The sequence below is a fragment of the Rhea pennata genome, chromosome 1 (assembly GCF_028389875.1).
Source record: "Rhea pennata isolate bPtePen1 chromosome 1, bPtePen1.pri, whole genome shotgun sequence".
In the NCBI taxonomy this organism is placed as follows: Eukaryota; Metazoa; Chordata; class Aves; order Rheiformes; family Rheidae; genus Rhea; species Rhea pennata.
The window spans coordinates 183010848-183247571 of record NC_084663.1 but is presented as its reverse complement, the minus strand read 5'-3'; the positions used below and the strand labels follow the sequence as shown (position 1 = coordinate 183247571).

Below are 236724 nucleotides of genomic sequence, written 5' to 3'. Positions count from 1 at the left end.
AAAATTGGCCTGCTGTTAAATATATGTCATGCTAACACCTCATGTTTCGTTATTTGCTGCACAACTGAGCCACAAAATGCAAAAACTCGTAGATGGGAACAAGCAGCTTAAGCTACTTCTTCAGCTCAAGGGCTATTAATACCCCTTTGCCCTGAAATTCAGACAGATTCTTGCTGTGCCTTAAGCCCCATTTTCTGTGTCATATGGCCTAAATCGTCTCATTCCTGTGTCTAGATAGATAGACAATTATGTACACCTCATTTCATCCCCTGGAGTTCAAAGCTTGCTTTCCGTTAGCGGATCAGCTAGTACAGGCCCCAGAAGATTAGAAAAACCTAGTTAGATTTAAGGTATTTTTCAAGGTCTCGTTGAATAAGGAGGACAGAAATCGGCTGTTGCACAGATATGAGCAGGGCTAAAGGAAAACCGCGCGAGGCAACTTCGCGTCGGCTCTGCCCTGTCGCACTCCAGAATGCCAGAGCTGATTTTTCCCTCATTTCTCTAAAGCAGACGGATTCGGCCCTTACTGCCCAGTTCTGCTCTATATAACCCGCCCGGCCCTGCATAATTTCCGGGGGGCAGAGCGTTCCCGGGGAGGGGGGAGGCACCGGAGGCACGTCTCAGCAGCTGGCTTGGCAGCAGCCAAGCGGTTCTACCAAACTGGATCAAAACATCACCACCACAGCCTGAGGCTTGCTTTCATCTCCTTCTAATTTTCTGATTTTGTTCCAAGTTTTTTTTTCTCTTTTTTCCCCCTTCTTTTTTTGTCTTTTCAAGTTTTTTCCACTTAGTCTAGACATTTTGGGTTGAATTTCTTGGTAGTCTGTTGCATACACTGTGTAAAAAGATGCCTCATGTCCCTCCGTCTCTTCTGTTCCCTGCCCTAATGACTCAGGGAAAACTGGATAAACAGAGTGAATGGTCCATTATTGCCATTTTTCACATGGAGTGCATTTAAAATAGTAAAACATATCTGCATTTTCTAAGCAAAATACTTTGGGAATATTGCACATGTTGGGATTTTGATTCAAATGCTTTGTTTAAACATTTTCAAGGAACCCCCTCATACACCTTTTTAAGAATTTCCATTCCCTGGGAAAAAAAAACTTTACATTTTTGTTCAAATTTGGAGTAGAAAAAGATTAAAAGAGTTTTTCTTTTTTTTTTCAAAAAGTGGGTTTTTCTATATTTTTCAGTCAGTATTGCCTTTAGCATATATCACATAGCCAGTATATACTATTTTTCTTCAAGTTACACTAACATGTAGCTCCCTTTTTCTCTTGGCATACAGTATCCAAGCCTAGTTTGGGTAAATTCTTCAAGGAATTTTTGTTGTTCGTACTCTTGGTAAATACACAGTTGACTTTCTTCTATCAATAATTTTGTGTAACATTTAAAGATAGGGTTTGCTCAACATGGTAACTTGGTAGTTCCTGCCAGATAGATACGCAGTAATAACCTGCAGCAAGTCGTTAAAATGATAAACATATTTGAACAAAATGCTTATACTTGTCAATCTGATAACTTTTCACCTAGAACTGAAGGTATAGAATAGGTGAAGAAAAATATTTTAAAAGTAAAATAATATTTTCTCTGTATCATTTATTGGCAAAACCCTGTTACCTGCACAGAAACCCACTACTTTCTGTTTGGGGTGACATTCAGACAAACCATTTTAGCAATTGTGCACTTCTCCCAGTTTACACTGTCTGTTGCTTTTGACTCTTTTGCACAGGACACCTGGAAAAATGTCTGTCGCCTACCATTCTTGCCCACAGGCTTTCTCCACCATGTGCATTTTCCCTTCATTACTATTCCTCTTGTTGCTTGAAGAGCCGCTTCTGTGCATACCTGCCAAAGACAGCAGGCATTTAAACAAGTCCCTAGAGTTCTGGATTTCACAAGGTAAAAGTTATTTATGCAGCCAGCAGAAATTTGTCTTTTTCCTAAGTGTCGAGCTTTAGGAAGAAATAAATCAGTGAGAAGAAAGAACTGGGAGCAGTGTTTTACCGAAGCTACAGCTGGACAATACGCCCGCTGCTTCATTCCCCTCCCACCAGTTTTATGGTCCTTTAGCAATTTTTTTCGGGATGGCACTGTCTCTTGTTTGTCTTGGTGGTGGAGAACCACTTCTTCCTGAGGGGCAGCATTGGCTGTGGGTAGGGTTGAAGTGTGTTTTCCCTCATTCATTTCACTCAGAGATAGCTAAAGGAGCGTTCTTCTCATCCCACCCTGCCCCGCTGCTGAATTTGCAGCAAGAACCCCACAAATCAGTGGGGGGAAACGAAAAATTGTGGAAGTGCCTTGGTTACTGCAGTGCAAAGCATGGCAGCTTAGCTCAGGCTGCCAGCAGGTTCAGTGGGCAGCCTGGCGCGGACCTGAGTACTGGCTCCTTTGGATTCATTCAGACTCTGCAGATGCAACTTTTTGACGAGCATTTATTCTAAGAGGGAAAGAAAGAGAAACAAATAGTAAAGCGTAAGGGTCACTAATTTGATATTTTTAAAGCACATATAAATTAAACGGGAAACGTTTTACTTCTGCAATGTTCAGAACAAGAAGTAGAGGGAGAACTTTTATATTTAAACAAGCTATAAAACACTGAAGGTTTGTAACAGAAAAATTGGGGAGAGGGGAAAGAACATTGTCTCTCATAACACTTAAAAAGGAGAAAACAGGTGGCAAAATGATTTGTTTGTAAAATGGAAAGAATTTAGCCCACACAACAACTTGGCAGTAAGTGGAGTAGTTCCTTTTATCTTTTATGTGTTCTACTAAACGCAGTATTTGGGAGCTTTCCAGTTACAGCAAATCAATATATAAAATCTCTAATTCAGTCAGTTTTCTTCTTGCAGTCTTTCTGGTATATGTTCAAATGAAAAAAAAAAAATCCCCCCCCTCAAAAAAAAAATTTATCTCACTGCTTATCAAGGAAGACAGAAAAGAGCATATTTCTCCCAGCAGAGTTTGCAGAACTCACACAAGTGAGAGGAAGAAGAGATAAAATCTGCCTGAAGTGGTGGCGGAGTATAAATGCGGCTCCATGGTCATCCACTGAGTAAGATGGCCTTGTTTCTTTAGAGATAGAGGATATTGAGTCAAACATTGTTGTCACAGCAAAAGAAGTGAGTTTTCACAAGGATTCAGGGTTGCAATGTCCATCCAGTAAGGCTTTATGTTTACTTCTATGCATGCAGCTTGTCCCATTTCTTTTGCTGCGACTATGCACGTGCTGTCGGTGGGGAGAACATAGCAAATTGAGAAGAGAAATAGTTGACATATAGAGAAAGCATGAAAGGAAGGAAGGGAGATGGCTATGAGAAATAGAGCAGAGAATGAAGGATGTGTCTGTTTACTTTTTTAAGGCGATACATTTTTCTGATGGTAGCAAAAAACATACCAAGTCAGTAACTCAACTCAAATAAAGTAAAACTGATGCTTTTAGTGATTGAGACAAGAATAACAAGATTAAATTAATTCTTACTATAACTCCATTGATTTAAATTCAATTACCTCCAGGGCAAATTGCTCCACAAAGTTCTTTGCAGATTGTATTAACTTCCTTAGTGTGGAGCTGAAATTCTGCCATTGTTCTAATAGCGTTACCACATTACATCCAAGGGATCCCATCGGATGGCCCGCATAGCTATTTTTACTTTTTAATAAAAGGAGGATGTCACATGACTTATTAGGAAAGAAAATATATTCTTGCTACTTTAACCTTGTATAAGTTCCTTCATTGGCATTTTAATTTTAAAGAAACAGTGTGAAACCGCAAAGCCGCTGTAGAGTATGTGAGAGCTCCAAATTAAAAGTGGCTAGACATAGACAAGTCTAGTTTAGATAAATGGAAAAGTAAATAAAAGGAGACATTTCTGTGTATTTTAGATTAATAAAGCTGAAATACAGAAGAGTATTAAAAATGATAATAATACGTTCTGAAGTTGACGGTCATCTTTTCATTTACCATGGAAGGCACATGTGAATATTGTTTGGTTTTAGGGAAAAAATATTTTACTCTGTTGCTGAAGATCTATTCAGTTATACTTTTGATATTGTTAAGCATACTAGGCATTTAAACTTCTCTCTGCTCCACAGTATTTTAGGACCAATAAATTTCTAAGAAAATAGTAAAAATATCTTCATCTCCATCCCAGCTTTTGCATTTCCATATGATTTGCACTTTGAGAATTGGCACCATCATTTCATCCTCGTGGTGGTGATATTTGTAGTGCTCCCAACACATTTGAGGAAGAAAAGCCAGTGGGATGGGTTAATTTCTGAGAGAGTTCTGTCATCCCTATGCTTATTATTGATGTTTACAATCTCTTTTTAAGTATCTGTTAGTTGTTAATTGTCTGGTGGAAGTTATAATTGAGTGAAATAAATATTGGATAGCACAGGGCAAGCTGGGGGAGGGCATTAACTTCCACTGATACATGGAGTTAAAGCAAAGATATATCAGATTTTTATTCAAATAATGGAAAAGTCTCATCCCTGCATGGGATAGGAAGGATGCTGATTGCGTGAATTCTGCCCATCCTGTGCCTGGAGGTCACAGGACATTGGAGAAAGTGGGTTTGGCCTCCCAGTAGGAAGCCAGAGCTTGTGAAGTATCTGAGAAGTTAATGCGTCTCTTGCCAGTGAGGTTGGAGAAGGGCATTAGCGATTAGCAAATACATTTTTGAACAGGTGAAGAGAAGTAAGAAAAATGCAAATTAACAACAAAGTTTGGAGATGCTTTTTTCTTTATATATTTCTACATTCACACTGTGTAGGAAGAGCGGTACCATTTGCAACTAACTTTTGCTCCTGTGTGAGATCTGTGAAACCCAGAAGGGGATTTGCATGTGTGAACTGGAGGTGAAGCTATGTCAGAAGGACAAATTTGTGTTTTGAAAGGAAAAGTACTGATATGATGAATCTTAAAGAGACTGAGGAATTCCTGGTCAACTGGATATATTAGGCATCAGATTCGAAGATGAAAATGGCCAAATCCCATGGGAACAAGCAGCGAAGGAGCCAGAGACAGGCAGCCTTTAGCTTATGATATTTGCAGATGTCATGAAGACTGAAGGAAAGATAAAACGTGAAAAGGGCAAATCACTGAAAGAAATTATTTGGATTGGTTGGCAGGTGAACCTAAGTAAATATATTTTAAAGAGCCAAATGCAAAGCTTCAAGGAAGCACTTGTCTTTATGAGGGGTTCTTTAGGGGATGCCATGATTTGGAAAAGGACTTCAGGGTCATGGCGAATAATCAGCTGTGCAAGAACTACTAGTCAGAATCAAAATCGTAAATTGGATTTATGAGCAGAATTGGATTTATGAACAGAAGAATTTCTGGTACTGCTAAGTGAGTTATGCTGCCTCTGTGTTGGTGTTGAGGTAAACACAGTTGTGGTACAGCCTCCGGTGCTGCTGTCTGCAGTTCAGGGGAGACGATTATTGCTTAGAAAGGGTGCAAAGAAGAGCCTGCTACGCAGCTGAAAGATCAGAAAACATTCCTTGTAGCTAAACACTCAAGGAAGTTATTTTGATTAATGAGAGAAGCTGAGAGATTACTTGGCAGTCCCAAAATAGGAAGGAGGTCAAGGGGATTCTTCATTTGACATACAAGCCATCAGAAGCCCTAACTACTATAAACTTAAAACTAGGGCTAGAAGAAAGGCAGATTTTAAAGCAAGGATACTTAATCATTGGAGCAACTTACCAAGGCTTACGGTATTCACCAAATCCTTCAGCACTTCAAAAAAATTTTTTTAAAAGATGGTGTTGTTTTAAAAGAGGTTCTAAATCAAATTGGTCCTGCTTCAGGTATATCTAAAGACTTGTTCTGCATGAGAGTAAATAATCAACCACCTGCTGTACAATCTACTGTACAATCTATGTATGTGTAGTCTTATACAGTGTGTGTAATCTATACTGGCTAAGTAATAACCAGGGAATCCTCTGCATTTCCATGATCTGTGCAAATGCAAAATATACATCTTCTGTAGATCAAAAATCTATTTTATTAGAGCAAATAGTGGTATACAAATATCGAAAGCAATAATTCTTGCCATTGGAGCAGCGGAGCAGCTCTGGGATGCTACGAAAACAAGAGCATTACGAATCCCACAGCTGAGGCACCTCGTCTGCAACTTCTCTCTTGCACTCCTGATGACATGCTGGATGGCAGTGATTGAAACTGCCTGTTTATTAGATGTGACAGCTTCCACTGATGAGGCTCTTTGTAACGCTACGAAAAGAACAGATACTAAGATGAAACTGCTTTAATTTTCTAATCACAGAGCTATTGCTCTGGTGGACTACTGAGACAGAGGCTCTGTGATCATTTAACACCAGCCCTGTGTGCTTGCACATCACGCAGCGGTACAAATTTGATCAAAATCAGGCAAGAGCATATGATTCCATTTCTGTTGGTTTAGCCAGAGCACACAGTACAGTGTTTACATTGGCCTTATAATTTTATGTTGACTTTTTGCTGGCTGCAGGAAGACAGCATGAAGCTGGAGTAGCCTCGACAGAGAATACTTGCTCTACATTGAATAAGCTAGGCCAAAATCCCCTCTTCTAAAAATTATGAATAAATGTGAATCACCTGAGTGACTCTGTACCAGTATATTGCATCATCTGATTACAGTAGCTTTGGGATCTGATGCTAAAGGTCCTTCACTATCTTGTCAAATCACAGCTTGAGAGCCAAGCTGGACTTGCTGGAGTTAAAACAGTGACACCAAAGAATAATCTCATTGTGCCTGCTCTCCAACCACAAACGCTAGTATGCCAGACCCTGTGCTGCCTTTGAAATTGCCAATGGTTCCTGAAAAGAAAAAAACAATCAAACGAAATCTCTACCTCCTGCCAAAACAAGAACACTTTTAGGAAAATAGCCAGAGGTATGGATGGATTACTCTGAACTTGCTGTTTCGAAATCTGGTTTTGTCTCTTTAGATGTAGTCCATTCTTTGGAAAAGTGTAACTTCCCACACTTCTGACCTACATTCAGTCCTCTGGTTTTGGGAGAGTGCCGGGTGAGCAAAACAGGCCAATTAATTTTAAGCACAGTTGTAGTCAGTATAAATGAATGGTCTACCAGAATGAGTAACTGCTTTGTCAACTGGCTGGACAATTTTAGAAACCATAAAGACCAATCAGTTGGTGGTTGGCCTACAAGATTTATATTATTTTTAAGGCTGGAAGGAGGCACAGTGACCAGTGACGCAGATGCACTTTGAAAGTAGGTTGGGAGAGCATATTCTGTAAAAAAAAGCAATGTATCAGTGCAGTTTTCCCCAGTACAATATCGGAATGAAAACACAGTTGTGGTTGTCTGATTTCTAAGGACAAATACTTTGAATGTTCTGGAATTACAATATCAAAATATCAAAATCTACAATGTAGGTGACATGGGAAACAAGGACTTAAAGAAGTCTGGACAGATAGTGAGCTCAGTCTCTGTATTGGAAATCTGGAATAGCCCCACTGATCTTCATGGCAGTAGATGAACTTGTCCCTGTGACTTCACATTTTGAAAAAGCAGAATGGATTCTTAAAATGTGCTTCAGGACATGGAACAGCTAACTCTCCTAGTGAGGAAGTGGCATCTTCTGATCTGCTGAAATTCACAGGACTTTTCCAGTGTGAATCCACAAAGGCTCAAGCATTTATGAAGAGCCATTAACCATCACGTAGCTAGAACAGCTATGTATCAAGTCCACAAAGCACAAAATTTACATTACTGGGTAATGCCACTTTGGAGTGGCATTTTGAAGATCCCTGAAAGTATCACTTAATAAAAACATGCTGTTAGGCTGATGGTCATTTTTCTTCCTCTACTATGGGGCCCAAGAGCTCCCTTTCTCATGTAGGTTTAGAGTTCAGAGTGTCTCGTTCTGTCATCCAGTACATTGGATAGATGTTGTCTGTTTTTTCTGCTTATATTTATCCCACATGAAGAAAATGCATAGCTAAAAAAAATACTTAAGGATGCTTTCCAGGGAATACCACCTATGCATCCCTCAAGATTTTCTTTAACATTCCTTAAGCCCTATTGAGTGTATCCAATGACAGACTGTCTCCCCATAAACACAGTGGAATAATTGCCTTTAAAGAATTTTGCTGTTACAAAGGCAAGCAGTGACACAGTTAGAAAATGCCAAAATCAAGGTGGTCAATACAAACTCAGTATGGTCCTGTGTGTAAATGTCCAGTCTAAGACAGTCTCTTGTTACATGATAATGTATTTTTTCCTCCTGATTTATTCCAACTACAATACCAACCTGGTATTCACCAGATGGTAAGCTACTTGATATTTCTTTTTGTTCTTCGTTTATAGTAGCCCTTGCCAGTGGCTTAACTTATTGCCTTTTACTTCCCATCCCTATGGGCTAAAAGTCCAAAGGTCATTCAGTGTGAATATGGCTTAGGTGACAGACCATTTGGACTGTATCATTTATGATCCTCTCTGCAGACCTTCTCTTTGTTGCGTTCAGAAATTCACAGAACAAGTCGGGCACACCGGATAATGTATCTGTATTTTAAGAGATACCCCTGCTGTGCTTGCAAACACTTCCTTTCAAACTACAGGGCCCAAGTATCCCTAGGAATGGAAAATATTATGAAAGCCAAGCCTAGAGAGCACTACCAGCTCCTTTTCCACTTCACTGTCACCCTCACAACTGCTCCGGGCAGGAAAACTTGACCTATACCTCAGCTAGCGCCATACACCACTGAACGAGTGGCTGGAGCTGCTTCCCCATGGGAAATACGAAATGCTGCTTGCCTGTATGCACAAGCTCTGCAGTGAGTAATCCTCCTTGCATTTTCTCTCTTGGCTTCAGAAAACTGAATTCTATTGCACTGGTCACGGGGAGAAGACTTGCACTCAAGTGCCAGGTCTGCACTTTTTCCAGAAGTGGGCATCTGCCTATACCGTGCTGCAGAGAAAATCCCGCCACCCAAATCCTTTAAAAATGGATGAAAATACATTGTTTAGTAAATACTCATTAAAACAGATGTCTAAAGGGGTGCAAAATGTTGCAAAATGCTGATATTAATGTTGCAATGATTAATGATTCCAAGTATTCAAGATGCAGTTAACTGCTTTCACCAAATCACCTCTGTATAGACAGAGTTTGTAACTCATACAGCTTGAGTTCTTCCTAAAAGCCACATAAATATCCCATTTTGCATTGGGTCCAGCAGCAGCTCCGGAGATAAGTATGTTACTGACATGCAGAACTTCCTAAAAATACAGTTACCCATTCAGAAAGGCAAAAAAACCCCGCTAGGCTAAAGTACCTCAGAGCAGCCCTCAGGCACCCTGCTCCAGTTGCTGAAATCTTTCTGACTAGCCTGTTTGGCCTTCGGAAAGGTTCAGAAATCCTTACTCACATCTTCCCGAAAGAGTGAACAGGATAAGCCCAGCAGACTTCCCTGAATCCAGTCCCTTAGAGAGAGGGAAGGCTTCTCAGAGCAGGCGAGGAAAGCTGCCAGCTTTGCCTTGAGCTGGTATGTTCTACCTAATGTTGCAGAATGGTTCTCCAAGCAGCTTTGCACTTGGTCTCTGCTACGCAGAAGCTATAAGATATATATATTTTTACTCTATTTTTTTACTCTATTTTTTGTTTACTGGGAGATCAAACATTTTGCTTACTTATACCTTACTATCATCTCATATATGACTCCTTTGCAGTGGAACGGTCTAAAATGGTTATCCAAGTGCGTCCGCAACCTCCACTTTCCTGGGGAGCTGCTTTTGCAGAGTGGAGCCTTAGTAATCTTCAGCTACACGGATAAGATCAGCTCCCTCTTAGATCAGTGGGTAAAAGCATGCACAGCCTGCCTAGTGCTGATATCAATCTTACACTAACTGCAGGAGCTGCAGCTGGCAGAAGAACTGGAATTTTTTTTTAATTAAGGCACTACATGGACCCAGGTAAAGTCCCGTTTAGCAAATGAATTGAGGACAAACAGCAAAGATGGATACTCTGCTGCTAATCTTAGCCAACTTTCCCTCAAGGGTGCGTTGAGCTTCCCCTCTTTTTTATCTGCTCTCCTGCGGAGCGTATAAGGGAGAAGTCCAAGACCTCACTCATCCCTGCTTTTCTAAGCTCGATCGTGCAAGGGGAGATCTGTCCCTGCACACCGGCGACGACAGAGAGTGACCAGCTGTTCGTGCAGCAGGAAGGCAGACGTCTTGAGCCCTGCGCCTCCGAGACAGAAGCAGAGTGGCATCTCCTTTCACACTTCCTTTGGCTCCCATGCTGGCAGCGATCGCGAATCCCTGCAATCCCCCCCGTGCATCTGAGCTGGTGTGGCGGAGGGAGGCCTGGCTGAGGCATGGGCTTGTTCAACTACCTTTACCTGTTAGAGGGAGGGAAGTGGAAGTAATGAGGAGATGTGTGCTGGTGGAACTGAGTAGCAGCAGCAAGGAGATGGCATTTCACAGGAGTGAAAATGCAAACAGGAATCTAATGAGGACCAGGTAATAGGAAGGGAAGGTGGAAGCTGAGCGGAGAAGGGTCTATATAGTCATCATGCTGTCTGTTCATATTATATAGCTGGATCTGTGCTCTACATGCCCTTGCATTGCCTCTGCGTAAGGAAAGACCTGCAAAGAATGCATAGTTTTCTTTTTTACATATACCTGTCTAATTCACTCAACCATACCGATTACATATTCATTACCACCTCAAATAAGCAAGTGGATACAAGAAGAGAGAAATAAATGAGAATGTAAGACATGCTCTTTCACACTCTTACAATTGTCAGACTAACTATATCATTTCTGCAGCTCCACGGAAGGCAATGAAGCTGAAATTAGTTCTTCATGCATGGATTATGGTATTGCGTAGTGATTTTTAGGCAGCCATAAAATGCAGTATAAATAGTTTGTCCTCAGTCTTTCAGGGTGCAGTGTTTCATTTGTTTACTTCTGTTAGATTACAGCTATTCCACAAGCTCAAGGAAACATTTAATTGAAAAATTTAGTACAAATGAGAGAATAATTTTGCAAAAAGGGCAGAAAAGAGCTGAAGAGTGATAAACTAAAAATCAGAATGTGCCTACATTTGAAGAAAGCTAGGAAAATAATTTCTAAAATACAGTAGAGGCAAGCAAGCCTACAAACTACACTATAAACAAAGTTATTATGTCCATTTTTATTTGTTCAAGCCAGGAGAAAATCAGAGAGAGACATGAAGGGCAGCAGAGACATCATGACAGACAAGTTTCTGATGGATAATGGGCAATTCAAGCCTGTTTTGTGTTCTTTCTCTTTCTTTGCCTAACATGCATCCATTTGGTTTTCTTGTACATCACAGCCACGTCTTGAACACAATGTTCTTCCTGAAGGATAAAAAAAGTTCATTGAGGTGGAGAAGGATTGAAAGTCAGTAACCTTTCATATAGAACAGATTCCAAATCAGGTTGCTTCATAAAAAAGTTAACACACCAAAAACCCTAAAAATTGGGTTATCAGAATAAAAACATAAATATTGAGCACAATAATAACTGAATTAGATTAAATGCAGGTACATACCTAACTAGGCTAAACCTTTCAGTCACAATCTGTTGCATCAGTGCACAGATTCTCAAAACTAAAGAATTCAGTTGTTTCTGATTATTAATGCATAAATGTCACTTTTTGTCCACTGACCACATCTGAAGTCAACAAATCCGCCAGCTAAATCTCACACTTGTAGAATGCACTTATATCCTCTCTGGGCCAAAGTCATTGGCTAGCTTGATGTAGTTAAGTGGTTTTCATGACACATTCAGATCCTGTCAAATCTAAGCTATCAATTTAAGTACTTGTCTGACCTTCTCAGTTGTAGGAGGAACAGGGAGTAAAAAGAGAAAGAGTCTGAAGATGCACATCTTGTTATTATACGTTGTCAAATGTGATGTTATTTGACAACTAATAAATAAACATCACTAATTTCATAGAATCATAGAATCGGCAAGGTTGGAAAGGACCTCTGAAGATCATCTAATCCAACCTCCCTGCTCAGTGGGGTCACCTAGAGCATGTTAGACAGGGCTGCATCCAGGCGGGCCTTGAAGATCTCCAGAGAGGGAGACTTCACAACCTCGATTTCAACACAGCCTATTCTAAATTCTTTTAGAAAACCTTTATCAATGTCCTTGGTAGAGGCTCTAGAAACGGAGGTGGGTACGTAGAGTAACTTGTGTCTCCTTCCATTGAAAGGCTGTAACATGTTTTTTCAACAACAATACGGTAGCTTGTCAAAACTCACCATGAACATGCTGGACAATATAACATTTGTTAATACAACACACCAGTATGCTGTTACCTAGCTCACTGGGAAGGGAAATTCCACAAAAACTATTTTGTGTCATCACTTGTTTCTCTGAGTAAGTCCTCACGTTAGAAAATAACCCTTATTTGATCCCTTCTTTGGCAAAAATCTGAAAAAGCTTCTTGCATTGAACCAGTGTTAACATACTAAATTATTTGTATTTTCCCTGTATTTCTTTTAATCTGAAGCATGTTTTCTCTCTTTTTTTTAGAGAAACTTGAATTTCTTTCCAATTCTGAGGGCAATGACAGTCCAACTAGCTGCCAATAAAGGTTGTCTCACCTTGGTAAAGAATAAAACTAAACAGAATTAATAGTCTTCTATATTGCTCCCCAGAATAGTTTGGTTTCTTTTTATCAGTTCATGTAGACGATTTCTTTTTTTGAATAACTCTGTTGCTAAAGTATTCACACAACTGCACTTCTTACTTGCTGAATCCATAAATTATGTTTTATATCAGATTGTCTAGCATATGTCTAATAATCAGTTAAAAAAGAGCAGTAGAATAAAAACTTTTGGAAGAGAGAATCTTTTTTAGGAGAGAAAGTGCTTTTTTCAATCAGAAGAATAAAAGCAGTCTAGATACATTTATGCTACGTGACTGAAGTTTTGTGTCTTTGTTCGCTTTTTGCTAGATTTGACATATCCCTCACAAGCAACTGTGGTTCTTGAGAGAGAGAAGGGAAGAGATTGCAACTTATTATTCACCTAGATGATAGGAAAATATCTTTTATATGTCAAGCAGTACAACGTAGGTGGTATAATTTCACATTATCTTGCATTGCTGCTCGTCTTCAGCTACGCTTTTTAAAACCTTCCTTGTCATTGGTATGGTGTCTACACATAAAGTGATTGCACATTTCACCTTGATGCAAAAAATGGATTTCCAAATATTAGAAGCAGCTCAGAAGAACAGTGACTATTCTTCACTAAAATGCGTATATACAAATACACATGTGTACTGTGGTTTACAAGTTTTTACTTTATAAAGGTTACAGAAAGAGAATTTTCTATTTTATAGTTTATTTCATTAACCAAAAGCATAAATGTGTTTGCAAATCAAAGCAATGAGAATTTAAAGCAAATTCACGCTCTAATATGGAGCTGAATTCTGAAGCTTAAATTAGATTCTTAGCAGAACTGACTATTTTATAATCTACTTGGGAAAAATACTAGGCAAAAAGCTCTTCTGGTACTTTGGTACTTTGCCTTTACATGACCCAGGTAGCAATATGGGCACTGGTCACTTGATCAACAACTTCACCTTGGCTTTAAATGCAATGCTGGAAATACGTTGAGAAAGAAGTGAAGTAAAGAGCTAATTTGAATGGAAGAAGAAGAATGCATGGAACTTGAGCAGGGAAGTATTTTTAGGACTCTGAGCAGTTCACAAGAAAGTTCAAAAAAAAAAAAAAAAAAAGTTGAGTCTTGGTAAGCCATTGGTTCCTATATCCATGACAGTATAAAGTTAGGTGGAATTTAAAGAAGTGAGAGAAAAGGTGACCAGCGTATTTCAGAGCCTTTCCCACTGAGTCGTACAGAAAATGCCAGATTCTCCACAGAGTAGGAAAAAATAAGGAAGTATTTTTAAACAATTACAAAAATGAAATAAAATATGTAAATATTATCCTCTTCTGGCACTAGGGAAGCCTTAAACTCCAAAAGGTTTAGGTCGTTTATCTGGGGCCCACCTGACTATTGTACACAGTACTTTTAATACTGGAAAGCTACTTGATAGCACTGGACTAGGCCTCTTCCTTTTTTCCACCTTGTAATAGTGACTGTATTATTCAAATAGGATGAATGCATGTATATTAAATTTTTAACTTGAATATTATGAAATCTACATAAATTAAGAATGCATTCTGCTTTCCCTCCAATCAACAAAATCTGGATATTGCTTGTTTGTTTGTTTGTTTGTATTATCTTTTAACAAACTCTATGAGAACATTGCTTTTAACCTTGCACCTGAGAAAGTCTTTCACCAGCGGGGCATGAGCCTGGGAAGTGGAATCGGGTCAGTATGAGTCCAAGACTCTTACACTCTCACATGGTAATACTGAGTCTATAATACGAAACATGACAACGCATACAAGCTGTATGGGATGGAGCTTTAAAAATAAAAGCTTGTATGGACAGTGTAGATATGCATGTATATCTTGTAAGGCTTTGGTACTTTTTGGCAACGCAACTGAGGATTTAGAACAATCAAAAATTAAGATGATAATCCGCTAATCCGCTAATTGAAAGATGACATGTTGTCCTTGGGGAGTTGATTTATTAGGTGCTAAAGGGATTTATTCTTATTCTAAAGTACCATGCAGTCATCAGTAATTCCAAAGCAAACACACAGACTATATTCTATATATTTCCTGATGACACCAAGTTTGAAGGAATGGCAAATAATGCTGAATGGAGGTCACAGAGCCCTCTCAATCGTTTGATAAGATACCTGTGCAAGTTTTAGGGCAGCCACATACCAAACAGTACTTTGAAGAACAAAAGGAAACATCTGAGGTCATGGAAACTACACAGATGAATGTATGCTCTCAGCCTGTTGCTGTTAGAAAAGGTGACCTCAATCTTTACTGTATAATAGGAAGCTGAGTAGGAAATTAGCCCATCTCTGACGTTGATGCAACCATCCCTACAATATAGTCTTAACACTGACAGATGAGGAGAAAATTGAAAGTGTTTAGTCAAGAGTCACAAAAATGACCCAAAGGCTCCAAAATGATCCATAACTGCACTTTATAAATTGTTCCACCGTCTAACTAACTTAGCTTTAATTCCCGATCACTGGTGTTTCTTACACCTTTGTCTGCTGGAGGGGAGACTCCTCCATAATCACCCGGCTGCTCCGTGCCACAGAAATTGCAATCAAGCTAAATCAAACTTTTGCCTAGGTAAGCTAAGCGGATTGAACTCACTGAGCTTTTTTACTGCAATGCATATTTTTTAACCTTTTACTTATTCTTTTGATCAAAAGACTCCTGCAATATGCTTTTAGTGTTTTTTGGGGGGTGGAAGGGTTGAGGGGTTTTTATGATGTTGTGTTTCAGTTGGAGTTGATGCAAAAAGAACTCCTTGTGTCCTGAGTGAGGAAGAAAACTGCACTACATAATACCTCTGACAAAAAAGTGGAGGATGTTGCTGAAAATACTGGTTATGTACCTGTTAATACTATTAATCCAGTTATTTTAATGGGTGTCCTCTCAGACATGGTCAGACATCTTTGTCTGAGACTCAGGATTATTCTGTGAAGATTTATGCACAAATCTGACTTCGTGTACTGAAACTTCAGAGACTTAAGATGTTCATGCTGAGTAATATTAAGCAAAGATAGGAGTTTTTTGAGCTCAGACTTTCCCTTGTCTTTGTGCAGAATATAGATCGCAATTGAAATTGTTGGTACTAACATGAAGTGTTTTAAAGGCTTGCAGTATCTCAGAGGAAGTTTTGTGAAGATTAGTTAGCAACTTTTTCTTGGTTTTGTTTGCAACTATGCATTGATGGAAAAATTCACTGCTTTGAGGAGCCCAGTGCAGGGAATTTACTTCTTCTGCTGGTCCCCAGCTCTGAAGCTGAGGAAAGTTCAGTGCATATGTACACAGCATTTTCATTTGTGAGCTCCTCCACAGATTTGAGGATCCCATCTCCTTTTAAAAATAACTTAATTCTACTTCTGAAATAGGACTTTTTTCCTGTTTTTATTTTTAAATGCAATTTATTATGCATTTGTTGGTCAGTAAATGAATTTATGTGGGATACCACAGCACAGGATTTCAACCTTTCTTTGAAATCTGTCTTACAAATCAGTGATCTGTTGCTACCATTATTGTCAAATATTAATAAAATAGAGGAATTATATTCTTCTTTTTCAGGAAATGCCTGTAAAGCCATCTCAGCTTAAGAGAATCAGATTTAAATATTATTTACACACATATCTAACACCTTAAAACAGCAACAAATACTACTAGTATATTAAACATTTGCTTAAATTCAGAAGATAGCAGCTGAACTAACTCAGTGTTAGTTTTTCTCACCCTGTACATGATATAACATCCTGACAAAACATTTGTTATTAAAAAATTCTGAAAACATCTTCAGTAAATGTATTTTATGTATGGTACATCAGTTTAGAATTTTGTACAATAATATTGCATAGGATGTTTGCAACTTCTTTACATATTGCACATATGTCTTAATTCACAGCAGAAAGGAGGAAAAGAACGATAATTATACTTCAGGATATATTAGGGAAACCTCTGTGCTCGGTTACCTCTCTGAAATGCCTGTACACCAATGCACTCAGCATGGGGAATAAACAGGAGGAACTGGAGATCTGTGTGCAGTCACACGACCATGATCTCATTGCAATTTCAGAGACGTGGTGGGATAGCTCACATGACTGGAACACTGCCATGGATGGCTATGTGGTTTGTAGGAAAGACAGGCCAGGAAGGTGAGGTGGTGGAGTTGCTCTTCATATGAGAGCAACTGGACCGTATCAACCTCTGCCTAAGGGTGGATGAAGAGCGAGCTGAGAGCTTACGGGTAAGGATTAAAGGGCAGGCCAACATGGGTGACACTGTTGCGGGCTACAGGCCACCTGATCAGGAAGAGGAAGTCAATGAGGCCTTCTACAGACAGCTGGAGGCAGCCTCAGGATCACAGGCCCTGGTCTCATGGGGGACTTCAGCCACCCTGATATTTGCTGGAAGGACAACACAGCTAGGCACAAAACTCCAGGAGGTTCCTGCAGAGCACTGATGATAACTTTTTGACACAAGTCGTGGAGGAGTCAACAAGCAGAGGTGTCCTGCTGGACATTGTACTAGCAAACAAAGAAGGACTGGTTGGAGATGTGAAGGCTGGGGGCAACATTGGCTGTGGTGCCATTAGATGATAAAGTTCAGGATCCTGTGTGGAGGAAGCAGGGTAATAAGTAGGATCACAGTCCTGGACTTCATGAGAGCAGACTTTGGCCTCTTTGGGGACCTACTTGGGGGAATCCCATGGGTTAGGGCCCTAGAAGGAAGAGGGGTCCAGGAGAGCTGGCTAGTATCCAAGCATCACTTCCTCCAAGCTCTAGAGCGGTGCGTCCCTACGAGTAAGAAGTCAAGCAAAGGGGGCAGGAGACCTGCACAGGTAAGCAAGGAGCTCCTGGCAAAACTCAGACAGAAAAAGAAAGCACACAGAATGTGGAAGAGGGGACAGGCTACTTGGGAGGAATATAAGAATGCTGTCAGAGTATGCAGGGATGCAATGAGGAGGGCTAAGGTGCATTTGGAATTAAATCTGGCAAGGGATGTCAATCAAGGACAGCAAGAGGGATTCTTCAAATACATCAGTAGCAAAAGGAAGACTTGGGAAAATGTGCACCCACTGCTGAGTGGGGTGAGCGCTCTGGTAATGAAGGATACAGAGAAGGCAGAGTTACTAAATGCCTTCTTTTCTTCAGTCTTTACTGTTGAGAGCAGCCCTAAAGAATCCTGCAGCCTGGAGATGGGACAGAAAGTCTGGAGAAATCAAGACTGGAGAAGTCTTGGTCAATAAGGATCAGGTTAGAGATCATTTAGGCAAACCTGACACCCACAGATCGATGGGCCTGGATGCACTCATAAGTATTGAGAAAGCTGCTCGATGTTATTGCTATGCCACTCTCCACCATCTTTGAAAGGTCGTGGAGAACAGGAAAGGTGCCTGAGGGCTGGAAGAAAGCTAATGTAGCTTTCTGATTATTACCCTATACCTTAATTTTTGTCTTGTAACTAGAAATGGGTTATAAATACAGGCTGATTTTTCATAGAATCATAGAATCAGTAAGGTTGGAAGGGACCTCTGGAGATCATCTAGGCCAACCTCCCTGCTCAGCAGGGTCACCTAGAGCATGGTAGACAGGGTTGCATCCAGGCGGGCCTTCAAGATCTCCAGAGAAGGAGACTCCACAACCTCTCTGTGCAGCCTGTCCCAGTGCTCCGTCACTCTCACAGGGAAGAAATTCCCCCTCACGTGCAGGCGGAACTTCCTGTGCTTCAATTTCTGCCCATTGCCTCTTGTCCTGTCACATGGGACAACTGAAAAGAGTTTGTCCCCGTCCCCTTGACACCCTCCCTTCAGGTACTTGTACACATTGATAAGATCCCCCCTCAGTCTTCTCCTCCCCAGGCTGAAGAGGCCCAGCTCTCGCAGTCGTTCCTCATAGGGCAGGTGCTCCAGCCCTCTGATCATTCTCGTAGCCCTACACTGGACTCTCTCCAGTAGCTCCACGTCTCTCTTGTGCTGGGGAGCCCAGAACTGGACACAGCACTCGAGATGAGGCCTCAGCAGGGCTTAGGACAGGGGCAGGATCACCTCCCTCGACCTGCTGGCAACACTTCCTAATACACCCCAGGAGACCATTGGCCTTCCTGGCCACAAGGGCACATTGCTGGCTCATAGTTAGCTTGTTGCCCACCAGCACTCCCAGGTCATTCTCTGCAGAGCTGCTCTCCATCAGGTCAGCCCCCAATGTGTCCTGGTGCATGGAGTTATTCCTCCCTAGGTGCAGGACCCTGCACTAACCCTTGTTGAACCTCAGGAGATTCCTCTCCACCCAGCTCTCCATCCTCTCCAGGTCTCTCTCAATGGCAGCACAGCCCTCTGGTGAATCAGCTACTCCTCTCAGTTTTGTATCACCAGCAAATGTGCTGAGGAGGCACTCTGTCCCTTCATCCAGGTCACTGATGAATAAGTTGAACAAGTTGGACTCAGTACTGAGATCTGGAGAACTTCACTAGCTACCAATCTCCAACTAGACTCTGTACCACTGATGACGAGCCTCTAAGCTCTGCCTTTCAGCCACTTCTCAATCCACCTCACTGTCCACTCATCTAACCCACACTTCCTGAGCTTCTCTAGGAGGATGTTATGGGAGAAAATGTCAAAAGCCTTGGTGAAGTCAAGGTACACAACGTCCACTGCTCTCCCCTCATCTACCCAGCCAGTCATTCCATCCTAGAAGGCTATCAGGTTGGTTAAGCAGGATTTCCCCTGGTGAATCCATGCTGGCTACTCCTGATCACCTTCTTTTCCTCCATATGCCTGGAGATGACGTCCAGAAGGAGCTGTTCCATCACCTTTCCAGGGATGGAGGTGAGGCTGACTGGCCTGTAGTTGCCTGGGTCCTCCTTCTTGCCCTTCTTGAAGACTGGAGTTACATTAGCTTTCTTCCAGCCCTCAGGCACTTTTCCTGTTCTCCACGACCTTTCAAAGATGGTGGAGAGTGGCCTAGCAATAACATCCACCAGCTCCTTCAGTACCCATGCGTTCATCCCATCTGGGCCCATGGATTTGTGGATGTCAAGCTTGCCCAGAAGGTCTCTAATCCTATCCTTTTCATCACAGCTCAGAAGAATCCAGCTGCAGAATGGAAGTGTTAATGGGAATAACAGTTTTCGTTCCATTTTTAAGGCCACATGTTTTTTACTCTTAACAACTGCTTTACTAATTTTCCCTTCTTGTCCTTCGTCTAAAGGATGAGTCTGGTCTCACTCCCTGCTGCCAGCATTTAGCTCATTTATAGAAGTAAACTATGAGAAAAAGCAATAAAGAACCATGACACTGGATCTGTGGTAGCCAGGGAGCTGTCTACCAGGGCGGCAGCTACTCTTTCGCGATTGGTACAATTACATTTTTTGCTGCACCTGGGCTTTTCCAAACCTAACATACAACTTTGTAGATCCTTCTCGTTGTAGAACCTCAATAGTAAATTTCCAAACATTATTTTCTGCTTGCATCTGGCTGTCATTTTGCCTCTCTCTCTTCCAGTTTATTTCACATATTCTGATACAATCCAATAAAACAACAGATGGCAAGTTCATCCAAGTGGGTGTTATCCACTAGGGACTGCAAAACAAGAGCTTGTTTTCCAATAACTTCCTGCCTTTCAGGTTAAAAGTTTCAGATGAACCTACTGTGAGTCTTATATAATAGAAGTCTCAAAAGCAAGTCTCAAAAATGGCACAGGGACAGATGCGCCATTAACTTCAGTGAGTTGGGACTGAGCCTTGACCTTGAATGGAGTTTTGAAAAAATGCTAGATATACATTAAAACAAATCTAACTTACAGTGACTAGCTTTGTATTTGAGATTAGTGCATGAGTAGTACTGATAATGCAGTCCACTGGGAGAAACAGGGACAGTATAAAGGAAAAGTAGTGGAATGAGAAGTTAGGTGATTATATAGAAAACATCTGTTAAAAATTATTTGGCAGATTAAAAAGCCTGGGAAAGAAGGGAAAGTGGGAAGAAAGAATGGAGGAGGGAAGGAGGAAGGGAAGCCAGGAGGGAAGGAAAGGTACCAAATGGAATAGGAATGAACGGTTTGGCTGAACTCCTTCTCCTGAACACAGTTCCTACGTTACAGCTGCCATCTGGGCCAAAAAGTAATGAAATAAATGCTGTAAAAGAGTTACAAGGAGTAAAACAGACTTTTACTGGGATTCCTTGGGTAGAAGTGGGACAGTCTATATATTGTCCTGATGATAGTCGAGAAAAGTTTTCTTTCCATTCCTTAGCAAGAAAATATCCTTTTGATGAGGGAAGAAAGAGGACTGCGAATCCTTCAGGATAAATGTGATGAGCTATGAAACTGCAAAGGAAGAGTGTGAAGCACCAGAAAGTTTAGCCCTGGTCACAGATGAAGTTTTAGATTTTTCATATTTTGCTAGGGCTGTTCAGCCTACAGCTGAACCAATACAGCATGCTACAACTAATAAAATTAACAGGAGTTACTGAAGAAAGGGGTACGTATTATTAGAAACAGTGTTGGAACACAGAAGAAATACCGATCATATTAAAGTCAAAGTAGGGGATAACCCTCAACCCTGGGGTAAAGGGGGGACACAATTGAACTAGATTACAGGACATTTATGTTGACACTTCTGAAGAGGTTTCAAAAGGCACACAAAAAGGAGCAATTAAGATCAGATAAAGAGACAAGTGGTTGGGTTTATCTCACCCAGCTTTAAATATCGAAAGTAACCCATTTAAACTTGACCCAGTGAGGCAAAGTTCCCATTAGAAATAAATAGATGTTTCAAGGGGACAGATCATATGAACACATATGCCTGCCTTTGATCAAGATCAGAGAGCCTCTTTCTTTTCCCTTATTATAAGGCGAACTTAAGGTTGACTGCTCAGGCTTAGATGACTAACTTCTATTTGCTCATAAATCCTACCCAAGATATGAACTCTCACATAATAAAGCATCAAGAACTTTACTGGTCATGGGGAAGTCTTTCTATGTTGGTCAGTCTTCTACTAAAATCTTGTATTTTGCCTATTCATCAGGAAGACTCTGTATGATGGTCAATGCTGTTGAACTAAAAGATCACTAAACAGAATCATAGAATGGCTGAGGTTGGAAGGGACCTCTGGAGATCATCTAGTCCAACCTCCCTGCTCAGTGGGGTCACCTAGAGCATGTTAGACAGGGTTGCATCCAGGCAGGCCTTGAATATCTCCAGAGAAGGAGACTCCGCAACCTCTCTCTGCGCAGCCTGTTCCAGCGCTTTGTCACTCTCACAGTGAAGATATTCCTCCTCACATTCAGGTGGAACTGGCTGTAGTTCAGTTTGTGCCCTTTGCCTCTTGTCCTGTTGCTGGGCACTACTGAAAAGTGTTTGGTCCCATCCTCTTGACACCGCCCCTTAAGGTATTCGTAGACATTGATAAAATCCCCTCCCAGTCTTCTCTTCTCCAGGCTAAACAATTGTTTAAACCCCTGGAGTTATAAAAGCAATCTGAAATACTGCTATAATTAAAACATATTTTGCAGTAGACATTCCTTCTGTCAAGAAACAGTAGGAATCTAAATGATGGCTCTTTCACATGGACTTGTTAACACTGAGAAAACCTCAGTGCCAAGAAATAGGTTTTAGGAAATCTGGATGTCGTATATTTAGCTGAATCACTTTGCCTGAACTAATGTACTTAGCAAAAAACTCAAAACATTAAAATAGATGTCCAGATTTCCTGATACTGCAAAGAAGTAAGATAAGTAAGATTGCTGGGTAAATTAATATCTAAAAAAAAGGCATTATTGTGTTTAATTTTACACATCTTTCTTATTTCTTGCGCTTTTTAGTGATTTCAGTGATTATTTTGTGATTTTAGTGCAATGATTTCTTCAGGTTTTCTCCTTCTGGTGGACCACTCCTTCATGCATGACACACGTCAGCAACATCTTTAATCCTGAGTTTTGCTTTTCATTCTTCACTTTTACTGCATGGATACAGGTTTCTGATTGTAATAGAATGAGCTTTACACAGCAATGCCTCTATTCCATCCCTGATGACTGCATCTTTCAAGTTTGTGCTCACTCTTTTTGCCTCAGGTTATCAGCTGTCTGGGCTACAACTCACGTAAAATATCGCCAAGCCTTCTCATCTCACTGGAAAGACACAGAACTCTGCGGTGCTGTTCTTCACCCAGTACTTCGGCAAGTTCTGAAACCGGCTCAGAACGAAGACTTGCACAAAGCAGGCTTTCCGGAGGTCTAAATTAGGACCTGATGAAACAAAGCATACTTAAAGCAAGCCATATTTAAATCTTGTCACAAGTTTGGCAAAGATTTCCTAAGCCTCCGGCAAAAGTAATCTTTCAGAGGTGTAGATACATTCTGGTGCTTGACAGATAAAAGATAACCTGGTCTATTCTAATTTTCAAAGTATTTCTCTGTAATTTGAGTGAAACTATATATTTAATTATAATGGGTATGGTATCTGTCTTGGGCTTATTCATATCACTCATATTAGGACCTTGGAGTTCTTATGGTGGACCACAGTCCTTCTGTATTTAACACCTATAAACCACAATAAAAAGGGCATTTCAAGATGTTACACTGCAAAAAGCAGTTTAGAAAGGAGATTCAAAAACTAAGATGGGAACGGAAGGAAGCAATGAGAAACTGACAGTGGTTGCTGAATATTGTTATTAGCATGGGCTGCCAAATACCACTGAATGCAGCATTTTGTAGGCAGGCAAAAGTTTTCTGGTTTACCAAAGCAAGCCTGAAGAAGGAAAAGCCCATGGTTATAGAGACTTGTGTCTGCAAGGGTACACATTTCTGAGTAAAAGTTTTTTTTCTTGTGAAGGTATTCAAATTGTACTGCATTGCTGCTGATTTTCTTTCTTTCAGTGCTCATTGCACAGGGCACTGCTATTCAAGCAGGATATTAAATAGCCTCTGTTGTCATTAAGCAATTAATTAGCTGCACAATTAAATCTGAAGTTACATAAATGCTGCAAGCTGCACTCAGTAACTGCTTGTGAAGTGACACCTAGGTCATTTGTTCCCTGTTCACCAGGGAACACCTTCTCCTCTTCAAATCCCTTCTAATTCTAACAGGAATAATAATTAAGAATGATAACAAATAAAACTCAGTGGAGCAGTGAGGTGGTTTGTATTTCCCCAGCTCCGAGGGCAGATGGAGGAGTTCATTCCTGTCCCTACTCACTTTTATATATCCAGATAGGAAGGGATGTTCAGCTGTTGATTTACCAGAGGAGCACTGTAAGAGGGCATTAGTACTTTCCCCATATTACTACCTGCTTCCACATCGCATAATGCAACTGTGGTTGGGCAGTCAGACACTCTTCATATAATATTAAGCAAAGACATGTTCACTCAAATTTTATAAACCAAATCCTTCCTCCCATGAACTCATTTACTGTGCTGCATGGACAAATTCTGCTGATGCCTACTCGCATGAATAACTCTAGTTGCTCCTTGAAATCAAAGTATACTGAGTAGTTGTATGCAAACTGATTTAAGCCCTTAAATTCTGAGCTTTTGCAGGCAAAACTGCATCCAACATGCTTCGCAATGCTCTTGGAATGCTTTAACATCCTATGAAGATAAGTAAGTAAATAAATTTAGAAATGAAGATAAGGCTTTGAGAAATCCTTAAGCTGACCTTCAGCCAAACACCGAGAAAGGAATTATGAAGGAAGAATAATAGTGTCCCCTGAGTGTGAATGAAAGCTTCACAATCCCATTTAAGCATTCTTAGAAGAGCATTAAGCCATTTAAGATATTAGGGTGGTGAAAGACCGTTGTTCAGGATGGTGAATGAAAGTCTAGAAGTACGGGGTTATTCCTAACATGGAGAGATACTGTATTTCACTTTTGAAAATACATTCGGAGAAATTTGAAATCTTTTATTATTTAGGAGGCTTCAGATTCCTTAGGGATGGATAAGACCAATTAGGGCTTTAAAAGTATATATTCTAAAGCAGAATCTAGGCCACTCACATGACCACTCACAAAACAAAAATAGAGATTAAAAAAATCCAAATCTGAATGTATAGGCTGAACATGTACTGCATTACTCTAATCGCTTCATGATTACCATTTGCACATTTCTTTCGCTTGTCATAAAATCGAATCTTCCCAGGCTCTCTGATAAAATTACACAGTGAGGTACAGTACATCAAAGAGAGCAGGTGAAAGTGAATTGCATATTCACACACACTGAAATTCTAGTTGACCTAAAAAGAAAGAGGTTTTTGCATTTCCTGCTTTTTCTTTCAGAAGCAATCCCCACTTCATGTAGTTAATGTTGCTGATTTTCAATTTGAACTGTTTTATCTGAACATAATTGAGAAGTAAAACAAATAGCTGAAACAACAGATTGTATTGGCTTTGTCTTTGCCTAGTTCGTAAAAGACAATGTTGCATTACTGAAAACACTAAGAAAATTTTAATCAGCTTGAAGTTTCCCTGAAGGATCTGTGTTAGTCTTACCCAGAAAAAGTAAAGATTGTACTTTGCTTCAGATATGGACTTTATAAGAGATGAATACCAAACATGCTCAAGGTCTTGCCCTTTGGGAAGCAAATCCCATCATGGCCTCATGACAGCTGTTATTTTTTGTATTTCTTAAAGACGTTAGTCCATTCTTTAAATACAGATTTAATCAATTTTCTACTTAAAATTCCTGGAAATAATAATCTCATTCATGTAAATTTATATTAAACATGAGATTACGTCAGTGCAACTTTAAGTGGGATTTCAAACCTCAGATCAGGTCATTTAGAGCCATCTTAAATCTGCCCTTTTGTGCACCCCCAGTCTGTGAAGGTTTTCCATTTGGCGTTCATGCAATGCTAATGCAGTCGTGACATGCAGCCCATAATGGCTCTTTCCACCGCTGACAGCGCAGAAGGCCCACCGCTGTGTATTTTATTCACACTGACAAGGCTGAAGGGTCAGGCAGCTGCCTGCAAACTCTCCTTCCCTGTTACATGGACCGGGAACACATGCCAGCAGCGTATTCATTGGCAGCTCCCTTAAGCGAGGATTTAGGATGTTGCACTGTCTAAATGGACCAGCTGGGTGCTCGCCTCAACCTTCATTCTGGGCTAAATCCTTCACTGCATGTCACGCACAGCTCTCCCCCGTGGCCAGCCGGGCAGGTTGACAATTTTCCGTGAAAGTAATGCCTGCAGAGAGTTCAAGGGATCAGGAACGAGGCAAAAAATATTTTTATCCTTTGCGGCTGTGTAACCCCCACAGATGCGCTCAAGTCCTATTGGACAAATGTTGCCAGTTCTGAGTAAAGTTTTGTTTGATAACAACAAATATGAGCTTGTGAGATTGCCTCACAATTTATTTAATGCATTTAGTTTTAAATAACCTTCGTGGTACTTGGAATTAGCCTGAACTGAACAGGGGAACACTGAATTATAAGGGAGAAAGATTAAGCCTGCCTTCAGGAACTTTGGCATTTTACTGATGATGATATCTTGTCAACACATGCTGTCAGTCTCTTTAGAGATTGTTCTATGCAATATTTTCTAGATAGCATAACGAAATCTATTACCACATAAATGTTAGGGAAATCTAAGGTGTTTATAACTTAAGAAAAAAAGATTAAAAAAGCAAGCTAGCATTTCAACATGAAAACAGAAGAAGACTTTGCCTTACTGATTTCACATACAGTAATCTTGATGATTAAATATTTTGCTTAGCTCTACTAACATTTTGTGGCTGCCTAAGAGCCATGGGCTTAATTTAGAAAAAAATCTGTGTATGGGAACATGGGACTGTCATTGACCTACATTTTATCAAGCTGCTACCCACCAACTATTGTAACCAACTTTTAGGTCACCTCAGTTTTAAGCTAAAATGCTAAAGATGAACCAGTGAAGTTGATTTAGCAGATATTTTATCTCAGTATTGGAGTGGGTCAAGCACACACTGTTACAAGAGTTGTTATATGGGATCAAGACAACCATGAAGGACACTGGCAAGGACACCAGAAATCTTTGCTAATGAGCATATGTTTTATGCAAGTACAGCTAAGCAGAATAAGCCATAAATGGTCTGATACTCTACATAGGTGATTAAAACATACATCACTGGATTCAGTCAGACTGAATTAGTCACTATCTAGGTGTCTTCTACTTCAGCCAGAGAGACAAGATCTTAATAGGTGGTTTTTTTTTCTCTCTCTTTTTGAGAGGATCACTGTCTTTTCTAGTATTAACACTATACTACTTATACGCTAACTCTGTTGGCTCCTATATACACATTGTTAATGCACACTAGGTCTTATCAGGATATGGCTATCTGTAAAGACGATGAAATCAAGTTTTGTACCTAGGTTTTCAACAACAAAACAAAAGCTTAAAAATTGCTGTACCTGGGTAAGGGATGCTGAAGTCTGTGCATGAGCCTACACTAATGTGTATGCCTACATAGCCTCAGGTACACCTATGGTAAGCCTTTGGTAGTATTACAGTTACTTAAACAGTGCATACCATTGGAATATTAATGTGTATCATTCAGATGCTAACTGGTAACTAGCAAGCCCTTGAAATTCAAGCAGGATGTACCCCTGCCCTGGGGCAGCTCACGCCATTTGCTGCTTGGCAATGCCCAAGCTGCTATAGCTACTCCCACATTTGCCTCATCGTTGTGCCATGGATTACAGTTCCACTAGGCATGCTGGCATATTGGTAAATCATGAAGTAGTTTGGTATTGACACAAAAGGCTGTGTACCAGCAACGCCACCACTATTTGAGAAGTGTTTGTTGGCTTCTGTGATTCCTTTTTGGATGATGCACGTTTTTCTGGGGTTCTTTGTTTGCCATGTACCTCTGAGTCCTTTGTGTTGAGTTTTTGACTGTAAACACCTATTTGTTCCCTGTTCATTTCTTTTTTTTTTCCTCAGAGTCTACCATGACTTCACTCTATGGGCTAAAGAACACTAAAAAAAAATGTGCCTTTCTTTATGTTTCAATGTATGTGCACAGCTCTGGTGTTTCTCCCAAGTCCACAGATTTTCCAAGAGCGAAATGAAAGTCCTAAATAGACAGTAGTCTCCTTCCCTAAAAAAACCTTGATTCATAGCCAAAGCAGGCTCATCATGCGCACCAAATGAAGCAGGAATCATGTAGGGAAAGAAAAAGGTACACAACCATACAAATAAAGGCTATGTCATAAAGCAAAAGGGCCACATTAAGGGCATTGGGAGAACTCTGTTTTTGCATTTCATTTTGGAACATTTGACTTCATGTAGTTATGAAGTCACTAAACTACTGCATTAGTTTAATGGAGAATTTTGTAGTTTTCAAGAGTTAAACATTACAAAAATGAAACAGAAACAACCCTCCTGTCCTAGAAGTCCCAATAATCAAGTAGCAGAACAACAGCACAGATTCCTTCCACTTGAGCTAACAGCGTGAGTGAAAGCTATTGTAATTACAAGCTGCACGGAGTTTACTAGATCAGAATCTTTTCAGTGTTTCATCATCAGGGTTTCACAGCAGCAGCATACTGTGACCTCCAGGGTTGCCCAGGACTTAGGAGAGCTTTGTGGTATCGCCACTTCCAGCCCCTGTCCTAACCTGATCCCTTATGACTTTAGTTCATGTAGCTTTTTTACTCTCAGTCTACATCCTTGTACCATTTTTTAGCCCACCGCTCTTGTTTCAAATGTCTGTGCTCCATTCACTGCTTTCTAACTGTCCCTCCAGGCTTGGCTGCTCATCCCTCTGCTTCCCCAGCCTGGGGAAAGATGAAGGAGTACTGAAAGCACATCAGAGACAGTCTCTTTGCCTGTAGTGCTCCCTGGCTTTGAAGAAGAAAAAAAGAGAGACCTGACTCAACCCCTGTAGTCTTTTGCTAGCCCATGCTTAATACAAACAGAATATGACGACTTCGGGCTAACCTATAATGCATCTTTTCAGAGAATGTGAAAATCCAGTTCTCAGAAGCTTGTAGTTCAGCAAAAATCAGGGTCATCAAAAAGCATCTTTCCAAAACCAGAATGACTCCCTCAGAAGAATTCTAGTCCTGGTTCTAAAGCATGGGAACAGTGAAAGCTCCTAGTGTAAGAACTATTTTCATGTGGGTAAAACCAGATGCAGATTTATCAGGAAGGAAGGAGGCTTCATTCTCTTTTAGTCTCTCCTCTGCCCTCCATTAGCCCCAGGCATGGCAGTTTGAATTTCACTCATGTAATGTGGGTTCTCAGTTGTGTAGCCCTCCCAGTCAGATAGGGGTTATAGTTACTCTTCAATAAACCAGCTTTTCTTTTTTTTTTTGAAAAGTAGTTAACCTATTTTTGTTCAAGTTTTCAAAAGAAGTCTTTTGCCTGAGGCAGAAATTCAGCATGAGAAATTTCTGCCCAAATTATAAAAGAATGGCAGAGTTAAACTGATGGAGTTTGGCATCAAAAATTATAGATGCCATCACTTATGCCCTTTATACTCTGAGCATTTATATTGTAACACATACATGAACGCATATTTATGCAGTAGCACATAGCACAGTACTCACTTCTCTTATCTTTTTAAAGAAGATAAGAAAAGTTTCTTTTTGTTTCTTTTTAAAAAAATGTACAGCTTTTATGACTGCAGTAATGATTTCGAGACATGTACTTCCAAGTAGCTATAGGCTGTTAGGTCAACCTTAGCTCTTCTAGTGAGCAACCTGGGGGCAAGAAGCTCCTTACCTCAATGTCATTATTTCTTTCAAAAATCAATAATGACCTTGCCCCTACTTGCTGTTTTAGTTCATGGAAACAATGCAAACAGCATAATGCACACACAGAGGGCACTGAACAGATACCAAGAAAGCAAATGGGCTGAATGTTAATTTCTGAAAATTGTCGTAGTATAAACAGAGAACCTAAACCTTTCAACTTTTAACTAAAAAGCAGTAATTATACATTCTTTGGGGGTGGAAAATCTATTATAAACACCACTTGTAGTACAAAACTTACTTTTGACACTTGCCTATTCTATAATAGTGCAGAGGAAAAGTTTCATCTTCTAATAATCATTAGATGCAAAGAAAAGTTATAACTGAAAAGCCAGTTTAGTACAAACCAGGATATAAGAAAACGCAGTTTACATTAGAATCTTGGTATCTTATTGGTCGATCCATTCTTAAAATCAATTTTTGGTTAACACAGGGGAAAAATTTAGGGCTCAAATGAACAAAAGAACAGCTGTGCATTTCCATTTTGATTTGATTTATATTGTTCCCAGTTGATCCCATACAAGAGAAGCACCTTCTGGTATCAGAAAACCTCTCATTATTGTGGATTAGAGTAGCTCTGTGGAAACCAGTACTTACTTACATTTGTGCAAAACTGATATAAAATAGAAGAAAACAAGCCAGACTGTTTGCACCTAGCATCTAAAGCAAGCCAGCACTGTTATAGCTTGGGAAAACCATTACTAATTTTAGACTAAGGAAACTAATTTTGTCTAACTGAAAAAGTATACTAAAGAAATCTCTTGATCTCAGGAATGAAAATTATTGGCAAGTAGGGCCTGTTGTCTCTGTGGCTTGACTTTCTCTGTTACCATCACCAGATGAAACCCATGTCACTAGGGAAATATGTCAGTTCCAAGAAATTTTCTTTTTCACCTCTTCACATCTTCTAGGCATACTTTCAGAGGACTTTAATGATAAACCTAAACTCTAAACAGGACTTTAATACTAAATGAAGACCAACTGACTTACATTACCATAGTTCACCGTAACATTGGGGTAAGATTCAGGCCTCGCTGCCATCAATGGGAGATTTCCTACCAAATTCTTATGAAGGCAGGATTTCACTCCAGCTGTCTGCCCTGCTCTTATGCACGAGAATTGATTTTAACTAGGCAGAGATGATGTATTGTATGGTTCTTCATAGTCTTCACCTGCACCTAATTTAGTCTTGCAGCTAGAGCTACATAGCAAAGTACTTCGTAGCTACTGGAGAGAACAGTCTGGAAGCTGTCAACCGATAAGAGATGCTTTTTTGAGTTCTCACTCTCTGGAATAAGTTCTTTTCTGTTGATCAAAGGAAAATTATTTTTGTTAAGGAACTTCATGTTCCAATTAAGTGTGTTATTAAGCCAGGAAATAAAACTATGAAATAGCTATTTGTTACCGCTGCTGTAAATCATCTATGAGAAGCCTTCACAAGCACACCAGAAGCAGACTGCTAAATTCTTCCACTTTATGACAGGACTGAACTACTTATGCAACAATGCTTTCAGTAGAGGGAAGTGAGGAAGTGCCGTAGATGTAAAGTGAAGGAAGGAGATGCTATATTCAAGCAATAATATAAGAATTTATAGCTAGATAAAACACCACACATGGGTATATTCATATATATGCAAATAAAAGAAGGGTCTATACATTCACATTATTAAATTGCACTAAATTTTGAGTAGTGCCATTACAGAAAATATAGCACAAAAACGATGCAACATTCAAGTTGTCTCTAACTGTGTGTGTGTATGCATATGTGTTTATACATGTATGTGTGCATATATAGTCAAATTTCCCTGCTCATAACTATGCATAGGGATAACAACGTTTCTATTAGAATTTTCCCAGTAATGTTTCAACATCAGTAAATATTTTTTGTTTTTGCTGAAAATGAGAAGTTTGAAGCTGAACCTAAGACTGAATTCAAAGTTTTGGAAAAGTTGACTAATTCAGAATTCTAAGATAATACTTTAAAAAAGTAAAACATTTTATAGATCCATGACTCAGAAAGGACTGAAATTTAAAGCATTTAGTTTGACAGGTGTATATATATGCAGAGGTAAAAGAAGGCTTTGTACATTCACAGTGTGAAATTACTGTGAATCTGTACTAAATTTTGAAATGTGTCAGTATTTCCAGCATAGCATAAAGCTACGCATTTTTCAGGTTATTTAATTGCTTGGAGATCTGATGCAATTTATTAATACTTATTATTCATTGCATATATCTGACAAGAAAATCAATGTAATCTTCTAATTTAATATTCTAAGATTATAAACATTCCTTTCATAAATGATTCCATTGTTATTCCATTTCAGTGGCCTTTTACTCTATTCTGCCAGACCTTCTTGTTACTTTACATCTTATCTTTAGCCTTCAGCACTCATTAAATTCAGTTTACAAGAAATTAGAGCAAGAGCCGTAAAAGGATGTTTCAATTTAGTTTACCCTCCCTTAACCCAGAAAGTAGGTTCATAGACCTATATTAGTTACCAAGAATAGAATTTATACCAACCAACATGTTAGTCAGTGGAAAATATTAAAGATTTTTAAACCTCATCTAAGTGTTTAAAGCAGCAAATACTGAGCTGCGGAAATGCATCTAGGACAAGATCAGTCCTATATCATACCGTAACAGAAAACCTCCTTTTGGGGCTCAGAAGTCAAAATTGTCTATATTTAATCAGATGATTGGTACACTCCTTAAAATGTTTCCAGAAAGAGACAGAAGTGGTTGTCTTCTCAAAAAATTGTTCAGAGCTTGAGGCATTCTTTGCTTAAAACATCCAGGAAACAGGAGATATACCAGGGAAAATACCTCACAGCCCAGGTAAGGTAACTATGTATACTGGGATACCTAAAAACTGAAGTATAGATTTACTTGTAAACAGGTTAACCTGACTCTGGCTTCTAGCTTTGGCCAAGCTCCCTCACCATTTTCTTATTAGTGCTAAGATCCAAGGCTCAACTGGATTTTTCTTGAAATTAGTCTTGTTAGTGTAAATGGGACCTAACGAAGGTTTCAGTCTTTCACAAATTATTCTAAAATTTACTCCCAATCTTTTAAATACATTCAAGAGCAGTAACTTCTGTTGGAAAATAAATCTGTGAAATATAATACCCCAGTAACATTATCCTTTATGAAAATCTAAAATCTAAACTGTGTAGGTGCAAAATGCCACTCCTGAGTAAGTACAATCTTGGGTTAAATTCTTCCTAAACTATAAAATAATTTAATTCCAAGAGTTTTGGTAAGAAGTTGCATTGGGATAGTATGGCATATTAATTCAGCCTTATTTTATTTATGGACAGTCATATCCATGGCACGTACAATGTGGTAAATTATTGCAGCTCAAAGATCATCAGCTTTTGTATCTCCTGACTTCAGTATGTTTAATGTAGTAATTTTATTTCTATAGGATGGTTTTATTCAATATTTTAAAATTCTCTGCCCAGGATCTATGTACAGTTTCAGAATATTTATCCACAAAAGGGCATTCTAAGTGAAAAATTCAAAAGATTCCAAAAAGAGTATTAGTTGTATTTAGACAAATTTTAAATTAAAGCCTTTGATACAATAAATCAAATCTCATACAATTATAAATTTGGACTACCTTGGGCTTTAGGTTTGGCTTCAACTAAAACTATGCCTAGCTCATCTTCACATTTGACAAAGCTAGAAAAAAAGAAAAACCCACAGACCTGGCTGTCAGGAGGCAACGAATATTCAATTAGAAGAAGACAGAAATTTTGATATCCAACATTTTAGAAGCATTTGTTCATGAAAGAAATTAGATTTGAAGAGACTTTAAAAGGGAAAAGAGGGCAGAATTATAAAGCTGGGGTGCAGGGTTACAGATAAATCAAGGTAAGTACCTGCACCTGAGCTCCTGAAGAGCAGTTACAGCATTTTATTAGTGTAATATAGATGAATTAACAGGCTGTGACAGAATTCAAGAAATTAAAACTAGGAAATCTCTTTTATGCACAGAAGTAGTACAGCAATTGTGCCTCATAGTTTGTTTTCCAGGATGTTTTAAATGTTCATAGTTATGGAGTTCAGCCACTTTCCTGTAAAGATTATTTCATTCTCATCCCATAGTTCACACTCCAACTGGCCTTACTTGGCAAAACCTAAAACTTCGTGTTTCCATCCGATAAGGTACTGTTTTTGATACTGCACCAACAAATTCCTGTCTTTCGCACTCCCAGCCATCAAACTGCTGTTCAGTGAAATAACGCTGGGAGATGGCATGGCCGGCCACTCAGAAGAGGCTGCGCGGACTGGAGCTCGCAGCGCGCTGTGCGCTCCGTCAGAACGGCCCTGGAAGGGGCCCGTGCGCCTCTGGGCCGTCACCCGGCGCTTCTGCAGGCCGGTGCCGAGTCCGCGGCTGGCACATGGGGAATGGCGAGGTGAAGCCCTTCTAGGCCAGTCCTCCTTCCCTGACGCCACGCTGGGAAGCGAATTCAGCACCCTGGGACGCCTCTGCAAGTTTTTTTAAAAAATATATATATATTCAGATCCCATTGCAATGACAGCTCCAATTTACTTTCCAGAAGAAAATAAAATAAAATAAAATAAAAGAAAGTGAAAGAAAAGAAAAGTTGCTGCCCAGCAGGGGCTCTCCCCCTCAGCCATGTCCCTGGCTGCCCCTCCCCAGCGACACTTGTGCGCTCCTGAGGTAACCGTCGGGGTCCCCCCACACCCGTATTTTTTCTTGCTCCCTCCCGGCTCGGGGGGCCCTTCTCCACACGTCTCCCCCTCGGCCTCCACCACGCTCCCGGCCAGCAAGGACCGCCCCGCCACCTCCTCCCCGCCGCCGGCCCAGCCCCGGCCGCCGCCGGCCCGGCGCTGGTTTCCGGCGGGACTGCGTGCGGCGGCGTTCCCCTTCCCCCGAGCCGCGCCGCGCCGCCGCCGCCCATGGAGTCGCGGGTGCTGTGCCTCGGCCGCGGCGCCGGCGGCCCGGCGGCGCGCAGGGTCCGCCTGCTGCTGCGGCAGGTGCTGCGCGGCGGCGCCGGCGCCCCGCGGCCGCTCCGCCTGGAGGCGCGGGCGCTGCGCAGTTCAGGTAACGGCGCCCGCCGCGGCTGCGCCTTCCTCAGCGGACGAGCGCCTCGGGAGGGGGAAGGAGCGAGGCCCGGGCCGGCGGCGGCGGCGGCGGGGCTCGGCGGCGCTTTCCCCGCGGCCCGCCCGGGAAGGCGAGCTGCTGCCGCAGGCGTGCGAGGCGGCGGGTGTCCGCCCGCCCAGGCCCGCGGCGGCGGCGGCGGGGGCCCGTGTTTGTGCGGGCAGCGGCGCTGCCCTGCAGCAGCGCCCACGAGCGATGGGCTTGACCTTGAGCCGCGCAGGGTGACCCGAAAACGGTGCCCGAGCGCCCCTTTGGGGGCAGGTGACAGCCCCGCGCGGAGCAGCTCCGGGGTCGGGGTGGCGGCTCACGCCTGGGGCCGGCCGGCGAGCGGCGACTGGCGAGGGAGCAGCCGGGAAACCGGGCCGCAGGAGCAGAGCTTCTGGTGGGGAGGTGCTTGCTAAAGCCCTTAGTTAGGGCTTCTTACACTTTAACGCTTTCCACCTTCATTTTTATTTTTTGATCAGAGGATTAGCTGACAGCGATGCGTTTCTCGACTATCTGTTTGAGTCTTTCAAGAAGGAAATCTTTTCGAAGAGTAGGTAACCATAAGGTGCCACTGAGCCTTTTCAAACAGAAAATACCTTATTTGTGAGAAGTATCAAAAAGATCAGTGTTGTTTACCTTGGAAAGAAGAGGAATACAGTGGAACAAGTTAAGGGTGCGTAAAAGGATTGCATGAAGAAGGTAGATCAGGATTTTTCATCCTTTTTTCGGACAAAATACGGAGAAATTCAGTGAAACCAAAGTAACAAAGGCAGTGTTTTACAAATACTTAATAATTTGATGGTAACACTCAGTGTTGTAGAATGTAACTGAATTTAACTCAGCAATATTCACAATTATACTCTCTCTCTCTCTCTATATATATATATGAATAATACATGTATTCCCACTTACCATCAATGATGGTAACAGTTTTACTGGGAAGATTTAAATGTCATGCCTCAAAGCTTTCAGCAATCTTATAACTGTCAAAAACTAGATGAGAGATGATGTTAGGGGTATTTGCCTTCTATGCATCTGAGACAAGCTCTCCTTTATGGTGCCTCTTGTGGTCCTATGAATTTGAGGCCTTGATGTTAGAAATACTATTATTCTTTTTTTAATTTTATTTTTTAATTTTAAAAGTGCCTTCATATCCTCTTGCAGGCCCTATTACTTCTCTGAGATTACTGAAGATGAAAAGAGATGGTCCGAAATTTTGTACGCAGCATGTGTTTTTATTATTGCCAGGTGCCTGCTTTAATTACAAGTCTTTGTATCAAAGTTGCATGTCTTCCCTACTGAAAAGGGAGAAAGGAAAGTATTTCTGAAAGGGCTGGAAGCTGTTAATCAGTCAGGTAAAAAGTAAGTTGTTGTCTACTCAATAGTTTGTATCTGATGTCTGATGGTACTTTCTAAGTGTGAGGGAGAAGCTGTTGTCTGCTTTCGTCCTGTAATATGTGAAGAAGTCATGCTCAGCTCTTCAGCTCTGTCTTTGTAATGTGGAATATGTCTTGCTGGCGCACTGGGGGCTGTGGAGGAATGGACAGAGTTATCTAGTACTAAGGCTGAAGAGAAATCTCAAAGTAAGAAACGGGCACACAGTGACTAAAGGGTAATAGGAATAGCTGGAAAGAGTTTTGATTTACTCAACTTGAATGAGAGAAACTTAATTTATAGAAATAAATATTGCTATCTGAGTCATTCTTTTAAAGCAAGCTTTTTGTTTCCTTCCAAAAGATTGAAGAAAAATCAAGCTGTTGCAGACAGCAGTTATTTATTATGAACTATTGCATTAAAAACATTATTAGCTGACCAAAATAAAATTCTAATTATGTTCAGCTCACTGACATTTAAATACTTGATCTAACTGTCTATAATATGAAAATTTGGAAAAAAAAATCTAACAGAATACATTATCTCAGAGATTCTTTCATAGGAACATGCTGAGTTAGGTGAAAATTGAAGAGCTTAAAAAGGCTATCTTTTCCAGTCAAGTGATGCAGCTGGTATTACAGGCAAAGGAAGGTCTCTCATGCTTTGTTGCTTGATGGATGTATGACAACTGATGCTTCATTGCTTATGTGGACCAAGATACATGCTAGCTTCATTCCCTATTCCTGCAGATCTTCCTGTCCAGCTTTGCTTCCTGTACCTTCTAAGGGTATGGTCAGTCCCATATTCTAACCAAACCAGTGCTTTAAGCCTAAAACATCTTAATAATACATACAAGAGTGTTTGTCTGATAGGTATAATGTGGTATCTTATGAAAAGTATGTCAGATTCTGGAATCTTGTAATGTTGATTATTGGTAAATGAGATGTTAGTGGTTGTGGTAAAAATTCATAATCTGAAAGAAGACTATGAATGGGACTATGTGTTTAGGAGGCTTTTTATTTTTTTTTCCAGGTCTGTCACAGACTAAAGAACTGGTTGCTGATGGAAGTTAATACTTTTCAGCATATTCCCTTTTCCCACTTCACCTGAGTCATTATCTGGTTGGAATTTGAAATGTTGACAGCTGGGAGTGTAGTTCTAGTGATATGTTCTTCACTGGCAAAACCTGTTGAAGACGCTTCTTTCCTCTTTCTCTTAATGTTCATGTTATTGTTTGCTACCTCCTCAGTTGTACTTGCAGGGTTGCATTGTAGAAATGATGATTGAATTATTCCAGTGATTTGGTTTACAAGGCCTTACAAACTGTTGCATCAGCACAATTGAGAATGCAGCAAATGGAGACAGGGACTTTTAAAGCCAGTTGATGAAAGTTTGCGGAGCTGTGCCTGAGTTATTTAAACTGATTCTAACATTAGGAAAGAAAGAATTGATGGCAAAAAAAAATAGTATCTTTTATTAGTCTTATAGATCTAGCTGGAAGAAAGGCATGAGCTGTCAGGCAGATAAGCTTCTGCCTGACACACTACCTTTGGCCTTCTACACTCTTTGGTAGAGTTTCATAGCTACTCCCAGGAGTAAATGTCAGTAAATAGCCTCTGAGTTTTAATATTTGACAGTTGTTCAAACTTTAACTTTTCCTGTTTAGCAACTGTTACAGTCATGATATTTGTTGATGTATTTTCCAAGTACTACGTGTTTCAGTACATTAGCCTGAAGTTGAACCTGCTTGGCAAAGGCAGGAACTCTCAGAATAGTTTCATAGGAGATGCCATAGTGAATTTTGAAGGCAATTTTGTCTATTTTGGTATCTTTCCAGTGTAGGAAGTCTTAAAAACAACTCTATATTGGTTTTCAGTCATAATTTCATTTTAATTGAAATACATTATTGAAATTATACTAATACATTTGATACCACAGCTCAGTTTAGAATAGATTAATTGTCTGTTTTTCCTTCATTGAGTGAATTGTATTTCAGGAATCTTCACATAGTTTTAAAACACTATGAGCTAATTTTCACATAAGTAGCATTTGCCACGTAAATAAGATTTGAAAGGGAACACTGGGGATGTGGTCGGTGTCTTGTTACGAAATGACTAAGAGGAGGTAGTGGATATTGCTTTCTACAGACAGCTAGCAGAAACCTCCCACTCATGGGCCTTCATTCTCATGGGAAATTTCAGCCATCCAGACATCTGCTAGGAGACCAGTCTGGTACTGTGGAAGCAATCTTGAAAGTTTCTAGACTGTGTTGGTAACAGTGTCATAATGCAAATGCCAGAGAGGCTGGCCAGGGATAATGCTTTACTTGACCTGCTGCTAACAAGCAGGGAAAAACTGTGACTGGTATGGTCAGAGATGGCAGCCTGGGTAGTGGTGACTGTAAAATGGTTGAGTATGGACTCTGGACTTGAAGAGTGCTGAAGTTTTTTCAGGAAATTGCTAGGGGGAATCCCTTGGATAACAACCATGAAAGAGAAGGGATCCAGGAGAGCTGAAAGATTTTTAAAGAAAATGTAATAACAGCTCAGCAGTGAACCATCCCACAGTGCAGGAAGATTGGGAATTTCAGCAAGAGGCCTACTTGGCCAATCAAGGAGCCTCTCCATGGCCTAAAACACCAAAAGAGGACATATAAAAGTAGAAATAAGGACAAACAATAGAATAGCTTTATAAAAGTACTACTTAATACATAGGGGCAAAATCCCTACAATCTGACAAATAGCAGATCTTTAGTCCAGAGGGACCTGTATAAGCTTGAGAACTGGGACAGGAGAAGCCTCATAGAGTTCAAGAAGTGCGAAATGTTCTGCCATTGGATCTAAGTAATGCTGTGCATCCATACAGGCTAGGGAGAGACTGGCTGAGAAGCAGCTCAGCTGAAAAGGATGTGGGGTCTGTAGGGGATATCTGTTGAATGTGAGCCAGCACTGTGCTCTCATGGCATGTCATGTACGCTAGAGACTCTGCTGTTTTAGGCCAATGATCAAGGGAAGGTTAATCTCTAGCAGGTATTGGTGAGGCTGCACCTCGAATGCTGTGTCCAGTTTTGTGTTTCCCAGTTCCTGGGAGGTATCAAGAAGCTGATAGGGGTCAGGTTGAGGGCTGCCAAAATTGCTGAGGGCCTAAAGCCCATGACAACGAGGAGAGTCTGTGGAATCTGAGCTTGTTAGGTTTGTGAGGAGAAGGCTAAGGAGGAAAAGTGTAATTGCAGCTTACAATTACAGTTATAAAGATGATGCAGCTAAACCCTTCTTGATAGTGATGGGGAATAAAAAGGGGAAATGATCACAAATTGTGGCTTGGGAGTTTCAGGCTGAAAAATAGGAAAAATATTTTTGCTAGGAGAGTGGTGCAGCATTGCAGTGGGTTAGCCAGAAAGCTTGTGCTGTTTCCATCCTTGCGAGTTTTCAGACTCGGCCAAAGCTAGAGCTGAGCTGGTCTAATGTTGGTGATAAGCTGTCTTTGAGTAGGAAGTTGGAGTACTCCTGAGGTCCCATAACCCCTAGAGGTTCCTTCTAACCAATCATAGAATCATAGAATCAGTAAGGTTGGAAGGCACCTTTGGAGATCATCTAATCCAACCTCCCTGCTCAAGCAGGGTCACCTAGAGCATGTTAGACAGGGTTGCATCCAGGCGGGCCTTGAAGATCTCCAGAGAAGGACACTCCACAACCTCTCAATATTTCTATGATTTTTTGATACAGTGATGAGATGGCCTGGTAGCACTTTTGACCGTGTTGACGTGCAAGACATGTTAGGACATATGTTGAAGTGTGTATGTGAAGCCTGTGTAAGATCATCATGGTATTAACCATATATAAAACTGGTTATTTGCATCATAACACTTTTGTAGCTGGGCATCATCAGTCTTTCTATCTTTCAGGCATGCTATTTCTCCAAACAAAAAAATAGCTCTATTCTAATAAATGACTGTAAGCTTCTTACATGAGTGGATGTCAAAGAAGTTTTCATATTTGTGTTGTAGATCCAGAAATAATACAGAAAAAAGGAGGAAACGGATCACTTCCTAGAGTAAATATAAATTTTTGTCTGAATGATACTTTGGACTTTAACCAGTAAAAAGAATCATTGACTTAAAATAGATAATTGAAAAATCAAACATTAGCTTCAAAACTAAAAATGAAAAGATGGAAGGTCTAAAAATAACGTTGAGTAGAAATTAGGTAACATTCAGATTTTGTATGTTTGAAGTCATTATTTTGTTTTCTCAAAGGGAAAGGGGAGACCATTCCTTTTGCTCAGAAAACCAGGAAGACTTAAATGAAACAGTTTGTTGAGGTTGGAGACAGGTTTTTATGTCTAAACATCCAATTAATTTCACTGCTGTAAGTCCACAGTGTCACATCAGCAGCAGTTAAGCTCAAACTCATCTGTACGTGAATTATAGAATGGTAAGGTTGGAAGGGACCTCTGGAGATCATCTAGTCCAACCCTCAGCATAGCCCATACAGGGATTGAACCTGCAACTTTGGCATTAGCAGCAGCATGCTCGAACCAACTGAGCTAAACCTGCCCCCAAGGTAGTGGTGGTCAAGAAGCAAACCTAGTGAGTGTAGGGAATGTGTTTTTGCTGCGTTACTCTTCTGTTGGGAAGCTCTCAATGCCAGTGTAAGAAGCAAAATACATTACGGTGCTACCCTCTGTCTGTTTATAGTGTTTGTTGCTATGAAGATGGCAGTAAACGAGCAAGTAAGAAATGAGAAAAAGCTGTGTAGACGTGTTTGCTTTTCTTCCGCAGTAATATATTCAAAAAAGTTGCAGAAAAAGAGAAAACAAGTCCTTGGAAGTGTCATTTCTGTTTCTTAAAAATAAGTTGGCTCTTCAAAGATGATGGTTGACGCTTTCTTTTCTGTGCCCCTATGGAAATGTGTTGGATAAATGCATCAGCTGAAAGCATCATTTTTTTTTTTTTTATTTTCCTTCACATTACAATGAAATCAAGATCTAGATATACACATTTGGATATAATTTAGCTATTTAAGTTTTCTCTGATGTGATCTAATCACATAGAGATTAGTGCTAGCAAAGCTTAGCAACTTTGCAGTTTTAACATATTTTTGCTGTTACTTGCTTTTGAGACCAGATGGATGGTCTGTGTGCAAGTGAATGTTTAGTAGGCTAAGATCACTTTTGGAGAATGTAAATCTCTCGTAAATTGAGGACTAAAGAGGTCAAAAGGCAGTAAGCTCAACCACCTAAAACCTAAGCGTACCTAAAGTTTCAGTGGGGTGTGTTATAAGAACCCTGATAGTGTAAAGGTTTACACATGGGATTGAATTGTATTGTGTAAAATTATTACTCAAAAACTAAATACAAGTACATAAAAATGCATTATTTCACTGCAAAAGTGTCAAATAGAAGAAATAAAACCATTTCTGCTATATATATTTTTTAAATTGTAGTTGAGATGCAGTCTATTTATCTTCAGATATGACGCATTGCAGTAAAAAACTTAGAACTGTTCCTTTTTCTTCTTAGCATGTAGAAAAATAGTATAATTAGAGAATAGGATTTTGGGGGGAAGGAGGAGGAGTAGAAGAGAGCTATTTGACATGATACTAGCTTTTAAATAGAAGACAGATCAAAGGTATCAGTCTTACAGTGTTACTGATATGTGATTAGATGTGGCTTCAAGAAATCTTCTTACTGAGATTATACAATAAAAGCATCCATAGAGGGTCAGGTAAAAGATCTGTCAAGCTCTACTATACTCTCTCTGAGAATGGTGAGTAGCAGGTGTTTGGGGACAAGTAAAAGCCCAGGGCATTCATGCAGTGATACTCTCCTCACATGCTCTCTCAGCCTCTAGCTGTCTCCTCTGCAATTCAAGGATCTGAGCTGGAGGTCTTTGGTGCCTTTGTTTTCAGTAGCCCTCAAAGGATTTAGTGGGAGAAACAACATGATGCTCTGCTCACCCAGAGGGCCTTTGTCAGCTATAGAAGAAGAGATGTATGTATTAATATTGTTGTCTATCTAAAATGTATTTGTGAAGAAGGGAGTATGTGAGTTTCTATGCATTGTAGTTGCTGGCTAGTTACCTGCACATTTATGAGTTGCCATCACAGCAGAGTTGCAGTGCAGACCCATCTACTCCCGATGCAGTAGAAAGCTCATTGCATGTATCGAGGTTCTGTCCATATCCCCTTGTTGCAGTGACTTGTTATCGAGTTGTAGTCTTTTTGTGCCCCTAACGTCTGACATGCATGGCATGGATTCCTAAACCCTTTTGCTTTGTATGCTGACTGCCCCCCAGATGGGATGCCCCCCTTTCCTGTTGGACTCTGGCTTTCCACTGGACTGGCACTTCCTTGTTTCAGCAGACCTAGCTCTTTGTATACATCAGGCACTCCTTGTATCCCACTGCTTTCTTCAAAGATTATGATAACTAAGATTATTATTTTCTGTCTGTGAGATAAGAAACCGGGACACATCTTCACTGCAGTTAGCCTAAGCAGGTCTGATATAAGGCTTCAAAGCCATCCATGTGTAACTTTTCCACACTATAGTGCAATAGTAGCTTGGGAGCTGAGATGGGGTATTTTGAGGGTCACCATGGTCCATTACATTGCTTACTCTGTGAAGTTGTTTGTAGCACCTTCCATTTATTGTGGGGCTGACGAGGCCAGACATTCCTGGTGGAATTGCTTATTGCTAGTTCAGACTGATAAGAAGGTGAAAACAAATAGTATTCAGCAGCAAGAACTCCACAGGAAACAAAGCGAAGCTCCAAATCGCAGGAGGATTCAAAACTCGTCTCACTGACTTCTCCGCCTTCTTCTTTCTTGATCACTAAATGTAAACAAATCATTTGGGATACATGTCCTCCAATTATGAGTCTTACTGATTTAACACCATAGTTTACCAAGCAGGCTATTGTCCGTTCCTTGCCAGCCACTGACACACAAGAAAGAGCCTATCTGGGATGACATCTCTGTTCAAACAGCCCCCCCCCGCCCCCCGCTCATTTAGCTTTCATTATGCAGGAAGTAGGTGCTGCTGTTCTGGTTTATTGTGGCTTGAAGTTCTATTACACACTGGTAATATTTATTATTTTGTGGACCGATGCAGATTTGAGGCAACATTTGTTTCCAGATGGCAATAAACCTGTTAAAAGCTGAATGTGCTAACTGTATGCTAATTATATGCTGTAAGCTCAGATCTCCCCCCTTCCTTTGTAGAGTTCCCTCCCAGCCTGATTTTCACTAAAATTTGTAAGGCCTATTGATGATTGGAATATTTGTTGAAATTTTGGAATTTGTTAAATATGTTGTTCAAGAGTTAGCATGTTATGGACTGACCTGAATACCATCAAAAGAGATGTATTTTTCATTTTTCAGCTAGAACAAATTCAGTTTGTTGCTCAGTTTTTAGAAAGTGTGGAAAAATTAGTGTAAAGCTTTTCAGTACTCAGCCAATAAAATAAGTAATTAAAATACTGTTATGGAGATGATATCATCATCCCAATGTATTAAAAAGTCTGACACCTTGTTGTTTTGGCATCTGGTATCTTATTCCTACTGTGTTTTGGAAAGCCGTGTATGTATGAAAGAATATTTACAAGTTGAGTTGAGGTGATTTAAGCTAGAAGCTAGTTAGTCATATACTCTTGTGTCATTGCATGTTGGCTGGGGAATGGTGAGAAAACAAATTGGCACAAATGTCCTAAGGATATATCAGGCAACCTGCTCTTTTTAGAATGTTAAAATTCTTCCTCATTGAGCTAATGAGAGAGGTGTCAATTCCTGCAGGAAGCAGTGGGCTCCTGTGATGTTTCCTTCTTGGAGGCATTTTGGTCAACCCTTTAGCTGCTCTCCAATGAGAAGAGTGACTGGAGCTGTTGCGGAAGAAAAAGGAATGGGAGGCAAAGCTTAGGCAGTAAACTAGTTTTTCTTAGTTTAAAACCTGGGTAAGTGAGCAAACCCCTGGCAGTGTCAGATCCTAGGTTCTCCTCTTTCCTGAGGTGGCATCTTTTGTCTGGTTACTCTTTATTTTAAAATATGTAACAGTTACCAGAATGGGGACCAGATCCCTGAGCTGTTGCTACACTTTTGGAGTGAATTTAAACACTTCAAGCTGAAGAGAGCACAGGAATCATAGATACGTTTTTATTGCAGATATCAAGAGGGGCAGGAAATAAGCTAAAGCACTGAACTGCTAATCACCTGGTCTGCTTAACTGTTAGTTTAGCCCCAGTTCTATTTTGGACCATCTTCTTGGCTCTAGACAAATCAGCTAGAGGAGGATGCTTAACTCTAAGAAGGGAGAGTAGGAACTGCTTGGTGACACTTGGCATTAGGATTGGGGATGAACCCTTGGTTGCCTTTTTTAAGGCAGTTTTGCTGTTGCCCAAGTCTCCCACCTATTGGCAAGCCATTTAAGCTTTGTATTGTTTCATAAAATGTCGGAGGAACCACCAGCTTGCCCTCTTCTGCCAATATTTTAAGGAAAAGAAGGTAGGCTTGTTTATTTGGACTTCAGGAGCAACAAAGACATCCAAGTCCTGGCATGTATGTCAGACTGTGAATCCCAGTCTCAGGATCATTGTTAAGCACTTAGTTTTGGGGGAAATCAGCTGTAACCCTTTCTTCATCACTTCTTGTTTGTTACTTTAGGTGCTTCTCCACTGGCTGCTATAATTCAAGTCTTAAATATTTAACTTTTGCCATAGACTGTATAAGTAGTATCAGAACCTATGAATTCTCAGTCCTGTAAAGATCTGCAGTAACACCTGGAGAAGCTGGAAAAGAACTGCCTTTGAGTTCAGAACTACAGTCACTGCTGACTGAAAGGAGAGCTTCTGCATGGGGGCAGTTTTAGATGCCTCTGTCCATTTGGACATGAGCTTCCTCTTCAGCATCTCCCTCTCTGGTCCCAGCACTGCTCTTCTGAACTCTCTGACTTCTTATGTAGCACTGCAAATAGGCAGCTGGAGAATGGATCCTCTAAGATGCTGTAAGAGGAGGTACAGATTGACAGCAGGATTTTTAGGGTTGGATCTTGTTCATGTCCATGTCCTTTCTACCTCTTAATTCTCAGAAAATACAACCATAAACAGTTCTAAAACTTGGCTTTAAGTCGTGGAAAGGTAGTGTAATTGGAGTGTTGTGGCAAAACTGCACCACTCTGCTACTGCCAGTAATTCTAATCTTCTCCATCTCTCACACATACTGAAGTGAGTTAGGCAGTGAAGATGGTGTTATCTTCAAGAACAGTAACTCGGAAAAAAAAGGTATAATTTTACTATATTCATCAGATGACTTAGCTTCATGGTCTTAGTGGTCATGAACTTGTTTGTGTAGCTCAGTTCAGCTATTGAAAAATGTAACCTTTGAGTTTGTTACCAGTCTGCAGTTCATTTTCTTGGCTTTACAGGTTTTGGCAGTTGTGCTGTTTTTCTGTGTGACCAGTGCCTTCTTGGTGCTCACCCATTTCCTGGCTGCAAAACAGATTTCAGTTCTGATTTTCATGAGAAAGTACACAGGGCATGCCCTGCAATTTAATTCAAGCCTGACAGTGTAGAAAGACAGATAAGTCTTTTGCACGTCTTAGTAAGGGGCCAGTAAATAAAATGGCAGGCACTCGTTTTTAAGAAATAGTGAAATCCAGAGCAAAAAAATGCTTGTATCCTCTGGAACCAGGGAAAGGTGCTGGATTTTGCAGCTGTACTGTCTAAGAGGGCAGGAGTGATCCATTGATATGAAAATGTCATTTTGTACCTCCAAGAGATATTGTTTCAGGCTGGCTGAAAATTCAGGAAAATCATCACTTCCACATGTGCTTCTCACTGCTATTTCTGCAGACAAACAGGCTAAAGATTACATTTCAGGATATCAGTGATGATAGCTGGAACAGAGTTCTGTAATGAGCTTGAATTCCATAGCACTCTTCAAAGGAAGTCCTAGTTATAACAACAGCATCAAAATAAAAAAGATGAGGGTTATTAATTAAACATAAATTGTATTGGTGTCTGATCTGTTGAAAACTATTAGAGCCTGATTAATAAACTAATAGTTCTCAAATGCATTACAGCCTACTTTGTGAATTTGCAGTCAGTCTTCCCACAGAAGGCCTATGTTTTAGACAGTAATATAAGTATATTGTACACTTCAAAAGTATCTAGGAACTAAAATATTTCTTTTCTCTTTTTTAGGTGATACTGTGACTATTGGAGATGTGTCTTTTAAACTCAAAAAACCAAAGAACCCAGAACTTGTTCCACAGAACTACAGTAAGAATTTGTTTTCCTTTTGAATGACTATCAAAGCCTTGTTCTATAAATTTGTACTCATTCAAATCACCTCATTGACTTAATTGAAATTATCTAAGAGATATATTTTGAAAAAATACACAACATAGAGAAGGCTGTCTTTACTGAGTTGGAACTAATTCTTCATCATTTCTCTGATACAGCTGGTTAAATGGGAATCTCTTGACTTTGAATACAGCTGGTCCCATTAATGAATGGGATGGTAAAAGAATCTTTCATGTCCATTTAAAAACTGTGTTCAAAAGGGGCCTCATCCAGCAGCTACTTGTACTAATAATATAGTTATCTCAGGTTATTTGTTCAAACTGTAGCAATTTAAAATTATCATTCAGTTGCAATATCCTTCTATGTCCTAGGAATTTTCTTAAACTGAAGACATATGGGATTTTTCTACTGTGATTGTTTTGTATTCTCAGATTGTCATGTTATTGTTGTCAACAAACATACAGATCTTTGAAATCTATCAAGTCACTAAGAAGTCAACTGCATAGTGCTAAAAAGTGTTAGCAAATACTTACTAGAGTCACAGCCAATTATATACATTAATGATGTATACGATTCAATGAATTCATATTACCTTTCTGAAACCTTATCAAAAATGCGATAGGGCCTTAGCCCTGTAAGTTTCTTCTTCGTTCTTTGAAGAATACATGCTTCTGCGTTTTGTGACAGGGATCAGCAAGTGAATCATGCTTTTGTTGTGTCATTTCTTAGGACAATACGGTCCGACTATTTTCTGATGATCCAAAATGATCAGTTGCCATTTGTTCAGTAGTTTCACACAGAGGTTACTGGACCAAATGAAAAAAAAAAATCCATTTTTTCTGCTCAGATAAAAGAAGGCAAGTCTGGAAAAACAAGACGCATGGTATTTGAAAGGGTGATGTCTTATACTACACTTAAGCGTGGCCAAGCACTAAGTACTGCTAACTGCTGTCTTCAGTGGGTTTGCAAGGTCCTATGACTGGAATTTGGCACCATCATTTGCTTCAAGTTAATTTGCTTTCCAACATGCCTACATTCACTCCATGATGCTTTGAAGGAGAAACCAAGAAAACTGCTGGGGTGATTTTTTTTTTGAGAGAGAGAGAGAGAGAGAGAGGGAAAGGGAAAGGGATTGGTATTTTTTTCTGTCTTAGAATGGCACAGATTGTATAAACAGTAGGCTTGCTAATGCGCAGCTGGCAGGATGGCAGGTAACCACCATGAGAGAAACTGTGGGGAATAGCAGTGTTACAGATGTACAATAAGTGCTACTGGTACAGTAGCAGAAGAGACAGGAGCTGCTGTGCGATGATTTATATTGTTGTCTTCTTAGGCAAAGTACTTTAGTACTCTTCAGTACAAAAAGTATTTCATTTCATCAGACTCTTCTTATTTTATAGGAGCTGTGAGATAGCAGAACTGTGTTACTAGTGACATGTTTGGACTACTGTTTCTCAACTGCCCTCTCTTCTGAAATGCATTCTTTCTTCTAAAGTGTAAAACATTTCCGCATTTTTCCACTCAGAGTTACATTTGTGTTTAATATAAACATCAAATATACAAATAATAAATGTGTATTGATCTGTTTGTCCTTTGAGAGGTATAGCAGGAATATAGAAAGAGATTTTTGTTTTCTTTCAGTCTGTGATTAGTGTGACGCTGACCAGTAGTCTGATAGGCCAAATCCATTGGTCGGCAGCTGGACTATGGACTACTTAATTCCCGTGCCCCAGTTGGCATGACGCTGTGGCACTTTCCTGCCAGGAGATCTAAAGTACCAAAGGTATCCTGTGCCATATGTCAGTCCCTGCTGTAGTAACGCTTTCCGTATCTTGTGAGTTCCCTGGGAATTTGGCCAAGCAATTGAGAAATCCTAGTGTGTCATTGCTTTCTGCAGCTTCTTAAATGCTGGATTTTTACTTTCCATCATTTATTATTGATGCCTACTTTTTCATATTGATGATGAAGCGAGCACATCAGTCAATAAACGTGATCTGTTTCACTTATTTATGTATTTTTGTAGATTGTTTTGCCTTCTTGTTTTCATGTACCACAGTACAAATGTAGACGAATGCTGGTCTAAGTTGCTAGGACTGTCTTTCAGTTTTTTGGACTGGGAAGATAAGAGGATATGAAAACATTTGGTGGAATCAAAAGATGAGATTTTTCTAGTTAGTGTAAGAAGGAAAGTGGTTGAAAACTATCAGGTTTGCAAAAAAAAAAGATTAAAAATGGAATTTTATGGAATCTTTGCTAAATCTGATTCTGCAACTAAAAGTAACCTCTATAAACACATATTAGATGTACCTTATTGTTAGTTGTTTCTCTCTCTCTTTTTTTTTTTTTTTTTTTTTTTTTAATAATCATAACTGAAAAGAACTCATATGATAGCCTGGGACATCATTGTTGATCAGGATGCAATTAATAGCAAGATTATTTAATGTGAATAATTTCAGTAATAAATTTAAATATTTAAATGAAATTCAATAAGATAAAATATTCCTATATATAATAGGAGCAAAAATATTTTCAATACTTAAATACAATTTTGGGGGCTACAGTTTAAATTTAGGAAACTTTTTGTCCTTTAATGCTTAACTTCTATGGTTACATTATCACAGGGGACAAAGTTCATTTAATAAAGTAAAATAGATTATATTGGCTCTATGTCAATTATATTCTCTCTGTGAGGCATTTAGAGAATACAGGCATAACTTACCCAGCATATTTTTTCTTATTTTAAGTGAATTACTTTTGTTTTGCTGGGTGAAAGATTGTGCTGTATATGTAACATCTTAGTGAAAAACAGATGAACGTAGTTGTATTTATACTCATCTGTAAACTTAATTTCGTATCTTTTGAAATTTTATTATAGCAAATAATACTACATTTTAAAGTGATCAGGCTAGCTACCTAAAATCCAGAAATAATTCAGTCATCCAACCAAGTGGGAAATACCCCAAAAAGTTCTGGAATCACTCAGACATTGTAATGCTTGCAATGAAGTAAGAACTAAGAGGAGGGAATTGAAGCAGTAACAGTTCATCTACTACTATTGCAAATAATGTTATCTAGCTCATCATTTGTGTAAAATAGAATGCTTCTGCTACTAGTGCAAGATAAAAATCATGTTAAGATGCAGTAAAGTTTGCACTTTTGTGCATATCTATAATTTAGAGGAAATTTTAGGGATGTTATATTTTTTTCTAAACTCAGCATTATTACTCTAGGCTTAGCATTTGCCTTAAAAATCTGAAAAAATCGTGACGCAGGAGGGAATATAAATGTATTGGATACCTACAAAACTGTAGCTTGGCCATTTTGTCACATAATTGATACCAAAACACTCAATCTTTGTGTTACCAAATTAACTTGCTTTTAAGTCCTGTGATGAACCTTGTTTCATATTACAGAAACACATAGTCTGTCTAGTGCTGGTTACTTTGTTTTCTGTCCTTGCTTTTCAGGTTTTATGTTAGGTACATAGCAACTTCTGTAAGAAATACTCAATTTTGTGTGTTAATATAAAATATTAATTTGTTTTGCTATTGTGGGGAAATGGCTCTTCTCAGAAGATTACAACTGAAATTACATAAAATCTGAATTGTTCTTATTTTTCTGTTTATAAGTGACAGGTAAAATGAGTCATACGCAAGGGAATTTTGTTAATGGAATTACGGTTATAACTATGTCTGACACATTCTGGAAGGGGGAACTTATTTTTGCACTGCTTTTTCTCTTGTCAGTAAGAATGTCTTTTATCAGCAAGAATAAAACCTACATTTTTAGGATCTTCCTATATCTGAAAAGCATGCTTTTTTCGTTAACTATACTTTGGAGAAATTTTATGTATTTTTTTTCATGGTAGTTTAGATCTAAAATTGAATAATGAGAATACACATTAATTTTTTATTTTGAGTTCATGTCAGTGCTCTGCTTTTGTTAATGGTTCTAGAAATTTTATGAAAATGGCAATGTATCTGATATTTCACGTATCTGTTAATTCTGACAGAAAAATTCCTAGCATAGCTCTTCCAGAACACTTTGTTCAATGACAGCGAATCCTCTGCAAAGCAGGAAATGTGCAGTTCCAGTCCAATGCCGCACCGACTCCGCTCTCTGAAGGGGCAATTGCATTTGGGAATTTGTCTATTTTCATGTTGCATATAAATGTATTGAACTGTGGACCATTAATTTCAAACTGAGCATGGTTTTATGCTGGCAGCATGAGTCTGAGCTCCCTCCCCAATAAGTGATCAAAAGGAAAATGGATGTTTACCTTAAGGGATTCAGTGTGCCTCCTTTAGGCTGATAAATCCAGCCACTGTTGTTAGCTGAGGTATTTGGTAGACTTCTTACTATGAGGAGCTCAAATAGGAAGTTTGTGCATATAATCATGAATTAAAAATGATAGCATTAAACAGAATTGTATACTTGAAGAGGAATGGTTTTAATATTGAGGAAATGAAGGTTGTTTCTGTGTGATAGGATTAGTGGTGTCAGCAGGTTTGGGATTTTTTTCTGCCTTACCTGAAGTATCAGTATTGCCTTAACAGTAAGATGTCTCTGGGTCCTTGTCCCAGAATGATATGCCCCATTTGCAAAAGTAGAGAACAAATAGGTGTGTTTGGTTAATGCTTGAGGTAGGTTCATAGTTGCGTTGGAATGTGTCCTTATTCATCATTTTGTTTACTTTAAAAGTCTGAGTGTTACAGAATGCAACACATTATGGAGACAGGTTGTATTACATGATGACTGTAATTTTGTGTTAACAAAGATTTTTGTCGTTACACTTCTTTTCTAACATAAAGATAGATGTCTTTTAGGAGATGGTGGTTATTTCAGCACTTAGAGTTTTCATGTAGGCTTGCAACCGATACATTACTAGGCTGTTATCACCTAGTCAGGATCTCACATAGTGCTTTTTGTCAGCAGAGCTCTGACAAAATGCTCTTTGCAGCATTGCCTCACTTAGTTGATACATAGAGTGAGAGGCATAGGAGGGTACACGAGCATAGCAATCTTAGAAGAAAATCTGGATGGAACTCAGGAAGTTATCCAGACCGTTCGTGGTGCCTCAAAGCACCAAAGCATATGTGAACCATTCCTGGGAGATGTTTGTCCACCCTGTTCTTAAAATCTGCCAGTGATGATCTCAGTGATGAGATTCTAGAACCTCTCCATATAATTTGCTCCAGTTGTTAACCATTTTTTGGTTTAAAAATTTTTTGTTGCCTCACCAAGATCTTGATGTACTTTTGCCTCATTAGAGCTCATTCCCTCTGGTATGGCCATGGTTTACAGACTATTTTTTTTTTATTCACTGCAATTTTTCTCTTACATCCTGGAAAGTATTGGGGTTTTTTTTGATTTTTTTTCAGTCATTTATTTTCTAGACTTAATCCATTTCTTTAAATTTTCCACATTTTGTAGACTTTTGATGATTTTTCTTGCAGTTTGCTAGAGTATTTCGAGTTTGTCTATGCTGGACTTAGCTGTTGAACTCAAAACCAGACAGAGTACTTTCCTCCAGCTGTACAATGAACTATGGAAAACTGCTCTAGCTATGTATTTTCCTGCCAGTTGTGCATCCAGCTAAGAATTGTTCAATTTATTCATGTTTATGTGTCACTAATAGAAACTCAGTCTTCTGGGTCTCATTCCTTTTAGAAGGCTACTTGAATTCACATAGGGAATTTACTCATGTAAATGAGTAAATCATTTACTCCTCAAATGGAGGAAATGATCTACCTACATTTACTTTCTTATACCTTCCTGTGAAGCATTTGGCTCAGAAGGGAGAAAAAAGTAACCCTTTACTGTGTAATCTGGAAAGGTAACTTCCCCCTTTTCAAGCTGCTGCTGCAGACTCACAACTTGCTTCCATACGACTGCAAGAACAGAAATTACTGGAATTAAAACTGTTTCTATGAGGGATTTATGAGAGAGAATATTATTCCAATGAAAACTGACTGTGATACAACCACATTATAAGTCTTTGAAAAGTCTCTTTGCAGCAGAAAAAAGCTGGGAGAGCAACAATGTTTTATTTGTAAAGGGCTAAATGAAAACAGCTGAGAGCAGGCCCCATGGGACTGCCTTACTCTTCAGCTCAGCCATGCTTCCGTCTTCACACCGTGCTGGACAACTCGTTCTCTTCCTTTATTTTTCCTCAACCTGAAAAAGCTGTGAAATATGTCTCAGTGAGCTGTGTTTGTTGCAAATTTTTCCCTTTTAAAATGTTATGTTTGTAGATGACTTCCCTTCTTGTCCCTTCCTTCTCCAACCAGCCATTGCTGCCCCCAGTGCTAGATGTACTATAAATTACTGTGTAATGCTAAAAGACCCTCTTAGTAACCAGAAGAGATTTTTTCCCCCATGTACTTTCACCTTTCCTGATAAAAGGAGGCATTCTTAGACTCCATCCATGTACTGTAACAAAGGTTCAGGATATGCAGTGGTCTCTTTTTCAGTTGAAAATAACAAACGCCGGTGTCCTTTGTGTGCCTGTAGGTTAGTATGGATTGTCCAAAATAAAATCATACAGGGAAATGAGCTCTAATGTATTATGTCTCACATATGGAGTAGATGTTCCTGAGAATCACTGTATGTGAACTGTAGAAAGAGTAGGTATCTCCAGCGTTTATGGGATTTCTTCTGTAGGTTGGACACACAGACCTGCCAGCAGATGCTGTCTGCTATCTCTAGTGAATCTTTTGTCTTCACTGGGTGAGCATATGTCAAAAATCCAAGCACAAGTGAACTGGAAAGTTTCCGAAGCTAGCGTAGCCATTTCAGTCTCCATTTTATCAAAAGCTGATTCATGGATCAAACAACAGCAGCTGCTGTGTTTGCTTCAAAATCTATCCACAATATTTTCTTCTTTTCTTCTTTTGGGATTTCCCCATTCAGCTTTAACTGCTCACTTTACAAAATGTTTGCACAGATTCTGCTAGGTGTTGTCGTACTCATCACATATTTCAAAGCAGTATAATGCAATTTATTTCTCTGGCCACTCCTTGATACACGGGAATAGCAAATTGTAGTGCTGAGTACCCTTCTGCATGTGCCAGATGGTATCTTTGAGAATATACTATAGAGGCTTCCTACACACCATTCTGCAGATAAAGTGTGCAGGGCCAGCTACTCAACTGGTGCAAATCAGCAGAGTGCCACTGAAACAGGTTGTGCAAACCCCGTTTGCTTTAGATGATATCTGACTCATGGGATAATTAATAAAAACTGCTGTAAGATACATACTGGTGCTGTTTTCAGCTAATTTGCCTCATCTCCTAAATGTCACAGAAAATTATTATATGCTAGTTGTAGTAAAGTTAATGTGTAGTACATGAGCAGCAAGGATTTTTTTTCAAGTCAAATTAGAGAAAACCATAAAAGTTTTGCAGTACAGATATCACAGTAAAAGTAGTCTAAATATATAAAAATAAAAGATACTGCATATATGCATCTGAAATTGCTTTTGAAAAGTGTGCTATGCTTTGGAAACGCTTTATACAGTATGCAGCATAGGCTGCATGTACAAAGAGAGGTTTATATTTTTCTGATTTTAGGAGTGAATATGTGGGAAACTTAAACAGGCTTAATATGTGGAGAGAAGTACAGATATTAGACATCCCACACTACAGTAGGTGGAACTGAAAAATGGGAGCTGTTGTGACTGTTCTCCTTAGGAAATGCTTTCTTCGTATTTTTGGAGTTGCATTTTGCATATTAATCTTCAAGAGTAAATAATATGTATTTTTTAAACAAAACCAAGAGAACATAAATGCCCTGGAATACATTAAGTTTTGCAGGATTACTTGTGAGATTTTAGATTTTTTTGAATGCTATACATTCATGTTCTCTTTTACAGGATGATTTGTCTTGCAGATGTTGCTGGACATTCTTAAATCTTGTTTCTATTTATACTACAGCTTTTAAGTCTGACCCAAGTTTTTTCTTGAGGCTGTCCTAAAAATAAAGATAGCTACACATATTAATGTGAAATGTACCAGAGGCATTTGTAGCCATGCTGTGTCAAAGCTGTTTTTGTCGCACTTTTAATGCATGAATTTTGACATAAGAGAATTTGGTTTTTCAGCAAGATTTGCAAGTTTATTTGAAAAATTGTCTAATATATGTAGTATAATCTTTTTTTGAGAACAGTCGTTGTAAAAATACAGTAGAGACATGTTCGTACAACAGGTAGAAATAATAATGAATGTGCATTTTAGTGAGATCTTTGTCTTGCAATTTTAATGATACCTTTTTGTTTGTGTGATGCTTTTCAAAAATAACGGATTACTCTACCTGTCCAGTAGCAGTTCTTCTCATGTGCTGCATTAGCCTTTATTTCATAAGCAGTATGCGTAAATATTAATTTCCTTGAAAATCTCACAGAAAGTAATTCTTATTTCTTAATTCTAAATTATTCTCTGTGAGGAATTTGTTTGGATTTGACCTAGTGTGTGTATGTGAGATATCTGATACTTATTCTTTGCTGGGACACTGTTTTTCTTTTCCCAAAGCAATAAGAAGAAAATGTTCTTAGGTTCTTAGAATATAAGTGTACCAACATAAGAGAAAACAGTATGTTGATTAATCATGGGCACATTAATGACAGTTATTTAAATATATATATGTGTATCATACGTGTATATATGTATATACACACACACAGAGTATCTAAAAGGTTTATTGACAACTGATAACACCAATGCATGAATTGCTTATGTATATATGTATTGTAGTCCTGTTTGTATTGGTGGTAAGGGTATGATAGATTTAACTGGAACTTGAAGCATGTTTCTGATGTTTTATCTGAGTGTCAGACAAAATGTTTAGTTAAAATTTTTGATAATAGGGTTTTTTAGTCACTTCCTGAAAAGCCTTTTTTGAATGTTGTACAATCACTTTATGTTGTTTTTATGATTTAAAATAATTTTAGTTCTGGTATGTGCTGATTCAAAGGAGAGTTGAAGGCCCTCAGTAACTGTTGCTTGCTGTCTCTGGGCTCTGCTCTGCACATACTGCCTCCCTTGCCTCAGGAAGCTCATGTAGAACCAGGGCTTGTTTTTAAATTTTTTCTTCCAGTAGTCAGATTGAAAAAGGGTAGATTAACAAGTATTAATTTGAAGATTTGGTCTTCCTCTCCTCTTTTCTTATTGCACTTCAAATGGGTATATAGCATCCCAGGCATTGCCCTTCAGCCCCTCACTTTAGACCCTCACTTTGGTTTTGTCAGGTTCTTTTGAAAGCAACTGTATGCCTACATGCATAACTAAGCCTTCTCCCTCCTGGCTTGCTTGTGCTTTCTCTGTCCTCCTGCACTAGCGCTTTTTGCTTGTTTCTGAGAAGAGGCTAGGCTGTGCTGGGGGGCATGTGAAGACATGTTGAGGGGATAGACAGATGCACCACAGCAGGAATACTGCCTCTCTTGCAACGTGTTCTCTCGTTCTGCATGATGCTTTCTAGTGCCTCCAGTTTTGAAAAAAAAATGTAGTTTAATTATAATCAGATTATTACTTTTCAAAATAGTAATGGTATAGTATGGTTTTAATTTTGAGAAAATGTATGGATGGCCAAGTATCTTCTCAACACTTTTTGGAACTACATAATATGTTCTTATCTTTATTTTTCTTGTAAAGTGACAGATTCTTTGGCCCAGTCTGTAGTCCACCATTTAAGATGGATAATGCAGAAAGATCTCCTCGGCCAAGATGTCTTTCTTATTGGTCCTCCTGGGCCCCTGCGGCGGTCTATTGCCATGCAGTACCTGGTATGTATGTTGGTTTAAATTCTTGGAAAAATAGTCATTAACATTATTTAGTCATTCCCGTACTAGCCAAATTGTCAAAAGTAGCCCTAGAAAATCTTACAGTCAGCTACTTAGGTGATAAATAACTTGTTCCATAAATATGCTTTCCTAAGTTCAGTTTTTGTTTTACAATGTTTAGAAAGTACAAGCATTTTAATACGTGCTTTTCTTCATAAGCTCCAGGAAAAAAGAGTTGGATAACTGTGTTACCATATGTTATCACAAATGGAGAAACAGTTTGTTCTAGGCATTATGTATGTTAGAAGATTAAGATATCTGCCTACTGGTAGAGGCAACAAATCATCTTTGCTTCATTGTACAAAAAAAGAAATGAAGGGGTTTGAGAGAGGAGTGTTCTGCGTAATATCTGGAAACCATTATCGGGAGGTGTAGATGTCTGTATGATTCTCTCTCTGGATGTAGGAAGAACTTGCCTACATCCATCTGCAGGAACCATGGCAGCACCATGTGCAAGATTTCATGTTTACATCATTGTTGCCCTTAAGTGATCTGGAGGATGGGTTGCTTGTTTCAAAAGATGATGTGGGAAGGACTTTGTCTGCTGTAGACTCTGGAATACTCTGGGCAGAGGATCACAGATGGAGGTCTACAAGCTAAGACTGATAGGAAGATCAGCCATTTCTTTTCAGATCGGGAGATACGAATTCAAAGACTAGCTGTCAGAGGTAAAGCATACAGGAGAAAGCTGCAGTATTTTGAATTTTGGGAAGGAGAGCAAAGATTTCTTGATCCATCAGATCAGATATACTACTTGCTTGTCAAGTAAAATAGATCAGAAGAGTTTGGTACAACCTGAAAAGAGGGCTTAGGAGACACCTGATATCCAGACATGGGACATAGAATATATCTTGTTATTAATGCATCTGTCTGTGTGCACCTGAGCTATGTAGATAAAGCTGCAGCCTGCTGCTTCAGTGCTATGCCAAGCAACTGCATGAAGGCTGGCCTTTGCATGGGAGCTGATCTGTGCTGTTGTCCCTTTAATGAAGCTGTGTAAACCGGAAGAACTTCTGTCTGCCAGCGCTGAAAGCTGTTACTGTGTCTGCTTACGTGAGGCCGATGGTTAGAGAAGGCCCTCCAATATTTTGCCTTCTTTATTTCCTTTTCAGGCATAAGAAAGTAAAATTGAGTCTGTCTACACTGTAAAGGAATTGGTGACTTTGTAATCAAATAGGTACTGAAAAAGTGAAAACTTAATCATTATTCAGGTTTTGATATCTTTGATTTTTTTTTGTCCAACTAGAATTAAATGCTGTCTCTGAAGAAAGATCTGTTAAATATCTCATACCTTTAAACAAGTGGTAAGAACAAGGGCAATTCACCATGAAGGTTTCCTAGCAGAGCACATGATACCCCATATATAGAAGTAGCAGGAACATCAGATATAAATGTGTTCTTTTTTTGTGCCTTTAAGATAGAAAGTTCCAAATATAGTTCATAATGAATCAAAACAAAAAATAACCCAACAGTTTTCATTTTTGAAATAGTCTATAATTTTACAGATGCAGACTGCATTTCATGGTATTAAAGGGGATAAGAACAATACTGTTCATCAATGTATTGACAAAGCGTATGCCAGTAATAATTATAATTGATTTGCTGGATAAATGTTTTTTGAACAGTGGCAGAGTTGAAACTTTTGAATTCTTTATTGACCTTATGATTCTTATTCTTACAATTTTTATTCATGATTTGCAGATGCTGATTGTTCTTCAATGTCCAAACCAGAAAACTAACTTAAAGAACTTTACAGATGTTCAGTTGAAAGAATTTATAGTTGGTTATTACGTTTTTAGAACAGGTTTGGGAAAAATAAAATTTTATTGAGCAGAAATTCATACCATTTTGTTTGAGGCAGAACACACTGTAAACATGTTAAAAATAAGAGATATTAGATTTTTGTTCAGAGTTATTTCAGATCACTGTGCTGCTGCCTAGAGCTCTCTTGTACAATTATACCATTAGGCCCATTGTTATAGTTCACTTACTTGGGTTATAGCTTTATTTTTGTAATAACTTCAGACCACTGTCCACAGGAGCTGACGAAGCGGGAGGTTGAATACATTGCGCTATCGAGGGACACCACAGAAACTGACCTCAAACAGCGACGAGAGATCCGAGATGGTAGTGCTTTTTATCTTGATCAGGCAAGTTGCAGTCACACAACAACTATGGTTTACAACTAGTTAAAGGAAGTCCTGACTGACTTAAATGATGTAAAATTAGTACATGTGAAGTGGTATATTTAGATTGCAGAATGACTGACACGTTTCTGATACGGTTAAAAAGTCTCATGTAACACCCTTGTCATTTCTGCAAATGTTCTCTTTACTCAAATCCAAGATTACTCTGCCTCTTAAGAGTACCACAAGGTTGATTTACCTAGAGTATTTTCAGTATGTTTCAGTAACAAGGGGTGAGATCCATTCTGTGCAAGTTATGGTGTAGTTCCACAAGCATTTCTACGTAACACTTGCAGCACATTAGATTCCTGAAATGAATCTTCTGATTTAATTTTATTGAAAAAGAATCTAGTTCAGGTACATTAAGACTGCTCTCTGTTGCAAAACCCAAACATGGTAAATAGAGACAATTGGGAGATTTAATGCAAAAGCTCACTTCTGATCTGAACTAAAGTATCAGTGGCTCCTGCCATCAGTATTGTCCTAATCTATTAGTTGATTTAATAAAGCATGTTTCCCTTTTGATTCTTCGGGTCAAACAAGCTCTTGCTTTAGAATGTCTAGTTTCTTAGACGCCTAAAATTTGTATACAAATTAGGCATGTAATTAAGCAAGTGGAGTCAGCTCTTCTGATTTAATCAAAATTTAAATATATTATCTGAAATAGCTTTTGTTTGGTGATATTATAGAGGTTAATGATTTGACCATTATATATGCAAGATTTGTGGGAAGAAAGGGAGATGGGAACAGGAAAGAGAGGCTAAATGCTTTGTTCTGTTTTAAAGATTTTTTTCTTTTTTTAAATTCCTAATGATCTCTCTTTTCTACCCTAGACTTCTTTTTTTTTTAAAAAAAAAAAAGTATATTTTCTTGAAACACAGTAAGTAGTTTTGAACAATAGAAGATTCTTAGAATGAAGGATGGCAATTCATCTAAATAAAATATTTTTTTAGTTAGTTTTGGAACTTCAAATTATCTCATGCTTATCTGGGAATGTGAGGGCAAATGGTGCCTATTTGCAAAATATGAGATAATTTAGAGTACTGTGCTGTGGATTAGGGCTTTAGGGCTTTAGACAGCTTCTCATTTACAAGAGGATAAGAACATTTATGCAGGCTGTGAGGTTAGCTCATTAACTCATGTAAGCTCTGTTGTTAGCTGCTGTTATAGACAGTCTTACATTATCCTCATGATTACTACAGCATAGTTCAGGCAATTTATTCCTCTGTGTAAGAGCACTGATTAACTAACATTTCTAAGAGCCACTGTGTCAAAGAACTGTAAGAACCTCACCAAGATGTGAGATGATCTATTAACCCTGTACTTGTGTGAACACTGTACTTGTGTGAAGACTTTGACCTCAATGTAAATATGAAGCAACTTACTACACACTGTGCAAGCTATTCTGAATGATCTTACTCTCCAGTAAAATGTAAATCTAAGATTACTTTTCTTCCTTAATCCATAAGAAATTTTCAGTTAGAAGGTTTTTACCAGAATTCAACACAACAGTACTTCAGACTAAGACTCTTCTTTAGCAACATGCCTAAGTACTGAAATCAGTCTGAATTGTGATGTGTTTAAAACTCCTCATACCACATATTTAAGGTCTGAAGGAAAAGTAGGACAATAAATCATTGGTATTTAAATGAGTGCTCTTTAAATACTATGAACATGAAGGATGAAGTTGATTGATAGTGGTGTTCATGATGAAGTTTTCTAACTAATATATTTGTATTAAAGACACAAAACGTATGGCACATAATTATGTTCAAAACCATCACAGATCTAATTACGTCTTAGTGATAAAAAAGAATACATTTTTTACAAGTTACACGAGGGCTGAATTTTAATTAGTTCATTTAGTAATTTTAAGGTTTTCAGGTGGAAAGTTCTATATCAATTCAGAACATTACAGAAGCAAGGCACTATTTTTCTCCAAATTCCAGTCTATGAACTGTTTCAAAACAGAGAATACTGTCAGTAGGTGGCCTTGAGAAAGTACTCCCAAAAGAGCTTGAATTATTCCAATTGCCATAGGTGAGCTGAGGAACGGGTGAATGATGTGAGAGACTGAAGGTATTAAGTTACGCTGCTTAGATTCTTGTGCCATTTCCCTTTCTTTTTAGTGTGCATGTCACCCAAGAGAAGAGAGCAAAGCATAAAAGTCGGCTTTCCAGAATATCTACTGTATGAATTCTGTGGGTTGAATAAAACATAGCTGTTAGTTGTTTAAGGCTCTTTGCATGAAAATCATAATGTGATAATGTAGTTATTTTATATTTTACATAACAATATATTGTAACTAAAGCTGACATCTTGTTACCAGAAATAACTTCAGTGTGGTGAATTACCAAGTTTACAGACTTGCATAAGTTTGTAAAGTTGTCAGTGAGTGATTGTTAAGCTTTTATAGTTGCTTGTAGCACTCCATTTAAAAACAGAGAGATTAAATACTGTAAATGAATATCTCAAATGTTTGCAAACATTTGAGATATTTTAATATGAAGTTACTGAATATGATTGCAGTTAGGTATTTAAAACAGATTTGGGAAAGGATAATTTGGAAATAGTATGTTGAATTCTGTGTTGAAATCTATATTGAAAGGCCAGTGGATTGAATGTTCTTGCAGATCTTGATTTCTTAGTACTTGAGTGAATGAATGAACTGGGAGAATGAACTGCATTTTTAAGTTAGAAAAGATGTCTGATAAGCATGAGCATGAGTTTTTATCAGAAGTAGAGAACAGGAAAACTTTGAATTATCAAATTTGTTCCCAACTGAAATTATGTAAAATAAGAACTTATAATGGGGTAATGGTGTCAATCCTTTTTTTTTTTTTTTTTTTTTTTTTTTTTTTTTTTTTTGGGGGGGGGGGGAAGAGGGGTAGTGGTGTCAGTGTTTTCTACCAATGTTTTCTATCAGGAACTGACAGCAAAAAGTTCTATTTTCTTGTCTATACCTTAGTCCATTAATTTTAGTATTCAGCTATCAGCTCACAGTTAAAAACCTCAGAAATGCTTTTACTGCTGTTATTGAGACAAGTAACCTCTTGACCTTATTCTGTAACTTATTGCATGTTATGTTGGGCATCAAGTAATTAGTTGAATTACTTTATATTACTTATATGTTTAAATTAGAGCTCCAAATTTGTTTTTTATAGATAGAAAAGCTGGTGTTAACTGGTTGTTTTATGTTACTTTAACACTTTTTGCTTGAACCACCAACTTGATTGAACCAGAATGAAGCTTCTGATATCAGCATATTGTATTTCCAAAAATTAAGCAGTTAGATTTGATAATTTTATGCCTGCATTATATCATTCCTGAGACAATTTTCATTTTTATCTTGTATGTGTAGAAAAATATTATATGACTATGTGGTGAAAAACTACAAATACAAGGTCACGTTTTGAAAGATTTTCTAATTGAACTATTCACTGAGTAGATAAGTTGTATATCACTGTCATTTCTCTGTATGCAAAATTAGATACAGTATTTGGTGTGTCTTTGAAATATGTGAGCATACTCATTTTTAATACAGTGTCTTTGTATCCTTAGCTATGCCAGCATCATAAGTTATTCAAGATAAAATGTAAAATTGATTGTCAAGATACTAAAAAAAGGCTCTTCAACTATGAGTTGGAAGACGTCGTGTAGTAATCAATTAAACATCCAGAGTGACAGAAATGACAGTGTAAACTCTCCTGTCTGTAGAATAAACGTGACACGAAACCCGCTGAGGTAGCATTACACAGAATTGAATTCAGTTTCTTTTAATGAAAAAAGATCAGAAAAATAATTAAAAGATGAGACAAGATATGAAGCTAATTGAATGAAATGATTGATGATCACATTTGTGTGTGTGTGTATATATATATAAAATAAGTACACAGGTATGTATGTATGTGTATGTCACAAAAACTTTCTATATACCCCAGGAAAAGAGATGGGTAAGAATAATTCAGCTTAAAAAAAAAAATCAGCAAAGGTTGCTAGTTGAGTAATTCTGTGATGTACTAAGTTACTGCCTTGGAGATCTCAGTGGATTTTTGATGAGCTATTAGATTAGCCACAGCAAAGGCACTGTCAAATAGTATAACTTGGTTTACTGGCTGTTCTGCACGGCCATATTTTATAATACAGGTAGGTAGATAACAAAGTCCATAGAAGAGGCAAACCAGGCAGTGCTCCAGGAGTTACCATTAATTTTCTTGATGCATCAGACGTTGCACAGAAAGAAAGAAATATGGTGTAGAGACCAACTGTGTTTGGCTGAAATTAATCTTTGTTATCATGTACATAGTATATGTTATATCCAAAAAGAAAATGCATGGTAAAGGACCCCTGTGTAGCAGCCTCTTAACTCTTAAAAGTGGTTTTGTTTTGATCATATACAGTACTTCTTTTGCATTCCTAAAAGTGCTAGCATTTAACTAAGTTTGTCAGATTAGGAGTTCAGGAGTCTTTATCTTGATTTGATGTGGAAGGCATTTATGTAAGGAATATTAGGATTCTGTATTTATAATTCGTTATAGCTTAAAACTGAAGGTATGTTTTGTGTGTGTGTGTTACATATGTATTACACTCTCTTCTCAAGCCAGTGCTCCCTATACTGGGGAAGGGGCAATATTTTGTAATAAGTGGGGTGATATCATTCCTAGACAATATGGACTTGATGGATGGTGCTCTAAACCCAAGTGATTTCACAGTGATGGGAACTTTATAACGTTCAGATCTCTGTCCAGTACTTAATTCACTTTTTACTGTACTCATCAGGAAGAAATATTTAAACAATTCACCAAATTGCAGAGTCAGTAAGGTTGGAAGGGACCTCTGGAGATCATCTAGTCTAACCTCCCACAAATTTCCTGTTACTGGTTCCACTGGGGCTTGAACCCAGGACCTTCAGCTCATCTTCCTTATTCTTGTCTGGAAGACAAGTATTGCATAGAAAGAAGATAAAATTCCTGGATTTCTTTGCTGGTAGATAGTTGTGCTCTTACACCTGTGAAAAAAATGAAATTGTTTCCTTCTGGCTTGCTCACTACCCAAGATGCAACATGTTCCAGCATACCTAATGTAAATATGCTGTTGTTCAAGTAGACCTGGTATGAAGCTACTCAAATGGCTAGACCCTGCCTAAGTGGGGAGATAGTCTTCTTGTAAATGCAACTTCCAGGGACTGCTTTAAAAACAGCTGCAATATTGGTGGAAGGAGTGATAGAAATGAAACATAGCGTTTGACCTGTGGTAGCTTTAAAAAAAAAAAAAAAAAAAAAAAAAAAAAAAAAAAAAAAAGTGTAGAGGAAGCTAAAATTAAGTGATTAGGAAATGAAAGACTACTCCAGTTATTTTTGCATGATATATTTATGATTTCATCATATAGTGATTCATTTCCTAGGCTAAACTTAACCCTCGCCTAATTTTGAGAGTTGGATCCCTAGTAAATTCAAGTTTTCCCCCTTTATTTGCTCTTCTTTCTTGCTGTCCTGTGGCATTGCATCATGAATTAGCTGCTCACCAGTTCAGGCCTTTCTTCCCTACTGGAACATTACTACTTCAGATGGAGTCTCTTTCAGGATACTGGCTAGCCTGGCTGATAGGTATACTGTGAATTCTCTATTACCTTAAAAAAATGAGTCAACAGCGATATTATTAAAAACAAATAGAATCTACCTGGTAATTTTCCTAGCCTCAAAAGGAAAATTAAGTTATAAAACCCACCCAGAATATACTTTACTGTCTCAGTTGGGGAGTTAGGCCCCCCCATTAGTGGAGAAGAAGAAGATTGAAAGGTTGAATTATTTAGTTCTATAGTGACTTTTTTTTATTTGACTAACTGCATTAGTTACTGTTTCCTTGCTTTTAATAAAACCTGAACATCATATTTGCAACGTATAACCCAGTATAGGCTGGCCTAAATTTAGTGTGTTGTAGCTGTGAAGTGCTAAAGTGCAACCAAGAAGTGAAAAGTTTGTAACAAAAGAAGAGAATACATGTTTCTGGTGAATAGTAGGTCTGATTTTAATCTCATCTGTGAGCCACATTATACATTCAGAACTTTTTTCTTAAGTAACTATGTTTTTTTTTTTTTTTTTTTAACTACTAACATACAAGATTTTGCAAGTATTCTAAGGAACAAGACAACAGTAAGTTTTTATAAAAAGTTTGTCATTGTTGCTTTGAAGTTGGTTGAACACAGCTATTGGTGGAGGGAACGAGATAATTGCGTTGGAAGGGACTTCTGACATACAAGATGCCGATGTAGGGGAACCTTATCTCCTTAGTTCTGTTTTTGGGTGTTACTTGCTTGTTCTGTTACTTTCCTACACTGTAATTTTGGGTGCTGTGCTTGAGATGTCATTATGGAGATAGAATTTTCAGAGAAAGGGTGGTCATCTTCTATAAAACATATCTCCAGGTAGCTTCCATAAAGAAGATACTAACTAGTAATTACTGTTGAGCAATTTCTAGCAGCATTTGTTTTTGTAAAATTCTCAAACATAATCATGATTTATGGAAACCCAGAATGATGTATGAATCTGAAAAATAAAAGCTCTATGCACGTCCCAAGAATATTCCTCTCTGATTTCAGGATAATTAGGGTTTTCTGTCTAATTATATGTATTTTCCTGAAGAAAACAGATTTGATGATTATAGCCATGGTTTCAGTTCTGGTATTTCAAATTATACTGTTAAAATTTGTACATCCTTTTGAATTATTTTGATTAGTTTTATTAAAATGTCCTGCTTTCTCTGGTGTTTATGCATTTCAGTATATGCATTGTGTTGAGATATTCCCTGTCCTTCCTCCCTTTCTGACACTGTATAACTTCATTCATGTGTTTATACACTGTGATTTATGTCATGATCAGGGTTTACTGATTCCTGCAGTTGTCTTATTTTGCACTGCTTATGTGGAGAAGCTCAGCATTATTCAGTTCTAAGAAAGACTGAAAATCTACTTAGGGTGGTTTTTTTTCTAAGGTTTTTTTTGCCTTAAAGATAAAAGATATTTTTATATGTGCAGTATGAAATTGAAATAAGAAATCTGCAATGCATGTTTGGTGCATAAAGTCATTACTATGAGAATAATGCTGTATTAAGGGTTTCTGCTTTTAGAGAAAAAAAATCAGCTTATCATAACTGCACATATTCCCTAGAGCAGGTATCCAGGTAACCATCCTTTTAGGGGGACAGGTGGGAGGCTGTAAGCTTATTTCTTCATCTGATGAGCAAAACGGTCCCTAGCTGCAGTTAAAATAAATCTGAAGATAAACATTCGACAAATCCCTCTCACCCTTTTAACAAGAATTAATACTTATACTCTCAGGTTTATCATCAAGATTGCATAATATATACCCCCCTGTCAAATTACACTTTGTATTGAACATTTTGAACAAACGAGGCTAGTGAGAGGGTGAGACAGCACAGCTATTTCTGAGTTTTCATTATAGAATTATGAAGATGAGTTTCTTGGAAGCGTTTTTAAAACATGATTTTTCAGTGACAGATTGCAAACTTACTTTCCTTCCTCTTATTTGTTATCCAGTTTAGTTTCCAAACCAATCCATCAATACACAGATAAAACTGAAATAATGATTCAGAGGATGCCTTGTATTATGCCTAGCTTATTGCAAAGACATATTACTCATTAGCAACCAGAGTACATAAACACCATGGTTCAACAACTAGAGATATGCAGCTGTTTTGGTCTTCAGAGCAGACTTCATGCTGTATACTGATAATACTTTCTACAAGATCTTTAGAGATAGATGAATTTCTTTTTTTATGTGTGTATATTTATATATTTATTATTTTATATTCATCTGTAGATGATTATATTTTATTTTGAGATAGATGTGCATTTATTTCTTTGTATTTTGGAGAGCAATTTCCAATATTTCAGATATACTTAAAACTACAGGAAAGAGCATAATTTGGAAAAAAAAGAATCATAGTAAATTAGCACTCAGATGTTGTTGTTATTATTGTTATGGATATTTTTTGGTTAAGAAGTGAAAAAACGTGGTTGTGCACTGAGTCATTTCTGAAGATGGAATCAAAAGGTGTATATGGATAACCCAGACAATCTGCAACATACCTTTTGAAACATTATAATGCTAAACAATAGAATTTTGGATTATAACTTCAAAAAATTTCTTAACTTTAGGAGACTCTATTTAACTTTTTTTAATTTTGATCCTTTAAACTGATGTTCAGTGGGCAACACGGTGTAGTAGGCTGTGTCTGAAGATTGCACTGTTAGTGCAGAACTGCTTTCTTGAATTAAATGATTCTGTTGTATACATCCTTATATTTGCAATCTCTCCATACCCTAGATTGCCTTCATGTACAAACCAGGACATAAATCCGTGTTGATACTGGAAGCCTATTAACTCTGCAAACCTTCATCCATAGTGTGCATGTCTCAACATGAGTCAACAAGATTCTATGGATACTCAAAATATTTTGAAACCATATGAACAGAATGTGTATTTTCCTCTGGCTAGTTAAACCTGGTCACAAAGTATTCATAGAGTTATAATATGCAGAATCCTACCAACTTGAGAAATAAATTGTTTGTTAAAGCATGTTCTAACTGTGTCTCCAAACTGTGTTTAAATAAAATAGGACCATTTTCCTCGTGCCAGGTGTTGGATTGGCAGCCAGAGCTGAATTTTCTATTCGTCAGGTTGGAACAGATTTTTGACTTGACCAGTGACCTTCCTAGGGAAGAATGTTAGTACAAAATTTGGCCCTTATATAAGTTTTATGAGACGAGGATGGGAGGAAGAGTAGGAGAGAGGAATTTTATATTGCCTGTTAAAGTATGATGCCTGAATTAACCAATAAAATCAATTCACATGTTGATTGCTTTTGGAAGGAAGTGGTTCCATTAAAGGGAAATAATCTGAGGACCGCTGCTTTTTTTAATGGAAAATTTCCAGATTCCTGAGATACTCATTATGAGGCTAAATTCAGAAGTATTATATAGAATGTCTTTCAGGGAAGGGAACTCGATATGGAGGTGCACACCAGGATTTGAGTGCCTTTTTTATTTCTTTCTATTTTTTTTTAAGTCACTAGCTGGAATCCACTGTAGAATTCAGTTAGAGGCTGGACCTATTACTGTCTTAATAATGATGTGAAAAGCTTACATTATGGCTGTTTTTTCCAGTAGGTGTTTATGCTTCTATCCTGTGCACAGGAAGCACCTAAAGTAATAATTCTTAGTCTTTTCACATACAGTGTTCTTTATCTTCTCAAATAGGTCTTTGTTTGATTCTGTCATATGCTTTGTACCAAGTAACAATTCAGCAGTTGCACTGAACACAGTCATGTTTGGTTGGTTGTTTCTAGCTTATATTTATGCTTATGGACCTTGTATATCTTTTTGTTTTCACATATAGTTTTTGTTCGTGTTATTTTTGTATTCTGATACCTTTTCATTACTTTTTCTCATTCTGTCCCTCTTTCTCTCTGTCCTAGTTTTTGGCCTTTGTCATACTCATCAGAGGTTTCCATCAAGCATTATATGAAAAATTCTTCCATTGGAGTTTACAGCAGGCGTGTTGGGAGGGGACTTCAGTCATTGTCCCTTTGCGACTCTGCTGTCACAATATAATTTTATACATAATTTTAATTATATATATATATTATATATTACATTATATATATTATATTATATATATATTATAATATAAATTACATAATTTTATACATCTGCTGATGTATAAAATTGTGTTAAAAAATAACAGAAATGCAAAAGAAGACTCTTTGGTGCCTTTAAATGTTGCCTATGCCTAAATCTGCCCCATTAGTATCTGATTAAACTGCAAATCAAGAATAGACAAGAATGCAGTATTAAATTTCAGAATCTTTTACTGGACAGTAATTGTGAATATTAGTCATAAAGTGTAGTTAATTTACCTGAGTGAATGTCATATACTGCAAGAAAGTTTCATGAAATTGCCAGCACCAGAGTTCAGTTTTACCTTTTGGTCCCACATTATGCACTTAAAATCAACATCCCAATATTAAACAACTCATGAAGTGAAATAGAGAAGAAACAGCTTTCCATCCCAAAAGCTCCAAAGAATCCTGAGATTTGTTGTCTACATTTTTTTTCTGCTTTTTATAGATGACCATGTTTAGTCAGGGAATATAATTCCAATTCTTCTTAATTTCATCTTTTTTCTTCTTTTTTTTGAATGTGTCTGACTAACTGTGGCGTTACTTTGTTTTTATGGTCCATGCTTGTTTTCAGCAGAGTTATGTTCCTGTCAAACTGTATCAGTGTACAAAGGGTGGATTTACCCTGGTGTATAACCAGAGGAACATCTGTCTCTTTATTTATAATTATATTAAAACATTTACAACAACCTTGATCTTTTATTTTCTATATAAATAGCTATCCCAGAATTGTTAGATAGCGTTAAAATATACAGAAAACACGCAAAAGAGTAAAGAACATCAAACCAAAAATGGGCCACAAGTTAATGGATAGTGGGTATTCCCTAGAATTTCTTCAAGATTCCACATTTTACTGTATTGATAAAAAAGACACTGGAACTGATTTTTGCCAGTCCTGTAATAGGAGCTAAAAGGGAAGCTCAAGTGATAGCTATCTATGTAGCACCATACAGACAAGCGGTTCATGGTCATTGCTTATGTGAATCTCATGGAAATAAATACTGTACGGGAAGTATCTACTGGTTCATTTTCAGCAGGATCTCATGAGATATGCAATGTTGTACATTTCTTTTGTAATACTGCTTTTTCTTGTTGAAAAGTGTGCGGTTCGAGCAGCTACAAAGGGCAGAATCCTTGTGTTGGAAGGCTTGGAGAAGGCTGAGCGCAACGTCTTGCCTGTGTTAAACAATTTGCTGGAGAACAGGGAAATGCAGCTAGAAGACGGTCGTTTTCTCATGTCTGCGGAACGTTATGACAAGCTTCTGCAGGTATGGAGGAGCCATTTGGGTTTTTCCTTTTTGTTTTCCTGTTTTTGACAGTGCTGGAATACTGTCCTGAGGGTAGGAGTAGTCATTAGGCAAATGAAGGTAATCTCAGCAAGGTGCCTACATTTTTTTCTGGAGCGTGACATGGGATTAAATTAGCAAGGTAAAAGCTATGGGAGAAGTCAAAACATTCCTTTACTTGTTGCAACAATATGTTTTTTTCGTTGTCTCCTTTGTCCACATCAAAAAGAGTAGGCTGTATTAATGTTGTATGAAGCCTGTGTGTTTCTAAAATCTGAAAGCTATTCTCAGTATTGAGACTATGGATTGAAGTTGAAAGTGTTCCCATGAAGTTCAGATAATGCTTTAACATTGGAAGAGTCTCTGTAAAGCTTTCAAAATGTTAGAATACTGAAAAAAAGCCATTGTGATGGAAGATACCATATTCTTCAATGCTGTCTCATCTTTAATTTGCAAAAGGATAGGTAAATAGCCAGTCTAAATTATAAGAAAGGTATGAAATGATATTTTAGTGCCTGCTGCTGTTGCTGCTTTAGTCATTTTAATTTTTTCAAGTTTTGGGTAGTACTGCTTAAATTTGAATGGATACTTTTAAAGTTTTTGGAGACCATGATAGATTTCAGCAGAGTTTCCTGTAGTATTCTTTATCTTACTGTCATGTGCAGATGACTGTAGTTGTCTATCACGTACCTGTTTGTCTCTTATATCAGTCTGACCCCTGCTTACCCATATTTGGTCTGAACCACAGCAAGGTAAGACAGACATAATGTGGCATAGGAAGTCAGAAGAAGGAAATTTGCAGTAAGCTTTCTGCCATTTATCCTGACTGTATTAAATTGTCTACTATGCCGTTAAGTACCGTAGCGGATTTCTGAAAATATTTTGGTTATTTCTTATTGCTCTCCTCTGCAGTTAGAATTCTTCTGATCCATGCTCTTTCCAAAAACATTTTTTTTTGGTATTTAATTAGTAGGTATAATTTTGGAAGCATTATTATTATATTTACAATGCAAACTTTTTAAATGTAATTGTATTTAAAGACAGGATTTGGTTGTGGTTATGCAGGACATCTTCCTCTTTTTTCTTTTTATCACTTTTGTAATGATAAAATATTTCAAAATGAGTGCCTCAAGCTCACTGCTAATAGTAGGTGAATTAAATAAATCTCTTGCTGTGATGTTAAATCTAATATTGTTATTTTGTTGTTTGGGGAATATTGTATTATATAAGCTAATGTTCTTTTTCTCTTCTCCTGTGTGAATAATTACTCTAGATCTAGATCTGCAGGAAGTACTAACGCAGTTTCAAGAAAGACTTGGCTGTAATGTGAGAAGACTAAAGGGTGGCTGTTTCATGTGCATTGAATCTTTTCATGGCAGAGATTGAATATACACCAAGTTAGATGTACTCCTTGAAGGAGTCTAATGATAGTTCTGTGTTGTTTTGCTTATGTGAAGCATACTTCAATATGTGAAGCATACTTCATTTTTTTTATTCTGATTAGTCTCTTTTATGTTTATAAGTAGATGAAATGTTTATTTTTTGTTCTTTGTGAAAACAAGGTTGTAACATTTTTTTTGAATTTTGACCAACTGTGGGGTCTTTGGATAACTTGCTAGGGGCCTGAAAGCTGCATGTAATTAAAAGTATTCTGTCTACCTTCATCTTTGAAAACTTTGCTTGTATGATCTGCAAATTCAAGTAGTTCAGCACTCTCTTGGCCGTCTGGAAGGAAGTTGAGAACAATATCACATTTTGCTTCAAGAGACAGGACTGTTGGTCCAGATGCAGCTCAATCATCATGAGTTTTAATGATGTATTTTTTTTTCCTTCTTCTTACTTTATTTTGATTAATTTAGGAACATACAAAAACAGAGTTAGATGCATGGAAGATTGTTCGAGTTAGTGAAGATTTTCGAGTAATAGCATTGGGTCTGCCAGTACCAAAATATTCTGGTAACCCTTTGGATCCACCCCTTCGCTCTAGATTTCAAGCTAGAGATGTTTATCATCTGCCCTTTAATGTAAGTATCCTAGCAGAATAGTTGGATTATGTGTACTGAGTAGAACTAATAAATATTTTGACCTTATGCTTTACATACTTCACCTCTGGAAAGAATCCTTAGATAATACATTGATCTTAAAGGGTATTATTCATATTGCTACCTAATAAATTCCTGAAAAGCAGGATTAGCGATGGTAAGGAATGCTGCAGTAGAAAACTAGCTTCCATAAAACAATGTAAGCCTAGAAGAAAGTTTTGATAATGCCCTTCTTCTACAAAATTAATTCTGTGTTAAGGAGTGGGTGGATTCTTCATGTCTAAATTAAAAGAAAAATAGAAAATGCCTCATACATCATGAGCTGTGTCCCACAGTATGACCTCAAAAAACTAATTTACTGTGTGATGTTGTGTTCTATTTTCAGGACCATCTTCAGCTATTATATTCAATTGGATCAAACATTTCTACAGAGAGGTAATTTTTCATAATTAAAAAAATTTGAAATGAATGAAGGAATGTGATGTCCTTTCAGGATTCCTTGCTATTTTTGTAACTTCTATCACTGCATAGATACCAGAACTGAAGAAGTTTTTTTAATATATGTGGGTATATGCTCAAACAGCTTTTCATATGCAGTCTTCATATAATGAATCCTTAGTGCTCTAGAACTTCAGTCGCATGTACATTAGTTATTTGTGCTCAGAAATAGTTTCAGCATCGTATGCTGTGTTTAGCTTTTTCTGCTTTAGTAATTTAAATATAGCAATTTAAATATACTTGGCATATATAAAATTCTGTAATTACTTTTTTTATGCAGAATTTCTCAGCTCCTGTCTTTTGCTACAACTCTCTGCTCTCAAGAATCTTCTACACTGGGACTTCCAGATTTTCCTTTAGACAGCTTAACGGCTGCAGTTCAGATTTTGGTATGTGCATACACATGTGCTGTGAAACTGTATGAACTTAGAATTCCTCAGAATTAGATCTAGATTGGTTATGTCTTTGGAAGAAGATTAACATGAATATTAAAAAAAATAAAACCACAACAAAACAGAACAGGGATAGTTTGGGTCTGGATTGGATTTGATGTGTACTGCGTGTTATAATACTGAAGGACAAAGCATGACCTGACGCAAGATTTGTAATGTCATCTATGTAATGTCTTAGCATTCAAAATAATGATCATATTCTGCTAAGACATCTCATCTGACTTCCAGCATCTACACCGATGATACATTGTCATCTAGCCTCCCTTTTTTAGTCAGTGGAGAGAAATAAGTACTTTCAGGATGTGATTTTTCTGATTTAATAGTACACATGCAAATTGGATTAATCACGTACCATAGACACCTGTTGCTCTCCATTGACACCTAAGAGGACCAAAAATAATCAGTTCAAATGTAGATATACCTGTGTTGTAGGCACTTAAGTTGTGTGAAATGAATCGCACATTATGACTTTGGATTGATGGTTGATTTAGAATAAACATTGACATAGAGAAGAATTTGAATTATTTGAAGATGCAGGTTGTGCATGCTTGAAAATATAATACTTTCTGACAGCTGCAATCCATAGGGAAATATAACAACTGTATACTTTGTTAGGTTCATGCTGGCAGATCAGGCAGGCCAAGTCAATTGCTGTGGCAGTCTTTCTGCTTTTGCTGACAGCCTTTCATCCCTTGTTCTTTGCAATTACTTGATAAAAAGTCAAAGTAAGAGAAAGAAGGTACTTCCTGAGGGAAGTCAGTGAGATGGTGAGGTCTGTATAGAGATGGGCTAGATATCCTTTTACGAGTGGGAATAGGTAGTCAACCCAAAAGGGTAAAATATTAGAACAACTTCTGCTGAAACCCTCCCTTCAAAGTGTAGGTGTCTGTGAAAAGGGCTTCTAGGATAATTCTTGTATCTCCTTTGCAAGCATTTTACCTGTGGTACTGCTCAGTTGCAGATTAATTTTACATATTTTACTGAATTACACACATTAGAACATATTTATTACTTGTTTTACTGTTTTGCTCAGTCCCCTCAATTGTGTTCTAGAAAGACATTGTGCCCAGTACTTTACAGTTAGAATTTTTGTCTGAGCTAGCAATACTGCATCGGATACTGTGAAGTGATTAAAATTCAAATGTAGAGAAATGAAACGGTATTTGAAGAGGGTTAGGAAAGAAATACATGTTGGATTTTAAAATAAATTGTGACTTTTTATTCTTTGAGGCCTGGAGTGAAAAATTATTTTTAAATGAATGCCAGATGGCTTTCAGAGTAATGGAAATAAAATGAGCTCTAGCTATTATCTTAACTGTGGAATGAAGGAAGTATTTTATTTTACATTAGACAATGTAAAATGTTATCTTTGTATGACAGTGTCTTTTATAGATAGACCAGAACTGTTTCTTTTAGAATTAGTTTTAATCGCTCAGTTTTCTAAACTGATCATTCTATTCAACTTATTCTAGCTTAAGCATTTTTCGTTCACATACTGGGTCACTGCCATCTTTTAATCCAGCTAGGATGATCTAACCACTTAACAGTGTGGAAGTAATACGTTGTAATGGCTGTTTCCTTGTCTTCCATCACAGATTCATACAGTCTCAGAATGCTTCATTTATATATTTCTTAGGTTGAAAACTCCTTCCTTCTGAAAAAGAGAGTTTTTTTCTAGGGTGTTGTTCTGAAGAGGCTAATTTCAGATATGCCATTATAATTATGATTTATTTGAGATAATGTGGGCAAATTATATGTTTTGTCTTTATATATAGTCATAGGTCTTTTAAAATGCAATAAAGGGCTCTCTGATCCCTTAAGCAGTACGTTGACTAGAATGCCCTTAAATGGGTTATTTTTACTGATGATTCTTTAGTATGGAACATTATAAATAGTATTCCTGATTACAAGTGAGAATTGAATTATGCATTTCATAAAATATGTATCTCCTGATTTCGTTTCTGAGCAGCTCTTCTACTCTTTTCAATTGGGTTTTTGTGTAAACTCAAGGGGTTTTTGAATTGTAAATCTATTGATTTTATTTGGATTATATGATACACTGTTTGGTGAACTCTTAAAATAGTACTAGTCTACTGACTAATTGTTTTTACTAGTGTTACATGCAATTTAGTCATTAATAATTTATAACCTTTTGTACAGCAACTGATTGAGCATGACTTCAGGGTTTTTGAATTTCCCCCCCCCCCATGGAAAGATTTAGGCATGTAATATTTCTGGTATATTCATGGATTCATGGATGGTACTTCTATTTCTTTGTCTATGACTGTGGTAAAGTGAAAACCTTGTCCAGTTCAGGCAGTAGCTCCGAGAGAACTACTTCAATAAACAGGCAGATACAAAAAGAATTACGTATTTCCAACTGTGAGTAGAAAAGTGCAAGCATACTTAGTAATATTTCAGAGCAAAACAATCTTGGTCAAACTGTTCAGAATGTTTGATTAGGTAAATAGTATCTGTACAATATAGTAGAATCAGAATGATATATTAGAAATTGCTGTGAATGAGTAAATAATAAGTATATTGTAGTTTTCTTATTATGTGGTTCAATTTCTAGAGCTACTCAGCTATTTATGGTGGGGTCTCTCTCTTCTAACTGTTGACGGCTGCAGGTAGCTGAGTCAATCACTGTACATTCCCGTTATGCACAGGCAAATGAGTTACTTTTAGGGCACTGTTCATCTGACCTGTTTTAGACATTTACATTATAATGAATTGCACCTGAGAAATGCCTTTTTTGAGATTTCAGCAGCAACTGGATGTAGTGGTCATTTGTATATTGCCTTCTATATTTATATATGATTTTCAGTTAATAGCTGAGAAAAAATGGGTTAATTTTTTAAAACTATTATTTCTATTTCTAATTTGAATTAGGATTTCTTTCCTATGATGTCAGTCCAGCATATTATTGAACGACTTTACCCCTACAATATTTTTCTTGGAAAGGAGGGCAGGACTGCAGTCAAAGATGCATTAAAAGTAAGTATTGGGCATTATAATTCCCAGGAACTGTGGATTATGACAGTAGTTCTCTTAACTAGTGTTACGTCATTATTTCAGGTTTTAAAAAGAAATTTAAATGATTACATTATGGCTGATGTTAAAACAGTATTTTAAAGAAGTCTTCATAAGCCAATAGATTTCATTATCAGGAAAGGTCAGAGCTTTATGTTCTGTAGAATATTTAGATCCCAACTCAAGAGAAGATAAAAAATTTCACAATATAAGTAGCTGATTAATTTAAAGTAGCTACTTAAAAGGTTAAGGTAGTCAAGTGCTTAAAAATACCTTCTGGGCTCTTGGCTTTTAAGAAGAGATGTTAAAATGACAATAGAGATCAGATAACGTGAAATGCATTCAATATCACATGGTCCATACATCATTAGTCTCTATTTTTAGTCTATCTTAGCGTTTTTTTGTTTGTCTTTGGCTTGATTATCTGTTCAGTTGTTTTTTCCGTATTTGTTAGTAGCTTATCAAGCTTGCAATTAAGCTAGGTTATTCTGTTTGTTCTTTTAAAACTTTAGCACAGTGTTAGCTTTCTTTCATCTTTGAATATATTATAGGAGTTGCTGAAAGGTAGCATTTGCAACCCCAAACATCTTACTGAGCCTTTTCAGCACTACAAGTTAGAAGTTATTTGTACCTGCTGGCTGCAAAGGTGAAACTTAATCAACTGTGTGTGCCAGAGAAATGTCTGTAGTCTGTCCCTGTGCCCACCTCTCATATCCTACCTTTTTATGCTGGAGCTCAGCTGTGAGTTCCCTGTTTAGTCAACCTAGTCTCCTATGTCTTTGGGATTGCCAATTCCTGCATTTGGAGGAGGTTGTCTGGAAAGACCTGCTAGCTTTCCTGAGCTCCTTTAACCTTCAGACCTGCCTGCTATGGGGCCTTACTTACCAGTTCTCTGAACAAGCCAGTCTGGTCTCCTGAAGTCCAGGCATTGCAGTCTACTGTTTGCCTTCATCACTCCCTTTTAGGATCTTGAACTCCAATATTTCATGGTCGCTATAGCCACGGCTGCTGTTGATTACCGCATTTGCAGCCAGTTCTTCCTTGTTCGTGTATAGCCAGCTGTGCATCACCCTTGGTTGGCCAGTGCATCACCTGAATCAAGACGTTATCCCCGATAACAGTCCAGATTTCTGGAAGCTTTTTGTCGCACTTTGTTGCCCGTCCAGAGGATGTCAGGGTGATTGGCATTGCCCATAAGAACCACTGTCTGTGATTGAGATATTCAGCTATTAACAGAGCAATAACATTCATTTCTGTTCTTGCTACAGCCTTACCTTGAATCCTTTGTGTTATTTTGTTTCCCATGTCAGTTATGTATAGTGTATATCTTCATGTTCAGTACCATTAGTTTCCTCTGTTTTCCATTTCTTATATTGAATTTTATATACTGTGCCTGCTTTTGCTTCTTATGTAAGACAGGTTGATTTGACTGGTAAAAACCTTTCTTAATGGTCATCTAGTTTGTGATTACCTTTCTCTTTTTCCTTTTTTGATACTCTTTTTCATCATTCCTCCTCTTATATAAATTTGGTCCCTTTATGTTGCCAATTACATATATTTTTATTTAGAGTTTCCTTATGTTTGCACACAACAAATGTTAAGTAATGAATCTTAAAAATATAGACAGTAACTGTCCTAAGAAACTTCTGTTTCTAATGCCCTTTTACCATTGTAAAAGAGTGTCAGAACAGAGTCTGTACTACAGAGAGTCTGTAGTGTCAGAACTGCCTTAAAGGGGAACAAGAAATTATTTCTTCCATTCTACAAGGAGTGTTGGTGAGCAGAGTCTGGCAGAAGCATGGCAGAGGCCCTATCTGCTTTCTTACAGCTTTTCAAACACCGTCCAGCTAATATTTGCCAGTGAATGCTTCTCCCTTGAAATATGTTTACAACTGACGGGTTAATTTGTGTGGCATCAGCTAATATTTAAAGAAAATAAAAACAAATATAATAAAATGTAAAGTTAAGACATCAGACTTGGATACAGACATGGCGATGTAATCATCTAACTAATACTGTATCTTAACTTCAGGATGTCTTCTGTTTCAGTCAGCTGTCCCAGCTGAGAAATGAGGTCGTTAACAAGCTGAAAAGCTAGTTTTTGCAGCTGTTGGAACTTGAGGCCATTTATTGAAGAAATCATATCCTCTAGGCGTTGTCTTCCCAAGCATGATCTTCGGTTTGTGTAAATCTTCCCTTACCTACCTCCCTGCTCCCTGAGACTCCACCAAGTCCTGGATATTCTTCTTGATGTTTATTCTTCATAATCAGTTAGTGTAAGATACTGAATTAAACCTTTCCTGCTAGTGAAAGTTGTTTGTTACAGTGTTAGTCTTTGGTTTGTAAAGGCACTTTAACATGCATGCCTCTTGTTGAGTGGATCTAGATGGAGTTAATATCTGGCTTAAGTTTAACTCTGTTTATAAACGAGCTTGTTCATATGATACAAATGTAGCTGCTTGTGTCAAACTAGTTAGCACCTTGTAATAAAATGTTTCAGTGTTGCACACTAATCCACCATTAGCAATGGTTTGAGTGTGACTTATGAAGAACATTTGTACAGGAGCTGTAGTTTGCAATGTTCATTAGATCATTAGTTTGCAACACACAGGACGGAAGTATCAAAACAAACTTGACAATGATATGCCTATGTGCATGCCTGTATTTGAAGTTTGTGCATTTGGGAAATTGTATCAGTTTCTAATCTGATTCTTAAAGAAAATTTAAAATTTGGGAGACGTTGTAAAGGAAAGTGTGATTTCATTTGAATTCTGGTCTTTAAAGAATTATTCTGTGCTTAGATGATGCTGGAATTGACAAATCATTTTGACTGACAGATGGACTTTTGAAATATGTTTGCAAAAATTATCAAGAAAATTATTTAAATGAAACTTTTTAGAAGATTTAGAAAAGCAAATCATTGCTTTTCAAGGGAAGCAGCTTTCAGTGAAGCATTCCCAAGCAATAAGCTTAATCACGTAAGAAGTCTCCCACAGTAATGAAGTTTGTTTTCCTACGTAGTATAGCATTTATAAAACTGATCATCTTTGTTTAGATTGAGATTGGTGGTTTATGGGGGACTCCCGACTATTCTGTGTTTATTTCTTCAACATTGTTTTATGAGCTTTTAGTATTTTGCTTCAGAGTATTATGAACTTTTAGTATTTTGCTTCAGAGTAATTAAAGATTTTAGCTTTTTTTTTTCATATTCCTTTTGCACGTTTGGGAAGCACCCACTGATTTTTACATTATCATCAAGTGAATCTTCCCATTAGATTTTATAAACCCCCTATAGATTAGATTTGTCTTAATAAACGAACAAATTCTTTTTTTGTTTACTATCTGAGCATTTAACTTTACTTTAAGGATCTTCTAGAACTTTTTCTTGTGATTTTTGTGTCTTGAGTAATTTAGCATTTCTGCAAAATATCTTGTTCTTTTATCATATAAAAGCTTGTTTGTTCTCTTTGACTCCGTCTTTTTCGTGTCTTTTTTAATCTAACCTATCTTCCTCCTTGAATACTGTTTCCTTGCTTCTCAGTAAGGAACTTCTTCAAACCACATAGTTACTCTCTTACAGAGAGTGGGCTAATAGTTCAGAAAACTGCAATCAGCTTTCTTATCTATACAATGTGGTTCACTTCCAAGATTTTTCTGTTCCAAATTGTAGTCTAAGAAAGGGTATTCTTCTCCTTTTATCCCCCAAAGTCTTTTTATAATCCTTGGGGTTTTGCATTAATGAATACTCTTAGAATCAGTACATATCATCAGAGTGGAATCTGTTCTTCAAGCTTCATCTTATTTATCCAGTTTTGTACTTATAGTTCACATTTTGCTTCTGGTGAGACAATTCATTCCTCTTGCTCCATGCAAAACTCTTTCCATCCCTTGTAGAGAATTATCAAAAAAGATCAGTTTTCTTTGGAACCTGCAAACATCTTTTTGACTGGCTTAGCTGTCTTGTGGGCTCAGCAGAGCACCTGTCTACAAATATGTCTCATTTAAAGTCGCTATTCCTATGACCAGCTCGATCACCAGAGCACTCTTTGCAGTTTGCATGATGAGAGATTGCTGATCATTAGATACTTTCGACTGTTCAGAGTCCTCCTGTTTCCTGATTTTTAGTTTGTCTATTCTCACATGTTTCTAGATGTGCAGAATGTGGCCTGGTGATTATGGGCTGCCAAACCTCCTTTCTTGTTTTTGGTAGCTAGCCTTTTCTTTTTCTTTCCTCCTGAGTTTGAGGCAATGAGGCTATCAAAGTATCTTCCAAACTTCCTGATACTTAACATAGTCAGTAGTTGTCCTTCCAAGCCACAAGTATTTTTTCCTGTGCAGCTATTAATTTGGATATTGTGTAGAGAAAATCATTTCTGACTCAGGCAGAATGTCATGTGTTGTACATCCATTTCATGTCACTCTCTGATTCCATATCTAGCTATCATGATCCTAATGTAGAACTGTATCAAGGATGTCTCATTTCAAAGGTAACAAAGAGTTCTTTTGCTTGCTACTCCTGTTCAGGAGTAAGTGTAGTAGCTTATTTTTACACTAAGCTGTCAAGTCCAGTGGCATCTCCTTGCTAACAAGTGATAATTCAAATCTATTGTACAAATACAGTGAGGTTCTGCCCAGAATTACAGAATCCTCTTTCACTGTCCTGATTTGACATCTAAAAGGCTAGCTGTAGGATCCTGAACAACGTTAAAAAATATTTTAGTTTTGCGTGTAAGTGACCTGACCGTATCCGAAACTCCATTAACTTAGTAAGAATATAACAATTTACTAATGAATATAAGATTTGAGACCATTTGAATTCATTTCTTAGAAACATAGTTTGAGCATTTCTTAGAATCATAGTTTGAGATGCTGCTCTGTATGTATTCCTATCTTCTGTTGTTCAGACATTTAATGGTGTCTGAAGTAGGCTCAGCTGTTACCATTAAAATATAATTTTGGGCTTTTTATTATTATTATTTTACAAAAGTACATTTAACTTTAATGTTTAAACATGAAATTTTTGTAGTACTTGTTCCAGAATGGGAATTTACAAGAGTAATGAAGAGCCAAAGTGTTTGTGTGAAAGCTTCTCAGTGATCTTTCTGAATCGTAGTAGGCACAGCTATGAACCCTAGCAGTAATAGAACTACATGATTTTTTTAAAAAATGTTGTTACATTGATGACTTTTGTTAACATTTTTTTCTAAAAAATCTAAGAAAATTGACTAATATTCAATTTTTTCATGTTTACTCAGCTTTTACTGTTAAACCAGTGACACTATGATATCAGTAGATTTTCAATGACTAAGTTTTTCATGTATAAACGCCTCTAATTTTGTACTAAGTTTTCCCTCTCCTGTAAAACAAATTTTTAGAGTTTTAAAAATATTTCTCATGCTTTCTATATACAGCATAAAGTAGAGAATATAATATTCAAAATAGGTTTGGAAAGACAAGTTTTTTGTTCTTGCTATACCCAGAACATACTGAAGGCTTAATTTGTATGAGCTGTCCTCAATTTTCATTGCATGATAAGGCTGTGGAGCTAAGTAAACATAATGTTTGATGTTTATTTTTATTAGTAGTCAGACATTTTAAATCTGCAATTAGTTATAATGGCCTGCAAAGATCAGTGATCTATTATTACACATGCTAAAGGCTGTTATCTATTTCTGTTATTATTTTAGTCTGTTGACTAAGACTCAGCAAAGTCATGATAGGTCATTTACATTTTAGGTCTGTCACTACAGTCAGATTAAGTAGATGGGTTTTTTTGGTGTGGTTTTAAGTGGAAGTGTAAAATACATGTGCCATCAAAAATTTGAACATAGGTATGTGAATCCTTGTTTCCAAGGATTACTGATACTGTTTAAGACTTACTTGAATCTTTTTCAACAAATGTAAGCAGCTAGTTCTCTGAATAATGAGCAAATAGAGACGTCGACTCTTCTAGTAATAAGACTCTTAAAGTAAATGAATTTAGGACTTCACAAGAAATTAATCTTGAATATGCTTCTGGCTGTGTTTTCAGGAGGAACAGTTTTGAAAAACGGAGAGCTGTTTTTGATAATTAATTCCTTTTCTCTCGCCCCTGCCCTTAATTCTACAGCGTTTTGAGCTACAGGATTCAAAAAGCCATTTGCTTCCCAGAAGGATTACAAAAGTAGAAAGTGTACATGGAAACAAAACCTTCAAGGCTGATGTAACTGTCCAGATTGGTGAAAAAGAAGTGATCTTCCAGGTATTAATTCATGTATTCATGAAACTATGTATATTTAGTTATCATTAATTTAATTCTGTCTCATCCAGAACTTGATACCTACACTTGATACTGAAACTCATTTGCATCGAATATTTAGTTTTTTAGTAGTGTAACGTGATATTTTTTAGAAGATCATTTAGCTACTGAAGTAGTAGATTATGATTAAACAAGATTTTGTTTTTAGATAAACTCACACTTTTCTACCTTTTATTCATTTAAGTATCTTGTATTAAAACAAATGCTGAGGAACAGATGAAAGAAAAATTTTTAGATTTCTTTTTTTTAATTGGATTGGCATTACACAGAGTACACGTGATGCTCTTGGTGCTGCTTTCTCTTTTTCTTTTAATAGAAACAATAGTCTGTCTACACCTCACCTAGAACATTACCAAGTACTTATTACATTTTAACGTAGAATATTGGGAAAAGAGAACAAAAGTAATTACATCAAATATGATTAGTTTGATTTTCTTCCAATGAAGTTTGTGGCCTATTGATGGTGAAATAAGGTCTTATTGAAGAAACAGATGCTGATCTAAGAATTTGAAGTGAATGCTTCATTTGAAGAGACTAGAGAGTCTCTGTAAAGGAAGTGAATTGATGGGACTCAGAAAGAGATCATAACTGTATTGGTGAGGAATGTCCTCAGAGAGTTTGTACCATGACAAGATAAAAAGGGGAACAGCAGCAAACAGGAATTTGTCAGAAAAAGGTGAAACTGTAAGTATTTGATTGGACTCTTTTCTGAGGAAAAGATTTTTGCTTTCATTTAACCTGTATATAGGTGATACCTGCTGAAAGTTTGTCTGCAAAATTTATGTCTTTGGAAACACAAAGACATAAGGAGTTTGCAGATGGAGCAGTTTTCAGACTAAACCAGGAAGTAGGATTAGAGTAAGTGTCTTAATGTGGAGAACAACTGAATATTGCTACTCTTCAAAGCTCTAACCAGAATAATCCCTTCAATTTTTCACAATACAGCTTGCCTCTTCTCTTATTTCTCTGATAAAAAATAAGGAATTATACTGATGATTTTTGTTTTAGATCTAACATGAACAGCCTCAAGGTCTTTGTAGACCCAAAGACTACTGTTCAATTGGTTAACATTCCCTTTTTTCTTTTTTTTTCTTTTATTATTAAAAGTAGAAAAGGGAAGAGTGAAGGAAGTTGGGTCTTAAAAATTATACAATGTTAATTTTAAAAATGAAGGATTTAGATTTGATAGATGACAATTATCAGCAAGCTATTACATGATTTTTGCTGAAGTGTAACCCAGTCCACATGAAGTCTAAACTGTATAGTTTATTTAGCATTTTGTTTTTTTCCATATAGGTTCCAGCTGGGACTGGGCCATTAAAACATTCTGGATCAGATTCTTTCATAAGGACTCCCAGCCATAACCAACTATTGGCAGAAATGATGCAATCCCATATGGTTAAAGATATGTGTTTAATTGGAGGAAAAGTAAGAATTAAATTTTTTTTGTCTTTCATTTTTCTTGTTTCCTAGGACATAATATAGGTTTGTTTTTATTTTTTTTTATTTTTATTCCCTCTTTTTCCTTTTCTTTTCTTTTTTTTTTTTATTTTTAATTTTTTACTTTTTTAGGGCTGTGGCAAAACAGTTATTGCTAAGGAGTTTGCTGATATACTAGGATACAGCATAGAACCTATCATGCTCTATCAGGTAAGTAAATTATTTGCTGATGTTTTTAATGTATGCTATTTCATTTTAATATAGTCCAAAATATAACACACAGAGGTAGGTTCTCTGTGTAAGATGGAGTCTTTATATACAACTGCAACTTTTAAAATCATTGGTACAGGGGAAAAAAACAAAGGACAATGAAGACTTAAAAGATAGTGAAGTTTTCTGATCATTGTTGGACATTTTTTACTCTCTCTGTTAGAATATTTGTCTGTAAAATCTTTTCTGATTTGCAGGGCTAGATACTATGCAGCCAAGGTGATATAGGTAGTACACTGTTACATATTCTTCAGCTCTGATACTGCTTTACTTCATTATATTGGCTTCATTATGAATACAAAAGAAAGATAATTTACATAAACAAAAAAGTATGGAGAATCATTTAAAGGAATAATTTTTCTCCTAGCTGAAAACAGTTGACAACTTGTGCTGTGATTTATCATGACTGACTATCATAAAGAAAATTTTGTCTTTTTTTGTCTTCTCCTCTTTGGATTTTGTTTCCCTTTGAAGTGTGTTTCCTGCCTTTAGGTCAAAGTGATTCCCGCTTGTAATTGCATGTTAAATGGCCCCGGAAGACCTTTTCTCCTTCCTTTTCTGTTTGTCCATATTCTGTGTAATTTTATAACGGAATTCTCCATTATCAATAGTATTTTATTATTATTATTGAAGGCAGTTTCTTTGTTGTGTTGAGAATGCAAAATGGCTTTTATGTTTGTGGGGATTTTTTTAAAGTTATTTTTTTATGTTCCATAGACTTGCTCTTTCTCCTGTTTTTTCTGGTTTGTTTCTTCTTCTATTGCCAAGATCTCTTGATGTTGATTTTTTTATGATGCCTAACACACATACTTTTTTAAAAAAAATGTAATTTCTGTGCTTTTTCTTTACTTATATTTCTGTTTAGACCGAAGATTTCAGGTGTGACAGAGATGTGTTGCAGTAATATACATTAATACGGCACACTATTCACAAGCAGACAGTAATCTTCAGTCCTTAGCCTCATTGTTACCGATTTACTCATGTTGTGATCTAGGGTTTTAATATAAATGTGACTTTAAAGATAATTTTGGGGGACAGTGTTCATAAACATTTCTTGTAAGACACACAAGCAGTTGACTTAGATGTCATCTTACTCCATGACTGTTATTCTAAGGCAAGAAGGAAGAACTGAGAAGTCCTTAGGGCCTCAGGGGCCTTAGAAGGTAGTGGTAAGGAGCTTGTTGCATTGAGAATGTTTTTAGCAAGTTGGAGGAGGAAATTTACAATAGTGGAAAAGATTGGGGCAGAATAAATGTTTTGAATGAGTTGATATTAAAGTTTGGATTTAAAAAAAATAAGGTGGAGGAAGTAGTAGTGGTTCCAAAATGTTTGGATGTACAGAATAGCAAGGGAATGAAAAATTTCAGAGCAGTCAGTTGTCATAGAGTGTAAGTAAGAGTAAATGTGGAGCTGTGAGGCTGCTATAAGTCTAGGATTTTTTTCTTTGCTTTTATCTGGAAAATTCTTCAGATTTTCTCACGGCACTTACTGTTTTGCAAACCCCAAGTTCTGTCATGTTTATCTGTGATCTTCCATTGCTAATAGTCACTTTCTACTTGTTTGGACAGAATTGTCTGTTTTAGATCTTAATGCATTCTAACCTGAAACAGGGAAAAAATGAGAGAAAATAGGAGAGAAAAATAGTAATGCTGATGGACACAGTCTTCTGTTTCCCTGAATAGCTGAGAACCTCCCCAGACAGGTTCCTGCTGCTTTTGCATCCCACAAGATGCCTTTTACTAATAAAGGCACAGGCCCTGAATATATGTCTACATAGGTGGGCTCACACAGATGAGAGCTCTTCTCCCATGCTTTAACCCAACCAGATGTGAACTGATTTGCATTCAAAAACCAGATCGCCTCATCAGCGTGATGTTGTGTTCGTGCTAATATACTTGGCTTCTCAGGAATGCCTGTTACCCTGTGTACAGTGGTGTATTAAGATAGATGCGTGGTTTCTGAGCCAGAATTGTGTGCAGCCAGCCTGCATACTACTTTCTGCACTTGTCCGTGGAAGTATGTTTTGAATCTCCCCAGGAAAATAACTTGACAAACCCCTTTAAGGACATACCCAGCCTAGCTCTTGTTTCGTTGTATGCAATATGATTGGATACTCATCACGAAAATTAGAGACTTATTTGGGCTAGATAATGTGGCCAGTGTTTCTCAAGGTCCTGCCTTTAAAGTAGAACACCTTTGCTGAGAAGGAACTGAAGACTTCCCCTTAGGAGACACGTGCGAAGGAGAGCTGACAGAGAAATTGGTTTACTGAGCAAGCGTCCTTCTTGCAAAAGGATCTGTAATTCCTCCAGAAATAAAATCTAGGTCAAGGGCTTGAACTAGTTCCCACCGCAGTGAACCTTTCCTTTGATTTTGCCAGGATTTCAAGTGCAAAGGGCAGAGATTTTTATAGAGAGATTTCTGGGGTTTTTTTTGTAATGCTACACATAGTTGTGAAGGCAAGCAAATAACTAGTTTTGAGTGCATGATTGAGTATAAACTAATATGTAGTTGTTTGTCTCTGTATACGTGGATTCCCTATATACAATATCTGAAATATTCTCGAAAGTTATTAAATGAAGGAAAATTTAAAACATGATTGAATATATCTGAAATGTGCATGTTTTCATACATTTTAAGAAATACATTTGTTTTTCTTAAGAAATGTAATAACATTAGATGCTTTTACATAGCATATTAATAATAGTTTAATGTCAGAACAAATATTCAGTATGCTAATTCATTCAATAATTGGACAATTAAGGCAATGAGAAGTTAGATTCTGTAAATCTAACAGATTTTAGTTTAGGTTAAAAGAATTTTTTTTTGAGAGATAGACAAATTGCTCTAAGTCGTTTCTAAAATTTTTCATATTTGCTTCATATTTTTTTTCTGTCTGAAGTTGATTTATGAACTTGAACAATGTGGAAAGGGATATTTCTTTATATTGATTTCACAGGAGAAAATGAAGGGCACTTTGAAAGCTTTTATACCATGAGATAAGAATCAACTTTATCTAAACCAGGGATTCCCAAACCTTTTTGCATTTAGATCATCTTTTATAGTAGAAATTGTGCCATAGAACAATTACGGTCTCATTTGTGATCTTTTACATCATTATTTTGATTTCTGATATGTAAAATTCTTTGTTGACAAATTGACAAAGCAAAGTCATTTTAGGTAAGATTTATTTTAGTTGTCCCTTAATGCAGTTAAGCAGCGGCAAATGAGAAGCAGCAGCAAGCCAGTTTTTTGTGGACTGTAGTTTGGGAACTTATCGTTTAAAAAGCTTAAAATAAAACATTTCGGGGGGAAAATTGTGTTTTTATACTGATACTATAACAATTTTCCAACAACTTACTCCTTCCTTTCTAAAACAATCTTAGGTACATTGCAAGTGTTTGTGTAGTGTGATGTTTGTTTCTAGGATTTCTTTTTTTTTCTTTTTATGTATGACCTCATAATTTTTCTTTACAAATTCCTTCCTATTTTTTATTTGGGAAATATTAACAAAATGTGAGTCCAATTGGCATGAAAAGCAGGAAACGGATTTCTTCACCTTGTAATTGCCAAGAACATGGTTATCACAGAGAGAGTCATGAAAAACAGCTAATTTGGAGGCTTTTATTGCTATTGCTGCTAAAAGGAGTTCGATACACCCTTCTTGTTTTCTCTACTGAATTTTGTGTGACTCATCTGAAGACTTTTAACTAAAAACTTTGCTCTGTATCACATCATTTATGCCTTATTCCTTTTTTTCTCCATTTCAGAGGTATTTTAGGAAATAAATGATAAGCAAGGTAATAATACACTTAAACTACAGTGATTTATAAAAGAAGATAAGAATTTTGTGTCCTAAGGAATATAATTTTATCATCGCTTTGCCCAAAGTAAGAATGAAACATTTTTAATTCATAGCCTCCTTATGTCCCTCTCAAAGGGAGGGTTTTTTTGCATGAGAGTATTATAATATGATATTGTATAATATATAATTTAAAAAACTGATTAGGAATTTAATACTGTAAATCATATAAATCACTATTATCACTAGAATCACTGCAAGAACTTAGCCCTGAAACAAGCCCCTTACAGAGAATGTGCAAATATTAGCGAATGATACTTTTCTTTAATGTCACTAAATTGAATCTGATGCAAGCATTTAAATTATGGTATAAACTCTTTTTTTGTTATTTCAGACAATATTTTCTGGCCAAGTACACTTCTGAGTTTATCTCCAGATAATTAACGCATGATTCTTCAGATGTCTATCTGTTCAGTGCATGTAGACAACATTATATATAGCACAATAGACTCCTGATCAATTAATACTAGACACAGTTTCATTCCCATAGAGGTATCTTGTCAGAAGGTGTCTTAGTTTTATATTCTGTTATACAGCATTTACTTACTAGAGAATGCACGTAAAACTTTTCACACAAGTCATAAAAATACCCGTATTTTTCTCTGTCTTTGATTTTAAAAAAATGTATTTGAAATTGGTTTTTAGAAAAGAACAAACAGGATTAAAATCTAAAAGTAAAAAAAAAATGGCTGTTTTTATGGATCTGAATGAGAGGCTTTAAATTATACAAATGTGGAAACATTGAAGGAACCAGACTTTGTCCTGTTATTTTAAGGCTTTTAAGGAAATGTAGAAAGAGGAAATGAATCAAGCCATATGACGTAACGTATTCTATTTTTATTCTTTGAAGTTCAAATGGTTTGCAGTTGTAAATAGGATGCATGCAAAAGCTGCAACTGCAACAGAAAATATTTTTCTCATCTGATTTTAGGTTAAGTTCTGCTCAGCCTGAGGAAGGAATTTCAACTTTCAGGTCACAAAATGGCTATTAAGGTTTTCTTTGTTGTTCTAGTGCGTACCTACTATAATGGAACATCTGAAATATGTATGGTGGAGGATATACTAGCTTTTACTTTTGATTGTCATTTATCCCTAAAATATTATTTTGTGATACTCTATACTTGCAATATTTTGCAAAGTATGTTTTTTGTGTCTATTTGCCTCCTTTCTTACTCTGTCCTTTCTTCTGTGATGTTTCCACTGTATTTTCCATGTGAGAGTTAGAATGTTCTACTTCTTTGTGTTATGATCTCACTTGAAGATTAATGATGAAATCTTTTCTTTTTCAGCTTCTGTCTATATAAAATGAATGACGTTTGTTTATTACAGGTGTAAATTGCTGCCCCCTTCTGTACACAAGGCTGCATACAAGTTGTCATATGCTTGTATTACACTTAAGGAAAAAAAAGGCTTTTGTTCCAGTTTCAAAAAGACAATATTAACAAGTCTAGACCTATGAGAGAAGACTGTTTAGCATTTTGTTTGTTGGTGTATGTGCGTTGGTGTGTATTTCTGATATTCTTTGGAAAAGTAATTTAAGATTTCCTGCTAATCTGCCTTGGGTATATTCTCAGAAAAAAATAAATGCAGCTTTGAGGAAGAAAACAGGCACTTGTAGATGAATAAGACACCATACAAATATATTTTTCTGATGAATTGATACTTACAGGATATGACAGCTAGAGATTTGCTGCAGCAAAGGTATACTCTTCCTAATGGAGACACTGCTTGGAGACCATCGCCACTTGTTACTGCTGCCCTGGAAGGAAAGCTTGTTATTCTTGATGGCATTCATCGAATTAACCCTGGCACTCTAGCTGTTCTTCAAAGGTCAGGATGTGAACATGTATAAGTTGGGTGCATGTGATCTGCTTACTGAGGGCATGCATACTAAGAAATCAAGTTTTGTCTAGTGAATACAACTATAACTTCAAGAATTCTGTAAAAATCAATCTGAGCATTGAAGTTTTATAAAGTGTGTAACATTTAATCTTTGCATACTTGAAAGCAGAAGCAATTCTTTCATGTTCCTTATAAGTCTATACTAATACTGGATATTTCAGCTGTTGGATAATATTGCGTGTGTTCTTCTTTGAATTGAAGAATAAGCCAGATTTTACCCTTACTAAAGTCATGAAACCTGAAGGTGAATAATACATGCACAATGATTTGAAAATGAAAGATCTGTCAGAAAATGTATTCAATACTTTGAATGCATTCTGCTGCTAAATAAAGTATATGATTATTACAGTCATATATAAACCATACTTTGTATCCATTGCAAAAAATGCTTTGTAAACATTATTTCAATAAATTGAATACATTTGAATAAAATTAATGTATAAATAAATTTATAATAATAGAAATAGTGCATAATAATATAAATGCATAAGTAGATTTTGAATACGTTAAATTGAATTCAATAATTTCAATAAAAATAAATTAAATTTTCCAAAGACACAAATAATAATAGCAGATAATATGTTAATCAAAATAATAATAATCCATACTATCAGGTCAAATTTTTCTGCTATTTCAGTTTCCTGCACCATATAATGCCTTTCATTAATTTAAAGAAATCACCAGCTTTAAAAGCAGTTGCTTGCAAAAACATTTTGTGACTACTTTTTTTATTGCATTTATGCACAGATACAGAATAGAGAATGATTCATGCCTGTTTTTCTCCTCATAATCGGTTTAGTTTTCTCTTCCGATTTTTCTTTCAACATCATGTGTCATATCTATCTATGTACACAGAATGAACTCCTACATGAAAAAATAAAAGATGGATTGGTATGTATATTAGCATTTAAGCCAACCAAAATATTTTTCTTCAAGAAACAAAAAAGTATAGTACTCTCTAATAGTATAACAAAATGGCTGCGTTCTATGCCGTTTATGCACACTGTACTGATAAGATGGAAAATTTTCTTCATTTTCTAATCATAGCTATTTAAACTAAATAGACTGACTTTGCACTGAAACTATTTGCTTTCACAAATTATTTTACCTCCACATGTGGGTGCATCTTAAATTAGCATAACTTTTTCTTTGATTGAAGTACTATAACCTAGGTTTTAACTGAGGTAGCTATTTAAAGAAGCAGTAGGTGAAATAAGTATTTTAAGAAGCAGTCAAATTTTAGATAAAGTTTACTTTTTTTTTTTCCCCACCAAACAGGCTAATTCATGACAGAGAACTAACTCTCTATGATGGCACCAGATTATTAAGGGAAGATAGGTATCAAAATTTAAAAGAAGAATTACAGGTCTCCGATGAGAAACTACAGGAAAGGTAATGTGTTCGCTGCAGATACTGAATGCAAACAGTATTTCGTACTGTAAAGAGCTTAATCTCCTTTTTTATTACAAGAACATCTTGCAGAATGCTTTCCTCTTAAACTGATACTTTTTAATCACTGGGAGAACATATTTTGAAAGTCAGTTTCCTCATGAGCCTTTTTCCTTTTGTAGTATGAGAAAATTATATCCTGTGTAGAGTGCTCAAACTAAAAGAAAAGCATTTAACATCCTTTAACAAAAGCAGTTAGAAATTGAAAAGAAGTAAGTAAGTATAGAAAAGTAAGTATAGAAAAACATAGATATAAAAGTATATAGTATTTTATTTTGGAACATTTTATTAGGGGCATCTCAAAATTAAGCTAAATTGAAGTAAAATATAACTTGTTACTTTCTTTTGCATCAATAGCTAGAAAGCTGATATTTAATTTACAACTAGTAAGAGGCAGGAAATCCTAAGGATGGATTGGGACCCGTTATGCTTATTCTCTTTGTTTCTTCACTTCCACTTGTCTGCTAGAAACATCCTACATATAGAAACTTTTTCTAGTCTTCTTATGGCCATATTTGATACAGTGTCAAACACTGCTGACCAATTTCAATTAATGGGAAAGATTTTGTTGATTGTGTTCCAAAACAAATACAATCTTAAGACTCAGTTATATATGAAATAAGTCATCTGTCAGGAGCTAAACCCAATGTAATACTTAAGTGTCTCTAATCTCTGAATAAACAATTGAAGTTCTGTGTCAGATGTCTGTGTTCACATTTGCGATGGGGGATGTGCATGTGCCTGTGCTTGCGATATGCTTTTTAGCCCTATTAGTACTGGTAGAGGTACACTCATGATGTTCACCTCTGGACATGTACCCCCTTCTATTTCTCTAAATTGTCTTGCTGAATCAGATTTTTCCTTTGTCTTGCTTTATAGTCTTTAGAAAAGCTGATTTTTTTTTACTGCCAGATTGTTTTGTTATTTTTTGTTTGCTTTAGACTGAAAATACTGCATTTTGTAAGAACTGTATTTTAAGTCTTCTGTAGCATTAATTTTGATTATGTCAGTATGGTGTAATATAAACCTGCTGGTTGCAAATTGTATCCAGCCTGCTGAGGCCATATACCCAGCTAGATGGGCATGCCCTATGTTTGTTTTATTTGAGTAAAGAAATACATACCAAGAAAGTGTTCAGTTTGCCATGATTTTAAGCCCAGGCTTTGAAAAGAGAACCAAAAAAGGCTCCAAGGCATCACGTTGGAGTGCATCCCAATTTTGCATTGGACTTTGTACTTTAAAATAGATCCAGTCATTGTACTGGTTATTCTTCTCTCTGATCCCGATGTCCATGGTCTTGTCCGAGCAGAATGGCAGACGTTGTGTTAACTGCAAGGTGCCTTTTGGCTCATACCAACATATTCTGTTAATCTAGACAGTTGATCAGACATTCATCTTCAGTACTGCTCATTTTTCAGTGTCGAATCCCTTTCTCAAGATTAGAGCTTCACATCTCCCTGTTTTCCTTTACTGTGGCTTTTTTTTGGCAGCAGCCTCCCTTATAAGTGTCAGTGCCTCTTAGACTGTAAGACTCTTCCAGGCTCTGTTCTTTAGTGAGTGTTCTTCAGAACCGTCTTCTCACTATGCCATCTCTATACAGAGCTTTACTCCCTTTCATTGTCACTGGGCAAGCTTTTGGTTCCCCTGGACGATGCTTATTGTGTGTTGCTGTCGATTACTACTTCGGAGGGCTCATTTTTGTTTTTCCTCAAGAGCGTCCCTCTTTACTTCAGATCCCATTGTACTCCTTTTTTCTAGTCACTTGAATATTTCACAATACGAAGTTCATCGTGAATCATTAAGCCACTAAATGATCCACTTGACTAAAAGTGAGACTGATTTGGGAAGCACCAGAATCAGCTAGCAGCATAGTGTATAGGTGACTTTGTCAGCATCAAGTCCCTGCTTATTCTTAACCTTCAAGTTAAGCCTCTATGTGGTATCCACATTCTGTGTGTGTACCCTGTCACTCGCTTGTTTCTCCCTTTTTCAAAAAGGGGAAAGACCTTGACTTGTCAGCACAGTAGTTTTTCTCAGTTACCCTGTTGAGGTGGAGCGCTGCTCTGCTGTGGTTTCTCTTTATTTGCCTAAGTTGCATGTTACTGCGTTGTCCAGTTCAGTCTTTTGTGGCTGGACATCCTCAGTGGCTTCACTGAAGATTACTTCTTGACCTTGTAGATTTGTGAAATCTGGCTTTTACCTTCAAATCCATAAATGAGTGGTGTTTGTTATCTTGGGTAGGAATACATTCCTGATTGGAATGTATAGATCCTACTTGATCTGAAACTGATCCCCCCTAGCTCCCCTTCACACCAAAAAAAAAAAAAAAAAAAAAAAAAAAAAAAGAGAGAGAGAGAACAAGACAGAGTCTAACCCTGGTAGACATTCTTGCATATCGAAGTTTGACATGACTGCATAACACTACATAACACTCAAGTGTGACCAATTAGCACCATCTTGTTTACAGATGAAAATTTCTGGCAATGGATAAACCAGGGTCCATACTCAGAAAGTCACCTAATTTGAGGTGAAGTCTACTGCCTGGCTCTTGTTCAGCTCGCTCCTATATGGGCTTATTCAACAGAAGCCAAAGTGAAGTGGTGCAAACCTGTACCAACTTTGCTTTTGGCTGCTGTGTCCTTCAGCAACAGTGGACCGCTCTTCAGTGCAGAGGCCGCTGTTCTGCTCCGCTTCATAGTCTTGTGAACTTGAAGACATTTCAGAATCTCACCTTGTTTTTAGTGCCTTATGCATTCTGAAAACATCACTGCCTTTCACTGGCTCCAGGACATGATGTTAGTAGTTGCTCTATCATGTCTGTACTGCAGTCCCCCCTGCTACTTGTCCTTTTCAGTGCCAGTTAACTGTCATGGCAAGCTTCAGTATTTTTCAGTGTTGCAGAACAGCTATGCGGGAGGAGGCCTTTTCTCCAGATGCTTTGTCATTGAAAGAGGTCGGGGTACTGACAGCTGATTTAATCACAGTCTAAGGAAACAGGATGGTGCAAACCATCCCTCTGTTGCCTGCAGTAGATTGGTTTATAGGGGAGTTAAGCAGAATACATTGTAGCTTGAATTTATTAGCAGATTTGCTGGGCAAATTCTTATCTCTAAATTCTGAGTGGGAAATGCTTTCCATATCAATGAGAAATACTGTCTCTCTTGCTGTGTGTCTATGGCTATGACTAGTGGCCTCAGCTGTGCTTCTGATGTTAGAGCAAGACAGAAAACAGAGGTTTACTTATCCTGATATTCTGGATTTGATTAAAGTAATTCTGGTACCGCTATTCTTTATTTGTCTTGTAGATTCTATACTGTCATTCCAGGTCTGCTGAGACTAAACCTGGCATGTGCGCTGAGTGCACCTTATTAAAAACTACTCCTCTTCCTTTCTAGTAAGGGAGTTTCCTATGGAAAATAGTTTCAAGTTTCATTTGAACTGGGAAATAAATTTTTTTTTAACCCTAAATCACATTCATACAAGCTGAGGCTTCCATTCCCATTTGTATATTGGGAACTAATATACGTATTTTAAATATGGTATATAGAATACATATTTTACAGTTAAAAATATTTTATTATCAAACTTTTTATTATCTACTACCTGCAGAAAAGGGAGTATTTCTGAAAGACCAGAATTTGAAGTAATGATGCCGAAAGCTTCATTAGGAAATCATTAGATTAGGAGAGAGCAGGTCATCTTCAAGAATTGGAGAAAAGCAATAGCTGGAGCAATAGCTGAGATAGACTGAGATGGACTGATACCTAACTGCTATTTGGAAGAAGAACCAAATATATGGGGTACATGCGCAATTTCTTTTTGGGGACAGCTTTGCTGAATAAGGGTGTTGTTGATTTTAGTTACATTTGTCATAATGTAGTTTGCAGTTTCTCTCTGGAGCACTGCTTGTAACCATTCATGAAATACAAAATATCTCACTGTTGCTCTCCATTCCCTTGACTTAAAATTCCTAGTGAGGTGATTACTTGCAGCCAGATTCTTCTGCAAACTAGATAAATACAAATACGTTTTCCATAATGGAAAAAAAGAACTTATGATAACTGAAGTGTTTTAATAGACTACGTGGACTCAGTACTTGAATGGATTTTTACAAAAGAATTTCCAGTAAATAAAATCTATTCCATTATAATGGAATGGAGTACTCTTCCCTAACCAATAAGCCAAAACTCCTATAAATGTTTTTTACACAGATTTGCACACACCTGAAGATTTTTCAAGTTCTAGGAGGAATATTTGAGATAGTAATAGAGAGATTTTAGGCAATCCTTCAGAGAAACAAGAAAAAATTTTACTAAGCTTTCATGCAGTCAATTCTGTCTGAAAATATTTGATAATAAAATAAAGAGGATGGGAATGGGAATTTTGCAATGGGAAAAAGTAATGGCAATATTTTTTTCACTTTTAGTGCCTTTCTTTTTTAGCTTTTCAGGTATTCACTTGTGTGGTAGAATAGAAAGCTGAATATAACAGAAATATATATATTTGAAATATAATAGAAAGCTGAGTGTAACCCATAACTTAGAGAACTTCCAACACAGATAAATCAAGAGAGTTTTTTTCTTTTTTAATAAAGGGTGGCATTTCAGATCACAATATGATCTGAAGAATTTGCATGCCTTTATCAAGAATGTAAACAGTATTATACTAAAGAATGTGAACACTATTAAACCATTACACTCTTTGTAATAAGGCTGGATAAAGAGAAGAGTATTCTTTGGTGTTCAGAGTGGTTTGAAGTTTTGCAGATTAGAAATAATATTATTAAATGTAGTGAAATTTCATTTAAAAGCTTTAATTACCCATCTAAGAGTTAATAGAATATATTCTTATTTAAAATGATTCTAATTGGTATCATGTAGTTGTATGTTTCACTGAATATTTCTTTGCGTTTGCACATCTGTAACGTCCACAAGTTTTTTTTTTTTTTTTTTTTTTTTTTTTTTTTTTTTTTTTTTTGAAAAGGCTTTATACTGATGGGTGCAATAGTTCTATCAGGAATGACAAATACAAGCAGCAGGTTTGCCCGTGTGAAATTGTAGGAAACTGCTTGCCCTGGTAAAAGCCTATAAGCTACAATAACAAGCTCTTGTAACTAGCAGTTGGCACTGAATATTTTTCCTCTAGTGTTTCTTCAGCCAGATTGGCTGTGCAGTTAAGTTAGCAAATAGTTGCAGTAAAATGGAATTCAGTCACTTGAAGAAACTTAGTACTTTTGTTTATGAAATTTGGGGGGAGGGGAAAAAAAGATGCTCTTGAAAAAGTGACAGACTGTTTATAGTGCTTAAAAATCTTTTACATAGAAGGGAATTGCAGCTGCTGATTCCTTAATCATTTAGCAATTGTATGTTAATTTTCCTGAATAGGTTCAAAGATTAAGAAAAAGTGTATTCAATCACTGATTCACAGTGTGTATTCAAGAACTGTGCATAGAATTCCTTATGTAATCATCAATTACTGATTACTTCACTGAGACAGTTTAAAGGTGGCATACAACCTTCACAAGACAAGCGATGACGTGCTAGTTTGTCGTATGAAGCAGTATTTTAACGGATTTGAATGGATATTTTGGCTTTGGGTTTTTTTCTCCCCATGCAGGAAGTCTTTGGTGTGGTGAACAGAAAAGCAGCTATTTCAGGAAAATCTAGACATATGTATGTAATAGGATTGTTCAAAAGCTAAAAGAAGTCGCTCATAATGCTTGGGTAGTCTTAGTGCCTTGCAGACAGTGGATTATTTTCCATGTGACTAAGTTGAAAGGGAACACATAGAACAGATGAGAAAAATATCAAACGTGGCAGGAAGTGAATTTTGTAGGAAATAGATTTTCCAATATATTAAATTTTTAACTAGTTCTGTTTTCTAACTTTTACTTTTTTTCCCCTCCTCCTCAGCTTTGTGATTTTCCAGATAAAGTAATCTGTTAATGTTAGAGTATTATGAAGTTGAAGAAAAAGAGCAAGGAAACTAGAACAGGTCATTTTGTGGTCCTATTATTATAAAAATTCCCAACTCATAAAATTGTTCGTGTTTTGATTTTAGTAGAATAGGAGATTTATGAAATCATGTACAAGGAAGAGACAACAAAAACAGTTTGCTTTTGCAAGGTGGCCTTAGGAACACTGTACTGCATCTTTTTTAGGAGTGGCTTCAGTTGCTCAGGACAGCGTGTCAATTACAAGAAAATCTTTCCTTAAAATTGTCCTGAGTGAATTGCATTCTGGTCGTCTTTTCAAGCAAGGTGGTGGTATTCCTTCTTGGAATTAAACACTGATGGCCAGAGAAGGACGTAGATGTTACTAGCCCATTGGTACCCCCCTCTGTCTCTGTTGTTAGTAAACATTTAATAGAAAAAGGATAAAGACTTTCTGCATTAGTAAATTCACATCAAATTCTCCCACTGTGTTTGAGGCTCATTAATTTAAAAGGTGCCAAATTTTTAACAAGATACATACTTGACTTTCATCTGCAAAGAATAAAAGATATCAAGGATCTCTGTTTTATAGAATGTGGCTCCACATATACTCTTCTGTGTTCCCTTAGGGATCTGCTCTTGCAATGCTATAGAACAACTTCCTCCACTGTCACCATGGTGGAAGCTGGGAACTTTCAGTGCGTTGCAGAATTGAGTCGTTTGTTTTAGGAATAGTTAACATTTCCAACTTTGCAAACATCAGTCCAAGCTATAGGCTTTTGAAGTAGCCAAATATTCATGTTTACAAACTGGAAACCTACAGCAGGGATGTTGTAATATGTCCATGTCTAAAGAGAAATCAGTAACTTAAACTGATATTGCCATTTTAGTATGCCTTGACTTTGCTTCTCCTTTCCACACTATCCCCACCGTGCCTTTTGAGTTAGGCAGTGATGCAAGAGAAATGTCTTTCTGTTGCTAGGAAAATCTGACTGCTTCTTGTGCCCTCTTATGGTATTGTAGAAGGTCCAGAATTAGTCCTTGGAATTTAGGTTGATTAATGGAAGGGGCCATTTTTCTTACTAATAACGGAGGGAAAGATGAGTCTGGAATTTATTTTATTTATCCTATCTAGGAAATATTTTCTTCTGTAATAAGGTTGGTTATGTTCTCTGACCTCTTTTATGCTTATTGGTAGTGACATTCCCATTGGTTCCTCTTTCATGTGATGTTTTCAGACATCTATTTTTATCAATCAGAGAGTAGCTTCTAGGCTTACGACTTTCAGCTCAGACTAAATGATGCCACCTCCTCTGTTTGCTTTGATAAAAGTGGCTGTTGACTATATTCACTCCATTGTCTCAGAATTTTATTATTGTAACTAGCAAGTCAACCAACTACACAGTGGATTTAGTAATACATATTTAAGGGACATATTTTGTCTTCAGATTTTCTTGCTTGTATTATCATTTCCGTGTAAATTTAGCCAAGAAGAATGCTTGCCTCTAAATGTTCTGATGTCAAACATTATAATTATATGCAAAATGACACTTGATAACAGGCATAGCTAGCAGTGTAAGCTATCTAATTCCACTTCACCACTTCACTTGCTCTTTTTTTTTTAAACAAATTAATGGCTGTTATTTTAATAAGAATACTGAGAAATTAATTGTCAAAACAGGCTCTTCTTGCAAAATTTGATTGACTTTTAAATGTGATTTATTACTGTCTAGTTGCTTCTAGAGATGGTGCCATTGTGCTAATTGATGAGTACCAATAAATTCCTAATTCAAAGAGGTGGTAACCTTAAATAAGGCAGTCAAAAGATATGACAATGTCACAACCCAAAAGCAAGGGAGTGGCCTTACACTGCCCTAATAAATGCATCTAAAAGTTATACGTTTAAGTCTGCGGTAGTCACGCTATGACCTGTTATATTCAGTGGACTGAAATAGGCAGGCATCTAAAACACTGTTACTCACCAAATCCTCCAGTTTTAGAAATAGGTAGCATTCACTGAATCTAGCAGATCAGTTCCATATAGATTTAAAAAAAAAGAGAGAGAGAGAAGAAGAAGAATGTAGAAAAAGTACCTTTTACACTGTGGTAGTGGATTTTTAGAATGTGTTGCCACAGGAAGCTGTGGAGGCAAATAGGATCAAGAAGTTCAAAAAAGGGATTCGATAAACTTGCAGATAAAAAGATAAAAAAGCAAATAGGCAGGGGTGTATCCTCTAACCTTGAACATAGGTTTGTGGATGCTAGGAGAATATGAGAGACCTGGGCTGCTGACGGTGGCTAGGCTTATGTGCCTGTCCCAGATAACAGCTCCATCTGTCCAGCTGTCGCCATCAGAGATGTTTAGATAGATGGACCCAGTAGGGCATTTCTGAAGTTCCCGTAAATCAGATTAATCTGCCATTGGAGGGGCCTGTTTCTCTCCACTGACTCTAAAACGAGTCATCAGTGACTTGGCTTAGACTTTTTAAGTGTAACTTTTAGAGATATTGTGAAGTTAGGTGCATTAATCCCACCCTAAGAGCCTAGCTGCTTTTCCAAAAGCCACAGAGAAAGTCAGTAACATAACTGGGAAATAAATCCATCTCTTCATGGTAGCCAGCCTGATCTCTTTATAATATCATCCTTCCTGTCAATCTAATTGAGTAAAAGAAGTTACCCGTTACTGCAGCTCCAGTAAATCTTGTTTCCTCTCTGATTTGCCTGTTCAACATGCTGCTTTAGGTAAAGCACTTGTAAAATTTCATCAAATTAGTGAGATGTGTCCATTTCACACATACAAAAAAGGGTAAACAGTAGCTTTGTTGCTGGTATTTGCTCAACTAGAGGCATGCAGGTTAAATCGCACATAAAGAGGAGACTTGGGTGCCCTCCTAGGCATAAAAAATTACGAGCAATCTATAAAATTGCAAGTCATATTATATAGTTTTTGTCAGTTTTGTTTTTTTCATAAGATTGAATTGCAAAAGTTCTGAATAAACATTGGGCTATAGCTCAGTCCAATAATTCAATTCTTTCTTCAACTATTGTAAATTTGAATTTGATACCCATCACTTAAGCAACATTATGCATTTTTTAAAATGTTTTCTTGCAGGTCCATCTTTCCTATCCACCCCTCATTCAGAATAGTTGTCTTAGCAGAACCTCCGGTCATTGGAAGTAGTACCCAACAATGGTTGGGTCCAGAGTTTCTGACGCTGTTTCTTTTTCATAATGTGCATTCTTTAAACAAGAATGAAGAAATTCAAATTATAAAAGAAATGGTAAGTATGTTCATTATTTCAGCCAATTTTGATTATTTTTTAACTTAATATGATTATTTACTGTGTACAAAATATTTCACTATTGCAGACCCTATTTTTGTGTAGCATAAATGATTCTTCATTTTCAAATCCTTCTTATGTTTTGATGGCATTGATATAAATTAACCTTCTTATCGTGATATTAAATGATGCTGTAATATAAAAATGTTCTTTGTCAAAACTCTATTCCTTTTTGGGTGATGTAAAGCAACTGCAGCAACTGTATACTCATAGCATTTGTGTGTAGCTGTATATGGGTCTTACATATCCTGCAGTAAGATTAATACTGTTTTTCTTTCAAACAGATTCCAAATGTACCCAGTGTTGCTGTGGAGCAGTTGTTGTCATTAACGCACAAGCTTCGGGAGACAAATGACGCCACAGTAAGCCCTCTTTTTCAAATTTACTTTCTCCTGCTGTGACTGTATGTTTTAACAAAGGCTGGGTAAAGCATGCTAAACTATGGTGCTATTTTAGAGGCTGTCTGATTGAAAAACCAGCCTCAGAAAATTACTGTTGGTAGTTATTGCACCACATACTGTAAAGTTTTGATTTACATTTTTAGAATCTGCATAATAAGGCCTTTAGGCAATTGCCTGAATACCAGTGAAATCAGACAGAATAATGTATGTCAGTGGGTTTAGATGCATGGCTAAGCATGAAACGTGTATGAGGTGCCTTTTGCATGGATATGGATGTAATCATCTGTGTTCAAGTATTTTTTGATAACTCCGCTTTACTGGATGTTGTTATATAAAATACAGATCTTCAGTCATTGGAACTTTGATAGCAGAAATTATTGGGGCTTTTGGGGCAATGGGAACTAGCTAACTACCTAAAATGCCAACAGGCAATGGTGAAGACTAGGAGTAAAAAGGGAAAGCTCCAGAATTCCTAGTTGCCTTACTGTTACAGGCTGTTCTATTAAAGTAATTTTGTCAAGAAAAATAAGTTCTGCTGACATAGTAACCACAAAGTTCTTTAAAAAGATACAGTCAAATCTTAGTGAAAAGAAAAGAAAAGCGTTGCTATAGCAACTAAAGTAGCCTATGATTTTAATGTATCTAAAATGTAAAACATTTTTAGTGGAATCCAGCAGTTTAACTGGTATGTAAATGTAATCTATTCTTCTTACTTTTTGTGAATTTAACGTTGGTAATAGTTTTCACAGTATTACTATTTGAGAAGCTGAGAAAGGCTGAAAGGCTGTAATGTTCCTCTGAGCTTAAAAAAGTAAGTAGAAAAGTTGACTTCTAGGTACACCTTTTAGACGCTGTTGTAGCTAATAGTCTATTTAGCTTCGTTATTTAGCTTCCTACATTTGCTGTACAAATATAGGCTGATAAATGTGTTATATTTTTGACATATTTAGAGATATATCTTGCTTGAACAGAGCATTAAAAAAATCCTTTCCATATATGCGGATGTCTATAGCATTGTGAAATATCTAAATGAAGTGAGTGAGATTGGATAACAAGTGAGTCATAATACAGATTGAGGGAGGATTCTTGTAGATCAGCAGTGACATGAGACAGGTTGGGAAAAGCATGCCTACATTAAGAGCTGAAATGTGTGCCTTAGGTATGCCAGGCTATTTATAGAGCTGCCTAAGTAAGTAATCCTCTGCCAGAGATTATCCTGAAATATTAGCCATTGTTTAAAATGATTTTGTTAACAATAGAAGAATACCTGTAGCATATTCAGCCTGGGGGCGTTGTCTGCGTCATTGTAATTGTTTGGTTTACAATAGAGCATAGAGACCACGGTCAAGATCCTGTTGAACTAGATGCCGCATAGATATAAGTTGCAAAGACTGTCACTAACCCAGTTTTGAGTTTATGGTTGTGCCATATAAAAATAAATAAAAAGGGGATGAGGAGGAATGAGGAACTTTTATAACTGAAAGCTTAACACAGTTGCATACGTTCAGATGATGTGACACAGCTTCTCCTCTGTGGGCCAGACCTCTATACTTATTTATACTAGTGCAGGATCTGATGTTAAACACATACTTTAGACTTTAAAAATGTCCATGTTCTTAGGATTTGGATTTGTCAGTGTGTCAGATAAGAGGCAAGAGTGGCCACCTGCTCCCTCTAGCCTAGTTCAATGTGAAGTAAACTCTACCTCAGTTACTGTGCCCAGCTGCTTCTCTTCTTCAATGCAGTCCCAAAGGTTGTGACTTGAGAGGATTGCTCACTTCACCAGACTTCATTCTGCTTGCAAATGTTTCTGTTGTTTAAGATAATTTTGAAAATTATCTAATATAATTCCCAAAGATACTGATAATTCTGGCTAGCGAGCAGGAATCAGAGGAGTGCAGTTCTCACCCCTCTCCCTTGCTCATACTTCGTATATGACTATGTCATGAAGTAACACTTGAAATACCACAGTTTACAACTCAGTGTCTGTAATGCTGGGTTGTGAACTACCATGGTTCAGAAGATGCTTCACAGACCTCCATCAATGAAAACAGGACAAGAAAAGTAGTAATCTACCACTTATCACTATCTAAATCATTCTTACTTATTGTTCAGAGCAACACTGCAAAATATTATCCTTGGCCTTCTTAGTATTGGAAAAAAAATTTGTACAATTTTTATCAATTTTCCTTAAAAAAAAAAAAAAAAAAAAAAAAAAAAAAAAAAAAAAAGCCTGTTGGTCAAGAAAGAAGTTTTCCAGGAAAGAGAATTGATTTTGAGAAATTTTTCATACTTAGAAATGTTTGAGGGAAAAAAATCCTGTGAAATTTGTATATTGTCACATTTCATTCTCTCTTTTTTTCCTTGATGGCAAATTTCAGTGGGGGGGGGGGGGGGAAGGGGGAAGGGTTCAGTTGCAACACCATGTGTTAGGATAATTATGATACACTTAAAAATCACTTATATAAACTCAAAATGTTTTGAAATTATCTAATTAAAATATTTCACTCAACCCAGGCAAAGCGTGGTATGATTTACCAGATTGCACAAATTGCTTTGTGTTCCCTGATAAAGTAAGGACTCTATTTGTATTAGATACCTTTATCCGGTAGATGTAATTATAGAATCATTTCTTTGTCAGTCTTTATACATCTTTTTAAATGATCAGTTGGAGTTTAAGGCTTTTTTAATTTGTTTCGTTGTTTTAAATTTTACTGTATTTGTTTTAGACTCCCCAGACATTGAGACATTTTTGTAACACTTTGCTGAATCATGTCCAATTTTTAACATTCATTTTAACATGTGGACAACAGAAAAGGACACAGTGTTCCAGTAATGGCCCGCCCAGAAGGCGTGTGCAGAGTTGATACAATCTCCCTACTGCTGCCCAGTGTTGTCTTGTTTATACATCCAAGAGTCTTGCCAGACTTTTTTGCCAGAGCATTACATGTGGAGCTAATATTCAGTTTGTGTAGAGTAAAGGACACTGATTTTTTTTTTTTTTTTTTTTTTTTTGCAATGACTAGCACCGATATTAATATTGTTTAGTATTAGTTTTAAATATCAAATAAAATTTAGTTATTAGCACGTCTTGCTTATTGAGTGAAATAAAAGTAACCTTTGAAGACATTGTGATTTTCATGGCGGTGAATTCCTACGATGAGCACAGAATTACAGACCTGCAGATTAAAAAGCACATGCAGCTGTAGGAAGCAGAAAGCACCTCTGAAGCAGAAAAGTTGAAATAATTACTTTTTTATTATAATTTCTTTCTTCTGACATATTTCATTAAAATCCTAGAGATCAAATAATTTAATTGTCTTGTATTTTTTGACAGGCACAGTCACTGGCTTCATCTTTATCTACTCGACAACTATTGCGAATTTGTCGTCGACTGTCACACTATCCAGATGAAAGTCTTTATCATGCTGTTAATAAAGCCTGCCTTTCCAGGTAGAAGTGCTAATTTTGGAGGTTCAGAAGTTTTTTGTCCAACTGCTAATATGCAAGATGATTTTTAAATACATTTTATAAGATCATACAGTTGCGATCTTGCTCTTTAAATTCTGTAATTTCTTCAACAGTATTTCTGTAGTATTCTAAAACTTAAGAAGAAAGTAGGAATGGCGTTTTCTCATCATTATAAAGATGTTTAATGATGAGGTGATTGAAATTGTCACATTGTTACCATATAAATAAAAAGACAGTCAGGTCTTTGTTATAACTATACCTCACTGTCTCAGAACACTCAAATCAGGGTTATATTACTATCTGGTATGACTAGGTGTTTGCTGGAGACTTGGATTTAGTTCCAAAAACTGTATCTAAAAAAATTACGAATGTCTCAATTTTTTCAAAGAAAAGCTAACTGTAATTAATAAAAGGTTTGGAAAACTGAGTGGATCTAGTTTTGGAGAGCTCAGAGCTCTTTCCTTCCTCTTTAGAATCTGAGATCCAACTGAACTGAATGAAGAGATAAAGGTATTTCCAAAAAAATATTGTTTCTATTCGGCCTCTAGCTGTCTGTGGAATTAAATTAAATAATTCTAGCCTGATTTATTCCACATTTCAGCCTTATTGCAATATTGTATAACACTGAAGCCTTTTAAAATGAATGTATAACTACTAAGGTAATTAGTTAGCTGTGTAAGATGTTTAACCTATGTCCGTAGGGACAGAAGGTGAATTGTTGGAAACTGAGTGCAAAAGGAATTGACATTATTCAAGGTTTGAAGGCTGAAGTAAAGCTTCATACAGATTTAGAATACAAGAAATACTGAAAACCTTTTTTAAAAAAATCTTTAGAAAATAACTTTTGTGTTATTTTTCTTCATTTAGGTTTTTACCAAACCTTGCCAGATCAGCTTTACAGAAAAATCTCCTGGATTCTGGTATTGAGACAAGTCCAGATGACATAAGAAAACTTGAGGAAAAGGATTACACCTGTAAGCTTTTACTACTTTGTTCTTCTTTTCATAATTGTTACTTAGGTGGTTGAACACGTAAAGCTGTATTAAATATCCTCAAAAATGTAGTTTGCTTCAATTCTATGATTCTATGATTCTATGAATTAATTCCCTTTGGCTTTTTTCTGTTGAGATGTAATGCACTCTTAGTACGTTAATATGTCTATATTGTCTATTGTAGCCCCAGCTCATGGAGCTTTGCTCTCTGTCACATTTCAGGATTTTCCAGTCAGAAGGATCTATGTCTTCAGGCTTTCTTTGGACTGCTTTGATAATTTATTTTTAAATTCTGTTATCACTGGCACACCTCTTCTAAAGAGTTACAACCTTGGAGTGATTGTCTTAATCTTTCTCTTTATTTGTTCTGTTCTTTGCCTTCAGTTTTCCATTGCTTCTTTTTCTCCATTGTTGCCAAAATCAACCTTTTCCTCACTGGCACTCTTGCAGAAGTACTGGGTTTATGTTTTGCTTTCATTCTAGTACACACTTTTTTAGTTTTCCTTCTTTTTATTCTCTTTAAATTACTAGTGTTATTACCTGTCTTCTTTATCAGTCAGATCTTTATTTCTTGATATATATCCAACTTGTACTCTTGCAGTTGCCTTCAGTGCTACACATATTTTTCTCATTCTGACATTTTCTCACTTCTGCTTTCTCATTCCTACCTATCCTCTGGTCTTCATGCCAGCTTTATATCTTTTTGTACCTTCTGTCAGGCAGCATGCTTTGAGCAGTCTGCCATTTTTCATTCACTAAACACTTGCTTTCACTGTATTTGGTCTGCACTCTTCTTCATCAGTATTCTCTTCCCTGTCCCTGTCCTGCAAGGTTATTCTCAATTTTGTCGTGTTTTTGACTTCTGTGTTTTCACTGTTAGATCCTTGCAGTACTAAACATATCTTTGTTTTTATTTATACCGTTTCTGATTTGTAGATTCAATTTATGTATGTAGATATATGTAAATAAATATATGTAAATACAGACATAAAAATACATGAAGGTTTGCATATGTATATAGCTATGGTTATAAATTGAACTCTTGCCAGTTGTGCAGTGTTGCCCATTTACCAGATTTTTCATCCTGATACTTCCCTTGAATTTTCTTCATCTTTCTCTGTTGCATGCATAAAACATGCAGACAAAATAAAGGTAGATCCATAAACAGGAGAGGCGAAGAAGTAAAAATATCTCTCTAGAAGTCAGGCTATTTTCAGTTTCAAACCATGCAAGTTTGAGAAATCAGTGGTAGATAATTTCAGAGAAGTCGGAAGGTGGCACATTATTATTTACATTTAGATGTTATTTTCCTAAGGACAGAATTTGTGGTTCTCTTGATTTAAGAAACTTTTCCAAAGTACTTTTTCCTATCAGAACTACAGTTGAAGATCACCTCAAAAAGTGCAAACTGAGCGAGATTTCGCCAAGTTGTAAAACATGTCCATTTTCTGACATAAACCCATTTGTACAAAAATGCAATGCTGAAAGGAGAAACCGACAGTGACTTTATATTGTTTAAAAGTAATAAAGGAAATGACTAACGTATTGCTTCTGCAGTTGAGAAAATATAGTCAAACAGTGTTAGTGGTACTTCAGTGACAAGATGAGAGTACTGAATTAAACCAAGGTGGCTGTCACAAATTTTAGTGTTCTTTAAGGTATGGTAAGGTGTTCTTTAAGATCCCATACGTTCACCTATTGTCATTTACTGCAATAGTCTTCCTTGCAATTGTAAAGAGAATTGAAATTCATTATAATGCAATCTTTTGTAGTTTGTTAGTAACAGATAATCTTTCAAACATTCTCCTTCTTTAGATACTGAGAAATCATATACAGCAACCTGTAGACTGGTTAAAATTCATAAATTGTCTGTTGCAAGTATTAGGGTTGGCATACGTGCTCAGAGGATGCAGTAATGCATTTATTTGTTTCTTGAAAAATGTCTAGGTGAAATAAGCAATGGGATTCTGAAGATAGGGGCTGTAACTATGCCGATTTATAACCCAACTGAGAAAATGAAAGTGCCTGATGTTTTGTTTTATGAAAACACTCAGGTAAGTACAAATCTGTAGCCTCACAGTTACAAAAAAGTTTGCTGAATATGTACTAATGTACATATTTACATACATTAAATAATGTATTATGATTATATTTCTGAAGGAGCTGCTTTAGGCTAAAAATCTTTTTGGTGGATTTGATGCTTCTTTAGATGCCTCTTTGCCATCCATTTGTGAAGAGATTATAACAATTCTACTGAATGCTCATAAAATATAAAGTGACTGCTGTGAACCTGGATTTTATTTAGAATGATTCGATAAAATGCTTATTTTATTGCTGCTACTGGACTGCGCCACTGTGGTGGCTGGGTCATCAAGTCCATTCTGAGAACATTTGACAGTCTTATAATATGAAATTTTGCAGGCCTCCAATACCTGCCTTGTATTATAATTAACACTGTGTGTTAGAAAAGCAATGTGAAGAGTAATTAGTTTTTGTAAGTCATTCCCTGTTCTCTGTGATTTTACTTGAAATGTTTGTAAGCATACTGCTGTTACACTTACTGACCGTCTTGGACTGAATCGTGACCTGTTTCCAAAACTTGGTTAAAAACTACTCAGTTATTAATCTGATTTTGAATTATGCAGAATGCAAGAGTGCTGAAATATCAGAGCAGAAACCTGTGACAGATAAAGGTTCTGTGCATTCCTAGTGCATTTATATAATTTCAGTGCAATTCTTTCACAAATCTTAAGGCCTCGGTTGGCTAATAGTCATTTTGAGCCAGTCAGTGTGTGGGAATTTTCCCAAGAATGGCATTGTAAGTTGGTAAGTCTCTTTAATAGGGCTACCAATGGTTAAAAACTTGTGTTTTAAGAAACAATAGCTTTTGCAGGCTCCCCGGTATTGGGCACTGATAGGGCTGCTACCCCAATTTCTCATACTTTTTGACCTTGAAAAACTCCAATGTGTTTATGAACAGCAGGAGAATAACAAAAATAATGAGAAAAAGCACTTTGTAAACACAATGAAAGGAGAGGGCTTGGGGAGCATTTTTTTCCCCTTTTGAAGAGGTAAGCGCACTGCAGCTTTCCTTGCCGTCTAGCGTGGAGGCCTCGATACTGTCCCTTCAGGGTATCCCTAACCAAGGGAGCTGCCCTCTGAGTGACCTTTAAAATATTTTGCCTCTGAAAGGCAGCACTGACAGCTAGAGTGCTCTTGTGAAATATTTTCCTTTTAGGGGCCTGGTGTGGGTTGCCTACTTAATGCATTTCCTTTTCTTCTTTTTTTCCTTTCTGTTCGTTCTTCCTTCCCCCCTTGCTTGCATATTTTTCAAAGAACAGTGTGTGCTCTTTCTACTAATGGCTATCACCTACTGAAGGTCATGACAGGCCATACAAGGGGAGCAGATGACCATCTTCATCTTCCCCCTTAACATTTCATGTGAGATTTTTTTTCTGTGTTGCCATTTCATTGAAGAACTCAATTTGGGTCACCCTATAATGAAATCCTAAGTCTTGAAAGCCTTTATGTTTGTATTGCTTTTTCCATCCACTTGCTTATAGCTTCAGTAATTATGACTGAATGCACTAGAGCAAACTGTGCAAAACCTGCCTTCAGATGTTATTTAGTTGCTTTGTTTAGGCAAAATGTTTTTTTACAAGTGCTATGTAGAACAAACTGCTTCATATCTGTCCCTGTCGTAATGCATTCTGAGCACTAAAGAAAACAACAACCAAATACCGGTCAGTATAGCTGTTCCCATCTGAAAATGAAATTTAACTTAAGGTCTAGTTCCTGCTGTCATTCAGTCATTCAAGTGCTGTAATGATCATTGAGCAAAATCTGCCAGAATAGAGTTGGTTATATGTCTATACTTCCACTCTGGTGTCTAGTAAATAGGGATATTCAAAATAAATGAAAATAGGGAAAAAAAATCCTAAACCCTTTGCAATGCTGTACAATATAATGAAATATATATCCTTTCTTGTGTATCTTTAGTCTTGAAAGATTTCATGTTTCAGTAGAATTCGGCATTGCTGTGAAACGTTACTGTGTGTCCACCAAAGTGGCACAGGAGTGGAATGATTTTTATCCATATGCTGAATGCCACTGTCATCCTTATCTTTAGGGATGTCATCCTTATCTTTAGGGAACAGGACTTGATTAAGTTGATGCAATATTGATGTGTCTACATAAAAGTCCTCCACATAAATATTTAATCTAAAATGTCTGCCTGCATCCTAATATTAATACAGTGCCAGTTTAGGTCCTGTGGCAGTCCATGTGTGTGTGTGCGTGTGCGCGTATACACACATACATACACACACACACATACATACATATATTAATACATAATACCTGTTGTGAGGAAGCTGTTCTGGAAGGGAACTAAAATGTACACACATCTGTGCAGTTCAGGATGAGGGAAGAAGTCATCTGAAGGAAGTACTCATGCTTTAGCAGTAAAATTGGAAAATCTAATCAGTATGTGTGGTATGACTGACTTGATGGAATTTGTTATGCTGTATCTGGATAAAATTATACTCATCAACTATAAAGTTCTGGTGTATGCGCATGCCAGAAAATATGGTAATTTGCCTTGAAGTCCTCTCCCTAAATTGTATATTGAGTATTCAGTAGTCTTTTGACATGCCTAATTAGAATTTTGCAGTATTAAGCTGTGTTTACAAGTTTCTTCCCTACCCTCACCCTCTTTTCTGGAGAGAGATGGAAAAACTAAAACATCTTTCACACAGTTGCAAACTGGGTATTTCTGTATGCTCTGAAAATACATTGAAATTACAGCTTCCGCCCCCCAATCAAATATTAAAGATGGGGTGATAATATGAAAACAAATATGTTTATCTAAAGGCAAGCAATCATTTCTCTAAGTAGATTGTCTGACCTACTTACGGATGACCTATTTTCACTAGTCACAGTGGAGGATGTACAAGACTGTTGCTAGTGAAGTGGCTTGCATTGCCATGTTATCTGTAGCTGTTTGGATCCTTTTAGACAAATTATTTGTGAGGAGCAAGATAAGGTCAAATTTTGTACAGCATATGTTGCCTTTATGATACTGAGTATATAAAATACACCTCAAGTACTTTTGACTTCAATTAGGGGTTCTAATTTAGAAATTATAAGAAGTATTATGAACTTGGGCTTACATTTTACTATCCTTATTTTCCTTGAAAATAAAGTTTAATCAGAATAGGAAGATGTATTTGTCATTAAACTATACAATTCATTTAACCTTTAATTAAAAAATATATAATTTTTATATTCACATCAGCTCCCTTCTATTCCCTCTGGCTTCTGTAGAATTCCACCTTTTTTCTACCTTTTTACTGCCTTTTTTTAATATGATACATGAAAATTGTCTGTCTTATTCTTTGTTGTTTTAGTTGTTGCTATAAATGTTGCACTCCCTGCTTTGTTAAATTGTAACATAGTTCTGAATAAAATAAAAAATGAGATGTTTGTAGTAAACAATATATCGCCCACGAAGTAATTAGTAAAGCCAAAAGGAACTATTTTTCAACAAGTTTCTTAACTTAAAATTTCAAATATGTATTCAAAGTTTAAGTAAAAATCAGATTGTAAGCTCTTTCCACCTGTTTTGTTTCTTAATGATTTAAAACACACACACACATGTGCGTGTGCATGTATGTATAAAAGCACCCTAAATTATATTTTAGGCTCCTTGCCCCCCACTATTTCACAGAAGAGAACATAAGCAGCCAGTAATACCACATTATAATTCTCATAATGATTTCTCTTAACTTTCCCCTTCCCTCCCAAAAGCTTAGTTAAAAGATGGGCCTAGCTGTACATCTGTGAGATGAAAAGGGACAGTTTCTCAAATAGTCAGCCTGGAAGTCCTTCGTAGCTTAAAAACAACTTCAAATCCATATGCAGAAATATGTAGTTATGTGTTCCAGGAGTATTAGTTGTGTTTACCCAGCAATGCTAATTGCTACTTACTTCATTAGTCTCTGTTTAGTTTAAATGTAACTCTATATCCTAACCAGAGAATGGAATGACAATAATATTACAGGGACCAAAAAGAGACTTGAGGCCTGACAAAACCTCATTTCTCATTTTTTTTTCCTTGCCATTGAGAAGGTTGTCAAATCTTCCCATCTCTTTTTTTCTGTCTCCTGCATTGCAATATTGCTTTTCTCCTTTGTTTTGCATAATTAAATTATGTTACTGTCTCTTGCTGCCTGCTTATTTAGTGCCTAATGTTGTGAGTCCAGAAACTTTCATACAATCTCTAGACAATTATCATACCATGTGTAATAATAATTGTAGTAAACTATGCTGGAGATGATAACGCGTGTTTTTGTAGCTGTAAGATTTGCAGCTCTCCAAAATAGCTGAAGATTAATCAGACTGGTATTTTAGAACTTTGCTTCTTCACAGTACAGTTGCTGGAAAATAATCACACACATAAGAGTGATGGTTCTTAAATACTGGGTGACAGACATCCAGCTAGGCTAAAAGGAAATGCATTATTCATCATTACTGAGAATTAAATATATCTAGGGACATCAGACACCCAAAATAATTGGAGCAGATGAAATACATGAGTCAGTGTTTTTGTTTCATTTGTTTTAGTCACTGCATCGATTGCTATTATTGGCTGAGAGACTCTTTCTGTAAAATATATAGCTATAAGTATAATGTTTAAAATACTTCAGCCAAAAGTCCTGAAAGTAAAATTCCTGCATACTACTTCCATTACTGAACGTATAAACTGGAGAGTATAAACACAGGAGTGAAAGTTGTGGGTTTTCTTTCTCTAGCACATGATGGTAATGGAAGATATGCTGAAAGACTTCCTGCTTGGAGAACATCTTCTTTTAGTTGGCAATCAGGTGAGTTAAATGTTTCTTACAATACATGGAACAAGTTCATTGTTTAATGAAATAAAATCTCTGTGTCTTTTGCAATTGAATCCATTTGTACCACTGAGGTATTTGACCCACTTCTGTTTCTTTTTTTTTCTTTTTCTTTTTTTTTTGTCTACTAATGTCCAAGGATTTTATGGATATATATCTGGAAAACATAAATCCCTTTAAATGTCTTTTTACATTGCTATGTAAATAAAAAGACAAAATGCTGATAATTATGTGCAACATTATTTGAAAGATATAATTACTCTTCTGAAGCAAAACAAAAAACATGTTTTATCAAATTCAGAGTTCATAAACATTTTTCTTTGGCCTAGTTAATTTTGCCAATAATCCAGAACCTTTTTTCTCTTCATAGACACTAGTATGTTTGATGTTCACAGCCCACATAAAAACTTACTTAACAAGAAAGGCAGATAATTTCTATTTGTTATTATGCAATCAAAATTCTCAGTAACAAGCCTTTTAAGATTTCAGATTCCTCTATTTACATCATTACAATTGAAATATATGGTCAATAACTATGACTGTCTTTGGTGGGCATGTATCCAACCTCTTCTTTAAAATCTCCGGTGATGGATAGCCCTAAATAACCAGTCCTATTAATTTGTTACCTTAGTAATAATAGAACTCGCTCTATGATGAAACTGTGTTGTTCTCTAAGTCTGAGCTTACTGCTCCAACTTGTCTTTAATTTAACATCTTAAAATGAACAGAGCTGAAACTTAGCTAAAACTAAACTGTTCTGGGAAGACTATTACTTTGATTTTTTTACATTTGACTTGAACTATTAAAAAAGGAAATTGGATTCTTCTGATGTGGTTTCTTCACATCAAGTCCAAGGTACTTGTTTCTTACTGCCTTTTCTTATCAGCTTATCAACATCCTTCTTTCTTACTACCTTCTCGTTACCTTAGGGTGCTTGTAGCCACCCCACCCTGAGTAATTGTAAATTGATTATTTAATTATTTGTTCCACTGTCTTCCTGTTTATTGAATTTGTGTTGATAGATCCATATTAATTTTAGGACATCTCTTTAGTTTATCAGAATTCCTTAAATTTGAATGTTTTCCTCCTATATCTTTTTACCTTCTGCTAGTATAGCATTCACAGTCAAGTCAGTGGGTCAGGGTTGAGATGAGTGAGGCACAGGGCCAGGCACAAGCTCTTGAGCCACAGGGCTCCAGCCAGGCTGCTCGCAGCTTGCTCCAAAGCTGTGTGGTGTTGGAACTGACCTTGCATGCAGACCGCAAGACCCTAGGTGGGAGGGAAGGCGTTGCAGAGCCTGGTGCACTCAGGCCCCTGACACATGCTATATATTGCCCCAGGTTGTTGACAAAATTTTGAAGACTGCATGAGTACAGTTTGAGAGGTTTAGCATATTTTTCCAGCCATGATGTGCTCATCTTTGGAAAATGTGGCAAAAATTAGATTATTAAAAGCTTATGAAACTCTCATTGGGAACAATGTTAAAAGATTTAACTGAGTCAAAGTATAGGAGCATGCATTGCTTTGATTCTAGACATCATCTCAGTTCCACCAGTAAAATGGAAAATCTGTTGGTTTCCTGTGATTTGTACTTGGCAAATTAGTAATACTTACGGTTTTGGGGTTTGTTTTTTATTACTAGCATGCTTTCTAAATGCTTTGAGGTTTATTTTTTATTAATTTGTTCTGCTGTTTTTCTGTGTAACTAATTTAGGTCAAGTAGCTATACTTTTAAAATACTACCTCTTAAGTTTGAGTACTGCATTTGCCGTTCTGCAGTCTCACAGGATCACACCCACCCTCCTTGATTTCTCAGAGATGATCAGTAAGCTTTTAGAAATAGAATTTAGAAACATTTAGTTCCTTAAATGTATTACAATCAATTTCCTTAGTGCCTGATGAATCTTGTTCAAGTAATTTTTTTGAATCCTGTTCAAGTTACTTTCCCATTGAAACTATTTGAGTTTATATCTTCTTGTAAAACATATGATTAAAAAAATAATGTTCTTTGCTCTTCAGTTGCTTTAACAGTACAATCTGTAATTAGAATTAACTAGAGTTTTATGGTTGTCTGCTTGATTCATATATCAGTGTGTATCTGTTTTTTGTATTTAGAAGAAATAATGGTGGGTTTGGGTGGAGATACAAAATGCTGTTTGAGTTCCTTTCTATTGCATTTCTTGTTGGTGAATGAATGAATCATGGAAATTCAGTGTAAATAACTAACAAGTTAGATACTCTGAATCTTAGTCTTTCAGAATATATGACTAACATGCCTTTGAAAGCCTTTGTCATTTCCTAAATATTTAAATAGTTGATATGTACCATAGAACATAATTTGGTCCATCAAAATTGTGAATATATGTTAGTGAATATCTCTTTGCAACTGTGAGTGAATGTACATGTCTTTGTACGTAGTCTTTCTTTTATAGACTTGATTTGGTTTTGTGGGTTTCCTCCTTCTCTTCCCTCGTTTTCGTAACACACGCGCACACACGTGCGCGCAGGCATGCGCACACACGTAATTCTTATTGGGCTAAGTCCATCCTCTCTCATTTCCGAGCTGTAAATATCATCTGCTCTGTGTGTCTTCTAGTTAAGATCTCAGTGGCAGGAATCCTTTTACCAAGATTGTTTTCAAGAACTGAACTCTGAAATTTAATGTTCGAAATTCAGTAAATCAGAGTCCTGATGGATATTAGAGGCTGAGTTTCTTAACGAAACCAAGGAGGCATTGCAGAGATGTGTGTTAGATACCGATAGATATCTTTAGGAGTGTTCAGCTTCTGAAGTACTTTATAACCCACTTGATTTGTGTATATTACTTGATGTTTGCACAGCCCAGAATTTCACAGCATTTATGTGAAAATATGGCTTCATCTAAATATTTGTTTACACTGGTTATTGATTTATTTTGGACACTAACAGGAATATACTTCTATTTCGTGTATAAGCAAACAGGTTTCTTTGGGTTCTCAGGAAAGGCAATGGATAGAAAAGAGTCCTCAGCTATAGAATAGTTTCTAATTAAAGGAAATGGCAGCACTTTAAATATGACTTCAGATATTACTTCCTGAATGAGCCAATTTCCAGTCTGAGTGTATGAATGAGACCATCTATAGTTTCTCAAAGAAAATATAAAGCAGCCTTTTCCTTGGCTGAGAAAGCAGCTATTTATTACTCTCCAAGCAACAGGCAAACAGCAGCAAGAATCCTATTTAGTAAATGTTACTTATTCAGACTTTACAGTGACTATTTATTTAGTCATGACTGTATAGCTCTTACAATGCAGTAATTCCTTAGTCTCTCAAACCAGACTGGGTTATTCTTATTACCAAGGAAGAATTTTAGACTTAATTTTTGTGAAAATTTTCCTGATGGAGATTATATAATTCATGGATTGGCCATTACTCGATCTCCTTGAATTTTCTGTCTCTGGAAAATAGGAGAGAAATTATGCCAATATTTAACATTTTTCATGTGGAAAAAAACTTTAAAAGTAGTGGTGGCTGAAACACATTTTATTTTCTCGCTTCTCCAAATTTTACATATAACATTTCCTAAGGAAGCATTTAAAAACTATTGCATTGGAAGTCATGTCAAAAGAGATGTTGGATCTTTTCACCTGTATTGATCATAGGCGAAATCTTGGCAAACATCAGCAGACGTTGAAGAGGCCAAGCAACATATTAATAGTTATAAGAGGTTTATGACTTTCTGGAGAGAGGAGGCTCATAGCTAACTACGAATCACAGCCTTATTGCTTCAGAATTATTTTATAACCCTAAGTTCTAAAGCACCTAGCCCTGTGTTAAACAAAATTGAATTATTTTATTTGGCATTAGTCTTTTATCATAGTTTATAGTGCGAGCTATTCAGATAGCCGATCTAGTAATTAAAGAGGTTTCTTCACAGCGGTAGAACATGTCTGCTTGTAGGACACAGTTAGCATACAGAAAGTGTTTCCTAACAAATTGTGCTCATTTTGGCCTTTAGAGTTACTGTATTCTCTGTAATGTAGAATATATATAATTTTTAATATAAATACAAATATATGAACATATTATATAAATAGCTATAAAATACACTTCTACTATGATGTCTAGAGTCAGCTAAAACAGCACAATTGCAGGATAATATTTCTGTGTGGCAGGACAGCTGCAGTTTATATTAGCTCTAGTAATTCTTCCAAGCCTTGAGAACTGCATGTGATCCATGGGTTGTATTAATTGCTAAGGAATAATGCTATAAAAATGACAGCAAATAATACATCTTCTCTCTTGAATAATTATTATTAAGGCATGATAGACATTGGAGTGTCATGCCTTTTCCTAGGTTTCCTATTGCTTCTGTTCTCTTTTCAACAAGAAATTCAATTGTGATGATCAATAAGAATAATCAGAAATCCCCAAAGCTGGGGATTATTAAATTACTGTTGAGTACAGACAGCATTTAAATTTTTCAGTTTTTCATTTGATGTTGTGGAAGTCCAAATTTTACCTTTGCCTTTGTACTTTTTGCCAAAAATTGTTTCCCTTCTTTCTTCTTTCCCCTGTTGGTCTTAAATAGGGAAGACATTTTGCAAGCTTATAAAATAAGCCCTTTCTAGAATGCTTTGCAGTCTAATGAGAATGTATAAATGCAAGGAAATGAGAAAGAAATATGAAGTAGCAGAAGAATAAAGAATTCTATAAAGGTACTAAACATTATTGTAAATAATTTGAAAGTAGACCATTACAAATTCTATGGCAGCAAGTAGTGAAATTGTTGAAGTGGGCCCACAGCAAGTAACTGTCACAAATATATTTGAAGAACTTGAAAAAAAAATATATCGTGGCCTTTTGATACATACAGTAATTTATCTCTCTGATGGAAGAATGTTTTTGCATCCTTCTTTCTGCTGCCTTTCTTTAATTGAGGAAAGTGCCTGTACAGAGGCACTTTAACTTAGAGATCAGTTTGCATGAACTCTTGGCCTACTACTAGGAATTAATTTTATTCTTAAAGAATTTAGTAAGGCAAATGTTGGAGTCTTTTTTGAAAAGATTTTAAAGGCCATGTTTGAGTAGATCTTTCCTTCTAAGGAAATCTTCTTAACTAATTGTGAAATTGAATTAAGTAGCTTTCTGCCTTTGCAAGCTATGGTAAAGAAGCAGAACAAAAAAGCAGTGGTATGTTGCCTTCTTTGGGAAGTTTCTTCCCAATAAATTCTTTCTATTGTTAATTTTTCATATCTCTCTTTCCATAAGGCTCCATTTCTCTTTTGTATGTAAAGATTGTATTTTGTGTAATAGGATTCTGGATTGAATGTGATACTTAAATTCAGAAAAAGGTGTGTAATCTACAGGTCTATCTAAACCTGATTTATCCAAGCCATTCAATTCATGGCTTTTATCAGGGAATTGAGTTTATGGGCTGTTATGGTGGATTTTTTTTTTAAGTGTTACCATAGGTTTTACATGCCTCAGATGATAAATTCTTAATAGAACAATTAGTTCCTAAATCACAGAACACTCTTGTGCAGCACATTTGTGACTGATAAATATTTATTACAATTGGGGCAAGACTTAGATCAATACTAGTTTTTAGCAACTATTTTCTTTTGTTACTAACATCAAAGCAGTGGTGGAGTCTGTTGCAGTGATCCACTGGCAGCAATGTCTAGGGTCTCCTGCTGACATATCTTCTGCAGTTATTACATTGCATTATTCACATTTGTTTCAAGCAGGAAGTGAGAAACGTTTTGTTCAATCAGAACTATATTCTCTGGTGTAAAAAAAAATCACAGCCCAAACCAAATGCATGCATCCTTGCAAATGATTTTGTAGACAGATACCTACATGCTTTGGGCATGGAAGATGGTTGAGTGCCACGCGCAGGATCAGAAACCAGATGTTAGCAAAAGGGTCTTACTTTATTTTCTTGATTTTCATTGTTCAAGCATAAGTTTCTATGATAATAGGTCCAACAATATAATTCTTTCCATTAAGTGAGAAACAGAACTCTGAGACAAGGATTCTGTATGCTATATATTAAAATTAGCAAAAAATCAAGATTTTTTCATTCCATAATAACAATTCAAAATCAGTTGTAGAATAAAACTATCTAAAAGGATTAAGAGAAAAAGTGAAAAACTGCCTTTTTCACCAGTTAAAAAACCTGTGTTTATTAACTTCTAATGAAACATGCTCTGTTGAAGGTGATTTAAGCTAAGCAGGATGACTGTGTATTTAAATGGAAAAGCTGTGATTGCAGTGTCTTGGTTGAAGGGTAGTGCTGAAGAGAACAATGTAGTCACCTCTTTAACCGCTTCAGTGTGACCTGCAAATCATAACAAAAAAAAAAAAAAAAAAAGGAGAGAGAGAGAGAGAAAATTTACTAGCTTTTTTATGGTAGCTCTTTATCTAAGAGGCGAACTATTAATTTCAAAAACTTGGGTCCAATTCTTTTCCTGTATAACCTTTTTGATTTCAAATGAGTTGTGCAGGGGAGAAATTTGTCCCACTAGTGTAAGAGCTGCACCCTGAATTGCAAAGTGCCTCCTGGGATTTGTAAAAACGCTTTTTAATGTTTGAAGCTGCAGTTATTCTTACTGCTAGAAGATTAAGTCATTTTATCTTTACTAATAAGTGTTTACGATGTCAGGGAGAATTTTTAAATAAGGAATTGTTTTGCCTTTTAGTTGCATGATCTTATTTTTGTTATTTATTACTGCAGATTTTTACTTCCTATTTTTCCATTTCAGTTGTCCTGTATGTCTGATAGAGTAAGAATTGTCTAATATTTGCTTTCAGAAATCTTTTTATTCCTTTTAGCTGAAATGCCAACACAGATGTTATTTTCCCTCTAATTTCCATATGTTTATATTTCTGTAAAATCAAGTAACTGCAATATTACATATCTAAATAACAGTGTTAATGACAAACTGATTTGTCCTCTAAATGTTACCTTAGGATGCCATTAATGTAAATTACATGAGATTACATTCTGAATCTAATCCAAATTCAATTCAGTATTTTAGTGAGTTCATATGAAATATAGTTTTGATTCTTTCCGTATAAATAGTTGCTTACTAGCTGTAAGATGGATACAGATTAAAGAAAAAGGAGGGTAATTTTTTGCCATCTTTGTCAGTTCTTATTTCTAAGACACTACTGGCCTATTTCAGAGGTTCTCTAAAATGGGTTAGCATTTTGCACAGTTCTTGCTTATCTGAAGAAGATTACCAGACACATTCTTTATCCCATGGGGGTCAGGTGTATTTGGAATAAACCTAGTTTCCCTGGTCTCATGTCAGTGAGTACTTCTCAAAGAACTCATCTGTGCTCTTTTGTGTGTGTGTGTGTGTGTTTTTTTTTTCCTTCCTTTCTAAAATAATTATATTGTGCCTGCAGTAACTGAAATGGAAAAAAGTGATAACTCATCATGAAATAAGAATGTGAAGGAATGGAATCAAAGAGCTTTGACTTGAACTTTGCTCCAACTGCTGTTGTCAACCAGGGGTTTTATGTGGTACACCACAACCTCTGTGAAGGCACATAATGTACACTCTGAAGCCATTCAGTCTAGAAGTTGGGCAATGTTAACATATTTCTGATAGTTAAATCTGATAGAAATGCCTTGTGGGTTCTGAATATTGCATGCATCTTTTAAAAATGCATCACATTCTGAAATCACGGTATACTTAAAGTGAAATAGGAAGGAAACTGCTGCAATGCAGAAATACAAACTAGAAAAGGGTGAGATATGGTCATGACACAGCTCCCTTTGACTTCTATGGGTTACTTTGGTAACAGTGCTTGCTCCATTCCTCCACCGCACCTGCGTGTCCTCTGAGCGCTGTTTCGGAAGTGAGGTATATTCCTCTTAATATCCTTGGTGATAACAGCATGGGTAAAAATAAGCAAAGCCAGCTATGTGGTCATCTTTCTGTTGGAACGGGAGAGGAAGAAAAAAAATCTAGCTATGTTATTTTGTAGTTGGGAAATAGTCTTTTCATGCATAATTTTAGGACGTATTATAAACATACAGACAAACCACATGTTCTTTCTGTTAATGTACATGAAAGCCAAAGTCCTTTTTTTCTAATTACAGTAACCATTTGGCTTGATATTTAATATATTTTACATTGATTCAATATGTTGATCTATTTCTTCTGCTTTGTTCTTGCCACAGCTGGCCAGAGTCCCACTCTGTAGAGAAAAGGATATGCAGTCCACTGAGGACTGGTACAAAACGCTGCTGGCAGACATCTGCCCAGTCCTCTGAAGCTCTCTTAGAAAATGTGGAGGAAGCTGCTTTTAGCATTGGTATTTGTGCTTGACGTTAGAAGGAGTATTCCAGTTTATTGACCCATTTACAGTTTTAAGTATCTTACTGCGAGCAGTGACAAACACATGAGAATAAAACTGTCCATATGCGCTGTAAGAGGATTGCTACCCTTTTTCTATTTACTTTTGATGCTTCTGATACAATTCCTGAAATTTAATGTTTCTCCTCAAATGAATGTATTCTTTGAGATTCTAGAGAATTTGTTAGCAAAACATCATCCTTTATTTCAAAGCACTGGAGAGTTCTTTTTCCAGGATAGTTTGATAGTTTTTGGAAATGAATGGTGATATTTTTGAAGTATAACTTCTTACTACAACCACATATGAAGCTGTAGATTCTTCTGAAGAATCAGATGGAGAAAGGCTCACGAGAAGGCATATGCGAGAACGCCAGCCTGAGTTACAGCTTTCCTGACTTCAGATTGAGTCCACAGTAGGATCTGTGTGCTTCTATTTTTGTCATCACTGCTGTATTTTTTTTCCTCTACTCTCCTAGTGAGATCTTTCCTTCCATGATTTCAAATACTACACATGTGTTTAATTTCCAGTCTCATAAATGTAGTCAGATGAGAGATTGTGATCCCATTTTGAGAAGTTTAAACAGTTTGCAGTGCTGCAGCTGTAGGCTATCTTTCTACTGGAATTTACAGTCGTCAAAGTCATAACTTGCAGTCTGAATGCTCCTATTCTGTTTTAATGCCAAGTGAAACAGATTAGATTAAAGCAACTTGAGACCTGCTAATCTATTTAATCTATCTGTGGGTTATATTTATCTGCTGTATTTTACACTAGTATGGACTAGATGGATTCATGCAGTCAGAATCTGAATCTCAGTGGAGTGACAGTATCTTGTCAAACTGCTTCCAGCTGGCTTGGTTACAACTAAGCTTTGTTCCCACTCTTCCTCCCTCCCACCCCCAACTTTGACAGTCTTACTTTTGTTCTGATTTCCCAAAACCTGCAGCCACTTCTTTACGGGGGAGGTAAGATTTTTCTGCATCTGAACTGTCATCTGTGACAGTTCTGTGTCATGTGTGCATTACAATTTCAGGCCTGATCAGGAATGCGCTTGGGAAGTACATCTCCTTACCGCAGCTTGGTGCATATCATGCAGTAATCAAGGGACATATGACCTGGATCCTTTAGGGCGAGACTAAAGTGGAAGATGTTTTCCAGCAACACACCTGATGCCTTCCAGCTGCTAATGCATTCTAAGGGATCAGACTAGACTGGTCTGAAGTAAAAACTCTGAAACGCTTGTGTAGACAGCACCACAGTGTTAGCAACAAGTGATTCACTCTATAAACCCACTGTCATTGTTCTGCACTGCTAATGTATGTCTACAAGAGGAGTAATGGATCAGTTCAATTCTTAGCCCAATTCTGGTTTCTTTGTTTTTGTTTGGTTTGTTAGTAAAGTAATTTAAATGAGATTAGCAAATATGACCAAAGTAATGGTCTAACTCCGTGTAGCTACTACTATAGATTTTACATAGGGCTACGGAGATTTACCTTTATATATATTTACTCTTAAGCCAACTTGCTAGCATTCATGGCCTTACAATAGCTTTGTGAAGTGAAAGGGCTGGAGAAACTGAGAGTAATTAAAAGGCTGCATAGGTGTGAATGATGTACCTCTAGAGACATGATCCTATTTCTGTTCATTCCTAGAAAGATAAAGACGTGTTTTACAATTATATACTTTTGTAACATACATATATATGTATATATATTATATATATATATAAAATTATAGACACACACACACACGATTATATATATGTTTGTTATCAGATTTTGTTCATCGTTCTTTGATGTGGATTGAAACGACTTAAAGGTGTGCATTATACATTTATATATATATATTTATTGCAGGGCGTTGGGAAAAACAAGATTGTTGACAGATTCCTTCAGCTCTTAAATAGACCCAGAGAGTATTTACAGTTGCACAGGTAAGAGCATGTTACATTTCCATCCTTTGTTGTTTGTAATCTGATTTTCCATTGTTTTTAAAACTCATGTTTCTGAAGTTAAATTTGTTCTTATTGTTTGGAATCAGACCCTATTGTGGTAGGTGGCACACAAACAGATCCTAGAGATGTATCCTTTATGGAAGTTTATATGGGCAGAGACAATATAGAGGAGGGAGCACAAGAACGTTAAGGAGGTCACATTGTTTAACATAGTAGGAAGTAGAACTCTGCACATGCTGCTGTCAAGCCTTTGTCACGAAGAGACTTTGGCTGAGATTTTTGGTAAGATTTTCCCAATCATGAGGAATTACACGAGGAAAAAGTTATAAGGTGCTTGCTTGAATGTGTCATTCATTAGAGAAGAAATGTTCTAGATAGTAAAGTTTTTTTTTTTCCTTTGGCACTTCTACTAAGCACATTTATTTCCTTCCCATCCATAAACATGTTTGGATTACCAGATTAAAAAATTATTTTTTCATATACAAGTTAAGAAAAAAAACCAGGTACTTTAAGACAGGAAACTAATTTAAAACAATTCAAAATCTGAAAAAAAACAAGAGGTAATGATGAGTAATGCTTTAATATCAAATTATGTGCCTGCTTCTTATGGCCTAAATTGTGGATCAGCAAATTGGAATAAAGACTTAGTATGTCTAGAAGAAGAATCAGTTTGAATTGAACTGTACCCTTTTTCAACTTCATCCTAATCTTTACCCATCTCTCTTCAGTTGCCTGCTTCTACCACACTGCCTCTTTCTGCATGAAGAGTTTCTTAAATAGCATTAATAAAAATGTATGTCTTCTGATATTTTGCCCTTTAAAAACACAGTCTCTTTAACACTTTTCCCCTCAACTTTTTGTCTTGAAATGTCTTCCCATGGATTCATGATACTTGGATAGCTCTATTTCTTCATTTTTCTATTGCCATTTTCTCTATGTACTTCTCCTCCTAAACTTCCATCACTTCTTTCTTAAACACTACTTTTGTGACTTGCTACTTTCAACTTTGCCTTAGCTTTCCTGCCATCTTCTCTACTTGGAGCAGCCATCCATCCCTTCTGGGTAAAACTCACTATCACTTTTGCAAATCTTATTTATTCCACAAGATATTCCAGTAGTCCTATCACTCACAGTGTGTGTCTTTTTTGAAGAATTGTTCTCCAGTGAGGTGTAGTTAAGCAGAACAGTACTTCAAGATAAATTCAGATAACTCGGTAGAAAGATGTATAAATATACAGTTTGGGTTGACGATTGGGCTGTAGAATATAGTTACAACATGCTAGTTCACACATTAAAAAAAAGTCTTCTTTTCCCATTCAAGACAAACTTTAGGACTGTTTATGGTTACAGGATTCTAGATAGACTGAAATGAAAGATGATGAACAGTGCTGTGCAAGTCCACAAAAATAATTTTTGAATGTAGAAAAATGAGAAATTTCTATTTCACAGGTGGCATTTTGAATTACCTTGTAAAGAACCTAGTTTTTATAATACCATGGTAAAATTTATTGGACTGTTAAACAAGGATTTCTGTGTTATTAGTGAATACTATTGGATCCAGAGCAAAATAAGAGAAAGTTTACAAAAATTCTGTTTGCTACTAAATATTTTGTGGGGAAAAATCAATGCAATCAGAAGCCTGTTGGTTCACAAGTATTTTATTAGAAAATGTGCTCAAATATGCACTTCATCTTCTATAGCCCTAGGTGATTGCTCAGATTGGTAACTAGCTAGCATCAGTATCGTTAAATGTACTATCTGGAAATATTTCTGACTTTGTAATCATTAATGGTGATGATGTATATTATAAATATAAATTGTAAATATAGAGCAGATAAGTGTTTTCACTTGTCTTTTAGTTAACTACCTTGTAAGGGAAATTAACAGTATTATTGCTTTTTTTGTGAGAAATGCAGAGGTGACTCAGTGTCAGATGAAGGTAAACATTCTTGGCCCTTTCAGAAATGTGTCTGACAACTTGTACCTTGATATTCCTTAGAATTTGGATTGAAGACTCTCTAGTTCCACTCCAGCTAGTCTCTGGAAATGACAGCTGAATATCTTGAGGCTCTGAGTGTGTAGTGAGGTATCAATTCTGTAGGAAAATGGCTGGTGATGACAGACATCATCAGTTCTTGAAATGGCCAATATCAACTGTCACTTCATGTAATTAATTATAAAACAAATTTTTTGCATATATTTATAATAAAAATAGATAATCAGTAATGGATGGGTGTTGCAGCTGAATAGTAGCTGTTATGTCATGAAATAGAGAAATATGTACTTACCTATGAAATGTCCTTGGTAGTGACTATAATTAAGACATGGTCAGAAAAGAAACTGCTGAAGTGGAGAAAACTATGAGAAGAGCTTTAAAACTAGTATAACCAACATTTTTACTACAATGTAGTATAATGTAATAAATAAAAGAAGTGAATACATAATAGGCAAAAATGAAAATTCAAGTTCAGTCTAAATACAGTTTCAGAAGTATTCTAAAGGATTTATGAATCTAACCTCCATTAAAAAAAAAATGATTTCTAATGAGACAAGTGCCAAAAGTCATGAAGAAATTTTGGGAAATTCTTATTTTCAATAATTTTTGAGGCAAATAGGGGGGAATTACATTGTGATATAGTATATTACATTGTGTTATGAAGCATAATTGATTTAGACATAGATCATGAAAGACTACCTTACCTCCTTTCCCAAAAAAACAGGAACATAAAAGAACTAAAAATACTATTAAATATGATTTGTTTGATTTTTTTATTTTCTTGGTGAAATAGTACAAGTTCTACTGATCTAATAGTGTGCATATTCAAAGAAATTGAAGCATTTCTGAAATGTCAGAGAATATTTTCCTTATTAGAGGCAGTGAGCTGATACTAGGAGTGATTTTAAAATCACATGTTTTATGTCTTGTACTTGAAGATGATGCAGGGAGATAGAAAACAGAATTAGGAGAAGTTTCTTTCCTTAAACATCCTTTCTGACATCTGTATTTACTTACTCTACCACTGATTCACATGGAAGGGTCAGCCTGACCTTAAGAATTAGATTACTTATGGATGTTATAAATACTTCTTAGGCTTTCTTACAGTACTTCACTGAGAGGTTTTATATTCTTGGGTGCAATTGTTAAATTTTGTGAACTATTTCTGGGCCGTAAACTGAACTTCCTAACTGAAAGACAGCCATGATTAGATTTAATAAGATTTTAAGAAAAATATTTCCTTATAAATTATTCAGAGTGTTGGCTCCTTCTTATTTATTTCTTACTATTTGGAATAGATCAGGACCTGGAAAAGAGTGAGCGCTGGAAAAAGGTGCTGTATACTAACTCTCAGTTATCACATACACACAACTAGCTGTGTTAAACGCGGGGTTATATGATTCAGATTCTGTAATTAATTTGGGGTAGGCTCTACTTGGCTTCTCTTCAGGACTCTGCTCACTTATGGAGCATCTTCCTTCCCCGTGTGCAAGGAAGAAACTTTCCTCTGCCAAGGATTCCCAATCCGCCCTTTCCTACGAGAATAAGTTCCAGCAGAGAAATCCTGAAATTCATGTACCTCACCAGGATGATTGTCTAGCTGTTGTTTGCCCAAGACACTGGCTACAAGTTGTAGAACGTGCATCAGTGTTACCTTGTCTAATGTTAAACTTTCTAAGTTTTTGCTGTTTTCACCTTGCTTCCTGTGCTTTCATGATGCTGCTAGAAAGGTGAAAATTTATGAGCCCTGTACATTTGGAGCCCATAAGGTGTCTATATAGAATTTGAAGACAGGCTGGATTTCTTAGAAAATTTAGAGTTTTTTTAGAAACTTTGGTATCCCCCAAATAAACAGTCAGTTATTTGTGCATATTCATAACTGTGTGAACCCTGGAAAGCCTCATCATTTTGACCCTTCCTGTTGTTATTTTGCCCTTTCTAATGTGATCAATATAGAAAGAAATCAAGGGTGGTTCTTCACAAAAATCTGAAGTCTAGGTTTCTTTAAACAGCAAGATTTAACAGAGGGAAGAAAAAAATGTTGAAGATTTTTAGAAGACTGAAGCAAGAGCATGTACTGCATTAGACTAAAATCTGAGCACTGATGAGAGTAATAGATAAATGTAAAAATGTAAGCTTCCAGCTGCTCTGAACAAAAACATCTTAAGAAAGTATCGTGGACTTTAGACTGTTGGCTCCTTTGATGTGATCAAAGAGAAAAGGTTAATTTTACTTCTCTTATGATCAGTGGCTTATTAGACACAAAGAATAGTTTTGCTGGAGTACAAGCATTCTATATCTCTTATTTAAGCATTTAGTTTTGCATCTGTTTGGAATTCAGTTTTACTGTCAATCTGCTTTTTAAATTTCAGTTACAATGATTTTTCCTCCTTGCAGTTACTACTTTTGTGTAGATTGCACTACAACATTTATCCTTCTGTTTCCAATGCAGGCTTGGTTTATGGCTCAAGATTTTTTTGTTTGTTTGTATTGGATGGTGAAGGGACTTGTAATAGAAATTCTAGTTTTCTAAGCAGCTTAAGTTCTGACTAGGAGGGTGTAAAATTCAGTGACCTACATCTTATAGTAGCTTCTGCTAATACAAATGGTTTTATGTGCTAAAGACACTGGTTTATGTGCTAGATTTATGTGCTAGGTTTTATGCACTAAAGGCACTGGATTAATATATACAGCAAGTTTTGGGGGTCATATGATGTCTCATCTTGGCTTTCATTAAAATATATTTCTGGTCTTTAATACATAAGCTTAGAAAAAGGAAAAAAGAGTACAAGATTTACATGTAATTTATTCTCATCTGAAATCTTAGGCAGCTAAAGAGAACTAGAAAAATATTGTGAAGAGCCAGATAGTATGAACTCAAGAGCTGGTGTTGCACAGCCATGAAAACTGCCACCTCCATTCTGCTGAGGCTGGGTAGGCTTTAAGTCATGTATTCAAAAAGAGCAACTGGTGACAGGAACTCCCTGAAATAATTATCAACCGTCATGAGTTGTGCTTCTGATTGTTGTGATAGCAACCAAAGCCTCCCTCTTTAAGAAGTAGCCTCTTTAAGAAAAATCAAATGTGCAAAGAAAGTCTGTATTCCAAGCAGCACATTTGCGTGGTTTGCGTGTGTGTGTGTCAGTACTTTGTTCGTAAAGTTTGGTGCGCCTTGATTTACTAATAATTTCCGAGAGGTAGCATTTGGATGACCCCAGCTAGCTCTTATTCTAGATAAGTTGCAATAACGTGTCTGGCAAAATCAAAATTGTTCAGTGGAAAAAATCCTTTTTTAAGATAAAGATTGTTTTTCTCTTATTTTCATAAAATTAAATAATCTAACTGATTAGTGATTCCTTGTGAGAAGCCTGTTTGTGCTATCGTTAGCTAGCACATAAACATGTCAGAATGGAGCAGTAGTTAAAGGTAAGGGAAAAAAGAGGCACCTTCACACTTTTCATTGTTTTCAGATCAAGAAATGATCCTTTATGCAAGGAGATTACCTTTGAAAACTTCTAGAACGTTTCTTTCATGTTATGATACGAGTGTAAATAATTCATGGTTGTTAAGGGAAAATTTAAATGTTTCCTTGCTTCATGCTGTTTCAGCAATAGATCAGCCATAGGAAGTACACAAATTGCAGCCCACCTGCTCCGTCTCTGCAGAGCGTCCATCACGGACCTTCCTCTACAAAATTACAAACTTTCGGAAAGAAAAAGTAACAATTCATGTCATCCTTACAGGGACTTGGTTACACTCAGGTAATGAGAAAACTGGATCTCCCTTGAGCTACTACAAGATGTAGCTACTGAAATTGTGATAAGCAAGGTCAACCTCAACTCTGATACAGCAGGTAGATCTGCAGTTACCTAGTTGTGCAAGAGCGTTGCAGTTGCAGAAACAGAGGCTTTTGATGAGCAGGCTGTGGTGTAATCTGCATCGATAATACGGGTTTGTGAATGGATTTGGGGCTACTTAGAGCCTCAGGAAATCTGCAAAAGTCATGAGCCAATTAGTCTCTTTCATGTGTATGTGTGTGTTTGTGAGTGTCAAGAGAAAGTATTCCCCAAAATACTCTTTGGGGAAATGGAAACATCTTGTTGTTCAGTAAGAGAACGGTGCCTTACAAGTCTTTACGGTGGGAGGGATTTTTGTTGATTTTTGGAAAGTTATTCTCTGTGATGTCTAAAAAGTTGAAGTTGCTTATGAATATGCTTTGGTGCCTTTTCATGGAAATAGAGCATACAGGCAGTTTCTTCTTTTTCTTTTAAATAAATCAATTAGCAAGTATAGTGCTTGCCTCAAAGTTTGTGCCCTTTAATTACCATAAAAGTCTTAGTTCTCTGTGTGATATCCTTTCTTGCAACTTTAAGAAACTTTCCTTCCCCCTTTCTAGACATGAACATATAACTATCTAAAGCCATTTGGCCTAGCTATGAATTTGATATTTACACTGTCAACAGAATACTAACTGATATAGAAATTCTATTTATCTTAGAATGTTACTGTTATTTTGGAAGATATTTCAGTACTTTATACTGATCTTTCTATTGCTATGTTTCCTTTAAAGAATTTAGATAAGAATTTAACTTCCTGTTAGAGTTACTGTATTTGTTTGAGTGAGTGATGATTTGAAAGTGTGGTACAGGCTTTATTTTAAAAACCTATTACATTCTGTATTGTACCTTTTCTAGTTCTAAATAAATTACAGTAATCTGATCTTTTCTTCCTCAAATTAACTGAGTTTACATATGTTATCCTTTTTAAAATATATGTAATTATATTGTAATCTTTAACAATTAAATTAATGGAGAGATTTGGGGTGGGAAAACGAGCTTACAGTGTCCCTACAAGCAATAATCTCTACAAACTATGCATTACTCTTTGAATGCTCTTTTCCTCTTTTTTCATAATCGGTCTAAAATCTAATTACCTGTTTCCCCTATTGAGAACATTTACAACTACCTTTCAGCTTTATTGACTTCAGATTTTTTTTAAATTCTAATTTAGAAAGTTGTTTCAGAAAGATTAACTTAAGTAACATAGATGAAGATTTAATACTGTAGAATTGTGGTGTACCTGTTCTCAGAATTATGTTTGTCATCTTTTCTTAAAAGAATATATGATTATTTAAGACAGCTTAAATGCTGATATAGCTCTGCAGGTCTGTTTTAAAAGTGAACAGCAATCTCTGTGCAGACTTGCAGAAAAAAATACTCTTAAGCTGCACTGTTCTATTAGAGGAATCCACTGAATCCAATGATAAGGGTATACATAGCTATATGTTGACAGCCACAAAAAAAACTAATTGTTTTTCCTGATTTTGAGGCATGGATGCTATGTCTATGTCTATGTCTTCTGATGTTGTTAAAAGCCGTATAACACATGGTTTATTGTTCATGCAGTTCAAGTTAGGAAATAAACATAGCAAGACAGGCTTTTGTTGTGCAGATCTATGTTCTGAAGCACTGAATGTGCTGGCTAACGTTTTTTTTTTTTTTTTTTTTTTTTTGTCTTTTTTATTTTTGCTGTTCTTTTTCTCCCTTTCTTAGCACATTTTCAATCACTTAAGTATTGCGATGCAAGGCTTACAAAAGCTCATGCAAGTCTGTGATTTGTGTTTTCAATGTTAGTTTTCATAAGCTGTCTGACTAGCTCTGAAGTTGTCAGATTCCAGGTGTTAGAGTGCTACCTCATTTATCCTTTCTGTAAAAGTTGAATTCAGCCTGAATTTTCCTGCTGTGTGGCTGTTACAGGGAAGTAACTTAGGTTGGAATGTATTTTTCCTCTGAAGCTGAAGGAACAGTTTCTAGCTGTTTACTCAGTGAATTGTGTTCCTATACATAATAAGGGGAGCTGCAGGAAGTTGTGTCTCTTCATTTATGGAGTTGACAATCAGGGTGAATGAATTTCATTATGTTATAAGAAATTATGTAAAAAGGTTACATCTTGTTTTAAAAGATGGATCACTAATAAGTAGTTGTGTAACTTGATTTAAGATATAACTTGAGTTAAACATGTAATTCCTTTCAGCCTTTGTTCTACCCTCAGTCATACCAGTAATAAGTACTTTTATACTCCAAATAATTCTTTAGATTTTAAACAAATATATGTCCTGCTGAGTAGTTGCAATGCTCTAGCAGAAAAAATTTAGGGGTGTAATTATTAGTGTATGCAGAGAAAGTCAAAAAGGCTTTACAATATCATTTTAACAGAGAAATGAGGCAGCTGGTTGGCTTTACAGGTATTTCAGAACTTCCTGAGCATAGTGGTCAGATCATGCAATGCAATGGCTAGACAGTAGGTCAGCCAAAGAGGTATAAGAAATTCAGTTGTAAATGTCAAAGCCATGGAGATTTTTTCTTTAAGGTAAGTTATCCCACTATTCATCAGATAATACCTGAGTGGATTAGCTAAACCAATAAACAACTTCAAATGGCTCTTGACCTAATAACTGTTTTTCCAAATACTCTTAGAATGAGGTCACGCCAGATGGCTATACTCATGTCAGATAGAAATATAGCCAAGAAGGTACATGTATATCACAGAAATGAAGTACCAAAAGCATTAGAACCTATATTCTGGTACTCTGGTATTTCCTTTCAACCAGCCTGAAGTTCCATTTGGAAAAGAGGATGGCCAAACCTGAACCTAGTCTATCCAAGCTTGTTACCGTGTGTACCAACCCTGAAAGTTCAGGTTACCTTCAAGAGATATTCTCCTCCCCTTTCAGCCTCAATGTAAGTGCATACAGAAGCCTGGATAGTATTCTCTAGCATTCGTCATGATGGAGCATTATCAGTGAATATAGATGTTTGTCATGTTAACTGAGGTGCTAATAGGGTATCTTATATTTGGGCTTAAGCCTGCTGTTGACTCATGTTTTAAAATACAGCAGTACAATATATTTTCATTCCTTAAATTTAATGACAATTAATAAAGTATATAATGGTTCAAATCCTGTTTTGGCATTTATATTTCAGTGTTTGTTGGGGGGAAGGGGGCAGGTGTCAGCACATATAATATATGTTTGCAGCCATGTCACATAAACAACATGAACAATTTTATGAAGAATTTCATACTTGGACCTCTCTGTAGAAGCATTTTTAAGCAAGGCAGTCCTCAAGATAAACTAATAATGCATATTTTTGGAAAAGAGGAACATTGTTCTCCTTTGGTCCCTAATTTTTCTTTTTGGCTAGGTTCAACTTCTGTTTCTCCTAACAGATATCCTGAATGTATGGTGATTTCCTGTCTTTCCATCTATCACTCCCATCCTGCTGTGTTTCAAGGTCTGTCAATAGAGCTATTCAGCTCTTCCAAAAAGCCTTGAAAACCCGTTTTCTGTGGTTGATAGAAATGTCTCCTGACATATTTTATAGTTTTTCCCAGGAAATAAGGCATTGCTGTGAAAGATGTAGTAACTGTCAATAACTGGTATGTGTTCAGTAAGTTTGTAAACTTCGGAACTGACTTTGAGGTAAGCGATACACCAGCAGCAAAAAGTAAATCTGCATGGGCAGAACAGACGGTGATATGAGCTAATAAAAAAGAAAACATCAAAAGCAGTCACGAAAGTGCTGCTATGAATTAAATGATACTGTCAGAAAAAGAGTTGCTGGATTTTGGTACCAGATTTTTTTTTCCCCCTTTGTGGGGAAGATCTGCCTGAAAAAAATAAAAATATGTTCTCAAGAAAGATATTGCTGAGCTCTTCATATTTTTCTTTTACAACCTGGAGAAAAAATCTGTTCAGTTAAGCTGGAGGAGAATTTACCAAGCCATTTTTCTCACCTGTTTCTACATTCCCACAGTCTTGCTTCTTTGTGTTAGCAGTATTTTCGTCTTGGGTGCCAAATCTAATGAAGTTATGGGGTTTTGATATTCGTTTATATTGATATGCCCTTGTTAGAACTTAGTTAAGATGTTAATAAGTAAATGTGAGTAAACCTTTCAGTTGATTTTCTGTGGGAGTGAAATTCTACAGGTAAGTGTTATGAATACCAAATGTATTTTACACTTGCAAAACTCTGCACCCAATATCGTACAGAAATATTTCACATTTAGCATATTTTTATTCTTCTTTCTTTCAATTAGTCTTTACATTTACATAGTTCATTATAAAGTGGAAATTTAAGAAAAAGGCCTAAGGAGGCAAATTATTATAGCTATTTTTTGAACTGCTTATTTCATGTTATTTTTCTGAACAACAGAAATTAATGACATCTGATTACACAGCTTGTGATTCTGAAAGGGAAACTAAGTTTATCTGTACTAACCCCAGCAAATAATACCACAAATAACCACAAATAACAAAATGAGAAGTTAGAAGCCAGGTTTAGGATGTCAATTTTCTTTCTTTTCCATTCCTTCTCCACTCTTCCCTGATTTATGCAACTTTCATAGTATATAAACTGCCAGCTTCTTCAGTGTTGATTTCCCTCAAAGACATAGTCAATTCTGTCATCTTTAAAGATTGAAATCATCCTATGGGTTTATGTGAGCTGCAGGTGGTACTAAGCACAAGTTAGTATTCCATAGTGGAGGATGCGCAGAGGCAGAGGATTAACCAGTTCACCCGAATTAAAATACATTATTTTGTGTTATAGTAAAGCACTGTTTTACATTTACATTTTACAATTCTCTTTTTTTCTTCCACTGTCACCTGTGCCTATCTACAGCCGCACTATGGATATCTTCCTTTCCTCCCATATTCTGTTCACTTTTTTTTTTTTTTTTTTTTTTTTTTTTTTGCATTTTATGGCTGGTGCCATAGCATCCTTTACCTTATTCTTAGCCTAAGATTTCCTTGAATCCTCTCATTTTCTCACTGTACTTTTACTTTAAAGAACTCGCAGTCTCACAGTTCAGGTTTGAAAAATATTTTCTTTTTTCTCCATGGATTCTTTTCTACAGCTACAACTATGTAGTGCAAATGAGGAGTGATAGCTGTTTGCAGGGCTAGGCTAGTGCATGCAGTCTGAGAATTTAGTCCCTAAGTAATTTATGCCCAAGAAACAAATGTTGTTGGTCTGTCATTGCTACTTCCATTAGTTATTTCTCTGTCTGATATAGAAGTGGGTGAGCAAGAAGAATGACAATAGAAGCTTTGGTTTTGTTTTCTTAGTGTTTTTTTTTTTTTTAAGAAAAAGGATTAAGTGGTTTTAAAAATTATGCAGAGCTGCATTTGTTGCATATAAATACAATATGAATATAATTATTTTTGGGAAGTTCTACTTTTTTTGAGAGGCTGCAGTGCTGGAGATAAATGATGGAGGAAAGCTCGACTTTTTAACCTTTTCTCTCCCAGATCAAAGTCTAAATGAAGTAGCCAGATATTAAATAGCTCTGTTTCCTCCTTGAACTTTATTGCTATGCATGGGAGAGATTGGAGTAAATCAGTCGTTAAAGCTAAAGTTTAAAGCTAAACAAGGAAGTATGAGTTGTTAGGGAAAGAAATCCTGCTGACGGGAGTTTCAAATTGAGGAAATTTGCATGTTATGCTGTCAGTTTTAAACCGTAATTGGAAACTGGCCATTTAGTGGTTTACTGCAAATAGTACTATGTTTGATTTCCTGTGTGCATGGAGCTTATCAGAATACTGTTGATTTTTTACACGGTGCTACAAAATTAAAGATAGAAGTAAGATAGTCATTTGGAACAATGAGTCAGCTTAGCTTAAACAAATAGTTTTTTATATGCAGTTTTTCACTGCATGGCGGTGAAAGGTAAGAGATCAAATCTTACACCTGATGCAAGGTTTACCAACCTTACCTGTTGACCAGCATGTGGATCTCAAGCAGCATAAATGTGGCTGTGCTTTCTGATTCTGTCATGTGAACAGCTCATCCGTCTGCTGACACAGAATTTGGCTAATCCAAATTCTGAAGTATAGGAGTAAAGGGCTTGCATAGCATACGTACCCGAAGACTGAACTGCATTTCCTATTGCTTATGGAACTGTGGGAAGCATAGGCACCTTCAGTTGTCTCCCACCTCTGGTTTATTCCTTAGCTCGTTTCTCTCTCAGAACCCGAAGATATATGGGGCTGATTTTATGAATCTTGACTATCTGAGGGTTTTGACAAGAATGACGTAGAATCAGGAGGGTTTCTCCCCAGTTCCTGCCATGAGGTGTAGAGGCAAATCCAATGTGATTTGAAGAGATCTCTCATGTTGGACCTTTCTGAATTGCGACTGTTTTTCGTTTATCTGCACATTCAGTGTTGATTGAAATAGATGATGATAATGAAGATTAAGGAATATTCTCATTACAGGTTTTTATTAAGCTGCTTTAAATTTGAAGGAAAAAAACATTTGAGTAATTTAGCCACAAATAGATTATCAAAAAGAAATGCTATGCTATTTTAGCCTCTCCATCCCATCCCAGAACTTACACTGTTTATGATACAAAATGTAGCATGTGCTAGTAAAAGTTATTCCATCTGGTACAGTTTAGATTGAACTAAAAATAGTTGATTTTTAGAATTCCACAGGAGTATTTTTAGTCTTACTTTTTCCTGGTGATATGTCATGTGGAAAAGAGCTACTAAAATATTAGCAATTTCACTATGATATGGTGAATTCCTGCTTGTTTCTTCTGGGGAGATTTTCCTGTTCGTCGTGTAAATGGTAGTGTAAACATGTGTAACTAGAAGTAGTAGTAATAGTAGTCATATATCTCTGTTTTCATTTCTGCGGTTTATGAGAGATTGAGAGCTGCTATGATGCTCTTCCTTGACCAACAAGCTACCACACTGGTGGTCTCAGTTTAAGTTCTTTACAAATTCTAAAAAATAGAGATATTGTTCCTCCTACAAAAGAAAAAAAAACAGACTTTTCAGCGTCATATATTCATTTTGGAGTTTGCTGTGACTGAAGTTCCAGTGTATTTCAATTAATACTTTGTTTTTCCACTTTTCAGGGATACCACTGTACAAAGCCTTACATTGCAACCTTCTGTTAAAGATGGGCTTATTATATATGAAGATTCACCACTGGTCAGTAGTTATATTTTGATTGTATGTTTGGAAAACCTTTTCATTTAAAATGAATTGTGAAGCATACTGGCATTTTCAAATACAAAAATCCTTTGTGATTTGATTATTTCATGAGAGAGTTAGCAAGTGTGGTAACACATCCTTAACGTTAACTTTGCTCACACTGGTCAAGTTTTCTGTCCCAGCTGCTGAATAGGATACTAATCTTGGGAGTCTGCACACACAACGTAAGCATGAAAAATAATTTAGTCTACGTTAACCTGACATACTCTACCTGATGTATGTTTTCCTGCTTCTCCTGTAGTATCTAAAAACGCCCTGCACCAACCCACTATGCTGAACTCCAGATAAGTCCTACCACTATTCTTAAGTTCTTTCAGCTTCGTGTCGACAGTTAGACCCAGATTGTTCATGCACTTTCCTGTCCATACTCCAATTTATCTTCATTCAGGATCCTGACTTCCCTCTTTAACACAGTCCTTTCCATCTATGTGCCAAAAAAACCTTTCTTTCTTGTCTCTCTTACTTCCTCTTTTTTCAGTCTGCAGCAGTTCAGGTCATACTTTATCCTCCTATTCTGACTCCTTTCTTGTCAGTGCCATTGACATATTTGCTATTACCAACTGAGAAGTCAGTAGTAGTTTCTTGCAGATTTCTTTGGAAGATTGTGATGATTTGATTTTTTTCTAGGTAAAAGCAGTGAAGTTTGGACATATTTTGGTAATTGATGAAGCAGACAAAGCACCAACAAATGTTACCTGTATCTTGAAAACTTTAGTAGAAAGTGGAGAAATGGTTTTGTCAGATGGAAGGCGAATTGTTGCCAGTAAGTAGATAGTGCTTTGATCATTTACAATAAAAAAAAAGATGCCTTTTTCAGCAATTACATTATTAATTAGAGCCCCAGAAGAGTATAAATCGAAAAAATGGGTATATTTGCTGCCAAAAGGTTTTCAGTTAAAGAATTTGGAGTGATTTTTTTTTCCATAGAGAATGATTTTAAATGTCTGAGATGTCTAATGTTTGTGTTTCAAAGATTACTTCATAAGCTACTTCTACAACAACCACAAATATTTTCTTAAATTAGTATTATCATGAACTCTAAGGAATTAAAAAAAAAAAAAACTAAATTGAATTCTTGATGACTCTTCACAATAAAAAATACAGATCTAATTGACCAAAATATGAGTTTTTTTTCTGCTTGTCTGAATAGTTAGGGTGTAATTTTCCCCAGAGAAATCCAGGAAAGATCCAGGAGTAAAGATGAGAGTATATTTAAAGTAGATTTTTTTTTAGAAGAGTTTTATCTAATGAAATATCTGTGTGTTATCATTACTTTAAGATTTCCTGAATACTCCTGAAGAGTATTTTTTTAATTGGAATTTTATTTACATGTATTGCAAGAGCTAAATAATTTTTATAAATTTTCAAAGAAAGACCAGGGCCCTTTTGATGTTAGTAGACACTGTACTTTATGTAATGAGTCAACACTTCGATGGCACAATATTGAGTTGTGCTTGTGATTATAAACTGTAGATGGGCTGCCTTTTTTTTTTTTTTTTTAATATCTTGCTAGCCAGTCGCACTTAATACTGTAGTTTTGTAGATGAGGTAAAAGGATTCCCAAATACCTTGTGCCAATGGAGACGTATTGCCAGGGAGCAAGAGGAGCCAGTCTGATTGATTCTCAAGAAATCGAGCCTTCACATGTGTCTCTGGCTTTTCACGGACTTTTTAAATATATTCAGGGCAAATTTCAGTCCTATTTTCCCAAACCAGAAGATGCCAGCTCTCTATAAAAAGATACTTTCTTCACCACTTCCCTCAGCAAGGTTAAATTAAGTATGAATAGCACTAGTAGTCCCCATTCCAAGAACAGCTGATGCTTTTTTTTTTTTTTTTTTAAGTGAAACAATTCAGTTAAATTTTTGTGAAACAAATTAAGAAATTTTAAAATGAAACCTAGAGCACTCATAGGCGAAGGACATGCTATTAAGTTGCTGAGAGGTTTGTTTTAACTGTTAAGGTCTTTTTGTAGTTGGCTGATATATCACAAAACTTAAATATGTATTTATTAAATTTTACTTGTTTTGCAGATCATGCTAATGTGCAGGGGAGAGAAAATGTAATAGTAATTCATCCTGATTTTAGAATGATAGTTCTAGCAAACAGACCTGGATTTCCTTTCTTGGGTAATGACTTTTTTGGCACACTAGGTAAGTGATTCATATTAAATGGTGAGCTTTAATAGAACTGATAAATAGATTGACTATCTATGTTTCATTAGATTTCATGGGGAGAGGAGATCCTTATGGGCATAAATGTTGCGTTTCATGTAAGACACTCGGGGTAGGATTCAACCTGAAGACACACATCAGTTTCAGTATGTTAATGTAAGTGTCTGAGCTTACCCTGGACACCTATATGTAGTCATCTGTGTTACAGCAAGAGTTGTTGTTTTATGGAATCTAAGAAGACAGACAAAGATACAAGCAGTTTTTCATAATGAGTCTATATTGTATACAAGTATAAGAAAAACATAAGCTATAAGCAGTTTGATACCTCACACCAATGATTAATACACCTGTCCACTGATTTTCCTGTATCAAACAAGCCACTGTCCGAGTGCTGTCCTCTTCAGAAGAGTTGAGCATGATGGAGCATTGTTTTCTCTCTCTCCCTGAAGAGTGGCTACTGTCTTTTATAGCGCTAGCATTATGTCACTTTCTTGTTAATCCTTAGTAGCTTCTTCATGCCCATGGCAAGTGGATGATAGGCCTTCTTAAAGCATATATATCTGACAAGATATTGAAGTCATCCTGGTTTCATGTAACCATGTCCAAATAATCACATCAAAGCTTTTTATATCAACAGCAGTTTCTTTTTAACAAGCTTTCTTGTTCCTGAAAATCCTATATAGCAGCAAAAAGATTCCCCGCAGCTTCAACTGTCAGCAAAAACAGGGATCTAAGAGAAATTGGTACTGTGCAAGGGTAAGTAATGAAGAAGTGTGTGTATTAGCCTGTGCTAAGGCACCGATCTAGGTTAGTCTAAATCCATCTGTGGCAAGGTTTTGGCAGTATTAAACTTGGAGTACTAGCTGAACACCTCTCCAGACTCCACTGACTTTACTGTCTTTTTTAGCTTAGCCACTTATGTGCAGGTACCTTGATTTGTGTGTCTTTATTTATTTGTTAGTTGAATCCCACACTTGGTGATATTTTGGCTGTTAGGTTTATTCTGCAATAAATAATATTGTACATCATAAAAGTAGGAGCAAGCACAACTCAATATTGCAAAAGAGATTTTTGTTTTTCAGGTATAGTTTCCAGAGAATGAGCATTCCATGTCAGAGACCCACAGGAATCGAATTTCCCTCAGCTATGTTGCTCCAAGATGTTTTTATTATTTCCATGACTTAATTTCCCTCCTTTCTCATACAAACACTCCAAAGAAAAATGATTATCCCAGTATTGTTAGAGTTGCCACACATGACAAAAATCTGAACCCTGACCTTTGCCTTTCTTGTTGATTTTATTTTTCAAGCCAAGGGATCTCTCTGCTTCAAACCCAGTTCCTTTTTCAGCAAAATTCAATCATGCTTCTGCACAGTTTTTTATGATTTTTAAATATTCTTTACAAATGAATTCTTACAGAGTTTATGAGTGGGGCAAGTATAATGCAAATTTATGTAAAGATTAGCTTGACAAATTACCTACCACACTTTGAGGTGTATACCTCAAGAAGGAAATGAGAAATCCAATATTTCTTCCAGACCTCACAGGATTTGCTTTAGGGCATTCCTGAGTATCCAGATTTACCTGAATCTGCTGATATTTTCACAGCATTCACAGACTGGTCCCACTCAACCTGTCTTATTCTTTCTTTAAAATTCTTTTTCTTGACATCTTTTCTTTCTTTCAACATTCACTTGATTTATGTTTCTTCTTGAAGTTAATTTCTCCCTTGTGATCACCTTCAGGAAAGGATAGGAGGGACTTCTGTGTTTTCTGGAACCTGTGTGTTCTTTATAACAAATGCATCCTATGTATTTTTCAAAGTGGTGTGTTTTTTTTTATTTGTTTGTTTTTTCAACAAACAGCATCTTCTTGACTTTTCCATTTAAGTTGCTGTATGGAACTTAAAGAGGCTGTTGTTATGCTCTGTCTTTGCAAATTACTTAACTCTGTGCTTTTCTCTTTTAGGGGACATTTTTAGTTGCCATGCTGTTGATAATCCCAAACCACAGTCTGAATTGGCTATGCTCAGGCAGTATGGTCCTAATGTTCCAGAGCCAATACTTCAAAAATTGGTATCTGCTTTTGGAGAGCTCAGGAGTTTGGCTGACCAAGGAATTATTAACTATCCCTATTCAACTAGAGAAGTTGTGAATATTGTAAAACATTTACAGGTACTGTACATCAAATTCAGATTCCATAAAATTGAAACAAAAATGCATGAACCGTAATGGCATATCATTTCTAAAACCTTCAAATATTATATTAAAAATTACTAGCAATGAACTCAAATTTTCATTTAAAAGATTTGCATTTTGAAAGAACAAGCACATTCAGACAGTTGGATACTCTTAGGGCAAGGATCACAGTTGTAGACAAGTAGTTATTTCTTGTGCATGTTTGTTTAAAGATGCACAAAATACTTGTGATTCTGTTTTTCCACTGTGTTTAATATATGGTAATGATAAAGTGAAAGCAGTATGCGTTGTTGTACTAGTCTACATTGTAAAATTCCCTATCTAATGTACAATACTTTAAGAAGAATGTGACTGTTTATGCAGCTATGAAACTTCTGTTTTTAATCATCCTACTGGGGAGACTCCGTTGCGTAAATTCAACACATGAAGTATTACTATTGTTTTAGGAAAATGTTACATGGATAGTGACTTAACCAACAGGTGTTTGGATACCATGGTTGCTTCCTGCACGTATTTTAAGTATGAAATGCTGAATTACTAGTTTAATAAAGACATTTTTAAAATAGCAATAGATTTGGACTTACATCTTTTAAATTGAGGCATATCCTTTGTCTGAGGTATTTGAAATGTAAAATACTTGAATCTTCTTTGAAATATTTTCTTCTATTTATAATCATAAAGTAGGTAATTTATTTTTTACAGTGTATTTCTTGGATTATTGAATCCTAGATTAAAAAATTTAGTGGAAGTATTCATGTAATTATTATGATTAGAATATAATTTCTCAAATTCTTTGACCTATTCTTTCTGTGTTTAACAATGCATAATATAATAGGGCTGCATGATAGTTTTAATTTGTGGTTTTGTTCATATTCACCCATATAGACATACATTAGGTCCTGCAGCTTAGAGTTTTCTTAAGTTTTTCAATTTGTCTAGACTTTTGGGGAGGAGATTTTTGTGTTCTGTAGTCTGTAGCGTGCCACGAGGTCTTGAGACTTGGTGAAACAGAGCTACTGAAATAGAAATGCAGAAAAACGCATGAACAATAACTCTATACTCAGGATTAACAAAATTCTGACATAAAAGCTGAGAAATCTACCCAAATAAACTTGTAAATGAAATACTTTATTAGGATTAGCAACACCAATTGATAGGTATTACCATATTGATAGGAACACATACCATGTTGATGGTACTGTTGGTGTATTTCAGCACACGTCTGAAATGAAACTGGAAAAATACAAATCAAGGAATAATTACTGTACTGCTGAAAAGCTGCTGTGTAAGGGTTTTTGTTAAGTGATCCTTTTCCTGTCTTCAATCTTTGGCTCTTCCTTTCTACCTTCTTACCTTCCTTCCTTCATTTCCTGTGTCCAAATATTCTGTAGCTGCAGTGCCCTCTATCACCAGCTGGTGTCAAAACACAGGGACTTCTTTTCTTAGTGTGTGAACAGCATCCAGTAGAAGATTGGAAGAGCTGCATTGCTAATTGTCTTAAAGACAGGTTTTTTCTGCTAGTGCCTCCTTCACCTGAGCAGATTAGTGTGGTCACTGGAAACTGGCACAGGACATGGATAAGAGAGGAAGGTTTGGGAGTGTATTTTGTTTGTTTTTGTCGCCTCTTTCAAAGTCAACTGTAAATATTCAAATATGTCTCCAAAATGCATCTTTGATTTCTTCTATAATGTTTGTCTTCAAGATCCCAGTGTCTTTGAAGAGAATTCAGCATTTTGTTTACCGTAACTTGTTTTTCAATCTAAATAATAAAAAGCTGAGAGTAGGCAAATGTAAACAATAAATATAAGCATAATGGTTTTTCTAAAGTAAGAGGCTTTTAGGTCTTCAGGTAGGAAGAAAGGAAGGAGGGAAATGAGTCAATGAAATTGCTGGTCCTTAGGAAGGAAGGAGGGAAGTTAGTCATATTGTTAAACAATTTGCCTTACAGCAGTTCCACAGCCCCAATTCCTTTGTACTGTTGTTTTGGTTTCTTTCATATAATTTTGGTATTTTTTTGCTCCTTCAAAAAAGGGTTGGAAATTTGGGAGAAATAATTGCTGTTGATTACTCTTATCCGAAAGCGCATCTGAGCATTGGGGCTACTCAGTTTAGAGAATATTCTGATTACTGTGACATCAACATAGAATTAAACTGTGCTAATCTCTGTACTCTGATTAACTGTGGTCTTAAACATATAGAATTTTGTCTACAATGTATTTATAAGGGCATTTTTGCATAGTGATTATGCAAATACGGAACTCGTAGCACTTAGATTGTAGCTGTAGTTTAGATTCTGCATTCTGTGCTGAGTATTTCTTAATGAAAGAGGTTTTTTGATGAAGCTTGGGCTGCCAAGCTGGTTTGAGGACCTATAACAGCAGGCATGAAGAAAATTGTCTACTGCAGTTGCCTAACTTGGATGTTGCAACTATTTCCCACCATTGATTTAATTTAGGTCTTGCAGCTTTAGATAGCAAGTAACCTAAATATAGCTTTGTAGTCCCAGTCTCCTGCAATTGTCAGATTGTGTCAAATATTAGAGGTATTTATGCTAATAATGGTTTTTCAGTAAGTCGTCATCTCTGTTCTCCATTAGGTTTCCTCCACTGTCTCTATGCAGTCTAATTTACAAGTTTTCCTAAACCATTTCTGTGTCATTTTGCAGAGTCCAGGTTCACCCAGTATCCATGGCAGGTGTTAATTAGACAAGCCACATTCTTCCAAATTAAACAGAAATAGCTTTTCTACTGACTCTATTGAGCTTAGGAAATAAGATATTTCTGGTATGTCTTGTCTTGTTTGTCTGAGATTGCTTTTTCAGACACTAGATGTGTAAGCTGCCTTCTGGCTCTGGAATCTGCCAGTTATCAGGCTTTTGAACCTTTTCAGTAAAGTTTTGTGCTAAGATAAATGTGCTTAATTTATTTTTTTCTGTTCAGCCTAGTCTCAAAGGAAAAGTAGGCTTATCCAGTTGCAGTCTGCATCCCTTTCTCTCCTTGCTGCCCCCTCCCACCCCAATAGATTTTTACCCTTTTGACCAACTGCAGTGAATCTCAGTCACCAGTTTTCAGAGATAATTAGGCTTCCACAGGTTTAATCAAAATCAGTGGCTGTGTAACAGAGAGGAGCAGACTGACATTAGTTTCCCTGTGAAAGGAAAGGCAGGGGGAGAGTTCAGCTGTTTGGGCTGGCAGGAGGTGATGCCCACCAAACACGAAGCGCTGGTTAATCGATTAACGTGCACGTAGTGCAGGTCGAGCTCCAGGATGTCGTAGGTCTTGCCCAGCTGACAGGACAAATGAGGAGCTGGCAAAACTCCTTGGAGGGCCTCAGAGACGGAGGAGGAAGGCAAGGGTAGGGAGGAATTAGCAGATGGAGGGAGATCTATGGGTGTTGTGGCAGCAGAATTAGGCCTTTAGGATGGTGCTGGTGATATGGGAAATGCACAGGGATTGGAAGTCATGAAAAGGAAAGTGAGTGATAGTGAGAACACAAGGTAGAAATCCCCCAAAATACAGACTTATTAGATCTTTTGTTACCAAATAAATTATCACTTTGTTTTGAGAAGTGCTGGTAGGAGTGCAGTACACCTACCTCAGTGTATATAAAGTAACTTAAGATTCCTTATTTATACTTGCAAACTCTTTTTTTGCTGGTACCTTTTAAGTCTATAGCAATGCATATACTCATGGAAATTTAAATCTGTAAAAATAGTGTTTTTTCACCAAGCCAATTTCTGTAATAATTTTGTGTCAAATAAAGCATAAAATATGTATAATATAAAATTATTTAAGGCAAAAAACATGTTACTTATTATTATAAGAAATAGCAAAGAATCTAAAATGTGCAAGTGCTCAAAGGTGCACACAGAGGTGTTGCTTGTAAGGGAAGGAATCATTGAATGAGAACCAGACAGACTGATGAGAGATCAATATTTTTTCCAGTAATCTGGTTTTAAAAATCAATAGAAACCTAATGATTTTTTTAAAATGTTCAACTCAAATTTTTTTTTTTTTTTTTTTTTTTTTTTTTTTTTCTTCAAGTGAACTGACATTGCCTTTCTTCAGTGAGCAGTTATCCAGGCAGTTATTAAAAAGTGTTCAAATTTGTACTGATCGAAACAAGAGAGTTACAGTTTTTAATAAGTGAGGTGAAAGGCCTTTTTGCAAGTACTTAGATTCAGACCAGTTTTTTGACAGTGGTGATCAGTTAGACTTGAGGAAATAAATTTTACAAGATGTCCTACTGGTACAGGAGGCACAGAGCTATTGGTACTTTTCATTAAGGAGAAGGGTGTTGATGTCAGAATGATTCAGAAAAACATGGAAATACTTGGAAACTAATAGTGAAAACAAGATAATATTTGAGGCACTTCAAGGTTTCTGCAGTCTCTAGTATAGCACAGGTAAAACAGTAGGTGCTACATGAATGAGATAGGTTGGTGGCTGTTGGCTGCACTTTATCATAATGAAGAGCCACATCTGAAATATTTATACTGAATATATAAGGAATGTATATCTGAAATATATATTTTTGTTAGAACATCTGTTGGAAGAAGTGTGTGTTTCATTCAGTAAGAAGTAGACATTTTAAGCAGGATGGCACAGGACAACTTTATATAGGGAGAAAAAAAACAAAAACAAAAAACACCTTTCTTCATTTCAGTTTATTCCACTACATCAGTTCAATGACTGCTCTGTCAAGGCTTATAAGTCTCCTGGGAAATAAAAAGGCAGGAAAATTTATTTTCTTCTTGTAGTACAGCAATAATTAATAGATGTCGGAAAATGAAATAGGCTAGTTCTGAAATATGGAAGGGCATAGCTGGCCATAAATCATCAGTCCAGTTCGCTAACAAAAGTTATATCCTAATGAAAGTTTGAAGAACCTTTTTTCCTTATGTCAGCACATTTCAGGTAGTATTTTTCACTAATTAAAAAAATGTTTATTTATCTTAAGTGAATTTCCATTTCTACTAAAATCCATCGTGGTAGCAATGGCTGAAAGTCATTTTTGGTAAATAAGCAATTTATCTTCTTCTTTTCTATATTCAATGTTAAGAATCAGAATTGTTAAATGAATTGTGTAATTGAGTACATGAATACATGTATTTGTGTCATATCTTCCAGGTTAGCAGAAAGCAGTTCTAAATTTAAAATACAGGCTCTATTTAATTACATTGTGTTTCAAAGGTTATCCCATCTTTTTTTAGGTGTAGAATAAAAATGATTATTAAAACAAGACTAAAATTTAAATCATTTTTTCCTACTTGTTTAACTAATTCAGGTTTGGTGTCAGTATCTTTTTTCTGACTTGAATCGGTGTTCCTTCTTTATTCAGGAAATTTAGAAAGTGTTGATGACTTGTTCATCTGTGTAAACTGAGCAAAGTTACTGTTAAAACTCTTCATGTTAGAACTGTTTTATAATGTGCTGTAATTTAATAGAGATACTCAATAAAAGAATTTGGGGGACTATTTTTCTTCACAGAAATTTCCAACTGAAGGATTGGCCAATGTTGTTCGAAATGTATTTGACTTTGACTCCTACAACAAAGAAATGCGTGAAATTTTAATCAGCACTTTGCACAAACATGGGATACCTATTGGAGCAAAACCAACCAACGTACAGCTGGCCAAGGAGTAAGAGTAACATAAGATATATATTAAGAAGACAGGTCTCTCACGATCACTTTTTTGATGGTTTGTTTTTGTTATCTTGCTGCTAACCGATTTAAGAACAGCCTGGAATACTTGAAGCCAATTCTCCTTTTGGTCAAGTTTTGCTTACTACAAATGAGTTACAACATTTAAAATATTTATATGATAGAGTATTTGCTTATTACTAATATTAATCTTTAGATAATGTGCATGTCCATACTGATAGTTTGTATGGTAAACAGATACACATAAATAAAGGGAAATACTTGTTTCTTCTCCTGTGTGTTTTAATTGAATTGCAACCCATTCCTGTCCTATTGTTTGCCACCTACAGAACTAGCAAAAGAAATAAGTTGTCTTCAGTGGGATTGGGATTTTGTCTTTAATATTTACAAAAGGTTCTACAAAAATACTCCTACAGACTATGACAATACACTTAAGCGTTTAAGCCATTTTGGGATGTGTCTGAATATCAGAACTCTTTAATTATATTGGTGGTTGACACATTTCACTGTACTTTTTCAGGGTTTGGAATGAAAATAGCTTTTTTTTGAATAAACTAAATTGTAAAATGAAAACAGATATAATTCATTCTTGTAAACTTCACAGAGAAACGACTTAAGTGAATCATGTTGAAGAGTAGTTAGAAATCTTAGTCTGGCTTGAGTATCTGCTCTGATACCTAATTTGTTTATGGAGAAACAAATATTTCCCTTTAATGAAGAAGGCTTTCTTAAGAACTGGAAGGGGTTTATGGAAAACTCAATTTTCTGTAGGATGTATTACTTCTATATTTGCTAAGGTGGGACTGATTCCCATGACATGATATTTTGATGATAGGTGTCAGTATGTAGGTTTCTCCTGTTGGAGCACTGCTGTTATCATACCTAGCATCCTACATATACCCATTAAAATAAGAATGGCAGTCTAATGACTGTGGTGAACCTTTTCATTTTGATGACTGAAGCATTACGTACCTTGGGAACCAATGCTTGGTCTGCTACAGTATATATTAAAATGATAGCACACACTTGGAATTCTTGACCTAGTTTCTTTGCTAAAAGTCACTTGGAAACTTCTATTTCAGAGAATTACAATATTTGTGGTTTTGAGAAATTTTCAATTAAAAATTTTATATAATTTTTAGAAGTATTAGATGTAGGTTTGCATGGATGAATTGGAGTGGACTGCTTGACAATATGATTATCAGAGGCTTAGGATACATAAGAGGAAGGACTGCTGGAACTGAGGACTGTTCAGTCTAGAAGAGAGAAGACAGAAGAAGGATTAAAAGATCTGATCATTCTGAGTCAGGAATGATCACCTGATCATTTCAGATCCATTATTTTTGTTAGGACAGGTTGTACCTAGAAGACCCTGCAAGAGGCTCATCAAAAGCTTCATCTGATTGATAGCCACACTGTACACTGAAGGCCAAGAGGAGGAGAAACTGCAGGAGAAGTTCACAAGAAGTTGATAAAAACAACTTAGCAGAGTGGGCAGGGCTGACCACCTGACTCTGGTGATAACAGTGATCTTGGTCTCAGTAACTCACTTGCATGCCCCCACAACTACGTTTTCAGATTACCCCACTCATGCCAAGGCAGCCTTACTGCTGATCATGAGATTTAACCCTATGGGACTTGCAAACCACAGGTTGATCGCCCTGAGTTATGGAGGCATCTTTCAGGAATAGTTTAGATGTAGCTGATTCTGCCTTGGAGTTAAAGCAAGCCTGGGTAACCTCTCCAAGTCAGTCCAGCCTGTATTGCAGGCTCCTTTGATGGACTCATTGATGCAATCAGATACAGTGTTTGGACCACGGCAGAAAAGATCTAAAGTATGAGTACAGACCTTCTCTATGCTGTTTTGCAGGAATTCGAGGGTAGAATAATGGTGTTAATCTAGTCCATCCCACTTCTTTCAGAAAAAAACCTTAACACTTCTTATCTGATGTTTGCCTTAGTCCAAGCTTAAAGCTTTCAGTGATGGAGTTCTGTGATCTCCCTAAGCAAGCTAGTCTTGCTTTTAAATATCCTTGCCCTTAGAAAGTCATCTCTAGACTGAACACATCCATTTTTCCCCAGTTTCTCGTTTATTTTTAATGCCTCTGGTTGTTTTTGTTTCTCTCTTTCATTTTTTCCCCCCACCTCATCCATGTCTATCTTTAAGCATTGTACCTGAAATTGGGGGATGGGGTAGTTCCTGCTAGAGCTGAGTAGAGTAGTAGACATATTTCATGCAGCAGTCCCTTTTATGAATCCAAGTATGCTTACCTTTCTTGAAACTTGTCTAAGACATGAAAGTCGTTATACTGATATGCTGACTCCTTTATACAGGTACTCTCTAGCATGTGTTAACATGTCCATTGGTCCAACAATTTGTGAATCCTTTATTTTAATATATTTTGAAGAAGCCTTTCTGTCTGTCACTTATTACTTAATCCAAAAACCTGTAGATGCCAGAATTATTTAAATCCCTGCTGAAACGTAACTGCTGTCAGCATAGGAACTAGAACACATGAGACACATGAACAATGCACTACAATGCAGTGTCTCAAGAGGATAAATTTTGAGGATTGTATCCAACTGAAATTACAGGGAAATGTAACAGTAACCCTTATGGAAATTTTAGCTATGGCTCTGGAACTAATATAGCTACTCTTGAAGGGAAGATCAGGTGGTTACTAGTTGCCAAAACTTCTTGCAGTAGTTATTGATTCAAGTGAGATCTTCATTTGTAGAAACTTCATTTCATTTCATTTCATTTTCATTTATTTCCAAAATTAGTGTCATATGTTGGACTTTGCCTATATGGCTTCACACTGTACTAGGAGTTTTTGAAGCAATTGCAAAGCTGAAATTACAGATATCCTGCAGAAAAATCTCACATCTACTCAGAGATATGGAAGCAAAATGTTAACATTCAGATATCCTTTCTTTCAGAGACTGGCTCAGTATTATGAGTTCCAATTCTTCTGCAGCTTATTTGTTCTGTGAAAGTTTCTCCTGTTCTAATATTAAATGAATACGATTCTACTTAATTCCTGAGACTTAATATGATGGTGCAGCAGGCTACAGAATTGGACTAGTTTATATTATTTATCACTGCAGAATGTTTTTCCTACTATTTTCAAGTGAAGTAATGCTGGACTTTTCCCCCATCTAAATACTTTAGCCTTTTTGTTTCCAAGAGTATTTGTTTTGAGATAAGACGGCCATTCTTCAAGACACCGATACGTTCAGTATCTTTGGCTTACAACAGAGTGATTGTACAGTACAGCTTATTGCCTCTGTGTCATAGTATCACCTTTTTGAAATTTGTATTTTTCCTCTCTCTGAGGGGAGAAGCAAATGGCTTGTCCACCATGCATTGCCAAAATGTAGTGATAAAACGGATAACTCGTAACTCATTCTAGTAATTCATTATCTTTGTGTACAATGAAACTGTGTCTTCCCATTAACATCTGTTATGTTTGTATTCGTTTTAATATGCCATTTTGTTGCACAATTCAGACCATTTGAAATTCCTAGATAAAATGGCCTACAGCTCTAATTCTGGCATTCATCCTTAGTGAAGTTTCCACTCCATTTTTTTCTGCTGTTACTATGTATTTCCAAGTGCTTGCTGTAACCTGAATATTCATTTTACATACTGAATGTAACCCTATCCAAATTTTAGTGAGTTGTTCTCATTTTAGTGCTGTTCTCTTGAGAATCTCTCTTTCAAGTGCTTTGTAGTTAAATGTGGGATCTGGCCCTCATCATACATGTCTCCTGTTTGTCCTATGCACTGGGACAGGGAGAGACGGGTTTCTGCAGTTGCCTGTCAAGGAACTAGTGGTATAAAATAAGTCTTTTCTGTCTGTCTCCTGCTTATGTTTTAATCAAAAGATTTTTGCATAAAATACAGAGATCTGGTTGGTAAAGAAGGTTCCTGGTTTCAGACTATATTTTATTCAAGTTGAAAAACTAGATGGGATGAAAGTCTAGCTAAATAGAACACAGACTCTTATTTAAGCCCTTGAATAATACATTCAGTTCCAACACGGAGCTGGTTTACGAGATCACATATTAAATAGCTTTGTTGCCTGTAATAATTCATGTCTGAAGCTATACTATTTACGATAGCCAACTTGAGAGTTTTTTATTCACAGAAAAATTATTCTTACAAGATTCTTAGCCTTTTTCCACTATCTTCTCAAAAAGTTAAAAGCATGAGTTCATAAAGCAAGTTCTATCGACTTTCTAAAATTAGCCTAAAATGACTTTATTTTCTAAAATCAGAAAGGTACAAGTCAAAAGAAATTGCGTACTATAGATGCCAATTTGAAAAGTTTTCCAGCAGTAGAAGCCTCTAGAGAATTACCTTTTGACAGATTGTCTCTCCTTACACTGCTGTGTATGAAAAAAGTCTGACTAAATAATAATTTCATACAGAATTGCTGTGTCAAGTGTAGTTCTTGTGCACATCACCTTTTCTGAGCAAAAATTACACTTATATAACCATTTTATAGACAACAGTGAATTCTTGTAGGAAAACAGGATGTAAAATTAAGAATAAACTAACATAAAAATGTTTTTAAATTTGTCTTAACCTGCAGAATCTGTAATGAAAGAATTGACTAGGAATAATTCATTAGAACTTCCTTTTAAGTCTTGGCTCTTTTTACAATCTTACTGCAGTCTGTCATGTAGGTTTTCTGTGCTATAAACCTTTTCCAGCTTTTGAGGAAAGCAGAAATCAAGGTTTATTCTGTACATTACAATTGGAGGTATCGATAGAATTTCAGCAGAATTCTTACCCAACCTGTGTACTTTTCTACAGCCTTCAGATCTCTTTGCTTCTCAGATTTTTGCCAGTGGTGGCATCTTCTTAGTGTTCTCTCTGCATTTTCTTATGTAAAATGTATTTGGTTGATTCAGTTAATTTGAAATACTGCACTGTGGCAGGAGTGCCTTGTCAAGCTTTTTACTAATACTGTCACTTCAAGTTATTTTCAAAACTTGCTTGTTACCTGTAAGTCCTGGGCAAGGAAAATTGTCTCCCTACTCCAATGCAAATAATACATATTCACTAGAGGAAAAATGTTAAGAAATATGGATGTCTTCAGTGTGGTCATGTTGTTTCTGTCTCTCTTCACACTCGCTCCTGATAATCGTTAAGAAGCAGATAGATCGTAAGACCTTTAATGCCACCAGCTTCTTCAATACTCTTAGTCTTTCCTAGGCTAGATCTGTATGAGAGCACTAAGAAAGCAGTGATGCAGAACTAGGAGAAACCTGAAAGATTACTCTTGACAAAGGAACTTTGTTTTCTAAATTCTGTTTTTTTCCTAAATTATGGTCTGCCTTTCCCTTCTCTTTGCCATTCATGATGGCTTAGTCCGCTGCTCCAGAGAAACTTAATCATTCAGAAGCAGGGAAGTGAATAAAACCTCAAGAATCTAGGAGAAAGGAGAAATTACTTTTCCTAAGGGAAAGCAACTGTTAGCAAAAGCAAATCTCCAGAAAGCTGAAACAGAGTGGAAATGTTTTGTTTCTTTGGGAATGCAATCTGTAATTCTGTTGCTGTATAAAGCAGAGGACTTGATTAAAGCTGGTTATTAACATATGTTTTATTTTAAAATTTAATAAGTGTTCATGGTTATTAGGGAACCCGTTGATTTCTGGATATTGCCCATGGGAGTAATGTGTAAAGAATTAAAAACTAAATCCAAATCCTTGTGGAAGACAATGTTCCATTGAGCTAACAGGAAACAATTATTGCTGATTATAGGCATATCAGAGGTTATGCTACTCATAGCCATCATAACAAAAAAAAGTCTTCTGTTTCTTTTTCAACACAAGACAGTTTTGGCTCAAGAAAAAAACAAAATTTTGCCAACAAATCATTTTGAAACCCAAATGGAAGCTTAATGGAGAATTCACATTCATGGATAATCTGACATATCTAATGACTTGACTCCTTGCCCTTTTTCTGTCTGCATGAATGCCAAATATGAATCCATCTTCATGAATCACAGAATTGCACATGTATTAAAATAGTACATCTTGAACATTTTTTTCCTAATGGTCTTCAATGTTGTAACCTAAACTATATTGTACTTGAATTTCTTTTGACTCTGGCTTATTTTCTGTTCTTAATTTTGGAAGAATCTGGCTAGACTAGTTAGTTGTAAAGAATGGAAAAATGCAAACTGAAGTGAGGAAAAATGCAAAATAAATCATTCATTCTCCAAATACTGGTATCTCTTGATACTCTGAAATAGGCCACAAACAGGCAATGAAGACTCTACTGGTTCTTTTGACTAAAAGAAAGGAAAAAATTCCCTGTTCTTATTGCATATCCAAAAGTTCTGATTGCTGACAGCTGGATATTCACCTATGAGCGTCAGTGATCCAGGGCATCTATCTATTTTCCGTTTCAAAGTAACAAAAACTGTCTTAGGCTGTCTGACTGCCTTGGCAGATGGTCCAAATGCAGAATGGGGATGGAAACTGAGTGACTGTCTCCCTGTGAGTACTGGCAACTCCAGGTTAGTTGAGGTATGGTGTCAATATGGAAATTGTAATGTATGTTTCTTACATGAGTTAGAAAGATTAGAGGGTAATAGTCTGTGTTCCCCTTTCCTTTTCCTTTTCCTGCCTTTTCCTTTAAGCTGTCAATAAAACAATTTGAAAATCTCCAAAGTTCTTATATATTTCAGCTGAGCTTTTGATTTGCAATCCTTTCTTACTCTGGAAAGCATATCAAGAAGAAATGAAACAAACCTTTTATATTTAGAGGTGCTAGGTTGGTTGGCAGGGAGGGGTAGATAATTACAACAGCAGGAAAAAACATTGTCCGACAGGACAGAAAAGACCAAGCATGGACTTTTAACAAACTTTCTAAGAGAACTTCCTTAAAATAGGCTTTGGAGATATTTGTAGAAATTGGGAGAGGGAATTTCTTCAGTTCTCTTGCCAAGTTCTGTTGCTGTATGTGGCCAGACAGTAACATGCAACTGCTTGTAACACAAAATGCAGTTTTAGTAAATGTGTTTAGGAGCAAATAAGTAATTCTTATTCTCCCAAATAAGAGAAACCACAAAGGTATGAGTTCATTAGCTTGGATGTATTTATACCAATTAGAAATGTCAAATTTCTTTTATTTGTTGCAAATCACTTCAGAGCCAGCAGAGGAAGAAATAAAAAATGGCATCCTAGTCTGCTGTCAAGCTACTTTGTCATACACCATCATTTTCTTTTGCTGTATAACTGAGTTTTCCTATGGCCAATATATTTCTTCCCTAACTAAAAGGCACAGAAATGAGGAAATTGCATCAAGAAAGTTAATTAAGGCTTTTGGAGATGTCCCAGTCCTTTCTTGTAGGCTATGATGGCAGAAGGCAGTGACATACCCTCGCATCTGTGTACCACAGCCTTTGCTCACGTGAGCAGTTGCAAAATGTAGGGAAGGAGTTCATTCCTTTTATTGCATGGTGAATTTGCCACTGTGTTTACTGTGATTATTTTGCTGTTTTCTCAGGAGAACGTGCCAAGTACTGGAGCCCCTTTAATTGATGCTGTCACATCCTTCCTGAACTGAATAAACCAACCTAGAGACATATTTTGATATGTTTTGGATATATTTTGTTATGTACCTCAAAATAATTCAGACTGAAAATGTTTTACTTTTGAGACCCTATTTTGTCATAGGCTTCTTTTATTATGCTGTTTAGGCTGTGACTGTATAAGTATTCCAGAAGGCTAAAATTTGGGGAATTTAAAATGTAAAAGAAATGAAATGTTTTAGTGAGGAAGTACTTTCTATAAGAGAATATTTAGAAGTGGCTTGTTGGAGAAATGTTGTTGCTTAAATGATTCATTACATATTACCTGCTGGTTAATAAATATGAAAATTCATTTGCTTCTATGCTGTTTTGCAGACTGCCGTTACCAGAACATAAATTTACGGGCTACTGGAGAATTGATGACCCAGGAAGCGCACGACAGAAACTGCTGTGTCCAACAGAAACTCAAAGAATAGATGTAAAGGTTTGTGTTCTTTTTTAATGTATAAGATTTCATATATAGGGATCTGAAAAGCCTAGAATGTGGTTCATTTCCTCTGGAAAAAGAGAATGTACAAAGCTCTTTGTCTTCGTTACCTCGCTTTGTTTTTCTGACTAAAAAAAAAAAAAAAAAAAAAGATTTATTTTTTTCTTGTACCCCGCCCTCAGAATTTGAGATTTGCTTTAAAATCAGTAGATTTGGTCAGAAGTTTTTGAGCTATTTGTGAGGATGTTGACAGTGCCATTTTTGAAAGAACTCGGAAGCTGTTTTGGATGCTTGGAAGTGGCCAGTTTCAGCCCCCACAACTCAATTTTTGGATAAGATCTGAGACTGGAAGGAAAGCTATTTTTTGTTCTTACTTCATATGCAGTTGAATTCTTACGAGACCTTGGCACTGCCAGATTTGAATCTGAATCTTTAGTCTAATTTGACCTGCAGCCAAAGCTTTTCAGTTCTTTTCAGCTTAACTTTAGTAATTATTAATTCAGTGAATAAGGAACAACTTAACTGCAAATGTGATGTGAGAATGAGATCTTAACTTTACCTAACCAGAAATTGTCATTGAGCTTTTTTATGAGAAAAAAATGTTCTGATTTTTCCTTAAATGGACTGTGTTTGATCAGTTTGTGATACCTCAGTTGTGTCACTGAGCAATGATGGTTTCAAACGAAGAAAAGAATGAGGAAGAAAGGCGTGGTTTGTATACTGTAAAGAAAATGGCAGTATTTCAGTATATCGGTAATTCAGAGAGCTTGCAGAAAAACATTTCCGTTTCCCTTTCATTTATTTAATATTTGGTCTGTTCCAATTGTTAATAGCCTTAACAGTCTTGAAAAAAAACTTCTAGATTTTCATAAAGAATGGTGAGTGAAATACTTTAGCAAGCCCTCATTGTTATTGTTTGTTTTAGGGACCTGTGTACTTAAATATTCAAGGATTTCCTGTGGAACGACATGAAGCCAGGTCCCTCAGCTTCACAGAAGAGCTCGCTTTTTGGACATTGCCTCTGAATGAAGTTAACTTAGTTTGTGATGTTGCTGTAACGAAAGGTGCAGTAAGAAAAGCTAATAACCTTTGTAACAGTCCCCAATATTATAATATGTGGAATACTCTGGAGATGAGGAAGAACTGGGCTATTGATACCATAGGTGCTTGCTGACAGCCATTGTTGGAATATATAAGGGCAATATGAGTGCAATAAAAACACTTCAGTGTATTTATAGTAGTGTGTGTTTCTGGGAATCTTTGCAGTGGAGTACAAGGACAAATAGTGTTGCTTCTCTTTCTCCATTTTCTTTTTTTAAAACAGTAGATAAAATACAAAAATAATCAGCCATTGAAATGGGAGCCTAATTTCATTGAGACATTCTGGTCTCCGTAAGGATATGTATCCTTCTCAAACTAAATCAGAGCTTATACTGATTAAGATTCTTTCTGATTGGATCAAGCCTGACTTAATTATCTGTGTTGCTTATGTATTATGTGTAAATGAGAATTGTTATTCCCAAAGAGAATTGCATCATTGGGAATATTCATAACCTTTTTTACGGTTCATAATTAAACACGTTTAAAATGTATTGTGTATTTCAGACACATTGAAATGATCAGTACTAGATTATTACCTTTTTCAGCTTGTAGCTCTAACTTCAAATATTTTCACCAATTTTTGTGAAAGTGAAGGAGAAATTTCATAGCTTTGGTTTAATTTTGAGAATTTTCTGAAGTGATTCAAGAGCTGGTGTATATAAAGGTTTCCATATGAAATTTCCATTCATCTCATATATAATTATTAAGTATAGTAATTGGAAGCAAGGGGCTTGTGGTAGGGCAAAAAGGAGGGAAGACTCAGATTATAAACAAACTAGAAAGTCTGGACAGTCTTGAGTCTTAGAAAGATTAGACAGTCTTGGACTACTTGTTTGAAGAGTTAATAGCTTTGTGGCAAGATTCTGCCTGCTAACATTTTGTTAGTGTCAAGAGACATTTTCTGCATCTCCCTGTGTCAACGATGTCTATTTTGCTGTAGGCTTTGCTGTATAATCTGAAACCATGTATCTGCCTAGTTTATGATACATATTCTTTCAAAAGAGCATTGTGCAATGTCAATAACTCTTCATTAATTTTATCTTATTTTCTTATTTCAGAAGATGAAGCTGAGAATGTTCTTTATGTTGCTACATGCAATCCTGTTTCCTTGTACTTTATGACTGTTTCTAGTAAGAGTGGATACTTCGTGGATTTTTATGACCTCTTCCCCAGAACAGTTGGAAATGTCTGGCAGCCTTTTGTGACTGTGGCACCGCTGGGAAATCCACTCAAAGGTCAAGTCATTCTACATGAAGAGCAGGTAAAAAAGAAAAAAAAAAAAAAAAAAGCTCAATAGTTAGTATGTTTAGTGATGTGGAAAGCAGTTTCATAAAGGTAGGATCCTTGAGGTGTCTTTAGATTGAAATTGCTTGGATAAGTCTACCACTTACTGAATGTGCTCCTTCTCGTTTTAATTTTAACCTTCAGAGTTGCTTCAGCTCTATTTTTAATGTGGAGCTTTTTCTCTTGCACTTCTTAGCTGATTTACAACATCCCTTCATATACTTTTGCATCACTGAAGTGGAGTTCTGACTACTTTTTCAAGTCTTCTTGCTGATAGATAGGCCTTTAGCAGAGAAAGGGATATAGCTGAGTTCGGGAGTCTCAAACGAGCAGCATATGTTCGAACCTTTCCAACCTTTTTGTCCCTTTTTTACGTTTTGAGAAGTATATGAGAGAGACTTGTTTATTGAGTCATAAAGTGATATGTTGCTTATATTTATATCATGTCACTATTTTTGAGGGTTTTTTGCAAATCCTGATGTTTCCCATTCTGTAACATCTCAAGTATCAAGATTAGAAAGAAGGCTATATAAACCCTGCATTTAGTGTATCAGCAATACAAATTTAGAATCACTGACTTCTTCAGTGTTGGCTTGATAGGAAGGTTGTTTTCAGAGTGAAGCAATGCATACTTTCCACTTGGAATTACTATTAATGACTGATTGGAATGTTTCCAATTTAAAAATTTCTTTGCCCAGGAGTGGAAAGGGACATCAGCTGATAAAATGCTGATGACGTTATTGTTGCTGTTGTTGTTATGGTCAGTTGATAAAATGCTGATGACGTCGTCATTGTTGTTGTTGTTGTTATTGTTATTAACAGATTATTATGTTGCCTGTGAGTCACAGGGGTTTGAAGGGAGCATTCTATCTGGTAATTATTGTTAGTTGCCATTCTTCCTTTTCTTTTTGTTGTTCTGAATTTCTTCCATCATTCTCAGAGAAAGAGCTGCCAATTTAGAATAACCTTTCCTACACTCTGCTGGGTTTAAGAAGTCATTCCATATGTTTATAGTCATTCCATAATGAGTGTCTCTGCTATACTTTTGCTCCAAGAATGTTTGTCGTGTGTTGACACCACTTTCTGGTCTCAAGCCCTACAATTAATAACTTAGAAAATATATGATTCTTCTGCTTTTGGTAGGATTGTGTATGCCTTCTTCTTTAGTTTTGCCTTGGACACTCTTTACTGTCAATACAGTTGTCTTGAACACCTGCAGAAAAAAACATTTGACCTATTTTGACATGCACATAACAATTTGTTCAGTTCTAAACAATCCTTGGCCTTTTCTGGCAAAGTCAATACAGGAAATTGCAGAACAGATGGCAGTCTGTCTTGTGTCTAAGAATATTTAGAATGTTGCACACTTTAATATAAAGCTTAGCAATACTCTTTGCTTTCCAAGCTTTTAAAATTCCTACCATGAAAATAATTTTCATGCTAAGTTTTATTCTTAATCAAATCATAGTTGTATTCAATTTCAGCTTCAGCAATGTGGTTTTTATCAGAGGTTCTTTTTGCCTGTCCTCATGGAAGATAATATTCAATGAAAGTATGAATTAAAATCTGAAAAAAAAAGATTGTTCTGCAGAAAGAATATGGAAACTCAGGGCCCCTTTCCAGTCCACTTCAGTTCAGTTGTAATGCCATTTTATTCTCTGACTTAAAATTTAGATACTGACAACTTCAGTCTTGCTTTTCTTAGCAAGTACTGTAGTCGAACAAATCGTATCATCCTGTCTGAAAATAAGTGTCTTTACAATGCTGGAAGCTAGTATAGTAATTATTATATTTCTGAATGCTTTGTATTAACTTAAGACTTCTTATGCAAAATTATAAAGATTGACCTTCCTCATCAAGTATGAAAATGTGTTTCATTAAAATGCAAACTTAGTTGAAAAAAGCCAGTATTAGGACACTGTTCAAAAGTGATTTTAGATTTTTTGTATAAGTTAAGCATATTGCACAGAAAAAATGATGATCTATGATTCTCTTATATATTGCATGTTCATATGTGTGGGACTGATTTTTTAATGTGGGACCAAAGCATAGGTCAGCTGGATGCTGCTGTTGTAGTCTTCAAAGCCATTGCCGTCCTTTCTTATGTTAGGGCTGATGTGTTGGGATCTCTGCATTTGCAATTTCTACTGAATCAAAAGAGAGAGTCTCAAGAAATTTAGTATTTCCACTGGGAGCTTAGGTTTCATTCCCAACTCTTCCTGCTATGGAGCCATGGAAAAGTCATGTGGTTTCCTTGTGCTCCTATGAAATCAGGAGGATATTGCTGTTTATGAAATTAAATCAGTTATTACTTATGACATTAGCAGGTAGATGTATGGTCTAAGCTAATGATTTAAGTATCTTTTGTATCCATTGAAAGAATAAAGGTGATCTGAGAGAGTACTTCATCCCAGCTGAGGTAGAACAGCTAAGGTGAATTGTCTTATGGAGATGCCTCTCTCTTTCCATTGACTACAAAAGGAGCCTAGGCAGCCAGTATAGTTGATACCTGCCTTTTAGTGTACTAAGTTAGGTAAGATGACTGTCAACCTTAACCTCAGTATTTGCAGCATTCACATGTTAATACACATAGATCAGTAGTACATTTTACTCCCAGGTGAGGATTAGCTACTTGTGCTAAAGGATAGATCAGAGAGGCTTTCACAGACAAGTATAATGTAAATAGTATATCTTTCACTTTAGAGATCTGTCTATACGTATTTGCAAAATGTCAAGTATTACTAATATTTGAAATCAGAAATTGCATTTAAAAAAACCTGTCCGTTTGACAGCTGATATTTAATTAAAAACATAATCCACTAATTAGGCATTATCAAAGACTAAAAATTTTTCCAAATTTTTTGTTTTAATAAATATTTTTTGAGATGAATGTTATAAAAAGTTATAAAAAAGAACAATTTTAAATGGATGATAACCATATTGGAAAGGGTGAGATGATGATATTGTAGCTCTTCAAGTAAGTGTCTGTGATTTACTATTTCTCAGATGACATCCATCAGGATTCAGTAGGGCCTTCCAGTAAAATGAAAGGAAAGACCACAATTCCTTCCTGTCCTTTTAAATAAAATTTTACTAAAAAAATCTTACTGAGGATTTAACTTAATTGTATAAAACAGAGATTTGCCTACTTTTAAGCCACCTTTACATCTTCTTGAAAGAAAGAGTAGGTCTCTTCAACACAGTGAGCACTAGTGAGCACAGCCTATTTTGATTCTGCCTTTTCAGTCAAGCTGCAGTGATAGACTTTGGAGAGACACTTCCTAAATCTGAAGTCATTTGTTTGTAAGATGGAATTTGCAGTGTAAAGCCTTGTCCTGCCAGTATCCTTTAACACCACTTTTATCTTTCGCTGTCAGGAAGTGAGCTGGGAAGAGAGAGAACTGCTTCAGTTTCCTTCTAGTCTCCATTACATTCTACTATATGATTTCAGGAGGAGGGTGTGTTTTCTTCAAAAGCAAGTTGACATTATGAAATTCTCATCTTTTGGGGATCTTATATGAGGTGAAGACTTTCCTTTCTGTAAACACAAAGCTCATATTTCTTCTTGCTTTTCTTAGGTTCCTGAAATCTCTAGTACAATCAAGTTTCCCAGATAATCTGAAGGACTCTGCTCACATTAATTAAAATGTCAGTAATCCACTTGTATACATTTCCACACCTGTGAGGGCACCATGGTTTAGCCCAAAACCATAAATCATTGCACAGACTTCTTTCACTTTAACCTAATAATATATCTGTATCTATACTAGTATGCACAGTGTCAGGATTGTTACATGCATGGCACACATAGGCACTGGTCACTGAATATCTCTAGCAGAAAAGGTGCTAGGGGAATAGGAGGCACAGTGAGTGCACGCTGTAGAGAGGTGCTAAGCTAAGAATCAGCTTTGGCTTAAGCTGACAGTGAAGAAGAGTTTGTGTTTGTGAGCCTGGTTGCTTGAGATGTGGGCATCAAGTGCAGAAGAGGATGAGACTGTGAATGTAAGCACTTGTAGAATACAAGAATATATAGAGTACAAGAGGGTTAAGCTGAATACTTTATATTCTCCTCCTCTGAAATTGAAATTTATTCCTTCCTCCAATTCTCTGTCTACCAGGGCATAAAGAACAACTTCCCATACTTGCAAAGTGCAATCACAGCCTTGTTTGGTTTAAGGATTTTTAAGAGGAAAATACTTGCTAAAATAAAAACAGCAATAAGGAAAGGGAAACTTTGCAGTAACTAAAAATAAAGGCCCACCACTTCATGAGATTGGTTATTGCATCTGTCCAAAGTTTGGAATTCCAGACACCAGGGTCAGGAGGTCTCCCAAAGGTTACTTTTCTCCCAGTCAAGAACAAACATAGCGGAATTGCACACCAGCGTCTTTTCCCAGCCCACTTGAAGAGTTGCCAAAGCTGCTTTTGGATGTGTTTGCAAGTGACGCAAAAATCTATTCTTAAACACAGACAGAATATACATCAGTCACTTAGCGCAGAAGGAAACCATTAACATCAAAAGGGGTGGAGTAGAGAGGCTTTTTATATTACCAACTGCTCTCATAAATTTAATGCTAAGTGGAAGAATGTAATTGATTCATATGTGTTTTTTATCTCACGTGGAAGGCTAATGCATTTCTTTGGTTCAGCAGTGCAGTTGCAGAACTATGTAAATAAAATATGGCAGAAAACCAAAATCCAAAGCAAATGCCCTACTTTTTTTTTTTCTTTTTGAGCTACATTTCTGTAATTTTGCTTTGAAATACATAAGCAAACTGCTTTTTTTAGAAGTATTGAATTCCAGATGAATTTCCCGAATGCTGCAAATAACATGGTAATGTTTTAAATGCTTTACCATATTTAGTTTTAAATGACTGCCATTATTAAAAAAAGTTGATTCTCCCAAATAATCCTAGTGAAAGTATGAAGTGTACCCAAAAAGAACAAAACCACTGTGACTCAGATTGTTTGTATCTGTTTTATTTAGGAGAATTAGTGGGAATTTATTTTTTATTCCCTTAACGGTTGTCATGCATTATTGCAGATGTTATACGTAGACAGCTAACTTTTAATAAGTCCTTGCAGAACCTAATGTCCTTGCAGAACCTAACATTTCCCTGAAAGACAAACAAAAATTTCATCTCAAGGCTTAATTAAGTTGTGCTTTTGTACCTTTTAAATTTCATTTGGTACAGTTAAGGTTGGCCCTGAATGATTGTTCTCTTGAATTCTTAGTTAAACACATTAGGAGCAGCTGTGGTACTTTATAATATAAAGAGATGTTTCAAATGAACCTGCAAACAAGCTGGTTCATCAAGTTATGTACTTTGTATATCAGGTGCGTTCATCTGTGCCATACACCCTAGACATGGCTCCGACACCTTAAATGTAGCTGATGAGCTTGTTAGTCAGCTTTGGGTGGCATGTGGCTCCCAGAGCTGGGGACAAGCTGTGATGCTGTGTGGCAGCCAGGGAGAGCCGCAGTGAAATGCTGTGATCCCTCTCAGTTTGTGACCCTGGGGCTGGAAGGGAGAAGTATTGATAGCTGTCCTCATCGTGTGACAGCATGCGTGGACCTTGGGGTTATGAGTAAGAGAGAAATCTGCAGAACAAAATGTAGAGTACCATATTTTTGCTTGTAATATGTGAAGGACCCTCACACACTGCTGTTCGATATCCTGTCTGCTTTGGATCTTACTCCTGTAGAGTCATCCTGCTGTCCTCCTACAGCCTTCCTGCCTCTGACACTCTATCAGCTGTCCGAGCATGCAGCTTATAGAAGGATTTTCACGTACTAGAATTTTTAATAGGCTCCTAGGTATTTGAAGTGTGAGCTGCAAGAGAAGTGTTGAGCCATTTCTTCTCTCATCAGTTTTATATAAGTATACAGTATAAATAATGGATGTTTTAGAGTAATGCTAAGAAAACATATAAAAACAAAAAGTAAATACTTCAGTAACGTGGCAGAACCTGTTACCTGTAGCTGACTGCTAATGGCTGCTGCAGTTGATTTACAGCTTGGGTATGTAAGCTATACTAGTCCACTTTCTAAAGCCTATGCAAAAAGCTTAGGCTGTAAGACAAAACATTATGGAAAAATGGAAATATAGTTCCAGCCCTTTAGCATGTATTTACCTGTTCAGTTAAGTTTATCCATGAACTTTGAAATGATCCAAGAGCATTCAGCCTACATTTTTCAGCAAAATCCATATTATCTTTTCAAAGCATCTTAGGTTGCTAGAGTTGCAAAGGTGCTTCATATAGATTTGACGTAGTCTCTTAAGTGGGCTTGAGATGAACACAGATCTGCTTTCCATTTACAGAGTAACGTTGTGTTGTTGCTGGATACAAATAATGGTGCCCTCCGCCGGCTTTTGCTCTTAGCGGATAGTCAAGACACTCCTAAGAAAACATCTTGGTGGAGCAGCAAGGAAGACACGGTGAGAAGTAGCACCTAGCTATACTATACCAAATTAATTTGGCATATAAAGCTCAATATTGGAAGAATTACTCCAGAATGGTTTCTCTTACTGTTAACTTAAGTGTTTCCTCCTATGTATATTTAAATGCCTTACACAGAAAATAGTGCAGAATGATGGTAGAATGTATAAATAAGTCATACTGTCAGAGGACATATATCTTTAAAAAAAATCCCTCTTTGGAGATAGAACTCTAGAGATAGAGTAACAGAACATTTTATTACAAAAGGATTATGTTCAAAATGACAAACTCAATTACGGTGCAGTTATATGACCTGGGACAAAGGGCAAGGGATAGCATTTTGAGACATAATGAATGTAGTGAATGATTCTAAGTAAAGGAAAAATGTGGTATACTTTCAAAGAAATTAGGAAAACTCACCAAGATTGATCTAACAAACCCTAACTACTGTTTGACATATTTTTATATAGAGCAACTACAAAATGTGCCGAGAGTTTTCACACAAAAACTGGCTGGTGTTCTACAAAGAAGAAGGGTGAGAGTTAAATTATATGCTTTTATTGTATTGATTTTTAATAGACCTCCTTGTGAACAATTATTTTTTCTTGGCTTCCAATTTTACAGAAATCGCCTTATTGTATTGGATGTACTGGAGGGTCAAACTCATACCATCTCACTTCCAATCAGTCTCAAATCTGTTTTCCTGGTGGCTGAAGATCGGTGGCTGTTGGTGGAAAACCAGACAAATCGGTCAGTTAAGCCTGGTTTTCTTTATGGTATTCCTTCTTCTTTGTGTTCAAGAAGCTTCATTTTTAGGCGCTTTACTCGTGATCTCAGACCATGTGGTGCCAGGTGTTGTATTAGCACCAAATAAATTACAAATATTTGAACCTTCAGATCAATGTAATAATCTGCAATGATGCATGCAATGTTTGCATGCACAGGTATCTCACAAGAAAAACACAAAAGCTGCTTTTTTGGCTTGCATGAATGACTGTACATGTATAGTGGTGTTGCAGATTTGGTGAAAGTGCAGGTAGGCATGCACAGGAAAAAATGCAAAGGATATGCCTATCTAAATTTATGCCTCTAAAAATCTAGAGTAGGTTTGACTCTATGTATGTTAATTCCTGTTTTTAAGAGGTAGCATTGATCTTTAGAAATGAGAATGTTAGTGGACTTAGCCTTAGAAATATAGCCCCGTAGTCCAGGATTAGTGCCTGCTTGCTTTACATCATAGTCACATGAAAGAAATAATACTGTGCTTTCTTACTTTTATATACATGCAGAGCAAATAAAAGTGTGTAAATAGTTACCAGAAGGCAAATCTGCCTCTAGCTGGCTCACTCTCTCCAATCTCACAGATGTTTGGTAAATCATTTAGTTTTAGGAAAAGGTGTTGATAACCTTGTTATGTAAACGTAGAATGGTTTTGTTATTCCAGAAAATTAAAGCCCTTGTTTAGAATTACAGGTTCAATCAGAAATTATTATAAACATGAATCCTTTACAGGAAATTTCTTTTAACCAAGCGTGCCCTTATGGAAGCTGAAGACAGTGAGGTTTGCCAGCTGTATGCACTGAGTGAAGAGCCAGCTGACATAGGATTTGGCTTAACAACAGGTATTGAATGCAAGCTTGACTTGTTCTCTTTTTCTTTTTTTTTTTTTTTTCTTTTCTGCGTTTGCAGCTGCACAAACAAAGCTTTTTTACTTTAAAGGTCTGAGTAACCTTCTTCCTGATTTTTTTTTCCTCCCCTTGTCATGTTTAGTTAATAATAATATTTCACAAAGCATGACAAATTCCATGTTCAAACTTCAGGCTGTTTGAATAAAGTGAACTTTGTTCATTATAATATTTAGTAGCCTCGGTCAAGGGATACAGGATAGAAAAGGACAGAAGACTGCTGGGCATGAATTAGAATATAGGAATAAATGGGACAAAATACGTTGATGAGTCCAACCTGTACATTGTTATAGGTGTGCTATACATACTGAGATGAGCTAGAAGACATTTCCCAACTCAAAAATTTGTAAGAATATATTTTCCCAAATGTATAAGAGGCATACTCTTAATACAGAGCAAAAGCCACAGCTTATAAAAGTGTACAGGAGGCCACTGAAGCCATTACACATGCGTTATAAAATAGAAGAAAGTTGTTCAGTGAAATTCACAGATGACACTAGGAAATGAAGCATGTCTTATGCCACAGAAAAAGGCAGTAACTTCTAATGGTCATCATTCTGCCTGCCAAGAAAATGGGATAGCATGTCTACCTTCTGATTTGATGGCATCTTCAAGCCTAAGCATTTGGTCAAGGTACACAAAATCTTTGTCTGCTTGGTTTAATACCACTAGAAGTATATGTGCATCCTACCTAGGAGTTTTCAGGCTTTGGCCTATCCACAGTGTGTCTAAGAGAGAGAAGAAAAATAAAGAAACCACTTTAAATGTATACAAAGGGAAAAAAAAATCTTTCTGGTGCTTTTGGCTGTCAAATAAAAGTATGAAGAATAAGACTAACATAGTAGAAATATGATATAAACAACAAATAAGTCTTATTTTATACAAACAACAACAAATTGAATACCAAGGACTTACCACAGCTTAAATATCCAGGATCCTTTTTATCTATTGTACAGTTTATTCTATCAGCTTATCAAGCTCCATCAGAAAGCAGTAGTTTCTTTCCTCCTACTACCTTATTTAGAAACCATTATAAAATATCCTTCCTCAGATGAGTAGAAACCTTATTATAATTTCCATTCTAGAAGTATTTGTGAGCAATTAGTAGCTGCCTGCTTTTCGTGCTATTTTTATCCTCTATTATCTTTTTTTTTAATCTTCCAATATAAAAAGGCATCATATTCCCTCTTCACTCTTTCCAAATCATTCACCGAACTCAGAACGTAACATCTTCAGCCTGATCTCATTCTTGAGGGAGAACTTGGGGAGAGGAATTAAGAAAATGTAGACCAGTTGAGGTTTTCCACTGACCCAATCCAGTAGCCCATTCATCCTCTGAGAGAAGAAAGATTTTCTCCTGCTGCCAGGTAAAGGAGATAGCCTGCTGATTCAAGAGAAGCAGTGTATGCTGCAGAGCTAAAGATACTGGATTCTGGCTGTGTTCATAATATAAAGCAAGGTAAAGGGTTTTTACGTTTGCACAGAATAAAATTTGGTTTTCCTTAGCTTAAAAAGAAAGAAAACTAGACCATTATTATCATACATCTGTTACAAACAGCATAAATACTTGATTGCAAAGCCGGAGACAAGTCACCAAGAAATGTCAGATTGACACTTACCTGTGCAAACCTACATTCTACCTCTTTGTGCATTTGCACGCTAGCAATCTTTAATGATATGATCGTATGCTGTTCTGTTCCACAGGTTTCCTCCCTCATTTGCATAGTAGAGGGCAAAATTAAGTGTTACAGGCAACTACAAAATCAGTATTTCCTGATATAAGCACTTAACTTTACAACAAACATATTTACAAGCATAACATATTTCTTGACTTTCTTTTCTATGTTATAGTGTGATATAATCACATTTTCTGCTTTTTAATAAATTTATGTTCAAAATAATAGCAATGATTAGTGCTCAGCACTCATACAATTAATATTTTTTCCCATTGCACATCTGGATTTAATGACTTTCATTTTGTTTAATTTCCCTGTTTAGCATCAGAACTGTGCGTGCCGCATGCAGTTTCAAGTGACCAGCTATCTTCAGAAAACCTCAGTGCAGCTGTGGGACAAAAGATCAGCTCCCCCAACAGGATTTTCTCAGACGAACATAATTATGCTACTATTGTTATTGGTTTCCCAGACCTCTTGGTAAATACTCAGCATTATTATACAATGAAGTAATATGATCTCATTTATTCTGTAACCAATTAAGTACCTGTTTACCAAATGATATGGAGGAAGAAGGGAATGACAGTAAATGATAAATATGTGGAATGCATATTATTTGTTGCAATAGTCTAATCTAAAAAGACTTCAGAGGAGCTTGAAAAAATAAATGGGGCAACTTAATATCCAGTATAGACAAAATTCATTGTAGGTAAATTGCAGATATTGCTGGTTAGGGGAATATTTTATAAATAATGTGCTTTGATAGATTTTTAATTAAATAGAACTACTCAGAAAAGTGGCAGTCATTTTGGACTGTTCAGTGTGATCTTTTGCTCAGTGTGCAGCATCTATCAGGACTCTGGATTTAAGAGGAATAAACAAGGTACAGAAAATGGAAACAAAGCTATAACCCCCCTCACTATTTAATCTTGTGATTAAGTATAAATACTGCATGTAATTTTGCTCACTCTGTTTCCAAAAATCCTGTGACATAAATAGAAAAGGACCAGAAAGGAAAGTGAAACTTAACAGTTTACTGACTAAGACTATAGCAAGGAGTAGAGATAAACACAGACGATATAAAAGAGGTTCATTTAATTCTCTGAATGTATTTATATTTACTATTTAGTGATATCTAAAGAAGATGATGCTTATAGAATAAATGATTGTGTGTCATGTTTGCATAATATGTTGGTGCAAAATAAAAAATTTCACTATTAACCAGAATGAATTTTGGAAAAGCCAAATGACAGAAAAAAATACTCTGAAATCCTAAGTGTTTCAGGAAAATACCATTGACAGTAAGACATTCCCTGTGTCCTTGCAGTTAGTTTTTGAGTTTTATATGATTTAGATTTCTATTACCAGATTGATTATATTTGCTCTTCATGTGTATGTCAAAAAACAGTTGTGAGTTCATTATTAGGCTAAGGAGGCAGCCTAGACGAGGGAGTGCTACAGGTAACTATCCCCCTCAATACTAATACTGCTGTCAGAGCACTTTGTTCTCCCTGATTTAGACTTGGGCCCTATCTTTCCAGATAGGTAGTTTTAACTATGGTTTTAATGTGTTTAACTGTGAATGTTGAAGAATGAATGCTGAAGGTGAATGCTAGGGATGGAAAAAAGCTCCAGATTCAGACCCCTAAGTCCTCTAAGTTTAATTTCGATGGTGTAGATGTTTACATATGAGCAAGGTATCCAAGCTTTTATTTATAGTAACAGTGCTCAGCTGACCAAATATATTAAGATCAGATGATTTGCTCGCTAGACCCTATTGACTATGGGAGGTGAAGTATCTGGCTCACATGTAGATACCTACATTTATGTCTCTGAACATGGAGCTGAGTCTGAGCCTTAGTGTATACTTTTGAATTCAAGATTGAAATATCTGTTTGCATTTACCTAGAATGATGACAATTTAGATTATAGTAGTAGTTCACTACATTAAACCCTTTTATATAGCTGGTTCCAGGTGAGTCTGTTTCAATGCTTTCTGCTCCTGGTTCAATATAAAAAAATTTTGATTCAACTCCAGATCATCAGCCTGACTTACTGAAGGTTGTATAAGTAGTCTGTTGTTTGTCACTCCTTTATAGGTAATCTTAATGACAAAATCATCTGGGTCTTTTCCTTGACCTGTGGTGACATGAGAAGTAACCACAGTAGCTATGTTGGAGTTGAAATTGAATGTGAAGTGGAACTTACCAAGAAAAGTTTGTTGATAGGTTCGATAATGGAAACTTTTTATTCAATAGAATCCTTTTCTCTTGCAGTCTCCCAGTGAAGTGTATAGCTGGAAAAGAAGCTCCTCTCTGAGTCGCAGACATGCTTCTCCTTCTGATTCATTTTATTATGGAGCCCGGAGGAAAACAGGAGCTGCAAAACAAACCAATTGTGTAACTTTATTGGCTTCTAATCAAATAGTCAGAATTTTAGCACCTGGAGATGTACCTTTGAAACACATTTACCCAAAAGGTAAGAGGTTCATATATTTCTGCTGCAAAAACTGTAGACAGTTGTTTTTGTTTTTCAAACTACAATCACTCATGAAATTGTACAGAGCATCTTTAAGGAATTATAAGGCAAGTATCTGAGGAGAAAAAAGAGTAGTCACATGCATTTTACTAATTTTAAAATTAATTCAGACTGTACTAAACATGCTAAATTGTAACTCTGAGGAATTAATAGGCTGCCTACACTGTGAATATCACAGTAGATGGAATCTCACTCTGCTCACACTGGGAACCAACTACAGGGATGTGATTGTGCCAGTTCAGCAATGAATCTGCAGCAATATTTCCAACCTCTGCTCACTGCTGCACAGACACACAAGTTACAATAGTAAGAAATGCTGTATTTGTCAAACCAATTGTCAAGTTCAATTTTCTATTGCTCTCGTGGCAATAGGAGAGGCTAACTAGGGAGCACGTGTGAGCCCAGGCACTTTCTTTTTTTTCCCCCCCTCATACTTCCTCAACCTTCACAGTTGTTTTATTATGGATGTTGGCGGGGACATCCCTGCCTCAGCCTTTTAATCTCCTTTTATGGACTTACTGTCTGTGAATTTGTCTGGTCGCTTTTTGAACTTGTTTGTTTGCACAGCAAGTTCACAAGTTCACTACTGTCTGTGATGAACACAAAAGTGCCTATCCTTCTAGCATTGCATGGTTTGGTGTGGGACAGTTCTGCATTCGTCTTACCTATCCCCTTCATGATTTTGTAAACCTCAGGCACATCTGCCCTCTGCCTTCTCTCCAAACTGAAGAGACCCAGGCTTTTTAGTTCTTCTCTTTTCCAAGAGCATGAGCAATGTTCACATATAGCAAAACTATCCTCCAGTTGTACTCTGATAAAACAGATGTAGGCTATGGACCTTCAGACATTTTTATGCTGCCATGCCAAACTTTCTGTTACTATCGTATCTTTACCTTCTTTAGCCAACGTGACTAAAAAATGTCCTGATGAGTACATTGATTACCTCTGGAAGTCTCCAAAGGAGGATCACTACCAAAAGAAAAAAATCTGAAATACTTGCTCATATTACTTTGGCAGTTTTTTTGAATTCGTTAGCATCAGAAGCTTTTCCTGATTTGTATTATATGTGAACTCTTCATCTTAGAATAAATTGTTCTATTTCAGAAACAAACAAATTAATATATCTGCCCTCATTGAACACAGGTTAACTTCCCTAGTAGAGAGTTCCTTTTATTTATTACAGAAAGGATAGAAAAATAGTTGATCAAAAATACTTACTTGACTAAAACAAAATCAAGGATATTAACAGGACAGAAATATGGAATTACCTAGATTTGCAAAGGTTAAGAAATGTTAGCTTTTGAAAAGTTTAAACTGAATAAAACATAGTTAGAGTTAGCCATGAATATCTTCAAACTAATTATACCACCTCAAGCTGTGCTGCTGTCATACTTCATAAACTATTAAATGATGAGACTGGATCAGTTTTTTGCAAGCAGACTGACATGGGTTGTATAACAATTCAGAAAGGAAATTGTCTAAGCTTTTGTTGAATTGGTTCACTAATTTGGGAGGGAAGGGGAGATACAGTACTTCCAAACAAGACCTAAAATCAATATCTTTAAGCAAGAATTAATAAAAACATTTTATGATGCTGTGGCATATTAGCAATTTATAACACTACAGTAATATAATTAAAAACCAGTGGACATTTTTCATGAAGAGAGAAAGCCTGGATACCAGTGACCTGAGCAAATTCTTCATCTGAGAACTGGCTTCTGTCTGACTGAGTGTTTTTGTTGATATCAGCTGAACAAGACATTAACTTTTTTCCTTCAAGAATGATGAAATTTGGTCATCAATCGTGATTGATAGCTTTAAATTTATAGAAAATATTATGAGGTATAGTTTGTAATGTGCTTTGGGGCCATTTATGTTGAAAGATTCCAGGTCTTCTTTAAGATCATTATCATTGATTTTTCTTTTCTAAATCACATTTGAATTTATGAATTGCAGAAATTGATCTTAACTGAATCATGTTTAATTTGACCTTGCTGATCTGATTAAATCAGACCTGAGCAGGACTCTAGGTCTGTATTCGGCCTTTTTTTCCGGATTGAACACATTTTTCATTTCTCAGTACATGGTTAGTTTTCTCCATGGAGGAAGAACTACAGGTGGAGTCTTGCTACTCAGCACGTTTCATGAAAAGCCTGGAAAAATGAGTGAACAATGAAGTGACACTGTTTGCTGATGATCTTGGATGTTATTCATAGTAGAGTGGATTAACTCTGAAGAATTACATGACTATAATGCTGACTATGCAACAAAATGGCAGGTGAATTTCAGTATAGATAAATACAAAGTAGTATGCATGAAGGAAGAAATTCAATCCTAATTCCCTATCTAAAATGGTGTGCAGTGACTAGTACATCACAGGAGCATGATTTTGGAGTTACGATAGACAGTTCCATTAAAAAATCAGCTCAAACCTCAGTAGCAGTCAAATGTTAAGAATTGTTAGGGGAAGAACAAAGAAAAAAAATAGATATTCTTTGTTCTGTTGTCTAAATCCATACATTTTCTGAATCTAGTGCTATGTGATTTTGGTCCCCCATCTCAAGGTGGGAAATAAACGAGCTGGGAAAAGTTCAGACAAGGGCAGCAAGGATGAGCAAAATTGCATCAGCCAAATCTTCTGAATGTGGAAACCAGATGAATAAAGGGGCACATAGTGGAGGTTTTTTTTACAATCCATCACTACTAGAGCTAGTGGAGGAGCAAATAATGTTAGTAGAACGTCATCAAAACAAACACAAAGAGGTGATTTCTCACACAAGAAAGAATCAACCTGTGAAACCCCTTGCCAAAGTATGTTGTGAATGCTGAAGCATAGATCCTTGGGAATACTTAAGAAATTCATGGGAGGTTACCAAATATGGAGGAATAAAAATAGAGATACTACATCCAGCTTCTCAACCGGAACTGGTTGGTGACTGAAGGAAAGTACTGAATATGCTTGCCCAGTTCTTATGCTTGTCAAGCTCTAGGTACTGTTGGAGACATGGTATTAGGTTGGAGGGACCTAGTTATACCATTGTTGTGCTCGTAAATTCACGGCATAGATCCAAAATCTTTCCAAGTGAAAAAGGGGAAGGAGAAGGAAAGAGAGACGTGCATTCATGTACACACTTGGAAGGTGAGATACAAGTTCTTACTGTGTCTGACTCAGTTCCAGTATTTCTAACCTCTTCTGCTAGACTGTTGTTTCTTCTGGAGTTTGCGTCTCAATTCACAGAGTATTTGATTGAATACAAGTGTAACTGCTGTCAGTAGCTGCTTAACATACTGCTGTGGAGCCTCGGAGATTTGGGTATTGCCCGTTTCGGACTCAAGGGTGGCCCATAGAAGGGTGGCCCTCTGTGTTGTTTCTGCACTGGAAACCTGTAGTTATTTACCTACAAATAAGTTATATAAGGCTTCATTCTTAAGACTTTGGATCTTCTCCTGGGAGATGATATAGTGAAGCAAATATATCTTGTTATGTAGAATTGAGCATGTAGCAGTCCCTAGATGTTCTTGCACTAACTTCTTATGTTGCTTTGAGAACTTGTTTAATGTTCTTGCTTCAGTTTGCTTATCTTTCAGGCTTTTTTCCCCATCTTCTTGGACAACTGGTCAGTTCTGGCACACAGCCTTCCATTTCTATTAATAATTCAAAGTACTCAGCCAAACTCTAGCACGCTCCAATACATATTACCAAAGCTGTTCCAGGAACAACAAGCAAAGAAATAGTTTCCTTTATGTTTTATTGGAACTGTAAACTAGGATAGTAATTATATTTGAAAAAGAAACTATAACAAGTAGTAATTTCCCCAAAGACTGCCAGATAGATATATGGCCACAGAATATAAACTCAGACAAGATCATGACAGAATCCAACAAGTAAATATTAATATTTACTCTAAAAACGAGGCTAGAGAAATGAGGGCTACTTGAGGGCAAATATTTACTTTGCTTCTCAGCAGTCTCCATATATGAATTTAAAATAACAAATTATTATTGAGTATATACTCTATTAGTTACTGGAATGACATGTAGTATAACACACGGAATTACAGAAATAACCAAGTACGTCGTCTAGTCCATCTATTTGTGTAGTAATAGGATGACACATATTTAGACTCTTCTTTGCTGTTGTTTGTCAAACCTTTATCTTAAAACCTCAGTTGAATGAGATTCTAAATTTTCCCTGAGCGGCCTATTGCAATGCTTCGCTCCCCTTATGTTATAAAAGTTTTTTCCTGGTATGCGGTCTTTTTTGCTGTAAAAGAAGCTGAATTATTCGTTTTACTTCCAACCTGTCAGGGTAATACTGCCCTCTTTATGAAAATCTTCTAAATACTATGGGATGTGTGGGGTTTTTTGCTGTAGTCATTTTTTTTTCAGGCAAAAAAGTTAATCTCTTGAATTTGTCCTTACAGTCTATCTGTTCTAAATTTCTCACTGCATTCTTTGTCACCTCTAGGGTTATCTCATGTGTTTACATTTTCCTTTAAGTGTGATGTCTAGAATGAGACTGAGGTATTCTTCTCCCTCAGGCCTCAGCAAAAGAATAATCACTACATTTGTTTAGAGCATATTAATATATTCATACTTGTTATATTTTACATATTTGTAATAGGTACATTAATACATTCATATTAATATAAGACCTGATGGTTTTTTTCTACTCTGGCAGCAGCATAGCAGCATAGCACCATTAATTCGTACTTTGTTTGTTGTTCATTGTAAGATCTTTGATTGCCATACTGAGGCCTGGGCAGTTTTTCCTGTGCTGCATTTAAACATTTGATTTCCCTTTCTCTAGCTTCCTATTCTGCAGTCCTTTGTCTTTTCCTAATTTAATTTGATTGGTTCGTGTTGTCTCTCTAATCTATTGAAGTAATTTTTAATTCTTATTTTATGATTCTACCTCTTCTTCTATCATTTACATGTTATAGATCTTCATCAGAATTTTTAGTGTGCATTTTATTCTGCATTTACCACTTAGAGAGAGAGAGCATATTTGTAAACAGTAACACAATCTAGGCAAACTGGAAAGTGCTGTATCACCCACAAACCTGTAATTTTTCCACCATTTATTTTTGCTGCATCCTCTGTTTTTGATGTTTTTATTTTTTACAAAATATCAGTAAGGTCTGCAGATATGCTACTGTAGCTAGTCCAGGGTGCTCCTGTGGCTTATTCTTTACTCGTTTGAATGTAGATTCCCTTATACCTCTGATGTTACTGCTGTTTTCTGTGTGCGCTGTATTCAAGCACCAATACTTCCGCAGGTAACAACAGGCTCTCCTTCATTCACTCTCAAGTAAGTGAACGATATGCTGTTCCTGATGAAAATCTAGACTTTCATCTATTGAGAGTGATATTTTGCATTCATACCATGCAGTGCAATTCAGTCTTCTGGTTTCCCTTCTGCAAAGCTTAGTCCTCCTACTCCACGCAGGTGAAAGCCAGCTCCTAACTGAAAGCCACTTCTGCACCCAGGCAGAGTATGCTCACCCATCTGCAAAAGCCAGTATAGACAGACAAACGAACACGCACGCACACACAGACACCCACTCTCATATATTTCTGAAGGAGGAAGCCTACTATTAGCAATAAATGATCATTAGTCTTTCTCATAAACTAAATAGTAAATGCCTGAGAGTCTAGGGCTGGTTACTATAAATTTACTTAAGTCTTTGCGTATGGAGAATCTACCTGCAAGAAAAGCAGTTCAATATAAGGCAAAAGCACTTGGTTTAATATTCAGGTGGGAATTACAAGCACGCAGTTTTGAAATGTTGCTCAATACACTTTATATGTCAGACATACAGCTGATGTTATCTTCTATGACAGAAAAAAGTGATGACTTGGGGATTGCACCTGAGTGGTGCTTTTGTGTGTAGGACTATATCTGTGTGTAATTTTGGCATCTGTCGTATAAACACATTGCTCTTTTGCAATTGTGCCTGCTTAGTTGCTCAGTATCCTAATAGTAAAACAATTCAGTGATTGCAAGTTACACTCCTTTGTTGAATGTGAAAGCTTATCATTTTATGACAGGTACTGTGTAATGAAATACTTAAATTCAATCTGCTAAATGCAAATGTTAATCATGCAGCAGGAAAATAACATGTTTGTTGATTTTCAGATGTCACTCCTCCACAAACTGCTGGATACTTGGAAGTAACAGATCTCAACTCAAAGAAAATCAAATACATTGCTATTCCTAGGTAACTGATTTATTGATTAAAGCAGCCTCTTGTCTTACAGGAAGAGCAAGCAGAATTTAGTGCATATTATTACTTCAGGATAAACAAATATTTCTTCTGATGTAGAAAGTCAGTATCTACTTCATATCAGATTGCTGAGTGTCATGAGAATAATTCATACCTAGTGTGTAAAATTCTGCAACTTCTATAGAATATTATTTGTCAAAAAATTGTATCTATTCTGTTATCTAGTAAGCTGATACTAATGAAAACATGGCAATTAATTGGTTAATATCAAAGGTAGCTTTGTCTTCTGATTTTCCTTTGCACTTCCTTTTCCCCTTCCCACTTTTCACTTGCTCTGACCTCTTCCTTTTGTCTTTTTGTTTTGCCATTGTTTTATGCTCTCTTTCTTTTCCATTTTCTGCATCTTTAATATCCAACAGAGACAGGCAGGATGATCCTGCATTAGATTTTAGGAAGCCAGGAATCAAGTTTTGCCCCAACATAAAGTTCACCTTTGAAATCACTTGTGGTTCTCTGTGTTTTAATATCCCCTTTGTAAAATATGCATTCTTTCCATCACAATAGTTTTGCGTGATAAATAGATTAAAGTAGTTAGCCTATATGGCTTCTGCATGGCTTTAACATCTAGCTGTCACCATTACAGAGCATATTCACAAATGTTTTATGATTCAAAAATATATTTTGGTTACAAATTGTAATTTTCCACAATAACAACAATAATAATAATTTTTAAAAATCTGCTTTGAATAGAAGCCTCTCAACGACCCACATGTAAAGAGCACATGTATGAAACTCACAGATCAGGAATTTTATACTAATCTTTTCTTTTTAGAATTCTATCCACTCAATATTGTCTTCGACAATATTATTTGATTCTTTTTAAAAAGAATTCTGCTTCATTAATCATTTGTTGAATTTTTGAAATAATAGAGAACTAATAAAGTCTATTTATCTGTACTTTTTATAGCATATATAATTTGTGAACAGTTCTAATTTCTTCAAAACAGGATTACTTTTTGAATAGTGAGTAGGTTTCCTCAAATTACTTGCAACCTTAACATAATCTCCCTTAAGAAGACATCTTTGTTTCAGAACTATTCTTCACTTTATAAATGAACCCTTGGCCTACATCTTGTACAGTCATTCAGAAATGTAAGACATTAATATATATAGAGAGAACAACACTTTACACAGTGACTTTATTAGAAATTGCAAAGCAAAATTTCAGCATCATCAGCCTTAACCTAGTTCTTACCACAAAGTAAACCTAAGCAGAAATCTTGATTAAAAAAAAAATCCATTAGGAAGTGATAATTAGAGACTTTTCATATATGTGAATAATTTTAAGTGAAAACCTAAATACTTTCCTCCTTTCTGCAATAGTTAGTCTAGTCAAATGCTAAGGTATCTTTTCCTCTGTTGAAGTATTACATGGCATTTTCAGTCTTAGGTAGAGGCATATGTGTTTATTTTAAACAGGAGTCTCTTTCTTACAAGTTGTCTTCTAAAATAATTTTTTTTTTTGATGCTAGTTCCCAATTTCCAACTCGTATTAATAAACAAGATGTAGGAAGGTATTGCAGTTTCCCATTTTGAGTATAAGCATTCAAGCTAGTCAAGAAGGCATCCTGCCTCTTAGGGAAACACTTATACATGTGGTTAGTTTGAATTATACAATTAAGTTGCATTCATTTCATTAGGGGTTCAACCTGATGGTATTTTCCTGAGTTTGTGTGTTATTGCTTCCTTTCTCTTCCATAATTATGAGCCTTGTATTAATTAGTGCCAGTTGCCAAGTCATTATGTGCGCCATTAACAGCACTGACAAAGTGCGAAGAATCTTTTCTACTTTATCCATATTTACCTTCATATTATATAGCTACTAGACCCCCTGTTTCAACAGTGTTTATCTGCAAGCTGACTGCCTGTTTAAAACAGTGCTAAGATTCTCTGCACCCAAAGCTGGGCTGTCTTTAAATGAGTGTTTAAATCTTCTTCTTTTGTTAAAGCACTCGAGAGAGGTGGTTCTTTAGATTGATACAAGATATTTTCCTCAGTGTCCAGGACATACACTTTTCTTTTTCTTATATTCTTTTCTATTTTACTATAACACATTTTTTAGATTTTCTGTATACTTTATAGTTTTCTTTAAGGACTGATCTCCTTGAGACAGATGGGATATAGCAGTGGGTTAGACAGCATGTTCCCTTTCAGCCTGGTCTTTTATACTACTTTCATTATTATGTGGGTATCAGTCTCATGCAATTTCGATAGGTGGCATATTTCAGATAAAATAGAGTATTTGCAGGGCTTAGTTACGGTTCCTCTTGGAATGGGAATATAATTTATTTTAATTGCCACATATAATTTATTTATAAATATGTATTTATTTATATATATTTAATTTCATTTAATTGCTACAGAAATTTAGAGAAAACCCTCACTTTTCAACCTCTTCTTAATTGCAGATAAATCACGTTGATTCTTGTTTTTCAGATCAGGATCTCTCTCTCCGTATACATCTTGGCTGTCTAAGATCTCAGACACAGATGCTCTCTTGGCACCTCTGGGCAAAGTGGGTTTGGTTAGTGTGGACATGGGAGGTGGTGTGAGACTCTGGGAGACAGGGCTCGACAGCCTACAGCGTTCACTGCAGGACTGGAGGAACATGATCGGACAGGAGGATGGTCGACCTGTGCAGGTAGGAGTTCCCAAACCTGAAGTGAAAAACATTTAACAAAATGATGCAAATGAATTTTCAGTTGGGAGAGGGGTGGAGGAAGATCTTGTTTTGAGAAACACTGTGAGGTAGGAATATGCCTACAAGAAAAATTGAACAGATGTCTTAATTGAAAAAAAATCAATAACTCAATTAGAAAGCTTACTTCTGATCCCTGTAAATAAAGTTACCGACTGCTTCTTTATCTTGCTTACTGCAAGATAAGAACTGATATTCGCTGGTAATTTTACCAAATTCCAGTGCATTGAAATGTAGATTAATACTTTGTCTCTTGCTGATTTTTGACTGCAACTTTCAAAATGTAAGGTACTGAAATTAATTTTAAAGGAAAACATATATTTTTCCAGAATTAATATCTTTGGGAGAAAAATATATTGCCTTTGTACTTTAGAAAAGAAACTTGAAACCTAGGTGGAAGATGCCCTAAGCTCACAATAGTGTCTTTGGCTGATTTTGAAAATCCTCCCAGCTGAGCACAGTTACAGGAGTCTCAGTATAGCCCTGTTCTCATGTGGAATGTTTTAAGTAGACGTTGAAAATCTAAGTACATACATGTATGCTGTGCATGCGTGGATGCGTGTGCACAGATGTTAATATGCTGGCAAAAGTGTATTATCACCATTGCAACATGAGGTAAATCTTAAGGACTACAAGTGCATTTTTAACTTTTATAAGTGATTGGAGAAGACATTATTTTACTTTGAAAAACTAGGGTATGTTTTAGGAGGACTTGAATTCTCCACCTTTAGCTAGGAAGATCCTGTCTCTATCTACATTTAAATTTATTTCTGTGGGTTATTTCTGTTTCAGGAATTTCTGTAACCATTTTAACAGAACATTCGAAAATGGGAAAACAGGTTGAATCTTTTCTAAATTAGATCTAAGTTTTTATTTACAAGATGTTCAGCTACTTCAAGTGTGCATTAAGATTTATTTGGCAGAAAACATAGTTCTTTCATTCTTTTCCCACACTGAGCTCCTTTTCTACAGTATGTTCTGCAACTATATAAACTGGAGCAACAACTGGCGTGTTCTTGCTATTGGACCTCAGCAGATGCCTTTCATAAAAGTCATAAGAAAAGAAAACAGTTATCCAGTAGCGCACTTGTGTGGTTACTTACTACTTTACCAGTGCCATTTTTATTACTAACACAGTAACAACTGCACCATCTTATGGTCAGATGCGGTCATTTCTTACCAGCCCAGTTTCATCTACTGGTCAAGTTGAGAAGGTCAGGAGGAATAGTGACAGTTTTATTTGTTTTAATAGTATTTTCCATTCTTTTTATCTTTTGGGATAACTTTGTTGTAGTTTTATCCAGCAGTGTTGCTGTAATGTCAGTCAGAGTAATCTAAATAGTAGAGAATACTTGGAAAGTATATATCAGCAGAATATTTTAAGGTATCTAACTAGTAATGTCAAGTTTTATATTTCCATTACATTTTACAAAAAGGCTAAAAGGTTTTCCCACAGTCACAAAGCAATTTTCAAGATTTGTAGTAGTAGTTCTCTTTCCTGACAGTCTGCCTCTCTAATTAGTAGGCATTTTTCAGGGTTTTAGTTAGATATGAGATAAAGATGCAGGAGTCACTGTCTGTCTTCTCTCAGTTTAGGATATACGTAGCCCCAGTCAGTGGTTCATCAGAATTTAACATGTCATATTGTTTGATTTAAACTAAAACACTGATAAGAAATCTCCTATACAATCTTCAAACTTGCACAATTAGCTAATTTCTATACTCCACAGTACACCTTTGGCTTTAAATGGAAAGGTAATGACACCCAAGAAAGGAACTTTTATTACAAAGGCATCACAGAGGAATAAACATAAAATTAAAACTGAACATTTATTTATTTTACTTAGAGATGATGGATATGTAGTTTCCGTGAAAACTTTATGTTCTGCTGATTGGAAATAAGGGCCTAACTCAATCTTCCTATGGACCTAAACATAAAAGCAGTACTTTGTTAAGATAATTATTTCTGGAAACAAAAGGATCCTGTTAGCCTGAAAACGTACCCTTGTAGCTTCCCTATGTAAGGTAAGCATAGCACAAACTCCATATTTCCTCTTCTAGAGGCAATCACTTTGCTAAAAAAAGCTGCAGCTAAATATTTACTAATACTCATGTTTAAAGAACTGGAAATATTTTTCAGCCACATGTTGATTGATTCATACAAGTGTATAAAAATCACATTCTACATATAATGTTTCTTGCTCAGATTCCTGTTAAGTATCTTGAAGTCTAATGAAGCATCTCTAATTCCTTGACTAAAGCCATCATTCTCAATCATTTTGTAGCAGACCCACACTTAAGAAATGGCAGTTTTCCATGCATCACTAGATTTCACTCCCCCTTCTCCTATTTCCCTTTTCCTAAAAGCTGCCATTGATGCATCTTTGCTCTTCCCTCCAAGCTACTACAGGCTCAGCAAAGCTTGTTCATCCAGTGTCCATGCTTTCATGGTGATAATCTTGCAACCAGGTATAAGACCTGTTCAGGTGGTTGGGAACCACTGTGCTATAAAACACACAAAATCTCTCTATAGCTTCTGACTTTTGAAGGAAAAGGTATTAGAAGGCTTACAATATAAATATACTTCCAAAGAACTGGAAAAAAGTCTCCAACCATGTTTTAGTTAGAACTATTGCTAGTATCTTCTAAGGTTGTATTCTGGCTGTCACAGAGAAACGTTAGATCTTAGAAACAATATATATATGTACATAAGCAATAAAACAGTGGAAAATAAACAGCTGTTCCACTAATATTAAGCAATTAGACTCCCATGATACAACGTTAAGGTAGTCTCCTGTCAGCATCTGTTTTATACCATGGATATACTCAGCAGAATTCAAACTGCTGAAGCCTTGAGCCTATAAAAATAGTTTTTGGAAATGTATGTTTACATTTATCTGCATTTATGCAGGCGTGCTAAAAATTTTGTTAATTTATTGAAGTTTTAAACTCAGAGTATGAATACAGTGTTCTGAAGTAATTAAATCTGAGTAGCGATTACCTAAAATGCATTATCTAAACAGAATACAGTATTTTATGAAGTTATAAATTCCATAAATTACTGAGTTTTCTCACTGCCTGATATTTTCATTTTTAAAATACTGTTTTATCAAATATCCAGAAAGGATTTGAAAGACAGTCTTTCAAGTGTTTCAAGTGTCATGGCAACAGACATATATATATATATATATATATAATATATATATAACTGTGCAATACATTTTGCATCAAAGTTTTATTAGTAGAAATTAAATAGGGAAAACACTGAATTCTGATATTATTTGACTGTTATTTTTTAGTAAACATTGTGTACTGTTGTGTCTAATCTAGTTAGAGTACAATACTTATATAAAAAAAGTTAAAAGTTAAAAGATACTTCATTTAGAGGCAGTTTAATGGGTAGTAAAGCATCATGCCCTTTAGGCACCTGTTATATGTGATTATCAGTAAAGTCATTTTTTTCTGTATTCATTACAGTTAATGTTCTCTTACTGTAAATTGTTGCGCAAAATGTTCTGTGCTGCATAAAAACCATACTTGGAATGTCATCATTTTCAAGAGTCGCAGGATAAACTCACATCTTTTGAGCGCATAAAATTGTACTTAGGTTGAAGACCACAAAAGAGTTGCACTGCAGTGCATAATTATATCAGAAATTCAAAATCGAATCACAGCTTTATTGGCAATTCTTTGCTAGTTTTGTTCCAGAGAATATCACCATGCAACATGACAACCAAAGCTGGACATAATCTCCATTACATCAGTAGTAAGAATGGCCAAAGAAGTGATCTGATTGATCAAAAAACCTCCCATTGCTATAATCTGAGATTTCTTAGGGTTTTGTTTAGTTCTTTTCATGGTATGTGTGTTATTTAGTGTATGTGTGAACCTGAAGTAGGTGCATTCTTGCTCATGTGCATCAAATGGGCTTTTGCGTATTTCTGGCTGTGTATGAAAGCCTAAAGGAGTTAAGTGACTGCAGTTATTTCTTGCAGATTCTTTCTCTCATTTTCCATTGGCATATAGCGAGTGTTCCACATAGACACTCAGGTACCTGATTTTCAAGCTAGCTTTGTAAAGTCTTTACATCTTCATCCAAGTAAATAGCTAACAAGCAAAAAAAAAGACATCTTTCCTTTTCCCAACTGTCAGCAGTAATCTCAAAAACCAACATGACACACTTCTCACCAGATGTCACGTCTGGTGAGCCTCAAAGATCCCGGATCTCAAGGGCTCAAGGTCTGCCTGTTTCACTGACTTCGTCAAGGTTCATTGTTCCTTACATCTCTTTGGCCTAGGACAGAGGCCCACTCTAAGGTGTGCTGTATAGGTGTCCATTTTCCTCAGGATCTTACAGACAGATCTTACAGATCTACAGACAATATCTTCTAGAAGAGCTCACATGATTATTTGAATGATCCAAAATCAGCCAATGCACCATTAAGATCACGTACTGTAGGACTGCGTGAATGAAAAATACAGCAAAGGTGAATAAAGAGGGTGCCAGCCATGCTAATACCAACTTAACTAAAAACAGATAAAAGTACCTGGCATTGATGCGGCTCAGCTACTAGAAGTTTCTTGTGCTTCAGGTAGAAGAATGGCACCTTTGCTCACCCAGTGTACAAATGCAGGTGCTGTAAAAAAAATCAGTAATGAAACTTCTTTGTCATCCAGTCTCTAGTCTCAAGGCTGATGTACAACTCTCAATACAGGATTTTTTCTCTCAACAGGATTTTTTAATCTTGTACTTCTGTGTATTTGGGTCAGTCCAGAGGATACTTGTAGGAAATGTAACGAGGCCTGTTCAGGGCTATTTTATACCCATTTGATCAACAAATGAAAACATTTGGACTGCCCATGCAATTGAAGGCAGTTCACGTAGTGCCTATTGGTAATATTCAGCATATCAGGGGCAGGCTTTTACTTGAACGATTGTTTCATATGAAACAAGGCCCTTCTGCAGACAAGAAGCCTGGACTTTCTCTTGATTTTTTTGCCTCATTCCTTTTGTGACTTGACCTGGTCTCACCATTCACTAGCAAAAAGTCAACAGAACAGCTAAGTCCTGTTATAGCTGACAGCATCACAAAATTGAGATGGTGGAAATAATCCAGAAATATGTATTAATGAGAAAAGTTCTTTGCTTCACACCATGACAAATGATAAATGCACACCATTTGAATGGCAAATGCACTAGGGACAATTCTGCAGTGGTATGTATGAATTTATGGAGTATCAGCTCAGATATATTTTGTTAGAACAGGTCCTAAAAGTGGGCTACTCAGCATGACTTAGATATATTTTGAGTATGTTCCAGGACTTAGCACTAAAATGATACATGAGTGAAATATATATATATATATAAGAATGTAAGAATAAAGATGGCTTTAGATTAAGATTTTTGGAGGTTTCATTCTTGATCCTCTGCCCTCAAGAACTGACAGGGCATAGTTTTATGTCAAAAATGAATGCATTTTTCTAAAATAGAGATTCCTTTTCCAGTAGCACTAAAGACATGTTCTTTTTGTTTTTTGCTGACTAGTCAACATTTTACTGATACAGTGTTCCCAAGGAGCATGAGTCCTTGCTACTAGCTAAACAGAGAGGTGAAAACATTAGTTCTCCCATCCATAATTGTTTACCTTCAGACATCCCTAAACATTTAAATATGTGATTCTTGCAATATATGGAACCAGTAAGTTTTATCATTGCTTTACAGAGGAAGGAACTGAGACAGAAAGAAGGCAGGTGACTTGTTTGGGATCATACTGTGTGTCTGCACTGCAGTGTTGGAGGTGGAATAAATGCAGTATATACCCCCAAGGGTATATAAACATGATCACAGGAATACATAAACATGCTTGTACCTGTGTTGCCAAGCTGAGTGGTTTGAATATTCTTAAAGTATCATGCAAGACTGCAATCACTGCAACTATACCTAAGCTAGGCAAAAAAATGCATATATACACAGTGCAGCCACCTAAGAAACAAATGTCAGCTTTAGGTTGTTCCAGATTAAAACATGCCCAGCTGAAATGAGTATTCATCAAAAACCAAGAAATCTCATAGATTTTTCTCAGTTCTAAATGGTTGTCTTCACTGCTTTTATAGCAGCATTCAAAAATGTTTACAGAACTCGAAAGTTACACTATATTCTGTGAAAAACAGCAAGGTATATTTTATGGTTCATGTCAGTAATTAAAAGTGCCATGTCTGTGTATGTGTTCATCACCATTAGGTGAAAAGTTCAAGGATGTTTTGTTCATGTGTTTAACGCCTAAACAGCATTTGGATGAATTCAGCAGCACTGAGTAGTGGTTGCCAAGATTCAGACTTTTTTCTGCAGCCCATCCTTTCACCTGTTTTTGATTTGATGAGGTAAACAGCAAACGCTGAATAGCTGTTATGGGATGTCAGGTCTACCACTACAAATATGTACCTGTTTCAATTGGAGCCTGATGTTAGTTGAGTACATTTTAAAAGTAATTGTTATAATTCCCAAAAGATTCCCTGTAAAAGTTAGAAGAAATATGATCACGTTAAGTTAGGCCTGTGCAGGTGCGCGTGTACATGTATGTATTTATGTGCATGTATGCCCATGTGTATGCATTCGCACACACGCACAGGCGTAAAACGTGTGTCAGTCAGACAACTTCAGTTTTGCCCAGTAGTCGTACCTGGACATTAACTATTCTGAATTAGAATTACTTTGAGAGATTTTTATAATTTAAGTACTCAGTCCCTCAGGAACTGTGTTTCATATTGAGCAAGAATAGGAAGTGGGCTTAGAAAAATAGTTTCTAGAGCAGTTTAGGGAAAAGGTCTTGGGATCTTTGTGCCACACCTATGGTTATCTCTGAGAAGGGCTACAGTTGTTGGCACATGTCAGGCCTCTTGTCTGGCTTTGGCTCCTGGCTTGTTTGTTTGTTTGTTTTGACTGCCGTGTGCCTGATAGAAAGCTAGACACAGCTGAGGCACTTACCCCGACTTTTGGTGCATTCACAGTATCCTTTCTCTCGGTCACATTTTAATCTGTTAGAATGGAGGGGACTTGAATACCCAGCAATGTGCAGTTGCTGCTCCGTGATAAAAGCACGACTTTTAACAAGTGTTGCTCGGCCCTTTTTTCCTATTTATTTTTAATAACGAAATGTTTCATATTTTTCTGTGTTTAACCAAATGCTTCTTCTGACCACGTGAGGGTACCAGTGAGCTAGTAACACTGATTTTTCTCATCTTAAGTACTATCAGAACAAAACCCGTAATTGTGAAAAACATATTCAGTCAAGAGTTTTTATGAGTTTGAAATAACCAATGGCATTCTACAGTTCTGCAAGGTTTATTCCAAAAACTAAAGCAAGGGAGCCTGAAAAACTCAAAATACTCCCGATTCAGAGTTATCAAGTCCGTAAGTAGATTACAGGGTACATATTGATAGCATTTGCAGTTCTGGGCCCATGAACCCCAAGTACTCCAAACCCAACTATTCATTGCCCTTTATGTTTTCAGTGAGGTGGTGTTTTGGATTTCTTCGCCAAGCGTAATGAACGACATCAGTTTAGCTCTGTGTCCTGGCCTACATGATTCATCCTAGCGAAGTGGGGAGTAGGAGGCAGGTGCTGTCTTTTAAAACAAGCCGTTTGAGTGTGGGGAAACATGAGACTAGAAAGTCAGGAACCCATAGAACTGGATAAATTCACATCTCTCAAATTCTCTGTGGGGTAAAATAACTCAGATAAGGACCATCAATTCTCTTTCAATTGCTTTTTGTAATATTAATGTCCCCAAGTGAAATCAGGTGCTCATGGGAAGCACTGTACAAACACTCTGAAGATACATTCCCTTACCTAAAGATCTTCTGGTTGAAACAATGTTTCCTTTCTTAAAGGATCTTCCAGTCTAATTAGAGCCAGCAGGCTAAGAGCAGAGGTGGTAATAACCCTAACTTTTTATTAGAGCAGGCTGATCCAGCACAAAGTTCCTCTTTCTTCCTCTGGCAATATGAAAGACCACAGCTCTCATGGGAGAAAATACAATACCTCAACACACCATCTTTCGGAGAGTCCGCACCAGTGAGCATTGCCAGCTTAGAGGCTAGAGCTCAAAAAGTCACTGAAAACCTGCTGTCAGAACAAAACAGATGTGTACTAATAATTTCACTCTTATGAAATTTGCTCTCTAATTAGTGAAAGGACAAAAGTGATGAAAATTTAAATCATATGTTACATATAGATGACTTTCGTATAAAACAAAACTATTAAAATTTTGAATAACTTAGGTCTCTGCTACTTAAGGAGAGATTTGACAAGGTCTTAGGACTGTTCAAAATAAGACTTTTCTACTTCCATGTGTACTTTTTCTCAACTTTCTTTAGACAGTGCAATGTCCCTGCACTTTTCTGTCCAGAACATTCCTAATTGTACCTTTTATTCACTTATCCTTCCTTTCCAGTTTTGATTATTCAGACTACTCCAGAAGAAACTGAATATAGAATTTTCCAAGTTTATGATAGTAAATGTTTCCCAAATAAATGGATCCTTGTATCTTTATGGTAAAATCAAAAATACAAAAGTGATTAAGCATTTTGTTTCTAAATGCCTGAGCTCAAATATTGGTTGAGCCCCAGAAGAAGGCCAGGTCAGTGGACTTGTTCAGTCTCAAATGTTGATTAATTTTACTAAGCATTGTTAAACATTACTAAACACCTCTTTAAATTTGCACTCAGAAGATGTTACAGGTACAGTGGAAAATATTGCCCGCAAAGCTTGCTGAATATGGATAAAATATTTTGTAACTACATAAGGGGCTTAAAAAGACAAGTAACAGAAAAAATAGCTTTTTCTTCAACACTTAGACACTTTTGAAATGTTTAGCTAAGGTTTCTTTAAACAGTACTTTCCATCTTTCATGTATAACCAGCTCATCCTCGTATTTCACATGGTTCTTAGTGCAGCAAAATAAACTACCATAGTGATGTAGTTTGGATGTGTGTAATAGTGATGATAAATAACCAAGCCAGACTTTGTCTGTTCTGATCATTTTGTAGTGGATTAGCATATTGAAAAGATCATGACCTCATATCTTTCAGTTGGAAGGAAAAGACTTGGAAATTTTTAATAACAACAGATGAAAGTGGAATTTACATAGGTGTTAACAAAATGAAGGATCTATGAGATAGAAGAAATGCATAATATTTTATCCTTACTTCATCCAGCATTTCATTTAAGCCATAGAATATATACATATTCATGGGCAAAAGACTTTAAGGGAACTAATACCATAGAGGTTCTGAGATAGTGCTTACTGATTTGGGGGTTTGGAGATTTCTTAGCTGATGTATAAAAACCTCCTTCAGGTGCAAGCCAGACACCCCTTTCTATGTGTTTCGCTCCCAGTCCCCACCTCTTTCCCACTCAGGTTAGCCTACCTGTGATTTCACTTTTATTTTACAAATCCAAAATTTGATTAGTGCAGTGATGCTTTGAGCAGTTTTGTGAATCTAGACAGATAAGTTTACTCTCTGTATGATTTTTAAAGGCAACTTTTAGAGGGAAGTGTTCACAGGAGTCATATGACGAATGAAGATTCATTATTTCATTTTGTATTCTTCCAAGGTTTTGCAGGCAAGATATAAAACAAAAATGAAGCAAAATAAATTAAAAAACCTTTAAATATATGTCTTATCTGTCTTACTAAATATTGTCTTTTCTGTGGAAATATGGCATGTGGTCTCAATTTTGCAGCATTCACATGAATAGAAATTATGATATTAATTTTTAGCAAAATAGAAAAAAGCCATATATAATACAACAAAAGTAGTAAAAGTAATGAGATTTCTTTTGCCTATTCTTGCCTTTTTCTCACTAGTTTTATGTTCTTATTTTGATTCTACATTTTTTTCTTTCTGTCTTTGGGAGAATCAGCTTTGCAACAGAATATAAAACCAACAGGAAACAAAAAGATTTGCCTTTGATGTCCAAACAACCTGATCTGAAACTTTTTTGTACCTGCAACAAAATTATGCATAAATTCAGCATGCTGCTGATGATAAAGAATGTGTTGGAGGAAAGGATGTACTGTGACCTGCTAAATACAGCCTAGGGTAACACTGAGGTCTTCGGATTGGGAGGCAGGAGAACAGGAAAGATTAACATTCTGAAGATGCAAAATCCTGTAAGAAATATCTGACACTGTTTTAACTGACAGGAAAGGATAAAAAAAAATAATTTGAGGAAATTTCAGGATAAAAATATAGTCTGTTTTTCAAAGTACAGTTCACATCCCTTTACATGTGCAGTATGTTAGTCTAGAATTATTCTTTCTGATTTTCACCATTTTTTTAAACTTGAGGTTAGAGTATTAAAATAAGGTTTGTGTCTTGTGCAGAGGACTGGATTAGATGGTTAGTCGCATGAAGGCCACATGCACTAAAACTAGCAGGAGAAAGTTTCTTTCCCCTGTGCATGCAGCAAGTCACCCCCAACAGAAGCCAATGTTTCCTCTCCCATCCTCAAGCAGAGAACAGCTTTCGTTGCTGTGAGCATTGCAAAGCAGCTCTTCTGGCAAGCGCTTCTGAACGGGAGGCACTGACACATCTTGTTCCCTTCAGGAATTTTAATGAAGTTAACCAGATTGGAATACAAAAGCAAGCTGCTGCATTAAAAGGCCATCTACTCTCGAGCCAACTTCCTGTGTTGAACAGAAACATGTCATATATAAAGTAAGGTCTACAACCAAAAAATGAGTCTACATCAGAAATTCATCCCGGTTTGCATCAAGGAAAAACAGCAGTCAGTTGCCCTCCAGATTTTGTTAAAAGTCATCACTCATTTATTACTTTTCTGTTCAAAGATAGAAATATTTTCAACCTCTCCTGATCTTTGCTTGCAATATCTAGAAGAAATTTCCTAACCTATAACCGTGAGTTCTTTTTCTGCAGTTGTTAAATCCAAGTGGATTTTCTGCCTTTTGTTTTGGATAATAAACTTATTACAAGATTGTAATGGAGATATGGGCATCTAAGACAGTGGAAGTTGTTGGTTTTATGTCCTACATGAAACTCCCAGGGATAAAGAGAATTTTAAGTGGTAAAATACAGCAATAGGTGAGATTTCATATCTCTGCAAAAAAGAGAACTTCTGGTAATTAGTCGTTAGTTTAATATAATAGACTTGAACAATAAGAAACTAATGTGTGGACTTAAAATGAGTGGGTGAAAAGATGTCAGTGTTGCAGGTCATGAAGACTCTGGAACTTGAATGATTGACTAATAGGCACACTTGAGCGTTTGTTTCAATTGAATTTGCTAAGTATCTTTTGCTGCTTAATTTGTGTACAATTACAAACATGCTAACAATAGAGAAATTCAGACATTAGTATATATTCAGTCCATAGGTACTTTGAATAGTTCATTAAATGAATCTCATAAAATGTCAGCCAATAGGATGATTTTATTCCCACCAGACAAATAAATGTGATATATTGGAGGTTGCCTGTTGTTCCTTTTATTATCTTTATTATTTGTTTGGCATAAGCAAATTGAAGCCAACCAACACTTGTTATCTAGGATTTTGAGGTGGTGAAGCTTTTCTTAAAGACATTTTTTCTTCTCAGTTTCATTGCAGTGCATGATTAAGATTACTGGCTGCTAAAATGTTGTTAAGCTCACTTGTATAAAAAGAGCTCAACCTAAATTTGTTAATGTTTCTAATCAGTTTTATTCATGCAGTCTAAGAGCTGTATGAAAGTTCATAAACTTCTAGAATAAAACGCATTCCAGGCTTAGAAGGAAAGTACTATAACTGTGAAGACAACACATATATTAGAGCAAAAAGTGTAGGACAAATCATTTTATTACTAGAGCACAGCAGGCCTCTCCATAATTCACACACTTTATTAATGGGTTATTGCAAACTCCTTGCTTCCCGTAGCTATGGCAGTGCCTTGTAGAGGCATTGCACATTGTATCTGGGTCAGCTGTGTGTTTCACAGCAAATTCAGCTCCTGTCTTTTCAGAGGGCTAATGAAAGTATTGAAATTGGGCCATGCACTCAGTGATGTATGCCAGTGGTTTCTTGCTCTCCAAGAGTAATTCTTGTTCTCCAGGAGTTTCTGTTATTAGATTAGAAGGTTTTGTATCAGAATGTGACAGAATTATCCCACATTCACGTAAGTAACAGGAGTGTAATTCTACACTCAGTAGTACACAGCAGACTTGGTTAGTACACAGTAGAGTTCCCTTACCATAGTTTTTCTGACTAGCTTAAGTCTAGACAAAACTAATGCCCTTTGACTCATCTTCAGAGTGGCCCCTGTTACAAATTGCTATGTATTTAATAGCATTTGGCATAAATATAATACATATGTGGAACATCTGGTTACATTGTATTGTTGAGTGAATTAAATCATGTAAGTGACTTCTCTGGGCCTATATATCTACTTTACATTACTACATGAAGGATAACAAGATTATTCTGTTTCCATACTGAATGTGTTTGTATCAGTTTTCCTTATTCAGTTGGCTCGTAGAATCCCAGAGTTATCGGAGAAAAAAATGAAGTGTGGTTGTGTGTAACTGTTCGGCATCTATTCATACATCTTAGAAGGACCTGATATAGAGAGAGTTGTTCAGATAACAGGTATCTTTTGCTGAATGTAAAATGTTAAGTTCTGTTCCTGCATAGCTGCCCTTGCTAAAGGAAGGAATAGATATGTAGTAGGCAGGACCAGAAAACTATGTTAGAGCTTTAACAGTGCTTGGTATTTGCTCTTTCTTTCTTCATTTCTTTTCCTCTAAAGCAGTTCATAGTCTTGCCACCTCAGAAAAGCTCATTCCTTTCTTTAGCATCTTTAGCACCTTTCTGACCTCCAGTCTTCATGTTCTTTTCACATATAATTTTTTGTTTATTTGTTTCATTGACAACATCTGCAAAGATGTTCATTGGAACATCTACGAAGCCTCCATCCATTCAGTCCTTTGGATTATACTTGTTACCCATTGGTGTATGTGCCTGAGGATATAAGATAGTCAGGAAAAAAAAAAAATAGGAGCAAAAGAGATTTTAAGCCAGAGACTAAGATCATTGCAGTGTACTGAAAACCTGGATAAAGAGTAAAATAAGATTCACATATATTAGCCTTAGCAAAGGATGGCAGTTCAGCTTCTTGTGTGGTGAAAGCTTTAAAGAAGAACCTGCCAAACAGAGGCTGATAAAGTAGAAAAGTGCTTTCATTCCCTAATCTCAAATCACCAATATATATAACAAGTGTAGACAAGAAACATGTGCCATGAGTGTTTTGGAATTGGTGGTTATTTTGGAAATCAAGGGAAATCTTAGAAGGAAAATTTCACATTTTTCCAGCTGTTCTGCTCTGACCCTTACCTCATAGCTAAACTCAAGGCTACTAGACTGAATTTGCCTGTTGTTTTAAAAAGCTGTGATACGCACAACAGGCTGCATGAAAACTTCACAATAATAAATAAAGCGTTTCAGTTCATGTTTAGCTATAAACATGTAAAGAAACAGCACAGGTTTCTCTTGAAGAAAGAAATTTAGTCAAAAATCTTACTGAAAGGAACAACATTGATGGAAGCCTTACAGTAGATTTAAAAAGAAAGTATACAGGAGGGGGCAGGTCAACTCTTGAGCAAGCGTATTATCTATATATTTGGAAGCTATCTATCACAACAGTATGTAAGAGAAAACTCAGTAGGTTTGGAAGTTCCAATCAAACAAGCTTGGAGAGGTTACTGTGCATTTCTTGAATTTATTTTAGCTTTTTCTTTTTTTTTACTACTATTTCTGCTTATCTTCCTTCTCACTTCAGTCAAACTAGATTTTTCCCACCAACTTTATTTGTTTGCCGGGTTCAAGATAGTTTGGGATCCTTCCCCTTGACTCTATCTTTCCAACAGTTTCCAGCCTCCAGCAGGGTGATCTTATCTGTGGCTCTTTCATCTCTTTATATCCGTCATGCTGAAGAATGTGTAATTGTTCAACATTTTTTCTCTTATGTTTTTTCCTTTTCCTTCCTCTGCTTTTGTATCCAGACTCAGTGATTTACCATTTCATCTCCGTAAAGTACATCTTCAGTTCTGTTCTAGTTCTCCACTAATCTAACTTACTTTCTAGAGGGAAAAAAAAAAATGCACCTTCACAGCAGATACATGAGATATAAAATTGTTTTGAGATACATCCATAGAGACAGGGCTGGCAGGGTGGGGGGTACCTAATAAGTCACTGATAGAACTATCTAAGAGCTCAGAGAAGAACCAGGAAAGTATATCCAGAGATACTAATGGGAGACACCCTTGACTCTTCCTCTCCAACCATTTAATCTATGTATATATGATGTTTACATTTAGAAACATATGGGAAAACTGTGAGAAAAATATAAACCTCAGTAAAGCATTTAATAGTCCATGTTTTGTTTAGAGACTATATCTTGCTTTGAATTAAGATAATTAGAAATAAAAAAGCCCAGTACAACGTAACTTCCCTCCAGCTGGTCTGTCCCTGGTAAATTCCTATCAGTATTCACATTTACTTATTTTGATTGCACTGCACTGTTTTTCTTCAAAGGGACCTACAATGTGCTAATTTAACATAACTTTTAAGTGTATGGTAAATAAGTTACATGCATAATCTAGTATTAATTAAAATGAGATGCTAAAGTATTCTGATTCAGCAACATTTTGCTACATTTTGTGTGATAGAATTTACTTAGAAAATAAGTAAAGGTGTGAAATGACAACAGTTCCCTGACATGAAGTGTGCCCAGCTGATGGTGTTATTCCATTCTAGTATTCTTAAGTTTTCAAATATTTTACTCAATAACCTATTAATTGCATACAAAAAAATGATGATATGTTGTTATGCTGCATTCTGTTGTACCACTTGTGTGTCTCTTTAACTCTCATGCAATTTTTTCAATGTTTTAATAGAAGTAAAATGTTGAATGTTCTACTGCCCTTTTAAGAGCAAAAAGTCATAATTCATTTTAAATTAAAAACTTTTCTGTTAACCAAGCTCTATTTCAAAGTTAAGAAAACCTACTTTAATCTGATCAATATACAGTGTAAAAACAGGATTATGCTAGAAGCTTGTCTAGATGGAGCATATATGCCTATACACCTAGAACTATTGTATGTGGGCAGTAAAAGAAAAGAAGCTTTTTTTATCTACAGAACTTTTCCCTAATAATATAAAAAGAAGATTGTATTTCAAAATAATAACATTTAATGAAATTTTTCAATGGCAAACTTGATGAAAATGTAATAGGGAATATAAATCACAGGTTATGATTGTATTTGCCTCATTTAGCTTCCTTTTGCAGAACTTTACATACTTTTCTATAAAGGACCCAAACAGATAAAAATATAAAGGATTTTACATAATTTTATTGTTTCTCTTTATAGCATAATATTACATGAGTCTGACACTAAATTTTTGGTTTTATGATTTTATTTTAAACTAAATTCAGCAATTTTTTTTACTTCAGTATGTCTGATAAATTTGGAATGCTAATCTACTGGTTACACAAAACAGTTCTTACTGTTTATTTTGGAGAAAATCTCTTTAACCAGAAAAATATATAACCCTAAGGCTAACGTGCTGATGTGGTTATAAGTATCTTTCTTTGCATACAAATATTAAATTAATATAATTTTTCAGATTACATCTTAATTGTACACTAATGACATGGTTCACAGAGGATGTATTGTACCTCTGTGAATTAATATAAATTCTATAAAAAGAAAGAAAATTTTGTTTTGAACAGTTGCAAGACACTGTTGTTAGACAATATGTTTTCAAATCAAAAACATGTATGGAATTCATGTCAGTATTAAATTGAGTCAGCAGAACAGAGAATTCAAGGATTAAACTACAGCTCAGTTAAAACCCTGATTATGCCAGTGAACTTCTGAGAAGGCAATGAACTGTATTTACTGGGACACATAAATTCAACAGAGAAATAAATGTAATATAGTATGAGAAGAAAGTTTATTTATAGAGTTTAGGCTTAAAGACATCAATTTTATGTCTGTGTCATTAAGTTTCATGCAATGATAAATTGGTATTAAATTATAGAAGATCGACAATGTAAGGGCAGTTTACTAGTGAATCATTGATTCCCTACATGACTCAGAGTTCATAACACGGAAAAATATTCTTTTAGTGTCAGTCACCTGCTTGAATTCAACACCAGCCTAGAGTGACTCAGTCCTGACCACCTGACAGCTGTTGGGTATTCAACTGTACAGTAAATCGATGGGGAAAGTGCGGTCAGTGGACAGGTGTTCACATTAGAAAACCCACCCTTGCAGTCATCACTTTTGCATCACGTTACATGCCACTCTGAGCATGTAATTTGAACTAGCCATTTATTTATGTCAGAGAAGTGCATGCTATTTGTTTAGCTGCTGTACATGAAAGAGGATCAGTCTGCTGGGCAATAAAAAAAGCTGAGTTATAGCTGTGTGTGCGTGAAATGTGTAAGTGGATGTAGAGCCAGGTGCTGCTGATTTAACTAAAAGACATTAAAACTACAGTTGGTCCTGGGCTACAGCGGGATTATTAGTTATATTAGCTATTATCAGAAAGCACTTATTTCTCTAGTGTGGGTAAGATCTGAATGCACTAAGTGGTTTGGGTGGTAGTATTCTTCGGTCTGATATGAGTCTCATGTACCTCTCAGGAGCCCTGTTTTACCCTGTGTCCTGTTGTCATCAGCAGGTGGAATGTTGCATTTCTTGAATTCATTCTGGTCTTACAGCTCTTCAGCAGTAGGTTCATACTAGTTCATTATAGTGGTTAAAATAAGAGAACTTTACAACTTTATTTTTTATTTTGCAGATAACAATTGAGAGGGACAGTGGTTTGGATGTCAGTTCTCCCAAGCACGGAAAGGTTGATCCAAACAACAGGCCTCACGTTGGTGGAAACACTTGGGCTGGTGGAACAGGTCTTCATTCATTGTGCATCTTTTAAGCATGTCTAAGAGAAATGTTGTTCCAGTCAGAAATGCATTTGCACAAGATTCTCCTCAGCTCAGAGCTATAATACTTTATACGTAGTTCCTTTATTGTCAGTGGAAAGAAGGAGTTGCAGTGCCTAACTGAGGCTGCATTTAGGGAACCCTTACTTCAATTAGACTTTCTGTTTCTTTTCATTGGCCACATAGAGAACTGGAAATTGCAGCCATAGAAACTAGACTCAGTCACCTGCCGTTCTCCTAGATGTCTGTAGCCCCAGAGATTTAGGTAGCATAGGAAGTAGGCAGTGAGAATAGACAAAGTGCCTTCTAATTTTAGCGAGCATGAGAGTGATCACGTATAAAGTGGTTTGAGAACCGTGTGAGCCAACAAATTAAAGGGAGAAGAGAGTAGTCAGAATGAATGGCTTGAACAACCAGCATCTTTGAGGATGTGTTTAAGACTCCCATGGTCTGCCCTTTGTAGAAGTTGAAACACTTCCAAATCTGACCTCAGAGGGCTATAAACATGTATATTCCAGTGGGATTCTTTACCATGATAGCTATTTGTTTTTGAAAATCTATGGCAATAAGTATTTCCTGGGGGACTATTGGTAAATTTTGTGAACATCTATTGATGTAACAATGCCAGCTTTAATGAAAAAGCTTTTGTAGTTATTATTGAATACTTATTCTTGACTTTTTTTTTTCATCTCAATTGTTGCAGGTGGGAGAGACACTGCTGGCTTAGGTGGTAAGGGTGGACCGTACCGACTGGATGCCAGCCACAAAGTTTACCAAATATCTCAAGCTGAAAAGGATGCTGTTCCTGAAGAGGTTAAGAGAGCTGCACGGGAGATGGGCGAAAAGGCCTTTAAACAAAGGTAATGTGAAAGTCTTTATTTTCCCTTTCATTTCCCAGAAACATTTGGAAAGATAGCTAAAAAGAATTCTTTTTTATTAAAATGCATCTATTAACTATCTTACCCTTGTCATTATCATTTAACACTGCTTGTCAGCATGTGTTTAACTTGTGTGGACAGGATGTACAGAATGCTTTATTGAATTAAACCACACTGTTTAAATGACCATGTAACTACGTAGAATAAAACCTAGATAGATGGACAGTGAGACTGATGTGAATATTTACTTTCTTAAACATTGTGAAAATTGTGTGCAAGATGTATGTGTCCAAATTGTATGTAAGACCTGTAGCCAAATTATTAGATGATTTGAGCTATTAGAGCTCAACAAGAACCATAGCTCTTGCCAGCATCACTGTACACGAACTAACCAAGTATTTCTTAGCCTGAGCAGAGATTCAGACTTCTTCTACCAAATGAACTCTGAAGTCACACTCTTGTACTTTCATAATAAAAAAAAGCTAAGTGTATTGACAGTCATACAAACAGTTTTACAGTTTCAGTCCAGAACATATGACGGTGTGAGTATCTGTCTGAAGCAGTACTAGATACAAATTAAAACATAGGAGTGACTGAATTCAGAAGTATCTTTTAAACAGGAATTCATGATTTGATGTTATTAATAAAGTGGTTCCTAGTGGGGGTGTAAATCTAGGTACTATTAGGACTGTGTGTGATTATCATTTACTTTATGTATGAATAAGTAGGTTACAGAGCACACATTATATATGTATTACTGTGTTTTAAAACAGCAATTTAGCTATTGCATTCAGGTCAAGTTTCTTTTTTAATCATGTTTTTATTACTAAATTGCCTACAGCATTTAGCATAGTCATTAGGGCATTATTGATTAATTAAGATGAGGAGAAAACACTGATTATAGCAGAGATCACAAGAAAAGATCCTGAGAGGAAAAACATCTTTTAATAGTGATTTAATTCACATAGCAACATACAGAAATTTAAATTAAAAATACTCATTTAATCTTTTGTTTTTAGGGGGAAGGCAGAGCTTGGTTTTGCCTCACCCCTACTTTTTTCTTTTTATTTTACATCTAGAAATTAGTGGATTATGCCTTGGTAAATATGAGGGACAGGGGTTGTTTTTAACCCTTTGTACATGTCCGTTCTTGAAAGTTGCTTATCAGTTGCTTCATAATAGAAACAGTTGATATGTAAGGTCTTGGATACTGTACGTCTCTTATGCCTATGCATGTAAGCATACACAGCATGCTTTGATGAATTTCTACCTTCCTAAATAATGGTTTGTAAAGTTCATACTAGGAGAAACTGCTAGATACTGCTAAACCTTGTGGAAAGAGTGCTGCTGCGTCCTGTAAAATCTGAGTATCTGCACATGAGGTAACAATTCACGTCATGCTAAAACCAGCAAGCAAGCTGTCCCAGCAGTAACAGTGACCCGTTCTGAAGGCACGTTTGATCTGGATTATTATTCTGTACCTCTTTGGGTAGCTGTGAGAGCTGGCAGATAGAAGTTAAGAGAACGCAGGTTGGAGTCCTCAGGCTAAGGAAAAAAATAAGGGAAACTGCAAAGTTTACTGTTTTGTCAGTGCATAATTATCTGGAAGGGAGAATCTTAATATGAAAGCTATTGACTGTTTTCCCGGCTAGATAGTACTGGTAATGGAAAGCTTTTTGAGTTGCCCAGTTTCAACAGAACAAAAATTACATCTGTTCATTCTACTGTTCTTCACACCACAGTTTTAATCTCCAGGGTGTCCTGAGGTTTTCCGCTTGCAAGAGATTTTTCTAAAGCTGACACAACGCAGTGTATTATTTTCACATTTCATCATAATTAAGACAAACATGGCACATTTTTTAGGTATTATGTCATTGTATTTAGAGACGTTTCTGAAACCAAAATGTTGTTTTGACCTCTTAGGAAAGATCAAATGGCCTGTATAAAACTGAGACACTTAGCTTCTCTGATTTTGATACGTTTTTTTAAAAAAATCAGTATTCTAACATGCTTTTTTTCTTGATCTTATAATGCAATGCCTTTTAGTAGTGAAAGGAAAATAGTTAATATTGCATTTACAGACAGCAAACAAAGAGCAGGCAGACTGCTCTTTGTTGATAATATGATTTTTAAATATATCCAGCACATCCATCTTGATAATAAAAACAACTTTTAGCAAATAGTAAGACTGAAGTTAGTAAGCTCTTGAACAGATACAGTATTTTTCAAGCAGTTTCCTGAACCAGCTATCTCTGTGGATTGTTGTAAAGTCTAACACAGTAAAACTGCACAGGTGGCTTTTTATTTGATACTTAAAGAAAATATTTTCTTCATTGATGTGAAGAGACTGAACTCAGTTTTTAGGAGTCATAAAGTAAATTAAAGTGTACAACACAGGAAGTGTCCCTTTCCTACCTCTAATGAGTAATAGTTGACTATAATGACTATGTCTATGCATAATTCAAAACAGACAGCAATTTGGGTCTGGACCTCATTTCTTATAATGTTTATTCTCATGTGTAATGTCTATGCAAGTAACTTGCCATGGTATTAAAACTTTTATCATTAAAAGTATAATTGATCTGGTCTATATATCCATTAGTATCCATTCATAGTTCACTTAAAAGTCAGTATGTTCACAGCAATGTGAATAAAGTTACATGATAAGAAGTGCCTGAATTCAAAATAAGCTGTACACACATAGAGTAATATGTCTTAACTTAGGACTGAATCCAGCCATACAGTGGATGGGAGGGTGGGCAGATTCACAATTGCTGCCTTGTTACTTGATGCTGGGTCACTGAAAATGTCATATAGTGCATACACCCAGCAGAACCATCTGTGCCTTAGCTTGTACTTCACCCTTGGACCTCTGTAATTACATTCCAATCCTGCATTTCACCGGTTTAAGAGTATCTGTTTAGATATGATGTTGATAAGAACAGTACAGGGCTTTAAGTGGACACATCTTATCTTAACTTACAGAAAAAGCATGTATCTGTTTTTATAGCACAGATGTTAACTCTCTCTACTAGACCTCTGTACAGAACACGGAGTTCAGTGACATTACTTTTTTTGGGGGGAGCACATTTTTCTTAATGTTCGTGCATGTCTTCTTTGCTTCAAGGTTTCATCATTTTATGAAACATAAAGATAGATATTTGAGACAGAATGACTAGTTGTAGGTCTTCAAGGACAAATCTGTCCTTGAAGTGTGTCTTTACTTAACCTTTGTGTTAAAGTATAAATCATGTATGTTCAGAATACTTTGCTGGAGAAGTAATGAATAGTGAACTCACAATCCTTTTAAATGCATATAGCAACACCTGAACCAATAAAACCTTCAGAAATTGATTGCAGTTTTTGGAACATCTGATTTTCTTCCCAAACATTAAAGCAGGTTAAAAGAGTAGCCTTCATGTGTTTTAATGTGATGCAGTCCCTGTAGACATTGACAATTACCTATCTTCTCAAAAATTCAAAAAAGCAGCGGCCACTTGTTTGAGTCGTCTCCGGTTTGGTCATTACCATCTGAATTTTCCTGTTATCACCAAGCAAGCTTATTCACATGTATGAAAATGGATGATATGCTTGTTTCCTGATGTATTCTTAGCTCCCTATTCTTTACTTTAGGTTGAAAGAGATTCAGATGAGTGAATATGATGCATCTACTTATGAAAGATTTTCTGGAGCAGTCCGACGACAGGTTCAGTCGCTCCGCATCATCTTAGACAATCTGCAGGTAATGTTAGATTCACTGGTAAAGGAACATTACATTATGCGTTTTACCCTGCTGTATTTTAGTATTCTACCACCATCTGGTGATGATATCTTTGAGGATTAAAAACAAAATTCTAATCATAGTTACATAGGACAAATACAGTCTCATATAACCTTTTCAAAGGTAGCTTTTAATTGGATCTCAGTGCTTGTCTCTACAAGTTGCAATATTCCCATACCACAGTTTACAGAGATTACTTATTCAGGAGCACAATTTTGTGAGATAGAACACTATATGTTATTAAAAGAGTATGTGATGGTGTGTAGATCACAATCTTTGTCTTTACCTTCTACCCAAGAGACTTTCTTTAGCTTAAAAATGTAATGCTATAGATGTTAAAGGAGAGAAACACTTCTCCAAATCATATCTTATATGCAGCTGAGAATAAGAATTTTTCTCGTGTTTCTTTTTAACTCTTTATAATTAAAATAAATATAGCCTCAGTCTCCTAAGTGGAAACTAACCAAAAAGACCAATTTGGTTTTTAAATTTCTAGTAATTGGTCCTGCAATTGCTCCAGGCTTTACTGATGCTGGTATTCATATACAGTGTAAATAAAACAAAAAATTCATCATTTCAAGGAGGAATCTACTAGTCTTCAGTGAAAAAGAAAGGAAAAAAAGTACATTTTTAATCAGAGAAAGGTTCTTAGAGATGCCTTATTTCTATTGAAGGCTACCAACCACTAATATACATTTATGTAAGTATACTAATTAGTCACAGTTTGATGTCTAATACATTTCCTTACTTTTGCAATAAAAATGAAATATAAAAAGAAGTGACCTCTTATGGTTGAGGGTCTCCTGGATTTAAAAGTCCAGTCCCCTGTTATTGGAAATAAGAAAGGTAACCTTTTTTTTTTTTGCCTTATTTATATCCTTCAGCCATTGTGACTACAGCAGTGCTACTATAATCACATACGCACACAAAACTGTTAGCCGATTTCATTAGGAATATATCAAATCAGAGAGCTCTTTGTACAGTGGACATGTTAGATGGGCTTGTAGTAATACACTTTGATTCATCCATGCAGCTAATACATTTCGATTCAGGAGTTAGCTTTGGGTTTGTAATGAGAGTTTTTAGCTGCAAAATTTTAGCTATAAATCTGTTTCTCCTGTGTTATTTATAATCTACCTGTTTGTTTTTACCATTTTTCTAGCAGACATGCAGTTGGAAGCATATTCTAGGACAATAAGTGAATCTTCAGTTTAAAGTCTTTTTTTAATTTGCTTTATATGTATCTTGGAGCCAAAATTCTAATATTTAGGGATTATGATAATCATAATATAATATAATATAATACAAGGAGGCATATCCTGTTGCTTCATGTTAAAAGGGTCGTTTTAATATCAAGGCAAAGTCTTATAAGCCTCACGATTTTATGAAACTTCACTAACTTCCTGGAAAAAATCTGTAACAGCTAACCACAGAAATAATGAAAGTATTTATAATGCAAAGGCAAACTCACTGAATTCAGAAAATCCAGCTCTTGAGATAAAAACAATAATGAAAGTAAGATTTTAACTTTATACATTTATATACACATTTTGGTAGCTATTTTTTTAGAAGATGCACTAGGAAACTGAAGATAAGTCAATGACCTGTATTCATAACAGGAGTTACTTAGTTGAAAAATGCTTGCTGTTAATTGGAAGCTCAGTCCAAGCACATTTCATATTATCTTTATGAGAAAAAAATATTTTTTATTCTTCGGCATAGTAAATCATTCAGCCTGGTGAGGGACATGGCATTGTCTCTCCTTTTTTTCTGGATCCTACGTACACCAGGGTTCTCAGCTAAAACTGTTTTCTTTCTCTGTTATCAGTCAGACATTCTTTATTTCTGTGATAGAAAATTAATAGCACAATCAACTGTAGTAAACTTTGCAGCTCAGATATCAGTGTGCAGTTGCAGCTTTTGATGAAAATTTTAGTTCTTATGAAAATTCAAATTACCTTCTCAGCAGAGAACACTTTCAGCTTTTGAAAACTGTTTGAGTTTGTTTTGTTTCGAAATGATTGTATTCACATAATGAAATTATGTTAGCCATACTTATTTAATGTGGATTTTCTTTTGGACATGTGTGTGTTTTATTGGAGGGGGAATGTTTCTTATATTATACATCCAAGACTCAGGAGACTGGGATTATGATCTGGTAGTAGTTAATATCTCTGAAGAATGGGTAGTAGCAGCAAGATGTATTTGGAATAGGCTTTTTCATAAAAGTAATGCACAAATTAGGTATGAGAATATTATTTCTTAGTTCCTTTTATTTTATGTAACTCACTGATCCCTATCAACTATTTGAGCAAAATTAACAAAGTACTACAAGTTGTAGTATGTCTTGTGTAGAAATAGCAAACCCAGAATTTGAAGAATCCAGTCAAACTGCTGTAGAGCTGCCTTTTCTCTCCTAGAGCTGACCAACCCCTCAATAAAGCTCACGTGTCCGCACTCCAGAGTCGAAAATTATGGTCAGGTGGTCACTCAGGAAGGACCTCCTGGGAGCAATTAGATTTTAGATGACTTGGCCTCCAGAAGTACTTCTCTTTTTATTGATTACAGAGGGCATCTGCGGCTGCTGTCCTCCCAGTTTCTGAATCCCAGTTAGGCACCTGTGTTTAAAGTGGACAAATCCAGACCTGAGCTTGGGGCTCTGTCCAAGTGAGACTGTGTGGGATTCCTCCAGTTGTAGTCGCAACAGTAAAATAATGACAGTGCTATAATAAACATGGCTCAGAGAGCTAACAGCATGGAAATCCCTGTGCCCTGTCCGTAGTAGTGCTTACACTTTCCCAGCTTGAACAGCTATTCTTTTTTTGAAACTTATGTAGAAAGTTTTCCAAGAAACTTACCCCAGAAACGAATGCAGGCCAGGACTAGGAGTGTTTCATACCATCCTATATCATTACAAGTAACATATTTAGATGTGATTGCTTCAGAGAGACAACCTTTTTTCTGTGATTTCACAGCTGTATTTTTTTTTTTTTTTTTTTTTTTTTTTTTTTTTTGTAACTATGCCTTTGGTATCTTTCAATGACAAGAATTACTACAGTGGTGTATTGTCATCAGCCATGGTGATACTGATGAAAAGAGATAGTATCTAGCACAGTTTTTCTCATTTTGAAGGCAACATGAGCAATATAGGTAATATTTTTCATCAGTACAGTGGCAGTATATTACAGTAATAATTAATTGTGTATTTTTAGTAAAATTTCTAAGCAATCTCTATAAGTAATAGCTCTGTTTTTCTGGTTAACAGTAAATATCCATGTTGCTTTTAAATGTGTGAAAATTATGTTTTGAAAACTCTGAAAGTTATGTTTTGTCTATCCATGCATTGTATAACTCGTATACTTAAGGAGATTTTTTTCTACTTTTAAAAAAGAGAAGAAATTCTTAGAAGTTCTACATGGAAGAGACAGATGTTAAGTAGCCTAAATAATTTTAGCATTATTTTGGAAAGCAGTTAGGTCACATTTTATCAGTATTCTTTCCTATTTTAGAGGAAACAATGTTGACTCTGTGTTCCTCTAATACGGTTTCAGTTCAATTACTGTTTATTGTTGCATAAGCAGAATAGCAGACAAACTTCAGAAGACACTAAATAGTTGGACAGATTTTTAACCATGTCCGTAGTTAAAAGAATTTTCTTCCCACACTGCTTTTCCTTGAAGAGAAAATACCCTTAAAGCTAAAGCTTTGTCAGTGAAACAGTAGTGAAACTAATTGAGAATATGCTCAATGAAGCTGAATATTTAGAGTTTTCTGTTGTTTCTTCCTCCCAAATACCAGAAGGAAGCAAGTCACAAGCACTTGACAGAACATTAGTCCTCAGTTCTTGAAGTATTAAGGATCTACATACGTTCCAGTATTTACAGGACTTTCCCTGTGGCTTTGTGTTCTTTCTGCCAACTTTTTTTCATAAATAAGCAGTCCATCACTATTAAGTACGTATAGGCAACTATATAGCAATCCAGAACTCCTTTTTCCATAAATACGAAAATGCAAAACCATCAAAAAATTTGATCAAAACAATCACAAAGACTTTCTGGGCTTTAAGAAGCCATCTCTGACTGTTCAGACGGTACAAAATTGTAAAGACTATTCCTCTCAAATTCCAAGCCTGCAGTTTGCTTGGGATTTGCAATGTAATGCTTCACGCTTTGTTCAAAGACAAACTGGTTTTCATGTCCTGCTGGATGTTTGATTTGCCTCCAGCTACTGACCTGCTGTTGGCCGAGAATACAAATGCACTATATATATATATAAATTAAAAGTCTTTCCTTCCTGGACTTGCTACTAGTTTGAGCAACTTCAAACTGAGGATTTAAGCAGATATTAAATAAACTATTAAACCCACATAAACAGACTTTGCTGTCTTCAAATGGATCCTGTGGAGTGTGAACCATGATGAAATTGTCCTTTGAAAATATTCTTAAATATATTGTTTATATTCTTAAGTACTTGAGTGTTCAATCCTCAATACTTGCCTCTATGTGCAAGAGTTGCATCAGTATTTGAGCTCCTGGACTGTAACACATTTTGAAGTCAGACTGTAGATAACTAGTGTTCTTTTAAATAAAATAAAAGAAGCATTTAATGGATTGTCTCTTTATTTGCATAATTTTCTGTGTTTATTTTAAAATAACTGTTCATTATGAATATTGTTTTAAAAGAAACAATTTACCATTACCTAAGGTTATTACTGTTTAAGTCACCCAATTTATTTTCTTGCACTGCTTGGAAGGAGAACCCGTATGGTCAGTTATACATGTTCCTCTGGCTGCAGTTCTGCCCAGGTTTGTTACTATGCTATTTTCCAGTGCGTTTGCAAGAAAAAAAGACTAACATTTCCACAGTCCATAATTAAACTCCCATATGCGAAAAGGCTTAAAGAAGACAAAATTACAGAGGGAATGGATTCTTTGTCAGTGATAATTATTCTTTAAGTGAAAAAGAGCAGGACCAATATGAAATTTTATTAACTTTTGCCAAAACTATCACATAATTAGAAACAAAATTAATTTGTATGTCATATTCGGTAGGTACTAAATTGCATAAAATACACCCATATCACGAAGTGAATTAAGGATGCTTTTCTGCTGTAGGCCAAGGGTAAGGAAAGACAATGGCTGAGACACCAAGCTGTTGGGGAGCTGGATGATGCCAAAATCATTGATGGGCTGACAGGAGAAAAAGCCATTTATAAACGACGGGGAGAACTTGAGCCACAAGTAAGTATCCAACAAGTAGTGAAAGGAGAGAGGGAAGAGAATTAACAAGTTTGCTGATTTCTTAATGGGTATGTATTATATATATTTAGAGTTTCCATGAGTTATATATAGAGAGGGGAGAAACTCAGAGGTACTGTCTCTGGCTTGGGAAGTCTCTGAGACAGAGATGACTGAAAGATGAGGGATTTGTTTCTCTTTTTCTTAAAGTCTTCCAAAGATGTTTGTTGCTGGCCAAGCTCAGAAAGAGGATGCTGCTGTAGGCAGTCCTTTGTTTTGATCTAGTTCAACAATTTCTATATTCTTATTTTATATTTTGATGAGCTGAAGATGATTAGTAGAAAACATTTTCTTTGTTTATCTAAAAAAAAAAAGAGAGAGAAATTTTCTCACTACCTTAATTGAATTTAATTTTCACTGCGACACCATGGGAAGTTTAAAAAAAGTAATGATCTTTACAAATGCCCTCTACTTAGTCCAGGATATGCCAAGAATTTCAGCTTTCACAGATATTTGAATTTTTAAAAAATACGAACAGTAATGAGAAAAAAAAGAGTAAAAGCCATCAAGATACAATAAAATCGACTGTCCTGTGATCTGTTTCAGCCGTTCCTTAGGAGCAGTATGGTTAGCCATATGTGAGTCAATAACCAAGAAATGACTTGAATCAGACCAACAAAATCCAGCCAGAGCTAGTTTGTATGTGTTAACAATAATATTTAAGGACAGATTGTTATTTTTAATTACATTAACAATTCTTTTTAAATAAATGAGCTCAGTATCTTTTTATACATCAGCTACCCATGTTAGATGAATCTCTGATTTCAGTTTTTATGGTACTTTGTCTTGACGTCTGTTGCTTCAAAGAGCTGATAGAGCTTGACTTTGCCTACATGAAAGATCAGTAAGGAAAAAGTGATTAGGTCCTTGTTTCCAATTCTACCAAAAGAGAAGAATTCAGGGTTACTCAAAATATGTTTTAAGGCTTTGGAAAAGAGCTCAATTATGAGATGAAAAGGCTAACTTTAGATTTTGATTTAAAAAACAATAAATGTAAAATTTAATGGGTCTTCTCCATCCCCCTGCTTTTGATAGGGCAGGGATGCCAGACTGAAGAAGAGGAAAATACACTAATGCTTCAGTAATACTTGTATAGAAGACAAATGTTTGCAGTCATTCACAGATAAAAGGAATATTTTTGGTATTTGCTTTTCTTGAGATTTTTTTTTCTAGATCATCTTTAATAGCCTTATACTTGAAGCCAGACTCATCCGATTGCTTGTTACATAAAGCACCTCCCTTTAATATACTCTGCCAAAATTGTTAAAACAGATGGAGATTATTTTCAGGAAAAAATAACAGTTTCAGAGTCAGAATGAAGAAAAAATGAGTAGTTCATCAAAACAAGACTTCGAACATTTTTAGAATGATATTAACCTCCGCAGACAAGTTTTTACAGTCTTACAAGGGTCTCTGTTAGTAGCGTAAGCCAAGAGACAGTATTTCCCATATGAGTCTTGGCAAAAAGAGCAATTATGAGAGTCTTTTTACTGAAATAAAAAAGTTAAGAAAAGAATGCGAAATGAGACAGAAGAGGTATTTTCCTCACAAGAATGTATGGAACTTTTCCTGGTAGCTTTTTGCAGTCATAGAAGGTGAGGAAGAAAATTGAAGGTGAATTTAAAGAGTTAGAAAAACAGTAAAAATGAGTTTGTTCTTTTTTTAAAAAAAAAAAAAATCTGCCTTTACTGGATGAAGGCTTCTTGCTTTGCAAAGAGTGTAGGTTTTCATTCTAAAAAGTTTTATTTTACTGATGCTTAGCTTTCCCAGATATATAGGTTGTTGTTTATTTTTTTCCTGTTGTTTCCCTGTTAGCCGGGGAGCCCCCAGCAGAAACCCAAACGCCTGCGGCTGGTAGTGGATGTTTCTGGTAGCATGTATCGCTTTAATGGAGTGGATGGACGACTGGAGCGCTCCATGGAGGCTGTCTGCATGGTCATGGAAGCTTTTGAGAATTATGAGCACAAGTTCAAGGTAATTATAACTGGGCTAGGAGTTCTGTGGTTAATGCACAGACAGTGTAGAGTGGTGGAAAAAGTGTTTCAGCAGTCGGTCTAGCCAAAGAACATTATTCATTCTTGCAAGGAAATAAAGGCTTTAATCTTTTGCTAGCAACCTGAAAAAAATATTAGTGAATGGGTAAGAAACATTGCATACTTCAGCAGAGAATTCAGTTTAAGACTAGGTGTGAAATATGCTGCCTTTTTAATGCATTTATTATAGAGGCATTTATTTATTTATTGAGCAGAAATGCTCAAGTCTACAGAACATAGGTATATATGGCTTGGGGACATGCAAGAATGCAGCCTTTCCATGCCCCTGGGTACAGCCAGGAGTACTTTGTGATAGAAAAAGACCCCACTTCTGTGTGGGTTACTCATGTTCCCTTCCAGGTATCTGAAACCAAAATCATCTATTTTCTCTTCTGAAAGATGTTAGGTCCCAAACATTATTTAATGGTAGCATGCAAAGGAAATATAAATAAAATGCATGCCTTTCTTTGTCTTCGTAAGCCTAAACAAGGCCCAGGGCAGATTTCTTTAACCTTAAAGGTGACAAGAATGGCCAGTTAATTCTTGACAAACAGAGTGTTTAATGGAAGAATAAAGATGTCTGATACCTTTATTGAAAAGCTTTTCAAACACAAAACTTAAAATACATCTGAACAAAATGCAAAATCTTACAAACAAAATGAATAGAAAGCTTATTCTAGATCCATTCAGTCAGTTCTTCATATTGCTCCTCTGATAACATAATCGTACAAATTTCTATTCTTTCATAGAAGATTGTCTCCTGGACAAAACCAAGCCATACGAAACATGCTTTAGAATGTCCTCTACAAAACCAAACTTTCAGACTTTCATTTGTCAGAGAAAAAAAGGAGACCTACTGTGTTTTTAGCCTGCTTTCCTTTGGAAACAAGTGGTGTTACCATATTGCTTGTTAGTCATGTTTCCCCTCCTTTTAAACTTTGGAACATATTTTTCCGTTCCAAACAAATTTGAAACAGTGCTTGAGTTCCCAAAGATATTAAGTTCCTACAAATGTCATGAAAATATGTCAGGTAGGAGAGAGACTCTATTTGTATCCCCATTAGAGAAAAATGTTGCACCATAAGCTTAGACCTCAGCCCAAAGAATCTGTGTGGAAGCTTAGCTGTAATTAACAAAATCATGGGAAATGAGGGTTTATTGGTTCAGCTGCTTGGGTGTCTCCTTTTCACTGATAATAGAAAAGTTAATGACAAATATTTGACAGGGGCAGTGTTGTTATACAGCACAATCTGCTGTAGCTTGGTAAATTGGGCTTGTCTGAACAACATGAGTATTAGCATTGCCAAATGTAAAGTCGTCCACAAAGTAATACGTAATAGAATTAATGGCACACAGATGAATGTGATACATTTGGGTGTAGTCAACGTGGCTTTTGTTAAAGAAAGTAATTTTGAAAGAGTCAATATGCATGTGACAAGGAAGGTTTATTGATAGAGTCTCTTTGGATTTCCAGAAGCATATGACAAAGTCTCTCACCAATGACATATGAAGGTACTTTAGGGGCTTAAAATATACAAAACAGGCTATCATACAGGACTCTTTTTTCAGAGTGAGAGAGTGAAGGGAGGTCATTGGTGGAACTACATTGGGATTTGTGCTGGGGCCAGTGTTGCTATGTATATTCCAGGTCACGTAAGTTTTAGAACTTACTTACTTAGAACTCGCTGGGGGGGCCTCCAACAGGTGCATGCAGCTGGGGATGTGGGTTTGGGACATGGCTATGGGGGACCCCCATACACCCTTCCTGGGAAACCTGCAGGCATGACCACCTCTTTAAAATGCATGTATACCAATGTATGCAGCATGGGGAACAAACAGGAGGAGCTGGAGATCTGTGTGCGATCACAGGGCCATGATCTCGTTGCAATCATGGAGGCATGGTGGGATAGCTCACATGACTGGAACGCTGCCATGGATGGATATGTGCTTTATAGGAGAGACAGGCCAGGAGGGCGAGGTGGTGGAGTTGCTCTTTATGTGAGAGAGCAGCTGGAATGCATCGAGCTCTGCCTAGGCGGGGAGGAGGAGGAGGAGGCAGTTGAGAGCTTACGGGTAAAGATCAAAGGGCAGGCTAGCATGGGGGACACTGTTGTGGGTGTCTACTGCAGGCCACCTGACCAGGAAGAGGAAGTTGATGAGGCCTTCCACAGACAGCTGGAGGCAGCCTCAGGATCACAGGCCCCGGTTGTCATGGGGGACTCCAACCACCCTGACATCTGCTGGAGGGACTACACAGCAAGGCACAAGCAGTCCAGGAGGCTCCTGCAATGCATTGATGATGACTTCTTGTCGCAAATGGTGGCGGAGCCTATGAGGAAGGGTGTCCTGCTGGACCTTGTCCTTACCAACAGAGAGGGACTGCTTAAAGATGTGAAGGTTGGGGACAGCCTTGGCTGCAGTGACCACGATATGGTGGAGTTCAGGATTAGGCAGGAAAGAAGTAAGGCAACAAGCAGGGCTGCATCCCTGGACTTCAGGAGAACGGACTTTGGGCTCTTCAGAGACCTAATTGGAGGAATCCCATGGGTTAAGGCCCTAGAAGGAAGGGGGGTCCGTGAGAGCTGGCTAGTATTCAAGCATCACTTCCTCCAAGCTCAAGAGCAGTGCATCCCTATGAGTAAGAAGTGCAGCAAAGCGGGCAGGAGACCTGCATGGTGAGCAAGGAGCTCTTGGCCAAATTCAGACAGAATAAGAAAGTACCCAGAATGTGGAAGAGGGGACAGGCTACTTGGGAGAATTATAGGAATGCAGTCAGAGCATGTAGAGATGCTGCGAGGAAGGCTAAGGCCCAGCTGGAACTGAGTCTGGCAAGGGATGTCAAGGACAACAGGAAGGGCTTCTGCAAATACATCAGCAGCAAGAGGAGGACTCGGGAAAATGTGGGCCCGCTTCTGAATGGGGCGGGGGCCCTGGTGACAAGGGATACGGAGAAGGCAGAATTGCTGAATGCCTTCTTTGCTTCAGTCTTCACTGCTAAGGGCAGCCCTCAGGAATCCTGCAGCCTGAACCTGAGGGAGAAAGTCTGGAGAAGGGAAGACTTTCCTTTGGTTGAGGAGGATAGGATTAGAGACCTTCCGGGCAGGCTAGATATCCACAAATCCATGGGCCCAGATGGGATGCACCCATGGGTACTGAGGGAGCTGGCGGATGTTGTTGCCAAGCCGCTCTCCATCATCTTGGAAAGGTCCTGGAGACCTGGAGAGGTGCCTGAGGACTGGGAGAAAGCCAGTGTCACTCCAGTCTTCAAGAAGGGCAAGAAGGAAGTCCCAGGCAACTATAGGCCAGTCAGCCTCACCTCCATCCCTGGAAAGGTGATGGAACAGCTCATTCTGGATTCCATCCCCAGGCATATGGAGGATAAGAAGGTGATCAGGAGTAGCCACCATGGATTCACCAAGAGGAAATCCTGCTTAACCAACCTGATAGCCTTCTAGGATGGAATGATTGGCTGGGTAGATGAGGGCAAAGCAATGAATGTTGTGTACCTTGACTTCAGCAAGGCTTTTGACACTGAGTCCCATAGCATCCTCCTAGAGAAGCTCTGGAAGTGTGGGTTAGATGAGTGGACAGTGAGGTGGATTGAGAAGTGGCTGAAAGGCAGAGCTCAGAGGGTCGTCGTCAGTGGTACAGAGTCTAGTTGGAGGCCTGTGGCTAGTGTGTCCCCCAGGGCTCAGGCCTGGGTCCCATCCTGTTCAACTTCTTCATCAGTGACCTGGCTGAGGGGACAGAGTGCCTCCTCAGCAAGTTTGCTGATGATCCCAAGCTGGGAGGAGTAGCTGACACACCCCAGGGCTGTGCTGCCATTCAGAGAGACCTGGACAGGCTGGAGAGTTGGGCAGAGAGGAACCTCCTGAGGTTCAGCAAGGGCAAGTGCAGAGTCCTGCACCTAGGGAAAAACAACCCTAGGCACCAGTACAAGCTGGGGGCTGACCTTCTGGAGAACAGCTCTGCAGAGAGGGACCTGGGAGTGCTGGTGGGTGACAGGTTGACCGTGAGCCAGCAATGTGCCCTTGTGGCCAAGAAAGGCAATGGTCTCCTGGGGTGTATTAGGAAGAGTGTTGCCAGCAGGTGGAGGGAAGTGATCCTGACCCTGTCCTCAGCCCTGGGGAGGCCTCATCTGGAGTACTGTGTCCAGTTCTGGGCTCCCCAGCACAAGAGAGACATGGAGCTACTGGAGAGAGTCCAGCGTAGGGCTACGAGGATGATCAGAAGCCTGGAGCACCTGCTCTACAAGGAATGGCTGCGAGAGCTGGGCCTGTTTAGCCTGGTGAAGAGAATACTGAGGGGGGATCTTATCAATGTGTACAAGTACCTGAAGGGAGGGTGTCAAGGGGACGGGCCAAACTCTTTTCAGTTGCCCCGTGTTACTTGTAGGACAAGAGGCAATGGGCAGAAATTGAAGCACAGGAAGTTCTGCCTGCACGTGAGGGGGAATTTCTTCCCTGTGAGAGCGACGGAGCACTGGACCAGGTTGCCCAGAGAGGTTGTGGAGTCTCCTTCTCTGGAGATCTTCAAGGCCTGCCTAGATGCAAGCCTGTCTACCATGCTCTAGGTGACCCTGCTGAGCAGGGAGGTTGGCCTAGATGATCTCCAGAGGTCCCTTCCAACCTTACTGATTCTATGATTCTATGGTAAGTGATCTGGAAAAGCGGATGGATAGTGAACTGACAAAAGTTGCTGTTCAAATGAAGTTTTTCAGGAATAACAAAAGGAATATCTAACTGCAAAAAGTTACAGGAGGACCTTGTAATAATGAATTGTTGAGAAATAAAATGGCAGATGATGTTTGGTGCTATTAAATGTAAAGTGCTGCAGGTGGAGGAAAACAATCCTGATTTTAAATACGCGATCATAAACTCTCAGCTATATATTAGTGCTCAGCAAAGAAATCTTGTAATTATGGTGTATGGTTCTTTCAACAGTCAGTGCCCACCAGCTGTCAAAAAGGCTAATTAAATGTTAGAAATTACTAGCAAAAGAACAGAGAACAAAGCAGAATGCCACTATAAAAATCTGTAGTGTATTCACATCAGGAATATTGTATGCAGCTGTGGTCCTCCATCTTGCAGAAATTACTGTTCAGCTGAAAAACCTAGAAACCAGAGTGACAATTATAGAGGGTATGAAAGTGTTCCCATACAAGAAATAGCTAAAAAGGCAAGAACTCCTCAGTCTGGAGGAAAGAAAACTCAAGGAGTTGATAAAACCATGACTAAAATGAGAAAAGTGAGCAGGGAACAGTTGTTTTGCTCTCGTCTAGCACAGCTGTTCTCTGGTTGTTAAGAATATTGGATTATTTTGCTCTTAATTTAGAGACAGTGTCTTACAAGATGAGCACTGAAACGATGCAGTGCAGTGGTAAATAACCAGCTGTCTTTTATTTCCCGCTGAGAACCCAAACATGACCCTCAGGTGCCTGATCAAGGAGTTACATGTAGGAGTAGACAGACAGACAGCTCTGGGCATAGAATGAGATAGTTAAAGACTTTGTTCAGTTCTGGGTTTTGACCTGGAAAAGGATGATGTATGGTTGGAAAGCATCCAGAGAAGAATTAGAAGATACTATCCTGAAATGTCCCCTTGCAGAGGGAAATTGTTTTTTCAGTTTTTCTAAGAGAGGGTTAAGTCTTCCTCACAATTTATGAAGTTCACTGTGGGGAAAAGATTTCTCTTATAAGTCACTGGATATTCTTTATTTTTTGACTAAATCAGACAAATGCAAACTACAAATATTTTTAAAATTTTAGCTGACAGTCGTGACATGTTATATAATCTTCCCAAGAAACATGGTAGATCCTCTGTCAATTAAAATCAGTAAGGAAAGAGAAAGTGTTTTTCTAAAAGACTGTGGCTTAAACTGAAATTAAGAGCAATTTCCACAGTCAGTTTTCATGCACTCAGTTGCGTGATCTTTTAGTATGATGTTTTGTGTGATGGACTCCTCTGATTTTAAACTCTATGATTCATTCCCCTTCAAATCCCACTGTGTCTATTACAGATTACTATACTTTGTCTGGAAATACTTGCAGTTGGCTAAGGTTTCACCTTTCACATAAATCAAACCCTGTATCTGGCCGTGTAAGTAGCTGAAAATGCAGTTAGTTGTAACATTGAATGTGCTTTCTGATAACCACTTACAATTTATAATAACACTTACACAAAAACCATGTGCAGTTATTAGATGTGAAAATTGCCACTTTTGGATGATAGTAAGACAGGAGTAGTAATATTATCCTTACAATCTGCCTGAGTCAAGAGAGCTGGAAGGCTAATTTTATAAAATAACAGTGGTGGGGACGATATTGGAAATTTTAGTTACATACCAAGGAGAAAAAGTCAGCTTCTACATCTGTTCAACTTCAGTTGGCCTCTAGAGCAACTCTCCTCTGCATAAGCACTCCTTCCACTGCATTAGAGGACCTTTGAGGGCAAGTAACGAACCCCTGATTCAAGGCTGGCCAGATCCAGTGTGAGCTATGTCAACCTCAGAGTTGCTTTTGCTCAAGGGAAGAAAGATATTTTTCCATCTCCATATCTTGCTCTGCTGCCTCGATGGGATTTGGTTCACTGAAAGCATGTCTACAAGAGTACTATGTGCCTCCCCAGAGACAACTAGGGCAGCAGAGAAGATGTGGTCTTACACTTCACTGGCCGTGGAAATGGGCCCCTAAATGTGCACTGACAGCTCTTGATGCAGTGGCTGCTTTCAGAGCTCATTGTGTCGGTGCTGTCCCTAATAGGGAGGACAGAGAGGGGACATGGTAAAGACAGACGTGAGAGATTAGATGATTTGCTACGTCCTAAGGACCTGGTACGGCAGTTGCTATGCCTGCATGAATGTGGCCAGTAACCAGAGCACATGCTATTTTTTCAGTTTCTAATGCATATAATCAGGTTCTCAAAGAATAAGAGCAACAGTGATTTTTTTTAAATGTCAGTGACTCTAGTCTGTAGAACACTGACACTTTGCAAGGTGCTGCTAATTTTTCTCAGGACAGAACTTGAAGTTTTGGTATATCTGCAAAGTAACACACTTACCACGTCTAAAATGAGAAACTCTTTAAAAGAAGAAAAAATAACTCACAACTGTGTTCAGTGAGGAATCTACAGTTTATCACTTACTTACTATTTTCTTTCTCTTTCTTATCCTCCTCTTGGCTTCCACAAGTGGTTCTGTAGACCATCAGATATTTGTAGTAGACATTTTTGGCCTTCAGATATGCTTGCTGTTACCTGCTTCTGTTGTAGCCTCACCTGCAAAGGTCAGAGCAGCATTTGCTGCAAATTTAAGGGGGCTCTTGTATAACATATGTGGAAACTGAGGGACCACCAGAGTTATTGAGCAGAACGTTCAAAGGAGATTTATGTAGCAAGGTTTCCTTCCCCCTGCTATCTAAGAACAGTGCAGACTTTGAAAACCAGTTCTTAGCTTTTGCTCAGGATGACTTTTCTGCTCGTATTTGGTTTCATTTTCCACTAAAAAAGGTTATGAGTGAATCAGATAGGCGTTTTACTTGGCTATTGGTTTTATCCAGCTAGCTGAACTCTCCTCGTATGTGGTACCCTTTGATACCATTGAGGATAGATTGATTTGTCTTCATAATGTTGAATTTAGGTGAGTCATACCTTTTTCCTTGGCTCCTTATACAGAAGTAAGAGGTAGGTATTGGCTATGTGGCCGTCCATAGGAGGTTAGAAGAGTGACAACAGGTATTTGTCAACTTTTTATGCTTGTGTAGCACAACTTGCCTGTTTCTATTTCCCATAAGGGCAGCCAGTGAATCATTCCTTGTCAAGGGAGAAATGGGAGGCTCATCCCACAGCCAGGAAATTTGTTTAAATTAACAACCATCTTTCAAAGCCCTCTTCCGATGTCATCTCTTCCACACTTACTTTAAAAAGTGCTTTATTAAGGAAAAGAATTGGAGTGAGGGAAGCACGGAAAATCACATTCTCCATCTCGTCCTAATAATAGAAGTTAAATATGTTACTGCAAATGCATCTGTCCCCTTTAAGTCTGCAGATGCACAAGTTATAGATATGTTATAATAAGCAAGTTATTTTGCGGAATTAAAGTTCTTACGTCTTTTGTAGACCTCATTTTGCATGTCTGTAATTTAAAAATGTACAGAACAGCACTTTGCTCTCTGGTTTAGCTGAAGTAGTATTGTGCCTGTCACACAAAGACATGTGGTTTTGTATCATCCTTAATTACTGACAGTTGCACACATGATGCCAGATTTAGGAGGCTGTCCAGTAGATTATATAATAGTGAATTTATGAAGCCTTTCAAAAAATGTTAAGCGGGTCAATAAATGGCACGTTATGTAACTGATAGGAAAAGCCCAAATTTTTATTTATCACAATATTAAAGGGATATTGCAGATTTTATTTGCCAATTTCAGCATTCCCCAGTGAGCGAATTTACTGTAGAGGCATTACTGTTAATTCAGGAAAAGAACAAATGTTTCACATGGTTGGCAGAATAGTTTCTTTTAAATAATAAACAAAAGGCTTGACATAAATACCAAAAAAAAAAAAAAAAAAGAAATGTTCAGTGTTGTCCAAAGAAGAGATGAATTTCTAAAGCTCTCGCCCTCCAGCAGAGGCCTGTCTGATTCACACTGGCTTTTACATTCAGCATGCGTCTTCTTTCAGCTTTTTTAAATGCCTTGAGAAATAAAACCTTTCAGTGTGGCAGCAGCAGAAGACAGAGTCTTCCATTTTATCCATTTCAGGCAGTACCAACTATCCATTCAGCACAAAATATAACAGAGGAATGAGATTTGTTTTAACATGTAAGGAAAGAAGGCAACAAAATGATGCTATTTAGAGATACATGTGTTTACTCACTGTATACTCTAAACTTTAAATATATTTTTTTCTTACTGTACCTGAGGCTATTAGAAAAAGAGCCACTACGCACCACTATAATATATTAATTCATTTAAGTCGGCACTGTGGCAAACAAATATTTTGCTGCTGAATTTGTCCCAGGAGCTGTGTTTTATGAAACAAACAAAATAAAAATTGATTCCAAGTAAGATTTTATTGCAGCTGCTGTCTCACTTTTAACTCCATCCTTCTCCTGTGGAATTTTTAAGAAAAGACATTGGAGCTCTGCTCTTAGAAGCCCATTTTCTATGCGTCTCTTTAGCTGTCCTCTGCTTCCATGGTTAGTCCAAAGGAAGGAAAGTCCAGTTTGACAAAGCATTTATAGGCCTGCATGTTCTGAAGTTCCCAGTTGGGCGTGACTTTGAAATTTAGCTGTCTGCACCTTTTCTTTCAAGTGAGCACACCAAGACACCTTTGAATCACTAAGGGTTCATTTTATTAGAACACAAATAAGAAGGAGGTCATATTTTATTTAAAGAAAACCTGGGTGAGACACTTACGTACAAGGCCTTAAAATACGCCTCCTTCATTACCCTGGCAGAGTGGAGTTCTTCCCTCCAGTTTTACTCTGTCTCTTATTCTGTTTTCCTGGGTTGCAATAAACTCCACACGTTTCCTTCTGCACAAACCTTCTCCTCTCTGTCACCTCTAAAGCTTGGCTATGGGTCTGAGTCAGCTCCATTCTCTCCCAGTCTGCAGCCCCATGGTGGCTTAAGTCAATCCAAGTCAGTACTACTGCGTCCTGTCCCCACCTTTGCTCCGCCACGTGTACCCCTATGACCTTGCAGTTTGGGGAGATAAGTTTCCCAAAAGCAATCTCACCGTGATTAGCTCTTGGCCATTTCTGATGCCTGATTTGACTTCCAGGGGGATGAGAGAATCATGAGGAATAGCCCAAGGGAGGGCTGAAGATCGCGGCGCTTGCCATTGGCAGTGAATGTCAGGCAAGGCAGGATCTCTGCCCATTTTCAGAGAGGCTCCATTTGACCCAGGATGCAGCAGCCAGGACTGAGCAAACAAGCACTTCCTCCCTGTTGCCTGTCCAAACCTTTTTTAACAAATCACAAATAGCATAGTAAAGTGTTGGCAAAGAAACAAGAAAATAGGTAACATCTGTTAAATGCATATACACCAACACATACACATTTATGCACGGGCACACACAGAAAATAATAAAAAGCTGCTGAAGACAGAGCAGATAGGACGTGGTGTTCGGAGGTGAACGGTTTGCATGCCTGCAGTAGTTTGCTTCGATAATTTCAGGATCGCCTTGCTCATACTCAGGTGCTGCATTCCCGCCTCGCACAGGAATGTGGAGGGTGCCAAGCTGCAGGGTGCAGCTGTGACGTTTAGAGCCCTTCCCTTGACGTGAAATGGCAAACTGAGTTTAAACCCAGGCTTTTGGAGGTGGAAGGTTTGTCTGTCATTATTGTGTGCCAAGAGGCAAACTGGTATTCCCAAATAGCAAAGCATGGAGTGTTCCCCTGAACTCAATACGTTAGGGCCGGTATCACAACACCTCATGGGGGAGGTCTGTGAAATGCTGGGAGGGAGCCTGATAGGAAGGAGTTGTACTTCTTTTTACGTAGGGGAATGACAGAATTGATATTTACATAATTAGATAATTGATTTAAAAGTGGTACCAAATACAAAACTGCTCAGAAAATAGCGTGTGGAATTTTAGATTTAAGAGTCTACCCTAAAGATCACATAATGTTTCTGACATTACATAAGAACTAGATTAGCACTGCATATTTTCTGCTCCATTTAACCACCTCTTTATTTAGTTCCTCTGATTTGAATAATCTCTAGTTTTTGAAACAATCTGCATACGCTCTTCTTCTGCACTTCGCGTTCTGCTTTTGTTCCTGTACTAATTCCAAAGTACGTTGAATGTAACCTCAGCGTTATTCTCAAAATCCATATATTTTAATTTCCCACTAAGTAACAGGTAAATAGGCATTGGGAAAGAGATAGTCTGAAGAAGTTATTGGTGAGGAAAGTTCTACTTTCAGAAGAAATAGGTTTTTAAGAGAAATATTGTGCAGTAGACAGGCAGCTTTACATGATGCTGAGTAGCAAATGTAAGAAATGGAAGAGCTGAGAAGAACAGGAATTAGAAAAGCCCACAGAGCAGAATGAAATAGGGGTACATGGGGAGTAGATTATATACAGATTTCCTAGGGGAAGGAAGTCTGGGTTTTGTGAGATTGTCACAGAATAGTCTGACCATGGGGGAAATAATGTATAGTATGTGGCACATTTACTGTTTTGCAGAGGGAGGTGTCATCTTTAAAAATATTGTTCCAGCTGCTATAGCTTTCTTCTACTGATTCTCTTGATTTATTTCTAAGTAAATTAGGCCTATAAGCTTTTTTGATGAAGAGTGTCATTTATCCAGTCTTCAGTACCTGACCTGTACCAAGTAAAGTTGTCTTCCCATAGGAAGAACAAGCCAGAAGGACCTTGAGAACAGGACCCACCTTTTAGCAAATGATTATGGGCCAACTAAGGACAAGGAAGCTGGCAGGTACCTCTAGGCATTACTTGAATAAAATATAACAGAAGGGCAAAATGTTGGGTAAGGGCTCTCGTGTCAGCTAAATACATCTCTGTGCCAGCTAGTCTGAGTGAAATTGAGGCATGTTCATGCACATTCCCAGGGGCAGATCTTTGCTGGCTGCAGTACGCCAGGGAATTGCCGACTCAGGACCCTCCAGGTTCAGGATCTTTGCTCTGTGCTCTGTTCCTTGGTGAGGAGAGCCCTTAAATCCACTTTTGTCTTGTTCATGAATTCTCCCTGGGGTGATTGCACATCCACAGCACAAAGCGTAGGCCACGACCTTGCCATAATTCAGCTTGTCTTCTTTTTCACATAATGACGATAAAAATCTCACATAAACAAAAGCCTTCAAAATACTGTGTTATCTGTTCAAAAGGATATTTGAACCAGAAAAAACGCTACATGTGATTTTTGCAGCATCTTTCTCAGGAGAATGATGTGAACACTGTCTCCTTTGAAAATGTACAGAGACTCTTGGAATTTACTTCTCTACATACTTTTAGCAGTGATTTTGATCTATTTTGCACAAAAATGAGTACAGATTTTTAAAAAGCTTGTAATGCTTCCTTTGTCAAAGCAGAATGAGGTTACAAAAACAATTCATCAGACACTGGAGCTACTCTTGAAGAATCCTCTTTTTGTTTGCTAGACTGGAGAGAAAGTAAATTGCTACTTTAAAAAAAAATGAATGGGCACTGTGAAAGGGCAAGGTCTTGATCCTGTGCATCGTCACTCTGCAGTTGGTTGAATGAGGTGAAAAACAGACCACAAAATGAGTAACTGTTCTTTAATTTCATTATTTTAGCGATTTCTCTCTACTACATTTTCATGTCAGTGAGAAATTGCAAGTAGTTCCTTTAAGCAGCTCATAAGCAGTGAGCAGTATTTTTGTTTTTGATAAAAGCAAATTGCTTTTGATCTATCTTGTGTCATTCTGACCCAAGGGTCATTGATGATTAACAAATGACTGATTACATTTCTTTCTTACAGTATGATATTGTGGGACATTCAGGAGATGGCTTCAACATCGCCTTGGTTGAGAGTGACAAAGTTCCCAAGAACAATAAGCAAAGATTAGAGATTCTTAAGGTAAATCCTACCGATAAATAATGTTGAATAATTAAGGATTCATGACTTCAAAGATAAAATTTTATCTGGGTCACAGAATGCAAAACATGAAGAGAGGAAAGCTGATAGAAAGACAAGGGAGCAAAAATCTGTGTGTTGGTGCAAGGCTGAATTAGAACCTTTCAGAGATGTTGGTATAAATCAGACTGCGCCAAAGTAAGAGGCTGGACATACCTTTTCTGGATCGTTGCTATAAATGCCTCATTTTAGCGTGTCAATGGCTATAGGAAGTTCCAAACATTTTGCAGTGATATACATTCCACCTAAATCATATGGTGACATTATTAATGTGTAAGTAAGTGGCTAATTTAAACTGCAGATTGATCCCAAATCATCACTTTTGCACAGTATCCTAAAGAAGTTGTATGATACAGTAGCAGTAGGAAAGCAGGTGAATGCCAGGTTTAAAGCACGTTAAATCCCATTTGCAAAGTAGTAAGTGTCTTCTTCAAGATTTTACTCAACAAGATGCATAAAATATTGCAGGATTTACCTGGACAGCAGCTTGATACATTACTTAAAACTTTATATTTAAGCTTCCTTCAAATAATATATTTAAAAGATTGGCAGTTAGATTAGATTAGATTAGAACAGGATTCTCCGATGTCTAAAATTCTTCACCATCTGTGTAAAAAATAGCTTCATCAATGCAAACAGTGCATTTCTCCCTTTCTCTTTAATATTGTCTCATAAAAGCTCAAACAAAATGTTTCAGCATTTTTAAAACCTGTTGCCACTGTCAGGCGTCCGGTATTTGGTAATAACTGTGACACTAATAGGATTTAGAAATCCAGTACAAATGATAAACAGGTGGGAGCTGGTCACGGTACTAGGAAACTAAGCCCTGTTTTCTTCCTCAAATACATAGGAATGTAGCTATTCAAACTGCAGCTGATGAAGTATTTTCCCTTCCTTAGGATCCAGTGTAATTCTGTCCGTCTGTAGGTTTGGTTTAACCCACTGCGTTTTAAGAAGCGATACCTATCTTAAAATATGACAGATTGTGTATAAAAAGCTACATGTTCTGTAATATCTGGAGCACTGTCCACATTTCGTAAGATCCTAGGATGCTTACCATAGCATAAATGCGTTTTGTTCCCCCTTGTGCCAGCTGAAATGAATGTTTATTCAAAAAGTCATCTTATCTATTTCTTTTTGGCTCCTGTTGTGCACACAGATCATGCATGCCCACTCACAGTTCTGCATGAGTGGAGACCACACGTTGGAAGGGACAGAGCACGCCATTCGGGATATTGCCAAGGAAGATGCTGATGAGTATTTTGTTATCGTCTTGAGTGATGCGAATCTTGAGCGATACGGTATTCTACCATCAAGGTTTGCCCAGGCCTTGACCACCAATTCTCAAGTCAATGCTTTTGCCATATTCATAGGATCCTTAGGAGACCAGGCAGATAGGTAAATATATTTGTTATATATATAATATATAACATATAACTTCATTTGTTTCCATTCACCATGAATCTAAACTCTGCTTTTAATTACAGTGTAGGCACAACTGTGCCCCCAATGTTCTGCACTATGACTATGACTAAGAGGAACTATAGCTTTTAGTTGTGTCGGGGAGGACATTGGTTATGAGCCCTTGCAGACCTTCCCTATGGAAAGTCAGATCAGAGCGTTCTTGGCGTCTGAAGGGAGGACTTGAATCCGTTCTCTCACTCCAAGGTGTGCACTACACACATGTCTAATGTCACTACAGAATCATGGCTGAGATGTGGTGCCTTTGGCCTTTCCCAGTATGGGGTTTAAGTGTATGTGAATAGCCTAAGAAAACAAAGGAAAATGAAACAAGAGAAACCTGGAGTTTAATGGCCTCTAAAACTGTAAAAAATCTGACTCAGATGCTACCCTTGCATTAGGACTCAAAGACCTGAATTCTGTGGCGAGTCGGAGCCTATTTTTAGTGCTAGTCCGTAATTTTACTTTAAATTGTTTAGGCACAGGCACAAAATAAGGAAATTCTGTCCCAAGTGGCATTCCACATCCGCCAACGACCAGTACATGCAACAGAAAGCTATTACAGCCGCAAATGTTAACAGAGCCTTTTCTGCTTCTGTTCAAGTCTTTGACTAGAGCAGGATAAGTCAAGGCCCAAAGGGAACTGGTCCTCAATATGCAGTTTTAATCAGAAAGGGTTTGAAAGATGCAGCTGCAGAACAAATGTTAGTAGTATCTGCAGGTCCGTAGGTCAGAGCTGCATTATGCATTAAAAAGAATCCATTTTGAAAGACTATAATTACAGAATGTCCTTTTACTTCTGCTAGGAGGAAAAAAAAAAACATTGGCCATATCCTGCTGCGTAAGAAAAGATCATATAATTGCCTAGTTCATTGGGGATGGAAAAGGCACACAATGCTGTCACTGAAATGCATTTCTATGTATGTGTAAGTGCAGCATTGGACAAAGCCTTCCTGTAGCTGGTGTGGGGGAAGGAGAAAGGAGTTCTTTGTAGCAGCTTTTTTAAAACTTACTTTAAAAGTGAGACTTAAATTATTATTGGAAAAATGTTGTGGAGTGCAAACTAAAACTTGTAGAACGCAGAGAAAAAATAAACTCCAAGCCTGCTGATGGGACATGAGAAAGGTGAATTTGGTAAAGTACATATGAGTTTTTTAGGGGGTAGAAGCTGTGAATAAAAATGTGTCAGGCTAATATTTGTAGAAAATATCTTTCCATCTAATCTGCTATGATCTAGAAGAAACACAAAGAGCACATTTAGACTCACTGGACATTTTGAAGTGAAAGAATTATGGATTCAATCAAAACATACTAGTATGTTTGGAATAAGTAAGTATCTTCATTTTCAGAGAAAATTTCCAGCTGCCCTCAGAAAATCAGTGGCGTCAGTACCTTGTTTGGTCACTAGTACCTTCATCAAAGCCAGATTTTTTTTACATGTCTGAAGTAAGACTGAATAGAAATTTCTTTTAAAAACACTTGGATTGTCTTGGTGAAAAGACCTCTGTGACACAAGTGCTTTCAGTGATTCCTCCCACTGCTGCTTTCCCAAGCCTTTAATTGCACAGTGACAGCAATGTGAATGGCATGTATTGGCAAGGTATTCAAAAGTAAAAGCATCTTTTCTTAAGGAGCTTTGGCTTGCTGTAGGGAGCATAATTTGAAATGGTAATTCTTGTCCCTCCTTCTGCTCCTTAGGCTGCAGAGGACACTACCAGCAGGTCGGTCTTTTATTGCCATGGATACCAAGCAGATCCCCCAGATCTTGCAGCAGATCTTTACATCTACCATGCTGTCAAGTGCCTAGCCATCGCTGATGTCGTGACATGGGTATTCAGAGAAGAAAACCACTCCTGCTGAAGATATGAACCCTAAAGCTGAAGATAAACACCGTTATTAATTAAGTACCTGCTACTACTTAATCAGAAAGCCAACACAAATCTGCATGGTAGTAAGATTGCACCACAGACCTGTCAACTGACTTAAAATGTTTTCAAAGAATGGCAAGGGGGCTGAGGTGGAGCTCAGGATGGCTGCAGAGCAAATGTTTTTCCAGAGGGACAAATAAATAAAGGACCGTGTGTGATCGTTACTGTGGCTGATGTATTGCCAGCACTACACTATCATCTCACCCCGTTTTATTAATAGCATCTCTTGGTCCTCTGGGGTTAGATAATGTTATACAAGACAGAGCCAGCTCATGTGTTTCAGTGTTTTGTGTGCACAGATCTGGAGAGTCAATTCCCTCTTTAATTCCCCCTGAGCAAGACTGCTCTGGTCGAAGAGGAAACCCTGCCTTCCTGCACGGGTGCTTTCTTGTCCTGGTCGACACCCGGACTGCACCGCTGGGTGCTGGGAACAATGGAGCAGTTTGGAAACACAGACCGCCGCCGTATAAACATCCACTATCTGATCAGGCACGGCGCTCAGAGATGTCAGATCAGGAGAAAGTGGCTGTTAAGAGGAATTAAAAAAAAAAGAAGAAAAAAGATTCTTTCAGCTCTGCCCGTGAAAAATGAGGGGAAAGGGTCAAAAGGGTCTTAAGACCCACCTGCCACCATTTCCAAGGAGTGAAGTGCTGCGGCATCTTCTTTGTAAAGCAGAGGATGGCGTCCTGCTTTGCTGATGTCCAGAGTCCCTGGGAGGGCTGCAGCACCCTGGAGACCAGAGGTGCCTTTTAGACAGGGGGAACAAAAAAGTTACTAGCACTCTGCTAGAGCTCCTTTATACTCTTGCTTAGGTCTTTTGAATATCCACCTGGAGAGCATATCTAGGTATTCAAGGTTTTTTCTAAAGGAATTAAAACAGAAAATGTGTTCTGATTGTAGCAAGGTATCTGTGGTGGGATATATTTCTTTAATACTTAAGATATTTATAAAGACTTATTTCAGAATTAAGTTGATGATCGGTGTTTGGTTTGTCCCTGAGGGGTTATCATAGAATCATAGAATCAGTAAGGTTGGAAGGGACCTCTGGAGATCATCTAGGCCAACCTCCCTGCTCAGCAGGGTCAGCTAGAGCGTGGTAGACAGGGCTGCATCTAGGCGGGCCTTGAAACTCTCCAGAGAAGGAGACTCCACAACCTCTCTGGGCAACCTGGTCCAGTGCTCCGTCACTCTCACAGGGAAGAAATTCCCCATCACGGTCAGGCGGAACTTCCTGTGCTTCAATTTCTGCCCATTGCCTCTTGTCCTGTCACACGGGGCAACTGAAAAGAGTTTGTCCCCGTCCCCCTGACACCCTCCCTTCAGGTACTTGTACACATTGATAAGATCCCCCCTCAGTCTTCTCTTCCCCAGGCTAAACAGGCCCAGCTCTCGCAGCCGTTCCTCGTAGAGCAGGTGCTCCAACCTCATAGCCCTACGCTGGACTCTCTCCAGTAACTCCATGTCTCTCTTGTGCTGGGGAGCCCAGAACTGGACACAGTACTCCAGATGAGGCCTCCCCAGGGCTGAGGACAGGGTCAGGATCACCTCCCGCCACCTGCTGGCAACACTCTTCCTAATACACCCCAGGAGACCATTGGCCTTCCTGGCCACAAGGGCACATTGCTGGCTCACGGGCAACCTGTCACCCACCAGCACTCCCAGGTCCCTCTCTGCAGAGCTGTTCTCCAGAAGGTCAGCCCCCAGCTTGTACTGGTGCCTAGGGTTATTTCTCCCTAGGTGCAGGACTCTGCACTTGCCCTTGTTGAACCTCAGGAGGTTCCTCTCCGCCCAACTCTCCAGCCTGTCCAGGTCTCTCTGAATGGCAGCACAGCCCTGGGGTGTGTCAGCTACTCCTCCCAGCTTGGGATCATCAGCAAACTTGCTGAGGAGGCACTCTGTCCCCTCAGCCAGGTCGTTGATGAAGGAGTTGAACAGGATGAGACCCAGTACTGAGCCCTGGGGGACACACTAGCCACAAGCCTCCAACTAGACTCTGTACCACTGACGACGACCCTCTGAGCTCTGCCTTTCAGCCACTTCTCAATCCACCTCACTGTCCACTCATCTAACCCACACTTCCTGAGCTTCTCTAGGAGGATGCTATGGGACTCAGTGTCAAAAGCCTTGCTGAAGTCAAGGTACACAATGTCCACTGCTCTCCCCTCACCTACCTAGCCAGTCATTCCATCCTAGAAGGCTATCAGGTTGGTTAAGCAGGATTTCCCCTTGGTGAATCCATGCTGGCTACTCCTGATCACCTTCTTTTCCTCCATATGCCTGGAGATGGCATCCAGAATGAGCTGTTCCATCACCTTTCCAGGGATGGAGGTGAGGCTGACCAGCCTATAGTTGCCTGGGTCCTCCTTATTGCCCTTCTTGAAGACTGGAGTGACACTGGCTTTCTTATCCCTATTTATATACTACAGAACAGGTAGTATATGCTATCTTGTACTACTCGTACTGCTGTCTTGTGTGTCGGGAGCACAGAAATACTTGAGGAATTGAATTTATCACTTAGCTAGCTGATGTTTCTTTGCATCATCGCTAATACTCTCTACTCTACTAACTAATTTCAGGATAAGTGATTAGAAAAAGATTCAAGGAAGAGTGCTCATAAAAATCAGAAAAGAGAAAATATGGTACTTCTAATATTTCTCTCAATGCTGCAGTTGCTCAAATTGCGCTGTGAGCACTCTTTTGCGAGGGGAGGAGAGGTATCAATTTGATCTTGCTACATACAGCCACCGTTCGCTACTATGTCCATCCTGCAGCAGACTACCTATGTAACTCAAGTATAAATGCTGCGAGTGTCCAGCAATGCAAAATATGGGACATCATATAATTTACAGTTGCAAAAGATGCACCTCATTTCCAGAGGCTCTGCCTCCCTTAAGCTGGGGGCGGGCATTCGGAATTGTAACTTCAAAAAATCTTTACCATGGTGTCCAAAATGGCCTGCTCTTAGGAGGTGTTTGGCTTTCTGGGATGTTGGTATTCTTGTTAGTGCGCAGTCTTGCTGGAAACAGCTGTAGGCTGTGACCTCATGTAACAATAAATCTTGCCCAAATATTGTGAAATAATTGTTCAGACTGAACCGCAGAGATAACCCAATCTGAGAGCGGGCGGCGCTTTGACTGTCTGCGTGACTTCCAATCCCTTTACGGCTTGAGGGGACGGAAGGCATTTTTCAAAGGTTTGTTATATTGTTATGATAACTGTATATGTGAAAACAAAGAGGTTAAAGATGGAATTCCTGTTTGGAGCGAGGGGAATTGGGAGGGGGGTGTTGGGAAGATTATCCCTGCCTGCGACAAATGCATACATGCACACGCACACAGCTACTTGCAGAAGTACACGTTCAAATACAACTATATCTCGGCCTTGTTGAAACATTTTGAGATATTAAATGCAATAAAAAATTGGCATATTAATAATTCTGTTAGTAACTGGCCTTACCTGTAATAATTCCTTCAGTACCTCTGGTTTCATCATTGGAATTCTTTCAGAAGGAAACATTTTATTTTAGTCAAAGGTACTGTTTACTTTCTAGATTACTTGAGTGGATAAACTTTCTCACTTTGCATCTATTTACACTACAATACTGTTATCTTTGTAGTAAAAATTAGTGTTATTTAAGAGAGATAGTGCAATAACAAATTCCATTTTAAACTTCCTGTTTGGGTATCACTGTAAATGGTATTTAATGTCACGCTATTTCCCATTGCTTGTTTGTGCTTGGCTTGGTTAGGTTTGGTTTTATTTTTTGTTTCAAGACGCATCAGTTGTGTTTCACTTCCCAGTTCAGGGAGCCGCAGGGTACGGCTGCGTTCGCAGACCGGCTGCTGCAGGGAGCGCGGTTACGAGGCTCTGAAAGCAGCTTCTGATTGAATTTGAGAGGAAGGGAGAAGAGGTTAATGAAAAGTTATTTTTTTAGTCCAGAAAGAGGATTTTCCTTTTTTTTTTATTTTTTTTTTTTTTAGCAGTGCTTCATTGCAGACCGTATTTGACCTGACAGTGTCTCTCCAAATTGTTAAAATTTGGTGAGAAATTTTCCCTGGGCACTGTGCATCTCTCACCTGCTCTAGTGCCCCTCACGACTGCCGAGAAATCAAAACAGCAGCTGTGCTTGTTCCTGTCTCTCAAGGACTAACAGTGTTATTTTCCTGCTTAGCCCACAAGAATTTAGCAGACAGACTTCTTCCATGTCCCTGAGCCTTGCAGAGCTCTTTCTTTAATATACAGTTATCTTTTCATTAGTAAAACACTTGAGTGATGTTTCTGCACTTTGATTAACAGTTGCACTGGTGAACGCTCTTGCTGCTATCATGTACCAGTGTTCGCTGACACTACCATATCCTTTGAAAGTGTATTATTTGCTTCACTGTATTAAGATATTTTCTAACTCTTCTCACAGTTTATTATGCTGCTTCCAAGCTCGCCCGTTTCTAGGGAAAGACACTGCTGGACTGAGCGAATAGCTTTGTGAGCTTGAGTGGGTCCAGACTGTTGCAAGTGCTATAAAAAAATGATTAAATAATTTAACTACCTCTTATGATGCAAACTTACCTAGGTCTGTTTAGATATTTAATGTATTCATACTAAATATTTGCTTAGTAACATTAGACAGTCATTTAGGATCATTATTTAATGGGTTGGACAGAAACATATAAAAAGCCCAGACAGATCGGTTTTCAGTCAGAGCAAGGCACAATAAATCTTTAGAAACATAAGCAGCCTCACATGACTGCATATAGAACGGGTATGTTGGCATAAAGTATGAGGAGAGTTAGGAGGGATCGGTAATCTTTGACTCCTGCAGTCACTTTCTTTCTAATTTTTCTTAACAGACGTTAGGTGTGAAACATGACAGTGAACGTGACGCTAGAGTTTGTCTATTAGTCTGGCAAAATATTAAGAATAAAGATCTTATTTTCTGCTCAAATATACTACTGTAATATTCAAGCAAACAAACATATGACAAAAGATTTAGATATTGTATAATATGTAAAAAGAAAGAAAGAAAGAAAGAAAAGAAAGAAACTGATGTCCAGTTGGGGGATACAGGTAAGAGATGCAAATTATTAGTTATTATATTAATTATTGCAAAAGAATTATTCAGTTTTGACAAAAGAAAACATGCAGTCATGTTGCATTGGCTATTGCACAGTATCTCGTTTATTAATAAATAACCTTCCTGTAAAAATGCAAATGTCAAAGATATTTATTGAGAAATAAAAATACATTTCCTAACCAGATGTTTCATCCAGAAATCTGTTTTGAAAATGAAATTATTGAATGATTATCTGTCAGTTCTGACAGAACCTCTGTGTCAGAAAAGGCTGGGATTTTAGTTAGTGTCTTTAAAATTGTTTCAGTGATAACAGGTGAGTTTTTAATTCAGTCTGCTAAAACTATGCCGGAAGTTGCTGTTCAGCTCCCTAGATAATTCTGCTTCTGGAGCAGAAGTATGTCGGAGCAGCCTCGCGTTTTCTCTCTTCGTGCGCTTTCTGCCAGGCTCTGGGGAGGGCAAACAACCTCTCCTCTGCTGAACATGAGCCTTTTCGAGAAGGAGAGCCACCCTTCCGCGCAAGGTGCAGCGCCGGCGCTGCAGGCATCCCGCAAGGCGAGTTGGAGCCTGCAGCCACGGGCTGGTGGCCGCGACGTTAGAGCTGGTGAATGACAGATACCGATGCCCGAAGCACCTGAGCATTTTGGAATCGCCTGGAGAAGTCGCGTCACGTATTCGGGTGGCTAAAATGCCTCCCACAACCTACCGGGTTGTGCTATTGCGGAAAACGCCTCGACAGCTCCTCTGGGTAGCTGTTGGAGGTGACCGGGGCTCGTCCCTTGGCCCGCCAGTGCTAGCCGAACGGAGTGTGAGTGCTCGTCCGGAACATTTTATAGTGAACAAACCCCCTAAGAAAAGCACGTTTGTAAAGTGGACCTTTTAACCGGAGAAGGACTTCGTCTTCTAGGGGCCAGGCTTTACACCAGGCACCTGAACCCCCAGAAGGAGAAAAGGTCTCTCTCTCTCACGAGTCCTGCACGGATTCATACAGATTATTTTAGAATGTCATTTTGCAAAAATGCTGAGTAAAAACAATTTTATTGGTGGCCTATGTTTTACTGTGCAGGTTGGTATAGTGTCATGTACAGTATCTGTTCTGTACCAGCAAGCCTGAGGCAAAAAAAGTTCTGATGTTGCAAGCGCTAAAAAGTTATATATGTTGTTCAGTCTTGAAACAAGTTAAGACGACTCTAGTTCATAGTGTCACCAAAATAAACCAGCAAAAAATTGCCTAACTCAGAAGAAGTGGTTTTGCTTTTGAGACTGTTGTGAAAATGTGAACAGCAGCATCGCCGAACAAAGCGTTTTAAACTACATTTTGTGGGGAAAGAAGTGTATGTGGGGAGATTTGAAGAAGAGAAACAATGCAGTCCACAATCCAGCCTTCTTCTGGATGAAACTTCTTTTTTTGTTCTGTCTAAACCAAAATACTTTGAGCCTTGTATTTGCAAAGATTAGGACAGCCTTCTAAATTTGAATAATTTCTTTTTTCAGGGATAGCCATTCTCTAACGTTTGACAGCATACATAAGCATACAAAAATTTAGCAGATATTCTTAACATTAATCCCAACTGCACATCTGGTATTGGTTGTACTCAGAAAAGTTCGGCACCCTTCAGACTACATCTGTGGAAAATCCAATTCAAGAAAAATGTAATCGCAGTAAGTATGCTGATAGCTGGAAATGTAAAATCCATTGCTAGTCTAAATTATATATCATCTTCCTGTTTCACTAGCTAGTGTAGTAACCTTTTTCCAGCAAATAGAAGCAGGAGAACTAGAGCTCACCTGATGTTATGGAGCTCGCCTGGTTGGCAAATGACCATAGGGGAAGGAAACGGGGAGGGAAAAGAAGGAGGACAAATTATTAGTGTTCAGGCTGCTCTGCTTCCTGACCTGGCTGGGCTCAGGTGCAGGTGATGCTACGAGGAAGGACAGGAGAAAAGTGCAGCCATGCAGGTGGGGGAGTGACGAGAAGATCTACCAGGCAGGGTCGCGGCAGCCCCCCTTTCAGCTTTTCTGAAAGATTAATCACTCGTTCTCGATACCGGTGCCGATAGCAGAGGGTGCAGATGTGGCTGGGCAACCTCTGCGGCTTCTGAAGTCAGCACTTCAGCTGATTCATTACGGTCTCGTTGGCCTTAATCTCCGCGCTTCAGCATCCTCATCAATAACGAGCAGAAAATAAATTCCTTCTCTACCCCAGGCACGTGTTCAGGATGAATTACGGTTTGTTAACATCATCAGACAAGTGGCGGCAGGGGGGCTGAACTAAAACGAATGTGTTCCCTGAATGCTAATTCTCTCTTTTTATTCCTTCTTAAATGTGTGTAATTTAGTGCTTTCTAGCATAAGCCAAAATTTAGAAGTCCCTGGAATCTTTTACTGAGGGTAGAAGCATTCACTGAGCACCTACAAATTTGATGCAGCTCACAAATACAAAAAAAAATGTCCGTTTTGTATCAGGACTTGACACAAAATCCATTCTTGGCAGCAGCCTTTTCAGTCCGAATCATTTAACAAGTATTTTATGATAACTTCTCTGGAAAGGCTCTCTAAGTAGATGACAATATTACATGCAGACAGTGGTTTGGAAAAAAATCAAAAATAGCATTACTTGGTTAGGAAGCTGTGCTTTGTAGGGTAGTGATATGAGGAATGGTGTCTCATATATTTTTGCTTTTGTCATGACTAAATCCCGCTCCAAGCAGTCTGTATCAACACCTGCCTTTCTGCTTGGACTGGGTTTACATCATTAAGGTCCCTTATTACAGTTTCCAATTTGAGAATTATTTTTTTCTTTTTTTTTTTCTTTTGAGAAGTATGAGTTGGGGGTGATGGGGTGCTCCCATTTCTTACGCTGCACAAGCTGCACGGTGGTTTCCGTGAGAGAGGTGCGCTGCAGCGAGGAACGTGCCTCCCCGCTTGCATTGTACTGCATGTGCCGTGCCTACCCCAGAAACGTTTAGTAGTAATGAAGGAGCAAGGTTAAAGCATTGCCCCATCCCCGCCTGCCTGCTCACGCAGCGCAGAAAAAAGTATATCATCTGCGGAGTCCAGCTGCAGACGTAGCAGGGGCGAGGACACCGTGCAGCTCGCGGTCGCCCGTCGGAGCCGGCGGTCCTGACTGCTGCTCCGCTCCGGCCCCGTCGCTCCCGCAGCCGGGGGCAGGGTCTGCGCGGCGGCTGCTCTGGCACCCGGGCTAGACCGCTCCTGGCTTACGTGAAAGACCGAAGTCCAGTTTAATGGGAAGCCCGGGAGCTCCGCGCTCGGCAGCAGCAATTGCCCTGCAAATTTGATGCTGCAAAATGGCTCTATGCTTTTCCAGCGTAGTTATCTGGACTTGCTCTGCAGCTCCCTCCTTCTCCCCTTGCTCCACAACCCCTTTCGTGCTTGTTGCTGCTCCTGGGCCGCTGAACCGAGGGCGAACAGGGAATGTGAAACTTGGCCGCCTCTTTACCCCCGACCACAGGGAGTGGGAAGGAACAAGTCCCCCACAACTTCTCTTTAACCAGAACTCATACCCGTTGCCAAAATGAGCAAACTTATACGTCAGAAACGGCTGCTGCAGTCCTCCCCACCAGCCCCTTTTCTGGTATGATCCACTCTAAATGTAGCACGGTTTCAAGGTAATAAGCTGGATGCAAGAGGAAAAACGAGAACTCAAGTTTTCCAATTTATTTGCTCTAATTCCCTGTAGTTTGAGCACAGATTTAATGCTACAGACGGGAAAAAGGCAGGTAACATGAAACACAGGCGAGCGTGCTTGGCTGCCTGAGGAATGCCCAAGTTGGGCAACCCAGCTGGAAGCTGACATTTCACGGTAGCAATCGCGTTAGGAAGAGCAAACCTCAGAGGAGGTGGCAGCCCGAGAGCCCGACCCCAGTGCTAAAAAGCTCACGTGGGGCAGTGACAAACTGGTGCACATGGGGCTGCAGCAGTGTGGCAGCTCTTCGTGGCATTGCCAGCTTCCCAGCTGGTGTTATTTTCTCATTGGAAAGGGGCAGAAATAAATAGTTTCCCTCTCCCACTAACGTAACTCATGTGGTTCCTTTTTCGATGCTCCCTTTGGACAATGATGTCGTCCTCTCCAGTACGAGAAAAAGTCCACGGGCCACACAAAGACTTTCTTTACCCTCAAGAGATCACCTCTTGATGGCATCCTTACAGCCCAAGGTGGAAAACCTGATCCAGGCCACCCTCCAGCAGAAGAGCTACGCTGCGCTAGCTGGCAGCCAGATGCAGGCTGTCAGTCACTGCTTCAGCAAACTAGCCTAGAAATCTCTTCCACCTCCTTGTTGGGGGCCTGGGAGCCTAAAGAGGCATCCAGGTCCCACGGGCACATGGGGCTTAGAGCTCTCGCTGCTTTCAGGGCTGTGGGCTCTTTACTGTGTTCGGTACCTCTTTGTGATCTGCTCGTGGAGGATCCAAAATACACAGAGTTTTGTGCTTGCATTCAAAACCGGAGCTGATGGAGGGTAGCCACACCACAGAGGAGCGCAACGTCACGGAGAAGGGCACAGCTGAGCACCGAGCAGGCATGAATTTGTAGGGCAGTGTGTGTGTGGTGGTGGGGGGTGAATTTCAGGGCCACTGGGAGCTTACCCTGCCGTTTCATGCAAGGAGAAATCCATGCCAACTAACTAGCGGGTTTCCCTCTTCGCTACGGCATATTTATGCACTCAAAGCTCTGCTCTCCTCTCCTTTAGTGTCAACTCAGAAAAAGGCTCCTTCCAGCCTCCTCTACCTGCTATGAATAGTCCCAGCAGATCAAGGATTCATGGTAGGGTCCAGTCTTTTGCCAGCAGGATGAGTAGGAAGCAGAAGATCTCAAATTACATAGAAGTTTGGATTCAACATGGAGCAAAACCCACACCACAATGCTAGAGGTACAAGCCCTGAATTGCAATATGCACGTGCTAACATGGTCCAGAGTTAGCGCTGCTTGTGCACTGGAAGCTACAAAGAGAAAAGTCTTTTGATTAAGTTTTTAGCATGTGATGTTGTAGCTCCAAACCTCCCTAATATTGAATAATTTTAATCTAGTCATTTGCAACTGGGTAAAAATTCATCGTTGATCTCATAATTAAAAAGCAGAGGTGGCAGCACGGGTATTCATGTTTTTATTGCATTATAAAACTGATTAAGAACATCTAGAGACTGCCAATGGCCAAGGTGTCATTTAAAATTAGTATTTTATGTGCTTAATCCAATATAAGGAATTGCAAAAATCTAAACAAAATAATACCTGTATAAATGAAGCAGCTCAGCAATTTACGAAGCTCTTGAAAGCTTCTGGTGCTTTAACATATTGAAAGCATGTCAAAACCTATTAGCCTTTTTTTTTTTTGTAGTCATCCTTTCTCTCTCTTTAATACACCATCTGTCTGTCAGATAGGCAGATGGCCTGTTACTTTGGACACGAGTTAAAGCTCTAGCATCGGTATGTGTAAGTCCCCTAAATGAGACACCTGTTCCTTTCTCATCATCATATAGATGACAGCTTGGTTAAAAGATTCCAGCAGTTTGCTAAAGCAAATTGGTAATATACACTGCTTAGTAGTTACAGCAAATAATTGCATTTACACCTAACGATTGACCATTATCGTAAAATATCACATGAGACTTTGGAGAAGTTATTTGAGTAATCTGTACACCACGTCCTTTATAATGATAAATATCCTTTTATAGAAATTGTAGTTAGCCTGCGGTTTTAGCACCTTCCTACTTCTCTTGTACTGGTGTGGACACCCTCGTATAAAGTACATCATTGACTCAGCAACACGTTTTGTCAGGTAAAAGAAAAGGAGGCAGCCTTTCTCTGAAAAAAATTAAAGGAAGATCCTTCCCTCTAGCCCCATAAAAGAAACAGGACAAGAGAGGGAAAGCTAGAAAGCCAGAACTCACTTTGATAAAATCAATGAACGCAAAAATAGAGGAGGGCTGGTTAGCTAGAAAAAGATAGGAAGGAATCTAAAGACCTAAGATGAGGCAAACAAAAGCAAATGGCCAAGAAGAAGTCGGCCAAGTGCAAATTGAGACAGAAGAGAACTTAAAAGATCATTTTTCTTTATTTATTTAATCATCTCGAGTGTCTGGGAGAATGGATGTGAGCGGGTGTCTGACTCCTGGCGAGTGTTGGCCTCTCTGCTGCCTTCCAAGCGGCAGCTCTTCCTCCCGCAGCTCTTGTGCATCCAGAGCAAGGCTTTGCAGGTCAGCCTCTCTCGGCCTTTCGGGGTAAAACCTGCTCAGCATCTCCTCCAGAAACCCAGAGCAGAAGGCACAGGTTTACACTGGGCGCTTTATTTTTGAGATGCCAACACACTTCAGATTGGCTGGGGGAGAGGATTGCTGGAAGTTTTTATTTTTCCCTCTCTTTTTTTTTTCTTTGCTCCATGCTCTGCAGCTATCTGGACAGCTTTTTGCATGCTCAAGTTGACCCTCACGGGTACCTGCTACATGAATCATTGTTAATAACTCACCTGGAGGATTTCAAGGAGGAAGGTCTCAGCATCAGAGGCCAAGGCAGCGCCGAAACACCCGGTCCTCTTCCTTATATGAAGGCTGCTGCCCTGCCTTTACATCGTGCCGCTGCTGGGGGCATCCCGAGGCAGCAGCCAGCACGTGGCCGGCTGTCATCTGGCGTCCCGCGAAGCCCAGCCGACACCGGGCTGGAGTTTCGAAGGCAGGCAGCGAAATAAAAGGTCACAAAGCTTTTTCCATTACTGCAGAGGAGTCTGAAAGCAGCGTTAGTTAGCATAACCAGCTGCTCTTAACAAAAGGCACCCTGTTTGCATGATGTCTTCTAGCAAAAGCATGTGCGCGGATGTGAGCAACTCAGCCTGGCAAAGCCAGCGAATGTCAAAGTTGAGTCATTTTTCCTCAAAGCAGGAATCCAAGATCTGGTGGGCTTAGGAAAAAAATAAATCAAGGCCCTTTGAATTGCTCAGGTTTCACACTCCATTGGAAACTAAATGCATGTCAGTCACTCAGCCCATGAATTTTTCTTAGTCCTTGGAGGTTTGGACGAAACTGGACCCCCATAAGAAGGGACCAGTTTCCAGACCTGAGCCTCCACTTCCGTCGAAGCCGTGTTGCTTGTTCCTGCCAGTTTTCCACTCAACCAACATGCTGAATCACCCCAGTCCCAAACTAATGATGCAGCTACTGCTGTTGTCCTCCTCTGCTTCAGGGTATGGCTCATGTCGTATAGCGTTTCTTCTAGTTTCTCAGTTATTGCTGGAATAGGATCTGGCCAATCTACCGGAAAACTACCAGACATCTGGCCTTCTTCCTGCTATTTTCTTCAGAGGGTATTAAAGTGTTAAAGTGCAGGATCAGATTAGGTCAAGATAGGTATTAAGATTCTTTCAACAAACCTGTATTCAAGATAGTTTTAGTATAACAAGGGAAGAGAAGCAGGAATAGGTAGGAAAGAGCAGAAATATTCGAGCATGGTATCCCAGATCTCTATAACTTCACAGGTACCGCGTACTCAAAACCAGTCTGCAGCTGCTCCGAGCCCAGTTCAACAGTCAGCAGCTATTTCCTGGTGTTTGATTTCTCTGATACAAACACCAGGCACGAGAAATAAAGCACTCATACCACTCCTGCACGCCAGGTCCATGCCTCAGCCCTGGGTTTTTCCTACCAATTTAACCACAGCATTTTTTAGGTTCTCTCAGTAACTACCTTAAGATGCCTCTGTATTTAGGCTATTGGGCTCTATTAACATATGCCATATGTGTAAGCCATGCACACTAAAAATACAAGGCGAGCGAGATCTGGGGATGTGGATGGGCTGTTTTCCCTTTCCTGCTGGGCACTGGAGAGATGCTGGTTCCCATCGCCCTGGGGGCTGCCAGCGCGGAGGGGGTCACAGGGCCCAGGGACAGAGCCACCAGCACACGGATAAACAGGAGGAACCTAAGGACAGAGACAAATAAGAAGCTCAGCAAGGTGAATAATCCCTCATCCAAGGTCCAGAGGGTGTTCAGCAGGGTGCTGGCACACAGTCACCTGCTGCTGGGGCTGTCCTGACTTAGACTCTCCAGCCAGTGGCCAATTCATTTTTATGCATCCTCCCACTTTTTTAGCATGACCCTCTGCAAGAACCATTAAAATTAAGAAATTTCTCTCTGACCCTTCCAAACGCGAGGACAGAGTTTGACATTAACCCCCGACACACACACACAAACTGCAAGAACAGGGCATATTACAAAAGCACCCCGAAGGCCCCGTGCTTTGGCGGTAACCCCATCCTTCCCTGGGCGCAGGCCACGGACCGCAGCCCTGCCGCTGCCCGGTGGTCAGACGGGACGGCCGGCGGGCACGTTCACCCCTTGCTCCTTTCTCCGCAGGAGCAGCAGCGTGGGCTGCCCCGCAGGTCCCCTCCCCTTGCCGGAAGGTCGCACTGGCCGAATTCGGGCAGAGGGCCCCAGAGCTGATGCAGGGGGGCTGGCGGCTGGGCGCAGAGCAGCCCCCTAAGCCTGGTTCCTGCAGAGCCTGGTGAGCCCTGAATACGTGACACAGAGGAAGGCAATTCTCTTGCAAGCGAATAATCCGTCCCCATTTTTCTAGTATTTCTTAAGCCCTGGGAGTCCAGGAAATCCCAATCACTAACCAATCTCTCATTATCTTAAAACCCAAAACCCTGTTAATGTCTTTACCTCATACTCTACAGCTCTGGAAACGTGCCCAGTTCCTTCTTGAGTTACTTTACTTCAGCTGATGATTTTGGCAGGTTTATTTATTTATTTATTTATTTATTTATTTATTTTCCCAGATCTTGGCTACTGTTCCTTGAGGAAACTGTGCCTGACCCTCGTATGCTGTGGCTAAATCTGCCCTCAAGCTCAGCACCACGGTTTGTTATTCTTGTTAATAGACTAAAAACTGTAGATGAGTGAACAGTTTTAAACAGCACACTGACCTGTAGACATCTAAAATGGATTAACTTCTTCACCATGTGTTCATTAGTTAAGAAAACATTCCTAAGTATATCCATACAATAAAAACACTGCAAGCACTTAAACCCGATTCCTGTAGCCTAGTTTATAAATTAAGTTTTGTGTCAGCAAGTCTCCCATTGCAACACCTGAAACGCCTTTTCCTCCAGCTGAGTGACAGGATCTAAGCAGAGCCTGGCTCTGCTCACCGTACACTGTGCTGTGCCGGAGAGACCACGCACAGCTGCTGCATTTAAACCTTATCATCTCACCTTTAGTAAAACACAACTGTTTTTTGGGTGCTGGGCTGGAACAAGGCTGCCCCTTCTGGGCCACGCGTTGCGAGAACGTGGGACTGGAGGTGGGTCCCCATGCACATGTCTCGGGGGCCAGCACCAGGCACAGCCCTGCTCTAGCCAGTCCTTTAGGAAAATTTAATAAAGTTCCCCTTTACAGGCACCCAGAGCTTTGAATATTGAGTAGTACTGAATGAGTCCTGTCTCCCTCCCTTCACAGCCTGTTGCTATTCCCTGTTCAGCCCAATCTAGCAGCACAAGCAAACTGGGGGGAAGGGGGGGGCAGCTTGCTCGAAGCACGCCAGCTGCTGCACGGTTGCGTAGGAACGAAGAGAGACGATGTTCCCGAGCCTGGCAAAACCCGACGTTCGCAGGCCTGGCGCTTCCTGGCAGAACAGCCTCCTCTTTGTGGCTTCAAAGAGCACGGTGCTATTTATGGCAGTTCAGTTTCTATTCTTTAGCAATTCCACGTTCATTGCAAAATGACTTTCTATTTCTGTAACTCGACACAAAAAGCACAGACAGTACAGATTTGCCAGCTGCTCCTTGGGATAGCCTTTAAAAAAGGTAAAACCTAATAATTTTACGACCAAGTCTTCCACCAGTGGTCCTCTGCTCCCTACTCCCCCACACATAGCTCTCCTACCAAGATCTTTCCTGGGACCTACTAGTTGCAGGTGGATGAGCACCTCAGCTCTGGCAAAGAAGGTCCTCAAGGGAGACTTTCACATTGGGGAGAAACATGTCGGGCAGGGCTGATGGAAGTGCACTCCACATTTCAAGGCCTGCAAAGAGCTGTGAAGCCTCTCCAGTAGCTG

At 37.3% G+C, this 236724-nt stretch overlaps 1 protein-coding gene across 1 annotated transcript; it reads left to right on the top strand.

The window, feature by feature from the left end:
• The first annotated feature begins 34423 nt into the window (after window positions 1-34423).
• VWA8 (von Willebrand factor A domain containing 8) lies at window positions 34424-222563 on the top strand. Its single transcript, XM_062566964.1, has 45 exons — window positions 34424-34443; window positions 46052-46129; window positions 55801-55931; window positions 58028-58138; window positions 68974-69141; window positions 71019-71183; window positions 71587-71636; window positions 71980-72088; window positions 75044-75148; window positions 81294-81425; window positions 82779-82910; window positions 83055-83132; window positions 88724-88884; window positions 90235-90348; window positions 99450-99618; window positions 99963-100040; window positions 103417-103532; window positions 104418-104524; window positions 106490-106596; window positions 111355-111426; window positions 121655-121731; window positions 134672-134747; window positions 135438-135573; window positions 136844-136963; window positions 138953-139158; window positions 144672-144823; window positions 152772-152880; window positions 153809-153947; window positions 155043-155245; window positions 161592-161708; window positions 162180-162244; window positions 162334-162459; window positions 163222-163331; window positions 165393-165547; window positions 167344-167545; window positions 173745-173826; window positions 176329-176533; window positions 193450-193558; window positions 194295-194451; window positions 198103-198211; window positions 203365-203490; window positions 205363-205521; window positions 218050-218148; window positions 219365-219603; window positions 221365-222563. Coding segments are annotated over exons 2-45 (5493 nt in total). The 5' UTR covers window positions 34424-34443; window positions 46052-46128; the 3' UTR covers window positions 221474-222563.
• The last annotated feature ends 14161 nt before the right edge of the window (window positions 222564-236724 follow it).

Coding starts and splice junctions, on each gene's coding strand:
- VWA8 (XM_062566964.1), top strand. Junction 58,139..68,973: donor GTGCTTTTTATCTTGATCAG/GCAAGTTGCAGT, acceptor CTTGTTGAAAAG/TGTGCGGTTCGAGCAGCTAC. Junction 90,349..99,449: donor GATGAGAAACTACAGGAAAG/GTAATGTGTTCG, acceptor GTTTTCTTGCAG/GTCCATCTTTCCTATCCACC.